The sequence below is a fragment of the Saccoglossus kowalevskii genome, chromosome 2 (genome assembly GCF_978046115.1).
Source record: "Saccoglossus kowalevskii chromosome 2, keSacKowa6.1, whole genome shotgun sequence".
Classification (NCBI taxonomy): Eukaryota; Metazoa; Hemichordata; class Enteropneusta; family Harrimaniidae; genus Saccoglossus; species Saccoglossus kowalevskii.
The window spans coordinates 34,717,193-34,928,525 of NC_140642.1; the positions used below are offsets into that span (position 1 = coordinate 34,717,193).

Genomic DNA, 211,333 nt, shown 5'->3' on the forward strand with positions numbered 1-211,333 from the left:
TTTGCATTTTTATTTCAATAAAATTAAAATCTAGGTACTCTAGGATGAAAAATTGTGATACTATAAACTGACACGTGCAAACTAAAATAAAAGTTCATTTTCTGATATAAGTAAGATGTACACAGCATGATGAGTACTATATAATATATCTGCATAATATTCAATTTTCTTTCACTGGTTCTGCAGTCAAGATAATATAGACATTTTCATAGCAATTTTCTAGCATAATCATCACCCTAAATTCTAATTTATAACACACACCTGTTTGTAAGGGTAACACATGGCCTGCTGATGCAGTTTTTCTCCATTCATTCTGGCTATCCGAGGATGCTTTCAGCATGTGACTCATAACATGCTTGTCTGTAACCCATGTCCACGAGAGTGTGTTTATCCTATAATACACTCTCGTTGACACAGTACAAATTATTGTTAACCACAGTAAATTGCTTTTTTCATTAGCATAGGACAATACTGGCAATATTTCTAAGACATTAGGAGTTTAGACTATTGAATAATGGATGTTGTCCACACAGAGAATCAAATTCAGTTAATTTAATTGAGCAGGTTATTTATTATTTAGTGAATGCTACTAAATGAAACACACATGTAATAAATGTATACTTGACATAACAAGTATGAGATATGTACATAAGGTAATTGAAAAGAATTGTCGTAAAAATTAAAACCTGGTTGTGGTATAAGTAACAAATTCAAATTGAACTGAAACATTAGTGTATATAAATGTATTACAGTTTTATTTATTATGTTCTTTTCTGTTTTATCATTTTTTGCGTAATAAACATGTTTTAAATACAGTAACTCACAAAGCTGATTTACTAAGATTGACAATGCAAATATTGCTCAATAACTGGTATTATTGTTTTCATCTATTTCATGATTTCCTAGCTGAGAGTCGAGTTTTGGGTTTGACATATAAAAAATATAAACAACAATACAAGGGACGTCAAAGCGGAGTGTGCGAGAAAATAAAGTACCACATGTATATCGAGCAAGCCAGAATGGAAAAACCAAGAATGGCAGGTATGCTGTGATAGAGCAGAGCTTGTTATTGTATTAGATACTGAAGTCACCCAATAAACATACATCCAACCAGTAAATAATAATATCCTTTATAGTAAAATGTGCAAACGTTGTGAGAGGTGAAGAAACAAATTCATACTGATCAATTCAAACCTTTTCTGGTGAACATAACACCAGTAGATAATGCAGTGATAAATAAAGAAACTCGTGAAGTGTTTAAACATATTGAAACAATTGTTAAAGTGGAGGCTCAGACAACTGGTAAATTTGGGAAATTAAAACCCAGTGAATGAGCTGAAAACATCAAAATTAAACAACAGTGAAAGTAAAAAGTTTTAGAGTAATAATATTTGAGAATATATATGAAAACTACATTACATGCAAATAGTGCAGCTAATTCAACCATTCATTCCATGACATGGCACAGTCCGTGTTGTTCGATAGTAAATAATACATAAATAAGTCATTTTGAAACAGAACTTGAAACGAGTGGTAATGAGTGTGACATGCTTCACAATGTAATTTCCGTCATTTGGAATTTTCAATCTAATTATTAAAAACATTAATATTTCCCATTATGTTCAATGTACGTACCAAGCATGAACAAACAATGACTACCATTAGGCCATCGTGAATACGATCTTCATACAAATACATATGTTTGACAAGTTATATATAATTCTATATTATGAACATGATCACGCAAGACATATGCAAAATATGGTTCTGGGAAATAAATCATTAAAACAAAAAAACTACACCAATTGTCCATTTTGAATCCAATCAGAAAATAATTTATTGTAAAACAGCAGTCATCTTTGGATCTTTGTCCGTATCAGATTTTTCTTGTTTAACCTCGACATTGTCTAAATTTGGTCCCTGGCTCTGTGGATTTGACAACTGGAAATCTAGTATTGTGCTGCTAATGTTCTCCATACGTCTAGCAATGGAGGAATCTTTGTTTTCATACTATCAGGCACTGAGCAATTGTTCTCACGCTGCTCTGATTTCCAAACCATTTTCTTGTCCATTTCTTCTAAATTCATTGACAAATTTAATGTAAATAAAACTAGGCATATTCAAAAGTACAATTTGAGTGGCCGAAAGTGCGCGTTCGTACTATGCACAGTAACTGTAGTGAAACATATATTTGTTTCTTAGGGACTATCCCAGTTCATAGTAAATTATCCGACGTGAGCAGAACATTTCAATAGATAATTGTCTGTGATTGTGTTAATTCTCATGTCGTGATAAATATGTCGCACGTCCGCACTTCCTTTGGGCGACAACAATTTACAAATTTAATGATACAATTGAACTATGGTTTCACTTAAGAATTATTCGTTTCTTATTCCAGTATGCAATATTCCCTAATGTAATAGCCTATGAATGATATATTCGTTGGCCTGAAGCTTACTGAAAACCAAATGTATATTGACAATAAATGTGGGTGTTTGAATGATTGCTTTATGTTCCTATTCTCATTATTGAGCCAATGTACAAAGTAATTGTGTTAGAAGAAATATTGCATTTGCAGGAGGCAATTGGTATATGTGAGGAGGCAATAATATGTTTTGCAAAAAATAGTATACAAGACAACTAGACGGTAAAGTTTCTGAAAACTGGATATTTGTAGGCGCTGTGACAAAACGTGTTATAAAAATATACATTTATTTTGTTTTTGGAAATATGGGCGAAATATTCGCCTCGGAAATGTACAATTACATATCAAGCAAGCGTTAAACCATACTAGCTAAGAAAGGTTTGTGATATTGCGGAATAATGTCATTAAAACAATAATAAGACACGCCTTACTTGATAGAAAGTAGGTATGAATCGCCAAAGCTTAACTTCGGTTGTGTATGTAACACACTTTATTTGTTACATTCTCAAAAATATTGTATTCTCACTATTGTTCTCGCGTTGCTACTTGAATTGTTCAAATTTATTTCATTTCATTAAAATGTTTTAACTCCATATGATCTGGTGCTAACATGCTTGTTGAGATATTCTGCGCGTATGTAGGGTGGGGAGATGTCTTTGACTATTGTTTTTGCCTGTTTGATTTATCGAGTTGTATATAATGTTTTATTGAGTTCGTATATCCAGTACAAACTAGACAAGTTATTTTAGACAAGTTTTGTTAAAATTATTTCTCACTAGTACAATTATTATATATGTATCATTATATTGTTAGAAACTTTAGCTGTGATAAAGCAATATATCTATTATGTGGGTTTAACTTTAGTTTCTAAAGGCTGCTTGTGAACATACTGTAGGGTAATTACCGTAGCTCAAAGTCATTCATCATGTGTGCATGCCTTGTCGATGTGTCTGCTAATGCATCTGGATGTACAGCGACTAGTCAATTGCTTGATCATTAACTTCTAACATCACTACCTGTCTCCTATTGCCATTTTTGCTCCGCTGTCGAATTTGTCGAGCGGGGCTTATCATATGAGTGATTGTCCGTCGTCTGTCTTTTTCGACTTCTTCTTGAAAACTTTGTATTCCCTTGATACTTCGTGTATGCTATCTTTAATTCTCTAATTCATATGAATACTTTTTGTCATTTTTCGTAAAAGTGATATTTTCGATCGCGACTTCTTGTTAAAAAGCGTCCGATTGGTTTTATCCCGGAGTCACTCTATATGCCGTTACTACCCCATGTGCGTTCCAAATTAGCGGGAAAGGGAGGTGTTTTTTACCTTCTAAAGCGGGCCCACGCGGGAGGCAAGTAGGTCCCCTTTGAAATGCTAATGTCTACATTAGCCCCCCCCCCCCCCAGGAATAAACTCACAGGGTTGCTGTGACCGCTGTAGACCCCCTCTTGCAACAACCACTCCCATACAGCGCCCTAGGCCCGAATTGGCGGACCCATAGCCCGGGAGTAGAATGTTCTCAATATATGTCTGCAATATGGGTGTTTTTTTCAATATGTCTACTATAGGGGGTACTAAATTTACATTGCGTCTGCAATAGGGGGTATGGTTTGCCAATGTGCTGCCAGCCCTAGGGGCCTATTATTTTTTGCATGAATGCACATGGTGTAAGGTTTTAATGTAGAGTCACCCCCGGGGCTTTGATGCTATACATACAGGTACCTCAGGGGGACCTCTCACATTTGTTCATTCTCCAATGATATCTTCAGTTTTTTAATTGAGATCTGCAACGCTAACGCTAACAGCGGATCTATCTCAGCCGAGAGAATGTTTGTTAGCATGATAGACGTTTTGCTGGAAAAAAATGTCGACGCATGTAATCAGAACAATAATGACAACAAATTATCAAACCTATAAATTTGTAGAAAACATTTGGCCTGTAATTTTTTGGAAAAACACTATTTTATGTGGACTATATTTGTGTTAGAGTCACTTGACATGAGTAATTCATGCTTACAGTAGGTAACTCATAACATTGTCTGTAAGCCATGTCCATAAGAGTGTTTTATCCTATAATACGCTTTTGTTGGTACAGAACAGTTTATAGTTAACCAAAGTACATTGTATTTATTAGCATGGGATAACACTTAATTAAATCAAAGTATTTCATAAATTAATGTCTTATTTGGTGTCAATATTTTGTTTTACCATGAGAATTCTCAACAACATACAAAATCAATGATATTTAGCCGTAGTTTACAATACATTTATATATACCAGTAACCAATTCCCTGATAACAAAGATAATCACTATATAAAACACTGTTTATTAATGATATTCTTTCAAAATGTATCAACTGGAAGCTATTAGATACTGAAGTAGACAATGCTGTCAAACAGTCTTCTATCTATAATTTCTGTACTTTCTGAAGTTGAAATGATCCTCGGCGTCTCACAAAAATATAAACTGTACTGACATGTGAACTAGAAGTTTTCTGTGATTTGGGACATATAGTCAAGTCATTCTAGCGAAAAGGGGGGGCAAACCCGTCACAAATTGCAACAGAAATAATTTCTTCACAGTGCTTTTCGGAAAGGTATCTAGATTGGCATACTAAAACTCTAGGAAAATCTATGCGTCTGAAATATACCTAATTTGCATATATTCAAAAATGACCGTTTTGCAAATTTTTACAACATGGAAATATAACTATTTGAACATATCTTCAATTTTAGATGGGGTATTTTAAAAATTCATGATGCTATGGTACTGTTTTGAGTCAGAGAATTTATGAGAGTGCCAAATGTGTTGATTGGGTAGATTAAAATTAGCATAAATCCAATATGGCCGCGATAATATAATTATTTAATGTAATTTTTCTTCCGGCTTCTCTTCTATGTGGCGTAGGTAATACGTTTAAGATGCTAGAATACAATTTTAAACAGAATCGTACAGTACAGAACAGCTAAATAAATGGTTTCCTGGGTAGAAGGATGCTTCATCTGCATAAATCCAACATGGCCGTCACATCTAAAAGAAAAACAAGAGGAATGAAACACCTTGGTGTAAATGTAACTTTTCAACTCTATAAACTATATTTTTGATTTAACAAACTGCATTAAATAATTCTGTCCAAAAGTTTATTCAGGTTCAGGTGCTGCCTCCTTGTCAGTCGTTACAGGAATGATGATCGGTTGTGGATCGCGTCCTGGGTTTTGCTTTCTGCCGAGAAACCCGATTCATGTCTTTATCTTGACTTTGCACCTCTGTTCCACTACTTTCCTTCTAGTTTTACACTTTGCAGCTCTGTCACACTACTTTCCTTCTAGTTTTACACTTTGCACCTCTGTCCCACTATTTTCCTTCTAGTTTTACACTTTGCACCTCTGTTCCACTACTTTCCTTTTAGTTTTACACTTTGCACTTATGTCCCACTACTTTCCATTCTAGTTTTACACTTTGCACCTCTGTTCCACTACTTTCCTTTTAGTTTTACACTCTGCATCTCTGTGCCACTACTTTCCTCCTAGTTTTCCACTTTGCACCTCTGTTCCACTACTTTCCCTCTAGTTATACACTTTGCACCTCTGTTCCACTACTTTCTTTCTAGTTTTACACTTTGCACCTCTGTTCCACTACATTCCTTCTAGTTTTACACTTTGCATCTCTGTTCCACTATTTTCCTTCTAGTTTTACACTTTGCACCTCTTTTCCACTACTTTACTTCTAGTTTTACACTTTGCATCTCTGTTCCACTATTTTCCTTCTAGTTTTACACTTTGCACCTCTGTTCCACTACTTTCCTTCTAGTTTTCCACTTTGCACCTCTCTCCCACTACTTTGCTTCTAGTTTTACACTTTGCACCTCTGTCCCACTACTTTACTTCTAGTTTTATACTTTGCATCTCTGTCCCACTACTTTACTTCTAGTTTTATACTTTGCATCTATGTTCCACTACTTTCCTTCTAGTTTTACACTTTGAACCTCTGTCCCACTACTTTACTTCTAGTTTTACACTTTTCACCTTTGTTCCACTACTTTCCTTCTAGTTTTACACTTTGCACCTCTGTTCCACTACTTTCCTTCTAGTTTTACACTTTGCACCTCTGTCCCATTACTTTCCTTTTAGTTTTACACTCTGCACTTCTGTTCCACTACTTTACTTCTAGTTTTACACTTTGCACCTCTGTTCCACTACTTTCCTTCTAGTTTTACACGTTGCACCTCTGTCCCATTACTTTCCTTTTAGTTTTACACTTTGCACTTCTGTTCCACTACTTTACTTCTAGTTTTACACTTTGCACCGCTGTTCCACTACTTTCCTTCTAGTTTTACACTTTGCACCTCTGTTCCACTACTTTCCTTTTAGTTTTACACTTTGCACCTCTGTCCCACTACTTTCCATTCTAGTTTTACACTTTGCACCTCTGTTCCACTACTTTCCTTTTAGTTTTACACTTTGCACTTCTGTTCCACTACTTTTCTTCTAGTTTTACACTTTGCACTTCTGTTCCACTACTTTCCTTCTAGTTTTACACTTTGCACTTCTGTTCCACTACTTTTCTTCTAGTTTTACACTTTGCATCTCTGTCCTACTACTTTCCTTCTAGTTTTACACTTTGCACCTCTGTCCCACTCTTTCCTTTTAGTTTTACACTTTGCACCTCTGTTCCACTACTTTCCTTCTAGTTTTACACTTTGCACCTCTGTTCCACTACTTTCCTTCTAGTTTTAAACTTTGCACCTCTGTTCCACTACTTTCCTTCTAGTTTTACACTTTGCACCTCTGTCCCATTACTTTCCTTTTAGTTTTACACTCTGCACTTCTGTTCCACTACTTTACTTCTAGTTTTACACTTTGCACCTCTGTTCCACTACTTTCCTTCTAGTTTTACACGTTGCACCTCTGTCCCATTACTTTCCTTTTAGTTTTACACTTTGCACTTCTGTTCCACTACTTTACTTCTAGTTTTACACTTTGCACCGCTGTTCCACTACTTTCCTTCTAGTTTTACACTTTGCACCTCTGTTCCACTACTTTCCTTTTAGTTTTACACTTTGCACCTCTGTCCCACTACTTTCCATTCTAGTTTTACACTTTGCACCTCTGTTCCACTACTTTCCTTTTAGTTTTACACTTTGCACTTCTGTTCCACTACTTTTCTTCTAGTTTTACACTTTGCACTTCTGTTCCACTACTTTCCTTCTAGTTTTACACTTTGCACTTCTGTTCCACTACTTTTCTTCTAGTTTTACACTTTGCATCTCTGTCCTACTACTTTCCTTCTAGTTTTACACTTTGCACCTCTGTCCCACTCTTTCCTTTTAGTTTTACACTTTGCACCTCTGTTCCACTACTTTCCTTCTAGTTTTACACTTTGCACCTCTGTTCCACTACTTTCCTTCTAGTTTTAAACTTTGCACATCTGTCCCACTACTACCTTCTAGTTTTACTCTTTGCACCTCTGTTCCACTACTTTCCTTCTAGTTTTATACTTTGCACTTCTGTCCCACTACTTTCCTTCTACTTGTACACTTTGCACCTCTGTCCCACTACTTTCCTTCTAGTTTTACACTTTGCACCTCTGTCCCACTACTTTCCTTCTAGTTTTACACTTTGCACCTCTGTTCCACTACTTTCCTTCTAGTTTTACACTTTGCACCTCTGTTCCACTACTTTCCTTCTAGTTTTACACTTTGCACCTCTGTTCCACTACTTTCCTTCTAGTTCTGCACTTTGCACCTCTGTTCCACTACTTTCCTTTTAGTTTTACACTTTGCACCTCTGTCCCACTACTTTCCTTCTAGTTTTACACTTTGCACCTCTGTCCCACTACTTTCCTTCTAGTTTTACATTTTGCACCTCTGTCCCACTACTTTCCTTCTAGTTTTACACTTTGCACCTCTGTCCCACTACTTTCCTTCTAGTTTTACACTTTGCACCTCTTTTCCACTACTTTCCTTCTAGTTTTACATTTTGCACCTCTGTCCCACTACTTTCCTTCTCGTTTTACACTTTGCACCTCTTTTCCACTACTTTCCTTCTAGTTTTACACTTTGCACCTCTGTTCCACTACTTTCTTTCTAGTTTTAAACTTTGCACCTCTGTCCCACTACTTTACTTCTAGTTTTACACTTTGCACCTCTGTCCCACTACTTTACTTCTAGTTTTACACTTTGCACTTCTGTTCCACTACTTTCCTTCTAGTTTTACACTTTGCACCTCTGTCCCACTACTTTCCTTTTAGTTTTACACTTTGCACCTCTGTTCCACTACTTTCCTTCTAGTTTTACACTTTGCATCTCTGTTCCACTACTTTCCTTCTAGTTTTACACTTTGCACCTCTGTTCCACTACTTTCCTTCTAGTTTTACACTTTGCACCTCTGTTCCACTGCTTTCCTTCTAGTTTTACACTTTGCACCTCTGTCCCACTACTTTACTTCTAGTTTTACACTTTGCACCTCTGTTCCACTACTTTCCTTCTAGTTTTACACTTTGCACCTCTGTCCCACTACTTTCCTTTTAGTTTTACACTTTGCACCTCTGTTCCACTACTTTCCTTCTAGTTTTACACTTTGCATCTCTGTTCCACTACTTTCCTTCTAGTTTACACTTTGCACCTCTGTTCCACTACTTTCCTTCTAGTTTTACACTTTGCACCTCTGTTCCACTGCTTTCCTTCTAGTTTTACACTTTGCACCTCTGTTCCACTACTTTCTTTCTAGTTTTACAATCTGCATCTCTGCTCCACTACTTTCCTTCTAGTTTTACACTTTGCACCTCTGTGCCACTACTTTCCTTCTAGTTTTATATTTTGCACCTCTGTCCCACTACTTTCCTTCTAGTTTTACACTTTGCATCTCTGTTCCACTACTTTTATTCTAGCTTTACACTTTGCACCTGTCCCACTACTTTACTTCTAGTTTTACACTTTGCACTTCTGTTCCACTACTTTCCTTCTAGTTTTACACTTTGCACCTCTGTCCCACTACTTTCCTTTTAGTTTTACACTTTGCACCTCTGTTCCACTACTTTCCTTCTAGTTTTACACTTTGCACCTCTGTTCCACTACTTTCCTTCTAGTTTTACACTTTGCACCTCTGTTCCACTGCTTTCCTTCTAGTTTTACACTTTGCACCTCTGTCCCACTACTTTACTTCTAGTTTTACACTTTGCACCTCTGTTCCACTACTTTCCTTCTAGTTTTACACTTTGCACCTCTGTCCCACTACTTTCCTTTTAGTTTTACACTTTGCACCTCTTTTACACTACTTTCCTTCTAGTTTTACACTTTGCATCTCTGTTCCACTACTTTCCTTCTAGTTTACACTTTGCACCTCTGTTCCACTACTTTCCTTCTAGTTTACACTTTGCACCTCTGTTCCACTGCTTTCCTTCTAGTTTTACACTTTGCACCTCTGTTCCACTACTTTCTTTCTAGTTTTACAATCTGCATCTCTGCTCCACTACTTTCCTTCTAGTTTTACACTTTGCACCTCTGTGCCACTACTTTCCTTCTAGTTTTATATTTTGCACCTCTGTCCCACTACTTTCCTTCTAGTTTTACACTTTGCATCTCTGTTCCACTACTTTTATTCGAGCTTTACACTTTGCACCTGTCCCACTACTTTCCTTCTAGTTTTACACTTTGCACCTCTTTTCCACTACTTTCCTTCTAGTTTTACATTTTGCATCTCTGTTCCACTACTTTTCTTCTAGCTTTACACTTTGCACCTCTGTCCCACTACTTTCCTTCTAGTTTTACACTTTGCACCTCTGTCCCACTACTTTTCTTCTAGTTTTACACTTTGCACCTCTGTCCCACTACTTTCCTTCTAGTTTTACACTTTGCACCTCTGTCCCACTACTTTCCTTCTAGTTTTACACTTTGCACCTCTGTCCCACTACTTTCCTTCTAGTTTTACACTTTGCACCTCTGTCCCACTACTTTCCTTCTAGTTTTACATTTTGCACCTCTGTCCCACTACTTTCCTTCTAGTTTTACACTTTGCACCTGTCCCACTACTTTTCTTCTAGTTTTACACTTTGCACCTCTTTTCCACTACTTTCCTTCTAGTTTTACATTTTGCACCTCTGTCCCACTACTTTCTTTCTCGTTTTACACTTTGCACCTCTTTTCCACTACTTTCCTTCTAGTTTTACACTTTGCACCTCTGTTCCACTACTTTCTTTCTAGTTTTAAACTTTGCACCTCTGTCCGACTACTTTACTTCTAGTTTTACACTTTGCACCTCTGTCCCACTACTTTACTTCTAGTTTTACACTTTGCACCTCTGTTCCACTACTTTCCTTCTAGTTTTACACTTTGCACCTCTGTCCCACTACTTTCCTTTTAATTTTACACTTTGCACCTCTGTCCCACTACTTTTCTTCTAGTTTTACACTTTGCACTTCTGTTCCACTACTTTCCTTCTAGTTTTACACTTTGCACTTCTGTTCCACTACTTTTCTTCTAGTTTTACACTTTGCATCTCTGTCCTACTACTTTCCTTCTAGTTTTACACTTTGCACCTCTGTCCCACTCTTTCCTTTTAGTTTTACACTTTGCACCTCTGTTCCACTACTTTCCTTCTAGTTTTACACTTTGCACCTCTGTTCCACTACTTTCCTTCTAGTTTTAAACTTTGCACCTCTGTCCCACTACTACCTTCTAGTTTTACTCTTTGCACCTCTGTTCCACTACTTTCCTTCTAGTTTTATACTTTGCACTTCTGTCCCACTACTTTCCTTCTACTTGTACACTTTGCACCTCTGTCCCACTACTTTCCTTCTAGTTTTACACTTTGCACCTCTGTCCCACTACTTTCCTTCTAGTTTTACACTTTGCACCTCTGTTCCACTACTTTCCTTCTAGTTTTACACTTTGCACCTCTGTTCCACTACTTTCCTTCTAGTTCTGCACTTTGCACCTCTGTTCCACTACTTTCCTTTTAGTTTTACACTTTGCACCTCTGTCCCACTACTTTCCTTCTAGTTTTACACTTTGCACCTCTGTCCCACTACTTTCCTTCTAGTTTTACATTTTGCACCTCTGTCCCACTACTTTCCTTCTAGTTTTACACTTTGCACCTCTGTCCCACTACTTTCCTTCTAGTTTTACACTTTGCACCTCTTTTCCACTACTTTCCTTCTAGTTTTACATTTTGCACCTCTGTCCCACTACTTTCCTTCTCGTTTTACACTTTGCACCTCTTTTCCACTACTTTCCTTCTAGTTTTACACTTTGCACCTCTGTTCCACTACTTTCTTTCTAGTTTTAAACTTTGCACCTCTGTCCCACTACTTTACTTCTAGTTTTACACTTTGCACCTCTGTCCCACTACTTTACTTCTAGTTTTACACTTTGCACTTCTGTTCCACTACTTTCCTTCTAGTTTTACACTTTGCACCTCTGTCCCACTACTTTCCTTTTAGTTTTACACTTTGCACCTCTGTTCCACTACTTTCCTTCTAGTTTTACACTTTGCATCTCTGTTCCACTACTTTCCTTCTAGTTTTACACTTTGCACCTCTGTTCCACTACTTTCCTTCTAGTTTTACACTTTGCACCTCTGTTCCACTACTTTCCTTCTAGTTTTATACTTTGCACTTCTGTCCCACTACTTTCCTTCTACTTGTACACTTTGCACCTCTGTCCCACTACTTTCCTTCTAGTTTTACACTTTGCACCTCTGTCCCACTACTTTCCTTCTAGTTTTACACTTTGCACCTCTGTTCCACTACTTTCCTTCTAGTTTTACACTTTGCACCTCTGTGCCACTACTTTCCTTCTAGTTCTGCACTTTGCACCTCTGTTCCACTACTTTCCTTTTAGTTTTACACTTTGCACCTCTGTCCCACTACTTTCCTTCTAGTTTTACACTTTGCACCTCTGTCCCACTACTTTCCTTCTAGTTTTACATTTTGCACCTCTGTCCCACTACTTTCCTTCTAGTTTTACACTTTGCACCTCTGTCCCACTACTTTCCTTCTAGTTTTACACTTTGCACCTCTTTTCCACTACTTTCCTTCTAGTTTTACATTTTGCACCTCTGTCCCACTACTTTCCTTCTCGTTTTACACTTTGCACCTCTTTTCCACTACTTTCCTTCTAGTTTTACACTTTGCACCTCTGTTCCACTACTTTCTTTCTAGTTTTAAACTTTGCACCTCTGTCCCACTACTTTACTTCTAGTTTTACACTTTGCACCTCTGTCCCACTACTTTACTTCTAGTTTTACACTTTGCACTTCTGTTCCACTACTTTCCTTCTAGTTTTACACTTTGCACCTCTGTCCCACTACTTTCCTTTTAGTTTTACACTTTGCACCTCTGTTCCACTACTTTCCTTCTAGTTTTACACTTTGCATCTCTGTTCCACTACTTTCCTTCTAGTTTTACACTTTGCACCTCTGTTCCACTACTTTCCTTCTAGTTTTACACTTTGCACCTCTGTTCCACTGCTTTCCTTCTAGTTTTACACTTTGCACCTCTGTCCCACTACTTTACTTCTAGTTTTACACTTTGCACCTCTGTTCCACTACTTTCCTTCTAGTTTTACACTTTGCACCTCTGTCCCACTACTTTCCTTTTAGTTTTACACTTTGCACCTCTGTTCCACTACTTTCCTTCTAGTTTTACACTTTGCATCTCTGTTCCACTACTTTCCTTCTAGTTTACACTTTGCACCTCTGTTCCACTACTTTCCTTCTAGTTTTACACTTTGCACCTCTGTTCCACTGCTTTCCTTCTAGTTTTACACTTTGCACCTCTGTTCCACTACTTTCTTTCTAGTTTTACAATCTGCATCTCTGCTCCACTACTTTCCTTCTAGTTTTACACTTTGCACCTCTGTGCCACTACTTTCCTTCTAGTTTTATATTTTGCACCTCTGTCCCACTACTTTCCTTCTAGTTTTACACTTTGCACCTCTTTTCCACTACTTTCCTTCTAGTTTTACATTTTGCATCTCTGTTCCACTACTTTTCTTCTAGCTTTACACTTTGCACCTCTGTCCCACTACTTTCCTTCTAGTTTTACACTTTGCATCTCTGCTCCACTACTTTTCTTCTAGTTTTACACTTTGCACCTCTGTCCCACTACTTTCCTTCTAGTTTTACACTTTGCACCTCTGTCCCACTACTTTCCTTCTAGTTTTACACTTTGCACCTCTTTTCCACTACTTTCCTTCTAGTTTTACATTTTGCATCTCTGTTCCACTACTTTTCTTCTAGCTTTACACTTTGCACCTCTGTCCCACTACTTTCCTTCTAGTTTTACACTTTGCACCTCTGTCCCACTACTTTTCTTCTAGTTTTACACTTTGAACCTCTGTCCCACTACTTTCCTTCTAGTTTTACACTTTGCACCTCTTTTCCACTACTTTCCTTCTAGTTTTACACTTTGCACCTCTGTCCCACTACTTTCCTTCTAGTTTTACATTTTGCACCTCTGTCCCACTACTTTCCTTCTAGTTTTACACTTTGCACCTGTCCCACTACTTTTCTTCTAGTTTTACACTTTGCACCTCTTTTCCACTACTTTCCTTCTAGTTTTACATTTTGCACCTCTGTCCCACTACTTTCTTTCTCGTTTTACACTTTGCACCTCTTTTCCACTACTTTCCTTCTAGTTTTACACTTTGCACCTATGTTCCACTACTTTCTTTCTAGTTTTAAACTTTGCACCTCTGTCCGACTACTTTACTTCTAGTTTTACACTTTGCACCTCTGTCCCACTACTTTACTTCTAGTTTTACACTTTGCACCTCTGTTCCACTACTTTCCTTCTAGTTTTACACTTTGCACCACTGTCCCACTACTTTCCTTTTAGTTTTACACTTTGCACCTCTGTTCCACTACTTTCCTTCTAGTTTTACACTTTGCATCTCTGTTCCACTACTTTCCTTCTAGTTTTACACTTTGCACCTCTGTTCCACTACTTTCCTTCTAGTTTTACACTTTGCACCTCTGTTCCACTGCTTTCCTTCTAGTTTTACACTTTGCACCTCTGTCCCACTACTTTACTTCTAGTTTTACACTTTGCACCTCTGTTCCACTACTTTCCTTCTAGTTTTACACTTTGCACCTCTGTCCCACTACTTTCCTTCTAGTTTTACACTTTGCACCTCTGTTCCACTACTTTCTTTCTAGTTTTAAACTTTGCACCTCTGTCCCACTACTTTACTTCTAGTTTTACACTTTGCACCTCTGTCCCACTACTTTACTTTTAGTTTTACACTTTGCACCTCTGTTCCACTACTTTCCTTCTAGTTTACACTTTGCACCTCTGTTCCACTACTTTCCTTTTAGTTTTACACTTTGCACCTCTGTTCCACTACTTTTCTTCTAGTTTTACACTTTGCACCTCTGTGCCACTACTTTCCTTCTAGTTTTACATTTTGCACCTCTGTCCAACTACTTTCCTTCTAGTTTTACACTTTGCACCTCTGTTCCACTACTTTCCTTCTAGTTTACACTTTGCACCTCTGTTCCACTACTTTCCTTTTAGTTTTACACTTTGCACCTCTGTTCCACTACTTTTCTTCTAGTTTTACACTTTGCACCTCTGTGCCACTACTTTCCTTCTAGTTTTACATTTTGCACCTCTGTCCCACTACTTTCCTTCTAGTTTTACACTTTGCACCTCTGTCCCACTACTTTCCTTCTAGTTTTACACTTTGCACCTCTTTTCCACTACTTTCCTTCTAGTTTTACATTTTGCATCTCTGTTCCACTACTTTTCTTCTAGCTTTACACTTTGCACCTCTGTCCCACTACTTTACTTCTAGTTTTACACTTTGCACCTCTGTCCCACTACTTTTCTTCTAGTTTTACACTTTGCACCTCTGTCCCACTACTTTCCTTCTAGTTTTACACTTTGCACCTCTTTTCCACTACTTTCCTTCTAGTTTTACACTTTGCACCTCTGTCCCACTACTTTCCTTCTAGTTTTACATTTTGCACCTCTGTCCCACTACTTTCCTTCTAGTTTTACACTTTGCACCTGTCCCACTACTTTTCTTCTAGTTTTACACTTTGCACCTCTTTTCCACTACTTTCCTTCTAGTTTTACATTTTGCACCTCTGTCCCACTACTTTCTTTCTCGTTTTACACTTTGCACCTCTTTTCCACTACTTTCCTTCTAGTTTTACACTTTGCACCTATGTTCCACTACTTTCTTTCTAGTTTTAAACTTTGCACCTCTGTCCGACTACTTTACTTCTAGTTTTACACTTTGCACCTCTGTCCCACTACTTTACTTCTAGTTTTACACTTTGCACCTCTGTTCCACTACTTTCCTTCTAGTTTTACACTTTGCACCACTGTCCCACTACTTTCCTTTTAGTTTTACACTTTGCACCTCTGTTCCACTACTTTCCTTCTAGTTTTACACTTTGCATCTCTGTTCCACTACTTTCCTTCTAGTTTTACACTTTGCACCTCTGTTCCACTACTTTCCTTCTAGTTTTACACTTTGCACCTCTGTTCCACTGCTTTCCTTCTAGTTTTACACTTTGCACCTCTGTCCCACTACTTTACTTCTAGTTTTACACTTTGCACCTCTGTTCCACTACTTTCCTTCTAGTTTTACACTTTGCACCTCTGTCCCACTACTTTCCTTCTAGTTTTACACTTTGCACCTCTGTTCCACTACTTTCTTTCTAGTTTTAAACTTTGCACCTCTGTCCCACTACTTTACTTCTAGTTTTACACTTTGCACCTCTGTCCCACTACTTTACTTTTAGTTTTACACTTTGCACCTCTGTTCCACTACTTTCCTTCTAGTTTACACTTTGCACCTCTGTTCCACTACTTTCCTTTTAGTTTTACACTTTGCACCTCTGTTCCACTACTTTTCTTCTAGTTTTACACTTTGCACCTCTGTGCCACTACTTTCCTTCTAGTTTTACATTTTGCACCTCTGTCCAACTACTTTCCTTCTAGTTTTACACTTTGCACCTCTGTTCCACTACTTTCCTTCTAGTTTACACTTTGCACCTCTGTTCCACTACTTTCCTTTTAGTTTTACACTTTGCACCTCTGTTCCACTACTTTTCTTCTAGTTTTACACTTTGCACCTCTGTGCCACTACTTTCCTTCTAGTTTTACATTTTGCACCTCTGTCCCACTACTTTCCTTCTAGTTTTACACTTTGCACCTCTGTCCCACTACTTTCCTTTTAGTTTTACACTTTGAACCTCTGTCCCACTACTTTCCTTCTAGTTTTACACTTTGCACCTCTGTCCCACTACTTTCCTTTTAGTTTTACACTTTGAACCTCTGTCCCACTACTTTACTTCTAGTTTTACACTTTGCACCTCTGTCCCACTACTTTCCTTCTAGTTTTACACTTTGTACTTCTGTTCCACTACTTTCCTTCTAGTTTTACACTTTGCACCTCTGTCCCACTATTTTCCTTCTAGTTTTACACTTTGCACCTCTGTTCCACTACTTTACTTCTAGTTTTACACTTTGCACCTCTGTCCCACTACTTTCCTTCTAGTTTAACACTTTGCACCTCTGTTCCACTACTTTCCTTCTAGTTTTACACTTTGCATCTCTGTTCCACTACTTTTCTTCTAGCTTTACACTTTGCACCTGTCCCACTACTTTCCTTCTAGTTTTACACTTTGCACCTCTTTTCCACTACTTTCCTTCTAGTTTTACACTTTGCACCTCTGTCCCACTACTTTCCTTCTAGTTTAACACTTTGCACCTCTGTTCCACTACTTTCCTTCTAGTTTTACACTTTGCATCTCTGTTCCACTACTTTCCTTCTAGTTTTACATTTTGCATCTCTGTTCCACTACTTTTCTTCTAGCTTTACACTTTGCACCTCTGTCCCACTACTTTCCTTCTAGTTTTACACTTTGCACCTATGTTCCACTACTTTCCTTCTAGTTTTACACTTTGCACCTCTGTTCCACTGCTTTCCTTCTAGTTTTACACTTTGCACCTCTGTCCCACTACTTTACTTCTAGTTTTACACTTTGCACCTCTGTTCCACTACTTTCCTTCTAGTTTTACACTTTGCACCTCTGTCCCACTACTTTCCTTCTAGTTTTACACTTTGCACCTCTGTTCCACTACTTTCTTTCTAGTTTTACACTCTGCATCTCTGTTCCACTACTTTCCTTTTAGTTTTAAACTTTGCACCTCTGTCCTACTACTTTACTTTTAGTTTTACACTTTGCACCTCTGTTCCACTACTTTCCTTCTAGTTTACCCTTTGCACCTCTGTTCCACTACTTTCCTTTTAGTTTTACACTTTGCACCTCTGTTCCACTACTTTTCTTCTAGTTTTACACTTTGCACCTCTGTGCCACTACTTTCCTTCTAGTTTTACATTTTGCACCTCTGTCCAACTACTTTCCTTCTAGTTTTACACTTTGCACCTCTGTTCCACGACTTTCCTTCTAGTTTACACTTTGCACCTCTGTTCCACTACTTTCCTTTTAGTTTTACACTTTGCACCTCTGTTCCACTACTTTTCTTCTAGTTTTACACTTTGCACCTCTGTGCCACTACTTTCCTTCTAGTTTTACATTTTGCACCTCTGTCCCACTACTTTCCTTCTAGTTTTACACTTTGCACCTCTGTCCCACTACTTTCCTTTTAGTTTTACACTTTGAACCTCTGTCCCACTACTTTCCTTCTAGTTTTACACTTTGCACCTCTGTCCCACTACTTTCCTTTTAGTTTTACACTTTGAACCTCTGTCCCACTACTTTACTTCTAGTTTACACTTTGCACCTCTGTCCCACTACTTTCCTTCTAGTTTTACACTTTGCACCTCTGTCCCACTACTTTCCTTCTAGTTTTACATTTTGCACCTCTGTCCCACTACTTTCCTTCTAGTTTTACACTTTGCACCTGTCCCACTACTTTTCTTCTAGTTTTACACTTTGCACCTCTTTTCCACTACTTTCCTTCTAGTTTTACATTTTGCACCTCTGTCCCACTACTTTCTTTCTCGTTTTACACTTTGCACCTCTTTTCCACTACTTTCCTTCTAGTTTTACACTTTGCACCTATGTTCCACTACTTTCTTTCTAGTTTTAAACTTTGCACCTCTGTCCGACTACTTTACTTCTAGTTTTACACTTTGCACCTCTGTCCCACTACTTTACTTCTAGTTTTACACTTTGCACCTCTGTTCCACTACTTTCCTTCTAGTTTTACACTTTGCACCACTGTCCCACTACTTTCCTTTTAGTTTTACACTTTGCACCTCTGTTCCACTACTTTCCTTCTAGTTTTACACTTTGCATCTCTGTTCCACTACTTTCCTTCTAGTTTTACACTTTGCACCTCTGTTCCACTACTTTCCTTCTAGTTTTACACTTTGCACCTCTGTTCCACTGCTTTCCTTCTAGTTTTACACTTTGCACCTCTGTCCCACTACTTTACTTCTAGTTTTACACTTTGCACCTCTGTTCCACTACTTTCCTTCTAGTTTTACACTTTGCACCTCTGTCCCACTACTTTCCTTCTAGTTTTACACTTTGCACCTCTGTTCCACTACTTTCTTTCTAGTTTTAAACTTTGCACCTCTGTCCCACTACTTTACTTCTAGTTTTACACTTTGCACCTCTGTCCCACTACTTTACTTTTAGTTTTACACTTTGCACCTCTGTTCCACTACTTTCCTTCTAGTTTACACTTTGCACCTCTGTTCCACTACTTTCCTTTTAGTTTTACACTTTGCACCTCTGTTCCACTACTTTTCTTCTAGTTTTACACTTTGCACCTCTGTGCCACTACTTTCCTTCTAGTTTTACATTTTGCACCTCTGTCCAACTACTTTCCTTCTAGTTTTACACTTTGCACCTCTGTTCCACTACTTTCCTTCTAGTTTACACTTTGCACCTCTGTTCCACTACTTTCCTTTTAGTTTTACACTTTGCACCTCTGTTCCACTACTTTTCTTCTAGTTTTACACTTTGCACCTCTGTGCCACTACTTTCCTTCTAGTTTTACATTTTGCACCTCTGTCCCACTACTTTCCTTCTAGTTTTACACTTTGCACCTCTGTCCCACTACTTTCCTTTTAGTTTTACACTTTGAACCTCTGTCCCACTACTTTCCTTCTAGTTTTACACTTTGCACCTCTGTCCCACTACTTTCCTTTTAGTTTTACACTTTGAACCTCTGTCCCACTACTTTACTTCTAGTTTTACACTTTGCACCTCTGTCCCACTACTTTCCTTCTAGTTTTACACTTTGTACTTCTGTTCCACTACTTTCCTTCTAGTTTTACACTTTGCACCTCTGTCCCACTATTTTCCTTCTAGTTTTACACTTTGCACCTCTGTTCCACTACTTTACTTCTAGTTTTACACTTTGCACCTCTGTCCCACTACTTTCCTTCTAGTTTAACACTTTGCACCTCTGTTCCACTACTTTCCTTCTAGTTTTACACTTTGCATCTCTGTTCCACTACTTTTCTTCTAGCTTTACACTTTGCACCTGTCCCACTACTTTCCTTCTAGTTTTACACTTTGCACCTCTTTTCCACTACTTTCCTTCTAGTTTTACACTTTGCACCTCTGTCCCACTACTTTCCTTCTAGTTTAACACTTTGCACCTCTGTTCCACTACTTTCCTTCTAGTTTTACACTTTGCATCTCTGTTCCACTACTTTCCTTCTAGTTTTACATTTTGCATCTCTGTTCCACTACTTTTCTTCTAGCTTTACACTTTGCACCTCTGTCCCACTACTTTCCTTCTAGTTTTACACTTTGCACCTATGTTCCACTACTTTCCTTCTAGTTTTACACTTTGCACCTCTGTTCCACTGCTTTCCTTCTAGTTTTACACTTTGCACCTCTGTCCCACTACTTTACTTCTAGTTTTACACTTTGCACCTCTGTTCCACTACTTTCCTTCTAGTTTTACACTTTGCACCTCTGTCCCACTACTTTCCTTCTAGTTTTACACTTTGCACCTCTGTTCCACTACTTTCTTTCTAGTTTTACACTCTGCATCTCTGTTCCACTACTTTCCTTTTAGTTTTAAACTTTGCACCTCTGTCCTACTACTTTACTTTTAGTTTTACACTTTGCACCTCTGTTCCACTACTTTCCTTCTAGTTTACCCTTTGCACCTCTGTTCCACTACTTTCCTTTTAGTTTTACACTTTGCACCTCTGTTCCACTACTTTTCTTCTAGTTTTACACTTTGCACCTCTGTGCCACTACTTTCCTTCTAGTTTTACATTTTGCACCTCTGTCCAACTACTTTCCTTCTAGTTTTACACTTTGCACCTCTGTTCCACGACTTTCCTTCTAGTTTACACTTTGCACCTCTGTTCCACTACTTTCCTTTTAGTTTTACACTTTGCACCTCTGTTCCACTACTTTTCTTCTAGTTTTACACTTTGCACCTCTGTGCCACTACTTTCCTTCTAGTTTTACATTTTGCACCTCTGTCCCACTACTTTCCTTCTAGTTTTACACTTTGCACCTCTGTCCCACTACTTTCCTTTTAGTTTTACACTTTGAACCTCTGTCCCACTACTTTCCTTCTAGTTTTACACTTTGCACCTCTGTCCCACTACTTTCCTTTTAGTTTTACACTTTGAACCTCTGTCCCACTACTTTACTTCTAGTTTTACACTTTGCACCTCTGTCCCACTACTTTCTTTCTAGTTTTACACTTTGTACTTCTGTTCCACTACTTTCCTTCTAGTTTTACACTTTGCACCTCTGTCCCACTATTTTCCTTCTAGTTTTACACTTTGCACCTCTGTTCCACTACTTTACTTCTAGTTTTACACTTTGCACCTCTGTCCCACTACTTTCCTTCTAGTTTAACACTTTGCACCTCTGTTCCACTACTTTCCTTCTAGTTTTACACTTTGCATCTCTGTTCCACTACTTTTCTTCTAGCTTAACACTTTGTACCTCTGTGCCACTACTTTCCTTCTAGTTTTACATTTTGCACCTCTGTCCCACTACTTTCCTTCTAGTTTTACACTTTGCACCTCTGTCCCACTACTTTCCTTTTAGTTTTACACTTTGAACCTCTGTCCCACTACTTTCCTTCTAGTTTTACACTTTGCACCTCTGTCCCACTACTTTCCTTTTAGTTTTACACTTTGAACCTCTGTCCCACTACTTTACTTCTAGTTTTACACTTTGCACCTCTGTCCCACTACTTTCCTTCTAGTTTTACACTTTGTACTTCTGTTCCACTACTTTCCTTCTAGTTTTACACTTTGCACCTCTGTCCCACTATTTTCCTTCTAGTTTTACACTTTGCACCTCTGTTCCACTACTTTACTTCTAGTTTTACACTTTGCACCTCTGTCCCACTACTTTCCTTCTAGTTTAACACTTTGCACCTCTGTTCCACTACTTTCCTTCTAGTTTTACACTTTGCATCTCTGTTCCACTACTTTTCTTCTAGCTTTACACTTTGCACCTGTCCCACTACTTTCCTTCTAGTTTTACACTTTGCACCTCTTTTCCACTACTTTCCTTCTAGTTTTACATTTTGCATCTCTGTTCCACTACTTTTCTTCTAGTTTTACACTTTGCACCTCTGTGCCACTACTTTCCTTCTAGTTTTACATTTTGCACCTCTGTCCCACTACTTTCCTTCTAGTTTTACACTTTGCACCTCTGTCCCACTACTTTCCTTTTAGTTTTACACTTTGAACCTCTGTCCCACTACTTTCCTTCTAGTTTTACACTTTGCACCTCTGTCCCACTACTTTCCTTTTAGTTTTACACTTTGAACCTCTGTCCCACTACTTTACTTCTAGTTTTACACTTTGCACCTCTGTCCCACTACTTTCCTTCTAGTTTTACACTTTGTACTTCTGTTCCACTACTTTCCTTCTAGTTTTACACTTTGCACCTCTGTCCCACTATTTTCCTTCTAGTTTTACACTTTGCACCTCTGTTCCACTACTTTACTTCTAGTTTTACACTTTGCACCTCTGTCCCACTACTTTCCTTCTAGTTTAACACTTTGCACCTCTGTTCCACTACTTTCCTTCTAGTTTTACACTTTGCATCTCTGTTCCACTACTTTTCTTCTAGCTTTACACTTTGCACCTGTCCCACTACTTTCCTTCTAGTTTTACACTTTGCACCTCTTTTCCACTACTTTCCTTCTAGTTTTACACTTTGCACCTCTGTCCCACTACTTTCCTTCTAGTTTTACATTTTGCACCTCTGTCCCACTACTTTCCTTCTAGTTTTACACTTTGCACCTCTGTCTCACTACTTTCCTTCTAGTTTTACACTTTGCACCTCTGTCCCACTACTTTCCTTCTAGTTTTACACTTTGCACCTCTTTTCCACTACTTTCCTTCTAGTTTTACACTTTGCACCTCTGTCCCACTACTTTCCTTCTAGTTTTACACTTTGCACCTCTGTCCCACTACTTTCCTTCTAGTTTTACACTTTGCACCTCTTTTCCACTACTTTCCTTCTAGTTTTACATTTTGCACCTCTGTCCCACTACTTTCCTTCTAGTTTTACACTTTGCACCTCTGTCCCACTACTTTCCTTCTAGTTTTACACTTTGCACCTCTGTTCCACTACTTTCCTTCTAGTTTTACACTTTGCACCTCTGTTCCACTACTTTCTTTCTAGTTTTACACTTTGCATCTCTGTTCCACTACTTTCCTTCTTGTTTTACACTTTGCACCTCTGTTCCACTACTTTCCTTCTAGTTTTACACTTTGCACCTCTGTCCCATTACTTTCCTTCTAGTTTAACACTTTGCACCTCTGTTCCATATTCCACAAATTTAATGGACTGAACATATCATAACTGGATGACAAACAGACAAATCAAGAATAACAAAAACAGACAAAAAACCTTGTCAGATGTAATAAGTTTTTATTGGGCCTCTTAGCACCATCAGCAATATTTAGAGCAATAACAACCCTACTATACAAAGAGAATCCTTCCAGGGTTGTTTTGATGCAGTTTAATAAATTCACTATTGCACACGAAGTAAAAATATTACAAAATATTGAAACAATATCAGTGGCAGTCAGGGTGGCACTGATTTTCTGTGTTGTGAATTAGGATGTACTGGCTGGAATCCTGTCTTTGATAGTGGTGGTTGATAACTGGTTGTTGGTGGTTGATGACTAGTTGTTGGTGGTTGATGACTAGTTGTTGGTGGCTGATGGCCTTCATGGGGAGGAATATTTCCTGAAATATTAAGAAAATATACTGAAATTTATAAAGGGTTTTATATAATACACAAATAAATATACATGTATAAGTAATTTAAAATGATACAGTCACTTTTAGTATTTTTTGCAAAATGATCTTCTATAGTGAGTTAAAAACACACAAGACATCCAAAAAAATGATTGATTATTATTATGAAAAAAAATTATGACGCAGAGTCAGCTGCAGTCCAAATGATTATCAAATAAATTTGATTAATATAATGATATTTACTATATAGCGACAGTGGAAAAAATAGTAAACTTTCACTGTTAAACTATCCATGAGGGTAACATTAAGCAAACCTGCTAAAAAAAATTCGTCCAAATTTATTATTTTTGTGTGGAAAAGTCCCGTGTATATAAAGACCTAATTACAGAAAGAACCTGAAACACTTTCCCAAATGTTGTATCATACTGTAGATTGTCAGGGTAAGCGCCCATGCCAAGGCATGTTTGTGTATGACTGATGGAAATAATTTTATGCAGTTTAACCCACTGACATTTTAGGTTATTTTGAGTTCATGCGTATTGGGTGTGTTTGTAGCAGGGAAATACTAATTCAAATTATTCCTCACTGACAATATTTATTATGTCTGGTATATTTGTCACATTATAAGCAATAAATTATGTTTGTTTTTATACTTCTAATGTTGCATATTGTTCATTTATTTCAGTGGCATGTTTTCATTTGCCATTTCATTTCCTGTTAATGTTCGATCTGCATGTTGTAAATTTTCGCATTTTTTTTTTTTTTGCAGGGGATATCCGGGCATACAATACCCAGCCCTATTTTTTGGCAATTTTCCATGTTCAGGAATCTGAGTGCTTACCCAGACAACTATGGTAATATTTACTTTGAACATTGTTTTCAAATCTGTGTTTCAATGCTAACATGTCACAGACTACACAAACTTCATACACATTTGACACTTCATGTGTCTCTAATTTGCATTACTATTATCCCCCAAGGCCATTTTATATTATTTTAGGAGATTCTAAATTTGTGTTCAGAATATTGGTCCTTGATAAGACAGTATAATGCTATGCCTACCTCCACACACTGGTACTGGACAAGACAGTATAATGCACTATATAACATGCCTACCTTCACACACTGGTACTGGACAAGACAGTATAATGCACTATATAATATGCCTACCTTCACACACTGGTACTGGACAAGACAGTATAATGCACTATATAACATGCCTACCTCCACACACTAGTACTGGACAAGACAGTATAATGCACTATATAACATGCCTACCTCCACACACTAGTACTGGACAAGACAGTATAATGCACTATATAACATGCCTACCTCCACACACTGGTACTGGACAAGACAGTATAATGCACTATATAACATGCCTACCTTCACACACTGGTACTGGACAAGACAGTATAATGCACTATATAACATGCCTACCTCCACACACTGGTACTGGACAAGACAGTATAATGCACTATATAACATGCCTACCTTCACACACTGGTACTGGACAAGACAGTATAATGCACTATATAACATGCCTACCTCCACACACTGGTACTGGACAAGACAGTATAATGCACTATATAACATGCCTACCTCCACACACTGGTACTGGACAAGACAGTATAATGCACTATATAACATGCCTACCTTCACACACTGGTACTGGACAAGACAGTATAATGCACTATATAACATGCCTACCTCCACACACTGGTACTGGACAAGACAGTATAATGCACTATATAACATGCCTACCTTCATGCATTGGTGGTGGACAAACAAGGCCAGGTGAGAATAACATTGGGTCATCCAAAGGTGATGAAGTACGGAATGGTGGAGGGGGTACATCTGCTCTACTAGATGGTCTGGAAGAACCTAAGTATGTGAAAATTACATGCAGTTACATACACCTGTCCATCTACCTTAAACCACACATAGCTACATTGATAAGAAACACATAAACCTAAGACTGTCTAATCAATATACATATATAGCATTCATCTTACGTCGGACTTGTGGTCGCCTGAGAGGTGGTCCTCTTCCCATTTGAGGAGGAGGGGCATGGTCTCTTCGTGAAGGTAGCATATCTGGATGTGGAGGTGGAGGTGGAGGACCAAATTCCCTTGGTGGAAAGGGACCAGCTTCGCGTGGAAGTCCCATGTGGCTTGGTGGTGGTAGCCTCATATCACCAGGTTGTGGTGGTCCATAATCTCTTATGGGAGGAGAGAGCCTTTTACTATCACGCAGAAATTCTCTTGGAAGTGGTGAATCCATTGGCATGGGAGGGCCTATGTGAGATGCAAGATCTTTTGGTGGGGGGCCCATCAGCCGTGGTGGCATGGTCATGTCAAATGGTGGTGGTGCCATGTCTCCTATGTCCCTTGGACCTCTCCTATCTAGAGGTGGTCCAATATCAGATGAAGTAACATTGCCATGTGGCAATAAAGGTCCAATCCCTCTAGGGTGTACCATTCTACCTCTTGGGGGAGGAAGACCCCCATCTCGATCTAAATAAGGTGGTGAAGGATGCATATCATTATCTCGAGGTGAGGCTGCAAAATAAAATAACAGAAATCACATGAGTGATGAAGCAATGGACATATATGAAGTGTTCTGTCATTTCATGAATGATAGAAATGATTGCTTGTTGTGCTTTACACAGGAGCCAATAAAAATATTTTAATTCCAATCACTTACCTCTCCTTGGAGGACCTGGTCTTTCACTGAAAATGAAATGAAACAAAATAGCAATCAATTATAAAGCGAACTATAGATATATAACAGACAATCAGTGACCAACAAGTATTTCAAAAATGAAAAGTTGACAATCAGTAATGTGAACAGTTCTGCTCTGTTGATTTTGTCAAGGGAGGAAAACTAAAACTTCCAGCTTTGCTGAAACTAGAAACTTACCTAGTCATTCTGTGTGGTGAGCTGGATCCTAAAGAGATAATCGAATTATTGATGAATTCAGTGAGTTTAACGATAAATTTACAAATTCACATAACCCAATGGATTACCGGTATATGTATTATATGGATTATAACATGTTGCTACAGAAACATCCATCAAGTACAGTCCAGCCCAGTTCAGACATAAATTATCTTCCTGGCTAGCTTTATTATTGCCACCAATAATTTCAACTTATTTGTTGTATTGTTTACACATGTAACTTATACAAGACATATTTAGGCAAATTACTCTGCACAATTCATAGGGGCAGTTTTAATCTAACTTAAAGTGTCTTGAATAGTAAGTTATGCTTGAATGATACTCATACAGTTATCACAAATAGTGGGGATGTTTCATTGAAAGCAGCTCTTTTTCAGGAGATCTTGAAAAAAAGGCTAATATTCAGTCACAGAAACATTGTTGCACAAACCTTGATTGAGGTGATTGTGCTGTAGTGTGAATTCAAATTAGAGATCGGCACATTACGAGTATCAATCAGTTGTGTTGTATATTAATATTGATACATTGTGAATGCCAAACAGTTGTGGTTCTATTTCATCAGATCAGCTTATTGTTAAATCTGACCAGTGTTTGACATATTTGCCAAAAAATGGGAGCCAAAATTGTATTTTTTATGTGGTTTCACTTTTTCAATTAACAGAGATGATCTTATGACATTTTAAATAATAAAGCCATAATTTAGTTACACCTAATTGATTGAATCTCTTAGGCAGAGTATAAATCACACATAGGAAGCGGTTTATCTGTCCCAAGCTCTGAATCAACAGTCAACTCCAAATCCCCAGTTGCAAGGGACATAACCTAAAATCAAACACAACTATTAATTAAGTTAGAGAAGACAAAACTTGCTCTATAATCATGATTTGGATCCAACTGACTAGTATTGGAGGCATATAAGATAAAAGTATAAGAACATTTAAAAGTATTTCAAAATTAGTGACCAATATACAAAATATAGGTGGTGTTATTTCAGATGCACAATGTGAAAACAATGTAATCCACAATATTGAAGTTTATAATACTCACAGAAAATAAATTTAATTGTAGATTAATTGCAATCTGATTTATTCAAAGGTACATTATATCACAAGTTCAATATAAATTTGCTTTGAAATATCAGAAACGAACTACTGGTAATAAAAATTAGGTAATCAACATGGATGATTTTCCAACATTAAATAATCATGTCTATGAATTACCCAGGACCATCTATGTACAAAGTTTGGATGAATTGTGATAATTATGCATATTATGCAAATTACGTAATTAGTATGCTCAAAGTTCAATCCAAAACAAATAGGGTCATTAACTTCAACCCCCATGCAGTAATGTGATGTGCTCTTGAGAAATTTCCTAGATAATATAATGCAAATTAGATTATATTAATATGCACAGATTTTACTCCACAATTACTCAGTTGCGCACCATGTCAAAGAACATCTATGTTCAGGAAGATGTGATAATTAGATACAAGTGGAAAGGTCAAAAACTATTATGCAAATTAGGTAGATTTGAACCCAATATTAATCAGGTCTGTGTACTAACCGAGGGCATATTTATTAAGTTTCATTGAAATGTGATGATTAGTATTTAGCACTTGAAATATTTGTGGAAATGGTAAAAACATACTAATTATTATGCAGTTCTGTTTTTCTGTTCATACACTCTCGCAGTCTGTCTATACAACAGATTGGTCTGCACAATGTCACAGTACATCTATGTACCAAGTTTCAAAGGCGAAAATTGGCCACTTATGCAAATTAGGTAATTAATATACACAGATTTCAAACCGAAACCAATCAAATCTGTGCATAGCTCTAGAGCATATATGTACCATTGAAATGTAATGATTAGTACTTGAGATAACAGCGAAAAAGCAAACTAGCAGTCTGTCGGCTGAAATAGCTCTGCTGTTATCAATGCACATTTCCATTAAAGAACTGACGATATCATCAGAAAATGAACAATATGTATAGTATTAAAGCAATCGAACTGTATGTATTCAATAAAAATTTGAAAATATAACTTTATCAAAAATACTCATCAAAATTAGATAATTGAAAAACAAAACCATCACGAAATGAACAAATCTGAGAGAGTTCTACCTGTAGTACCTATTTAGTATATATCAAAGCCATTAGACTTGCGGTTTTTAATAAGAAGCCGAAAATATCACTTTTTACCAAAAATGACAAAAATATTCATGACAATTAGAGAATTGAAAATATCATCACGAAATGAACAAATCTGAGAGAGGAACACATGTAGTACCTAGATGTGTAATATCAAAGCAATTGGACTTGCGGTTTTTAACAAGAAGTCGAAAATATCACTTTTTACCAAAAATGACAAAAATATTCATCAAAATTAGAGAATAAAGATATCATCACAAAATCTGACAGAGATTCACCTGATGTACCTACAGATATAATATCAAAGCAATCAGACTAGCATTTTTCAAGGAGAAGTCGAAAATATCATTTTTTACCAAAAATATTCATCAAAATTAGAGAAATGAGGATATCATCACGAAAGAAACAAATCTGAGAGAGGCCCAGCCAAGGTACCTATATACCATACCAGCTATACAGTTTGTGGTTTTTAAGAAGAAGTGGAAAATGTAAAGTTGACGACGGCGACGGCTGACGGATTTCGACAGACAATCTGTAATACTATAAGCTCCGCTCGACTTCGTTGTCAGCTGAGCTAAAAACTGGCTAATTTTTCAGCAAATTAGGTGATCATGGAGTTTCACCCATGTATGTTTTCACATTCATGTATGCTTGATATCATAAAGGAATGGCAATATTATGAACTCTGGTAACTATAGACCTATTGATATTGCTATTGCTACTACAATATCTAAGCTTATTATTGTATTGGATTTGTGATATAACAAATCATATATTAGCATTCAGAAAGGAAATATTGAATATAATTAACAAGGACTATGATTATCAACTAACATTTTCTATACATGATTATATATTTATTGGTTTTAACAAAGAACAGTCAACCAAACTGCATATATTTGCTTAAGGAAACAAAACAAAGGGTGTTTTTCATGGTTAGGCCACACCGACTTAATTTTATGGATGACATCCGCGCGCGCATTAGTTTTCGCCTGTTCTCAAAAACAAAAATCTCTGACGACAAGTCTCCACGATCGGTTTTCTGTCCGGCACTTGTCGACTCATATTGTTGCAAAGCGCCGACTTGTCGTAAAATTTGTTTTGGACTACCTCAAAACCAAACTCCGCACAGTTAGATGCGTGTTGCGTAAAGCGCAAAGATGAGATTGTCTCAAAACATGCAAATTTTGTCATTAAAGGATCCAACATGGCGACCACACCACCAAAATACGTGAGCATAAAAGTTCAGAGGTAAAACGGAGGGATTGTTGTAGACTGGTACGCAATTGACGTTGGCCAGGGAGATGTTTACACAGCTATACGAGAGGTCGGTAGCGACAAGCGAGTTTCGCCCAGACAACTTTAAGAATATATTGTCCAGAGTGGCTGTCCCGCATTTCTTCTGCATTGATGAGAGAAATGGGAGAGGAGTGAAGGTGTATGGTGGCCTAAAAGTCGGTCAGGCGACAAATCAGTTTGGTTGCTTTGTCGGCATTCAAGTCGACAAAACTGCAACGAAAGCAGCAGAAGCTCCTCGGCCGAAGACCCCTTTCGGGGTGAAGAAAAGTTTCTTATTATTTTTTTTTTCATTTTCTGATTCGGATAATTTGCTTGCACACACAGTCAGTAATATTTTGATCATATGACGCATTTTCATCAAGATACATGTACATAAGTCTCTGCATCCAAATTTTTGTTGACTCTCTGTTGGTGTTTTTTTTTTTTAATATCGAGCCTCTTATAATTTCTTACATAGTTGAAGTAGTACTAGAGCAATTGTGTCTACACTTAGTCTATCTGAAGTGTCACTTTAAAAGCTGTAGTTTGAATGTCAAAGTAGTTAATTTCCAGGTTGCTGTTGACAAACTTATTGTTCATTTTTAATTATTTTTTTTTTCAATACAACACAGTAAGTTTTTTTTTTATTATTGAGTTGATGTGTATGCCTTTGGCAAAGCTAACATTTGCCTTATCAAAATCAAAGGTGATGATACCTGTGACAGTTAAACAGTACGAAATGTGTACATCAACATGTGCCTCCTACATTTTGATACACTGTGGTTTAATTCTGTGGTTAAATTTTTCTGGCAGGATTTTTTTTTTTCGCCCTCTCACATTAGTTCTGGGGTCTTCAGAGGAAGTCCTCCATAAAATTAAATCAGTGTGGCCTAAGTAAGTTTTATAGACCTTTTATAACAGACTTGGTTTAACAAATCCAGACCGAATCACGTTTTGCATAATAATTCTAGTGGCTGTAAGGTAACTATGACTTAACATAGTAAAATTGAAGTGAATGTTTGGGAGATACTCACGCAATGCTGGCGATGGTTTGACAACTGGTGATGCTGCTGAGACAGTTTTAATTCGTTCTTCCAATTCAGTAACTCTGCAATGAGCAGAAAATGAGCAGATTGGCATTCAACTCACATAGCTGACACATGTTATGTTCACTAGTAGATTAGTATGTACTCTATGGATTTAACTCACATAGCTGACACATGTTATGCTCACTAGTAGATTAGTATGTACTCCATGGATTTAACTCACATAGCTGACACATGTTATGTTCACTAGTAGATTAGTATGTACTCTATGGATTTAACTCACATAGCTGACACATGTTATGTTCACTAGTAGATTAGTATGTACTCCATGGATTTAACTCACATAGCTAACACATGTTATGTTCACTAGTAGATTAGTATGTACTCCATGGATTTAACTCACATAGCTGACACATGTTATGTTCACTAGTAGATTAGTATGTACTCCATGGATTTAACTCACATAGCTAACACATGTTATGTTCACTAGTAGATTAGTATGTACTCCATGGATTTAACTCACATAGCTGACACATGTTATGTTCACTAGTAGATTAGTATGTACTCCATGGATTTAACTCACATAGCTAACACATGTTATGTTCACTAGTAGATTAGTATGTACTCCATGGATTTAACTCACATAGCTGACATATGTTATGTTCACTAGTAGATTAGTATGTACTCTATGGATTTAACTCACATAGCTAACACATGTTATGTTCACTAGTAGATTAGTATGTACTCCATGGATTTAACTCACATAGCTGACATATGTTATGTTCACTAGTAGATTAGTATGTACTCCATGGATTTAACTCACATAGCTGACACATGTTATGTTCACTAGTAGATTAGTATGTACTCTATGGATTTAACTCACATAGCTGACACATGTTATGTTCACTAGTAGATTAGTATGTACTCCATGGATTTAACTCACATAGCTGACAGATGTTATGCTCACTAGTAGATTAGTATGTACTCCATGGATTCAACTCGCATAGCTGACAAATGTTATGCTCACTAGTAGATTAGTATGTACTCCATGGATTTAACTCACATAGCTGACACATGTTATGTTCACTAGTAGATTAGTATGTACTCTATGGATTTAACTCACATAGCTGACACATGTTATGCTCACGAGTAGATTAGTATGTACTCCATGGATTTAACTCACATAGCTGACACATGTTATGCTCACTAGTAGATTAGTATGTACTCCATGGATTTAACTCACATAGCTGACACATGTTATGTTCACTAGTAGATTAGTATGTACTCTATGGATTTAACTCACATAGCTGACACATGTTATGCTCACTAGTAGATTAGTATGTACTCTATGGATTTAACTCACATAACTGACACATGTTATGTTCACTAGTAGATTAGTATGTACTCCATGGATTTAACTCACATAGCTGACACATGTTATGCTCACTAGTAGATTAGTATGTACTCCATGGATTTAACTCACATAGCTGACACATGTTATGCTCACTAGTAGATTAGTATGTACTCCATGGATTTAACTCACATAGCTGACATATGTTATGCTCACTAGTAGATTAGTATGTACTCCATGGATTTAACTCACATAGCTGACAGATGTTATGCTCACTAGTAGATTAGTATGTACTCCATGGATTTAACTCACATAGCTGACACATGTTATGTTCACTAGTAGATTAGTAGGTACTCCATGGATTTAACTCACATAGCTGACAGATGTTATGCTCACTAGTAGATTAGTATGTACTCCATGGATTTAACTCACATAGCTGACAGATGTTATGCTCACTAGTAGATTAGTATGTACTCCATGGATTTAACTCACATAGCTGACACATGTTATGCTCACTACTAGATTAGTATGTACTCCATGGATTAAACTTACATAGCTGACACATATCATGCTCACTAGTAGATTAGTATGTACTCCATGGATTTAACTCACATAGCTGACACATGTTATGTTCACTAGTAGATTAGTATGTACTCTATGGATTTAACTCACATAGCTGACACATATCATGCTCACTAGTAGATTAGTATGTACTCCATGGATTCAACTCGCATAGCTGACACATGTTATGTTCACTAGTAGATTATTATGTACCCCATGGATTTAACTCACATAGCTGACACATGTTATGCTCACTAGTAGATTAGTATGTACTCCATGGATTTAACTCACATAGCTGACACATGTTATGCTCACTAGTAGATTAGTATGTACTCTATGGATTTAACTCGCATAGCTGACAGATGTTATGCTCACTAGTAGATTAGTATGTACTCCATGGATTAAACTCACATAGCTGACACATGTTATGCTCACTAGTAGATTAGTATGTACTCCATGGATTCAACTCACATAGCTGACACATGTTATGTTCACTAGTAGATTAGTATGTACTCCATGGATTCAACTCGCATAGCTGACAAATGTTATGCTCACTAGTAGATTAGTATGTACTCCATAGATTTAACTCACATAGCTGACAAATGTTATGCTCACTAGTAGATTAGTATGTACTGCATGGATTTAACTCACATAGCTGACACATGTTATGTTCACTAGTAGATTAGTATGTACTCCATGGATTTAACTCACATAGCTGACACACGTTATGTTCACTAGTAGATTAGTATGTACTCTATGGATTTAACTCACATAGCTGACACATGTTATGTTCACTAGTAGATTAGTATGTACTCCATGGATTTAACTCACATAGCTGACACATGTTATGCTCACTAGTAGATTAGTATGTACTCCATGGATTTAACTCACATAGCTGACACATGTTATGCTCACTAGTAGATTAGTATGTACTCCATGGATTTAACTTACATAGCTGACATATGTTATGCTCACTAGTAGATTAGTATGTACTCCATGGATTTAACTCACATAGCTGACAGATGTTATGCTCACTAGTAGATTAGTATGTACTCCATGGATTTAACTCACATAGCTGACACATGTTATGTTCACTAGTAGATTAGTATGTACTCCATGGATTTAACTCACATAGCTGACACATGTTATGCTCACTAGTAGATTAGTATGTACTCCATGGATTTAACTCACATAGCTGACACATGTTATGCTCACTAGTAGATTAGTATGTACTCCATGGATTTAACTTACATAGCTGACATATGTTATGCTCACTAGTAGATTAGTATGTACTCCATGGATTTAACTCACATAGCTGACAGATGTTATGCTCACTAGTAGATTAGTATGTACTCCATGGATTTAACTCACATAGCTGACACATGTTATGTTCACTAGTAGATTAGTAGGTACTCCATGGATTTAACTCACATAGCTGACAGATGTTATGCTCACTAGTAGATTAGTATGTACTCCATGGATTTAACTCACATAGCTGACAGATGTTATGCTCACTAGTAGATTAGTATGTACTCCATGGATTTAACTCACATAGCTGACACATGTTATGCTCACTACTAGATTAGTATGTACTCCATGAATTAAACTTACATAGCTGACACATATCATGCTCACTAGTAGATTAGTATGTACTCCATGGATTTAACTCACATAGCTGACACATGTTATGTTCACTAGTAGATTAGTATGTACTCTATGGATTTAACTCACATAGCTGACACATATCATGCTCACTAGTAGATTAGTATGTACTCCATGGATTCAACTCGCATAGCTGACACATGTTATGTTCACTAGTAGATTAGTATGTACTCCATGGATTTAACTCACATAGCTGACACATGTTATGCTCACTAGTAGATTAGTATGTACTCCATGGATTTAACTCACATAGCTGACACATGTTATGCTCACTAGTAGATTAGTATGTACTCTATGGATTTAACTCGCATAGCTGACAGATGTTATGCTCACTAGTAGATTAGTATGTACTCCATGGATTAAACTCACATAGCTGACACATGTTATGCTCACTAGTAGATTAGTATGTACTCCATGGATTTAACTCACATAGCTGACACATGTTATGTTCACTAGTAGATTAGTATGTACTCCATGGATTCAACTCACATAGCTGACACATGTTATGTTCACTAGTAGATTAGTATGTACTCCATGGATTCAACTCGCATAGCTGACAAATGTTATGCTCACTAGTAGATTAGTATGTACTCCATAGATTTAACTCACATAGCTGACAAATGTTATGCTCACTAGTAGATTAGTATGTACTGCATGGATTTAACTCACATAGCTGACACATGTTATGTTCACTAGTAGATTAGTATGTACTCCATGGATTTAACTCACATAGCTGACACATGTTATGTTCACTAGTAGATTAGTATGTACTCTATGGATTTAACTCACATAGCTGACAGATGTTATGTTCACTAGTAGATTAGTATGTACTCCATGGATTTAACTCACATAGCTGACACATGTTATGCTCACTAGTAGATTAGTATGTACTCCATAGATTTAACTCACATAGCTGACACATGTTATGTTCACTAGTAGATTAGAATGTACTCCATGGATTCAACTCACATAGCTGACAAATGTTATGCTCACTAGTAGATTAGTATATACTCCATGAACTCACATAGCTGACAAATGTTATGCTCACTAGTAGATTAGTATGTACTCCATGGATTTAACTCACATAGCTGACACATGTTATGCTCACTAGTAGATTAGTATGTACTCCATGGATTTAACTCACATAGCTGATACATGTTATGCTCACTAGTAGATTAGTATGTACTCCATGGATTTAACTCACATAGCTGACAGATGTTATGCTCACTAGTAGATTAGTATGTACTCCATGGATTTAACTCACATAGCTGACACATGTTATGTTCACTAGTAGATTAGTAGGTACTCCATGGATTTAACTCACATAGCTGACAGATGTTATGCTCACTAGTAGATTAGTATGTACTCCATGGATTTAACTCACATAGCTGACAGATGTTATGCTCACTAGTAGATTAGTATGTACTCCATGGATTTAACTCACATAGCTGACACATGTTATGCTCACTACTAGATTAGTATGTACTCCATGAATTAAACTTACATAGCTGACACATATCATGCTCACTAGTAGATTAGTATGTACTCCATGGATTTAACTCACATAGCTGACACATGTTATGTTCACTAGTAGATTAGTATGTACTCTATGGATTTAACTCACATAGCTGACACATATCATGCTCACTAGTAGATTAGTATGTACTCCATGGATTCAACTCGCATAGCTGACACATGTTATGTTCACTAGTATATTAGTATGTACTCCATGGATTTAACTCACATAGCTGACACATGTTATGCTCACTAGTAGATTAGTATGTACTCCATGGATTTAACTCACATAGCTGACACATGTTATGTTCACTAGTAGATTAGTATGTACTCTATGGATTTAACTCACATAGCTGACACATGTTATGCTCACTAGTAGATTAGTATGTACTCTATGGATTTAACTCACATAACTGACACATGTTATGTTCACTAGTAGATTAGTATGTACTCCATGGATTTAACTCACATAGCTGACACATGTTATGCTCACTAGTAGATTAGTATGTACTCCATGGATTTAACTCACATAGCTGACACATGTTATGCTCACTAGTAGATTAGTATGTACTCCATGGATTTAACTCACATAGCTGACATATGTTATGCTCACTAGTAGATTAGTATGTACTCCATGGATTTAACTCACATAGCTGACAGATGTTATGCTCACTAGTAGATTAGTATGTACTCCATGGATTTAACTCACATAGCTGACACATGTTATGTTCACTAGTAGATTAGTAGGTACTCCATGGATTTAACTCACATAGCTGACAGATGTTATGCTCACTAGTAGATTAGTATGTACTCCATGGATTTAACTCACATAGCTGACAGATGTTATGCTCACTAGTAGATTAGTATGTACTCCATGAATTTAACTCACATAGCTGACACATGTTATGCTCACTACTAGATTAGTATGTACTCCATGGATTAAACTTACATAGCTGACACATATCATGCTCACTAGTAGATTAGTATGTACTCCATGGATTTAACTCACATAGCTGACACATGTTATGTTCACTAGTAGATTAGTATGTACTCTATGGATTTAACTCACATAGCTGACACATATCATGCTCACTAGTAGATTAGTATGTACTCCATGGATTCAACTCGCATAGCTGACACATGTTATGTTCACTAGTAGATTATTATGTACCCCATGGATTTAACTCACATAGCTGACACATGTTATGCTCACTAGTAGATTAGTATGTACTCCATGGATTTAACTCACATAGCTGACACATGTTATGCTCACTAGTAGATTAGTATGTACTCTATGGATTTAACTCGCATAGCTGACAGATGTTATGCTCACTAGTAGATTAGTATGTACTCCATGGATTAAACTCACATAGCTGACACATGTTATGCTCACTAGTAGATTAGTATGTACTCCATGGATTCAACTCACATAGCTGACACATGTTATGTTCACTAGTAGATTAGTATGTACTCCATGGATTCAACTCGCATAGCTGACAAATGTTATGCTCACTAGTAGATTAGTATGTACTCCATAGATTTAACTCACATAGCTGACAAATGTTATGCTCACTAGTAGATTAGTATGTACTGCATGGATTTAACTCACATAGCTGACACATGTTATGTTCACTAGTAGATTAGTATGTACTCCATGGATTTAACTCACATAGCTGACACACGTTATGTTCACTAGTAGATTAGTATGTACTCTATGGATTTAACTCACATAGCTGACACATGTTATGTTCACTAGTAGATTAGTATGTACTCCATGGATTTAACTCACATAGCTGACACATGTTATGCTCACTAGTAGATTAGTATGTACTCCATGGATTTAACTCACATAGCTGACACATGTTATGCTCACAAGTAGATTAGTATGTACTCCATGGATTTAACTTACATAGCTGACATATGTTATGCTCACTAGTAGATTAGTATGTACTCCATGGATTTAACTCACATAGCTGACAGATGTTATGCTCACTAGTAGATTAGTATGTACTCCATGGATTTAACTCACATAGCTGACACATGTTATGTTCACTAGTAGATTAGTAGGTACTCCATGGATTTAACTCACATAGCTGACAGATGTTATGCTCACTAGTAGATTAGTATGTACTCCATGGATTTAACTCACATAGCTGACAGATGTTATGCTCACTAGTAGATTAGTATGTACTCCATGGATTTAACTCACATAGCTGACACATGTTATGCTCACTACTAGATTAGTATGTACTCCATGAATTAAACTTACATAGCTGACACATATCATGCTCACTAGTAGATTAGTATGTACTCCATGGATTTAACTCACATAGCTGACACATGTTATGTTCACTAGTAGATTAGTATGTACTCTATGGATTTAACTCACATAGCTGACACATATCATGCTCACTAGTAGATTAGTATGTACTCCATGGATTCAACTCGCATAGCTGACACATGTTATGTTCACTAGTAGATTAGTATGTACTCCATGGATTTAACTCACATAGCTGACACATGTTATGCTCACTAGTAGATTAGTATGTACTCCATGGATTTAACTCACATAGCTGACACATGTTATGCTCACTAGTAGATTAGTATGTACTCTATGGATTTAACTCGCATAGCTGACAGATGTTATGCTCACTAGTAGATTAGTATGTACTCCATGGATTAAACTCACATAGCTGACACATGTTATGCTCACTAGTAGATTAGTATGTACTCCATGGATTTAACTCACATAGCTGACACATGTTATGTTCACTAGTAGATTAGTATGTACTCCATGGATTCAACTCACATAGCTGACACATGTTATGTTCACTAGTAGATTAGTATGTACTCCATGGATTCAACTCGCATAGCTGACAAATGTTATGCTCACTAGTAGATTAGTATGTACTCCATAGATTTAACTCACATAGCTGACAAATGTTATGCTCACTAGTAGATTAGTATGTACTGCATGGATTTAACTCACATAGCTGACACATGTTATGTTCACTAGTAGATTAGTATGTACTCCATGGATTTAACTCACATAGCTGACACATGTTATGTTCACTAGTAGATTAGTATGTACTCTATGGATTTAACTCACATAGCTGACAGATGTTATGTTCACTAGTAGATTAGTATGTACTCCATGGATTTAACTCACATAGCTGACACATGTTATGCTCACTAGTAGATTAGTATGTACTCCATAGATTTAACTCACATAGCTGACACATGTTATGTTCACTAGTAGATTAGAATGTACTCCATGGATTCAACTCACATAGCTGACAAATGTTATGCTCACTAGTAGATTAGTATATACTCCATGAACTCACATAGCTGACAAATGTTATGCTCACTAGTAGATTAGTATGTACTCCATGGATTTAACTCACATAGCTGACACATGTTATGCTCACTAGTAGATTAGTATGTACTCCATGGATTTAACTCACATAGCTGATACATGTTATGCTCACTAGTAGATTAGTATGTACTCCATGGATTTAACTCACATAGCTGACAGATGTTATGCTCACTAGTAGATTAGTATGTACTCCATGGATTTAACTCACATAGCTGACACATGTTATGTTCACTAGTAGATTAGTAGGTACTCCATGGATTTAACTCACATAGCTGACAGATGTTATGCTCACTAGTAGATTAGTATGTACTCCATGGATTTAACTCACATAGCTGACAGATGTTATGCTCACTAGTAGATTAGTATGTACTCCATGGATTTAACTCACATAGCTGACACATGTTATGCTCACTACTAGATTAGTATGTACTCCATGAATTAAACTTACATAGCTGACACATATCATGCTCACTAGTAGATTAGTATGTACTCCATGGATTTAACTCACATAGCTGACACATGTTATGTTCACTAGTAGATTAGTATGTACTCTATGGATTTAACTCACATAGCTGACACATATCATGCTCACTAGTAGATTAGTATGTACTCCATGGATTCAACTCGCATAGCTGACACATGTTATGTTCACTAGTATATTAGTATGTACTCCATGGATTTAACTCACATAGCTGACACATGTTATGCTCACTAGTAGATTAGTATGTACTCCATGGATTTAACTCACATAGCTGACACATGTTATGCTCACTAGTAGATTAGTATGTACTCTATGGATTTAACTCGCATAGCTGACAGATGTTATGCTCACTAGTAGATTAGTATGTACTCCATGGATTAAACTCACATAGCTGACACATGTTATGCTCACTAGTAGATTAGTATGTACTCCATGGATTTAACTCACATAGCTGACACATGTTATGTTCACTAGTAGATTAGTATGTACTCTATGGATTTAACTCAAATAGCTGACACATATCATGCTCACTAGTAGATTAGTATGTACTCCATGGATTCAACTCGCATAGCTGACACATGTTATGTTCACTAGTAGATTAGTATGTACTCCATGGATTTAACTCACATAGCTGACACATGTTATGCTCACTAGTAGATTAGTATGTACTCCATGGATTTAACTCACATAGCTGACACATGTTATGCTCACTAGTAGATTAGTATGTACTCTATGGATTTAACTCGCATAGCTGACAGATGTTATGCTCACTAGTAGATTAGTATGTACTCCATGGATTAAACTCACATAGCTGACACATGTTATGCTCACTAGTAGATTAGTATGTACTCCATGGATTTAACTCACATAGCTGACACATGTTATGTTCACTAGTAGATTAGTATGTACTCCATGGATTCAACTCACATAGCTGACACATGTTATGTTCACTAGTAGATTAGTATGTACTCCATGGATTCAACTCGCATAGCTGACAAATGTTATGCTCACTAGTAGATTAGTATGTACTCCATAGATTTAACTCACATAGCTGACAAATGTTATGCTCACTAGTAGATTAGTATGTACTGCATGGATTTAACTCACATAGCTAACACATGTTATGTTCACTAGTAGATTAGTATGTACTCCATGGATTTAACTCACATAGCTGACACATGTTATGTTCACTAGTAGATTAGTATGTACTCCATGGATTTAACTCACAGAGCTGACACATGTTATGTTCACTAGTAGATTAGTATGTACTCCATGGATTTAACTCACATAGCTGACACATGTTATGCTCACTAGTAGATTAGTATGTACTCCATAGATTTAACTCACATAGCTGACACATGTTATGTTCACTAGTAGATTAGAATGTACTCCATGGATTCAACTCACATAGCTGACAAATGTTATGCTCACTAGTAGATTAGTATATACTCCATGAACTCACATAGCTGACAAATGTTATGCTCACTAGTAGATTAGTATGTACTCCATGGATTTAACTCACATAGCTGACACATGTTATGCTCACTAGTAGATTAGTATGTACTCCATGGATTTAACTCACATAGCTGATACATGTTATGCTCACTAGTAGATTAGTATGTACTCCATGGATTCAACTCACATAGCTGACAAATGTTATGCTCACTAGGAGATTAGTATGTACTCCATGGATTTAACTCACATAGCTGACACATGTTATGCTCACTAGTAGATTAGTATGTACTCCATGGATTTAACTCACATAGCTGACACATGTTATGTTCACTAGTAGATTAGTATGTACTCCATGGATTTAACTCACATAGCTGACAGACGTTATGCTCACTAACGTATATAGGATGACAGTATAGCTTACCTTTGTCTGAGAGTTGCACTTTCACGTTTCGCTTCATTCATCTCCCTCTCAGAAGATCTTGCCAGTAACTAAACAAAGATATAACATAGGGTATTAAAAGACCTTGTCAATACTTATACTGTGAATATTTGTTTGGAAGTCCAGGGATAACATAGTCTACTGATTTGCATTTTATTTTGCTTTGGTGTAAAAATCAATGTTTTAGAAATCTGTATTGTGGTACTTACCCAACTTTCATGTGCTTTTTTCTCATATGAAGCAACCTAATAATATGAACAATAATCTTGTAAAAAGTCTGCTTTTTTCAAAGAGCAAAACACCAGAAAATGTGGATTATGTGAAAATAAATGACACTAAACTATTTCATATTAACCTTTTCACCACCAGACTTTTTCTGCAAAATATTCTTCAATATTTATGGAAATGACTCCAAATTTTGGAGCCAACAGACAAAATTGAGTTAACTTTCAGTCTTTACTCAAAAAAATTGGTTATTTTTGTCCCAATCTTCTGTAGAAAAGTGCAAACTATAAGCGGGACTATTTTTTGAATTTGTGATGAAAAGAGGGAACTGTGACACTTGAATACTATAACATTCTCTTCATGGAATACAAGAATTAGTAAAGTTTATACAGGGCTAACTTTTAGAAACAACTGAGAGTTATCTAAGCATATACAAATATAAGTGTAACGAGGCAGCTGGTGTTTGCATTATCTACAATTCATTCCATATTACGGGTCAATGTACTAAAATAATGCCTGTATAAGCAACAGGTGGATCCTTCATTGTATGAACTCTGACCAACCTGATTGGATGATATTTAATTTATGCACTATTTCTCCAGAACTAGTGGCTGCAATAAATTTGCATGCTACAGGGCAGACTGACATTCCACAAGTTACCCAACTGACTGACGTCTCTATTTCCAGGCTAAGTCACCTGACGACCCTGCCTGTTAGGTTAATTGTGAAACTGCGGACAATCAACAACTGTGGTCTAAGATCGTGGAGTTGTGTAACAGTCATTTTTGCTATACCATAACCTGTCATATGTTATTGAATTAAATACATATTTTTTTTATTTATTCTATGTCATCTCATGTAGTTTATTATAGACAAGTTACATGTCGTTCACGTTTTGTTATCTCCTCATGCCATCGCATGTGTGAAAGCTGCTGTGTGTCCCTATCCTTTCTGTCCATGAGACAGCTTCCATTGAATGGCTGTATCAGTCCCACATGGTTATAGTCGAGTGGATACTTTGCAAACCCCCATTCAACAAACTAATACAGTATACAGATCCATGCAGTGACCTTTTGACACTGATATATCACAGACATGATCCAAGCAGGAGCCAGTTTATTTGTGCATTTTTTTTTGTGCATTTTGAAAACAATATGAAAAAACATGTGTTATATGTATGTACTAAGATGGACAATAACTGCCTATGTATTGTTCCAGTATGGCGGAAATGCTTGATCTTAATATTTAAAAAGCCACCATTTGGCCTTCTTGAATCAGATCATATAATGAATGGACATGCATATGTGCAACAAGATGTATGATATATGTATGCATATATAAAGTTTGAACATGTTCAGTCAAGGCATGTCAGTGTTACAGCTCCAGAACCACATTCAACAAATAAAATGGCTGCCAGTCGGCCATTTGAAAACTGATCTGAAAAACAAAATAATGTGCATAAAGGTCTCATAATGTCCTATGTTATGTACCAAGTTTGAGCAAAATGCATTCATACACGAGTGATATCTGGTTCTGGACTGACAGAAATGCACATTTTAATGATAAATTTTTAACATTAAAATTGCCCAAATGGGTCCATACAGTTTGAATGTGATCAGACGAGGCATGTCGAGATACAGGACCAGACAGACGTCATCTTTCTCAGACTGCATCCAAACATAGACTAAATATTATCTATTCTCTACCTCAGTTCTGAAGTTTCTCTCTACTTCTTCCAGTTCTTTTCTCAAGTCTTGTAATTGTTTCCTAGAAAAAGCAAGAAAGCATACCACTATACTGATCAAATATGATTTGTTTGTGTCTTGGCAAAGAAAAATGCAGCCAAACTTTTAAGAGAACTAACACCTTGAACAGCCATTCTTTGCACACACTGGACTGCAAAATATATTACTGCCATTATACCAGTTTGTATGGGTATATATGAAGCCTGCAGAATATTACTGCCATTACACGTGTTTGTATGGGTATATATGAAGCCTGGAGAATATTACTGCCATTACACGTGTTTGTATGGGTACATATGAAGCCTGGAGAATATTACTGCCATTACACATGTTTGTATGGGTATATATGAAGCCTGCAGAATATTACTGCCATTACACGTGTTTGTATGGGTATATATGAAGCCTGCAGAATATTACTGCCATTACACGTGTTTGTATGGGTATATATGAAGCCTGCAGAATATTACTGCCATTACACGTGTTTGTATGGGTATATATGAAGCCTGGAGAATATTACTGCCAATACATGTGTTTGTATGGGTATATATGAAGCCTGGAGAATATTACTGCCATTACACATGTTTGTATGGGTATATATGAAGCCTGGAGAATATTACTGCCATTACACGTGTTTGTATGGGTACATATGAAGCCTGGAGAATATTACTGCCGTTACACGTGTTTGTATGGGTACATATGAAGCCTGCAGAATATTACTGCCATTACACGTGTTTGTATGGGTATATATGAAGCCTGCAGAATATTACTGCCATTACACGTGTTTGTATGGGTATATACATGTATGAAGCCTGGAGAATATTACCGATACTGCTAGCTTACCTGTAGTTGATAGCATCTTCTGTAGAAGCTGCAGCTTTCTTTTCCACATTTTCCAGTTTAGTCTGGCTGTTTATTTTGAGCGCTTCCTCAATACCAATTTGTCTGCAATATACATCAACACAAGAATAGTGCATATTATTTGGAAATTTTATCCAAACATCTATGAAAAATATCATCAATTTAAAAATTTATAATATAACAGAAATTGATTTAAGAAATTGAAAAAAAATCCCTCAGCCTGCCTTATTTGCTAGATTTTTCAAACTATTAATATTGCTCCTCCCACCAATTAACAGGATATTATCTGCTGTACATTTACATGGTTGAGACAAAACTGCCCTTCCCACCAATTAACAGGATATTATCTGTTGTACATTTACATGGTTGAGACATAACTGCTCCTCCCACCAATTAACAGGATATTATCTGTTGTACATTTACATGGTTGAGACAAAACTGCCCCTCCCACCAATTAACAGGATATTATCTGCTGTACACTTACATGGTTGAGACATAACTGCTCCTCCCACCAACTAACAGGATATTATCTGCTGTACATTTACATGGTTGAGACAAAACTGCCCCTCCCACCAACTAACAGGATATTATCTGTTGTACATTTACATGGTTGAGACATAACTGCTCCTCCCACCAATTAACAGGATATTATCTGTTGTACATTTACATGGTTGAGACAAAACTGCCCCTCCCACCAATTAACAGGATATTATCTGTTGTACATTTACATGGTTGAGACAAAACTGCTCCTCCCACCAATTAACAGGATATTATCTGCTGTACATTTACATGGTTGAGACATAACTGCTCCTCCCACAAATTAACAGGATATTATCTGTTGTACATTTACATGGTTGAGGCAAAACTGCTCCTCCCACCAATTAACAGGATATTATCTGCTGTACACTTACATGGTTGAGACAAAACTGCCCCTCCCACCAATTAACAGGATATTATCTGCTGTACATTTACATGGTTGAGACAAAACTGCCCTTCCCTCCAATTAACAGGATATTATCTGCTGTACATTTACATGGTTGAGACAAAACTGTCCCTCCCACCAACTAACAGGATATTATCTGTTGTACATTTACATGGTTGAGACATAACTGCTCCTCCCACAAATTAACAGGATATTATCTGTTGTACATTTACATGGTTGAGACAAAACTGCCCCTCCCACCAATTAACAGGATATTATCTGTTGTACATTTACATGGTTGAGGCAAAACTGCTCCTCCCACCAATTAACAGGATATTATCTGCTGTACACTTACATGGTTGAGACAAAACTGCCCCTCCCACCAATTAACAGGACATTATCTGCTGTACATTTACATGGTTGAGACAAAACTGCCCCTCCCACCAATTAACAGGATATTACTAGTATCTGCTGTACATTTACATGGTTGAGACAAAACTGCCCTTCCCTCCAATTAACAGGATATTATCTGCTGTACATTTACATGGTTGAGACAAAACTGCCCCTCCCACCAACTAACAGGATATTATCTGTTGTACATTTACATGGTTGAGACATAACTGCTCCTCCCACCAATTAACAGGATATTATCTGCTGTACACTTACATGGTTGAGACAAAACTGCCCCTCCCACCAATTAACAGGATATTATCTGCTGTACATTTACATGGTTGAGACATAACTGCTCCTCCCACCAATTAACAGGATATTATCTGCTGTACACTTACATGGTTGAGACAAAACTGCCCCTCCCACCAATTAACAGGATATTATCTGCTGTACACTTACATGGTTGAGACAAAACTGCCCCTCCCACCAATTAACAGGATATTATCTGCTGTACATTTACATGGTTGAGACAAAACTGCCCTTCCCTCCAATTAACAGGATATTATCTGCTGTACATTTACATGGTTGAGACAAAACTGCCCCTCCCACCAACTAACAGGATATTATCTGTTGTACATTTACATGGTTGAGACATAACTGCTCCTCCCACCAATTAACAGGATATTATCTGCTGTACACTTACATGGTTGAGACAAAACTGCCCCTCCCACCAATTAACAGGATATTACTAGTATCTGCTGTACATTTACATGGTTGAGACAAAACTGCCCTTCCCTCCAATTAACAGGATATTATCTGCTGTACATTTACATGGTTGAGACAAAACTGCCCCTCCCACCAACTAACAGGATATTATCTGTTGTACATTTACATGGTTGAGACATAACTGCCCCTCCCACCAATTAACAGGATATTATCTGCTGTACATTTACATGGTTGAGACAAAACTGCCCTTCCCTCCAATTAACAGGATATTATCTGCTGTACATTTACATGGTTGAGACAAAACTGCCCCTCCCACCAACTAACAGGATATTATCTGTTGTACATTTACATGGTTGAGACATAACTGCTCCTCCCACCAATTAACAGGATATTATCTGCTGTACATTTAAATGATTGAGACAAAACTGCCCCTCCCACCAATTAATAGGATATTATCTGCTGTACACTTACATGGTTGAGACAAAACTGCCCCTCCCACCAATTAACAGGATATTATCTGCTGTACATTTAAATGATTGAGACATAACTGCTCCTCCCACCAATTAACAGGATATTATCTGCTGTACACTTACATGGTTGAGACAAAACTGCCCCTCCCACCAATTAACAGGATATTATCTGCTGTACACTTACATGGTTGAGACATAACTGCTCCTCCCACCAATTAACAGGATATTATCTGCTGTACACTTACATGGTTGAGACAAAACTGCCCTTCCCACCAATTAACAGGATATTATCTGTTGTACATTTACATGGTTGAGACAAAACTGCCCCTCCCACCAATTAACAGGATATTATCTGCTGTACATTTAAATGATTGAGACATAACTGCTCCTCCCACCAATTAACAGGATATTATCTGCTGTACACCATGGAACTATAAACCCCAGGAAGAACAACGACTTCGTTTCCTTTGAACTATGATAGTTGCCGCGATGTCGAATGTTTATTTTGACTGTTTATTTTGTCGCATTAAAAAATAAGCCGATTTACGCAAATGAACGTTTATCTCCGACTATCGGTCATTTTCGGAGTCAATCGGGCGACTTCGGGAGATCACGTGATCGAGTTGTTTTGGTTATAGCAAACATGGCGTTCATTCGAGCAGGAAGTAGTCGCGACGATCGTGAAAAAAATGATATTGCAGTGGCAGATATAGGAACTATTGAAGATGTTGATATAGGACAACTCAGGGTATAATTATGTCATACGTGTCCCAACCGACCTTTCGTTTGTTTTTTCCCAGATCGAAAATCAAACAAACCATAGGTAAACACCATGGCAGACATAAAAGTACAATAAAAAACAATGGCGCCGAGACAAAAATACTGATAAATAAGCAACATTCAACGGGAAAAAAAAACACATTGCCACTTCTGGCGATCGAAGGGGAACACAGAATTAGTCGGGATATCTCGACAACAAACAGCATACCAAACCCGATGTTTCGCAAAATGTCGCAACATTATTTTTTCGAGGGTTGAAAAAAACAAGAAGTAATCAAAACACAACATTGAAAATGATGAAAACTCACCGAAAAATACGCTAACTCCGACCTGTTGCACGACTTCCGGCAGACTGAAGGTCACCCTTGCAGACCGACTTGTTTGCGCATGCGTAGTGAGCGAAATATTTTACTGCGCAGATATGAAATTTTTTTTTTCAAGTTTTTCGTTTCCGGCAAAGCGGTTGATATCGGCGTATCGGCGGCAACTAACATGGAGTTTGACTAATGTTGTGGAAACAAAAGCGAAAGCACCGTAAGATAAACTAAGACAAAGGTTTTTTTAATCCTCTTAGTTTTGTTGTTCTTCCTGGGGTTTATAGTTCCATGTGTACACTTACATGGTTGAGACATAACTGCTCCTCCCACCAATTAACAGGATATTATCTGCTGTACATTTACATGGTTGAGGCAAAACTGCCCCTCCCACCAATTAACAGGATATTATCTGTTGTACATTTACATGGTTGAGACAAAACTGCTCCTCCCACCAATTAACAGGATATTATCTGTTGTACATTAAGCAGAGCTCATTACAGAGATGTGATTACCACCAAGCCAGTTTCCTGCTGTCCACAGTAGCATTTGCTGCTTTACTGTACAAGCATCGACATTTTAATATTTTCACTTCTGTTCAATTAATTTAAACTCAGTTTACCTAGAACATTCTTTGTACACACTCATTAATACATTGTCTGTTGATGTCATTTGAAGGCTTTCAGGAAGCAATGTATTGACCAAACAATTCATGTACAGGGGTAGTTAAGATATTGTTTTACTTAGACAAATCTCAATATATAATCACCGCAATTCTTGTCTTCATCACTCTATTATAATAGTATGCCCCTTTGTTATCTGGAAATGCCAGGCATCAAATTCAAGTATTCGATGAAATTTGTTACTGATGAGAATTATTTTTCACCAATCTCAAAAAATATAAGAGCCAGCCATATCAAGATTATTCCAGAAATGTAAGAGTTTGAGTCTTGAAATAACTTGATGAGTTAATCTGGTCATAACAAATTATTTATCATCTTGACACTTCATTGTCATTGAGGGCAAGATAAAAAGTCAAGCAACACTGCCAGTGCAGTTAGCTTAACGCATTTTGCTTGCACAAGATGTTAGTCTCTGATGAAATGCTCTCATAAGTAGATGAGGTAATTGCCTACAGATTGAACCCCTGACAACATGTATGATACACCTCCTAGTTATATTATTACCTCTGCATTTTCAGTTCTTTTTCCTTGAAATACTCTGATAATATAGTTAATTTTGTCTGAGCCTCTGAATATTGCTTTTCTGCTTCACCATGTTCTTTACCAAGACTCTCAACTTGTCTATTAAGAATGGCTATTTGGTCTGAGAAAAGAAAGAGATGCAAGGAGTTGATATCTTTTGAGTAGTATATTTACATACATGAATACAATTAGCATTGCAAGTGTTTACCTTCTAACTGTATCCGTGAAGTGATTTCTGATTGCAACCTGCTTTCTAAACTATTTCTTTCTTCTTCAATAATAGACAGCTTAGCATTCACCTACAGGCACATACAAAAAATAACAATGATACATCTGTTACCATAACGTCATAAATCAGAGCGTGCCGTAATTTTGCGATATTTTACGTTTTTTGTCATCCTACATGTACCATATAAGGTAACGGGAATGATTAAAAAAAAACATGGCTGCCACCATCCGCTGCACGTCGGCCGATACTTCCACTGTACTGTCTTCATGCATACTTTGAGGTATTCTTGTAATAATCTCGTTATCAAGAGTTGTCATTTCAAAGATCTCATTTTTTTTTCTAGTTAGAAATTACTACTAGGTAGTGTTTGACCAATAAGTACAGACAAGTGCAAATATGTTGAATGTGATAAAAGAAAAACGATGGTTCAGGCCACAATAAAGCATTGAAAACATGTCATAGTCAATGACATAAAATATGTCACCTGCATATTTTGCAAATATGGTAGTTTCAGTTTTGTTTAATCAGACTATTCCAGAAATTGATCCCAGTTATGCAGATACATTACTGATGAGAAAACGAGTCCGTGCCTATGGGGACACATGCAAGCAATTACATTTCTTCATCTTGCTATTTGAAAACAAAAACAATAAAACTTATAAGCAAGTCTACAATGTACCAAGTTTCATTTAAATTTCATGAGTGGTACTGGAGATATTTGTATGCGATCAATTGCACAGGATTCATCCCTAAACTAAACACATATCCAAAACACCTGACAATTGGTAATTGAGAAATCAGTAAATTGACTGCAGAAATTGTCCCGTGAAAAAAGAAATCTTGACAGAGGTCCACGCAAGGCATGACATTATTACGAAACACAGACATGCAGCAAGGGCAATCCAATTTTAACTATACTTGCATTTACACCCAATCAATTACAGTAAAATATTGATTGAAATTCTTGGGCACTACAAGATCATGACCTTATTTGGGAAATACCACTTTTGACGGATCTCGGCATTCCATCAAAAAACATTTCAGATTTTATATGAATGTAGTTAATCTCCCTGATTATGCGAATACTTTCAGTTCAGCTCTAGAAACCTAATGTACAAGTTCTATATAAAACATTAATTTTTGAACGTAATAGCCTCTCCATTCAGAGAAGCCAGCTGGGTTGAAAAAGGAATTATACAACAGTGACTATTGGAGCATAGCATAAATATGGTTTCTGTGGCACAATGCACTATATTTCAGCACTTGTACTTGCAATTTGAATATGAAAAAAGAGACATGCAATTTCCAAAATCTTAGTTTTTTTGTGTTTTTTTACTAGAAATTTGTTGATGTGCTTTAGTACTCTGCCAACAAGCAGCCTGTCAGCTGAGATAGCTCCGCTGTTAGCAATGCACTTTCAATTAAAGAACTGAAGACATCATTAGAAAATGAACAATACCGGTATGTAAAGTATCAAAACAATCAGACTTGTTGTTTTTACAAGAAGTCAAAAATATCACTTTTTACCAAAAATTACCATTATGATAATATTCACCAAAATTAGAGAATTGAAGATATCATCATGAAATGAACAAATCTGAGAAAGGTCCACATATAGTAACTATATATGAAATATCAAAGCAATCGGACTTACAGTTTTTAACAAAAAGTCGAAAATATCACTTTTTACCAAAAATGACAAAAATATTGAATATTGAATTGAAGATATCGTCATGAAATGAACAAATCTAAGAGAGGTCTACCCAAGGTACATATACACCAAGTATCAAAGCATTTAGGCTTATAGTTTTCAAGAAGAAGTCGAAAAAGTAAAACACTGACACGGACAATGACGGGCAATCACTCATATGATGAGCTCTGCTCAAAGTAGACAGCTCTTACTTTACCGCACATGCCTCTAGTCACTTTAACTTCAACAGCTTCAGTCTATAGAACACTTAGAACTAATCCGAGAGAGTCAGGTTCTGTCTACAGTTAGGGGTGCTATTAAACAGTTTTAAATGTGAAGATCCATTAAAAATAAAGCAATGCCCAAAAGTTTCAATCAATATATTAGTATAGTATAAGTTATTGTTGCTTCGCTGTGCAAAATAACCTCAGTTTAATTTGTTAAAAACTTCTATTGAGAGCTATGCTCACAGTAGACAGAAAATGAACATACAAAATTATGTATAAATGATTATATACTTATTATTTTAGAAACTTTTAGAAACCAATATGGTCTTAAATCCCAAAACAAACTAACGTGCGAGAGTAACACATAATGTGTGTTGTTCATATCATGTTTGAACAAATTAGCCCAGGCATGCCTGACATACTTTGCTGTTTTTTTATTGTTCTTTGATGAAAATTACCATCAGTCAGTTAAAATCCACAAGGTTTAAACATACCAGGATTATTCATTTGTCTTTTAAACAATAAATTTAGTTGCAAAAAACAAAGTTATTGCAAATTCATCTGAAATCAATGAGTAAATCATCAGCTATCAGATAATGTTTTAACATGCACAACTGCCATCACAACAATTTTAAAATTGACATATTGATTTATACATGTAGTTACCTTGGAAACATCCAACATGTGTTTGATTTTGTCTTCAATGTTAAGTCCTATGAATAGCATTATAAGCAGAAAAAAAATTTGGTTATTTGGTTTCAATTAATCTAAAGGTGACTGAGCTGCGTACTCAAGTCATCCAAAAACAGAACTGACAGATTCTACACGTCTCACTCGACAGATGCAACATGTCTCACCCGACAGGTGCAATACGTCATATCTGACAGATGCAACACGTCTCACCCGACAGATGCAACATGTCTCACCCGACAGATGCAACATGTCTCACCCGACAGATGCAACACGTCTCACCCGACAGATGCAACACGTCTCACCCGACAGATGCAACATGTCTCACCCGACAGGTGCAATACGTCATACCCGACAGATGCAACACGTCTCACCCGACAGATGCAACACGTCTCACCCGACAGATGCAACATGTCTCACCCGACAGGTGCAATATGTCGTACCCGATAGATGCAACACGTCTCACCCGACAGATGCAACACGTCTCACCTGACAGATGCAACACGTCTCACCCGACAGATGTAAAACGTCTCACCCGACAGATGCAATACGTCTCAACTGACAGATGCAACACGTCTCACCCGACAGATGCAATACGTGTCACCCGACAGATGCAATACGTGTCACCCGACAGATGCAATACGTGTCACCCGACAGATGCAATACGTGTCACCCGAAAGATGCAATACGTATCACCCGACAGGTGCAATACGTCTCACCCGACAGATGCAACAAGTCTCACCCGCCAGATGCAACACGTCTCACCTGACAGATGCAACATGTCTCACCCGACAGGTGCAATACGTCGTACCTGACACATGCAACAAGTCTCACTCGCCAGATGCAACACTTCTCACCTGACAGATGCAACATGTCTCACCCGACAGGTGCAATACGTCATTTCTGACAGATGCAGTACGTCTCACCTGACAGATGCAATACGTCGTACCTGACAGATGCAACACGTCGTACCTGACAGATGCAACACGTCGTACCTGACAGATGCAACATGTCGTACCTGACAGATGCAACACGTCGTACCTGACAGATGCAACACGTCGTACCTGACAGATGCAACACGTCTCACCTGACAGATGCAACACGTCTCACCTGACAGATGCAACACGTCGTACCTGACAGATGCAACACGTCGTACCTGACAGATGCAACACGTCGTACCTGACAGATGCAACACGTCGTACCTGACAGATGCAACACGTCAAACATGACAGATGCAACACGTCATACCTGACAGATGCAGTACGTCTCACCCGACAGATGCAGTACGTCTCACCCGACAGATGCAACATGTCTCACCTGACAGATGCAACATGTCTCACCCGACAGATGCAAAACGTCTCACCCGACAGATGCAATAGGTGTCACCCGACAGATGCAACACGTCTCACCCGACAGATGCAATACGTGTCACCCGACAGATGCAATACGTGTCACCCGACAGATGCAATATGTATCACCCGACAGGTGCAATACGTCTCACCCGACAGATGCAACAAGTCTCACCCGCCAGATGCAACACGTCTCACCTGACAGATGCAACATGTCTCACCCGACAGGTGCAATACGTCGTACCTGACAGATGCAACAAGTCTCACCCGCCAGATGCAACACGTCTCACCTGACAGATGCAACATGTCTCACCCGACAGGTGCAATACGTCATACCTGACAGATGCAGTACGTCTCACCTGACAGATGCAACACGTCGTACCTGACAGATGCAACACGTCGTACCTGACAGATGCAACACGTCGTACCTGACAGATGCAACATGTCGTACCTGACAGATGCAACATGTCGTACCTGACAGATGCAACACGTCGTACCTGACAGATGCAACACGTCTCACCTGACAAATGCAACACGTCTCACCTGACAGATGCAACACATCATACCTGACAGATGCAACACGTCGTACCTGACAGATGCAACACGTCGTACCTGACAGATGCAACACGTCAAACATGACAGATGCAACACGTCATACCTGACAGATGCAGTACGTTTCACCTGACAGATGCAACACGTCTCACCTGACAGATGCAACATGTCTCACCTGACAGATGCAACAAGTCTCACCTGACAGATGCAACACGTCTCACCTGACAGATGCAACACGTCTCACCTGACAGATGCAACACGTCTCACCCAACAGATGCAACACGTCTCACCTGAAAGATGCAACACGTCTCACCCGACAGATGCAACACGTCTCACCTGATAGATGCAACATGTCTCACCTGATAGATGAACATGTCTCACCCGACATATGCAAGATGTCTCACCCGATGAATACAAATGTGCAAATGTCTACCATATGACAATGAGACATGTTGGATACCATTTCTTAAGCTGATATTGTTCCATGTCTTTGTGCCTAGTTAGAATGCTCAATGTATATACTGACCTGAATTTTCATCATCATCAGCATCCATTGTTTCTAATGATTTCAACTGCAACAAACAGTCTTTGAGAACCTGAAAGACAGCGATATCCAGTGATATTATCTCAATTGAAATTCATAGCAAAATACCACACTTCACAAGTTTGCTACTACAAACATACCTCAAGTTCATTGTTCTTGTATTCCAAAGTTTCATCCAATTGTTTCTTTTCATTGGTCAAGCTGACAATTCTTTCATTCATTTCATCAACTCTAAAAGAAACACAGCACAATTATTACCTTCACCCTGGTAAAACTGGCTTTTACATAATAAATTAGCATAATAGCATAATTAGTAAATAATAGATATTACCATATCCATGGCTGTGAAACATCCATGCATGTTATGCAGATTCAGGGCCAGCTACACTCAACAAATGAACACGTATAGAAATTTTGTATAGAAATGACATAATGCAATGTCCAATTGAATGTTTTAATTGATGATTTAGATTTACTTATAATAAACAAGTAAAATTACAAGGTCAACTGTCAATCATTGAATGTTATGTAGTTTATAAGAGTGACTTGAGGGCGCCGATACAAATTTGTATGTAATGAACTACATTCCTACAGATCAGAACATTGTGAATATGTTTCACTCTCATCCTCAATAATATAGCAACAACAATCAGCAAAATATAAAGGTATTAATTATAACAAAACAAGATTCAATCATTGCTAGACTTGTTAAGTAAGTCATTAATAATTTTATAGTGTCTATTAAATTTTGAAATCATAAGAAGTCATTGAGATAACAATTAAATGTAAACATTTGAGAAAGTAACTTTCATTCAGAAAAACAAAAACATAGTGTGTTAACATTTCCTACTGTATAATATTACCTTACTATAGATGGCAATGTGTTAAAATTTCCTACTGTATAATATTACCTTACCATAGATGGCAATGTGTTAACATTTCCTACTGTATAATATTACTTTACCATAGATGGCAATGTGTTAACATTTCCTACTGTATAATATTACTTTACCATAGATGGCAATGTGTTAACATTTCCTACTGTATAATATTACTTTACCATAGATGGCAATGTGTTAACATTTCCTACTGTATAATATTACTTTACCATAGATGGCAATGTGTTAACAATTCCTACTGTATAACTTACTTTACCATAGATGGCAATGTGTTAACATTTCCTACTGTATAATATTACTTTACCATAGATGGCAATGTGTTAACATTTCCTACTGTATAATATTACTTTACCATAGATGGCAATGTGTTAACAATTCCTACTGTATAACTTACTTTACCATAGATGGCAATGTGTTAACATTTCCTACTGTATAATATTACTTTACCATAGATGGCAATGTGTTAACATTTCCTACTGTATAATATTACTTTACCATAGATGGCAATGTGTTAACATTTCCTACTGTATAATATTACTTTACCACAGATGGCAATGTGTTAACATTTCCTATTGTATAATATTACTTTACCATATATGGCAATGTGTTAACATTTCCTACTGTATAATATTACTTTACCACAGATGGCAATGTGTTAACATTTCCTATTGTATAATATTACTTTACCATATATGGCAATGTGTTAACATTTCCTACTGTATAATATTACTTTACCATAGATGGCACTGTGTTAACATTTCCTACTGTATAATATTACTTTACCATAGATGGCACTGTTAACATTTCCTACTGTATAATATTACCTTACCATAGATGGCAATGTGTTAACAATTCCTACTGTATAACTTACTTTACCATAGATGGCAATGTGTTAACATTTCCTACTGTATAATATTACTTTACCATAGATGGCAATGTGTTAACATTTCCTACTGTATAATATTACTTTACCATAGATGGCAATGTGTTAACAATTCCTACTGTATAATATTACTTTACCACAGATGGCAATGTGTTAACATTTCCTATTGTATAATATTACTTTACCATATATGGCAATGTGTTAACATTTCCTACTGTATAATATTACTTTACCATAGATGGCAATGTGTTAACATTTCCTACTGTATAATATTACTTTACCATAGATGGCAATGTGTTAACATTTCCTACTGTATAATATTACTTTACCACAGATGGCAATGTGTTAACATTTCCTATTGTATAATATTACTTTACCATAGATGGCAATGTGTTAACATTTCCTACTGTATAATATTACCTTACCATAGATGGCAATGTGTTAACATTTCCTACTGTATAATATTACCTTACCATAGATGGCAATGTGTTAACAATTCCTACTGTATAATATTACCTTTCCATAGATGGCAATGTGTTAACATTTCCTACTGTATAATATTACTTTACTATAGATGGCAATGTGTTAACATTTCCTACTGTATAATATTACTTTACTATAGATGGCAATGTGTTAACATTTCCTACTGTATAATATTACCTTACTATAGATGGCAATGTGTTAACATTTCCTACTGTATAATATTACCTTACCATAGATGGCAATGTATTAACATTTCTTACTGTATAATATTACCTTACCATAGATGGCAATGTATTAACATTTCCTACTGTATAATATTACCTTACCATAGATGGCAATGTGTTAACATTTCCTACTGTATAATATTACCTTACCATAGATGGCAATGTGTTAACAATTCCTACTGTATAATATTACCTTTCCATAGATGGCAATGTGTTAACATTTCCTACTGTATAATATTACTTTACTATAGATGGCAATGTGTTAACATTTCCTGCTGTATAATATTACTTTACTGTAGATGGCAATGTGTTAACATTTCCTACTGTATAATATTACCTTACTATAGATGGCAATGTGTTAACATTTCCTACTGTATAATATTACCTTACCATAGATGGCAATGTATTAACATTTCTTACTGTATAATATTACCTTACCATAGATGGCAATGTATTAACATTTCCTACTGTATAATATTACCTTACCATAGATGGCAATGTGTTAACATTTCCTACTGTATAATATTACCTTACCATAGATGGCAATGTGTTAACAATTCCTACTGTATAATATTACCTTTCCATAGATGGCAATGTGTTAACATTTCCTACTGTATAATATTACTTTACTATAGATGGCAATGTGTTAACATTTCCTGCTGTATAATATTACTTTACTGTAGATGGCAATGTGTTAACATTTCCTACTGTATAATATTACCTTACTATAGATGGCAATGTGTTAACATTTCCTACTGTATAATATTACCTTACCATAGATGGCAATGTATTAACATTTCTTACTGTATAATATTACCTTACCATAGATGGCAATGTATTAACATTTCCTACTGTATAATATTACCTTACCATAGATGGCAATGTGTTAACATTTCCTACTGTATAATATTACCTTACCATAGATGGCAATGTGTTAACAATTCCTACTGTATAATATTACCTTACCATAGATGGCAATGTGTTAACATTTCCTACTGTATAATATTACTTTACCATAGATGGCAATGTGTTAACATTTCCTACTGTATAATATTACCTTACCATAGATGGCAATGTGTTAACATTTCCTATTGTATAATATTACCTTACCATAGATGGCAATGTGTTAACATTTCCTACTGTATAATATTACCTTACCATAGATGGCAATGTGTTAACATTTCCTATTGTATAATATTACCTTACCATAGATGGCAATGTGTTAACATTTCCTACTGTATAATATTACCTTACCATAGATGGCAATGTGTTAACATTTCCTATTGTATAATATTACCTTACCATAGATGGCAATGTGTTAACATTTCCTACTGTATAATATTACCTTACCATAGATGGCAATGTGTTAACATTTCCTACTGTATAATATTACCTTACCATAGATGGCAATGTGTTAACATTTCCTATTGTATAATATTACCTTACCATAGATGGCAATGTGTTAACATTTCCTACTGTATAATATTACCTTACCATAGATGGCAATGTGTTAACATTTCCTATTGTATAATATTACCTTACCATAGATGGCAATGTGTTAACATTTCCTACTGTATAATATTACCTTACCATAGATGGCAATGTGTTAACATTTCCTATTGTATAATATTACCTTACCATAGATGGCAATGTGTTAACATTTCCTACTGTATAATATTACCTTACCATAGATGGCAATGTGTTAACATTTCCTACTGTATAATATTACTTTACCATAGATGGCAATGTGTTAACATTTCCTACTGTATAATATTACCTTACCATAGATGGCAATGTGTTAACATTTCCTATTGTATAATATTACCTTACCATAGATGGCAATGTGTTAACATTTCCTACTGTATAATATTACCTTACCATAGATGGCAATGTGTTAACATTTCCTATTGTATAATATTACCTTACCATAGATGGCAATGTGTTAACATTTCCTACTGTATAATATTACCTTACCATAGATGGCAATGTGTTAACATTTCCTACTGTATAATATTACTTTACCATAGATGGCAATGTGTTAAAATTTCATACTGTATAATATTACCTTACCATAGATGGCAATGTGTTAACATTTCCTACTGTATAATATTACTTTACCATAGATGGCAATGTGTTAAAATTTCATACTGTATAATATTACCTTACCATAGATGACAATGTGTTAACATTTCCTATTGTATAATATTACCTTACCATAGATGGCAATGTGTTAACATTTCCTATTGTATAATGCATTACCTTTCAGTCCATCCTTGTGCTTCTTTCAAAAGCTAGAAAGAAACATTTAAAACAATACTCAATATTAACATAGAAAATCTGTCATAGATATCACCTATACAAAGCAGCTAAAGTATGTATTGAGTGCACAAATACTGATAACTTGCGAGTGGTAAAATTTGTGACAAGAAAAACTGAACTAAGTACATAGTCTAAACACTACTGCTGTACACATAAAAATAAATAATCTTTCTATTCTATTGAACAAAAAATAATTCAAAATTTAAGATTAGTCATTGAAACAAGAAGCCTAGCGACAAAGATAAGGCAGACAGGCAGGCAGAGATACACAGACGCACACACATATACGTCTTACCATCATTGTAATGACACACATTGGATTAACTTTTAATATAGTTGTGATATGAAATGCATTCCTATATGGGGTTGCGTTTAAAAGGAGTTTAATTAAATAAAATTTCAATATCCGTTGACTAAACATAGAAATGTTTGCGAATAATATTTACTAAACCTAAACCTGTAAACTTGACCTGTCCTGTCGTCATAAGTCGATGTAAAGTTAAATTGAAGTCATCGCAACGTTGGTACCACACACACACACCCAGACAGACACACACACACAATAATGCATACCGTAATAAAAACATAAAGTAGTGATCAAACCTGTTCTTTAGTCAATTCCAGAATGCTGCTCTGTTCTTTACTGCTATCAAGTTCAGTCTGAAGTTGCGTAAGAAGTGTGTTGCTATCATTGTAGGAGGATTCTAACTGCAAGATTTAAAGAAGCAATATTCAGTATATTGACCTCCCTTACACATGTAACATTCAGTATATTGACCTCCCTTTCACATGTAACATGCAGTATATTGACCTCCCTTTCACATGTAACATTCAGTATATTGACCTCCCTTTCACATGTAACATTCAGTATATTGACCTACCTCCCACATTTAACATTCAGTGTGTTGATCTGCCTCACACATGTAACATTCAGTATATTGACCTACCTCCCACATTTAACATTCACTATATTGACCTGCCTCACACATGTAACATTCAGTATCACAACAGTGTTTTTTGAGAAGTTGTTCATGGATGGTCAAATCCAAAAAACAAACAGGAATGAATAGTAGAAATGCTTGATTTTGATGAATTTTTAGAACAAAAATGTTCAGATCATGAACAAATGGATGTGTATATGTTGTCCAAGGTAAGCAACGCATTTGGTGAATTTGAATGTCCGAGATACAGATGCATGGCTTGCAATCAAAACATGAGTACTTCCATTTTCAGACTACATCTAATCAGGGACTAAAAAGGCAATTTAGTGCAAATTAATGCAATGTTTAATTTGCTGATATACATATGAAAACACCAGGCATGTCTTTGAAATAGTTGGAAATGCCGAAACATTTCTCTGGTTTCAGAGTTCATCCAAAATTAGCCAAGGCATGTCAATGTTTTGTGATTTTACTTTTTTGACATTCAACCTGTTATATCTGGTCATTGTACCAAATTGAAAAAAAAATCTGTCTATCTGAGAAACTGGTAGAAATGAACTAGTCCACCACTCAGCCATTTTGTATCAAATTTCAAAATAAAATGATGTGCATCTTTAACCCACAAGTGTTGTCAATACCATGTTTTAATGAAACTGGTCAGAGCATTACAATGTATCTATCAACACAATGTAATACATGATGCTAATATTGTCAAATAAAAACAATTTTCACAAAGTAATGAAAATGTTTTCATTGTTCAATAGAACAACATTCTCTCAGCTTACCTCTTGTATTTTATGCTGTAGTATTGTAACATTTGCCATGCTTTCACAACTTTGGTCTTGGTACATGGTTACCTAATATACATAGTAAAGCAAAGCAAAGGCAGTATTAATACAACAATGTTCTGGTTTTCAGTAAATTATAATTTTGGACAAACAGATAACTTTTATTTTCCTGTCATTGTTGTAATATCTTACAAGTTTGCGCTGTTCATCAAGTGATTCTGCTTGTTGTACGTAGTTACTTTGTAACTGCTGTATTTTATCATTCAGTTCCACATTTCTTGATTCTACCTCATGATATGATTTCTGTATTGAGAGAAAATAAGTATATAAAGTCATCGTCAATAACATAGTCCTAGTTTGAATTTGCCTGTACAAATATTTGAAGATGTAAAAGTTTGTATAAAATTGGCTATTGATAATTCACACATGGTGACTACTGCAGTTATGTTAATATAATTCACACATGGTGAATACTGCAGTTATGTTAATATAATTCACACATGGTGACTACTGCAGTTATGTCAATATAATTCACACATGGTGAATACTGCAGTTATGTTAATATAATTCACACATGGTGACTACTACAGTTATGTCAATATAATTCACACATGGTGACTACTGCAGTTATGTCAATATAATTCACACATGGTGACTACTGCAGTTATGTCAATATAATTCACACATGGTGACTACTGCAGTTATGTAAATATAATTCACACATGGTGAATACTGCAGTTATGTCAATATAATTCACACATGGTGAATACTGCAGTTATGTTAATATAATTCACACATGGTGAATACTGCAGTTATGTTAATATAATTCACACATGGTGACTACTGCAGTTATGTCAATATAATTCACACATGGTGACTACTGCAGTTATGTAAATATAATTCACACATGGTGAATACTGCAGTTATGTCAATATAATTCACACAAGGTGACTACTGCAGTTATGTCAATATAATTCACACATGGTGACTACTGCAGTTATGTCAATATAATTCACACATGGTGACTACTGCAGTTATGTTAATATAATTCACACATGGCGACTAATACAGTTATGTTAATATAATTCACACATGGTGACTACTGCAGTTATGTTAATATAATTCACACATGGTGAATACTGCAGTTATGTCAATATAATTCACACATGGTGACTACTGCAGTTATGTCAATATAATTCACACATGGTGACTACTGCAGTTATGTTAATATAATTCACACATGGCGACTAATACAGTTATGTTAATATAATTCACACATGGTGACTACTGCAGTTATGTTAATATAATTCACACATGGTGAATACTGCAGTTATGTCAATATAATTCACACATGTTGACTACTGCAATTGTGTCAAGGAAAATACTAATTAACAAGTCATTGTCAATGACACGTCCCCGTTCCGTTCATATTTGAGTGACATATACATTCAAAGCAGATCATGACCGAAATGCACCTGCATATGTACAACACATTGTGCTAAATCTGAACAAAATTCATCCATGCATGACTGAGATCCGGTTCTGGAATTGTGAAAATACATGATTTTGATGCATTTTCGGCCTTAAAATGGCCATCATTCCGCTATTGTTAAGCAGATCATGAAACAAATGCACATATCTATTTGTGACATGATGTACCATGTGTGTGTGAAGTTTGAACTTGATCAATCCAGACATGTCTTGGATACGGATCCAGAACGGAATTCTTTAACAAAATGGCCGCCAGTCGGCTATTTCGAACTTGATCCGAAAAAAAAAAAGACGTGCATCAAGGTCCTATTATGTTTAATGTATGTACCAAATTTGAACAAAATCCATCCATGCATGACTGAGATCCGGTTCTGGAATTGTGAAAATACGTGATTTTGATGCATTTTCGGCCTTAAAATGGCCATCATTCCGCTATTGTTAAGCAGATCATGAAACAAATGCACATATCTATTTGTGACATGATGTACCATGTGTGTGTGAAGTTTGAACTTGATCAATCCAGACATGTCTTGGATACGGATCCAGAACGGAATTCTTTAAAACAAAATGGCCGCCAGTCGGCTATTTCGAACTTGATCCAAAAAAAAAATGACGTGCATCAAGGTCCCATTATGTTTAATGTATGTACCAAATTTGAATGAAATCCGTCCATGCATAACTGAGATCCGGGTCCGGAATGATGAAAATGTGCGATTTCAATGCATTTTCGGCCTTAAAGCGGCCGCCATTTGGCTATCGTTAATCGGATCATGAAAAAAATGCATGTGCATATGTCCCATATAATGTGTGATGTATGAGTGAAGTTTGAACTTAATCGGTCCATGCATGTTCGAGATACAGGTGATCACGGACGGACGCACGGACACACGGACGGACGGACGAACGCACACAGGGCAAAACATAAGTCCCCGTTTTCGGACTGCGTCCGAACGGGGACTAATTAGTCAGATTGTTTTTAAATATAGTAAATAAATTAACTGACAACACAAACCTCTAGATTTTGTTTAGCGTCACTCAGATCAGCTATACATAGTACTTTATTTTCTAAATCACTCCGTAATGAATGTACCTATAATAAAAAACGTAAACACTCTAGGATGCAGTGAATCTATCTCAACTATTGTCATAGAATGCAGTGAATCTATCTCAACTACTGTCATAGGATGCAGTGAATCTCAACAAAGCAACCATTGTCATAACAAACAAATCTTACAAAAAGGTCTACCCAAGGTACTACCATCAAAGCAATTGAGCTGAATAAATTGAAAATAGAAATATTGACACACAATTAATGGGCAGATAGCATGCTGGTGATGGATGGCTGATGGACGACATATGTTGACAGTCAATCACCTTTATGAACAGCTGTATAGATAAGTGTAATATCCATATATATTTTGTCTGTTTTAAGACTTCTTTGGCATATTAATATTTAATGATATTACAGTTTTAGTGACCAAAAGGGATTTAGGGTGACAAACATACCTGTCTTTCAACATTGACAAGTGAATTTTGGATATCCTCTTTTTCATCTTTTAAAACTTGTACCTGTTGTCTTAACTGCTTTTCAACAACTGCAAAGAATGAGCAAGAATGTGATAATATATTCATAACCATGTACATACATGTACCACCCAAATGCCAGCATACAGCCATGTAATTACAAATCAAAATGCATCAGTGACCCAATACCATGCTTGAATGTAACGTACAAGCACTCCTGAGAAACAGGTGATGACTTGTTCAAATGTTGAGTTTTGAAACCACAATAGTCACCAGGTTCTCACAGAAAAAACCATTATGTTTCGTCTTGGAACCATCATGGAACAAATTCAAGTTTAGTATTCAATCATGTATTGTATTTTTCATATTTAAAATGTGCATCTTTGATCAAATATACTGCTATAAATATTTGATATATTTTGGTAAATTAAAAACACAGGGCTAGCATTGGTAACATTCAATATTGGAAACATGAATTTGCTCACCATGACAATGCAGAAAATATACAAGACAAGAATTTGCGTATTATATGCCAAACACTGTTTATTGGTGCCCGCTCGGCATGAAAAAGGAGCTATGAACTTGGGCTTTTACTGCCTGTGTGTCTGTAATTTTACCTCCATTTTCTCAAATGTGGTAGATATCAATGAAACTTGGCATGTTGATAAAGAATAATGATTTGAGTCAGCTCTGCAAGTAGGTTTTTTCATGATTTTCATTTTTAATCTGCTCTCCTCAAACCCGCTAAGAAGACTGGTAGTCAAATGCCCATGCATGATTTCTATTGTTAATTACCTCTATCCCAAAAGCCATTAAGAACTGCACATGGGTAAGTTGATTCAGTTAAATTTGTATTCATATTTGCAAATGCATTGACTTAGTTTCATAAAAAGTGTTGAATGTCGTAGGAAATGTTTTATTACATGTCATATACTGCATATATAGTATTTTAAATTACAATGTTACAACATTGTCAATATGAAAAACATATTGTTTTGAACAATAGCTTTTGCTATTTGTTATGTGGATCTGAGAACAAGTCGGATCAAACCAACCTCAACTGGGGACGTTAAACTAATAGTGAGGGACTCGCACACATTTAATATAAATAAAAGATCATAATGTGACTGCCTTTCAATTTATTTCATTCAATCGTATCAATTTGTATTTAATAAATAACCAAACAAAACGTATGTACTAAAACAGGATGAAATATCAGGACTCAGTCGTGGGTGCAGTTGATGCGTGTCATAGCATCAACACACCATCGTAAAAGTTGTTTAAACTAGCCAGTGCTAATCATGTTATCTTTTTTTATTTACTTTCTTTCAATGACCATCATAATTTCTGCTTGTTTATTCATGTGCATAGCATGTTTACGAGTCACATAGCAGAGAATGTCTCTTTGTCAGGGTAACAAGGAAGTGGAGAAAAGTGACAGGATGACACATACCTTCAGGGTCAACCATCTTCTTACCGGACAACTAATAGGAATGAAGAAGAAACCTAAATTTAGCATATTACTAATATCTGGTTTTCATTACCAGTATAAAATTAATGTTTTTATTTACGATTGGTCATGTTTTCAAAACACTGGTACTTTTCCTGAGCAATAAGATTGTTTTAAATTACATAAACCAGATTAAAATGTTCCAGAAATAAATTAGACAATAATACCAATACTTAATGCATTAAATAGGAAATTTTGACAATGATATTATTTGCATTAAATATAACACACTGTTATCACATGTATATACTTACTCCATAAGCACATTTACAGATCAACAAACCAAATGTTAGAATTCCAATCATCAAGGTAATAAAAACACCTGCCCATGGAATACCATAAAAGTCCTCTCCCTGCAATGACATACGCATGCTTTCTGGCATCTTGAAGACAAAAACATAGCACAACTATTACAACCTTGTCCATTGAGAACATAGAATAAATAACAAATGTATGAATGGATAACAAACTAACTACGCAATATCTTCTCCTTGCATAGCAAAAGCCACCATAAGTACATGAAACAAGCGACCAGATGATTGAAATAGCTCCGCTATGTCAGCAGAGCATTCTAGCACGTAGTTGGATGGCTCCAATGTGTTTTGAAGTAACAGAACTAATGTTTTGTTTTCTAATGTATTTAATTAGCAGTTAAAGGGCTGGAGGAGACAACTCCACACCTGCTGTCCATCGATACAAAGGGTGATTGCGAGGCGTCAAGTTGCAACTTTACATACTTCTCGGCTGGTCCCCTCTTTGATATAACTCACTACAATAAGTTGAATCCATTACTATCCAGTTAAAGCTATCCAGTCTGTCTATACGTAAAAAAAAAATCATAGCGATCAACTGTCTCAAGAAAGGTGAACATTGAACATGATCTGGCATGATCAGTGAGTTCACTTTTCGTGGGTAAAGAATAAAGAAAAACGGAGGTGGACTGAACATAAATTGTGCGAAATGATTCAACAATGATGACATCAATATAGCTGTTTACGTATGGTTTCTTCAAGAACAGTCTGCGGAAATGCCACTCTCTGGTTTCATCAACCAATGCAAAGCATGCATCCTCACAAAACAACTCAGAGCTAACAACTTTGAATTTGAATCAAGTTCAGGGTTGTTCTGATGTTGGCAAAAAAAAATGCTATACACAAAGTCTTGATCCAAGGCGAAGCTGCAGGCAGACATGGATGCTGTGACGATTTTCAATAAAAAAAAACGTCCTATAAATAAACCCATGTGTGTATATGTTTTTTTTATCCATTTTTAATGCATGAATCCAAATATCACGAGGCCCTTGGTAAATCAGAATCCCTGATAAGTCATGGTTTTTGCTTGGATCTCGACACCCACGTCTTAGCAAGGGGTAACTGTAAATAATCTTGGATTTGTTTACATTCTATTTAAATGTTGCATCTTATTTACTGTTTAGATCTTATTACTGATTCAGATAAGTTTAATAGTACCAAAGTTTTGGATTCATCAATGCCAGTTATAGAATATGTCTGTAAATTAACAGAGAGTTCACATTATGTCACAAAATGAGAGCTCCCCCAAAGGCACATATATACCAAGTATTAATTCAAACTAGCAGTCATCAAATAGAAGTCAAATGCCATTTTTGACAAAAAATGACAAAACTACTCATCAAAAATAGAGAATTTAAGTTGGCAAAAAAAAATGCTATACACAAAGTCTTGATCCAAGGCGAAGCTGCAGGCAGACATGGATGCTGTGACGATTTTCAATAAAAAAAAACGTCCTATAAATAAACCCATGTGTGTATATGTTTTTTTTATCCATTTTTAATGCATGAATCCAAATATCACGAGGCCCTTGGTAAATCAGAATCCCTGATAAGTCATGGTTTTTGCTTGGATCTCGACACCCACGTCTTAGCAAGGGGTAACTGTAAATAATCTTGGATTTGTTTACATTCTATTTAAATGTTGCATCTTATTTACTGTTTAGATCTTATTACTGATTCAGATAAGTTTAATAGTACCAAAGTTTTGGATTCATCAATGCCAGTTATAGAATATGTCTGTAAATTAACAGAGAGTTCACATTATGTCACAAAATGAGAGCTCCCCCAAAGGCACATATATACCAAGTATTAATTCAAACTAGCAGTCATCAAATAGAAGTCAAATGCCATTTTTGACAAAAAATGACAAAACTACTCATCAAAAATAGAGAATTTAAGATATTGTAACAAAATGATCAAATCTTATGGAGGTCCATCCAAAGAAAATATTAAAAGTTAAAAATTATCAAAAAGAAGGTGTTTTAAAAAAAACAAAGACAGACTTACAATCATCCAAACCAATGACAGCAGAGGTAATGAAAGAAAGCCCAGTAGTACCCCTACAATGGCATGACAGAGAGCTGTCTACCATGATTGTAAAGAAAGCAAACCCAGACAGACAGCCTAGTACCATGGTCAGCAACACAAGCAGTTTTCAAGTGATCACACAGAGGTCAGTGCCAAGCTAACTTATTAAACTTGAGTCATTAGTTGAGACAAAAAGCTACCAAAACATACTTTTGTTGTGTGTGAATTAAAATAATGTGGGTAGATCACTTCGATAAAGAGTATTTTGCTGTCAAATATAAAGTTATACAATTAAAGAATATTCAAGTATTAAAACCAGTACAACTCATCGGTTTAGGCAATAATACTTACCATCAATAATAATGGCTCAATGATTAGATTGGTAATATCTATGTAATCATCAAACCATGTATTGTATAAAGGCACATTAATTTTCCCAGAGCTTGTCCCAGAATCCTCTGCAATTGTGTCGTCAGTCTGTCATAGAGTAACAATATAAACTTATGAATATGAACTGTGCTACACAGAGCACAACAAAAATTACACACAACCATGGTCAGACTCATATTGTTGTTGTTTACAAATCAAATTTAGTTGCTATTACAGACTATAACTACTGGCAGGAGATTCAGGATACACTTGTGTGCTGTTCTCATCATGACACTTGTGTGCTGTTCTCATCATGACACTTGTGTGCTGTTCTCATCATGACACTTGTGTGCTGTTCTCATCATGACACTTGTGTGCCGTTCTCATCATGACACTTGTGTGCCGTTCTCATCATGACACTTGTGTGCTGTTCTCATCATGACACTTGTGTGCTATTCTCATCATGACACTTGTGTGCTGTTCTCATCATGACACTTGTGTGCTGTTCTCATCATGACACTTGTGTGCTGTTCTCATCATGACACTTGTGTGCTGTTCTCATCATGACACTTGTGTGCTGTTCTCATCATGACACTTGTGTGCTGTTCTTATCATGACACTTGTGTGCTGTTCTCATCATGACACTTGTATTAATACGTCTGTGTGTCGCAAGTTTTCGACAATGAGCTGTTCTTTTTCAATGCTCAGTTTATCTTTCGAAAACAACTAATTTCTTGATTTAAAAAAAGTCATGTCGTATTCCCATGGAAATCAAAGCCAAAAGATCGCACAATATTATCGGTAAATCGCTTCCGGGTTTCTTTCACCATACATATTTAAATGAACGAAGGTAAATTGAACACGTGGGCACCATCCAGCATTTTGATTGGTTAATTAGCGACTTGACCTACCCAGTCAAGCAATGTCTCGTGTGCATTCAAACTACATAGCGGAAGTCGTATCGATGCGATCGTTTACATGTGACCAAAATAATTCGCTTACGGTGAAACTAAGTTGAATTTTACTTGCATTTGATAACAATTCAATGAATTTATTGTTCATACGTTGTTATAATCACTACTGAGTTATAATCAACATTTTCAACAGTCCGAAAAAACAAGTAAGTTATTCACTTGTGAGCCGAAGCATGGCCGGATTGTGTTACCGTACACACTCGGTACCAGACATTTTTAGTGCCGTACCATGATCATTTTCTACTAAGCAATGCATTAATGTTTGTTTTTATTTGAAACTCCTGTAAGAATGTACTTTCCGTTACAAAGAAAATTTTAAAAATAAATGCATATTACATTAAATATACCGAGTATTTTTTTTTTCATGTGAACATTTTTTTTGTGACATGACGTTTATCACTCTTCCCTGACATCTAAATTGGAGTTAGCTTATATTCAAAAGATTGTACGGTGTATTGTTTGTTTTGTACAAGTGATGTGAGAAAAAAATTACCACGCCCATTTAGTGATTGTAATATGTACCTAATATAAACCGCATCCCGAACTTGAGCTGTTGATCCCAATTCGTTATTTGATACATTGTAATATAAACCGCGGTTTATAATAGGATTTTAACGGTAGAAGTTAAAACTCACATCAAAATCTTTCTCCCAGTCTACACGCAGTTTACGTCTTCCGGCTTCTATATTATCTTCTGCATAATCGGGATATGCTGTAGGAGGTAGTGCAATCAACTCATCAATTCTATAGCTAGGTGTGGTAGTGTCTTCATCAATCACATGATTCTCATCAACTTCATCTAATGGTTCTATATGATCCCAGGATTCCACTTTTGAAAGTTCATTAAACTCTTCTTGATGTGACAAAAAGTCCTGTATAGTATCTATAAGAAATAATTACTCAATTTAAAAACTTTAATTGATAGAATTCAACATTTAAAGCGTTAGTGCAAGCAGGAAAGTTAATGTTATGTTTTAGTTAATTTAATTCAACCTTTCAACAACCAGTTCTTTCTTTTCATCACAAATTCATAAAATAGTCCAATTTATAGTCTGCATTTTCTTCTAGAAGATTGGAACAAAAATAGCCAAAATTTTGGAGTAAAACTGAAAATTGACTCAAATTTTGTCTGTTGGCTCAAAATTTTGGCTCATTTCCAAAAATATTGAAGAATATAAAAAAGAAAAGTGCAGAAAAATTTGGGCGAGAAAGTCTGGTAGTGAAAAGGTTAAGGTAGACATGACAGTAAAGATTAAGAGCACACATTCACATATTTTATTGATACATTAGCAAAATTACAGACTTAGATGTAGGTTATATAAGGAGTAGGGTGGCAAAATTAGCAACCTGTTTTTGTCTAGGTTGCTCACCTGTTTCAGTATCTATTTGTACATGCGTGGCATCCACTACTTCCACCACTGAGCTCACAGGGTTGTGTAAACTTTCAGTGGCTTCATGAGTATTGGATTTGAACACTACTTCTGATGGTTGTAGTACATCACTTGTCGTATGGACATCTGATAGTGAATTTTGGAGTAAAATTGTTTCCACTGCTGTCGGATGTAATGATTCTCTCAAAGTGTGCAGCACATCTCCAGCAGATTGTGTAATATCTATGGTAGATGCTGTTACCATGGCATCCTCAGTTGTCAAGACATCTGATGCATATCCAAGGTCTTCAAAGTAAATTGTTGTTCCATCAATAACTTCATACTGATCTTCATCTAATATGTCAGATATCAAATCTATCACTTCATCTCGTCCATTTAATTCAATAGTTTCCTTTGTTACTTCATCTACTTGCTTCTTGTCACCCCGTGACATTTCTGTAACAAACAATCTTAAATTAAACGATGATGAATACAAAATCTGGAATTTTTAAAAACACTACAAATTTGTGTTATTTCGCCACCATTCCGCCATTTTGAATCAGAACATCAAACCAATAAATCTGTATATCTATGACATGATGTACAATGAATATATAAAATTTGAACATAATCAGTCAAAGCATGTCAGACATATAGCACTAGAACTGCATTCATTGAAACAAAATGGGCGCCAGTCAGCCATTTTAAATCAGGTGGTATGATATGTATAATATATGTATGATGTATGTGTAATCAATCCAAGAGTGTCTAAGATATAGGTCTGGACGCACACACGTACAGAGGTAAATTCATAAGTCAGCGTCCAAACAAAGACTAATAAAGAAAGATTTGAGCTGTACTGCTCAAACATAATAACCTACATTAACATGCAAAATTTGCGTAATACATACACAGTAGAATACATGGGAAAATGCTGCAAATACACGTACTGACTAATACACATAGATGACCTCAAAACAGTAGTTCCCTGAATGAAATCAAAGAAAGCTCAGAAAGAACTCCCGTGTGCTGAGAGTATTGAAGACACATTAAAAATTAATTAAAAATTACTAGTATTTGAGATATTGATGGAAAAGCTGAAAATTAATTAATATGTAAATCAGGTAACTAATATGAACAGATTTGAGTGTAAAAGTAATAAGGTCTCCGTAATGTAATATCTATGTACCAAGTTTTAGTGTAATGTGATTAAAAAACTATGAATTATTATTACAGAATTAATATGAACAAATTTCAAGCCAAAATTAATCGGGCCTGTCTATTGTCTTAGAGCATTTATGCACCAAATTTTATTCAAATGTGATGATCAGTAATTGAGATATCAGTGTTAATTAATTATGTTAATTAAGTGATTAATAAGCATAAATATTTACCAAAAACTAATTAGGTCTCTGCATAGTCCTAGGTTCATTGAAATGTGATGATGAGTACTCTTTAAAAGTTTCCTTAAAAATCCAATTGGTGGTTCTTTATATATTAGTGGAACATTCATGGACAAAATTAACTAATTATGCAAGTTAGGTAATTAATATGCACAATTATTTTCCCTAAAACTAATCAGGTCTCTGCATAGTCCTAGAAGATCAAGAAGCAAGTCTCATTGAAATATAATGATTAGTACTAAAAAGCTGAAAATTAACTAATTATGCTAATAAGTTAATTAATATGCACAAATAATTACCCCCAAAATAATCAGGTCTCTGCACAGTCTTTGAGTAACTATGTACCAAGTTTCATTGAAATGTGAGGATTACTACTTGAAATATCAAAGGCTGAAAACTAATTAATTATGCAAATTAGGTAATTAATATGTACTCATTTTACCCTAAAAACTATCAGGTTTGTGCAGTGTCCTATGACATCTATGTACCAAGTTTTATTAAAATGTGATGATTACTACTTGAAATATCAAAACCTGAAAATTAATTAATTATGCAAATTAGGTAATTAATATGTACTGATATTACCCTAAAAACTATCAGATCTTTGTAGTGTCCTATGACATCTATGTACCAAGTTTTATTAAAATGTGATGATTACTACTTGAGATATCAGTGGAAAAGCCAAAAATTGATTATTCATTATGCAAATCAGGTAATTAATAATAATATTGCAGATTTTTACCCAAAAGTAATAAAATCTGTGCATTAGATCAGAGCATCTATGTGCCAAGTTTTATCAAAATCCAATGAGTGGTTCTTCAGATATCAGTGGAACAGTCATGGAATAGCTAAAAATCAGCTAATTATCATGCAAATTAGGTAATTAATATGCATGGATTTTTACCTAAACCTAATCAAATCTGCGCATTGGCCCAGAGCATCTATGCACCAAATTTCATCAAAAATCAATGTATGGTTCTTGAGATATCAGTGGAACAAACGGACGGACACACATCTACACACACACACACACACATACATACATACATACATACAGACACACTAACTGCAAGGACTCCCATTGTGTGCTTCGCACACAGGAGTCAAAAAGGCAAATGTAAATCAGGGCATGGTTACTAAAAAAGACGGTTAGGAAACGCTATTGTTAAAAGGTGTGAATCTGCCTAATTCCTCAAGGATGCGTGTCGCGCTGTGTACGCCCTCTATTGCTTGAGATTTCAAGGCCCACCATTTTGTTTCATTTTTGTGTCGATCACTTGATGTTCCGCGAATTTGAAATTTTAAGCTCGTTTTCGATAGAATATCCACGTTTAGTGCACAAGCTCTCTGAAGAACTACACGTACATTTCGGATGAGTACTCTTTGTGACTGTGATAACATTCAGAATCGAGAATCGCCATTTATTGTTTTCACTGTTGTCATGAAAGTAAGCTTGGGTCCCGGAAGAAAAAGTGACGAAAATTCTAACCCCTAAGTCACTATTTTAAAATACATTATATTATAAAAAATACTACCAAATGAATTTTTAGTATACTACTGTGCGTACTTATGAAGGTTGTGTGCGATTTGGGGGCTTATTAAAGTAAATTTTATCGTTTTGCTTTCGCGTCACTGTATCAGCCATTTTGTTTAAAGTCATAACACTTTTTTTGTAGACGCCGTAGAAATCGTTGAAAATGTATTCAACATTTTCCGCCAGTTTCATAAAATGCCTGCTTAATTGTTCTTGTCTGTCCTTGTTTCAGTTTTTTGGTAAATTTTTCATGTTTCAATATTCAGCGTGCAGTTAAATGCGGTTTTAGTCCACGCTACAATTTTTGAACACATTGAACTGTCGGTACAACTTTCTAGCAGTTTCTTCGTCAAATCAATTTTTCGAACCCTTTTTAACCATTCTTAATTTCATTGGAACTGCCTGTTGTTGCACATTTGGTCTGCTTACATGCATTTTGTAGAGCATGGGCGGGTTATTTCAGTTATCTTATCGCATATTTTGTTTATTTCCAACAAAATGTATGTGATATCATGGGTCCTCATTAAAACTTTCGCATTGCTGAAATATAAACACTTGTATGGTTTCTTTGACGTCTTTTTTCTGATCATGTTTTTTTGGTTTTTTTAATTCAGTTTTCTGCCGATCTTGTTATTTAGAAACGAAAATGCCATACAAGACAGGCAAATTTGTATTGAGTTTAAACCGAGCGACAGGTTTTGTCAGGATTCACTGGAACAACTTACACTTTAGTATTACTGAAAGTATCGACAGAGACACAATAAAATGGCGTGCAGTTGTTGATTGCAATGAACTCTGGGAAAAATGACGTCATATTTGCGTGATTTCCTGTCTACATTTTATGTTAATGATTTATCACAGATTAGTACGTTTTGTTTCAAATGTTTGCCCGCGACACGCATCCAATGAAAAGAACATGGTTCGTTTCCTAACCATCATTTTTAGTAACCGTGATCAGGGATACTCTAAAACAATGACTGTGCAACTTTGCAACTCCGTTAAACCCTACTTTGACAGCCATTTTAGATTGGAAAATTAGCAAAAATACATGGAATTGAGGTTCACAATTCAAACTAGTTTGGGTAACCCAAGTTAAAATCACAAAGAATAGTTTTAGTAAACTGCTGTCAAAAATGTGTGCCATGACTATCCTTAAGTAACTAATTTAATCTTGAATTCAAATGCATACATCCAAACTTACTTGTTTTTTGATCATCTTTCAAATATGCATCATATTCTTCTTTCATCTCCTCCATTTTTTTTCTTATTTCGTCTTTCATAACATCTCCAGACCAGGATTTGACATCATTTCTGTCATGATTTGGATTGCCAGTTATCTCTTCTATTTCCTGAGACTTATTATCACCTATATTCTCTTCCTTCTCATCATCATCCTCTTCCTTCTCCTCCTGTTCTTTCTTGAAAGCAACATACTCAGCTTTTAATTCTTCCATTTTCTTTTCTAGTTCTTTCCTTTTTTTTTCATCTTCTCTCTTGGCTGCAGCATGTTTTTCTTTCAGCCTTAAAATTTCTCTTTTGATTTCTTCTTGTTCTTCTTTACTGACATTTTCCAATTTCTGTTCACTCCCATCTTTCTTTTTATGGTCAGCCGTAATAACAGTGTCTACACTAGAATCTACATGGACATCTCCCGCTACTGTTACACTTTCAAGTTGACGTCCGATATTCTCTTGTTCATCTTCAAAATCGTCTGTTTCCCCCTCATTGTATTCTTCATCTTCCTCTGGATCTATATCTTCATCAGAATCTAAATCTTCTTCTTCATCTTCATTTGTGTCAAATTCTGTAAATTCATCTTCATTTGTGTCAAATTCTGTATCTTCATCTTCATTTGCTAGTAAGTCTTCGTTTTGATTGACATGACTAAATTTTATGTTGTCTTCCTCATTCCAACTTTGTTTCTCTTCCTCCTCCATATCTTTCAATAACTCATCTAATTCATCAATATTAGGATTTCCATTATTTTGGGGTTCATGTACGACATTCTCATCATCAACCTTAACTTCCATGATTTCTTCGGAAAATGCATCTTGTACAGAGAATTCTGAAAGACCAGCATCAGTTTCTCCAACTCTATTGAAATGTGTACTTTTGTGCAAAGATTCATTTGGTTCTTGATCCCTAGTTATTTTGTAATTACCATCATCTCCTGTAATAACATCATTATCAAAATGAAAGTCATCAAAATCGTGTTCTTCAACCTCTAGACTGTCTGAAAGATCTTGATTAGTTACCTCAACATTGTACATATCATCTTTTTCATCATCTTGTAGCTCTTCTATTTTAAGATCATCTTTAGGAACTATATCAACCAAATCTTCTAGCTCTTCTATTTTGAGATCATCTTTAGGAACTACATCAACCAAATCTGCTTGCTGTTCTATATTGAGATCATCTTTAGGCTCTTCATCAACCAAATCTTGTAGCTCTTCTATTTTGAAATCATCTTTAGGAACTACATCAACCAAATCTTCTAACTCTTCTATTTTGAGATCATTTTTAGGAACCACATCAACCAAATCTTCTAGCTCATCTATATTGAGATCATCTTTAGGCTCTACATCAACCAAATATTCTAGCTCATCTATATTGAGATCATCTTTAGGCTCTACATCAACCAAATCTTCTAACTCTTCTATTTTGAGATCATCTTTAAGCTCTACATCAACCAAATCTTCTAACTCTTCTATTTTGAGATCATCTTTAGGTTCTACATCAACCAAATCTTCTAACTCTTCTATTTTGAGATCATATTTAGGTTCTACATCAACCAAATCTTCTAGCTCTTCTATATTGAGATAATCTTCAGGTTCTACATCAACCAAATCTTCTAGCTCATCTATATTGAGATCATCTTTAGGCTCTACATCAACCAAATCTTCTAACTCTTCTATTTTGAGATCATCTTCAGGCTCTACATCAACCAAATCTTCTAGCTCATCTATATTGAAATCATCTTTAGGCTCTACATCAACCAAATCTTCTAGCTCTTCTATATTGAGATCATCTTTAGGCTCTACATCAACCAAATCTTCTAGCTCTTCTATATTGAGATCATCTTTAGGCTCTACATCAACCAAATCTTCTAGCTCATCTATATTGAGATCATCTTTAGGCTCTACATCAACCAAATCTTCTAGCTCATCTATATTGAGATCACCTTTAGGCTCTACATCAACCAAATCTTCTAGCTCTTCTATATTGAGATCATCTTTAGAATCTACATCAACCAAATATTCTAGTTCTTCTATTTTGAGATCATCTGACTCATTAAAAGAATCCTGTTGCTCAGTGACTTTGCCAGGATCATTGGTTATATCTGGTAGATTATGATTAAAAATGCCATCCTGATCAGCTACGTCAGGTACCACTTCAATTATTGGTTTATAGTTCATATCAATGAATTCATCTCCAGTTCCATCACTCAATTCTGTATTTTTATGATCTTCCTTTATTTCTATTGTGTCAGCTCCAGTCTGGTCAAGAGAGTGCTGTTGGTCAATTAAGGATTGCTGTTCATGTGATACAGGAGGTTGGTGACCTTGTGGAAGTAGTTGTCTTTGTGGGATACTATGTGAGGAACTTGTCTCATATATCCTATCGTCCATTGTAGGTACTGGGTCATTCTGTGAATGTTCAAAGATACCAAATTACTTTTAGGCTAGCATATTATTTTACCTATACCCATATTATTTATGGAAAATTCAAAAAAGCTGACAATTGAATCAATTGACATTTTGTATAAAATTTATGACAATAATCAACTGTGGAAAAAAAAAACTTCACTCACCAGAGTTGGAACTACATGTTTAGGTTGGGGCTCATATAATTTGAGCTCTTGTACAAAATTTTTTGGGAAGTATCCTCTTAACCCAGCTTTACCAGAAACCTGTAGAAATGAGAGTTACTAAGTCAGAATCACATTTCAGAGCCTGGGGCATTATGAAGTGACAACTACATCAAATCAGATAACCCATATATAACAATGTACATGGTAGTGATAATATTATCATACTTTACCTCTCCACCCCAGAGGTCTTGTCTCTTGCCAGCATTCTTACTAAAAATGATTATGGTATCTTCCGCATTAAAGTGTAGAAATCTAGGATCTCTAGGATGGTGTTTACCGAGAGCCCTAGCCTCTGATATGGGATCTGGGCAAAACAAAACAGTCAGAAACTATGAATAAAATGAACAACAAACTTAGGTGTACAAGGCAAGTTTTGTTAGGCACGTTTGTAAATCTATGTTTTGATTTGAATAGAAGAACGAGGTCGTCAGCATAAATGATAAATTTGGCAATTTGAATGTAATTGAGGTGAATCACAACTATCTGGGAGGTTGTTAATGAATAAGTTCAATAGATTTTGACTCAAATTGCAACTTTGTTTGATACTGGAAATTGATAAAAAATAAGTTGTTAATCCATTGTTAGTTTTGAATTGTGTTAGTTAGTTTTGACTTGAAATTGATAGATTTTCTTAACAATATTGAACATTTTCCTGTGACATTGTATTTTTGAAGTCTTGAATAAAGGCTGTTAAATGCCTTTCTTAGATCTACAAAACATGCATGAAATATATTCGAGTTTCCTGTTTGTCTATTGTTTGTTTCTTACTGTAGTTATCTGTTTGTCATTTTTATGAAATCAAACTTTTTGTTTTGTAAGAATATTTATTTTTTCAAGGTACACAATGTAAGTTACTAACATGGAGTACAAAATGCTAATGATTATTTTTAGTTCTAGACAGCTTGAGATGACAATAACCCGAGAGTTAATTGTGTTTAGTTTTGAATCTAAATCATTAAACTTGTGTTTTATGAATTATGCATTTGTGAGGTAATCTTCTATAATTTTGATCATTTTAATACAATGTTTATCTTCACTCAAAAAATTTTTTTGTTTTTGAAATTACTAATTAAATTGCCTTCCTAATTTCTAATTTTTTGATAGCACTGTTTAAGATTTCTTACTATTGTAAAATACTTTATTTTCAATGAAGGGATGATTCCGTGAGAATAAAATCATATTTTCATATATTTTACATTCAACTTACAGTGTATCAAACGTCAGTGAAAATATGTATTTTACAGTATGTGTTTGTAGTTTTTATTTGGAGGTAGGAAGGGGGTTGTATTTGAGAATGGTTTCATCCTACACTTGATCTTATACAACATCACTTCATCATAAAGGAGTCATTCATCCTCAGACAACTAATAAACAGACTGGCAACGCTATTGTATAGAGATGTCAATCGGCCTAATCCCTGATGAACATGCGTCTTGGCAACACTGGTGGCTCTTGCTTTGCTAAATTTTACTGAATGGCGAAGACACACATCGGGAATCCTCAGTCTCAAATGCATTTCAGGCATTCTCTGTATTCAGATCAGATCACCCATTGAGTTGCCAAATAATATTTTTTTTAGCCAAAATTGACCATATTTTAGGAAAGTAACAATTATTTGAATGTATGAACTATCTCCATAGTAATGTTCATGAATGTATAATTAAGAAAACGTAACGACTTTTTGTTCTGGACACAGCAATTTTTTCCGATAGTTACTTAATTTTTCTAGGATAGTTCATGTTGCAATGTTTACAACAAAGCTGGTCTTAAGTTATTTCATTTTGCCAATCATGTATTAAAAAGCCATTGAAAATACGATACATCAGGGCAAAAACTGTACCAGTCAACTAAATCGAGGTAAAATTAAAATAACGGTCTTGAAATACTTATAGTACTGACGCGATGTGTTGATTTTGTACGTGTGTGTAGCAACGTCGAGTCGAGAGAACGCTTATTACTCACTTCCGCCTGATTTATTTCCACTGCTATTTAGTTTGACCTGCAACTGAATTGTATACTTTGTGTTATTATTACCCGGACCTGTCTTTAGGCCCGCAAGAATCACTAGCATAAAGACAAGCAACCTATCGGCTGAGATAGCTCCGCTGTTAGCAATGCACATTTCAATTAAAGAACTGAAGACATCATTAAAAAATGAACAATATGAATAGTATCAAAGCAATCGGACTTACAGTTTTTAACAAGAAGTTGAAAATATCACTTTTTACCAAAAATTACAAAAATATTCACCAAAATAAATAGAGAATTGAAGATATCATCACAAAACAAACAAATCTGAGAGAGGTCCACATGTAGTACCTATATATGTAATATCAAAACAATCGGACTTACAGTTTTCAACAAGAAGTCGAAAATATCACTTTTTACCAAAAATAACAAAAATATTCACCAAAATTAGAGAACTGATAATATCATCACAATATGAACAAATCTGAGAAAGGTCTACATGTAGTATCTATATATGTAATATCAAAGCAATTGAACTATTGGTTTTTAACAAGAAGTCGAAAATATCACTTTTTACCAAAAATTACAAAAATATTTACCAAAATTAGAGAATTGAAAATATCATCACAAAATGAACAAATCTGAGAGAGGTCCACATGTAGTACCTATATATGTAATATCAAAGCAATCGGACTTGCGGTTTTTAAAAAGAAGTCGAAAATATCACTTTTTACCAAAAATGACAAAAATATTCACCAAAATTAGAGAATTGAAGATATCAACATGAAATGAACGAACCTAAGAGAGGTCTACCCAAGGTACATATACACCAAGTATCAAAGCATTCAGGCTTGTAGTTTTCAAGAAGAAGTCGAAAAAGTAAAACATTGACATGGACGACGACGACGGACGACGGACAATCACTCATATGATAAGCTCCACTCGACAAAGTCGACAGCGGAGCTAAAAATATGAAACTTCGGTCTGACGATTCGCATCACTTCTTGTTGAAACAAGTCATGCGTTATCACGTGACTTTGTGCCCATTTTCTTTTCTCCCCCAGTTGTTATTAAGATTAAAACACTATCGCAAAAGTAAACACGACACACAAGTTAAATCAAAAGACATACAGTGTACCCCGCGTTGCCAGTGTTCATTAGTTGTCTGAGTACTCAATCTAAGGGATTGCACTACATACTCAGGATTAATTTCAAAACATCAACCATCCACTATTTTAATGCTTTGAGCATATTCACTGTATTTTAATATCATAAATTTGTCAAGGAAACAATGAGTTTTATTGTTATTTTACATGTTCAAGTAAATTTAATTTAGCAGATTTTACTTATCAGCGAAAATATTGAAATTAAAACCCAGTGAATAATTAATGAATTAACAGTATGTAAACTAATGCATACCCGTCCTATTAATCCCGAAAACAGCAACTGGTGTAAACATCTTTTGAAATAAATACAAAGTTGTGTATTTAAATACAACAGCTGATAAACCCAGCACATTAGGTCATTTGCTACAAACGACTCGCCAACAAAATATGTTACTAGTGTTTATATTTCACATGCAAACCCATATCATGTAGAATAGATACACTATTGAACAGTTCTAAATGAAAGGAAGTGTGAAATATGAGACTAATGTCACTAGTGATAAGATACAAAACATAATGATTATACTGTTTGTTAAGGTTTGGAGAATTATTATACTCAAATTGTATAAATTGACAGATATTTTGCACACATTAGCTATGTATACCCTCAGTTGCACTTTAAAATATAGACTTAGTATGCAAACAAGTCATGATTGTATTATACACATGAGATATACATATGACCTAATGTGTTGTGATGTATTTGTAAAGTTTACACTTCATTGGTTTAAGTATGAGATATGGCTCAGGAACTGCAGTATTGGAAAAATGGCCATCAGTCAGCCATTTTGAACCCAATCTAAAAAACTTGCAACCAGACAGACAGTAAGCATTTGTTTAATATTATTATTTTCTTTATTGAACCTCAACACTGCATTTCATGCTTTCAGATGATTAACACATTTTCATGATACAACGTAGTATCAAATTAAATTTTATTTGTTGTATATTAAATTATATTCTTCATTCTATTCAGTATTTTATTACATATGTACCAAGGTATTCATAGTTATAGCCTTGCTTAAAAATATTGGTACTGACTGCAAAATGTACAAATAAGATAAAATAGTCCTTTCACAAGTTGAGTTTTCATGAATTCGATGCACAACATGAATTGCCACAGTGCATGCTACATTTTATTTTTTTTGCTTAATGTTATAGTTACGCATATTTGAAAAATAAAACCTCCAAATCATCATTTTTTTGCACAAATATTATCAAAAGCTATGAAATAATTATGCAAATTAATAATTTGTAATAATAATTTCAATATTTTCATGGCAAATTATGCAAATGAGTTGTTTTTTCAATTGAGTAACAAATCAAACTGTCATTATATTAAAAAAAAATTAAACCTGGATCAAAGCAAAACTCGCCTTGACAATGACATGTACTCTCTGGATGCAGAGTCACAGTCAGGAAGGAGAAGCATTTCATTCTTTGATATCAATGAAGATGCCCTACATGTATGTCTCAAGAAATATCCAAAGGTTGTACATGTATTGTTTATCTTTGATTTTTATTTTGCTTGATTCATTTGGCAGCCAGCATTTTTGTTGCTAACTTACAAAACAGTTACGAGAGCACATCTGCCAACAATTGCATATGAATAAAATGGAGCACAGGATTAACCAACCATTAGACAAAATTTAAAATAGGTCACTGCCATTGCAAGCACTTCTTGGATGAAGTGGTTGAAACCTTTCTGGTGATTTTTGTAAAATCTGGAAACATATGTAATAACACAATGTTATGGCCTTGCCCTAATGTAAGTTATTGTTACTTGGGATATGGTGTATCCATGCTGTATTTGCTTATTAATTATGACAGAATACTACCATACTCAATAAACATCAGGATGAGGCCATGGTGTTCTGTCTGAATATTTCACTATGTCACGTATAATAAATTAACTCCTTACCATAATATAAGATATATCTAAGCTTTCAGATGATCTATAGGTTGATTAGTAACTTTGGACAGATGTTCCAATGTAGCTCCACCCCTTACTCTAACCTCCAGCCCTCCAATTCAGTTACTGTAAAATGACTAATTTTCACTGGGAGTACATTTCACTGATTCATCATTTCAGGCATATTCAGTGGGTTTTAAACTCACGGTTTTATTATTTAGATAATGTGTTCTATGCTAAATAATATTAAACCAACCTCTAATAAAATTCGACTTCATTCATCGTTTTTGCATAGACAATCCCTTGTATATGCCTCATTACACACAAAAAATAGAACAATTTCCCCGGTATAATTGAAAGCGAAATCGCCATCCAACTAAATTATGACGACCGTCCCCTACTGTTCACCCAGAGTGGGCGTGACCACATGACGGCACCAACGAGATTCGAAAACCAATCGTTTAGTCAAAACCCAAGCAGTTAGCCAATTCGCTAGCGAGTTTGCAAATTGGCTGCCCCAATACTTCTGAGACTTGCTGTAATTTAGCGCATTTTCCATTTTCCAGTCAGTGAAATAAGCAAAATTAAAACCCAGTGAATAATTAACCCCCTTTACAGTAAATATGTCTCTAGACAACTATAAATGCGCATGTCTTTGGAATGTTTTCTCTGTGTTATGTGCATTGCATCACGGGAAAATGTTGACATAGTCGGTATTTGCATAACTCAAGCTAAGAACTGGTCAACGTTCTTCCGAGTATGTTTTATCAGATATAAATTTATAAGAGGTTGTTCAAAATATGTTGAAATATTTGAGTAAGTTCAAATGTCAATCTTATTATAACTTAGATAGAGTTCCACTCGGTTTAGTCGCTGAAAAACATGAAATAAAAATAATCTCACTTTAGTGACATAATAAAAGTCACATATTAAGTTAACCAACTTTAGGTGGACAGAAAAATAAATAGCAATGATCTGAACTTGAATCTATAACTGAACCAATACAGGAGAAACAAAATGCTGAACAAATATATTTTCCTGGAAAAATAAAAGTTTATATGAGCAAATAGTTCCCATTTTGGATTCTTGGCTGAATGAGGGTAGTAAAAGTTATATTTCTAACATTACTGGTATATTTTGATGTTTAATATATTTGTCAACCAGTATTCCATAAATTTTGATGAGTTGATGTGTTCCAGTGACTTCTAAAAATATACAACACAAGTTTGAATAGAGATGACACATTTAACGTCAAAAAGATGTTGAATACTGTATTTCTATAATTTTTTTTTTTATATTTGCTGAAAATACACAACACACAAAATGGCAGACATGACTCTACTTCTATGATGGCTGAAATGATGGTTCATTGCATTTTATTTTGCCATTCAGTGCAAAACATGGAGCACTATGTGTGGTTTGTACTGTAGAACACAAAACATGTCAACCCCGAAAGTTTGAAAGTAACATGATTACTGCCAAATCGAACAGAGGCACAGTATTCAAGGTACTGAGAACGGGGCAATAGAGACTAGGGGGTTGAGTTAAAGGGTGGTAGTCTTCGTGCCACGCATGCGCGAGATATATGGGTCTCATATAAACAAAGATTGCGACTTTGACTGTTGCGCAGATCAACGAGTACAAACTGAGACATTACCAAGCTTTAATTAGGTATTTTATTAGATGTTTAGAAGATATCGAAGGAGTCATGAGCAGTAATGAACTAGTGCAAGTCGTGCAAAAGTCAAATCTCATACTTCTCTTCCATTAGAAGAATGCATGGAATTGTGGGGAGATCAATGTTTATCAACACAAATGTCGCACATGCACAGTCCGACGACTATCGCCCTTTAAAGTTAGAATCAGAGGTGGGGTAGATTGGAAAGTTTTTCCAAAAATGTTACAGTATGTAAACAACAGATCAATTATTAACTGCTTTCTCTCTGGTGCTACATTAATGAAAAACATAAAAATAAACTAAACCATAATCTAAAACATAATGAATGAATACACATTCACTTCCGGGTCAGTGTAGACTACGAGTTATACAGTTACGTTTCTAGGCATTTGAATCTGGCTTGTTTTTGTTTTTTTAAAAAGGTGCATGCCAGTATACTCTTGCAAAACAAGTAACTGTAGCCCGCCTAGCTACGTTTCTCAATTGATGATAATTTCGGGTGGTCGATGATCATAATGATGACTCCTTCGACTAGATCGCAGACGCATAAAACGATGCGATGACATATGCGGCCGTTAGATTTTCTTACAAAGTATTAACAATTACACTTACTTTTACAATCAGCATCCGCACACGATTTAAAATCACTTATCTGCAGCGCAATAGATAGTGTGATGACCATAAATAATATAACAACAGTATTTCTGGAAAGCGTCAACATGTCCCCGGCACTGCAACGCGGAGCCATGTTTCTTCCTCCTGCATAACACGTCAGCACTTACTCTCGCAAATCGCGAGACCTCCGGTAATATGGAACAAAAAGGCCCTTCAAGTCGCCTCCATAAAAAGTTCACAAAAACCACCAGATATGCCTTTTACTTTGAGTACTTACTTTAATTGGATTCCGTATAGCGACTAAAACAACAGCAATCTTCAAAAATTACAAAATAAATTCTTAATCATTTATTTACATCAGATTTAGAGGCGAGAAACCCTCAACACATTTTAACAACAACTTAAGTGGCTATACATATGACCCATAACATCACATTTCTCACTAGACAATATATAGGCGAATCGCGTAGATAGCTGAAAAATTTCCGGTGCGTTGCTGTACTTTTGTTCTTTTTCCTTTGCTGAAGGCCAGTGCGTGTCGTTTTAGATCAAAGATCGGTCCAGTTGGACATTCAGCCATAAAAAAGACAACGATGAAGCGGTGAGCAAAGCTTACACAAAACCTGACTAAAGACCGTCAAGTCGGGCGCTTTTGTGGATAAACAGGCGAATGTGACAACTGAAACCTATAACATGCCACTGTAAGTACTTTGTTTTATTGGAGTTATTCTATACTCTTTTATAATATTCTTTTATTAACGTCTTTCTATCAAGTCAATTAGTTCAGTTCCACTGTCCCCACATTCGATTCACACGATAACATACTAAAATGCAGCTACTAATTGAATTCCGTTTGCTTACATGGTTTCCAATATTATATATTGATACATGTATTCTGGTTTTCTGATCTTTTGTTGAGTTGAAATTGTACTATTATTGACGTGAGATTTATTTGACCATGGCGGTAAAAGACGTACCCGGTCATCCGAATGAAGGGTGTCAATAACATTGGTTTGAGCATAAAGATAAAAGACGTATCTGTTTACCCGAATGAATGGAGACAGTAACATAATGTGATTCGACCATACAAGTAAAGACCCGGGGTGAAAGAGACCATATGTACTGTATTGTAGATGCACTTACATAGGTGCGAACAATACATTAACTGTGAACATATGCATTTCTAATAGAGTAAATATGGTACATGATTACCTAAATGAATGAATGAAGACAGTATAACATTGATTTGAGCATTGAGGTAAAAAATGAATTCAGTGACTCAAGTGAATGAGGACATTAACATTGTAGTTGAACTGATTTTGAAAATAATTTATTCGTATAGTTGCTTTTCACCCTGACTCATAACACTTTTGTTTTAATGAATGTGGTTCTAGAGTCAAATCTCTAACGCTGTTCCCCATTATAAACTAATAGCTTCCAAAGCCATAATCATGATTGAAATGTGTTCTGTAAAATGTAAAAAAAAAATATGTTAACAGACTGGAAAAATACCTGGTTGATATCGAGAGCATCAAACTGAGAAAACAGTTATGTAAATTCAGACTTAGCAACCACTATCTCAAAATTGAAATAGGTGGTCACACACAATTCTACTTGACAAAATTATTTGTGAGTTATATAGCTACGTTATGAAAATTGAAGACGAGGCTATTTTTGTAATGTCATGCAAAAAATATGAACAACAAAGAATTTATTTTTTTGAAAGCGCAGCAAATTGAAAATTTCAGTTTGGATATAACATTTCTTTAATATCATATCATGTTGTACATAGTAAATATTAATGTATAAAAGAGCAACTACCAGTCCAAACACAATAAGCCCACAATAATTTAACCTTCCTTGTTGTGACCAAATTACCATTATGCTATTTTCTCTGGAAATATTTAACATTACTTTTGTAGTTTTATCATTCCTAGTCATGGTGTATTTTGTATGTCCTATTTTTTTTAGACCATACTACTGTACCTTTCTGTGTCAGTGTTGTGTCAATAAAATATTATTATTATATAAAGTGTACATTATATTTTTACATTCTTAATGTTCAAAGGATAATATGCAAGTACTAGAACAGATCATTCTTCATTATTGCAGGAACCACAAGAATACAAACCTGTCTTGAAATTGGCATAACTTCGACCAATGCTTCATGAGTAAGACTACATGGATATACATACCCATGAAAGAAAAAAATTGACAGCCACATCTTATTTCAATGAATCTTGAATTAATTTGCATAATAATAATTCATTTGGTTCATTGTTATAATCCACAGACATGCTTAGTTTAATGTTGAAAAACATGCATATTGATTATCTAATTATTAGCCCATTTCTGATAACACAAAAAACTCAGATTGAAATTGAATTTGTGGGAGAGATGCTCTGGAATTAATTATTCTGACTGAAACCCATGGTGATCATGCATATTGGGTTATAGGTGCATGTCACTTTTTTCAAGATCCTGTCCAAGATGGCCAACGGGCGGCCATTTTGTTTTTTTCCTTTGTAAAATCAAATGTATTTCTGTTGTGTTATAAATTTCAATAATGTGGATCACATTGTGCATCTCAAATAGCAGACAAATATGAGACCCGTCTTAAATTTTGAATTAATTTTAATGTGTCTCCATTACTCTCATCACATGGGAATTCTTTCTAAGCTTTCTTTGATTATTTCTGTTGCAGATCTACAGAGAAAGATGAAATAAAGCTGAAGAAACATAAACCGGAAGCTTTGAATTTAAATATGTCACTGAGTGGTAGCCACGAAAGGGAGCCTTCCTCAATCAAATACGGGGAGCTTATTGTTTTAGGGTAAATTCATTCATTATCATATATTTCAAGAAGGTTTTTGACTCTCCTGTGCGAAACACACAGTAGAAGTCTTTGTGTGTCTCTGTATGTACATGTATGTATGTGTGCATGTATATGTGTGTCAGCCTGTTCCACTGATATCTCAAGAACCATATATTGGTTTTTAATAAAACTTAATGCATAGACGCTCTGGGCTAATGTGCAGATTCGATTAGGTTTTAGTTTAATTCCGAGATAATGCTGAAGACCTGATTAGTTTTGGATTGAAATTCAAGCATACTAATTGCCTAATTTCCATAATGTCTATTCCACTGAAATTTGGTTCATAGATGCTCTGGAGTAATCCACAGAAGTGATTAGTTTAATGTTGAACATGCAAATTGTCTTTATTTTTAATTCATTTTTTTAGCTCCGCTGTCGACTTTGTCGAGCGGAGCTTATCATATGAGTGATTGTCCGTCGTCGTCCGTGTCAATGTTATACTTTTTCGACTTCTTCTTGAAAACTACAAGCCTGAATGCTTTGATACTTGGTGTATATGTACCTTGGGTAGACCTCTCTCAGATTTGTTCATTTCATGATGATATCTTCAATTCTCTAATTTTGGTGAATATTTTTGTCATTTTTGGTAAAAAGTAATATTTTCAACTTCTTGTTAAAAACAGCAAGTACAATTGCTTTGATATTACATATATAGGCACTACATGTGGACCTCTCTCAGATTTGTTCATTTTGTAATGATATCTTTAATTCTCTAATTTTAGTGAATATTTTTGTCATTTTTGGTAAAAAGTGATATTTTTGTCTTCTTGTTAAAAACCGCAAGTCCAATTGCTTTGATATTACATATATAGGTACTACATGTGGACCTCTCTCAGATTTGTTCATTTTGTAATGATATCTTCAATTCTCTAATTTTGATGAATATTTTTGTCATTTTTGGTAAAAAGTGATATTTTCGACTTCTTGTTGAAAACCACAACTCCAATTGCTTTGATATTACATATATAGGTACTACATATGGACCTCTCTCAGATTTGTTCATTTCATGATGATATCTTCAATTCTCTATTTTTGGTGAATATTTTTGTAATTTTTGGTAAAAAGTGATATTTTCAACTTCTTGTTGAAAACCGCAACTTTAATTGCTTTGATATTACATATATGGGTGCTACATGTGGACCTCTCTCAGATTTGTTCATTTTGTAATGATATCTTTAATTTTCTAATTTTGGTGAATATTTTTGTTATTATCGGTAAAAAGTGATATTTTCGACTTCTTGTTAAAAACCTCAAGTCCAATTGCTTTGATATTACATATATAGGTACCACATGTGGACCTCTCTCAGATTTGTTCATTTCATGATGATATCTTTAATTCTCTAATTTTGATGAATATTTTTGTAATTTTTGGTAAAAAGTGATATTTTCGACTTCTTGTTGAAAACCGCAAGTCCAATTGCTTTGATATATTATGCATATAGGTACTACATGTGGACCTCTCTCAGATTTGTTCATTTTCTAATGATATCTTCTGTTCTTTAATTGCCATGTGCATTGCTAACAGCGGAGCTATCTCAGCCGACAGGCTGCTTGTTTTAATTTGTTTTATATTTTAAGACTTGGATTTTTTTTTTTAGTTTATAGTTTTTAAATTTCTTTTTGTAAGACCCATTTTATCCTTTCCTAAGGATTTTATGCATAATAAATAATATATTGATTATTTAATTGTTATTAGCTAGTTTCAGATACCTCAAAAAAAATGATTTAAATTGAATAGATTAGACTGTAACCACAGATGTAAAATCAAATTTATTTTCTGTAAGTTTTATAAACTTTCACATTGTTTTCAACTCAAGTTGTGCATCTCAAATAGCAGACAAATATTAGTTGTCAAGCTTCTTGTTTGAAAGGATAATCCTTAATTTTGAATTAATTTTTAATATCACTCCAATATTCTCAGCACAGGAGTTCTTTCTAAACTTTCTTATACTCAGTCGAGCACCCCACTTGAAAAATCAAAATGTCATGTGACAGATAATATTCTTTATGGACTTCTTTACGGCTTTTACGGCCCGAGGTCGTGCGTCAAAAGTGCCTGAGCTTGCGAGGGCACGTAAACCGTACGATTGAGAGCATCAAAAGCCATACCCAGTTCATAAAGGTTTTATCATATACCTTATATGAAAAAAAAAGTCTTCAGTTATGCTATTTTTCGCTCCTCTGGTCCAAAAGAAAACCTATTTGATTTAATCTGGGTTTCGATACAGGCCTTTTGACTGGTGCTGATTCATATGGGGGATTCTAAATGACGTGTCCGAACAACTCTCACACAATACACAAACGAATGCCACCAAATATATCCACAAATTACGTTTTAATGAAACAGCAAATGAACGTAAATTTATAACAATATTTTAACGGTAATAAATATGAACTTATTATGAACTTTTTTCTTAATGAACACTACAGTTCAGCTAAGTTGGTCATTTACTGGCTGTCCGAATAATACATAACAAACAGATGTTTTCTTGGAGCTGATGTTGTAGCCGCAGGTAGAGACGCGTTGATTTCACAGTTGTTAAAAACTGTGGTTGGTGAACGAGAAACAATTGCTTGACAAGAAGCAGTTTGGTTTACAGTTCTAGATTTGGGCGTAGCTCAACTAAAAATATCTGAAATGCACCGATAATCTTCCGTGGAGACAGTATCATAGTGCTGTAAACTTTTCTGACTAGTTATCATTATGATTGGTTGTGGTAGAATGCCGGCTTTCGTCAGGGTAATAATGAGTCCAACTGGACTTTCGGTATATTTCCCATTCTCAGAATAATATTGTCAGCCATTATCGAAGCACAGACGATAATCTCAAATTATGCGCGTTGTTTGTAAACAGAAAGTAGTTCCAGAAAATAGACACGTTTACCAAATATGGTAAACTGCGCTTGGGCGTGATATGGAAATATGAGATATATGATAAAGAGACATATTACATGCTTTTTTGGGGGGAAATGAAACATTGTTCTATCTTTGATACTCACAATACATCATCACTTTTATAAACAATCAAATGTTCCCCAAAAATATGCATTTTATTACATTATTATTTATGTACCATTCAAATTTATGATATACATGTATATTTATGAAGTATATTTGAGTATGTGGGAAAAATGTCATGATCCTTAATAATTTTCCGTGAATTCTCAAATATTGACTATAATGAACACAATGCAAAATTCTAAATACTATGTGTTCTCATTTATTTTAGCACAAAACAACATATTTTTAGCTCCGCTGTCAACTTTGTCGAGCGGAGCTTATCATACGAGTGTTTGTCAGTCGTCGTCCGTGTCAATGTTTTACTTTTTCGACTTCTTCTTGAAAACTACAAGCCTGAATGCTTTGATACTTGTTGTATATGTACCTTGGGTAGACCTCTCTTAGGTTTGTTCATTTCATGTTGATATCTTCAATTCTCTAATTTTGGTGAATATTTTTGTCATTTTTGGTAAAAAGTGATATTTTCGACTTCTTGTTAAAAACCGCAAGTCCAATTGCTTTGATATTACATATGTAGGTACTACATGTAGACCTCTCTCAGATTTGTTCATTTTGTAATGATATCTTTAATTCTCTAATTTTGGTGAATATTGTTGTCATTTTTTGTAAAAAGTGATATTTTCAACTTCTTGTTAAAAACCACAAGTCCAATTGCTTTGATATTACATATATAGGTACTACATGTGGACCTCTCTAAGTTTTGTTCATTTTGTAATATCTTCAATTTTCTAATTTTGGTGAATATTTTTGTCATTTTTGGCAAAAAGTTATATTTTCAACTTCTTGTTAAAAACCGCAAGTCCAATTGCTTTGATATTACATTTATAGGTACTACATGTGGACCTCTCTAAGTTTTGTTCATTTTGTAATGATATCTTTAATTCTCTACTTTTGGTGAATATTTTTGTCATTTTGGTAAAAAGTGATATTTTCAACTTCTTGTTAAAAACCGCAAGTCCAATTGCTTTGATATTATATATATAGGTACTACATGTGGACCTCTCTCAGATTTGTTCATTTTGTAATGATATCATCAATTCTCTAATTTTGGTGAATATTTTTGTCATTTTTGGTAAACAAATTATATTTTCGACTTCTTGTTAAAAACTGCAAGTCCAATAGCTTTGATATTACATATATAGGTACTACATGTGGACCTCTCTCAGATTTGTTTATTTCATGATCACATCTTCAATTCTCTAATTTTGGTGAATATTTTTGTCATTTTTGGTAAAAAGTGATATTTTCGACTTCTTGTTAAAAACCGCAAGTCCAATTGCTTTGATATTACATATATAGGTACTACATGTGGACCTCTCTCAGATTTGTTCATTTTGTAATGATATCATCAATTCTCTAATTTTGGTGAATATTTTTGTCATTTTGGTAAAAAGTGACTTTTTCAACTTCTTGTTAAAAACCGCAAGTCCAATTGCTTTGATATTACATATATAGGTACTACATGTGGACCTCTCTAAGTTTTGTTCATTTTGTAATGATATCTTCAATTTTCTAATTTTGGTGAATATTTTTGTCATTTTTGGCAAAAAGTGATATTTTCAACTTCTTGTTAAAAACCGCAAGTCCAATTGCTTTGATATTACATATATAGGTACTACATGTGGACCTCTCTCAGATTTGTTCATTTTGTAATGATATCATCAATTCTCTAATTTTGGTGAATATTTTTGTCATTTTTGGTAAAAAATTATATTTTCGACTTCTTGTTAAAAACTGCAAGTCCAATTGCTTTGATATTACATATATATGTACTACATGTGAACCTCTCTCAGATTTGTTCATTTTGTAATGATATCTTCAATTTTCTAATTTTGGTGAATATTTTTGTCATTTTTGGCAAAAAGTGATATTTTCAACTTCTTGTTAAAAACCGCAAGTCCAATTGCTTTGATATTACATATATAGGTACTACATGTGGACCTCTCTCAGATTTGTTCATTTTGTAATGATATCATCAATTCTCTAATTTTGGTGAATATTTTTGTCATTTTTGGTAAAAAATTATATTTTCGACTTCTTGTTAAAAACTGCAAGTCCAATTGCTTTGATATTACATATATAGGTACTACATGTGAACCTCTCTCAGATTTGTTCATTTTGTAATGATATCTTCAATTCTCTAATTTTGATGAATATTTTGTCATTTTTGGTAAAAAATTATATTTTTGTCTTCTTGTTAAAAACCGTACGTCCAATTGCTTTGATATTACATATATAGGTACTACATGTGGACTTCTCTCAGATTTGTTCATTTTGTAATGATATCTTCAATTCTCTAATTTTGATGAATATTTTTGTCATTTTTGGTAAAAAGTGATCTTTTCGACTTCTTGTTAAAAACCACAATCATTTATGGTGAAAAATGATATTTTTGAATTCTTGTTGAAAACAGCAAGTCCCATAGCATTGATACTATGCATATTGTTCATTTTCTAATGATAGCTTCTGTTCTTTAATTGAAATGTGCATTACTAACAGCGGAGCTATCTCAGCCGAGAGGCTGCTTGTTGAAAGTTTTAATCAGCTCATTGCTAAAACGAACGTATATAACCATTCACTCTATATTCATGATAACACTGTATTTTTGTTGTTTCTAACATTTTCCAATGACTAGACAGATTAATTTGAGTTGTGAGAGAAGGGATGGGCACTTCAAGAAATAGAAGATGAATACTTTTTCATGGAATGCCCCAAATGCCTATCACAAAAAATATTTGTCGAAAGTAAGGTTTCCCATTGAAATACAAACCAATCCCCAAAATTTATTTTAATTTTTATTGCAAAGCATAAATAAAATATTATCAAATCTGTAGTAGAAATTATACACAATACCTTTTTTAGTTAGAAATGAAAAACGTATGTATTCTTACTCACAAATTATTTTAAATTTTATTTCATTGCTTTTTTTTTTGCTTTTAATTATTGGTTTTTCTTTTGTTTTTTATTGCTATACACTGATAGAAAATTGTGTATTTTTAAAAATTAAATAAAGTTATTATTATTATTTCTAGGTATAATGGATGCCTTCCTTGTGGTAATAGGGGTAGACGAAGAAGTCTGTTTGCATTGTTCAAGCGACCAACATCAAATGGTGTCAAACCAGTAGCACAACATACTTATGAATCGCCAAAAAGTGCACAGGTTTGTAATAACTCTACTAACTTCTTGTGTGAAACTAGTAGCCTCAGTGTTAGATTTGAAACCCTGCATCATAATCAAAACCCAGCTTCAGAATCAAAACCCTGAGCATCGTATTCAAAACCCAGCACTAGATTCAAAACCCTGTGTCAGATTCAAAACCCAGCATCAGATTCAAAACCATGCATCAGATTCAAAACCATGCATCAGATTCAAAACCCTGCACCAGACTCAACACCCTGTGTCAGATTCAAAACCCAGCATCAGATTCAAAACCCTGCATCAGATTCAGAACCCAGCTTCAGATTCAAAACCCTGTATCAGATTCAAAACTCTGCATCAGATTCAAAACCCATCATCAGATTCAAAACCCATCATCAGATTCAAAACCCGGCATCAGATTAAAAACCCTGTGTCAGATTAAAAACCCAGCATCAGATTCAGATCCTGACTTCAGATTTAAAACCCAGCATCAGATTCAAAATCCTACCTCTAATTCAAAATCCAGCACCAGACTCAACACCCTGTGTCAGATACAAAACCCTGCATCAGATTCAAAACCCTGCATCAGATTCAAAACCCAGCATCAGATTCAAAACCCAGCACCAGAATCAACACCCTGTGTCAGATTCAAAACCCTGCATCAGATTCAAACCCCAGCATCAGATTCAAAACCCAGCACAAGACTCAACACCCTGTGTCAGATTCAAAACCCTGCGTCAGATTCAAAACCTTGCATCAGATTCAAAACCCTGCAGCAAATTTAAAACCCAGCATCAGATTTAAAACCCAGCCTCAGAATCAAAACCCAGCATCAGATTCAAAACCCTGCATCAGAATCAAAACCCAGCATCAAAATCAAAACCCAGCATCAGATTCAAAACCCAGCATCAGATTCAAAACCCAGCATCAGATTCAAAACCCAGCATCAGATTCAAAACTCAGCATCAGATTCAAAACCCAGCATCAGATTCAAAACCCAGCATCAGATTCAAAACCCAGCATCAGATTCAAAACCCAGCATCAGATTCAAAACCCAGCATCAGATTTAAAACCCAGCATCAGATTGAAAACCCAGCATCAGATTGAAAACCCAGCATCAGATTCAAAACCCAGCATCAGATTCAAAACCCAGCATCAGATTCAAAACCCAGCATCAGATTTAAAACCCAGCATCAGATTCAAAACCCTGCATCAGATTTAAAACCCAGCATCAGATTTAAAACCCAGCATCAGTTTTAAAACCCTGCATCAGATTCAAAACCCAGTATCCGATTCAAAACCCAGCATCAGATTCAGAGCCCGGCTTACGATTCAAAATCCTGCGTCAGATTCAAAATCCAGCATCAGATTCAAAACCCTGCATCAGATTCAGAACCCGGCTTAAGATTCGAAATCCAGCATCGGATTCAAAATCCTGCGTCAGATTCAAAATCCAGCATCAGATTCAAAACCCTGCATCAGATTTAAACCCCTGCATCAGATTCAGAACCCGGCTTAAGATTCGAAATCCGGCATCAGATTCAAAATCCTGCGTCAGATTCAAAATCCAGCATCAGATTCAAAACCCTGCATCAGATTTAAAACCCTGCATCAGATTCAGAACCCGGCTTACGATTCAAAATCCTGCGTCAGATTCAAAATCCAGCATCAGATTCAAAACCCTGCATCAGATTCAAAACCCTGCATCAGATTTAAAACCCTGCATCAGATTCAGAACCCGGCTTAAGATTCGAAATCCGGCATCGGATTCAAAATCCTGCATCAAGTGAAAAAATGGGAGTACACTCAATGAATGAGTAAGATCAGCAGGGTTCAAGCAAGACTTCATGTACCATATTTATCCGGGTAAGAGCCCAGGGTCCTGAACATGGAAAATTGCCAAAAAATGTCATACAAGATCAATATTAATTTACAAATTTACACAGTAAAAGTTATAAAAATTCAAATTGCCAAAAAATGTCATACAAGATCAATAATAATTTACAAATTTACACAGTAAAAATTATAAAAATTCATATCTGTTTGAAAAAACTTCTCAGATATTTATTTGTACGTTCATTGCCATCTTTGTCAAACTCAAACCCTCAAATTCCAAATCTGCGTCATTGTAGCTGTCGAACAAAATCCCTACAGCTTCGTCCTGAAGCTCGTCGGTATCGTCCCACACAATTTGGACTTAGCACTTTTAATCCACAGATTTCGCAGTCTGTCAGCTTGGCACTTTTTATTCATGTCTAGTCACAATAAAGAGACAAGAAAAATGGAGTCACTCTGCTGCGATGGCACACGATGCTTTTGTTTACAGTCTTGCAATCATCTTAGACCTTTATGCATCTGTTTACTGATTGGCTAAGAATGACATCACTACTAGTGTTTCATGATAAAGGTCAAATCGTGACATTGCTTTCTTATCAGACTCGACGCTTATCAATCATGGTGAAAGTTATCATTCAGCAAGTTCCGGCGGTTGGAATGTCTCACTAGATGGATATCACGCTGGGCTTGAAAAAGGAAGTTTTTTTTTTTATCCATTGACAAAAGAATAGTTTTCATGACAGAAATGCAATGGCGGTGATGAAAGATGGTAAAAAAGTTGGCAGTCTTCGGCGTGACATTGCAAAATTGCTTGACCCAGTTATGGGTTCACAAGCTGCTACCAAATATTTTATATTGCCAAAATTATTTTAACCACTCTCTCATTATTGATGACGCTACGGCCAACCGAGTGCAACACTTGCCACGCGGCTCTCCTTATACGAGTTGCTTGAATCATTTCCAAGGAAGCACAAACCAAACGACCGGCCTTTTTTAGGGCTACGACATATTTCAAAAAGAAAATTACCATTTCTGCTTTGATATACATTTTTCGAAAATCTTGAAAAATAAATGTAAATCAGCGGTGAACGCGCTGCCCTGAAGGCAGAAAGCAAAATTACATATTTTGCTGTCACAGCTATTTCGCGTTCACCCCTTGTTTTGCGCAATTAACAATTATTTTTAAAGAATGTTCATAAGCATCACAACAGACTGCGGGAAAGTCAACTGTTAATACAACCACAGTCAACGAACAGAAAATAGGTTTTTGTTATTTTTTGTGTAGAAAAAACAAACCTGGGCGTGTAACTAAATATGACCTCAACTTCTTTATTGTGTCTAAAGTAGAGGGTGGGCGTTTGGCTGGGCATGGGCGCTTACCCGGATAAATACAGTACTATCTGCTTACATGTACATTGTATATGCTTGGGGCCACAGACTAGACTAGTTTGTATGAACTATATCTGTGGTCCTCAATAGAATTACTATTATTATTGTGTATATTATTTATTGTATATTTTCTAATGAAATAAAAAAACAACAACAAACTATTTGCAAAGCTTCAGCAGCTGATGTACTGTGTAGTACATGAACTTGTGGTGCAATGTGTCATATTTTACATAAACTCTTGTTTCCCCCATTAGGCTGTTAGAAGTACTAAACAACACAGTATATCATATACATTATCTCGGAACCAGACAGTAGTGGTGGAGTATGCATCGGATCCAGACACTGATATGTTCCAGGTAGGTTGCAGTTAATAATCTACCATGCAGTACTGCAATATTGTTAGAGATCTCCTGCCTGTAATCAAGGTTAATAGTCCAGGAACCTATTTTATTTTAATTGTAATAACCTACCCTCTATCGGTTATTGTCTTTAATATATTTGGCATCAAAATTAGGGTTCATTTCTAGGATGGTGAAAAAAGTTAAGAATGTAGAAGGTGAGTCTGGTTATGCAAACCACATTAAAATTAATAATAGAAACATACTTTTTTTTTTCTTAGATTGGTCGTTCAACTGATCCAGTGATTGATTTTGTTGTCATGGATACAGTACCTGGTGCTTTAACCTCAGAAGACTGTCAAGTTACAGAAAGTACTATATCACGATTTGCATGCAGGATAGTTGTAGACAGAGACCCTCCATATTTATCAAGAATATATGCTGCTGGATTTGATACTAGGAATAATATATTTCTAGGGGTGAGTTCCCTCCACAGCCAGAGATATTTTATATAGTTCTCTTATTGTTTTCAATTAACCGAGAATCCTTTGTTACATATTTTGAGTTACTTTATAATAATATTGATTTTCTTGTTTACTGATTTAAGCCATGACTCATGTTTTTATTCTAAATTATAAAACTAAAAGTAGTATAGTTAGTGTACAAATGTATAAGCATAGTAACAATTGACCAATCAGAATCAAAACCCAGCATGAGATTCAGAACCCTGCATCAGATTTAAAACCCTGCATTAGATTCATTACATGCATATTCACAGTATTATAATATGCAATAACTTGTCTTTTTTTATGTTGTAGGAAAAAGCTTGTAAATGGAAAACAGAAACACAAGGTGGAATTGACAGCCTGACAACCAATGGTGTTCTTATAATGAGACCAAAAGGTGGTTTCACACCAGAAGCTAGACCAGGTGTCTGGAGAGAAGTATCAGTGTGTGGAAATGTATACTCATTGAGAGAGATTAGATCATCTGCACAAAGAGGAAAATTAGTAAGTCCATATAAATAAAAGCAATAAATATTGCTGTAAAATCAGTTGATTTCAAGCCCTTTTTACCTTGCCCGTAACATCAAAGATGGAAGGAAAAGGTATATTAAGGGAAAAATTTCTGTCCAGCGTTGTCGTTTGTCATTATCGTCATCGTCATCGTCGTTAATAATTAATAATTGTTATTGTGTGCACAATAACTTTACTAATTCTATTCCAAACTTTATCGAACTTTGTCACCTTATTCATCAGTATAAAATCTTCCCAGAGTATGAACGACAGATGTCCTGTATGAAAATATCATGCAAAAATTGAGTGATAATTGTTGATACGCACTCAAAGGTCACTGATCTCAGTGGGAATATGCATTGTTGTCTGTGTTCAATGAAGCAACTCTTTTATCTTGTAATAATATCCTTGGTAATGTATCTCCCAAATCCCATGGGAATACTAGACTTGGTTTCAAAACCAACTCATGAAAAGATTTTTTGCACAGTCTGATACACATTTGCAAACCTACCAATAAAATCTTTACAGAAAACAAGATGTCAGAAAATCAATATAAGCACTCCTATGAACTGGATGCCAAACTTTGATCAAGATCTACAGCTAATAGAAAATGTGTTTATCAAGTCAAAAACAATACAAAAAAGTACATAAAAAGCAAAACGTTGCATCCACATTTTAACAAGAAAATTAATTGTACTCAAAAATATGTATTCTGTATTTGACAAACAGTTCATTCAACAAATGAAAATTCACAGGAATTTGTTTCAGCTATTAGAACAGAATGATAGAGATTTTATAATACGAATTTAAAAATGCACTTCAAAAACAAGGTACTGTTGACTTCTCTCTTCGCTGGACACCAACTATTTAAGTTGATTTGCATACAAAGCAGCACTTGCAACATGATAGCTGTAGTGATCTCAATATGAATGGTCTGTTAGACCAGGTGTTATTATTATGTAACAATGGTTCAAGTATATAAAGCCTGGACTTGAATAAACATGTGTCAGTATTATCAGCACTCAGTGTGTGTCGTGTCTCATCTCTTGTATCTCCCTGCCAAATGCTATACGGACGTCTAAAGATATTACATTGGCGACGAGGATTGTGAGCCCAACAGAAACTACTACTTCTCAGTAGAAGACATCAGGTTGTACGAACTTGTTTGCAAAATTTTACTCGTATTTCGTTGGACTGGTGTTCATTATGGCAGCACAAGCAGGTTTCATGTTTTCCCAGTTATTTCCGTTTGACGTCCATGGGGACACTAGTACATTAGCACCACGTTGGAAATGTTGGTTATCACGCTTTGAAAACAGCTGTGTAGCCTGGAAGATTACTGACCCAGCTAGAGCAGAAAAGAGTTATGCTTTTGGACCGAGGTGGAGACGACTTATTCGAGATTTGCAATACGCTAACCATGCCCGATGAACCTGAATATAACAACGCTTACAAGAAACTAATTAAAGAACACTGAGTTCGAAATTTATCAATTTCGGCGTGCCACTCAATACGTCACTGAAAGCATTGACCAGTTTGTAACTTGTTTACGAAAACTGATAAATAACTGTGGTATTGAAGACGCAGAAGCCAAAGATGTCGAAATTAAACACCAAATCATACAGGGAGGGAAGAATAAGAATAAGAATATTTGGCATAAAATTCCAAAAGACGTGAACCGAGAATCACTGAAAATGTTTAAACAGAATCGAGATAAACTGAGTTTCACTGACTGGACCCTGCTTAAAGGACCTTGTATTTTGATACCGCCATCACTGCGGTTAGTTTATACCATGCATGAAGGTCACTTAGGTTCATCTAAAACGAAGGCGTTAATCCGGGAAAAGGTTTGGTTTCCTGCAATGGATTCGCTAGTAGATAAAATCGTATCTGGTTGTTACGCATGTCAGATAAACATTGACATGAAGCCGAAAGTACCATTAAAACCTTCTCGCTTGCCTAATTCACCATGGTCTCATTTGGCAACTGATATGTATGGACCATTGCCATCAGGTGAGTATGCAGTGGTTGTAATGGACGAATACTCCAGATTTCCAGAAGTCGAAATAACAACTTCGACGAGCGCAGCCGCGGTCATACCCAAATTAGATGTGATATTTGTAAACGACACAATAAAAGTAACAGGAAAAATAAATTGTACTATGATAGTCATGGAAGAGTGAAGAATATTAAATTGAAACAAGGAGAAAGGGTATTAGTGAAAAATTCCCGACGTACTAAGTTTGAACCCCGGTACAGAAAAGACGTTTTCCAAGTTGAAAATACAAAAGGTAGTATGATAACGGCCAAAACAGTCAAGGAAAACGTGTAACACGTGATAGATCTTACTTTAAATCGTATAAAGGAATAGATAGAAAGGAGATGGATGTAGAAGAGTATGACAAGGATGAGAAGTTAGATAAAATTATGGAAAATATTAACGCTGACACAACACTAAATCGCAACATGCTGAAATCCCATTCATCACTGCACTCAGAATCGCCCTCTACCCAGACACAGACAGAAGTACCTGTACTCAGACGGTCCAACAGAATTAGAAATCAGACTGAATTCTTGCGTTATTGACACTGATACTAAAGCTGACTAATAGGATAGCTGTACATAAAATAAAAGATTGATATTATAAATAAACAAAAAAAAAAAAAAATTATAAAGCTAATAAAAAAAAAATTTAAAAAAAATATTTAAAAAAGTATAATAAAAATGTATTTAATATTACTATAGATTTGTATTGTATTGTGATGTGTATATCGCTTAATTTTGTGAACATTTGTATGTATATATCGCTTTATTGTATGGAACTTTGTATGTATTTATCGCTCAATTTATGTATATATTATAGCTTGAATATTCCCCTGACATGATTGTAATAAGTAAGAAAGTCAAATTAATCATGAAATTTAATAAAGTTGGGGAGAGATGTAGTGATCTCAATATGAATGGTCTATTAGACCAGGTGTCATTATTATGTAACAATGGTTCAAGTATATAAAGCCTGCACTTGAATAAACACGCATCAGTATTATCAGCACTCAGTGTGTGTCGTGTCTCATCTCTTGTATCTCCCTGCCAAATGCTATACGGACGTCTCAAAATATTACAATAGCTATTCATAGAAGGGCGTTTTTTTTTTTACTTTTCAAATAATACAGTAGTCACACAATAAATATAATAAGGCAGTTCATATTTGTCTCTGTGAATCATTAATTTTTGACAGACACCTGTACAAAATACTTGGACAAAAGCCGGCTAAGATTTTCTGTTATCTTGCATGTTTTATGAATCTATTCACGTCTAAATGCAGCACTTTTTTTCTGAAATGAGGCATTTGTTTTCATACTAAAATATCTGAATTACTTTGAATAAAGATGGAAATTATGTCTCTTAAAATAATTAAACAAATTAGGCACCAATGTTTTTGTAATATATTTACATCTATCAAGGATATTCGGTAGACTGCTTTCCCACTGTTGTTTCAACTCCAAAACTTGTTTGTATTCAAAGTTAATTATGACAATGCATATTCATATTGAAACAAACTATGATAAAGGGAATAATATTATATAACAAAGGGCAAGGTCACCAGAGTTCAACTATGTTTTCCCTCTGCTGTTGACCTAGTCGATCATTACTGATTATCTGTCATTCGTCTGCGTCAACTTTACATTTACGATATATGTATATTTTTGAAGATATTTTTGTTAAAAAAATGTTAATTTTGATTTCTTCTTGAAAATATCTAGTTCAATTGCATTAAAATTAACATTTCATACAATGTATGTAGACACCTTAGTCAGATTTGTTCATTTTGTGAGGTACCTTGGATGGATCATTGTCAGATTGATTTGATTTTTCTCTCTCTCAGATTTATTCATTTAGTGTCAAAACCTTTCTTTTTAGTGAATAATCTTGTTACCTTGAAAATGGCTAGACTCATTGATTTGATATTTCTTTCTCAGAGCTATATCAGCTAACATACTGCTTGTTCACTCTCTCACTCTCACTCTCACTCTAATTCATATTACTATTAAACTGATCATCATCATTTTGTCTGTTTTTGTTTCAAAATGTTAGTTTGATTTTCTTATTCAAATCATTTTTCAGAGTTGAGTCATTGCATTCATTGAGTCATTGCATTCATTGAGTCATTGTATCTTCCCAAGTTTGTTCACTTCATCATTTTGTGTTTGGCCATGATGTAAGAATGAAAATAAACTAGTGTTAAATTCTTGATTAAATATAAATATTTTTGATATTTTTTTCATGCTTTCTTTCAATTGTTATTGCAGAATAGATGCTGCACAACATCTACAAAATTGACATCTGCAACACCTCCTCTTTTGTACTGTAATGTGTAAAAATATTTTTCCAATGCATACATTATCCTAATGTATTACATTGTATGTTAACATGATAACTATATTCTCATTGGATTTTTGTACTTGCATTATTACATTATTTCCTAGATATTTCTAAAATTACCGTATCTCCTCATCAAACTTTTACCCCCTATTTTAGACTTTTACTTTAATGCATTATTCCATTGTATTGCTTTTTCAGATTGAAAGTGAAAATAATATTTTAGAAGATGGAACATTGGTAGATCTCTGTGGTGCTACTTTATTGTGGAGATCAGCTACTGGTCTACTTAGAACACCAGTAAGTATAGTGATATTTTGATGTAGATATCAGCTACTGGTCTACTTAGAACACCAGTAAGTGTAGTGATATTTTGATGTAGAAATAATATGGACCCTGATGCATATCTTTTTGTTTTATTGATAAAGTTAAAATGACCGACTGGTGGCCATTTTTTTTTTTGGAATGCAGTTCTAAGGCTATATCTCTGACATATCATGTCCAGACCAATCATGTTCAAACTCTACATATACATCATGTCACACATGTACATATATATTCATTTTGTTATCCAAGATGGCCAAATTTTAATGTTAAAAATTCATCAAAATTAAGCATTACTCTAATTCTAGATCTGGATTTTGGTCATGCATAAACAGATACACTTGGTATGCTCATTAAATTTTATAGGACATTAATATAAATTTCGTTCGTCAAATGGTGAATGCAGTTTTGAAGCCATATCTCTAACATACTCTGATGGTTCATGTTCAAACTTTGTATATTTCTTAAACTTGAGAATTCACATATACTATGTAATGCAATTACTTGTTTTTATTTTAGACACAAAAACACTTAGAGCAGTTAAGACAAGACATAAATGCTTCCAGACCACAGTGTCCTGTTGGTTTAATGACATTAGTACTCCCTTCAAGAAGTAGTAGAATGGCAAGGGGAGAGGTAGGTATCTAATTACATTAACATCAGTAACCACATTACATGATTTCTTCATTTCTGTTTAATATTATCAACCCATTACCATGATTTTATCAGTTCTGTTTAATATCAACCCACTACCATGATTTTATCAGTTCTGTTTAATATCATCAACCCACTACCATGATTTCTTCAGTTCTGTTTAATATCATCAACCCACTATCATGATTCCTTCAGTTCTGTTTAATATCATCAATCCACTATCATGATTCCTTCAGTTCTGTTTAATATCATCAACCCACTACCATGATTTCTTCAGTTCTGTTTAATATCATCAACCCACTACCATGATTCCTTCAGTTCTGTTTAATATCATCAATCCACTATCATGATTCCTTCAGTTCTGTTTAATATCATCAACCCACTACCATGATTCCTTCAGTTCTGTTTAATATCATCAACCCACTACCATGATTCCTTCAGTTCTGTTTAATATCATCAACCCACTATCATGATTCCTTCAGTTCTGTTTAATATCATCAACCCACTACCATGATTCCTTCAGTTCTGTTTAATATCATCAACCCACTACCATGATTCCTTCAGTTCTGTTTAATATCATCAACCCACTATCATGATTCCTTCAGTTCTGTTTAATATCATAAACCCACTACCATGATTCCTTCAGTTCTGTTTAATATCATCAACCCACTACCATGATTTTATCAGTTCTGTTTAATATCATCAACCCACTACCATGATTTTATCAGTTCTGTTTAATATCATCAACCCACTACCATGATTTTATCAGTTCTGTTTAATATCATCAACCCACTACCATGATTCCTTCAGTTCTGTTTAATATCATCAACCTACTACCATGATTTTATCAGTTGTTTTTTCCAAATTTCAGGAGGCAGATGATAAACAACCTTATGTTTATTTGAAATGTGGTCATGTTCATGGTTACCATGGGTGGGTTGGAAAACAAAGTTCAAATGATAAAGAAGATTTGAACAGGACATGTCCACTTTGTCGTGAAGTAAGTATATAAGACAACATTACAGTGTTTTAAGCTATGCCAAGTAAGTGTGTAAACATTGTATGCAAACAAATTTGATGGTTTCACCATTAAGTGATGACATTATAAGTGACTTCCAACTTGTTGTTAGAATATCCAATGTTGCTCACCGGGAGTTATGTGAATTATTAATCGCACTTCAAAAACAACCATAAAAGAGCATTTGGGTGCTGTAATTTGGGTATTTTATCATTTTAAATTATTTTTTTTACCGTGTTCAGTTTCACCATATGATTTTTAGTCCCCATTCGGACTCACACTTATGTTTTGACCTCCGTGTGTTCGTTCGTGCATCTGGAACTGCATTTAGAAATGCCTGGACCAATCACAATCAAACTTCACACATACATCATACATTACATTATACATATGCACGTTAATTTGTTTCACGATCTGATTCAAGATGGCCGAATGGTAACCATTTTTGTACTGAAAATCATCATAATTAAGCATTTCTCGGCTGTTTACAGATAGACTTTGTTCAAACTTGGTATACACATTGGACATTATAGGACCTTGATGCACATCATTTTATTTTTCAGATCGGATTCAAAATGGCTGACTGGCGACCATTTTGTTTTAATGAATGGGCTTCTAGAGCCATCTCTGACATGCTTTAACTGATTATATTCAAATTTTTAATATTCATTATACTTCATGTCATAAATATATACATGTATTCAAAATGGCTGATTTTGTTTTAATTAATGCTGTTCCAAAGCAATATCTCTCAATGTGGACAAGTACTCGTTTGGCGAGGTGGTGTTTTGATATAAAGATACACACCAAGCAGAGGTGAAGAGGCAGGTGTTACCAGACCTTGAATGTTCTATTTCAGACACTCCTGGACCAATGCTCTTGAAACCTCACACATACTTGATATCTGATACATATGCATGTGCAGTGCTTTTGTGATTTGCTCAAAGATGGCCAACTGGGGGCCATTTTTGTTCTAAACACACATTAACACACATCACATTTTCAGATTGAACACAAATAAATTATGTGTTTTGGCCACTTTATGAGTCACAATGATTATGAATATGATTTTTCATACTAATAATTTGTTGTTAACACACAGTGAAAAATACCATGAGATGCAGGTTTTCACTCTGCTGTTATATTTTATGTTACACACCAAAACGTCTCTTATTACTCACTTTATAACAAACAACTGAATTTTATATGCTTGTAGTGTTTACCATGAAATACACACTAGGGACTGTACATTGCAAAATGCTGTTTAATATTGCACTATGTGGACTGTGTCAGTTAGTTCATATATGTGCCATATTTAGACATGGTGAACTGACAAGTCCCTGAATTTCCTATGACTGCCTATTTTCAAGGAATTCCAATATTTTTAAAAAATGTACGATTGTATTCAGTGTTTGAACCATTTAAATCAACACCCTGGACCTTACATCATATTTTAACTATGCCAAGATGTTAGTTGTAAACTTCAACTTACAATAGATAATCTTCAGTTATACAAATGTAGTTGTGGAAAATGTGAGTAGTGTATTCTTTATCTTTTCAGGTTGGTCCCTATATTCCTGTAGTGATGGGTAATGAACCAAGTTTTTATGTAGATTCAGGTCCACCTACACATGCATTTTGTCCATGCGGACATGTAGCCTCAGAGAAGACAGCACGGTAAGTGTGTCAAACTATGTAATTGCAGATGCAACTGTCTGACATAATTTGGGATTAACACCTGTACAGTATGTCTTAGCAACTCAGAGACTTAACATATGTGTGTTCATTAGTGCGTGCACATCTCTATCTCAGATATGCCTGGGTCAATCAAATTCAAACTTGACACATACATTATACATCCTGGGATAAATATGCACATCAATTTGTTTCACGATTCATTAAGCTTGGTAGATACATTAAAAATAATGGATATTTATAAATTTTGTTTTCTGATCTGATTGAAAATGGCCAACTGGCAGCCATTGTGTATATCTGATCACAATAAAACTTTACAACTACATTATACATCATGTATTTTGTTTCATGTTTGATTTGAAATGGCTGGCTCATTTCAGTTTTATTATTAATAACATTCAAAGATTTTTTTGGCAACCTGATACTCAAATTTGTGATTGGTCAAATGGTTTTGTGGCCATCTTGAAATTAAGAAAATCCAGAATTGCTTTTATTAGCTCCGCTGTCATCAAAGATGACCAAGCGGAGCTAATGGTTGACCACACCTGTCATCTGTCCGTTGTACGTCAACTTTTTTCATTCAAACTACTTCTTCTCCAAAACTGTCAACAGGATTGCCTTGCTATTCATACCACACTTACCTGGGATTGTCCTCTGTCCAATTTGTTCATTTCATGACATCATATTTGGGAATATTTTTGTCATTTATGGTTAAAAATGATTTTTTTTCACAATCGCTTGGCATATAGCTTTGAAATTTGGCATGAATGTTGTTGACATGCATTTCACTCAGACTTAGTATTTTCATGGCACCATATGCAAGTGTCTATTTTTCGTGCTTTTTTTTTATTTATTTTTTTTTTGCTCAGTATTGCGCATTTTTGACATCTTCTCCAAAACCGCCTGCCACATTGCTTTGAAATTCAAGATTATTTCAAGGTTTATACGTTTGCTGCTTTTATTTAGGTGATACTGATCAGTGAGAATGGGAAGGACTAAAACACCTTCCCAAAATCTTCAAGGACAGGTCAGGGTCATCTCAAGGCCCCAGGTTAGGGTCATCTCAAGGCCCCAGGTTAGGGTCATCTCAAGGCCCCAGGTTAGGGTCATCTCAAGGTCACATATTGATTGCATGTGTATTGAAGTCAAGAGGTCACCCTCAGTGGAGATCTTTCAAGGAAAGGTCAAGGTCATCTCAGGATCACATTTTGGAGATAGATGTATTTGAATAATATGATTATTGCTGCCACTGCCCTCTGCACTTGTCAATTACAGTGGAGCTCTACCAACCACAAGAGGGCTTGTTTCTCATACTTCTGGGGTCTGGGCAGTTAAACTTACAGATATAAACTTTAGCATTCACATTACTATTTTTGCCATCTTATTACAATTCACATTTGATTGTGTGATATTTTTTTTTTTCACTTTGTCTAGGTTTTGGTCACAAGTGCCATTACCTCATGGAACACATGGTTTCCAGGCTACCTGTCCATTCTGTGCTACACCCCTCGCAGGAGAACAAGGATATGTCAAGTTAATATTTCAACAGTCTGAATGAAACACATCCTACTTTGTTGTGTTGGTATTGTGCTGTGTTATTGATATATCAATGCTAATTCGAAAGTTATGGTTTCCAAAAAAAACTTGAACACTGTGTGCTGAAATACAGTGGCTGCTCTTGTGATAGCACAAACACTTATTTATTGATCTGCATGGTGGAAATTTTATCTTGAAATATGAAACTATAAAACAACTTTTATTTAATAAAATCATTATATGTATGTACTTGTTGATTTTGAAAAAATATTGAGGGCACATAACTGAACCATGATTTAAGACAAAACATTGACATGAAGACACATCATTGACATGAAGAATATGAATGGTGTTCTGAGGACATTGAACATAAAGAATAATACTAGTGTTCTGAGGACATTGAGAATCAACAATATGAACAGTGTTCTGAGGACATTGAACAACATAAATAACACTAGTGTTCTGAGGACATTGAACATAAAGAATAATATTATTGTTCTAAAGATATTGAGAATCAACAATATGAACAATGTTCTGGGAACATTGAACATAAAGAATATGAATGGTGTTCTGAGGACATTGAACATAAAGAATAATACTATTCTGAGGACATTGAACATAAAGACTAATACTATTATTCTGAGCACATTGAACATGAAGAATATGAATGGTGTTCTGATGACATTGAACATGAAGAATATGAATGGTGTTCTGAGGACATTGAACATAAAGAATGATACTATTGTTCTGAGGACATTGAACATGAAGAATATGAATGGTGTTCTGAGGACATTGAACATAAAGAATGATACTATTGTTCTGAGGACATTGAACATAAAGAATATGAATGGTGTTCTGAGGAGATCGAACATAAAGAATAATACTATTGTTCTGAGGACATTTAACATCAAAATTATGAATGGTGTTCTGAGGACATTGAACATGAAGAATATGAATGGTGTTCTGAGGACATTGAACATGAAGAATATGAATGGTGTTCTGAGGACATTGAACATAAAGAATGATACTATTGTTCTGAGGACATTGAACATAAAGAATATGAATGGTGTTCTGAGGACATTGAACATAAAGAATGATACTATTGTTCTGAGGACATTGAACATAAAGAATATGAATGGTGTTCTGAGGACATTGAACATGAAGAATATGAATGGTGTTCTGAGGACATTGAACATGAAGAATATGAATGGTGTTCTGAGGACATTGAACATAAAGAATGATACTATTGTTCTGAGGACATTTAACATAAAGAATATGAATGGTGTTCTGAGGACATTGAACATAAAGAATAATACTATTGTTCTGAGGACATTGAACATAAAGAATATGAATGGTGTTCTGAGGACATTGAACATAAAGAATGATACTATTGTTCTGAGGACATTGAACATAAAGAATATGAATGGTGTTCTGAGGACATTGAACATAAAGAATGATACTATTGTTCTGAGGACATTGAACATAAAGAATATGAATGGTGTTCTGAGGAGATTGAACATAAAGAATAATACTATTGTTCTGAGGACATTTAACATCAAAATTATGAATGGTGTTCTGAGGACATTGAACATAAAGAATGATACTATTGTTCTGAGGACATTGAACATAAAGAATATGAATGGTGTTCTGAGGACATTGAACATGAAGAATATAAATGGTGTTCTGAGGACATTGAACATAAAGAATGATACTATTGTTCTGAGGACATTGAACATAAAGAATATGAATGGTGTTCTGAGGACATTGAACATGAAGAATATGAATGGTGTTCTGAGGACATTGAACATGAAGAATATGAATGGTGTTCTGAGGACATTTAACATAAAGAATATGAATGGTGTTCTGAGGACATTGGACATAAAGAATGATACTATTGTTCTGAGGACATTGAACATAAAGAATATGAATGGTGTTCTGAGGACATTGAACATACAGAATAATACTACTGTTCTGAGGACATTGAACATCAAAATTATGAATGGTGTTCTGAGGACATTGAACATTAAAATTATGAATGGTATTCTAAGGACATTGAACATAAAGAATAAAACTAGTGTTCTGAGAACATTGAACATAAAGAATAATACTATTGTTCTGAGGACATTGAACATCAAAATTATGAATGGTGTTCTGAGGACATTGAACATACAGAATAATACTATTGTTCTGAGGACATTGAACATCAAAATTATGAATGGTGTTCTGAGGACATTGAACATAAAGAATAAAACTAGTGTTCTGAGGACATTGAACATAAAGAATAATACTATTGTTCTGAGGACATTGAACATCAAAATTATGAATGGTGTTCTGAGGACATTGAACATAAAGAATAATACTAGTGTTCTGAGGACATTCAACATCAAGAATATGAATGGTGTTCTGAAAACATTGAACATTAAGAATTTATCAGTTTGAACATAGTATTTTGTAGTGCAAATTTGTCAACACCATAAGACTCTTATCACCAGCACACAACGTTTATACCTATTTCATAGTATCTGTATTGATGGTGAATTGCTGATGATTATGCAGCTCCAATTTGATGTCTACTATTTTAAGGCAGACCAATGATGTATAAAGATAAAAAAAGTGTCAAACATAAAATACATACAAAGTATTCTTTTTCTATTATGTGCTTAATTTTGAGTACATGTAATTTATTATGTTATTTTATTGAAATTTTGAAAGCCAAGATCTATCTCATGATGATGTACAAATATTGTCTGAGGCCAGTGCACAGATTTGGTTTTACAAGAATTTTTATTTTTTTAAAAAGATAAAATACCTTCTCGGACAATGTGAAATTGCTGACCTGAGTGGACTTTATTTGTGATTCTGTGTAGTCCTCATTCAGGTTACTCCAATGGATCAATGGGTAAGGTACAAATTTTAATATATTGTTTTGTGAAAATGTTTTCTAAGTGTAAACATTTCTTGACTATACCTCATTATTTTGATCAGAATGTTATTTTATTTGCTACAATATCATATAAATTCATAAGTTTCTTTTCACTAATGAGAACACTTATTTGATTCGATGAATGTGCAACAATGATTATGATCAAATCATTATGTCCACACAAATGTAGCATTATTGACAGAAAATAATAATATTCATTTTTTTTGTTGAAACTCAAATGAAGTATTAGATTATTTTCCTTCATTACCTCACTCTTTCAGACCTGAAACTAATTTGCTTTCTTCCCATGTCCCACAATACCCAACTTCTTCACTAGTATTTCTCCTCGCATGTCCTACGTACCTTATTCCTTCAGACCTGAACTTGTTTTTCCTCCTCATTTTAAATCATACTTGCGTTACCCCAACCAATCAATATATATATATAGTATTGATTGAACTTTTAGCTTGAACTTGAAAATGAACTTCACCTTATAATAGCTGAAACCAGGCATAGAGGGTAGAGTGAAAGAACCACCAATCTTATTTGTGCCATGGCAGGGCTTCTCAGCTCATCAGTTTCATCAGCTTTAAACTCTGAGCATGTTGAATAATTTGGCAACCAAAAACCTCTTTCAAAAAATGACAAGATGAATACAACCCTGAATGAACAGGAAGCTTCTATGCCGTCTTTGGTTTTATTTTTGTTGTCAAGTTGATTGATATAAATATATCATCCCAAAATTCGTCCAAATTATCGAATGCGATTAAGAATCACTCTGCGGTCAACAATAATTTTTTACTGATGGCACAGTGGTAAAGAGCAGAACCAGTATTATTAAGAAAATCAGGGACAATCTGAATCTAGATTTTTCAATTATTGTGAGATAAATCTTCTCCATAAAACGACCAGAATTCAATGACGTTGCCATCTCCAGTGACATCTGCACTATATTTCATTGGATAGTATTGCACCAGCAACAATATTTGTGTCCTACAACTGTGTGTGTCTGCTGAAAGAAAAATTGCCAGAAGAGTTGGTAAACATCAACATTAAACAGGTCTCCAGATCCATTTATGCTGTAAACGATCTCAACATCAGAAATAACATGCAAATGAGAAACCCACTATCTACTTATGGGTGTTGATACTGCTTAGGGCAAACAAACTAGTCCATCTGTTGATGGACCTGCACATCCTTGATGTTTTCTAGGAATGAGTGCTTAGCTGTTGGTAGTACTACAGTGTTAGTGTACATGACAGACCATGCAATGTATGATCGTAGAGATCACATGAAAGCCCAATACAATTTTTGGATTTCCAACTGCAAATTGAACAGAGTTTAAAGATTACACATGCCAGACAGTAATGCTGTATCCTGATAATTCATTCTCTGACCAGGAAAGAGTAAATTTAAAAACCTGTGACTGAAAGGTTCCAAGCTTGTTGTCCCTGCACTTATAGGCACTCTGACAACTAGTGCTTTGGCAGCAGTTATACATTTATGTGCAAAACTGTGCATATTCTGATAAGGATAAATTTCAATTTGGAAATTTATGAAAACTAGATTACCATAGGCAAATAGGTTACCTTTGGCAGTAAATCAATCTTCAATTCCCTCACAGCAGATCTACCAAGCATGGTGCAAAATTATTGGACATATCAATACCATGGCTATACAGTCATACAGTTGGTATATATCCAGCCATATCTGTATGATTGGCAGACTGACAAATGGTGCTTTTAGCACATGTGCAAAATAATATTAAATATTGCAATTTCTGGATTATATAGTTCAACATGCTATAGTGCCTACTAAGGTCTTCAGCACTCCCATGTGAGACGATGCCTCCCAAATGACGCTCTGAATATACAGATTGAGGCACAGCATAATGGAGTCAAGGTTGTGATCACATATATTATGGACCCCACTGACTATGACCATTATAGTTTTTAGCATTAAATATACTATCACCTTAGTGTATTGATTACATTCAGCGATGGACTTACCTCAACTGCATATGCATCTATTGATCACATTCTGATGGTCGCCAAGCATCTTTATCTGATATTTAACAGAAATGTTGAAAAAGATCTCAATAATGTTGGCCCACCTGTTCTTTGTTATTTTTAGTGTGCAGATTTAATATATTTTGACTCTCTAAGTCTCTCCACTGAGGGGACACCTAAACCTAGAAATTACAGCGAGTAATGTGGGCTCTTTTCCTTCTTGGCCTTTTGAAATCAACATCAGATTTATGAATGCAATTTCTTGAGCATGTATGAGACATATTTTGGTTGCAATCTGAGATTTTGGACCTGGGTTAATGTAAGCTTTTAGTTATTAGATTACACGAAATCACTTTTTGACAAGTTGTACCCACATAAAGTACATATTAATTCAATTATTTGCAGATGTTCCATGTATTATTTTAACACGAGTATTTTATAATTAAATAATGGGGACTGACATTCATGTCTTGTTTTTAATCTAGAATAACTAAAATCCAACATGTAATGGAATTTAAAATTTTGTTTCATATCACGTTTGACACACCTAGCCTATGACGTATGGAATGTTCTATGTTCACCTGGAGACAGTGACCAAAGGATACTGTGAAATCTCATAACATGGTAATATACCAGTAATACAAAGCCAGGTAGAATGACTGTGTCAACTGCACTGCGGCTGGCACTTGGGGTTGAGACAAATTTCACTACAGCAGTCTCATATTTATTCCATAAACATTTAATTTGATTCACTTACATAGTTACTACATTCAATGACTTGCCGTCTCGGCATTGAGCTATAACTTATGCAACAACAGGACACATTAGTCATTCATCTGATTTCTGTGTGCTACCTTGAAACATCTTATGGTTACCAGACTGGTCACAAACTAGCATAGCATTCCTGATTCACAGATACCTTTTCCGGTGACTATCGGTATAAATGATGGCTTTGTTCATGTACCTTCTCAGTAACATTGTGATCTGATGTCGCTTGCTTACATTGTTGGCAAATGCTGGTAGTGAACTCTGAGTGGCTCAAGTATAAGCTCAAGAAATCTTTCTGACTCAGCACCATCCCTATAAGCACACTGGACCCTTGGTCCATTAGCTATAAATCAGATTTATTAAAATGACTTCTAAATGTATGTTCATGAACTTTACATTTCTATTACCTAATTCTCAATTTATCCAAACTGAAGTTAAATACACATCTCCAGTATCATCAACATGTGCCAGCTTATTTGTTACATTACCCAATAACACTAACAATGTTTTCATGGTGAAATTGACTGTCATTTAAAGTTTACTCACACCCATAATCTGTTGTACAAGCTAATATGCATCTCTGGAAGAAATCTTACCATTCATGAATTCATTTGCAACCAGACTCGTGTACTTTTTTTTCATATTTATTCTTTTTTTTTATTTTTAACTATGAACATTTGATACATGTATTATGATGAATGTAAGAAAACTATGTACATGAATATCACAGATATAATTGTAGCCTAAATAGGTTACCAGCAGTCATAAAACAAATCATCATGCACAATCATGTATCTCTACAAGCCAGACAGCCATCTTTAATCAAATCACAAAGGGAACATGTATCCATTTGACACTTTTGCTAAATATAGGTGAAAGAGATAGTAGTATGGCCAAAAAAAATAAATGGCTGCCAGTCGACCATCTTTGATGCGATTGTGAATCTATTTGTCATGAATATGTATGTACCAAAAACAAATCATGACAAAACCATGTCCAAGATACCACATTTTTAGAAGTGAAAATTGCTGCCAGTCAGCCATCTTGGATCAAATAACGCAAGGAGTGCACTTTTAGTTCACAGGTTTATGTAATATGATGCAAATGGGGATGACAAATGACCTCACAGTAAAAATAGCTTTGCTGTCTTCATAGTGTCATCAAAATGAAGATGACAATAATATGTGCTAAAATAGAGAATTGAAGATATGTACAAATCTGACAGAGGTCCATCCAAGGTAACTACATATACCGGTAATATATCAAAACAATTGGACTGATAGTTTTCAAGAAGTGAAATCAGTAATCTACAATGACAGCCGAGCTAAAAAGCAAGATAAGCATTATTTTCAATAAAAAATAATGCTTTGAATATTTATTAAATAGATACCACTGTTAGAATAAAATGCACAGAAACTGTCTTTATCATCTGAAATGAAAGTTTGAACTGTGTTCATAACATCCCTGTTATTAACCACATCTATACATTCAACAGAATGAACACTGTACAGGTAAAAATGTTCTCAATTCATCTACTCAACCAGTGACACTGTTACTGATAGTTATTTATCAATCCATGTATGTATGTGCACATCAGCTGTGGTCAAAGAACACAGCAAGTCATATGAAAAAAAAATTATTGTTACTTTATAAACTGTATAAAATTCATGAATAAATAATCTCAGTGCTTTCTAACATGTGAATATATCTTGTGTTAACGTTTCAATTCACATTATTACATGATTTTGGACTAAATTGCAACATTTTAACGCAGACCATAGTTAATAACAATATTTTAATGGTATAAACAAAACTAGCCAAGAATTTCATGCTTGTATATTTCTGATACTCGGCAAGTCATGTTGGCATATCAACACAAATCATACAGCCATCATTAAGAAAAAATTGCATAGAAGGTTCTTTCTAATTAATAAATTCAACACCATAAAATTTCAATTTCCTCATGAAATGTGATAAAGAACATTAAACAATGATACAGGGATTCAAGAACCATCATATAAAATTTAAAAGACAATTGTTGAATAGGATGACTTTATTTACATGTATGATGAACAGATGGAAAAATAATCTGTGAAACATTTATTTATACACTATTTATTTAGCGTGGTCAAATCTTTAATATAGGAGATACTTGAGGGCGCTGGGCACTGATTGATAATCGTATTAATTGCATAAATTGAATGAGTGATACATAGTTGAGAAGAGAAAGTAGGAACCATACAGTCATTCAATTATTCGCGCGTATTAAAACTGTTTAAATTATATAAAATTTAAGAACTATGAGAAAATGCAACCACAAATTTACAAAAAACCACAAGGAAATTCAATATTAAATAAAATAAATTGAAATGTAATTAAATGACTCTTCAATTGACAACATTCAGGGCTCAATCTGTCTCCCAAATTAACAGTTAAGGTACCTAAAAACACATCAATTTGTTAAAATACATGTAATAGGATTAATTAAATTAGCTACACCTTGAATTTAGAAAAATTAAAAGGTTACATGCATGCTTGCTGGAATGAGATGTTTACAGTAGTCTGGCAAATGGCAGGCTTAACTTAAATTGCTTTCTGCATGGCAGACAAAGAACGATTCACATCCTTTTCTGCAGGTTTACCTTTTTTGGGGGGGGAATAAAATAACACTGACTAGTTATACCAAGCTAAACTAAACATGGACATAGTGATGGGTACCTCATTAAATTTCTTGTTTTTGGCTCTGACAGTAGGATTGGTAACATGTGTTCTTAAATACAAGTACACTTGACCTATATAGAAGGGGTTTACAGGGGTTTCACTACTATGCCTACCTGAAGCTTGGGCTTATTAACAAAAATATAGTTTACAGAGAGAACTCAGAAATGAAGGCATTCTGCCTTGGAATGAAGTACCAGGCTCTTGTGTTGACTCATTAATATACATCAATAGCTAACAACTAGCAAACATCAAAATACTGGTCTTGGTTGTGCATAACTATTTCAGTCTATCACAGCAAAGAATATGCTTTGTTGTTGGGATTCAGTCTCAAAAGTTATGCGAACTGTGACCAAAGTTAACATGTTCCACCTGTCACTGGTAGCATAGTGGTTGTCGCATCAGACTCATGATCGGTAGACCCAAGTTCAAATCCTACCTTAGGCTGAACATCAAAAGGGTCAACCCCTACCCTGGGTGAGTGTGCCACAGACTCAATGGGAAGGCCAATCCACTGGCCGAGATTCATTCACTAATGAATGCGACTTTGGGGGAACCTTGGTTAAGGTCCGTAGGTGCTTGTGTTTGACCGAGTGTGGTTGACGCCAGGATAGCACATTAAATTGCCATTTGATAGGGAGATAGCCGCACAGCCCTGTCATGTAGTCCCAAACAGGAAATGACTTCTGTGGCAAAATGCACTATGTGTCAGCACTTGCACTTGCAATTTGCACATAAAAATAAAAGTCAGGAGAGACAACAGTGACATTCAAAATCCAGAACTGCCGCCTGGCACAAAAACATTTATAAAAAAAAAAAGTTAACATGTTCCACAGAAATGACTACCCAGACCACAAACCAAACAGTTTTTGTGTTGATCATGTACTCTCATCACATCCAAGCAAGAAATGAAACACTTGTTACATGGAAATAAAATCTGGATATTGTCATCAGTACCGTCTTTAGGTATATGCACATTTTTGTCTGCTGGCAGTGGTGATTCCAAAAATTCGTAATCCATACAATCCAGGCAAACTTTGAAAAACAATCCAGTGCAGAATGGGCTAACTCGCCAGTTAAGGCCTGAAAACTACGTTACTCTAAGTACATTCAATGAAGACACACTCTGATCACCCGTTCATGACAAGGGAGCATCTCCTATATTAAAAATTTAAATGGAATAATTAAATCCAATGTTTCACAGATTATTCAAATCCGTTCAATCTGTAGTATAGTCATTTTATAACATAAGTTATTACAGTGTCCTCACTTATTTAGCATACATAATTGCAAGCATGACTGTAAATGTGTACTCTGACGTACAAAATTTTGCGAAAGTCTCTCAAACTCAACGGCGTAGGCATACAAATATTTACAGCTACAAAATTTCATGTTTTCCACTCACGCAATTTGCAAAAAATTGTCTTATGAAATTAAAACAATTTACAGTAGTCTATGTTGAACTGTCCTGTCTCTTAAACAGGGTTGTCAATGAAAATGGTCTTCTGTTTGGTTTGTGTACAAGTTCACCTGTAAACAAGAACAAAACACAGCATATTCAATTACTATAATTTTGCCACGGTTCAAATACATTTAATTACTATGCAGATCAAACCTAATTACTGATATGTAATGAGGGTAATTTCCAGTCATCCCAAGGTAATTCACTGTGACAAGGATGCTGTCATTGTTTATGTGTACTGAAAACAGGAACAGATTTCAGGATGCAAATCGCACTCCATGGTGATGGAACCAAAAACAAAATGACACAGTCCCCGTTAAATTTTTGAAAGTTCTCTTTGTGCTCGTCATATTAAAGTGGAGGGGTTGTCGCAAGTGTGTCCTTGAAACCTGAGTCCCAAGTGGAGTTTACAACAGATTGTTTATTTACATCAAATTCGAACATGTGTTACATGACGACCCCTCTGGTTTAAGACATAGCAAAGTAAAACATAGATCACAAGTGAAAGCATGTCCAAGTTATCACATTTTAAACAAACAAGATGGCCGCCAGTCAGCCAAATTTGATCAAATTGCAAATTGAATTGACATGTACATGTATCCATTTATGACATGCTAAATATCAATAAAAATGAAACATGGGTGACACAGATATAGTAATATGGCCACAAATAAAAACAGCCATTATTTGGCCATCTTTGATCTGATTATGAAACAAAGTGACATGTATGATGTATGTGCCAAATACGAATGAAAATGGTATATAAATCTTGGAAATATAGTAGTAACGCCAAAACATCAGATGGCTGTCAATCGGCCATCCTTGATCCAATTGCGAAAGAAATTGTCATGGACATGTATCCTAATATGTATAATCTATGTACCAAGTTTGAATGAAATCTGACAAAGAATGTCCAAAATACAACATTTTCAAAAAACAAGATGGCTGCCAGTCAGCCATTTTGAATCGTATCGCTAAACCTTTGCATCTGCATATGTCCCACATAAAGTACTAGGCACATGCAAAGAATGAACAGAATCGCTGCAAAGGATTCTGAAATATGACCTCGGACAGACGGACGTGCAGGGGGACGAATGCACAGACGGTCAGAGGACATAAATTCTAACATGTATAATCTATGTACCAAATTTGAATGAAAACTGACAAAGCATGTCCAAAATACAACATTTTCAAAAAGCATGATGGCTGCCAGTCGGCTATTTTGAATAGAACCGCTAAACCGCTGTATGTGCATATGTCCCACATAAAGTACTAGGCACATGCAAAGAATGAACGGAATCGGTTCAAAGAATTCTGAAATATGACTCCGGCAGCCGGACGCACAGACGGAGATCGAATTATAAGTCCCTGTTTTTTGACTTCATAAATCATAATAAACAAGTCATTGAAAATGACACAGTCCCCGTTAAGTTCTCTTTGTGCTCGTCATATTAAAGCGGAGAGGTTGTCGCGAGTATGTCCTTGAAACTTGAGTTCCAAGTGGCGTATACAACAGATTGTTTATTTACATCAAAACATGTGTTTCGTGTAATATGGCCAAAATAAAAACGGCCGTTATTCGGCCATCTTTGATTTGATTATGAAACACACTGATATGTATGATGTATGTGCCAAATACGAATGAAAATGGTACATAAATTGTGGAAATATAGTAGTAAGGCCAAAACGTCAGATATGGCTGTCAATCAGCCATCCTTGACCAGATTTTGAAACAAATTGTCATGAACATGCATTCTAACATGTATAAAGTACATGTATGTGCCAAATTTGAATGAAAACTGACAGAGCAGGTCCAAGATACCGCATAAAAAAACAAAAACAAGATGCCTGTCAGTCGACCATCTTTGATCCAATTGCGAAATAAATCGTCATGGACATATATCCTAACATGTATAATCTATGTACCAAGTTTGAATGAAAACTGACAAAGCATGTCCAAAATACAACATTTTCAAAAAACAAGATGGCTGCCAGTCGGCGATTTTGAATCGAATCGCTAAACCACTACATGTGCATATGTCCCACATAAAGTACTGGGCACATGCAAAGAATAAACGGAATCGGTCCAAGGGATTCTGAGATATGACTCCGACGGACGCACAGACACACGGACGGACGGAGGCCGAATTATAAGTCCCCGTTTTCGGACTTCGTCCGAACGGGAACTACCGTAGGTAATTATGAAATCTGTTAAATAAGTATGTGGTCACATTTTTAGATTCGGCACCTACATATGAAATATCAAAGCAACTTGACTTGTAGTTTTTAACAAGTTGAAAATATATTTGTTTACTGAAACTAACAAAAAACATTCACTAAAAATGAAGAATTAATGATCACAAATGTTTGAATGCTTTCAAGAATATCAGAAATTATTTTATATCAATCACCTACTATCAATAATGACCATTTGCTAATAATTACACCAAACTTTCTTGATAAATTGATTTGATAGAAATTGCAATGACACTTCATGATTGTCATTGTTACTGTATTACATTCAGAAAACAGCACTTACCTGCATTAGAAAATGTAGCTAAAGAAAGTCTGTTGATTTGAGATGTAACACATTTAACTGGCTCAGAAACCTCAAGAAGTGCTGTAAAAGGCAAAAATATCCAGAAATAAATCATCAGTGAGAGACTAAGCTAATTCACCTCCTTACATCAGTGAGAGACAAAGCTAATTCACCTCCTTACATCAGTGAGAGACTAAGCTAATCAACCTCCTTACATCAGTGAGAGACTAAGCTAATCAACCTCCTTACACCAGTGAGAGACTAAGCTAATCCACCTCCTTACATCAGTGAGAGACTAAGCTAATCAACCTCCTTACATGAGTGAGAGACTAAGCTAATCAACCTCCTTACACCAGTGAGAGACTAAGCTAATTAACCTCCTTACATCAGTGAGAGACTAAGCTAATCAACCTCCTTACATCAGTGAGAGACTAAGCTAATCCACCTCCTTACATCAGTGAGAGACTAAGCTAATTCACATCCTTGCATCAGTGAGAGACTAAGCTAATTCACATCCTTGCATCAGTGAGAGACTAAGCTAATTCACCTCCTTACATCAGTGAGAGACTAAGCTAATCAACCTCCTTACATGAGTGAGAGACTAAGCTAATCAACCTCCTTACATCAGTGAGAGACTAAGCTAATCCACCTCCTTACATCAGTGAGAGACTAAGCTAATTCACATCCTTGCATCAGTGAGAGACTAAGCTAATTCACATCCTTGCATCAGTGAGAGACTAAGCTAATCCACCTCCTTACATCAGTGAGAGACTAAGCTAATCAACCTCCTTACATCAGTGAGAGACAAAGCTAATTCACCTCCTTACATCAGTGAGAGACTAAGCTAATCAACCTCCTTACATGAGTGAGAGACTAAGCTAATCAACCTCCTTACACCAGTGAGAGACTAAGCTAATCCACCTCCTTACATCAGTGAGAGACTAAGCTAATCCACCTCCTTACATCAGTGAGAGACTAGGCTAATTCACCTCCTTACATCAGTGAGAGACTAAGCTAATTCACCTCCTTACATCAGTGAGAGACTAAGCTAATTCACATCCTTGCATCAGTGAGAGACTAAGCTAATTCACCTCCTTACATCAGTGAGAGACTAAGCTAATTCACCTCCTTACATCAGTGAGAGACAAAGCTAATTCACCTCCTTACATCAGTGAGAGACTAAGCTAATCAACCTCCTTACATCAGTGAGAGACTAAGCTAATCAACCTCCTTACATGAGTGAGAGACTAAGCTAATCAACCTCCTTACACCAGTGAGAGACTAAGCTAATCCACCTCCTTACATCAGTGAGAGACTAAGCTAATCCACCTCCTTACATCAGTGAGAGACTAGGCTAATTCACCTCCTTACATCAGTGAGAGACTAAGCTAATTCACCTCCTTACATCAGTGAGAGACTAAGCTAATTCACCTCCTTACATCAGTGAGAGACTAAGCTAATTCACCTCCTTACATCAGTGAGAGACTAAGCTAATTCACCTCCTTGCATCAGTGAGAGACTAAGCTAATTCACCTCCTTGCATCAGTGAGAGACTAAGCTAATTCACCTCCTTACATCAGTGAGAGACTAAGCTAATCAACCTCCTTACATCAGTGAGAGACTAAGCTAATCCACCTCCTTACATAAGTGAGAGACTAAGCTAATCCACCTCCTTACATCAGTGAGAGACTAAGCTAATCCACCTCCTTACATCAGTGAGAGACTAGGCTAATTCACCTCCTTACATCAGTGAGAGACTAAGCTAATTCACCTCCTTACATCAGTGAGAGACTAAGCTAATTCACCTCCTTACATCAGTGAGAGACTAAGCTAATTCACCTCCTTACATCAGTGAGAGACTAAGCTAATTCACCTCCTTACATCAGTGAGAGACTATTAAAGCTAATTCACCTCCTTACATCAGTGAGAGACTAAGCTAATTCACCTCCTTACATCAGTGAGAGACTATTAAAGCTAATTCACCTCCTTACATCAGTGAGAGACTAAGCTAATTCACCTCCTTACATCAGTGAGAGACTAAGCTAATTCACCTCCTTACATCAGTGAGAGACTAAGCTAATTCACCTCCTTGCATCAGTGAGAGACTAAGCTAATTCACCTCCTTGCATCAGTGAGAGACTAAGCTAATTCACCTCCTTACATGAGTGAGAGACTAAGCTAATCAACCTCCTTACATCAGTGAGAGACAAAGCTAATTCACCTCCTTACATCAGTGAGAGACTAAGCTAATCAACCTCCTTACATGAGTGAGAGACTAAGCTAATCAACCTCCTTACACCAGTGAGAGACTAAGCTAATCCACCTCCTTACATCAGTGAGAGACTAAGCTAATCCACCTCCTTACATCAGTGAGAGACTAGGCTAATTCACCTCCTTACATCAGTGAGAGACTAAGCTAATTCACCTCCTTACATCAGTGAGAGACTAAGCTAATTCACCTCCTTACATCAGTGAGAGACTATTAAAGCTAATTCACCTCCTTACATCAGTGAGAGACTAAGCTAATCAACCTTCTTACATCAGTGAGAGACTAAGCTAATTCACCTCCTTACATCAGTGAGAGACTAAGCTAATCCACCTCCTTACATCAGTGAGAGACTAAGCTAATTCACCTCCTTGCATCAGTGAGAGACTAAGCTAATTCACCTCCTTACATCAGTGAGAGACTAAGCTAATCAACCTCCTTACATCAGTGAGAGACTAAGCTAATCCACCTCCTTACATCAGTGAGAGACTAAGCTAATTAACCTCCTTACATTAGTGAGAAACTAAGCTAATAAACCTCCTTACATCAGTGAGAGACTAAGCTAATTTACCTCCTTACATCAGTGAGAGACTAAGCTAATCAAGCTCCTTACATCAGTGAGAGACTAAGCTAATCCACCTCCTTACATCAGTGAGAGACTAAGCTAATTAACCTCCTTACATCAGTGAGAGACTAAGCTAATCCACCTCCTTACATCAGTGAGAGACTAAGCTAATCAACCTCCTTACATCAGTGAGAGACTAAGCTAATCCACCTCCTTACATCAGTGAGAGACTAGGCTAATTCACCTCCTTACATCAGTGAGAGACTAAGCTAATTCACCTCCTTACATCAGTGAGAGACTAAGCTAATTCACCTCCTTGCATCAGTGAGAGACTAAGCTAATTTACCTCCTTACATCAGTGAGAGACTAAGCTAATCAACCTCCTTACATCAGTGAGAGACTAAGCTAATTTACCTCCTTACATCAGTGAGAGACTAAGCTAATTCACCTCCTTGCATCAGTGAGAGACTAAGCTAATTTACCTCCTTACATTAGTGAGAAACTAAGCTAATCAACCTCCTTACATCAGTGAGAGACTAAGCTAATTTACCTCCTTACATCAGTGAGAGACTAAGCTAATCAAGCTCCTTACATCAGTGAGAGACTAAGCTAATCCACCTCCTTACATCAGTGAGAGACTAAGCTAATTAACCTCCTTACATCAGTGAGAGACTAAGCTAATCCACCTCTTTACATCAGTGAGAGACTAAGCTAATCAACCTCCTTACATCAGTGAGAGACTAAGCTAATCCACCTCCTTACATCAGTGAGAGACTAAGCTAATTAACCTCCTTACATCAGTGAGAGACTAAGCTAATCCACCTCCTTACATCAGTGAGAGACTAAGCTAATTAACCTCCTTACATCAGTGAGAGACTAAGCTAATCCACCTCCTTACATCAGTGAGAGACTAAGCTAATTAACCTCCTTACATCAGTGAGAGACTAAGCTAATCCACCTCCTTACATCAGTGAGAGACTAAGCTAATTCACCTCCTTACATCAGTGAGAGACTTAGCTAATTCACCTCCTTGCATCAGTGAGAGACTAAGCTAATTCACCTCCTTGCATCAGTGAGAGACTAAGCTAATTCACCTCCTTACATCAGTGAGAGACTTAGCTAATTCACCTCCTTGCATCAGTGAGAGACTAAGCTAATTCACCTCCTTGCATCAGTGAGAGACTAAGCTAATTCACCTCCTTACATCAGTGAGAGACTAAGCTAATCCACCTCCTTACATCAGTGAGAGACTAAGCTAATCCACCTCCTTACATCAGTGAGAGACTAGGCTAATTCACCTCCTTACATCAGTGAGAGACTAAGCTAATTCACCTCCTTACATCAGTGAGAGACTAAGCTAATTCACCTCCTTACATCAGTGAGAGACTATTAAAGCTAATTCACCTCCTTACATCAGTGAGAGACTAAGCTAATCAACCTCCTTACACCAGTGAGAGACTAAGCTAATCCACCTCCTTACATCAGTGAGAGACTAAGCTAATCCACCTCCTTACATCAGTGAGAGACTAGGCTAATTCACCTCCTTACATCAGTGAGAGACTAAGCTAATTCACCTCCTTACATCAGTGAGAGACTAAGCTAATTCACCTCCTTACATCAGTGAGAGACTAAGCTAATCAACCTCCTTACATTTGAGAGACTAAGCTAATCAACCTCCTTACATCAGTGAGAGACTATTAAAGCTAATTCACCTCCTTGCATCAGTGAGAGACTAAGCTAATTCACCTCCTTACATCAGTGAGAGACTAAGCTAATCAACCTCCTTACATTTGAGAGACTAAGCTAATCAACCTCCTTACATCAGTGAGAGACTAAGCTAATTCACCTCCTTACATCAGTGAGAGACTAAGCTAATCCACCTCCTTACATCAGTGAGAGACTAAGCTAATCCACCTCCTTACATTAGTGAGAAACTAAGCTAATCAACCTCCTTACATCAGTGAGAGACTAAGCTAATTCACCTCCTTACATCAGTGAGAGACTAAGCTAATCCACCTCCTTACATCAGTGAGAGACTAAGCTAATTCACCTCCTTGCATCAGTGAGAGACTAAGCTAATCAACCTCCTTACATCAGTGAGAGACTAAGCTAATCAACCTCCTTACATTAGTGAGAAACTAAGCTAATTAACCTCCTTACATCAGTGAGAGACTAAGCTAATTAACCTCCTTACATCAGTGAGAGACTAAGCTAATCCACCTCCTTACATCAGTGAGAGACTAAGCTAATTAACCTCCTTACATTAGTGAGAAACTAAGCTAATCCACCTCCTTACATCAGTGAGAGACTAAGCTAATTAACCTCCTTACATCAGTGAGAGACTAAGCTAATCAACCTCCTTACATCAGTGAGAGACAAAGCTAATTCACCTCCTTACATCAGTGAGAGACTAAGCTAATCAACCTCCTTACATGAGTGAGAGACTAAGCTAATCAACCTCCTTACACCAGTGAGAGACTAAGCTAATCCACCTCCTTACATCAGTGAGAGACTAAGCTAATCCACCTCCTTACATCAGTGAGAGACTAAGCTAATTCACCTCCTTACATCAGTGAGAGACTAAGCTAATCAACCTCCTTACATTTGAGAGACTAAGCTAATCAACCTCCTTACATCAGTGAGAGACTATTAAAGCTAATTCACCTCCTTGCATCAGTGAGAGACTAAGCTAATTCACCTCCTTACATCAGTGAGAGACTAAGCTAATCAACCTCCTTACATTTGAGAGACTAAGCTAATCAACCTCCTTACATCAGTGAGAGACTAAGCTAATTCACCTCCTTACATCAGTGAGAGACTAAGCTAATCCACCTCCTTACATCAGTGAGAGACTAAGCTAATCCACCTCCTTACATTAGTGAGAAACTAAGCTAATCAACCTCCTTACATCAGTGAGAGACTAAGCTAATTCACCTCCTTACATCAGTGAGAGACTAAGCTAATCCACCTCCTTACATCAGTGAGAGACTAAGCTAATTCACCTCCTTGCATCAGTGAGAGACTAAGCTAATCAACCTCCTTACATCAGTGAGAGACTAAGCTAATCAACCTCCTTACATTAGTGAGAAACTAAGCTAATTAACCTCCTTACATCAGTGAGAGACTAAGCTAATTAACCTCCTTACATCAGTGAGAGACTAAGCTAATCCACCTCCTTACATCAGTGAGAGACTAAGCTAATTAACCTCCTTACATTAGTGAGAAACTAAGCTAATCCACCTCCTTACATCAGTGAGAGACTAAGCTAATTAACCTCCTTACATCAGTGAGAGACTAAGCTAATCAACCTCCTTACATCAGTGAGAGACTAAGCTAATCAACCTCCTTACATCAGTGAGAGACTAAGCTAATTTACCTCCTTACATCAGTGAGAGACTAAGCTAATCAAGCTCCTTACATCAGTGAGAGACTAAGCTAATCCACCTCCTTACATCAGTGAGAGACTAAGCTAATTAACCTCCTTACATCAGTGAGAGACTAAGCTAAACCACCTCCTTACATCAGTGAGAGACTAAGCTAATCAACCTCCTTACATCAGTGAGAGACTAAGCTAATCCACCTCCTTACATCAGTGAGAGACTAAGCTAATTAACCTCCTTACATCAGTGAGAGACTAAGCTAATCCACCTCCTTACATCAGTGAGAGACTAGGCTAATCCACCTCCTTACATCAGTGAGAGACTAAGCTAATCAACCTCCTTATATCAGTGAGAGACTAAGCTAATCCACCTCCTTACATCAGTGAGAGACTAAGCTAATCAACCTCCTTATATCAGTGAGAGACTAAGCTAATCCACCTCCTTACATCAGTGAGAGACTAAGCTAATCAACCTCCTTACACCAGTGAGAGACTAAGCTAATCCACCTCCTTACATCAGTGAGAGACTAAGCTAATTCACCTCCTTACATCAGTGAGAGACTAAGCTAATCCACCTCCTTACATCAGTGAGAGACTAAGCTAATCCACCTCCTTACATCAGTGAGAGACTAAGCTAATCCACCTCCTTACATCAGTGAGAAACTAAGCTAATCCACCTCCTTACATCAGTGAGAGACTAAGCTAATCAACCTCCTTACATCAGTGAGAGACTAAGCTAATCCACCTCCTTACATCAGTGAGAGACTAGGCTAATTCACCTCCTTACATCAGTGAGAAACTAAGCTAATCCACCTCCTTACATCAGTGAGAGACTAAGCTAATCAACCTCCTTACATCAGTGAGAAACTAAGCTAATCAACCTCCTTACATCAGTGAGAGACTAAGCCTAACCTCCTTACATCAGTGAATTCTTTCTTATACCAAATGTATAAATCGCTTTATTTATTGGATAAACATTCTCTGAGTTTTATCTATAATAAGTAAACTTACACAACTTCTTTTTCACACATTCATCGGGAGGCAAATATACTACTTTATCCTCAAATTTGTATTTTAAGAGCAATTACATAAAAAAATAATAAATATTGGCATTTTTCCAATTAATGAACCCATACCCACTGACAATCCTAGATAGCATTTACATATACATGAATGTGACCATATGGATGATTTGTGTTCACATGTAATAGGTGTAAGCACCAATTCAGACAGATCAACATTATGTAATGTAAATTTGAAATTCAAAGATGTCAAAAGAGTACTCACGTGCATCTACTGTATCAGCAGCAGAATCTGTGACCAAGTGTTCTGTACTGCACACACCTTGTCTCATTGGATCCACTTTGTTTAATTCATCAACACAAGCCTCTATCATTGCATTCATCATGACAGCCTGAAACATCACAACATTATTTGCATAAAATCCTTTACCAAAATGATCACACTGTATAAACTCAATTAATTTGCAGCCTCACATATCCAGTTCATTTTTACAAGATAAATATTAAATGTACATTTTAACTTTTTATGCATAGTACAGCACAGAAATAGGAAACTCGCAGTTTGTCGGCTATATATTGCTTAACTGAGAAATGTAAAATCAATCAATTATCAAGATAACAAAAAATGTTAGTTATCACCATTAAATGTAGTGTTCATGTATGCATCATGTAGTGTTCGTGCATAGATCATGTATTGTTCATGCATAGATCATGTATTGTTCATGCATAGATCATGTAGTGTTCATGTATTCATCATATAGTGTTCATGTATTCATCATATAGTGTTCATGCATACATCATGTAGTGTTCATGCATACATCATGTAGTGTTCATGCATACATCATGTAGTGTTCATGTATACATCATGTAGTGTTCATGCATACATCATGTAGTGTTCATGCATACATCATGTAGTGTTCATGTATACATCATGTAGTGTTCATGCATATATCATGTAGTGTTCATGTATACATCATGTAGTGTTCATGCATACATCATGTAGTGTTCATGCATACATCATGTAGTGTTCATGCATACATCACGTAGTGTTCATGCATACATCATGTAGTGTTCATGCATACATCATGTAGTGTTCATGTATACATCATGTAGTGTCCATGCATACATCATGTAGTGTTCATGCATACATCATGTAGTGTTCATGTATACATCATGTAGTGTTCATGTATACATCATGTAGTGTTCATGCATACATCATGTAGTGTTCATGCATACATCATGTAGTGTCCATGCATACATCATGTAGTGTCCATGTGTACATTCAGGTCAACCATTTTTGTATAGCCTGAAATATCACAACATCATAGCCAAAAAAAATATTATTATTATACAATAAATTATTACCTGTTTGGAAAACACTTGAAGTAGTTTGCTGACTTTGTTACCAAGCTCTTCAATATCAAACTGTAACCAGAGACAGGGTAAACATGTCATAGCTCGATCATGTGGTTCTGTGTATTCCCAGGACAAATCATCATAACCCAAAGATAATAGTACCTCCTACAGAGAAATAAACAATGCAATCTTAGAAAATTGAATAATAATTATCCTAAAAATGAGCAAATAAGAGACAATTTAAACAGTTTGATGTAAATTTTGTAACATTTTATCATCAATTAAGAGTTCAACAGTTTTGTCAGTAATGCCCTAGTTAGTATTTTTCATGCCAAATATGAAGTTCAAGGTATACAGTACAGCTCAAAACTTGTTTACCAAAATGCTAGCATGGCGTTAATGCAAGGTAACCTGATGTTAGCTTTGCATTAATGTGAGTCTAACGCATATGCACGCACGGGTAATGTGCCAGTATGTTAGCATTTTCAGTGTTAATTGCCTGCAGTTGATTCTATTGTTCTTGTTCAAATATTGTTCATAAAAACAAGTACAACAACCGTAGTTGACATTATTCTTTGTAAAATAAAAAAGAATTTTGTGTAAACTATTAAAGTATCCACCTACAAATCCTGTAGAAGGATTGAAGTGGCACGGTGTCTGGTTGTGCTATTGAAGTGGCACAGTGTCTGGTTGTGCTATTGAAGTGGCACGGTGTCTGGTTGTGCTATTGAAGTGGCACGGTGTCTGGTTGTGCTATTGAAGTGGCACTGTGTCTGGTTGTGCTATTGAAGTGGCACAGTGTCTGGTTGTGCTATTGAAGTGGCACAGTGTCTGGTTGTGCTATTGAAGTGGCACGGTGTCTGGTTTTGCTATTGAAGTGGCACAGTGTCTGGTTGTGCTATTGAAGTGGCACGGTGTCTGGTTGTGCTATTGAAGTGGCACTGTGTCTGGTTGTGCTATTGAAGTGGCACAGTGTCTGGTTGTGCTATTGAAGTGGCACAGTGTCTGGTTGTGCTATTGAAGTGGCACGGTGTCTGGTTTTGCTATTGAAGTGGCACAGTGTCTGGTTGTGCTATTGAAGTGGCACAGTGTCTGGTTTTGCTATTAAAGTGGCACAGTGTCTGGTTGTGCTATTGAAGTGGCACAGTGTCTGGTTGTGCTATTGAAGTGGCACGGTGTCTGATTGTGCTATTGAAGTGGCACAGTGTCTGGTTGTGCTATTGAAGTGGCACAGTGTCTGGTTGTGCTATTGAAGTGGCACAGTGTCTGGTTGTGCTATTGAAGTGGCACGGTGTCTGGTTTTGCTATTGAAGTGGCACGGTGTCTGGTTGTGCTATTGAAGTGGCACGGTGTCTGGTTGTGCTATTGAAGTGGCACGGTGTCTGGTTTTGCTATTGAAGTGGCACAGTGTCTGGTTGTGCTATTGAAGTAGCACGGTGTCTGGTTTTGCTATTGAAGTGGCACGGTGTCTGGTTGTGCTATTGAAGTGGCACGGTGTCTGGTTGTGCTATTGAAGTGGCACGGTGTCTGGTTTTGCTATTGAAGTGGCACAGTGTCTGGTTTTGCTATTGAAGTAACGATGTGCTAATGTTTTAAATTATATACATTTTTTTTACAATGAACACAAGAACACGGGCCAAATGAAACAAGAAATAATAATAAAAAACACGTTATACCGGTAGCTTGCATTTTGATAACACATGCAATTGTATAAAACGGTTGATCATGTTCCGATGTAAATATCATTATCAGCATTTCTCAGCCCTGAGTCAGTGTCAGCATCTTCATTTAAAATTTGGAGAAATCAAGAATATGTAATCAATTGGCCCTTTGCATTAATACATTCAAGGAATATTTTTATGAAAATGTTATGCAGAGGCGACGTATTATTGTACAGTACTAGAACAGAAACGTCAAGGGGATAGTCGAGGCGTGATGTTTTTTTGTTTTACTAGTACTTGTTTCAATCCACCAAGATCGTTTGTGATCATGAATGTGCCGCCAAGTGACTGTGAATCAAATGGTTGTCTCAGCGACGACCCAAGACCACGGCAGCCATCCAATGAAAATTGTGAATTTACAAAGTTGTTTTGACAATTTGTATCAATTTAACAGACTTCAAAATAATTCACGGTAGCACATAGCACTGATTGATATTTATTTCATGCGCTGACTTTTGCTCAAAAGCTGAACTGTAAACCAACAAAATGGCTGACATGCCGAAGGTTCGGAATATGTCGAGGCGAATCATTTTTTTTAACGTACAATACGAGAAAGTGACATGAAAAATAAGGTAAGGCTAGTGTCGTTTTCTTTGTTTACAGCAACGGGCATTTTACACGAATGTGTAATTTATAATCTGTTGAATATGTCAACGATAGATCAACCAATCGGCCTGAAAATATTCACAGTGAAAAGTACTGCACAGTTTCAGATGCCCAATAAATTAACAATCTTGTACTTATTTGTTCTCTTCTATGTTTTATGCCTGCAGTTATTACGGGCAAAATGTTATGCCCACCCTCGTGTCCTCAGTTATGTGTCACAGAGTTCAGCCACCGGTACACTGGTAACTTCATTTTGAAACCCACTTTTGTACCAGACAGACGTTATGAAATCGTCATTTGCAAATAATCAAACCACACATTGAATTGTCAACAATTCACTATTTTCTGTCAAAAAAATCAGCATTGTTGATTCACTCATTGTAACTGTATCGACATTAATTATTATTTACAAGCAGTGCTGGATAATTTCCATGGAAGCACAACACTCACTTATGTACGCTTAATAAAAATGACAGACATATATTTTGCGTTGTTTGTTTCTCTTGGTCCACAATCAATGCAAATATTCAACATATAATGAAAATTAGAACAAGGAAATTTACACACGGCCCAACTTTGGTTTTCTATTAAGTCAGTTGACGAAACATACATTTATTTTCCCGAACTCACACCAAAATCATGCAATGCCGGGAATCGGTGGTTATCCAAATAACTTTATCGCAACTAGAAATAATACCACCCGAACAGATACTAAAATTAATACTATGATTGCAAGTACAATTAACAAATAACTGAAGCATGACATTTTGAAGTTTATTTTCAAAACGTAACTTGTTACTGAACCATTTAGGCGTCCTTGTTTTGAAATATTTTTGTCCCACACGTTCAGTTCCATTGTTCTCATCATTTGCATGCAAACAAAGCTGCTTGCGTTAACGCAAGGCTATTGTGTGTAAACGTCATGTTGGCATGGCAATCTTAACATAGCGTTAACGTGTGTTAGGGCGTTGCATAAGCAAGTTTTGAGCTGTACTGTAGCTATCATAATAGCACCTTATAAATTAGAACCTTGAAATTACGAAGAAAGGCCTCTTCAACAAAGTAGTCACACATGTGCCACCCACGAATAACATAGTTGAACTTAATTCAAGATTTTTATTAGAAGAACTATCCAAGCCTTGTCTGTATAATTGTGGAGTGAATAATGTTTTACATTTTGCTGAGCATTAGAGCTAATCTATTTGCAATCTGGGGCTGGATGAATTTTAAGCATAAAAATGGCCACCATTTGGCCAATCCACAAGTCCTTGTTTTTGGCCTTTTTTATTTATTCATTTTTGTTTTCCAGTTTTATTTGTTCTGCCTACATTTCAATGTTTCAGTCTACAAGTCTACATCAAAATACACACATGCAGCAAACAGTTTTTGTTTTTGAACAATTCACAAATGTTTTATTGTTGAAAACTGTGATCATCTTCCAAGTGTGGAGTACAACTTTCCCCTTACTTTTAAAATTAGATATTTGTTTTAGCACTACCACCCTGGATTGGAACGATTTCCAGATTGAAGAGATATGTGAATGTATGGTCACTATAGCAATGGTGACAACACACAACAAACAATGTGACAACACACAACAAGCGATGGAGAAAAAAACACACCTAAAACTCATAAAATTTGCAGTTTAACTTTGTTATTGTACCCCTATTCATACGTCAACAGGAATTAACGGACATTTTTGCAAAAATGGCCAAGGACATTTACCATACTTTGATCCCAAAAGAAACCATTAATTTTTGTTAACGTACACATATGGGTACTTTAACTGTCATTAAGTACCATAGGCTTTATAATGTCAATTATTTTAAAGACAGATTTCTTGCTAATACTTACACATTTAGAAATATCAATAATAAACACTCCGTCACGATTAATTGCAATATAAATTAGTCTATCTGGATTCTCTCGGACTTTTCTACTCCCATGGCAGGGTTTCTCAATTTGGCCAGTAAAAAACACACACCTAGAAACAAATACTTAGTCAAGAATAGTGTATGACAAAGTGAATCACTGATTTATATGTACAGTAAACTAAAAGTATCTGTTGATATTATCAGATATATGTATATGTAGTAGTACCTACCCATAGTATGGTAAAGACCAACAGAAATCTAGAAGCATCTGTCGATATTGATTATTGTTGCAATTATCTTGTAACGATTTATATTGTTCAACTATTCTGTATTCAGCTGTATTCTTAGAAGATACCGGTAGTGACCATGACGTCTTACACAGATGGGCAGGGTAGTAGCTTGAAAGCTTATTCCTGTTGAATTAATGTGTTTCAGTGAATATGATAGCACTTCTAAAACCATGCATAATATTGGCTTTTTCTTTACATTTATTTATACTAAGTATTGTAACAATACTAACTACACACACTAGAGCAACTATACTGAGTACTGACTACACACACTAGAGCAACTATACTGAGTACTGACTACACACACTAGAGCAACTATACTGAGTACTGACTACACACACTAGAGCAACTATACTGAGTACTGACTACACACACTAGAGCAACTATACTGAGTACTGACTACACACACTAGAGCAACTATACTGAGTACTGACTACACACACTAGAGCAACTATACTGAGTACTGACTACACACACTAGAGCAACTATACCGAGTACTGACCACATACACTAGAGCAACTATACTGAGTACTGACTACACACACTAGAGCAACTATACTGAGTACTGACTACACACACTAGAGCAACTATACTGAGTACTAACTACACACACTAGAGCAACTATACTGAGTACTGACTACACACACTAGAGCAACTATACTGAGTACTGACCACATACACTAGAGCAACTATACTGAGTACTGACTACACACACTAGAGCAACTATACTGAGTACTAACTACACACACTAGAGCAACTATACTGAGTACTGACTACACACACTAGAGCAACTATACTGAGTACTGACTACACACACTAGAGCAACTATACTGAGTACTGACCACATACACTAGAGCAACTATACTGAGTACTGACCACATACACTAGAGCAACTATACTGAGTACTGACTACACACACTAGAGCAACTATACTGAGTACTGACCACATACACTAGAGCAACTATACTGAGTACTGACCACATACACTAGAGCAACTATACTGAGTACTGACCACATACACTAGAGCAACTATACTGAGTACTGACTACACACACTAGAGCAACTATACTGAGTACTGACCACATACACTAGAGCAACTATACTGAGTACTAACTACACACACTAGAGCAACTATACTGAGTACTGACTACACACACTAGAGCAACTATACTGAGCACTGACCACACACACTAGAGCAACTATACTGAGTACTGACTACACACACTAGAGCAACTATACTAACTACACACACTAGAGCAACTATACTGACTATACACACTAGAGCAACTATACTGACTATACACACTAGAGCAACTATACTGAGTACTAACCACACACACTAGAGCAACTATACTTAGTACTGACTACACACACTAGAGCAACTATACTGAGTGCTAACTACACACACTAGAGCAACTATACTGAGTGCTAACTACACACACTAGAGCAACTATACCGAGTACTAACTACACACACTAGAGCAACTATACTGAGTGCTAACTACACACACTAGAGCAACTATACTGAGTGCTAACTACACACACTAGAGCAACTACACTGAGTACTAACTGCACACACTAGAGCAACTATACTGAGTGCTAACTACACACACTAGAGCAACTATACCGAGTACTAACTACACACACTAGAGCAACTATACTGAGTACTGACCACATACACTAGAGCAACTATACTGAGTACTGACTACACACACTAGAGCAACTATACTGAGTACTGACTACACACACTAGAGCAACTATACTGAGTACTGACTACACACACTAGAGCAACTATACTGAGTACTGACCACATACACTAGAGCAACTATACTGAGTACTGACCACATACACTAGAGCAACTATACTGAGTACTGACCACATACACTAGAGCAACTATACTGAGTACTGACTACACACACTAGAGCAACTATACTGAGTACTGACCACATACACTAGAGCAACTATACTGAGTACTAACTACACACACTAGAGCAACTATACTGAGTACTGACTACACACACTAGAGCAACTATACTGAGCACTGACCACACACACTAGAGCAACTATACTGAGTACTGACTACACACACTAGAGCAACTATACTAACTACACACACTAGAGCAACTATACTGACTATACACACTAGAGCAACTATACTGAGTGCTAACTACACACACTAGAGCAACTATACTGAGTGCTAACTACACACACTAGAGCAACTATACCGAGTACTAACTACACACACTAGAGCAACTATACTGAGTGCTAACTACACACACTAGAGCAACTATACTGAGTGCTAACTACACACACTAGAGCAACTATACTGAGTACTAACTACACACACTAGAGCAACTATACTGAGTGCTAACTACACACACTAGAGCAACTATACTGAGTACTAACTACACACACTAGAGCAACTATACTGAGTACTGACTATACACACTAGAGCAACTATACTGAGTACTAACTACACACACTAGAGCAACTATACTGAGTACTGACTACACACACTAGAGCAACTATACTGAGCACTGACCACACACACTAGAGCAACTATACTGAGTACTGACTACACACACTAGAGCAACTATACTAACTACACACACTAGAGCAACTATACTGACTATACACACTAGAGCAACTATACTGAGTGCTAACTACACACACTAGAGCAACTATACTGAGTGCTAACTACACACACTAGAGCAACTATACCGAGTACTAACTACACACACTAGAGCAACTATACTGAGTGCTAACTACACACACTAGAGCAACTATACTGAGTGCTAACTACACACACTAGAGCAACTATACTGAGTACTAACTACACACACTAGAGCAACTATACTGAGTGCTGACTACACACACTAGAGCAACTATACTGAGTACTAACTACACACACTAGAGCAACTATACTGAGTACTGACTATACACACTAGAGCAACTATACTGAGTACTAACTACACACACTAGAGCAACTATACTGAGTACTAACTACACACACTAGAGCAACTATACTGATTACTGACTACACACACTAGAGCAACTATACTGAGTACTGACTACACACACTAAAGCAACTATACTGAGTACTATCTACACACACTAGAGCAACTATACTGAGTACTGACTACTCACAAAATCAGTTAGTTATTAATTTAATTCATTATAAATTCTTTAAGTCTTTATTGCAATTGTTACTTACTTGAAAAATGCTGGTGTATGTCTCCTAGAAAGGAATGGACCATGGTCAATCCTGGCAAGAATAGCAGCTAATCTATCATAATCTTCACTACTACATGGATAATATCCATCTAATAAATTATCTTTAGCTTCATCAAATAATCTTAGTAAAATTTTATTGTCGGTTATCTGTAAGAAAAAAAAAGAAAGCTCAGAAAGTACTCCTATGTGCTGAGGGTATTAGAAGCATGAAGGAATACAGATACAAATAAGGAATACTGTATTTACTGTATTAAAAGCACATCTCCAATACACATAACAAAAAAAAAACATATCTATTGCATACAAAATCACTAAAATATGTCTTTTGACCACAGACTTGACATTGTTATTTACATGTAAGCACATGCTTCAAATAAAGAAAATACAGCATTTAAAAATATAATGCAAAACTGATCAGGGTGGTTACAAGTGGCTATGATATAACAATTTCAAATATTTAATGAAATCATGACCATATATGATGATTTGATATTTTGGTCATACCAGATTCTGCCGTAAATTTGCCCTGGGTCGTTGAACGACAGTTTTTTAAGGTGTTATTTTAATCTTTTCTGATGCCTAAAAGTTTCACTGTAGTCATTGATGCCTATTCGACAATGAGCTGTTATCACGGTAAACAATGTTAAATTATTCTTCAAATGCTCAGTTTTTTTCAGTTTTCTCAGAAAACAACTAATTTTTTTTATTTAAAAATAAATCATGCCGCTTTCCCATCAAAATTCAAGCCAAAACATCGCACAACAACATCAGCAAATCTCTTCCGTGCTGTGTTCAATAACATTAACATATTTAAATAAGCTATGGTAATTTGAACACGTTGGCATCATCCATCGTTTTCATTGGTTAATTAGCGATTTGACGTGTCAGGTCAAAGAACACCGTCCCAGGTCAACCCATGACGGATATTCATTTCCACAGCATCGAGCCTTTAAAGTGTGACCGGAATCATTCGTTTATGATGATATAAGTTGAAATATATTTGCATTTTCATAACAACTTTATTTTTTGCACATTATTATAATCATTACTCGGCAATAATCAACAACTGTGAAACGCAGCATGACCAGATTTTTATTTGAAACTTCTTTTAGAATATACTTTCGTCACTATTAAAATAATTGTATTTGGTGCATGAGGTTCATTAATGTGATTTTTTTTGGAGAAAGATGCGCTGGGTCTTACACAAGGGAGTAAAACAATGTACCCAATATTTATGGGTACAATATAGATTGCAGCATACAACTGTATGTTTTTCAAATTCTCCAGGATGACAAACATAACTACAACTAAACCAATGACTAACTTGCAGCATTTTTTCCCTGATACTTACTCTCTTTTCTCTACTTTTTGGAAAGAAAGCATTTCGTTGGTAAATTAAAACTGGTTCGTCTGAAATATGAAACAGAAAAAATGTTACGAGTATTTTCGATAACATATATGGTAGCAGTACAATAAATATGAGACACGTACAGTTATTTCATTAAAGTTAATTTTCGCTCCCCTCAAAAGCTAACCACAAAAAAGTGCAATTTTGTATATATATTGTGTAAAAGAATTTCTATAAGATATTTTTCATATTGCTATGAAATATTTGAGTACATGTGGTTAAGTTGTACCTCATACTTTTGCTTAGCTACTAACAAAAAAGTGATTTGCATAAATGTATTGCAGCAAAGTATGTGTTTGAATCTGTGAAACAAAACAATGTGTATCAAGTTCCCATGCCACTCATGCATGAATCAAGTTCAAAATCAGCATATGAGATGCACACAACACAAATGAGATAATGGGGATTTGATAAGCTATATAATAATTGTGAATTTCCAGTTACAAAACATACTGCTCTAATATGAAATGCACACTATGAAAGCAGGCTGATCAATGTCAAAGTTGATAGATATAAGTAAAATATATTATTATACATCTGTCCCCATAGAGCCATAAGTTACAGCGTGCCGTAATTTTGAAGTATTTTAAAAGGTATTTGCATCCTACCATATTAGGAAATGCAAATTCCAAATATGGAATGATTATGCATGTAAACGTTCTCTAATAATAAAAACAAACATGGGTGCAACACAAGGAAGTTCGCTGATTCTGTTCTAAACTTTTTGGATTGTGACATTTACCTGATGTATCATTGGGAGGAAAAGATGTATAACAATAAGGTTGTTATGAGGATACTGCAAAGTATGCATTCAGAAATACACCATCGCATCCTGCAGTACTATTTTTGTGCATACTTTTCGGTATCCTCGTAATAACCTCATATAATCAAAAAAGAATAAATATGATTGTATATCAATAGGAAACTTATTAAGCTCGGCGTTCAATCCAAAACTCGTCATATCTGTGGATTATTTCCAAGTACGTATGAAGCAGTTTCATTGAAATGCTTTGTACACACTATAGACATACATGTACATACATGACACAGTCCATGCAAAAATGACATGAATAATGGAGTATGATATATACCTCTGCTTTTCTGGTCTTCTGTGGCCGACGTAAAACGATCCAAAAGATCTGGCCACTGCCTGTAAAGCTTGAATGGCACATGGTGGGGCTTCAATTGTAATTCTAAAATAAAATTAACAAATTATTTGAATCAATATAAAACAAGAATCATGGATTCGATGTTAACAAAACTGCACATATGTTTGATCTGACATATGTGTGAAGTTTGAATTTGATCAGCCCCAGGCACAACGGAGATGTGGATTTGGGATTACATTCAACTAATCGCTGCCAAATTAGTTAGTTACACACATGGACCTCCATGCTACAACCAAACCCACCCACCCACCCACCGCCACCAAGTGTATTGAACCAATCAAAACTGTTTTCTACACATACTTAGGGTGTATAGGTTCACAGATATTTTACATTCAAAACTCACAATATAGTGTTCAGAACAGAAAAAAGCGAAATATAAATATTATTGGTATTTTAACTGCATACATATACAAACTCTAAAAGGATGAGTGGTTTAGACACACATCTTAAAATCGCCTTCCAACATTAAAGTGCCTGTGAAATGGCTGATATTTTCACGCCTAAAATTATCAATTGATACATAAATATTATTAATTTTTATGTTTCTAAGCATGAATTATTTTTTTTAAGTGAAAAAAATGTATTTTAAACTCAGTCTACGGCAACTTTAATTTTGTGTATTTTAAAACGAGGCTCCTCATTAGCTTCTCATTTGCATACAGAAATTCCCCTTGTGACGTCAGAAGGGGAAGTCGCATGGCAGCTTGCATTGCCAATACGTGTAAATAAAGCAAATTTCTTGTGCAGTTTTCTCTTCTTTGACTATATTGTCACTTATGTACTTGTTCGTCGAGGAAGAATGGACCATAATGAACACATAGTATCAATTTTTGTTGCATGGGGTTGAGTTAGATGCGAAATATGTCCGTTTTGCAGGTGTAGCTGGTCACCGTGATTGTCACCGACACCGGCGCAGGTTTGTACACTGTTGCTGGACAAAATAGATTTTGACGTCGGAATTATCTCTTTATTTAGCAGGTTACTAGGCACGTCACTATACTGTTTTATTTCATCAATCGTCTGAGTAAAACTTTCAAAATTAAAATAAAAGAGAACATATTTTGACATTCTAAACATTAGACTAAAGTGATCACTATAAAATAATTAAAAAAACGACAAATCACAGTTACTAAATAAATGACAGCCGCGTGGAAATAAATTGACATTTTGTTGAAATAGGTGAACGCGTCGGGTCACGGCGAGGGCAAGTGCGTTAAAGATCGACACACATACAGATAAATTCAGAGTGGATTCGAGTTAGTGTGATCCATGGCGTGATTGTCATAATTATAACATCGTATTAAAACTTTATTTGGTAGAAACACATTGACCAAGCCCGGATTCTTATTTCATAAATTATTACGCAGATCAAGCTGCAAGCATGGAGGTAAAAAAAAAACAGAGGTGTGAATTCGACATTCAACACCAATCACCAAACAATTCAGAAACTTTAAGCCTTCGAAAATGAAAACAGTTAGCAGTGTGTAAGGGCTGTGTAATTTTCTGTTTGTCTGACGCTTCGTTTTCGTGTCACTGTCAAAATTATTGCTATCTTTCACTTAACAGGGGCTAAATGGTCTCTATAAAACGATAATCAGGATCGCAAAAAAAGTCAACTGATTTGAAACACTTGCCGGACGTCTCTCTCTCTTCTGAAATCCGCCTCGGTGATCATGGGCTGGTTCGGAATCTATTTCTTTCAAAAGTGTTGCGCCAGGTTTACGTTGTCGGCGTTTCTCTTTAAACCTAGTCGTTTTTTTTTATGGACGACGACAGTTGAATGAATCTAAGGTTAAGTGATGTCGCACCTTCGGATCGATTAGTAACGTGTGAATACATACACTATGGCTATACGTTTCACTGCAACTGCCCACAACACAACATCTAAAAACTCTCTCTCTCTCAAGAAAAATGAAATAGACAAAAAAAAAAGAAAAAACGCCGACCGAAAAATGTATATCGTTTAAAAGTATACTGAACGACCAGTGTTATTACGGCTCGGGGGTATGACTTCCTCTCACATTTTGTCATTTGGTGGCGCACTTTCGACGAGAGTCGGAAATCCGGAAACAGTCGACCGTTTCACGATAGGTGGGCGTGGCTACAACACGAGAAATATCCCAAATTTACTTGGATACGAATAATCATATTCAGCAAAAAAATCAATAACTACCCTTTTCAGTGGGGCACAGATCTAAAATGGGAAACGTGAGGGTGGGCATTGCACAGGCACTTTAATTCACAATTCTGATTAAGTATTTCAATGCAAAATGTTATAGTTTTTGGTAATGGTTTTGGCAATGCCTGCTCAACGTCGTCGACTGCTGAAAACCGCATTCGCTTCCGGCACGGCTCAATTTTGTTGTGTTCGAACATCTTCAAAATATCAGTTTTTTTCTTTAAAATCGTTGACAGTGTACTGGGTTTAACATCAAATTTTCGACAGACATCGCCGTGACGAATGCCCGACTCAATCGCTTTGATCATTTGGACTTTACAGTCCAACGACAAGGCACGCCGTTTGACACGAGTTGACATTTTGAAGTCAGGACGGAAACTGGCATCTCACTCGTAGTCGCCGTAATTTATCTAAAATTTACAGCGTCCATGCTTCACACTTTTTTATTGTGAATCTTAAAATTAAAAACTCGAGCAGCAAGGGCGTCGAAAGTGACTAGACACTGGAAGTCACGTACACAAAAGATTTTCACGCCCAGTGAATGGCTACATTGTTTTTATTTTACGATGCACAGCTCAAGCCCACTGCTAACAGCGGAAGCGTAACACTGTGTATTTGGTGGTTCGTTTTAGGATTTCGCAGCTGTTTGAGTGAATGAAATGTTCGCTATAGGTGTTACAGACCATTGTTTTTCAGAGAAAATCCTTTCGTACTAAGCGGGTTTTCGTAATAAACGAGTTCGTTCTAAGCGTTGTCAATTACCATAGGGATAATGGATTTTCAAACGGGACTTCGGTGTTCGTTCGTTGTAACCGGTATTTCGTTGTAACCGAGTTCGTACTAACGAGTTTTGACTGTATTTGACAACTGAATTTTGGATTTCTGCGAATATTAAAATGGAGATTTTGTTTATATTTGAGCTCTCACTGTTTTATATGACTTTGCTGTTACATATCATGAACATAACACCTTGATTATATGTGTAACATTTTATGCTTTTTAAGGACTATAGTACACGTATCATGGATTTGTCTGAGCTTGCCTTTAATTCCCAGTTAATTTGTGAAACAAAATAAACATATAACTCACTTAAAAGAGGTGATGACAACCAGAGGCAAAATAATTCTGAGGCTACTGGTGGCAGACATAAATTGGCTTGCATTAAATCACATAAATCCTGAGCAGTAGCTCGTTTCCCACATTCCACACTGAATTCATGTCCAGAACCATCTCGTAAAAAGACACATACATCCAAACCTGGTAGAAATTAAAAATAACAGAAAATTATTTAAACGCATATTTTATAAAATATATAATAATTATTATTTCTGCCGATGAGCAAATTATACTTATGGTTTTTATATTTTCATATGATAATATAACAATATACATCTTCTTACATTTTACAGTTGATGACGAAGCAGAACTTGACATTTGTTGACTCATGTGCAATGTTTGTGTTATTGGTGTCATCATTGCTGTACCAGGACCAACCTCATCAACCACGCGAGCTGGCATTTGCATTTTTAATTTGGGTTTTTGTGGTTTCAAATCATATGAATGAACCCCAGCCTCCACGGTTGAGTGTGCCATACTTATACAGCCTGAAAAGTAAACAAGTTATTGACATTTGAGTTGTCTATTTTGGTGGTACGTGTGCTGACAAATATGAGAGGTGTTTACATGGTTAAAATAAGTTGCATTCATACAATCAATATAATTTGGAGTACATGTATATATGCTTTTAACAACCCAAATACTTTAGAATAATAGATGTTGACTAATTAAATCAAGGATGATTTTATTACCCATGCACATAAAATCACTTCCAAACCAAAGTGCCTGTGAAAGGCCCACTAACATGATTTTGTTAGAATTAATTTTATATAATAAATCATATTAGAGTAGAATTGAAAATGATTCTATGTTACAGCCATGCCTGTTTCTACCACGGTCCACTATTTTCGTTTTTTCAATCTATTTCAAAATACAAAATGATTGCCAGTCGGCCATCTTTGATCTCAAAACAAATCATCATGGACATGTATATGTGAATAATTTATGTACCGAAACTGACAAAAACATGTCCAAAAAACAACATTTAAAAAAAAAATGACTGCCAGTTGGCCATCTTGGATTGAATCACTGAACTACTGAATGTTTATATATAGATATATAAAAAGAATGAACAGATTAGATCCAGAGGGTAGTGAAATACAACTCTGGATGGACAGACACTCACAGAGCCCAAACTATAAGTTCGGTTTCAAATTTCGTTCGAACAGGAATTAATTAATTCAGACTGCTATTTTGGGATTTACAATCCACAGTATTGAAGTTTATAATATGAACAGAAAATTTTTATTAAAACAAAAAGAATATATTTTGTTTGCAGTCTGATTTATTCCAGATATATAAATATTCACCAAAATTTGGTCCAAGGTGATGACATCTGGGGACATGAAAGTTTGGGCAAATATTCTTTAGATATCATTAAAATAAGATTGAATGATCAAATATTACACATAAATATACGAATAAATAGCAATAGTATAAAAACAGTATAATCACAATTAACACAAATTAATCAAAATGAAATTATTAACACCAATAAAAAGTATTCTTAAAATAAGAATAAAAATATTGAATAAGAAGATGTATATAAAGTAGACAAATAAATGCCCAAATGAACTAAGAATTTAAAGAAAATTTAAGAAAGTAATTAAAGCGGGAGGGTCGTCACCTGTGCACACGCAGGAATTGAGTCTCAAGCGACTATAACAACACACGCTAAAAATGCAAAGGCTCATGGGTAGATGCTTATTTGTAAACAATGACAAGCTATGGCCATCTGACGTATGCGCAGGTGACAACTCCCCCGATTTAAATTGAAAGATTATTTAATCAACACTAAAAATAGAAAATTGCATGAACAACTATGTAAATTTTGGATAAGTAGCCACTGTCTAAAATTAGAGACGAGATTTCCAAGAACTTCAGTTAAGTTCAGAATCTATGAGTAATGTAATTTAAATGAAATTGAAGACAAACTACATTTTATGATACCATGCTGCAGCTCATTTAAAAATCAACAAAAGTGTGTTCTGTTCTAAGAAACAACCAAACATATTATGGTATCAATTGCATGCACCAGATAGCAACCTCACTAATACACAAATGATAATTTGTCTTCTAATTTAGTTACGATTATTTCCTTTTACTTTGCGATTTATGTAACTTTCAATTTTTTTCTCTCTATCTTTTTCTACTGTACTTTCCCAAGTCAGTGTTATGTCAATAACAATTATATTAATACAGTAAATACAGTCCATAAAATAAAATAATATGGAACAAAATGGCGCAAACGCAACTCGTATCGTTTATAGCAATTGTACAACATGAGGTAACTTAACATGCATTTATGTTCAAAAATCGAATGAAATGTAGTTGTCTGGAACTCCCTCCTCCCAGCATTATTGCAAATTCACTGTGTTACTTTGTATTGTTTCGAGATAAATCTCAACCACCACTCATGTACATGTTGGTTGTACTATTCTGACAACTAGTTCAAACAGTTAGCAATATAAATTCAGACAAAAAAGGGGTAAAAGGCAGAAGATTTACAGCCAATTTGTCCACAAGTAAACTCGTCCGTCCCAATATACATTTGCCGCGTTCCTTTTGGTCAGCCTTACGATCTTGTGCAGCATGGTGTCGATTTCTCGGCTGGTATGCAAAGAGTTGCCAATTTCGAGTACGACTGTGTGCTAGGTCTTGTCGATTTCTAGCGTGGGTTTGGCCAACCGTAATTACCACAAAGTATGACTAATGTACTATAATCTTGAAATATGAATAACTTGATTTGATGACTGAATGACGCATTAACTTACTGCAAAGCGTGATACACGTCTTCGAGGTGCTGTCACATGCACGACAAGTGCGTGACAATAAGATGCAGTTTGTTATTCGGAAATTGTTGGGTGTATTGGACGACTTACCGGTAGTGTTAGGCTAACCAAATAAATCGGACGATTCAACTTAGGATGAATAAACTTATGGGACTAATCAACTTCAGACACATAATCCTGTGGGACGAAGTTGATTTTAAACGAATCGGCCGAGCACCAAGCAGAACCCCCCTTTTCCGTTACACCCAGAGTTCAGAAAAATCGTTATTCTGCAAAAAATAATACTTCACAACAAAGTCGTACTTAAAATACAATTGATTATTATTTTCTATGACAACGACCGCGATTTCTAGACGATCCGGCCCTGGTTTGGACGTTCCGGTCCCAAAACAGTTTGGTCGATCCGGCCCTGGTATAAATTATATTCGATACGTGTTCATATCTAATGTTAATATATTGAATGCACAACGAATGCTTGACTATCTTGTTTAACAACTCATTTTTCGAACCGATCTACCATTTAACACGTCGACACGGCAAGAATACATTTCCTCAGTGCGGCATTATTTATTTTGTACAGCAAAAATATATATATAAGTACGCCAATAAATCAGTGAAAAAAAACACCGTGGTCTACGCACACTTGGAAAAGTACGACGCTATTGGAAAAAGTACGACGCTATTGGGATCGAGTCGAGGCGGCGGGTCTTCTGAAATAGATGGGTCGAGATGTCGAGGGGTCCTGGGTCAAGTTGTCCAATGAAAAATGGGTCGAGATTTTTTTTGGGTCGAGATGTCCAGCACCCTTAGGACGCTAGAACCGTTTACAGTAATTGAACCCGGATCCAGCCAGATATCGCGTTATTTTGTAAACACATTCAACATTGTCATTGTGATAGTTGAGTTCTGGACAGTGCTTGATGAGGACAACGAACAACACTTACCCAGTACTTTGTAGTTTTGTTGTAACTTCAGACAAATCCGACAGCCGCCCAAATATTGGTAAAAGTAATAATAACTTTCTTATTATAAAATAGCACTGTCAAACTAGTATGATCACCTGACCATGGTAGACAGGAAGTGATACATGCAGCCGCTGTAAGCATTTGGTAATTTCTGGAAGCGTGATACGTCTATTTCGGGTTTTCTAAAACAGACTAATAATTATCTGCAGCACTAGAGTACACCATATTTATTACTAGTCAAATTATGCTTTATTTATTTTTATTGTATATTTATGAAACCCATTACATGTAAGCTCAAATTGGATGAATGATGATACTGTAAATGTTAATGTATAGTCACGACTCACTGACACAACAACAACATGAGTATTGAATCTCAGTTAGCGGAATACAGATCACGGAAAGCGAAAGAGGGAAGGACAGATGATTGTATTGACGATCCTGTAGATTCCCACGTAAAAGAGTATTTTTCTGACCAGACTGCACCGGTAAGAATTATTACACCAATTTCAGAAAAAATTGCCAAGCTACTCTGGATCGACACAATATTTAGGATGTGGTACAGTTTTCCCGGAAGTAAAATATATATTAATTATATTCCCAGAAGAGTTGCTCCAAACTATTTCAACCCATATATTTTATGAAAGCCCGAACTTTACCCTAAATAAAAATCAATGTTATATCAAGTACAACCGTCGGTTAGTCACGTAAATAAATCCATTATTGTGACTTTAAATCAGTATTGTGAAGAAATTCACGAGAAAAATACAATAGTGTGTAAGGGACGACGTCAAAAGATCGATGTCAGATAAAAAAAACTTAATTCCTTTATTTTTTTACAAACCCCCCTACCCCCCACTGAAACTTAATTGATAAATATTGGTCATGGCGTCAGACTACATTCAACCATAGACCCTCAACATTAAGGTAGCGAGACTATTATTTGTGTTGAAAATTACGATTTTCACATTTATTTATTAATTGATGAAATGCACTATAAACTTTCATGTGATAAAGTCAAGCCTATAAGTTTCAAAGATAAACTCAAGACAAAGCAATGTTAGGATGTGTTATCAGTAGCTATCTGACACACAATGAGTGTTTCCAAACATTTTAGTGGTTTGTCTCTGCCCCTGTTTGTTTCACAGATTAGTCATTTGCATATGAATGTGTCAGACACAAGGTCACACAGCCACTGACAAAAAATCATTGATTTTGGTGTTTTCATATGCCGAATTTATCCAATTATAGCAAAGACATTAGAAAGAGATTGTCTTTGATTATAGCTATCCCATTCCTTTATTTTTTTGGTTTCCAATAGCCTTACACATTTGGATGTCCCTACACATGTTAAAGCAGACTTTGATGGGAAAACAAATTGATTGTGCCGATAAACAAGCTTGAAAATCTTTGCTGTTACTTCATGGACGTTTTCTAGGAGTTTATGTTTTTCAAAATACAAGGTCTTTAACAAAAAATAACGTATACTTATTGTCATCGGATTAACACCAAATTTTCACAGCTTTAAGGTGACAGTGAGAGGAACTTGAATGTGTCCAGACAAACTATTTCATCGATTATTTACCAACGAGTTGTGGTTTGAGTAGGGGGCAATGCGACTAAAACAGTAATTGAAATTCAGCACACTATTTTTTAAAACGCGTTGCTTGCATAAAACTGACCAGACACATTCAATTTACCAGACTATTGAACAACTAGGAAAAGTGAAAAAAATACTTCTTATCGCCAGCATAAATGCGTAATTATTTTTTTTACAGAAAAAGTAATTTTTCACCTTTGATTAAGTAACGGGTCATAGAATGCAGATACGGGCATGGCAAACACACCTTTGCAAAGCTTGAAGTCTGGCGATTCTAAAAATATATACTTTCCTGGGTCTATTTGTAGTCATTTGGTCACAATTAGAAGATGAAAACAAGTAAGCAAATAATAGTCCCGCTACCTTAAATACAAATTGATAATCGGACAGTAGTATTGCATAGCAGTTGGTTGTTGGGTGGGTGTAAAAAGATTTTACAAATGCACCTCATTTGACACACAGATTTACACTCGAACCAAACCATTTTTCTGTCCCTTTTCGGTTATTTCTGTCCATGATTGAATAGAACCAAAACGAACTACAAATACTCTTTTTTGACTTCATTAAAAAATAAAATCGTTTTTGTAGGATGGAAACTTTTTGAGGTCACCCCCCCCCCCGACCACCACACCCATAAATAAAAAGGAAATAAGTTTTTTATTCGACATCGACCTTTTGATGTCGTCCCTAACTTTTCTGGTTTGTTGAACACGTTTACGTGTATGTTTTACTAGAATGTGGTGTCCGTTTTTACATCCGGGCAGTAAAATCTCTAGAATGCGTAAATTTATATAAGAATCCGCAAGACTTATTGTTCATTTATACCTCATCTACAATCACTGAAATAAGTGAAAAAATTTGATGAGTGCCCACTGAGTAGTATTATTTTGATTGACTGGGTTTATGCTAATATTGAATTGTTTGAAAATGTACAACATGTACAATGGACAATAAACCATAGTTGTGGTAATATCTGACACTGAGAAACCTGTAAATAAAGCTATAATTTCTGCTCGTTAGCAGTGTAGTTGGTCTAATGGTCAGCAATTGCCATTTGAACTGAATTGAACTGTTTTCAGGCCTCGATTTTCAAACGTAGAACGACACAGTTATGTTGTACAAACATGATTAATATAATCTATGTTTGCTTTCTTGAGTATGGTTATCTCAAATAACAACATTTGCTTTGGTTGAAACTCCACTCATTCAAACAAACACACTTGAAATGAGACCCCCATCCACCTATTTTAAGTGGTGGAGATTGATTCTCAGCCGTCTTGCTGTCAATTTCCTCAGTCTTAAGCTCACTGCCTAACTCATGCCAGGTGCTTGATCACTAGAGTTTTGTATCAATCAGAGTTGTGTGTATAGTGATATCATTAAGCTAAGAGAAAATATCATGGGATTATATATTGTATATCATATGCGTATTTCCACAGCACGACATTTTGAAATGGTGGAGTCTTGACAGTGTAACTATATATTATTACTGAAATACAAATTGTATGCTATTTCTGTTTGTACCACAGTGTTTTAATTCATGTGAATGCCTTGCGTACATTGTATGACTATTCTACTCATTTGTGATAATATTTGCTCAATTCCAACCAATTATTTGGTGGGAGTGAATAATAATTTTGAAAATACACACCATGAGCTTGCGCAAATAAAACATTGTTATCACAATCCCTAGTTAACAGACCGTATATAACATTGGAACAGTAATCAGTCAGCGCAATGAAAAAAAGTATGTGACATAATACTGTGGTGATATAGTTTTTGTAATCTCCTTTCCATAGGTCATTGCACTTTACGCAATTGTACCTCTCAACCCATCATGCAAACTACAAAAAAGTGGAAAAAATGACAACCAAACTATTTATTATGGTTTGACTTCTGTTAAAAAACAACTGTGTAAATTTGTATGTATGTAAAAATAGAAACTACGGTAGATGTTATACATTTCTCAGAACCCCAGTCGAGTGCATAGTGATACACTAAAACTAGGAAAGAAACATTAAAAACTAATTTCACTCAAACATTTTCAAACATTGTTTATCATGTTTAAGAGTGAACATTTCAATAATATTTCTTGTTTGAACAGATTTGATTCTCTACGTCTAAAAGCCATAGAACATAAAGCTCCTAGTCAGTGTATAGAGTTAGTAGGGGGGAGGGGTCATTAATCATTTATTGACTTGTAATTCGATGCTTTGACATTTATTAGAGGACTGCACTTTTCTAAAGCAATTCATGTGCATTTCAATCTAATTAACCAAACATTTCATTGAGAGTCAGGGTGTAAAACGTTTTATTAATCTGATTAAAGTAACCAGATGATTTGCACGTAACTGTATTAACTGACTGGGACTTGGAGTTTGAACATATGCAAATGCAAATGAGTGATATGCAAATCAGCTTTTTGCTGTGATGATAAGTAATACATGTTGAACTGTTCAGAGTTTATTACGCCCCACTGTGGTGATACGCAATTTATGCATGTGATAATGTGTGAGACAATACACTGATCGGCAAAAGTGACCAAGTTGGTCTTGTGTAGGAATCAATGTTATATCTAGAGATACCACAGAAAAAGAATTTCTGCTTAAACTTCAGGAAAATTGACTTTGAGTCAATGAACAACTGGTTGCTGGAGGCTGATTGGTGTCAAGTTTTCGATAATAAGAATGCTGAGGCAGCTTAGGATGTTGTTACCGTATATTTATTTTACTTGCATCTAGCATTTCATGTTAAATTAATAATACAATTAAATTTGTTTTTGCTTTGCAGGGCCATGTACTCTGTGACAATAACCAGCATGAGACACCTCCATCTGCCTCAAATTGTCATTACATTAGATTCCTACAGAAACATGCAAGAGTATTGAAATTCGTATTATGGTTTACTTTATTGGTATTATTTATGGTCATAGAATTCGCTGCTGTGTATATAATATTGAGTATTTTTTATGTGATGTATGCCAACCTGAGTAGCGGTGGGAGACTATCTGGGGAACTCAGTGCCTATTCTGTTTTCAATCGCAATTGCGAAAGAATCGATGGAACGTTTACAGCTGAACAATTTGAAAAAGAACTTAGATTTGGTGCTGGAGCAGTCAAGTAACTATCAATCTGCAAGTATGTCATGGAACTTGGTGCTAATAACATGCATGATACACTTTATTATTTGAAAGTTATTAGCTGATGTCTGCTGGCTATGATTTTACAGACATGTATAGAAAGTGACAGTAATGTAGGCATCCTTTGAATGCGTTTATTTCTTTGGAAATTTAACATTTATGGGTCTGAACTGTTGTCAATAAATATGAAAATTTTTATTTTCTGCATTATGTATAACTCTATATGAAAGAGGATTTTTAGAAATTTTTTTTTACATTGTTTAAATAGTGTTCCATTATCTTGTCTTTGTTTATACTGTTTAAATAGTGTTCCATTATCTTGTCTTTGTTTATACTGTTTAAATAGTGTTCCATTATCTTGTCTTTGTTTACACTGTTTAAATAGTGTTCCATTATCTTGTCTTTGTTTACACTGTTTAAATAGTGTTCCATTCTCTTGTCTTTGTTTACACTGTTTAAATAGTGTTCCATTCTCTTGTCTTTGTTTACACTGTTTAAATAGTGTTCCATTATCTTGTCTTTGTTTATACTGTTTAAATAGTGTTCCATTATCTTGTCTTTGTTTACACTGTTTAAATAGTGTTCCATTCTCTTGTCTTTGTTTACACTGTTTAAATAGTGTTCCATTCTTTCTTGTCTTTGTTTATACTGTTTAAATAGTGTTCCATTATCTTGTCTTTGTTTACACTGTTTAAATAGTGTTCCATTCTTTCTTGTCCTTGTTTATACTGTTTAAATAGTGTTCCATTATCTTGTCTTTGTTTACACTGTTTAAATAGTGTTCCATTATCTTGTCTTTGTTTATACTGTTTAAATAGTGTTCCATTATCTTGTCTTTGTTTATACTGTTTAAATAGTGTTCCATTATCTTGTCTTTGTTTATACTGTTTAAATAGTGTTCCATTATCTTGTCTTTGTTTACACTGTTTAAATAGTGTTCCATTCTCTTGTCTTTGTTTACACTGTTTAAATAGTGTTCCATTCTTTCTTGTCTTTGTTTATACTGTTTAAATAGTGTTCCATTATCTTGTCTTTGTTTACACTGTTTAAATAGTGTTCCATTCTTTCTTGTCCTTGTTTATACTGTTCAAATAGTGTTCCATTATCTTGTCTTTGTTTACACTGTTTAAATAGTGTTCCATTCTTTCTTGTCTTTGTTTATACTGTTTAAATAGTGTCCCATTCTCTTGTCTTTGTTTACACTGTTTAAATAGTGTTCCATTCTCTTGTCTTTGTTTATACTGTTTAAATAGTGTTCCATTATTTCTTGTCTTTGTTTATACTGTTTAAATAGTGTTCCATTCTCTTGTCTTTGTTTACACTGTTTAAATAGTGTTTCATTATCTTGTCTTTGTTTACACTGTTTAAATAGTGTTCCATTCTCTTGTCTTTGTTTATACTGTTTAAATAGTGTTCCATTATCTTGTCTTTGTTTACACTGTTTAAATAGTGTTCCATTATCTTGTCTTTGTTTACACTGTTTAAATAGTGTTCCATTCTCTTGTCTTTGTTTACACTGTTTAAATAGTGTTCCATTATCTTGTCTTTGTTTACACTGTTTAAATAGTGTTCCATTATCTTGTCTTTGTTTACACTGTTTAAATAGTGTTCCATTATCTTGTCTTTGTTTACACTGTTTAAATAGTGTTCCATTCTCTTGTCTTTGTATATACTGTTTAAATAGTGTTCCATTATCTTGTCTTTGTTTACACTGTTTAAATAGTGTTCCATTATCTTGTCTTTGTTTACACTGTTTAAATAGTGTTCCATTCTCTTGTCTTTGTTTATACTGTTTAAATAGTGTTCCATTCTCTCTTGTCTTTGTTTATACTGTTTAAATAGTGTTCCATTCTCTCTTGTCTTTGTTTATGCTGTTCAAAGTTTGTGATTACAATGTGTATTACTGTAAAGCCTGGATAAAGCTTGCTATCAAAATAGAGTGTGCTTGTATTATAAACTTATGCTTTCAATATTCACTTTCCTGAAGTGCACTTTCCTGGCGTCAATCTACAAGCTGGAATTTTAATCGTCATGGAGCACCCAGTCAGCTAGGCTGATCTCACCTTCATTCTGGAATTACTGATTGATGATCATTATTTTTCATCTTGCCCGAATCATAAATGAGGAAGGGTAAGGTATAGGAGGGGAAAGTTTCTGTCTGCGGCATCTGTCGTCGTTCATGTCAACTATGGCTTGTTAGTGCAAAAAATATTTATTCAACTGTTTTCATTTTACTATATATTCTGCTTTAATATAAAGTTCAAAGTTTGTGTGTCTAGCTGTTAGATTTTTTCAGATATTGGTAAAATAGCTTAAAATCGACATTGGTTGTACATGAGATCAGCCTCAACTGACAGACCTGGGTTCAAGCTCAGGACCCGGCTTCATTTTTTTTTCCTCTTTGTTTCTGTTATTTAACCGTTTGTATTTAATCTTTATGTATAAGCAACTGATTCTTTCTATTTATTTTTTTTTTACATTTTTTTTTTCAAATCAGGGCTCATTTATTCAAAGTAGTGCATGACAGCTTGCAAACCTTGTTATTCAATTGTTTTCATTTTATTATTATTTTGATTATTTATTACACTATACGTAGGTTCTTAAAACAGTTTCTGTGTCCAGGTATTAAATATTTGGAGACATCTGTGGAAATGTCTAAATGTAGCTTAACATGTACATGTCTACATTACTTTAACAAACCTCAACCAATCCCAACTATCCCTACACTTCCCATTGACTTCCACCTCCCAAACCAGGCCAGAATCTCATAAGGGCAAATTCAACAGTATAAGCCATCAACATTACAACCCCATCTTCATAAATGATACACCTCGTGTTGGTTATTATGTTGAATTTTTGGAAATCTCCACATTATTCAACCACACCCCAAACCCCCTTTCTGTTAGCATTTATTTTAAACTATATGCTTCAAACACCTGCATGGTTATTAGGAACGTGAGTCATCTTGCATGTCATACACCCTAAATGCTCAACACTTCAAAGTTTAAATATTACAAAATATAACAAAAGGTATAGTGATTGCATTTGTTCCTAAAGGGCAAGGTGGTTATAGTTCCGCTATGTTTTTCTTGAGGTTATTAGAATATTGTAAATTACCAAACCACACAAAGTGAGATTGGCTAGCTTGTTTCAAGCCAGTGTTCTCATGTATCATGCATACTTTTACATTTAAGCTAGCTTACAGCTCATCTGGGCGTACAGTTTATGCGGTGATGGGATTAAATGGTACTCTAGTTTTGTCACACTCTTGGCAGCCATTTGAAAGTAAGGTCTGGTATGTGAATATTTAGTCCAAAGATTCTGCTGTAAAAACATAGCATAGCAGATGCAGAGAATAAAACTGTGAATTGGGCAGGAACATTCAACTGTACAAATGATGAGTAAACATAAATAAAGTAGACACCAGTTTTGCCATGCACAATAGGATGATCCGACGAAAGACCCAAACCAGTTGTTTTGTTCACAATAATTATCTTATTGCTGATGGATGTAAAGTACAAATCAAGCATAAATAAAATACATATTTTAAACTAGGTTTTATCAACAAAAACATGAGTATATACTAAGTATACTTGTAACATAATTATCTTTCAAGAAGTATAATTTGAGTATGAAATAAATATAAAGTAAAATGTATACACTGTGATGGGTTGGAAGATACTAGATAGACCCATGCCACTCTGTTCATAACTCTAAACTCATCACAAATTCATTCATATGCTCGTTTGTCATATGGGTTATCAAAAGGTAACAATGCCTGCATCTCACATAATATCCATTGAATCTACTGATAGTACACATGGAAACTAGAGAAAGACAGATACATCACACCCTGATGTACCACGCCAATCGGAGAAGTTTAGCTGGTTTTATTCAGAACTGCATTGAGTTGTTGTCCAAGGCCTTTACCAGCTCGCTAGAGTTGACTTTTGGTAGCCAATATTTTTTAAAGATTGAATTCAAAATTTGTAGCTTGAATTGAAATTGTGTACCTTGATGTTGAGTATTTAGTTAGCTGTTCATCTGTTATCTTTGCTAGATAGAACGGTCCAGTATGATAGTTATAGCTTCCTTTTTGCAGTTGTATTCCATTATAATAATGAATAATATTGACCCTTTGGCTGATATGACATCACAAACGCTTGTTTAGGTTCATGATTTCAAACAGAAAAAAAATCAACATATCCTAAGGATAACCAAAGTGGCATGCTCAACAAAAAACCAGAACATCATCACTAAGTTGCTGTTTCAAACAAGTCAAAGTTATTGAAGTATTGAGCCTGGTCCAAACAATATCCCTTCTTAATGACTATTGGGCTCTCAAGCTGATGAGAGAGATGAGAAACAAAGTGTTTGGGATCTACCAACCAGCCATATTGTAATCATACAACACAGAATGTCACTGTAAAGTTCTGGAAGTCTACTGTCTTATTTCGCCTTGTCAGTTACCCATACATCACTTGTTGAAATACCCATGTGTAAGAAGCAATGTCATCTGCCACTTCTTGCCATCATCATGCCATACTGTATGCCTAAGTAATTCAGCTCAGTTCAGAAATACAGAGTAGCACCTGTAAGTAATGCCAGTAAGATCGTTTGTCAATGTTGAGTTGCTGAAAACGGTTAATAGCTGATTTAAAACTGTTCAGAGATGGTGAAGTAAAAATATTGTCAGGTAGAGATTTGTAATGATATATTATAAGTACCTCAAATTAAATGATTCTTATTTTCTGACTGACCTCTAGTGGTGGTGTAAGTAGCACGCTGGAACAAACTTTGATGTGTCAATGTGCATGTCAATTCTGTTTATGATTTTACGTCTCCATGCTTACGAAGATAAACTATTGATAGCAGTTAAGTCTATGTGGAAACTTCAGATGTTAAATTCCAGAGACGAGATTTTAGCTTGGTATCTCTTTGTACTTTTCAATTTCAAAAAAGTCTGAATAAAGTCTTTAGTAAAACAAGGTTACCGTATGATGTTTCCATACTCCAGATCTAACCATACCATACTTCCATCCAGTGTAGTAATGCTTTGTTCATAGCATAGGTCACATGTTTGTGAAACTTTAATTCTATATCAATAATGAGTCTCAAAATGTTTCATCTGCCGTCAGTACAATGTCATTCACTTCATAGTTCATCTAGGGTTATCATAACCAAGGTGCAGAATTTTGCATTTAGTTGCAAACAAGTTGCCATTTCCTTGTCTTACTGCTAATTACCCCCGGTACAACTATTTGTTTGCGACCAATCAAAATCTAGCCCAACAGCTCAAATATATATACCTGGTACCATATAATTCTAAGTTTAGACACTAGCAAACACGTATGAGGGAAATCAAGACAAATGTAAGCTATTAAACTGATACAAAATCAACTTTTTTTATGCCTAGTGTTAGTATTGCTACCACCAGAATCAGCCTTGTTCAATAAAGATTGTGATTGCCCCTCCCCCCAATCATGCGTTTTTCAATTAGTCGCATTCAATAAAGGCTGCCATATTACTAGATACCTTTTGTTTTGCCTCTTCTACTCCATAGTTATCTATAATGCACAATTACAGTTTTGTTGCTGCGACATAGAATTTAAATATTGCAGGTGAGTATTTTATATGAATCGCACTAGAGATTTTAGTGTGGGTTTACTTTTATACACTGGAGATGGAGAAAAGAACTTTATTATTGCTAATTTTTATGATATTCAATTAAAAAGTTCAAAAATAGTTGATATTAACATTAACCATAGTTGATGATGTCCATGCCATGTCTGTTTGCATTCCCAGGCCAAACCCTTTATTTATTCATTTTCCTAAATTAATCTGGATACTTTTATTCAATGGTAATTTCAATTTATCACAAGTACGAAGTGTCTATGATCAGGTGTCATTGTTTCCATGTCGACAGTGAATTGTCGACTTTTTTTTTTTTGCACTTTGGCACTCTGCACTTTTGTAGGAATTCATTTTGGTGCATATTTGACTTGAATATTTCAACTAAAACATGTTTTTTGTTTAAAGTCTTTGCTACTAAATAGTTGCCATAGTCGTGGCATATAATCTGAATGCGATAATAATATGATAACACAATTATATGTAAACCAATTATGTTATTTTATGTATTAGTTTACAATTTTTACCAAAATATTATCATTATTTTAAGTCCTTGGAGAAATTTAACATTAAAAATAGAAAAATAATAATTTCAATAAAAATAATTACACCACATAAGATCTTATTAATTAATGCATCATTGAAATAGTAATAAAAGTAAAGAAAAAAAAATGTACAAAACGTACTCCAGAATTAGTTTAGATTGAATGTGAAATTCTTTCGTCTACAGACCGCGAATCTATTATGACGATCCTGTATTGCGCCCTCATATGGTAAACATTGGGTTGTTGGTTAGCAACCACTGGTGTGATTTTGCCTCGAAATCATCGCGGGATTATTTTGGAACATTTTAGGTCGTTAGGAGTATTTTATCGTTGTTGATCATTCTAGTGTTTGAATTTCACGTAAACAATCTATTTTACACGCGTTGTGTATGTTGCTATGAGTCCTATATCCCCGGGCCTATATCGAACTGGATACGGCGCGACGACCATCGCTGTTAATTAATTTATTCGTCATTTATTTCATTTTATTTATTTATTTGCTGGTATTTTTTTAAGTTTTGATAGTCACGATACAAATAATCCGATCAACGAAACTCTTTGTATGCCAGCCAAAATGAATCCAATTCAAATGGGTTGTTATTGGTTAGAAAACAAATATTAGGATGGGAATAGTGAAGACTCAATTCAAAGGACATATAATTGGGGGGCAAGAGGGTAGCTGGTACAGTTTTACGGGAAATAAAAAAGGCTTTTTACAATTTACAAGAAAAAAAAAGACGTTTTTACAGTTTACAGTGAAAATTTAATTTTGCAGTGAATTGTGTCATCTAGTCGTTTTACAGTTTCGAAAATGTAATTTCCCTGGGTTATTCTTTACGACTTTTTTTTTTTATTTGGATGATAAATTCTTGTACGTACCGAGAAAAATTACACATTTTTACAGTGTACGAAAAAAAATACTTGATTGATTACGTTGTACGTCTAGCCTCAGACTAGTACTACGGAATTTATTTTTTTTTCAATTTACGTTGTACGAACAAAAAAATATTGCAATTACATTGAACGAAAATAACCCTTGCCCCCTATAATAATTGCTATAAATTCTCACCTACATCCAAGAAACGTTGTAATGTAACTATGCATTTACTGAAGTAGAAAAAGTGGAATCCAATGACGAAGACATTTGGCAGTAGATAAAAGTATCAGATGGAAGAAAAAAGATGAAATAATTGTATTTGAACAAATAAGATACTGGTAATGTTAGAACTATTACAAAACAAAACAAGAAACGATTTTATTTTCATAACCATAATTTGATATGTATGTAATTCAATACTTTGCAATGATTTTAGGTCATTCTAGTAAAATAAGAACAATTATCATCATTTATTTGTTTATATTTATATTTGTATAACATATTACAACGAATTTCGAAGACTCCATCATTTTATTAACTATTTCTTTCACCGCTAATTTAAGAAGTTTTTATTACAAACAGTCAATTATAGGTGATCCTAACAACACTCTATGGTGTCAAGTGATACAGGCATTTGTGACAACTGTTGAATAATGTTATAATAAAATGTATATCACACACTACTACTTCGACCAATGTATTGTATAATTGTACATATATCATTGGGGGAAATACTTCTCTCTGGGGTCTCCACACGCGTCAGGGGAAAACCTCGTCTCGTCTCTCTATTGCGTCCCCTTGAGGTACGGGATCGGGAATGTCAAATAAGACACACACAACGAAATACGTTTCAACTCTCGTCTTAGTCGGTCTGTGGAGCACTCTATAAGACACAGCGCCTTGTGGAAAATTCCCCAGGACTATCGCAAGGCTGACCCAAGACTAGCCCAAGACTGGACTGCCTCAAGGCTCGCCCCAAGACTCTCCAGGACTGGACTGCCTCAAGGCTCGCCCCAAGACTCTCCAGGACTGGACTCCTCTGTTCTCGTGTACTCGCCAAGACCAACTAAAAACAACTTTATTCATTTTCAAAACATTAACCAATTACAAAGCAGTATTAAGACTCTAGGGCGTAACCTTCAATCATACAGCCAATCACACTAAGTACTGAACACGTCATATCTTTTGATTAATCGTTCACTACATTAATAACTACGAATACTAACTGTCAGAAATAGTAGTCCGAATAGCGACGGTTATCTCGTAATTAGTTCCAAATCACTGAGTCGAGTTCCGTCCAGAACATCACATGGCCTAAACCGTGCCAGACATAACACAGCCATTCAGCTAATTAAGTCGATTAACAGATACGCAAAAACAAATTCATACATATTCCGATAGACATTAGACGCACAAGTGGTCACTGATATCTGGTTTTCGGTGGATATTTATGTCTAATTTATTTCTTTAAATACTGTTTTGATGTGCGAAGCCACTCAAATGAATTCTGTACTCCCATACAAACAAGAAATAGATGAATGATTTGTACCATGACCCCAACCTCCCCATTCTATTGATGCTCTAACAAAATGGAGAAGTTGTTTTCAGTGAGTATGCTGGATGGAACGTTTGGCAACTAATGTAACTGAACAAATACTGAACGCTTCCGTGTACCGTAGCTGACACATACCTTGCAACTTTGAAAAGTACCTGACTATGGCAAATTTGTTATCAGGTGTCACCAATGACCGCTAATATTGAACATAAATCTCAGAGAGCTGTTCAACATCCAAGTTTTTATGACGTACATATATTTTGAATGCTATTGCCATTACAATACGATATCTGCACACAGCTCAGGTGTCCCATTCATGGATGCATTTTACTTGTAAGTAGGTACAGCGCGGCGTTTCAGTGAAACAGGGGATAAGATGTAGGCGTTTCACGAATTTGCAACGTACTAGTATTCGGAATTTGCAACGTGTGTTTGTTTGTGTGTGTGCGTGTGAATGAACCGTGACGTACGCGTACACGTTCCATGATGAAATCTTAACCTCTATAATAATAAGAAACTAAGAGCGTATGTAAAGTTTAATAAATCATATACTTTTGAACCATAATTGCTTCTTTGTAATCTAAAACATAAAAATATAATGACTTGTTTCAGAATAAGCAGTCATGTATTAGAAATATAGAAAGGTAGATACACCCAAAACAAATCAACCTTAGAAAACAGAACATGTGAGCATGGAATGTCTTAGGTACCAAACGGAACGACAAAAGCTATTTAGTCATATCACGGTCACTTTTCAATTCTTTAATGACCGTGGTAATATATATTAAAGAATTAAAAAGTGATTTCCAGATATTTGAATATATTATGAGTTCAAAGGGAAAATATTTGAAACTATAAACTGCAATTACTGCCATTTTATATGTATTTTATTATTATTATTTTATTGTTGTTGTCAGCCGAACAATATTTATGGATGTTCGGGTTGACATAAATACGTTTTTCCCCCACATAGTTCCTTCGTCCGTTAATCGTCCATTGGTCTGTTCTTTTAGTGGTCTTAGATTTAGGCAAATATCTGATTATATAAAGGTTGTTGACCGGATTACTGACGACGCGACTACCAATATATATATAAAAAGAACTACCAGCAAATAAATAATAAAATGAAATAAATTAATAATAAATTAATTAAAGGGCGGTGGTCCTGGCGATATGTGACTCATAGCAACATACACAATGCGTGTTAGTTTACATGAAATTCGAACGCGTCCTGCGCGACGACCGCCTCCCTTTCCATCCCTATTTTCTTTACGGCGGAAATAAAGTATATTCTATACGATTTAAAAATCTAATGTTTACATGTGAAGAATATGTCTTTGTGTGTGTGTGAAAAGAGAATCTAATGTACTATAGTTTCGTATTTTAGCTCTTTCCACTTTCTATTTTGAAATAAAGAAGTGGAGGATTTTTTTTTACAAATATTTTATTAACATGAATGTCCAACAATGATCGATCTACGTTCTTTTCCAATTTTTTTTCATTATGCAGTCGTCGTTAGCGTTCCTTATTTTTTTCTCTCCGCCCACAGCACTTCTCTGAAAATCGCCCAACCCTTTTTTCAAATGACACGTACGTTGGCAGCTCCTCGACTCATAGCTTGGCGTGGGCCTTGCGCGGGTGGGACGAGGTACTACAAGGCGTATTCGGCGTTATTTATTTCCTATGTTAGCAGCTACTATGAGTTTACTGTTCTCGACAGTTCGGTGTTGACGAGCGCCGCCGAGGGTGACACAGTGATCATTCATTGCAGACGAATTTACTCGCTTCCTCTTCCGGTAGGTCATAGAATGTTCTGGAAAAATCCATATTACTCAATGTGTTGGTGCTACTTCCTGTAATAGTTCCAACAAAATATCGATTGTTTTGATTGAAGAGTAAATTAATTTACATCTACTAAATATAATACGTACTATATGAGCTGGTCATTAGGTAATGATCGAACAATTGTGAAAAACAGTTTGTATTTTGTACATATAATAAATAAGCGGAGTGATATATACATAAACAATGTAGTTATTTGGTTAACCTCGTGAGAAGATTCTCGAAATCTCTTCATTAGTATATTTATTGAGTTGGAGTCAGCAGATACGTTAGTTTCGTCGACATTTCTTTCTGAACGTTTCGGCAGTTATCCAGTGAAACGAAAGGTAAGTTTATAAATTGCAACCACCATAGAACAGTTTTTAACAGAATTCCGGGCGCGTGATAGCGTTCTTGTATGGACGTACACTTGTACTTGGTTCGCGGTCCCACACGTGTTCATACAGATTATTGAGGTAATTCTTTTTTGTTTCGCTTAATCGTGATCTGATCGGAGCAACTATTGTATAGTATTGTCTTTTTTTTTTCAATCATGTTGTGAAATCGAATAAAAATAGGTTTCTGATATAAGCGTCAGCGGAATTTTAAGTTTCTTTGCGATTCATTAGTTTATCCAGTGTAGCTGGCGTTCGCCAGTTTCGTTTCATTCACCTTTTATATCCTGGCAAACAAAAGAAGCGTCCACGATACATTAGAGTTGCGATAAAACTTAATGTTGGTCTTTTTAGAAATTTTGTCTGAGCATTTTTTTATTTGCTTTTATAATATGCGAGTAATGGTCAAAGTTTTGCACTACCACGTGGGCCATAATTAGAGATATGCTGTATTAAAAAAATTCTATTTCCTTAAACTGGCTGAAAAAATATTGGTTATGCAGTTAGGGTTGTTTCCAATGGACTATCTTTTAACAGGTAGCTTCTTTTACAATTGTGTTTACTGCTCTGTTTTGCAAGCAAAATGGCGATATTAATATTTCAAATTTTCACACTTGGCTATATTACCATAATCAGGTTCAAAACCACATGAACAAAATGATTTTTGAGAACATGGCTGATTTGTGTAAACATCGGTTGACTTGTGGGTATAGTAGAGTTATCGAAACAATTTTTTTTTGCATTGTTGAAGAGTGTACTACACTTGTGCTATACTGAGGCATGGAGCTAAAAAAAGGAGTGAACTCCCTTTGATGCTATTGTTACCATGACTTCTGCCGACTATTTGGTCAACAGATAACACTTGACGGGTTGATGGGGGATTACTGAACGTGAATATTTAATTAGTCATGATCAGACATTCTCGGATGAGTTCGGTCGTTATTACAAAGCAGGGTGAGGGACAAAAAAAAATTATAACGAAAAGATTTTACGAAAAAAATAGAATTTACCGTAGCTCAAATTTAACGTGTCGTTTATCCAAGGCACGTGTTGTCTATGAGGGCCCACACAGGAAGTAGGACAGATTAACAGAAATGAAAAACGTGATTGTGAATTTGGCTATGGGAGCTCGAACTTCAATTCAAGCTTGTTGGAAAGTACATGGAAAACACTTAATTTTATCGTCTGTGGCCAAGTATTTTATTTTAAAATCAATTTCTTGTGAGCAATGTTTTCGACATTACAAGAACCACATACATTGTAATAACTTGCTGAAAACCCGTCTGATTTCCACGACTCAAACGCAGACCTGTAGAACTGACGATACTCTTCCGTAATTATCGCTACGCGCATGTTCACCGACCGTTGACGTCAACTGCGCAGAACAAAAATGATCGTCACACCTCAGGAAGGCGGTGACGGCAGCCGGCAGAAGTCATCGACATGAAAGGCGCGTAAACACAAAAGAATAATCAGCTTAAAACAAAAGGTTCAAGTAGGATTAAAACCAGTGCAGTCTCCTTCTTTTTTAGCTCCATGACTAAGGCAACATTTCGGGGTGTTATTATAGAATGGGGATCCAGAGTAAACTAAAAAAATACAATATTGGGAAGAAATTAGTAAATGGACTTCTAGCTTTGTTTCAGAATGAAAGAATCTTGTAATAGTGGGTGCAACTCAACTATTTTTTTTCCCTTATTTTGTTGCAGATGCCTGAATTAACAGAGGTGCCGCAAGACACTGCACCAATGGAAGAAGAGGCTGAGCTTGAGACTTTTGCCTTCCAGGCTGAAATAGCCCAGCTGATGAGTTTGATAATTAATACTTTCTATTCTAACAAAGAAATCTTCTTGAGAGAATTAATTTCCAATTCTTCTGATGTAAGTATTAAGTAAGGATGTACATGCAGAGCAATCAAATGTAGTGCCAGAATGCATGAAAGTGACAGAAGCTATAATTGACATTTTATTCTCAGATTTTCAATTAAACGTTTGTGTCATCAATGCCAATCTGTACCAGCCATTGCTGAGAACACAAAGCATAGCATATACCCTTTACGCCATCTTGTATTAAATCACTTGCAAGTGATGTAAGATGGCCAATGTTGTGCACAGATCTCCAGGGAATCGTAGTAAAATCCAAATCTGGCAAGTAAACCTAGAGGGAATTGCAGTACATGACAACTTAGAGAAATCCCGAGGTGAAATGTCTGACAGTCTCCCATTGATGTTTTTAAGTGCCATTTCCCATAATACTGCATCATGATTTTCTACAGTCTGCACAGCGTAACTGATTTCAACAAACTGGCAACTATATGACCCTTAGTTTTTGCATCACATTTTGTGATTTTGTACTGGTATGGTCACTTTGCCCATTCATGCATTTGTGTCTAAAACAATATTTCGGAATACGAGATTTGGTCAGTTTATATTTGAGCAGAATATGGTTAAATGTTACTAACAAGTATAGACTTGGTTTTCCAAAAAATACATAGATTCAAGCAGGGATCTGTCCATACTAGTTGGCACTCTTACACAAGTCTGAAAACAGGGACTTGTGAATTGACCTCAGTATATTTCCAGCCATCTCAAACTTTGCATAAACGTAGGTTTGATGCAGATGGTTATATTTTTTGGGTTGGGTTCGAAACAGCAGACTAACTGCCATTATGTTTTAAAGAATGCATTTCTAAGTTTGTATATCAGACGTGCCTGGAGTGATCAATCTGTGTAATTTATTTTTTGACAGGCATTGGATAAAATCAGGTATGAAAGCTTGACCGATCCCACCAAGCTAGAGTCTGGAAAGGATCTGTTTATAAAACTAATACCCAACAAGGAGGAGAGAACGATAACTATCATTGATACTGGTATTGGTATGACAAAAGCAGATCTAGTCAACAATCTGGGTACAATTGCCAAGTCAGGAACCAAAGCTTTCATGGAAGCATTACAAGCTGGTGCTGATATTTCCATGATTGGTCAATTTGGTGTGGGTTTCTACTCTGCCTACTTGGTTGCTGACAAGGTTACTGTCACTTCTAAACACAATGATGATGAGCAGTACATCTGGGAGTCGTCGGCTGGTGGATCTTTTACTGTTAAACAAGACATGGGTATGTACAACACTAGTCTTATAGGGTCTAGTCTACATATAGATGTAGCTTTTGACATTGAAGGCAACAGAACAGAACAGAACCTGATCAGGGTTTATTTTGTCAAGTGTACAGACGTAATTGTTATACATGTGCACATCAACTTTTTCAAAAACCATGATAGGGTCAATTTCATTTAAAATTTGATAACTTGGTCACAACGATGGTTTTATTCTCAAACATTGACTGATTTTGCTGAAATTCAATATTGAGAACACAATGGATAGTATTTTTCGTGCAAATTTTGCTTAGGTATATTTAATGCAATTGAAATTGTATTATTTTACCAGTGATATTTAGATTAATACATGTAATATTTGAGGATTATGAATATTAGTTTTATGTAATTATGAGTCATTTTTGATGAATTGTTCCCACTTAAATGTTTGGCGGTATTTTTTTGTGCCATTAGTTCTCAATCCAAACGAATTTTCTTTATCTAGGTTTTCAATGGTAAAATAGTTGCAGTAGTTGAGCTTTGTTCCCATTTTAATTTCAAAATTTTTGAAATTATTGTCCCATTTTTTGATGCATTTGACATGCAAGCCAATTTTTTGATGAAATTTTTTCTATCTTTCCTCAAATATCAATTCAGTCAAATAGTTACAGGTACTGTCATTGACCATGTGCATGTTTGCAATGTATTGAATAATATAAATTTGCTGTTTGTGTACAACAGGTGAGCCAATTGGAAGAGGTACCAAAATTGTTCTATTTCTTAAGGAAGATCAGACAGAATATATTGAGGAAAAGAGAATGAAAGAAATTATCAAGAAACACAGCCAGTTTATTGGTTACCCAATCAGACTTCTTGTGGAAAAAGAAAGAGACAAAGAAATTAGTGATGATGAAGAGGAAGAAGAGAAAGATGAGAAAAAAGAAGAGGGAGATGACAAACCAAAGATAGAGGAATTGGGAGAGGATGAAGAAGCAGATAGTGAAAAGAAACCAGAAAAGAAAAAGAAAACTATCAAAGAAAAGTACACTGAAGATGAAGAATTGAACAAAACAAAACCAATTTGGACGCGAAATCCAGATGATATTAGTCAAGAAGAATATGGTGAATTCTACAAGAGTCTCACCAATGATTGGGAGGATCACTTAGCAGTAAAGGTAAAGTCAACATTTGTGCATTCAGCTGCATTTCAGACTATTAGTTTCTACTTGGTATTCTTCCTGTACAAAATGAACCAGACTCTGAATCAATTCTCATTGTCAAATGAGTTGATGGTGACAGTCCTGGTAGTACAATGGAAGTACATTATCATGCTTTACAGTGAAATACAGCCTTAGAGAACCTCTTTCTTAATGTTCCATTACTATGGCTTTAAACTGCATTGCAACAGATCAAACTAGTGCTTTAAACAGCAGCAGATATTTTAGTTCAAGCCTTGCTTATACACATCATTAACTTTATCCTTACAGCACTTCTCAGTTGAGGGCCAGCTTGAATTCCGTGCATTACTGTTTGTTCCCAAACGAGCACCATTTGATCTGTTTGAAAACAAAAAGAAGAAAAATAACATCAAGCTGTATGTGAGGCGCGTCTTTATCATGGATAATTGTGAAGATCTCATTCCTGAGTACCTGAGTGAGTAAAACCAATTTAAATATCAAAACACAGCTTTTGTCTGTAAGGTTTCTTGTTAGCTGGTCACGTAAATCTCGTCAGATTAAGGTAGCAACAAGGAGGGCGAAGTTATTCAGATAATGCAGTTTTATTTTATGCTGTTGCTTAAAAATCCAGAAGAAAAATGTGGTCATCGAACTACTTTTTGCACACACAAAAACGAGTCAAATGCCCAAAATACGTTTGGGTATGTACATGGGCTTTCTTCTAGCTGTCTCGATTTGAGAAATTCCGACCAATACTAAATTTTTATGAAATACTTCCTGTAGAAACTTCCAAAATTGCAAACAAGTTTTTCAGACTAGTGTTCTCCAAAAAAATATTTACAAGTCAATGGCTGGTGTCCGAATAATTATGCAATACTTAAATTTGATACTTTGGTGTAATTTTTAGGTTGAATACCTGCGAAAAATATTGCACGATTGTTATTAAATTTTGGTGATAACAACTGTTTTTATTAGTAAGCCAGTGTGTCCTGGGTAATATCCGACATGCCTGGACCAATTTTGTTCAAAGTTAGTGCAAAAAGACAACTGTTCACTTATGCTGCATTCATATTGTTTCGTTTTCAGATTTCATCAAAGGCGTAGTTGATTCTGAAGATCTGCCACTGAACATATCTCGAGAAATGTTGCAACAAAGTAAAATCTTGAAAGTTATTCGCAAAAATATTGTTAAGAAGTGCATGGAATTATTTGCTGATTTAGCAGAAGACAAGGACAACTTCAAGAAATTTTATGAGCAGTTCAGCAAGAACTTGAAAGTAAGTGAAAACAAGTGATTTTTCCAGATCTCTAGTTATACCATGGAAACAAGACCAAGGATACAAAACATAAATTTCTCTGACTCTTGCCTAGAATTTCACTTGTTAAATATCTTTTAATTTTTCACTTAACAAAGCCAAAGCTTATGCGGAAAGAATTTGTTCATTCACTGCATTTTCTTGTAGTCTAGTTTTGCATTAAAGTATGTTAGGTAAACATAGCAAGATTACTAGTTTTGAAACCTTGTAAATATCGCATACAAACATGCTTGGGTGATTTATGCACTATTGCATGTGAATTTTTAATCTCCAACATTTGAAATTGGGGCAAATGATTCAATAATTCTTGGGCCAACTTGTGTGGTGTTTTGTCATCCAGTAAGAATGTAGTTTTCTTTTTGCGGTTTGGCAGTTGCAAGTCCATATAATCAACAATTTTGAATTTATCTGCTCATTCAAATTGTGTTGTGCTTTTGTTTTAGCTCGGTATCCATGAAGATTCTACAAACAGAAACAAGCTGGCTGACATGATGAGGTTTTACAGTTCTCAGTCAGGAGATGAGCTGACATCTTTGAAAGACTATTGTACACGTATGAAGGAAAACCAAACACACATTTATTATATTACTGGTGAGAGCAGAGATCAAGTTGCTAATTCTGCATTTGTAGAGCGTCTTCGCAAGCGTGGTTATGAAGTATTGTACATGGTGGAGCCAATTGATGAGTACTGTGTGCAGCAACTTAAAGAATATGATGGCAAGACCCTCACATCAGTCACTAAAGAGGGACTAGAGCTACCAGAAGATGAGGATGAAAAGAAAAAGGCTGAGGAGGATAAAGCTAAATTTGAAAACTTGTGTAAAATCATCAAGGATATTCTTGACAAAAAAGTTGAAAAGGTAATATATTTTTTTAATAACTAGACAGTTCAGTGTTAACTTCACACTGATTGAAAACTTCTTAGATATTTGGTGGGTGGTTTTATTATTTAGCTATAAGACTATGCATTTGTTTGTCTTTTCTCAAGTATTTGATGACATTGTTCTATTCCCAGGTTGTTGTATCCAGCAGATTGGTGACATCCCCGTGTTGTATTGTGACGAGTCAATTTGGTTGGACTGCCAACATGGAACGTATTATGAAAGCACAAGCACTACGTGACAATAGCACCATGGGATACATGGCAGCAAAGAAACACCTAGAAATTAACCCAGACCACTCGATTATGGAGACATTAAGACAAAAAGCTGATGCTGATAAAAATGACAAATCAGTTAAAGATCTGGTAATGTTGCTGTACGAGACTGCTTTGTTGTCTTCAGGATTCTCATTGGAAGAGCCACAAACGCATGCTGGACGTATTCACAGGATGATCAAACTTGGACTTGGTAAGTTTTGACATTCATTCTGGGGTGTGATGTTGGTGTACTTTGTTTATGCTAATTCAAGCTGATTATAATTTAATAATTTATCATTGTCATATTTGGTGCAATTTTTTTGCCCAAAATCTCAATCAAAGTCCAATTTGAAAACTGTTCTCCCTCTTGCTGTTAGTTTTCACTGAACTGTTAGTCTTGCAGGTGTAGTCCTGCAATGTCACATGTCTATCAGCCAGACATGTACAGGGTTCTCCACGAGGGGTTTTTACAGGGCGCCGCGCCCTGTTATCTGAAATTGGCGCCCTGTTTAAATTGTCAGCGCCCTGTTATATTTCCTGTGCGCCCTGCATGGTCCCAGACAAAGAATTGTTTACAAAACGGGCCAACACTCATTGTCTTCCGAAGATGATTCATCGTGCTCAGGGTAACTGGTTCATTGTTTTAAGGTGCAACTGAAAATTCCGGTTTGTTATCGTAGCAGGTCACCGTGAGGTGATAACACCACCAAACAAAAAGTTACAAGTTTTTTTCAACACGATTAAAAATGAACATGTGGCCTAGAAAAGTTCATTACCGTACCCATATTTTTACTGCCAGGGTGACGTCAAATATATAAAATCGTTATCGGTAAAACCATTCGCTAAACCATAAGGTCTATGGTTAAAACCAAGTTCACGCCGTGACTAGGTAGCAGCAACATCGTCACCGCCGAGTGGAACAAACGACCAGCGCAGCCGACGTACCATCACAGACATTGCTGATCACCAAGAAGTCCACACGAATGCTTGCTTGAACATGTAAATGTTTATATTTAAATGTCACTATTTAAAGTTGAATTTTCTTTAAATCACGATTTAAAAACCCCATTAAAACGGCCATGCTTTCAACTCGCATCATAAGTGGAGGAAATAAATTTACTTGTGTTCTTTTGGAACAAATATTCTGATTGGTTGTTTTTCGCGTCAATGCGTGGCTTTGGCCAATCAAAAGCATTGTTACATAGTATCAGGGTGCACACAGTAAAATGAACTGTTTCCGGGTCATAGCTGTTTTCAATGAAGCAGACATCAACAAACTTTCGATTTCGAATGAAAATTATTCTTTTAAGTATGTATTTTGTTTTTTTTATACCTAATTCTATTATTTTTGATAGTAACTGTTAACTGCAGATCGAAAATCTTCTATTGTGTACATTTTATTTCGTTTGATCACCTTGGTTTTTGGTGCCATTCATGCAAGTTTATTAATAAACCAATTACGAACGTTTGTGTGACATACATTTTATTTTGCTTCGTCCAAATAAATATAAATCATAAATATAAATTTTTGCTAAAAATTAAATAAAGCATGTATGTATCTATTTGGGAAAATAAATTAACAAACTTGTTACGTTATTTTCTGGACGTGATCATTACTTGTAAACAACTGATGTCGCCGCTTGAGGAATCGTGCAGCTAAAATCAGCTGATTGTACGTGCTGACGTTTACTTAATAATAGCTCTTCAAAATTCCTATTCATTTTGTAATAATAAATATATATTATGCATATGTAATAATATATGTAGATTAATAGATTTTTTAGTTTCCATCCTTGCCAATGATGCACGTTACAAATGTGCCACGCCCACTTCACATTGGCGCGCCCTGTTTAATTTTCAAACCGTGGAGAACCCTGATGTAATATAGGTGTAGGTGGAAAGTGTTCCTTTATGGAAACATTGCCTAGAAAGTTAACAATTCATAGACCACCTTATGCAACATAATTCAGAAATATCAGCAGGGCTAATTTAGTTGTAATTTGAATTTGAGCTAGATCAATGTCATGATAATCAGCCTTGATTTTTAATGTGTCGGCAAAATGAATCTAATGTTGATAAATTGTCAATCTTGTTGCAGGTATTGATGAAGATGACGCTATTGTAACGGAACCAGTCGCTGCTGAAGAGATGCCACCATTGGAAGGGGATGACGAAGATGCTTCAAGAATGGAAGAAGTTGATTAAAATATCTGTAGTTTTCATATACAAGATGTAGTCTTACTTCTTACAGTGATTTCATATTATTCATTTTATGCATTCCTATAACGTGCAACTATTGAAAACTCGAGTAATGTTTACCTGTTACATTCTGCCAATGAATAGGAAATCTTGTAAATACAGACGATTGACCTACTTTTGACATGATAAATAAGATTGTGCCGTTATGTATCAGTATTTGTTGTGCCAAGTTTTGTTATTAAACCTCAAAATACCTTAATACTTGTGTGGTAGGTCAATGGGAATGCAAGGATGCTTCTTATAGACAAAGTACATTAAACAAATGTGTGAGCTATAACGCAAGATAGTTTGTGATTGGATGATGGAAACCACTTGTAAATAACTGCATCTCGATGTTGATTTCTTTTTTGCTAAAGCAAATTGATTGCCTGCTATTTTGGCTACATTAAGGGACGACGTCAAAAGATCGATGTCTGATAAAAAAAACTTGTTTGCTTTAGTTTGGGGGTGGGGGGTTTTGACCTAAAAAAGTTTCCATCCAACAAAAACGATTTTATTTTCTAATGAAATAAAAAATACTTGTAGTTCGTTTTTTTTTAAATCAATCATAGACAAAAATAACAGAAAATGAAAAAAAAAACTCCAAGACGAGAAAATGGTTTGGTCTGATGTGTGTAAGTTTCAGGGTATAGACCTAGAGCATGTGCAGAACCCAGAAAAGTAGTTTGCAATTCTTACAACCAACTGCTATGCCATACTACTGTCAGATTATAAATTTTTAGAACCCCGTTCGAACGCAGTCCGAAAACGGGGACTTATGTTTTGCCCGGTGTGCGTCCGTCCGTGATCACCTGTATCTCGAACATGCATGGACCGATTAAGTTCAAACTTCACTCATACATCACACATTATATGGGACATATGCACATGCATTTTTTTCATGATCCGATTAACGATAGCCGAATAGTGGCCATTTTAAGGCCGAAAATGCATCAAAATTGCACATTTTCACCATTCCGGACCCGGATCTCAGTTATGCATGGATGGATTTCATTCAAATTTGGTACATACATTAAACATAATAGGACCTTGATGCACGTCATTTTTTTTTTCGGATCAAGTTTGAAATAGCCGACTGGCGGCCATTTTGTTTTAAAGAATTCAGTTCTGGATCCGTATCCGAGACATGTCTGGATTGATCAAGTTCAAACTTCACACACACATGGTACATCATGTCACAAATAGATATGTGCATTTGTTTCATGATCTGCTTAACAATAGCGGAATGATGGCCATTTTAAGGCCGAAAATGCATCAAAATCACGTATTTTCACAATTCCAGAACCGGATCTCGGTCATGCATGGATGGATTTTGTTCAGATTTAGCACAATGTGTTGTACATATGCAGGTGCATTTCGGTCATGATCTGCTTTGAATGTATATGTCACTCAAATATGAACGGAACGGGGACGTGTCATTGACAATGACTTGTTATATAATGGGAATGTGGTCAGACGCCGTGATCAATATTTATCAATTAAGTTTCAGAGGGGGGGGTTGGAATTAAGTTTTCCTTATCAGACATCGGTCTTTTGAAGTCTTCCCTAACTAACCTTGAATGTTAAAGAATTTGATTGCTTGGTATCTGCATAATTTGTTGAGGTATAGATGCCTGAGAGTGCAAGTTTGTCATAAACCCTAGTTTTTGCAGGGATAACACGAGTTGTTATTCAAACTAAATGTCAACCAAATCTTCGTGCAGTGTTGCTGGCTCTAGTATTTTTGAAAATTGATTAAAATGTGTCTAAACAGAAGTTCATAAACAAATGCAACGGTCTGTTTCTAAATAGCAATTGAATGCTGCTTAGCTCGAAAGATCAAATAGAAACTTGCAAGAATTTAGTGTCTTGAGTATACAAGTATATTAAAATTGAGCTGTAATAACAATTTGGATGTAAAGTGAGCAGTAACATTTGAACTGATTAAGAGAACCAGTACAGTACTATACTATTAACATCTGTTACTTGGATAGCAATGTTTTTATGGGGGGGGGGGGGGGGGGGGAGTGCAAAAAAAAAGGACTTTACTCAACATCTTATCAGACGTGCATTCCAGGCATGTTGTATCTTGCAAACTATACAAGTGAAATATCATTTACAATTATAATTTATAAAATAAATAATAAACAACCAAAAAGGTGATCATGTTATCTCTAATTGACATGCAGGTAACAGACTTTGAAAGTTGTCACTTTTTTGTTTTACAAAAAGAAATTGTTCTTTTAGTGCTTTTAGCTAACCTAACCGCTAAAGAATCCAGACTGGACGCATCTGCGGGCATTTGACTGCAATTATTCATGATGTGGGTGTATGAAAGTAAACATGACTGTTTAAAGGTTGACTCGATCGCAGAGATGGATACTTTAACTTTTTAAGTGCGAAGGCGATACTTTCATCCATCTTTACTGAAAACAAGTCGATTTAAATGTCCAATGTATATAAGTAGTCTTTCAAAATCGCCGGGACCTCAGAACGGAAATGTCCTGGACATTAACATAGACAAGATATGACACAACGTTACAGCGGCACTCTGATTCGTTGTTAATGCTCGTCAACAACTTTTAATTAGCAAAATCTTCAGGATGATTTCGCTTCGGTCTCAATCCAACGCAGTGGGTCGCCTGGACATGCGTCCAGTCAGGATTTCTTTCGCAGTCGGGCTAGTTTTGGCAATCACGTTAAAAAGGCTAAACTGATTGTATTTTTTTTGTCAAACAAAAAAGAAGTCTTGACTTTGCCAGGCTAATAACACCACTGAAATCTAGTGACCATATTTCAGTTTGATATTAGACCCAAAGCGTATACAATACGTGTAAAATGCATTGTTTAACATGAAACTTGAACACTAGCTGCAAGAAGATTGTTTAAAAAGTATACAATCGCCTATTCCATTAAGTTAGCCATGAGATGTGTAATGCCACTAAAATAACAGTATGGCCAATATTCGGAAATAGTTTATTTAGTTCGAAGCATAAAGATGAAAATGCCAACATCACTTCAAGTATGTCCAGCCAGTTATCGATTAGTTCTAGTGAGCCATCTATTTTATGTACACCACTCTTTATAGGCTAACATTCCCCAATAACTTGTACAATAAATTATATCTGTAACAAAGTATATGTTATGAATTTAATGCACATTCAAAAATAATCTATTAACTATGCTGTATATTAATTTAGAATGGCTGACATGCATATTAAGCAGTGTGTCAATCTTTTTTGTATCAAAAGCTATTAGTTTTATGCTATTAATTAGATAAACATTGAATTCCTGAATGAACATAGTCATTACTTTTATGTCATGTGCTTACCCGGTAGTAGAGATCAGACTGCCATATCACATAAAATAAGTGTGACAGAATTTGACACCTTTCCACACTTAAAAACGATTCAATGCAATAGCACAAAATGTTTGATGTCATGGTTATTATATGTTATTAATATTTGTATTAGGAAATATTTGTTTTTGGAAGTTTTGCAAATGCCAAACAAATGTGGTGATAGTTAAAAAATATACCGAATCACAAGTATGTAACAAAAAACAAAATAATACTGTAAAACATGTCTTTTTTTTAGCTAGCATGTTATTTTAGCTAAACTGTAATTTCACTAATTCAAGATGTCACTTATTTAAAATAAAGTGTATTTTCACAATGAAATTGTTGACACTTTAGCTAAATTATGATTCAGTTAATTCATGCATCTAGCTATTTAAACATGTTTTATGAAAGAGCTCGGAAAATGTAAGAAAATGCAATTCACAGCTTTTTGTCTCCCATGTGCAAAGCACAAAATGGGAGTCTTTGCAGTTAGTGTGTCTGTATATGTGTGTGTGTATGTGTGTCCGACTGTTCCACTGCTATCTCAAGAACCATACATCAGTTTTTGATGAAACTTGGTGCATAGATGCTCTGGGCCAATGCGCAGATTTGATTAGGTTTTGGTAAAAATCCATGCGCGTTAATTACCTAATTTGCATGATAATTAGCTAATTTTTAGCTGTTCTATGACTGTTCCACTGATATCTAAAGAACCACTCATTGGATTTTGATGAAACTTGGTACATAGATGCTCTGAACATGTGCGCAGATTTGATTAGTTTTTGGTAAAAATCCGTGTATATTAATTACCTAATTTGCATGATAATTAGCTGATTTTTAGCTGTTCCATGATTGTTCCACTGATATCTGAACAACCACTCATTGGATTTTGATGAAACTTGGTACATAGATGCTCTGAACTAATGCTAGGTTTTGATTAGTTTTTGGTAATAATCCGTGGATACTAATTACCTAATTTGCATAATGATTAGTCAATTTTTGGTTTTTCCACTGATATCTCAAGTACTAATCATCACATTTCAATGAAACTTGGTACATAGATGTCATATGACACTGCACAGACCTGATAGTTTTTATGGTAATATCAGTACATATTAATTACCTAATTTGCATAATTAATTTTCAGCATTTGATATAAGTAGTGAGCATTACATTTCAATGAAACTTGGTACTTACATACTCAAGGACTATGCAGAGATTGATTGTTTCCGATAAATATTTGTGCATATTAATCACCTAATTTGCATAATGATTAGTCAATTTTCGGTTTTTCCACTGATATCTCAAGTACTAATCATCACATTTCAATGGAACTTGGTACATAGATGTCATATGACACTGCACAGACCTGATAGTTTTATGGTAATATCAGTACATATTAATTACCTAATTTGCATAATTAATTAATTTTCAGCATTTGATATAAGTACTAATCATCACATTTCAATGAAACTTGGTACTTACATACTCGAGGACTATGCAGAGATTGATTGTTTCTGATAAATATTTGTGCATATTAATCACCTAATTTGCATAATTAGTTAATTTTCAGCTTTCCCACGGGTATCTCAAGTACTAATCATCGCATTTCAATGAAACTTGGTACATAGATCCTTTAGGACTATGCAAAGACCTGATTAGTTTTAGGGCAAATAATTGTGCATATTAATAAATAATTTGCATAATTAATTTTCAGCTTTTCTACTAATATCTAAAGTACTAATCATCACATTTCAATGAATCTAGAATTTTGCAGACCCAATGAGTTTCTGGTAAATATTTGTGCATATTAATCACCTAATTTGCATAATTAACCAACTTTCACACTGATATCTCGGGTACTGTAGGACAATAGACAGACCTGGATAATTGTGGGTTAAAACCTGTACATATTAATTACCTAATTTGCATAATTAACCAATTTTAAGCTTTCACACTGATATCTAAAGTACTAATTATTCCATTTCAATGAAACTTAGTACAAAGATGCTCTAGGACAATGTACAAACCTAATTAGTTTGGGGTAAAAATCTGTTCATATTAATTCCCTAATAAGCATAATAATTCATAATTTTTTGGTTCTAATCACATTTCAATATAATTAGTTTTCAGCTAAGTAATTTCGAATTATATTTAATGTGTCTCCAATACTCTCAGCACATGGGAGTTCTTTCTAAGCTTTCTTTGATTCATATCACTTTTTATTCTCCAAATATTTAACTTTTCATTAAATTATGTAGTCCACCATTTTGATTCTTCAGCAAAGGATCATGGGTAAAGTATGACATCATATCCACTGTTGTCAGGAATTGAGAGAAAGATTTCATCTATAACTTCAAAAGTTGAACTTCAAATTGGCTGAAAGCTTAGAACATTGTACCATGCATGTAAAAGAGTCATTTTTGTGTTTTTCTACCAAATGCTCAAATGTTGTATACAATTTATCGATGTGAGTAGGTTATATAGGTGATACATTACCTATTGACCACAAAAATGGGACACAAAAGTGTCATTCTAATTTTAAAGATTAAAATAATGATTTTTATTGTTTTTTACTCCTGTGTGCGAAACACACAATGGGAGTCTTTGCAGTGTGTCTGTATGTGTGTCCGTCTGTTCCACTGATATCTCAAGAACCATACGTTGATTTTTGACGAAACTTGGTGCATAGATGCTCTGGGCCAATGCGCAGATTTGATTAGGTTTTGGTAAAAATCCATGCATATTAATTACCTAATTTGCATGATAATTAGCTTATTGGATTTTGGATGAAACTTGGCACATAGATTTGATTAGTTTTGGGTAAAAATCTGTGCAATGTTAATTACCTAATTTGCATAATGATTAACTAATTTTCGGCTTTTCCACTGATATCTCAAGTACTAATCATCACATTTCAATGAAGCTTGGTACATAGGACACTGCACAGACCTGATAGTTTTTAAGGGAATATCAGTAGATATTAATTACCTAATTTGCATGATTAATTTCAGCTTTTGATATTTCAAGTAGTAATCATCACATTCAATGAAACTTGGTACATAGATGTCATAGGACACTGCATAGACCTGATAGTTTTTAGGGTAATATCAGTACATATTAATTACCTAATTTGCATAATTAATTATCACAGTAGTAGTAATCATCACATTTCAATGTAACTTGGTATTTAGTTATTTAAGAACTGTGCAGACCCCTGATTAGTTTTGGGGTAAATATTTGTGCATATTAATTACCTAATTTGCATAATTAATTATTTTTCAGCTTTTGATATTTCAAGTAGTAATCATCACATTTAATGAAACTTGGTACATAGATGTCATAGGACACTGCATAGACCTGATAGTTTTTAGGGTAATATCAGTACATATTAATTACCTAATTTGCATAATTAATTAATTTTCAGCTTTTGATATTTCAAGTACTAATCATATTTCAATGAGACTTGATACATAGATCTTCAAGGGCTATGTAGACATATGATTAGTTTTAGGGTAAATAATTGTGGATATTAATTACCTAATTTGCATAATTAGTTATTTTTTTTCCATGAAAGTTCCACTGATATATAAAGAACCACAAATTGGATTTTAATGAAACTTTTAAAGAGTACTCATCGTCACATTTCAATGAATCTAAACTATGAGACCCAATTAGTTTTTTGTAAATATTTATGCTTATTAATCACCTAATTAATATAATTAATTAACACTGATATCTCAATTACTGATCATCACATTTGAGTAAAATTTGGTACATAAATGCTCTAGGGCAATAGACGGGCCTTTTTTTTATTTTGGGTTAAAATTTGTTCATATTAATTCTCTAATTAGCATAACAATAATTTTTTTTTCTTTTCTGTTCATATTAGTTACCTGATTTACATAATTAGTTTTCAGTTTTTCCATCAATATCTCAGGTACAAGTAATTTTGAATTAATTTTTAATGTGCCTTCAATACATGGGAGTTCTTTCTAAGCTTTCTTTGATTACGTTTTTGGCAATATCTTCACTTGATGTGTATTTATAACATTCTAATTTCCAGTATTATAATTATATATATAAGTAACTGACACTGACATTTAAAAAAAAATTTGCATCAGTATTTCTCGCGTTTCTCATGTAGATAAATACATTTTCTAAATTTTTAACAACAGTGGATATGATGTCACACTTTACCCACAATCCTTTGCTGGTGAATCGAGATGGCGGACTACATAATACTGATGAAAAGTGATATAAAAAAACTGTAAATTGCATTCTCCTACATTTGTGAAGGTCTTCTTATAGGGAGCATTATATTGTTTGGCTTGACTTCCCCTTTAATTGTGTAAAGTAATATGAAACAATAAATTGTTTATAGTTTGTAAGGATGTTTAAATATAAACGATTTATATTAAATAATAGAAATGAAAAAAATATTTTGTAAAATGCTAAAAAAAATTGTGATATTGTTATGTAAATTTAAAGCCCTAAGCTATGCAACTTTACTTAGTTTCCAAATCGTTACAACCTCATGTCTGCTTAGTAACTCAACTGTCCAACTTATTACAGACCCTTAACTCGTAGCTCAGCCAGCCTTCCAACTTTCAAAGTGCCACAGCCAGGTGTCTATTTGGCAGGTCTCCAAACACAGTAACATTGCTGAAACCACCTGCCAACTTACATGACAACCTAAGGTAGACCATTGTGAAAGTTGAAGACTGAAGCTAACTTTTCCAAAATGATGCGAGTGCGAGCCGCTAAAAGTAGTGAACTGAAATACACAATATCCGTACAGTTGGCCACTATTGTCTATAGCATTGTCGTAGGAGGGTTTTTTCTTGTAAGTCTAATTTCAACAAAGATGTTACTATTATTTATATTGAGGGATAATAATATGTCTAAATTTAGGACAAGTAACCACAGATTAGCAATCGAGAAAGGAAGGCACACCCAGCCAAAGGCAGCATTAAAAAATAGAATTTGTAAACAATGAGATTGAAGACGAATTACCCTTTTTATAATTTTGTCCTAAATATCACTTAGACCGACATAAAACATATACTGTATTCCCTGTTAAAATCGACAATTAATTTTAGAAATTATATCTACTTGAAAATAGAGCGGACGAAGTAATCAAAAGCATTGGGAGATCTGTACACACAACACGAGATGAAATTAAATATTTTTTCTTTTGATATTACTTGTACATGTATTACTTTTTAGTTGTGTCCAAGCAACTACAGAGATACTGCTTGTAAACAAGTATCAATCAGTGATTGACCAATAGTTTATTTTACAAGGGTTTTCTACTTGTTCTTCTCTGTCGTCGAATCAACCTATGTTTTCACTCGTACAACTAATATTAGTTGACTGGGGAACCTTGGCCAATGGATAAGTAATCATTACACATTTGGCATTTGATCAGTGCGAAGATATCCCAATAAATCATCAATATTGACAATTTAAATACAAATGAATTTAAATATATATCCGGGTTTTTACACAAAAATCACAGACAATTCGACATGGATTTAAATAGTCATTATTTACATTCTTTCTCAGCTATATATACAGTATATCACGTGCGCCATTACGCTACAATAATTACCTAACACAGCGTATTCCTCAGAAGTCAAACATTAATAAATAGTATGGGTGGTTATGAGGCGTTTTTAAAAATCATGGTTTGAGTTTGAGTTTGAGGCTTTCATTTGCAATTCTGTACCAAACGATAATGGTACGGCATATACATTAAATACATTTCATTTACAGGATATTTTTCTTCTAGTGTATGTTTTTTTCTTTTGTTATGTTAATTATATTGTCACGTGTTTTGTAACTGATGGAACTTTGTTTAATAATAAGAATAATTTTTATTCAACACGAAAAACATACTACAGAAGTTGTTTTATGGTTGTATAAACAAAAGAAAAAAACAAAACAAAAGATTACAACAAATAAGAACAAGAATAAACTAGAAACTACGTACATGTATAAAAAAAAATGTATTAAGGACGAATAAAAGCTACTATAAAACACTAATGCTACTTTGGTTGGTGAAGCTGTAACATGTATAATTCATCTCTGATTTTCATACCTGACTGGATAAATTGTGCAACATCGATAGAGCACTTCTTCATAGTTTCAATAAATTGAACTTCAGAGGGCAATGTGTCGACATTTTTAATTTTGTTTTTACTCTGTATTATAAGTCTTTTACGACATTCAATATAATTTCTACATTCCATTATGAAATGATATTCACTTTCAATTACATTACAGGTTTTGCATTTACGTCCTGCCCTTGAAATTCTGCAGAGCTTGATTAGTAAACCCCAGGACACCGTGCCCAGGATAAGCCCTGGTTTATTTGATTACACACTTTCCATAAACGCGTGGACGTCTTCAGTTCATGTGTAGGCACGTCTTCTGGGGATTAACCCATAAATATAACCCTTATTTCCATGCAATACAATAGCAGGTGTCTGAACTTAACCAGCGTCCTTAGCGCGAAACGGAATAAAGACGCCGGAATCAGTGAGCCGTGACACAAGAATAGTTGATTATTTAACACAAAGCCAGGGAGTCCAAAACATGGAGATATGGATTTCAGAAGTGTTGGTTGTGTAAATAGTGTATTTTCTTGTATGCTGCTTGCAATAGCATACGTTAGCAGTCTTTACTTATGGAGGTCAAAGTTGCCAAGGTAATATAACCGTGACAGTTATTGATCTGATTATAGTGCCGAATAACGGTTGCAAGACGCCATAGGCATGCAGACAGCTCAACCGCCAAATCAATGTCTATTCAGTACGAACATTTTAGCCTCACCATGTTACCTTACACCATGCTTAGACTAATAACTAATACTAAATATTATTTTGAGACTGTATGAACAGCCCTATGGCACGCATACAGTGTATGTGACTACCACGACAAGCGTGCGGAATTGTCATTTTCCCCCGAGTTCCCTCAAACGTTCTATTCTGCCGTATGAGGGCGTTGCAATTAGTCATTCGAGCATATCGAACTGTTCGTAGTTCGCGTACGGTGTGGTCAAAATCAATATGGCGGATACATTGATGTATGGCACGTCGATTACTTTAACTCGTTCGTCTGACAAATTTTGCACAGAACTATCTAATCTTAAAAAGAAGCATATGCATAATTTCAGAAGACGCACCTACACACGAATTGGTGACATCACAAAATACATGCCCTTCAATCAGGATTTGTGTTTAGGTATATCATGGTTTATAGTTCCATGTTTATATACAAATTACAATTAAGATTAAGGTGGAACAAATCATGTTACAATATAATGGTAATGACGGTAATAAATTCTAGTTTGAACCATCATACAGTCAGTCGGATCATGTCAAGGGTCATCCACTTTGTTGCAACATGGCATTCAACACTCACAAAATCACAATAAAACAGGGTCTCAAATTATGGCGTGGCAAACAAGGGGAATGAAAAACCACCTAATACATAGACCAATGGTTCTAATCCCATCAGATAGATACTCACCGGAACCAAAGCAATCGTTTTGGCTTTCCCATTCAATGAATTGGTGTGGGCGTGCCATCAAGATAAACCCCCAAAAAAAAACGTCAGAGCTACTGTGAAAAACGTAAATCAAATAAACTGAAACATCAATTAAACCATAACAAGTAAACAAAGAATGGCACGAAAGAATAATAAACCTCACAAAATACCACCATGCAATACCAAATGAATAGATAATAAATAAATAACTTACAAATTAAACTGACCGACAGTTACCAGATTGTTTTGCTAGATATTAAAGTGTCACAATGGTGTACTCTACATTACGAAAATAATTCAGGAAATGGATGAATATCCTTTGTGGTGTAGTAGTTTTTATACTGTTCATGCAATTGTTGATTGAGGGTTCGAATTCAGTTTCGAAAGTCTCGCAATTAATTAAATCAAATATCCAATGATACCAGTATATATTATTTTAGCAACTTGCAATGGTGGAAGTTAATAAAGTTAATTATTCTCTCAATTTAACAACTTGCAATGGTTGAAATTAATTAAGAGAGTTGTTTACACCAAAATAAGTCTCAAATATTTGTTGAGACATTTATTCTCTCGATTTAACAACTTTTAATGGTGGAAATTAATCAAACTTTTAAAGATGGAAATAAATTAATTGAACTACAGGTATTTACTTGCAAATACATGGCCAATATTTCTCAACACATTTATTCTCACAATTTAACAATTTGTTAACGAGCATTGTTAAGGCCATGATACACAGGGCAACTTTTGTTGGCAACAAAAATTGCCTCTTGTATTGTGACCTTTATGCTGGACCGTTGCGATGCAACGGTCCGCTTGTTTGCTGGGAAAACTGATTTGACAGGTAAAAAAAAAATTTAAAAATATCCAAATAAATGAAAAATGAGAATATAATTTATTGTGAATCAATTTTTGATAAAGTATTTGAATGTATATTCAGTGTCAAATGATACAGAAATGTTAAAGACATCTCCAATAGAAGCATGTATAAATATGAGCACATTTAATGGAGTAAATTTAGTAATAATATATTTTTATTGTTTCAGAAATCATTCAACAACTGTCAAGAAGAGGTTCTGTAGTGTTTTATTTGTTAGCTTGTTTGCACCTGCTTATGTGTGGCTATGGGCAGACAACATAAGTCATGTAAGTAGCAATGCTTTGTAAAGACAACTAGAAAATATAGATTCAGGAACCGGAAATCTTTTCTTTGATGTGATGTTTCTTGCGATTTGAATGTAATTTTGAACATTCAACATGCTAGATCATTTCTGATTCAGATTTGATGAGAATATTATGACTTTTAATTGATGAATTTCAAAAACACATTATCAGCAGTACAATTTATTAAACCAGTATGAAATTGATGCACCATGTTTTTATTCACAAAATAGCTTCATGTTGAAAGGATATTATTAAGTAAGCAAAAATACAATATGTCATACAAAGATTTTCAGGCAAAAACAAATCTATGCAACAGTGTGTGAACAATAGCAGCTAAACTAGACTTGTAAATTTGTCTGACACAGATTGTTTTAAAAAATATTGCCTTGGGACTGCATGTACCCAGATGCTAAGATAATGTTTTGTTTTGTTTATTTAGGGTCCATCCTTGTGGAGTTGGTTAGGTATTCGACTTCCATGTCTCCTTAATGCTTCAGTCATTCCATTAGCACTTGTCATGGTAAGTATAATGCATATTTTTCATACCTTTCTCAAATCAATGTTATTGTTGTTGGTGCTGTGTCTGATCTAAGCCACTAATTTGAATACGATCAATGTTTCAAACCCTTAAATTGTGTGGTTTTTGAATATCTATCATGCTGTCATCTCTACCATCACTACATCACATTGTGTGGTATTTGAATATCTATAATGTTGTCATCTCTACCATCACTACATCACATTGTGTGGTATTTGAATATCTATCATATTGTCATCTCTACCATCACTACATCACATTGTGTGGTTTTTGAATATCTATCATATTGTCATCTCTACCATCACTACATCACATTGTGTGGTTTTTGAATATCTATCATGTTGTCATCTCTGCCATCACTACATCACATTGTATGGTATTTGAATATCTATCAAGTTGTCATCTCTACCATCACTACATCACATTGTGTGGTATTTGAATATCTATCATATTGTCATCTCTACCATCACTACATCTCATTGTGTGGTTTTTGAATATCTATCATATTGTCATCTCTACCATCACTACATCACATTGTGTGGTATTTGAATATCTATCATGTTGTCATCTCTGCCATCACTACATCACATTGTATGGTATTTGAATATCTATCATGTTGTCATCTCTACCATCACTACATCACATTGTGTGGTATTTGAATATCTATCACATTGTCATCTCTACCATCACTACATCACATTGTGTGGTTTTTGAATATCTATCATGTTGTCATCTCTACCATCACTACATCACATTGGGTGGTATTTGAATATCTATCATGTTGTCATCTCTACCATCACTACATCATATTGTGTGGTATTTGAATATCTATCATACTGTCATCTCTACCATCACTACATCACATTGGGTGGTATTTGAATATCTATCATGTTGTCATCTCTACCATCACTACATCATATTGTGTGGTATTTGAATATCTATCATACTGTCATCTCTGCCATCACTACATCACATTGTGTGGTATTTGAATATCTATCATGTTGTCATCTCTACCATCACTACATCACATTGTATGGTATTTGAATATCTATCATGTTGTCATCTCTACCATCACTACATCACATTGTGTGGTATTTGAATATCTATCATATTGTCATCTCTACCATCACTACATCACATTGTGTGGTATTTGAATATCTATCATGTTGTCATCTCTACCATCACTACATCACATTGTGTGGTATTTGAATATCTATCATATTGTCATCTCTACCATCACTACATCACATTGTGTGGTATTTGAATATCTTATAATGTTGTCATCTTTACCATTACTACATCACATTGGGTGGTATTTGAATATCTATCATGTTGTCATCTCTACCATCACTACATCACATTGTGTGGTATTTGAATATCTATCATGTTATCTCTACCATCACTACATCACATTGTGTGGTATTTGAATATCTATCATTTTGTCATCTCTACCATCACTACATCACATTGTGTGGTATTTGAATATCTATCATGTTGTCATCTCTACCATCATTACATCACATTGTGTGGTATTTGAATATCTATCATGTCATCTCTACCATCATTACATCACATTGTGTGGTATTTGAATATCTATCATATTGTCATCTCTGCCATCACTACATCACATTGTGTGGTTTTTGAATATCTATCATATTGTCATCTCTACCATCACTACATCACATTGTGTGGTTTTTGAATATCTATCATATTGTCATCTCTGCCATCACTACATCACATTGTGTGGTATTTGAATATCTATCATATTGTCATCTCTACCATCACTACATCACATTGTGTGATATTTGAATATCTATCATGTTGTCATCTCTACCATCACTACATCACATTGTGTGGTATTTGAATATCTATCATATTGTCATCTCTACCATCACTACATCTCATTGTGTGGTTTTTGAATATCTATCATGTTGTCATCTCTACCATCACTACATCACATTGTGTGGTATTTGAATATCTATCACATTGTCATCTCTACCATCACTACATCACATTGTGTGGTTTTTGAATATCTATCATGTTGTCATCTCTACCATCACTACATCACATTGTGTGGTATTTGAATATCTTATAATGTTGTCATCTCTACCATCACTACATCACATTGGGTGGTATTTGAATATCTATCATGTTGTCATCTCTACCATCACTACATCATATTGTGTGGTATTTGAATATCTATCATACTGTCATCTCTACCATCACTACATCACATTGGGTGGTATTTGAATATCTATCATGTTGTCATCTCTACCATCACTACATCATATTGTGTGGTATTTGAATATCTATCATACTGTCATCTCTGCCATCACTACATCACATTGTGTGGTATTTGAATATCTATCATGTTGTCATCTCTACCATCACTACATCACATTGTATGGTATTTGAATATCTATCATGTTGTCATCTCTACCATCACTACATCACATTGTGTGGTATTTGAATATCTATCATATTGTCATCTCTACCATCACTACATCACATTGTGTGGTATTTGAATATCTATCATGTTGTCATCTCTACCATCACTACATCACATTGTGTGGTATTTGAATATCTATCATATTGTCATCTCTACCATCACTACATCACATTGTGTGGTATTTGAATATCTTATAATGTTGTCATCTCTACCATTACTACATCACATTGGGTGGTATTTGAATATCTATCATGTTGTCATCTCTACCATCACTACATCACATTGTGTGGTATTTGAATATCTATCATGTTATCTCTACCATCACTACATCACATTGTGTGGTATTTGAATATCTATCATTTTGTCATCTCTACCATCACTACATCACATTGTGTGGTATTTGAATATCTATCATGTTGTCATCTCTACCATCATTACATCACATTGTGTGGTATTTGAATATCTATCATATTGTCATCTCTGCCATCACTACATCACATTGTGTGGTTTTTGAATATCTATCATATTGTCATCTCTACCATCACTACATCATATTGTGTGGTTTTTGAATATCTATCATATTGTCATCTCTACCATCACTACATCACATTGTGTGGTTTTTGAATATCTATCATATTGTCATCTCTGCCATCACTACATCACATTGTGTGGTATTTGAATATCTATCATATTGTCATCTCTACCATCACTACATCACATTGTGTGATATTTGAATATCTATCATGTTGTCATCTCTACCATCACTACATCACATTGTGTGGTATTTGAATATCTATCATATTGTCATCTCTACCATCACTACATCACATTGTGTGATATTTGAATATCTATCATGTTGTCATCTCTACCATCACTACATCACATTGTGTGGTATTTGAATATCTATCATGTTGTCATCTCTACCATCACTACATCACATTGTGTGGTATTTGAATATCTATCATGTTGTCATCTCTACCATCACTACATCACATTGTGTGGTATTTGAATATCTATCATATTGTCCTCTCTACCATCACTACATCACATTGTGTGGTTTTTGAATATCTATCATATTGTCATCTCTGCCATCGCTAAATCACATTGTGTGGTATTTGAATATCTATCATATTGTCATCTCTACCATCACTACATCACATTGTGTGATATTTGAATATCTATCATGTTGTCATCTCTACCATCACTACATCACATTGTGTGGTATTTGAATATCTATCATATTGTCCTCTCTACCATCACTACATCACATTGTGTGGTATTTGAATATCTATCATGTTGTCATCTCTACCATCATTACATCACATTGTGTAGTATTTGAATATCTATCATGTCATCTCTACCATCATTACATCAAATTGTGTGGTATTTGAATATCTATCATATTGTCATCTCTGCCATCACTACATCACATTGTGTGGTTTTTGAATATCTATCATATTGTCATCTCTACCATCACTACATCATATTGTGTGGTTTTTGAATATCTATCATATTGTCATCTCTACCATCACTACATCACATTGTGTGGTTTTTGAATATCTATCATATTGTCATCTCTGCCATCACTACATCACATTGTGTGGTATTTGAATATCTATCATGTTGTCATCTCTACCATCACTACATCACATTGTGTGGTATTTGAATATCTATCATATTGTCATCTCTACCATCACTACATCTCATTGTGTGGTTTTTGAATATCTATCATGTTGTCATCTCTACCATCACTACATCACATTGTGTGGTATTTGAATATCTATCACATTGTCATCTCTACCATCACTACATCACATTGTGTGGTTTTTGAATATCTATCATGTTGTCATCTCTACCATCACTACATCACATTGTGTGGTATTTGAATATCTTATAATGTTGTCATCTCTACCATCACTACATCACATTGGGTGGTATTTGAATATCTATCATGTTGTCATCTCTACCATCACTACATCATATTGTGTGGTATTTGAATATCTATCATACTGTCATCTCTACCATCACTACATCACATTGGGTGGTATTTGAATATCTATCATGTTGTCATCTCTACCATCACTACATCATATTGTGTGGTATTTGAATATCTATCATACTGTCATCTCTGCCATCACTACATCACATTGTGTGGTATTTGAATATCTATCATGTTGTCATCTCTACCATCACTACATCACATTGTATGGTATTTGAATATCTATCATGTTGTCATCTCTACCATCACTACATCACATTGTGTGGTATTTGAATATCTATCATATTGTCATCTCTACCATCACTACATCACATTGTGTGGTATTTGAATATCTATCATGTTGTCATCTCTACCATCACTACATCACATTGTGTGGTATTTGAATATCTATCATATTGTCATCTCTACCATCACTACATCACATTGTGTGGTATTTGAATATCTTATAATGTTGTCATCTTTACCATTACTACATCACATTGGGTGGTATTTGAATATCTATCATGTTGTCATCTCTACCATCACTACATCACATTGTGTGGTATTTGAATATCTATCAAGTTGTCATCTCTACCATCACTACATCACATTGTGTGGTATTTGAATATCTATCATGTTGTCATCTCTGCCACCACTACATCATATTGTGTGGTATTTGAATATCTATCAAATTGTCATCTCTACCATCACTACATCACGTTGTGTGGTATTTGAATATCTATCATATTGTCATCTCTGCCATCACTACATCACATTGTGTGGTTTTTGAATATCTATCATATTGTCATCTCTACCATCACTACATCACATTGTGTGGTTTTTGAATATCTATCATGTTGTCATCTCTGCCATCACTACATCACATTGTATGGTATTTGAATATCTATCAAGTTGTCATCTCTACCATCACTACATCACATTGTGTGGTATTTGAATATCTATCATATTGTCATCTCTACCATCACTACATCTCATTGTGTGGTTTTTGAATATCTATCATATTGTCATCTCTACCATCACTACATCACATTGTGTGGTATTTGAATATCTATCATGTTGTCATCTCTGCCATCACTACATCACATTGTATGGTATTTGAATATCTATCATGTTGTCATCTCTACCATCACTACATCACATTGTGTGGTATTTGAATATCTATCACATTGTCATCTCTACCATCACTACATCACATTGTGTGGTATTTGAATATCTATCATATTGTCATCTCTACCATCACTACATCACATTGTGTGGTTTTTGAATATCTATCATATTGTCATCTCTACCATCACTACATCACATTGTGTGGTATTTGAATATCTATCATATTGTCATCTCTACCATCACTACATCACATTGTGTGGTATTTGAATATCTATCATGTTGTCATCTCTACCATCACTACATCACATTGTGTGGTATTTGAATATCTATCATATTGTCATCTCTACCATCACTACATCACATTGTGTGGTATTTGAATATCTTATAATGTTGTCATCTTTACCATTACTACATCACATTGGGTGGTATTTGAATATCTATCATGTTGTCATCTCTACCATCACTACATCACATTGTGTGGTATTTGAATATCTATCATGTTATCTCTACCATCACTACATCACATTGTGTGGTATTTGAATATCTATCATTTTGTCATCTCTACCATCACTACATCACATTGTGTGGTATTTGAATATCTATCATGTTGTCATCTCTACCATCATTACATCACATTGTGTGGTATTTGAATATCTATCATGTCATCTCTACCATCATTACATCACATTGTGTGGTATTTGAATATCTATCATATTGTCATCTCTGCCATCACTACATCACATTGTGTGGTTTTTGAATATCTATCATATTGTCATCTCTACCATCACTACATCACATTGTGTGGTTTTTGAATATCTATCATATTGTCATCTCTGCCATCACTACATCACATTGTGTGGTATTTGAATATCTATCATATTGTCATCTCTACCATCACTACATCACATTGTGTGATATTTGAATATCTATCATGTTGTCATCTCTACCATCACTACATCACATTGTGTGGTATTTGAATATCTATCATATTGTCATCTCTACCATCACTACATCTCATTGTGTGGTTTTTGAATATCTATCATGTTGTCATCTCTACCATCACTACATCACATTGTGTGGTATTTGAATATCTATCACATTGTCATCTCTACCATCACTACATCACATTGTGTGGTTTTTGAATATCTATCATGTTGTCATCTCTACCATCACTACATCACATTGTGTGGTATTTGAATATCTTATAATGTTGTCATCTCTACCATCACTACATCACATTGGGTGGTATTTGAATATCTATCATGTTGTCATCTCTACCATCACTACATCATATTGTGTGGTATTTGAATATCTATCATACTGTCATCTCTACCATCACTACATCACATTGGGTGGTATTTGAATATCTATCATGTTGTCATCTCTACCATCACTACATCATATTGTGTGGTATTTGAATATCTATCATACTGTCATCTCTGCCATCACTACATCACATTGTGTGGTATTTGAATATCTATCATGTTGTCATCTCTACCATCACTACATCACATTGTATGGTATTTGAATATCTATCATGTTGTCATCTCTACCATCACTACATCACATTGTGTGGTATTTGAATATCTATCATATTGTCATCTCTACCATCACTACATCACATTGTGTGGTATTTGAATATCTATCATGTTGTCATCTCTACCATCACTACATCACATTGTGTGGTATTTGAATATCTATCATATTGTCATCTCTACCATCACTACATCACATTGTGTGGTATTTGAATATCTTATAATGTTGTCATCTCTACCATTACTACATCACATTGGGTGGTATTTGAATATCTATCATGTTGTCATCTCTACCATCACTACATCACATTGTGTGGTATTTGAATATCTATCATGTTATCTCTACCATCACTACATCACATTGTGTGGTATTTGAATATCTATCATTTTGTCATCTCTACCATCACTACATCACATTGTGTGGTATTTGAATATCTATCATGTTGTCATCTCTACCATCATTACATCACATTGTGTGGTATTTGAATATCTATCATATTGTCATCTCTGCCATCACTACATCACATTGTGTGGTTTTTGAATATCTATCATATTGTCATCTCTACCATCACTACATCATATTGTGTGGTTTTTGAATATCTATCATATTGTCATCTCTACCATCACTACATCACATTGTGTGGTTTTTGAATATCTATCATATTGTCATCTCTGCCATCACTACATCACATTGTGTGGTATTTGAATATCTATCATATTGTCATCTCTACCATCACTACATCACATTGTGTGATATTTGAATATCTATCATGTTGTCATCTCTACCATCACTACATCACATTGTGTGGTATTTGAATATCTATCATATTGTCATCTCTACCATCACTACATCACATTGTGTGATATTTGAATATCTATCATGTTGTCATCTCTACCATCACTACATCACATTGTGTGGTATTTGAATATCTATCATGTTGTCATCTCTACCATCACTACATCACATTGTGTGGTATTTGAATATCTATCATGTTGTCATCTCTACCATCACTACATCACATTGTGTGGTATTTGAATATCTATCATATTGTCCTCTCTACCATCACTACATCACATTGTGTGGTTTTTGAATATCTATCATATTGTCATCTCTGCCATCGCTAAATCACATTGTGTGGTATTTGAATATCTATCATATTGTCATCTCTACCATCACTACATCACATTGTGTGATATTTGAATATCTATCATGTTGTCATCTCTACCATCACTACATCACATTGTGTGGTATTTGAATATCTATCATATTGTCCTCTCTACCATCACTACATCACATTGTGTGGTATTTGAATATCTATCATGTTGTCATCTCTACCATCATTACATCACATTGTGTAGTATTTGAATATCTATCATGTCATCTCTACCATCATTACATCAAATTGTGTGGTATTTGAATATCTATCATATTGTCATCTCTGCCATCACTACATCACATTGTGTGGTTTTTGAATATCTATCATATTGTCATCTCTACCATCACTACATCATATTGTGTGGTTTTTGAATATCTATCATATTGTCATCTCTACCATCACTACATCACATTGTGTGGTTTTTGAATATCTATCATATTGTCATCTCTGCCATCACTACATCACATTGTGTGGTATTTGAATATCTATCATATTGTCATCTCTACCATCACTACATCACATTGTGTGATATTTGAATATCTATCATGTTGTCATCTCTACCATCACTACATCACATTGTGTGGTATTTGAATATCATGTTGTCATCTCTACCATCACTACATCACATTGTGTGGTATTTGAATATCTATCATGTTGTCATCTCTACCATCACTACATCACATTGTGTGGTATTTGAATATCTATCAAGTTGTCATCTCTACCATCACTACATCACATTGTGTGGTATTTGAATATCTATCATGTTGTCATCTCTGCCACCACTACATCATATTGTGTGGTATTTGAATATCTATCAAATTGTCATCTCTACCATCACTACATCACGTTGTGTGGTATTTGAATATCTATCATATTGTCATCTCTACCATCACTACATCATATTGTGTGGTATTTGAATATCTATCATGTTGTCATCTCTACCATCACTACATCACATTGTGTGGTATTTGAATATCTATCATGTTGTCATCTCTGCCATCACTACATCACATTGTGTGATATTTGAATATCTATCATGTTGTCATCTCTGCCATCACTACATCATATTGTGTGGTATTTGAATATCTATCATATTGTCATCTCTACCATCACTACATCACATTGTGTGGTATTTGAATATCTATCATGTTGTCATCTCTACCATCACTACATCATATTGTGTGGTATTTGAATATCTGCATCATTTAAGTTCCTGAGGTAATTTGTTATAACAAAATGTGTACAATCTTCTCAGACTAGTTTTCTTTTCTTTTCTTTTCTGTAAGTATTTGATGCAAAACTTTATCAATTTTATTTCTTAAAAAATGCATGTAATCAAACGAGATGAAGAAATACAGGTTATGAAAGGCTTTATCGTCTGTATAGATTTAGATCCCCTGGATTTTAGCAGAATGCCTTTTCTTATATATATATTTTTAAGAGCCTTTATCAAAATTTGTTTGCATGTTCTTTTATACTTGAATTATACATTTATTGTTTCAGATTTTATTTTTTGGTCCAATAGTAATGTATTTTTTTGAGGATATAACATCATATTTTAGTAAGTATGCTTTATATCATTCCAGTATCACTTGGCTTGTTCTAGTTCTTCCTAGTAAGATGTAGTTTATCTCTCTGTCTATTCAACATCAACATTCTGGACAAGTTATGTTCAAAGTTAATAGAAAAACAAGTGAATTGACATTTGCAAATCATTTACTTTTACACGGTGATTCAAAATTCTGAGATACTCTATGACAGATTTTGTTTGAATTTGTTCTCTACAGTCATTCTTGTCCAAAAAAAAATAAAATTCATCTAATTTGAATATATTAACATTTTGTAGGCATGCCTGATACAAAATATTCAACATCCAAGTCATAATTAAGACACTGTTTCTGAATAGCATCATAGTTTATAAATAGCTACCTGTATATCAGCATATGAACTATTATAGTGAGACACTATATTGTCTAAATTGTACTGTGTTTAGACAAGTGTACTGTAATTACACACATTCATATAAATCCTAGTGTTGTCATGGTGATTGAAACAGTCAAGTGTAATGTAGTTGCACACATTCATATAAATCCTAGTGTTGTCATGGTGATTGAAACCATCAAGTGTACTGTAGTTGCACACATTCATATAAATCCTTGTGTTGTCATGGTGATTGAAACAGTCAAGTGTACTGTAGTTGCACACATTCATATAAATCCTTGTGTTGTCATGGTGATTGAAACCATCAGGTGTATTGTAGTTGCACACTTTCATACAAATCCTAGTGTTGTCATGGTGATTGAAACCATCAAGTGTACTGTAGTTGCACACATTCATATAAATCCTTGTGTTGTCATGGTGATTGAAACAGTCAAGTGTACTGTAGTTGCACACATTTATATAAATCCTTGTTTTGTCATGGTGATTGAAACAGTCAAGTGTAATGTAGTTGCACACATTCATATAAATCCAAGTGTTGTCATGGTGATTGAAACAGTCAAGTGTAATGTAGTTGCACACATTCATATAAATCCTAGTGTTGTCATGGTGATTGAAACCATCAAGTGTATTGTAGTTGCACACATTCATATAAATCCTAGTGTTGTCATGGTGATTGAAACAGTCAAGTGTATTGTAGTTACACACATTCATATAAATCCTAGTGTTGTCATGGTGATTGAAACCATCAAGTGTACTGTAGTTGCACACATTCATATAAATCCTAGTGTTGTCATGGTGATTTAAACAGTCAAGTGTATTGTAGTTGCACACATTCATATAAATCCTAGTGTTGTCATGGTGATTGAAACAGTCAAGTGTATTGTAGTTACACACATTCATATAAATTTTAGTGTTGTCATGGTGATTTAAACAGTCAAGTGTAATGTAGTTGCACACTTTCATACAAATCCTAGTGTTGTCATGGTGATTGAAACCATCAAGTGTACTGTAGTTGCACACATTCATATAAATCCTAGTGTTGTCATGGTGATTGAAACAGTCAAGTGTATTGTAGTTGCACACATTCATATAAATCCTAGTGTTGTCATGGTGATTGAAACAGTCAAGTGTATTGTAGTTACACACATTCATATAAATTTTAGTGTTGTCATGGTGATTTAAACAGTCAAGTGTAATGTAGTTGCACACTTTCATACAAATCCTAGTGTTGTCATGGTGATTGAAACCATCAAGTGTACTGTAGTTGCACACATTCATATAAATCCAAGTGTTGTCATGGTGATTGAAACAGTCAAGTGTATTGTAGTTGCACACATTCATATAAATCCTAGTGTTGTCATGGTGATTGAAACAGTCAAGTGTATTGTAGTTACACACATTCATATAAATTTTAGTGTTGTCATGGTGATTTAAACAGTCAAGTGTAATGTAGTTGCACACTTTCATACAAATCCTAGTGTTGTCATGGTGATTGAAACCATCAAGTGTACTGTAGTTGCACACATTCATATAAATCCAAGTGTTGTCATGGTGATTGAAACAGTCAAGTGTATTGTAGTTGCACACATTCATATAAATCCTAGTGTTCTCATGGTGATTGAAACAGTCAAGTGTAATGTAGTTGCACACATTCATATAAATCCTAGTGTTGTCATGGTGATTGAAACCATCAAGTGTACTGTAGTTGCACACATTCATATAAATCCTTGTGTTGTCATGGTGATTGAAACAGTCAAGTGTACTGTAGTTGCACACATTCATATAAATCCTAGTGTTGTCATGGTGATTGAAACAGTCAAGTGTAATGTAGTTGCACACATTCATATAAATCCTAGTGTTGTCATGGTGATTGAAACAGTCAAGTGTATTGTAGTTGCACACATTCATATAAATCCTAGTGTTGTCATGGTGATTGAAACAGTCAAGTGTAATGTAGTTGCACACATTCATATAAATCCTTGTGTTGTCATGGTGATTGAAACACTCAAGTGTACTGTAGTTGCACACATTCATATAAATCCTTGTGTTGTCATGGTGATTGAAACACTCAAGTGTACTGTAGTTGCACACATTCATATAAATCCTTGTGTTGTCATGGTGATTGAAACAGTCAAGCGTAATGTAGTTGCACACATTCATATAAATCCAAGTGTTGTCATGGTGATTGAAACAGTCAAGTGTATTGTAGTTGCACACATTCATATAAATCCTTGTGTTGTCATGGTGATTGAAACAGTCAAGTGTAATGTAGTTGCACACATTCATATAAATCCTTGTGTTGTCATGGTGATTGAAACAGTCAAGTGTACTGTAGTTGCACACATTCATATAAATCCTTGTGTTGTCATGGTGATTGAAACCATCAAGTGTACTGTAGTTGCACACATTCATATAAATCCTTGTGTTGTCATGGTGATTGAAACAGTCAAGTGTACTGTAGTTGCACACATTCATATAAATCCTTGTTTTGTCATGGTGATTGAAACAGTCAAGTGTAATGTAGTTGCACACATTCATATAAATCCAAGTGTTGTCATGGTGATTGAAACAGTCAAGTGTATTGTAGTTGCACACATTCATATAAATCCTTGTGTTGTCATGGTGATTGAAACAGTCAAGTGTACTGTAGTTGCACACATTCATATAAATCCTTGTTTTGTCATGGTGATTGAAACAGTCAAGTGTAATGTAGTTGCACACATTCATATAAATCCAAGTGTTGTCATGGTAATTGAAACAGTCAAGTGTATTGTAGTTGCACACATTCATATAAATCCTAGTGTTGTCATGGTGATTGAAACAGTCAAGTGTATTGTAGTTACACACATTCATATAAATCTTAGTGTTCTCATGGTGATTGAAACAGTCAAGTGTAATGTAGTTGCACACATTCATATAAATCCTAGTGTTGTCATGGTGATTGAAACCATCAAGTATATTGTAGTTACACACATTCATATAAATCCTAGTGTTGTCATGGTGATTGAAACCATCAAGTGTATTGTAGTTACACACATTCAAATAAATCCTAGTGTTGTCATGGTGATTGAAACAGTCAAGTGTACTGTAGTTGCACACATTCATATAAATCCTTGTGTTGTCATGGTGATTGAAACAGTCAAGTGTATTGTAGTTACACACATTCATATAAATCCTTGTGTTGTCATGGTGATTGAAACAGTCAAGTGTACTGTAGTTGCACACATTCATATAAATCCTAGTGTTGTCATGGTGATTGAAACAGTCAAGTGTATTGTAGTTGCGCACATTCATATAAATCCAAGTGTTGTCATGGTGATTGAAACAGTCAAGTGTATTGTAGTTGCACACATTCATATAAATCCTAGTGTTGTCATGGTGATTGAAACAGTCAAGTGTATTGTAGTTACACACATTCATATAAATCCTAGTGTTGTCATGGTGATTTAAACAGTCAAGTGTATTGTAGTTGCACACATTCATATAAATCCTAGTGTTGTCATGGTGATTGAAACAGTCAAGTGTATTGTAGTTACACACATTCATATAAATCCTAGTGTTGTCATGGTGATTGAAACCATCAAGAGTATTGTAGTTACACACATTCATATAAATTCTAGTGTTGTCATGGTGATTGAAACAGTCAAGTGTACTGTAGTTGCACACATTCATATAAATCCTAGTGTTCTCATGGTGATTAAAACAGTCAAGTGTATTGTAGTTACACACATTCATATAAATTCTAGTGTTGTCATGGTGATTGAAACAGTCAAGTGTACTGTAGTTGCACACATTCATATAAATTCTAGTGTTGTCATGGTGATTGAAACAGTCAAGTGTATTGTAGTTACACACATTCATATAAATCCTAGTGTTGTCATGGTGATTGAAACCATCATGTGTACTGTAGTTGCACACATTCATATAAATCCTTGTGTTGTCATGGTGATTGAAACAGTCAAGTGTAATGTAGTTGCACACATTCATATAAATCCTAGTGTTGTCATGGTGATTGAAATCATCAAGTGTACTGTAGTTCTGCACATTCATATAAATTCTTGTTTTGTCATGGTGATTGAAACAGTCAAGTGTACTGCAATTACACACATTCATATAAATCCTAGTGTTGCCATGGTGATTGAAACAGTCATGTGTAATGTAGTTGCACACATTCATATCAATTCAACTTAATAATACGTATCCAGTCATGTGAATAGAAGTGCAAAGCAGTGCTTCTTCACATTTCAAAACTCATTAAGACTATTGATGGCATTTTATACTTGTATTTTCCGCTATTTTATTTTCCTTAATGGTTTTTAGGTACCTCATATTGGAAGGAAGAATTTAATGGCTTTATATGGCTCAGGAATTATATAGTGGTAAGTTACAATGGTAGTTTATTTATATGATTCAGAAATATATAGAATGGTTGTTTATGTAGCTTAGGAATTATATATTGTGTCTTTAAGGTAGAGATGCAGGTTCGTGGGCACTTGGGAGTGAAATATAGACTGTTGAAATTTTGTAGAATTGTGAATAGTGGAACATACTAAAAAAATGATTTTAAAATATAGATAACAGGTGAAAACATTCTCTCTTTTGAATGCTTAGCAAGATTTAGCAAGGCTGCACATAAATAATAAAAAAGAAACATGGTGAAAAAAAGAAATGATGGGATCTCCATATTATGCACTATATTTAACTTTTAACAAAAGGATAATACATTTAAATTTGGAACTGTTACAGCCATTTTAATTATGAGCATTAGCAAACTTCTTACTGGGTGAATTGCAAATTAGCAATTATCTCAGCTTCTTTTTAGTGCACATCCCAGAACTTTAAAGAAAAATAGCTCCTAGACGCTTTGATCTTTTGTTTTGAAATTTTCACAAATGATTGACAATGTGTTTATCTTCAAAACGCCGCCGAGGCATTGTTTTTGGTAGAATAGTGTTACAACACTCGTACAGACAACTAGCCTAGGTGTTAATTTATGCATAAACTTGAAGTAGTGAAATTTGAGCTGCTGCCCTGCAAAATTGACAACTGGTAGACAGTTTTCAAGACGGCACTTTCTTCATAGTAAACAGATGTACCCATAAACCAATTTTGACAGGAAACATCACTAATTAAATCACTTTTGACCAAAAAAGCACATTTTTGTGCATATTTCAAATTACAGTGTCCATAAAAAAAAAAATACTAACAAAATTATAAAATTCATACAATAAGGTTTCCGGAAATATATAATTTTTTGGACAAGGGAGGTCATCTTGGTTTTCTAATTAACTAATTAAAATACCTGTCAGGTAAACAGCATCTCTACATTAAATATACATTTGTTTATGTTATATATTATACCCCCATTCTGTGGATAAGTGTTGGTTCTATGTTTCTTTTTTTCAGGCACCTTTTACAGAAGAGTTTGTGTTCAGAGCTTGTATGTTGCCACTGCTTGTACCGTGTTTGGGATTCACCAAAGTTATATTTGTATGTCCTTTATTTTTTGGAGTAGGTATGTACATGTAGCTACTACTGCCGGCTATAATAATTGATTTGCAAATGTGATAACATCTTAGAATACACAATACAGCTTTGATTATGAGCCAGGGGATATTTAAGTAAGCTGTTGAAAAAAAAGGATCACCATATGTAGGGACATAATTGAGGTAGAAGACTACTCATAGAAAAGTTTAGGAACAATTGAGGTAGAAAACTAGTCGTAAATGAATGTAGGAACACTTAACAAAGAAAATAAGCCTGTGCTAAAAAATAAAAAGATCTTGCATGTTGTACCCAATAGTTTGCTAAACTAGATTTCTTCTTGAAAACTACCAGTTTGATTTATCATTCCTCATCCATGATTCTAGGTATATTTAATTACACCCTCTTTGAATTTCCATTATAATCACTTTGAATTGCATATAGGACTTGGATTTCTAGCATAATTATATTTTTGTACCCATCAGCTCATCACATTTTTCGTTTTATTTACATTCCAACTTATATTTTCTGCCGTATAGTCATTTTGTGGGAAACAAGAATTAATGGTTTGCTTTCAGAGAGATTTTCCCTAAAGTACCAGCCTTCATTTTGAAAATATGAAATGCAAACCTGTGAGGTCTGATGACAGTTTTCTCTGATTTCAGCTCATGTTCACCATGTTATAGAGCGTCTACGTTTTCACCAAGAGAGTGCCAAAGAAGTATGGATACAGACAGGTCAGTACCGGTATTATATGTTATAAAACAGAAGACATTAAGTTGACAAGTTTAAAAATCAGAGAAACTTTAAAAAAAAAAAGAACCATTACATGAAAACCAAGATAAAATAATTTAAATATAAACATTAAAGTTCATACTGGATGTTTAAGAATTACAAGTAAAAACTCTGTCTGGAATGCTTGATTATATTTTCTGTTGAATTCTTGCAGTTAGTATACATTACTTCACCACACTCATACATATATATTGAATATACCTATACCACTCTAGAATATACCTATACCACTCTAGAATATACCTATACCACTCTAGAATATACCTATACCACTCTACAATACATGTATACCTATACCACTCTAGAATATACCTATTTCAAACTACAATACATGTATACCTATACCACTCTAGAACAACCTATTTCACTCTACAATACATGTATACCTATACCACTATAGAATATACCAATTTCACTCTACAATACATGTATACCTATACCACTCTAGAATATACCTATTTCACTCTACAATACATGTATACCTATACCACTATAGAATATACCTATTTCACTCTACAATACATGTATACCTATACCACTCTAGAATATACCTATTTCACTCTACAATACATGTATACCTATACCACTATAGAATATACCTATTTCACTCTACAATACATGTATACCTATACCACTCTAGAATATACCTATTTCACTCTACAATACATGTATACCTATACCACTCTAGAATATATCTATTTCACTCTACAATAAATGTATACCTATACCACTCTAGAATATACCTATTTCACTCTACAATAAATGTATACCTATACCACTCTAGAATATACCTATTTCACTCTACAATACATGTATACCTATACCACTCTAGAATATACCTATTTCACTCTACAATAAATGTATACCTATACCACTCTAGAATATACCTATTTCACTCTACAATAAATGTATACCTATACCACTCTAGAATATACCTATTTCACTCTACAATAAATGTATACCTATACCACTATAGAATATACCTATTTCACTCTACAATACATGTATACCTATACCACTCTAGAATATACCTATTTCACTCTACAATACATGTATACCTATACCACTCTAGAATATACCTATTTCACTCTACAATACATGTATACCTATACCACTATAGAATATACCTATTTCACTCTACAATAAATGTATACCTATACCACTCTAGAATATACCTATTTCACTCTACAATACATGTATACCTATACCACTCTAGAATATATCTATTTCACTCTACAATAAATGTATACCTATACCACTCTAGAATATACCTATTTCACTCTACAATAAATGTATACCTATACCACTCTAGAATATACCTATTTCACTCTACAATACATGTATACCTATACCACTCCATCTTGAATTTTCAAGGTGAATGTTCCGGCGAAGCACTCCACTATCACCTTGAAGTATTTCATTAGAACTATGTGTATGTGACAATGCCCTCACAGTTTAGAATCAGTTTACCAACAGCCAATCATATTGCTCCTTTCTACAACGCGCTTGGAAAGCTCTCAAAATCTTCAAGGCGGAGCAAAGTCACGAGACGCGCACCACTCTACCGTGTATTTCTATGGGCTCTGTGCGAGCCGGTGAAAATAGCTAAAATCGAGGAAACAGCACAAACATAAATTTGAAGAAATCCTAAACAACCAAATTTAAATATGTTGCATATGTAGGGATAATCTTGTTACACTGTTCAGGGGGTGTCAACAACCGTCCCAAAATACCGTTTTCTGCCAGGCGGTGAAAATGCCTGACCTGAGAATGAATGTCGCTGCGCACAGTGGAAGCTTTTTTGGCTTGGATGTCGAGGCAATACAGCGACGACGTCCATACATCATGCAACTCACAGATATTCAGACCAAAGCTATTCAAACTATACTTAGTGCCGAGTCTGATGTGTTCGTTTTTTGTCGCACTGGAAATCCCTATGTTATTATGGTTTACCGGTCTTTAGACCATCGAGCGTGGTAATAGTGTTGTCGCCACTGCTGAGTATTATAGAAGACTAGGTGTTATATCTCAAAGCCCATGATGTCACTGCAACATATATTGGCAGAAATGAAGCCAAAGACATCGGGTACGCAAAGCTTCAAGGGCTTACTGGTAGTCATTGTAACAAAGCTTTCTATTGGTCGGTAAACTTTCTATCGCGCAACCACGTGACATGCACGGTTATGAATAGAATTACCGCACGGTGTTGTAGAGGGAGGAATGTCCGAACGGAGCAACACCGTGCAGGCGGACGATGATACCACTCTAGAATATACCTATTTCACTCTACAATACATGTATACCTATACCACTCTAGAATATACCTATTTCACTCTACAATAAATGTATACCTATACCACTCTAGAATATACCTATTTCACTCTACAATACATGTATACCTATACCACTATAGAATATACCTATTTCACTCTACAATAAATGTATACCTATACCACTCTAGAATATACCTATTTCACTCTACAATACATGTATACCTATACCACTCTAGAATATACCTATTTCACTCTACAATACATGTATACCTATACCACTCTAGAATATACCTATTTCACTCTACAATACATGTATACCTATACCACTCTAGAATATACCTATTTCACTCTACAATAAATGTATACCTATACCACTCTAGAATATACCTATTTCACTCTACAATACATGTATACCTATACCACTCTAGAATATACCTATTTCACTCTACAATAAATGTATACCTATACCACTCTAGAATATACCTATTTCACTCTACAATACATGTATACCAATACCACTATAGAATATACCTATTTCACTCTACAATACATGTATACCTATACCACTCTAGAATATACCTATTTCACTCTACAATACATGTATACCTATACCACTATAGAATATACCTATTTCACTCTACAATACATGTATACCTATACCACTCTAGAATATACCTATTTCACTCTACAATAAATGTATACCTATACCACTCTAGAATATACCTATTTCACTCTACAATAAATGTATACCTATACCACTTTAGAATATACCTATTTCACTCTACAATACATGTATACCTATACCACTATAGAATATACCTATTTCACTCTACAATACATGTATACCTATACCACTCTAGAATATATCTATTTCACTCTACAATAAATGTATACCTATACCACTCTAGAATATACCTATTTCACTCTACAATACATGTATACCTATACCACTCTAGAATATACCTATACCACTCTACAATAAATGTACATGTATACCTATACCACTCCACAATATACCTATACCACTCTACAATAAATGTACATGTATACCTATACCTATACTACTCTATAATATGATATATAGAAGATTATATTTGGTAATCGTAGTCCTAAATAACTATTAAAAATAGCTAGACATTTCGAGCAATGGCTCTTTATCGATAGCATAGAAGAAAATGTTAAAACGTACAGGTAGAACATGAACTATAAATTAGAATCACAAAAAATTCCACAATAGAACAAATAATGCGTCTTAGGTAGTAAGCTCAACAAATGAGTTGAACTGTTTGTTGATTCCATGGGGTTCTTTAGTTCCAAGGCGGAATATAGTTTTTCCTCGACACGCCTGAGCTGATTTTCGTTGCCATTGACAACACATACACCAGAAATAGACATATCTGTAATATTATACCTACACTACAATTCTGTGGCATTAAACTAGTATTTTGAAGTATTTTCCCCTTTGTTGTAACTAGTAGATCTAACCTGTATTTGTTTTTTGTTTTTTTGTGACAGTTTTCCAGTTTACATACACAACTATCTTTGGTGCATTTTCTGCATTTTTATTTTTAAGAACTGGTGAGTACTAAATTTGTCTGTATTTTGGAGGGGCTGGTAATTGTAGTACACATATTGATGCATTTTGAAAAATCATTTTGTGTTATACTTGTGTCCACCTATCTATGCACATAAAGTTATATTGCCAGTTATTAATTACTAGCTTAATATTGTGTGTTTGTTTGTCTCTAGGTCATTTAACTGCTCCAGTGATATGTCACAGTTTCTGCAATGTGATGGGGTTTCCAGCATTCAGTATGATAACTTCATATAGTCAACCAAAATCTGTCATAATTTGCCTGGCTTTTATTTTGGGTCTGATATGTTTTATGTTTTTGTTATTTCCATTAACAGAACCATCCTTGTTCTGTAATGATGTTTACATTGAATTTTTCTAGGAAATAATACGAATCCTTTATAGTTTTGTTTTTATGTTTCTACGTATGAAACCATAGTAGTTTTATTTTAATATTGGATAGCACTGAATAGTAATAACTAATAATAATTGAAAAACACATTTAATATATTTTTGTACAATCGTGTAAGTATGTTCAGTTGTTGAAATCATGCAATATGTTTATTAGCATTGTTACAATAATTTTACTGTGTTCGGTTGTTGAAATCAGTTGTATAGCTCAAAGTTAGGATAATTTTACTATCAGATATGTTCATAATGCAGGTAAAATAATGTAACAAATTACTATTAATGTTTAATGTTTAATAACATGGATAAAACTTTATACTAATGAATATAGCAATAAAATACGTACATGTTCTCTAAAAATACAATATGACTTTGAAATTCCTCGCCAAGGAAAGTGACCAGGGATTTTTTCCTGTGAGCTAAGTCTAATGGCAGTTATGGTGAGGAAATTGTGTTTGAATCCACAACTCACAAGTTATTACAGCAGAACTTTAATTGAAACACAGTTTGAAAATATGAATATTAATATCGAAATTTAGACATTCCAAATTGCTTAGATGTTTAATTGTCCTTACTAGACCTGATTACTGCAATAGCTGTAACTGTGGATCTTTTTTTGTATTTTTAATAAAACATTTCCTATGTTATTAGTGTTGATTGGCAATGTGGACACTTACTACATAGCATATATGCTATATACCAATATTGTACATAATTTCTTGCAATTGAAAATAGATGGTTACAGAGTCCCTAGAGGATGAAATAGAAATCCAGTTTTTGTTAAGTGAACCTCAAAGATTACAGTACAAGATATCAACTTACTGGAGGACCCTGGGCAAAATGGCAAATATGTTGCCATCTTGAGAGGCTAAGCCATTCTATGATGGCCTCTCACTGTAATTTCCTCTATTAGTATTTGTTATAATTCTTCACGGTCTCCATCACATGAACTTTTTCAATGAAATGGTGTCTACACAATGCTTGGTTTTTGGCATTTTATGTGATATTAGCCTTGTGTTAGGGACACTTTGCTCATGTATTTGTGTCTAATAAGATTTGGTCATCTTTATATTTAAACAAAGTTTAATGAAGTTCCATGCTCCATTTTCTACCAGAGCAGACCCTGAATTTTTGTCACACAAATTGATTTGACATTCGACCACAGTCGAATAATAGACACATTTACGTTTTATTCATAGATACTGTTGTCACATACAACATTCTGTTCACTTTTAACAATATTTATAAATTTCACATTTCAAACTGAAACTAGAGGTTTTTATTGGTTGATAGAACTAACACGAGAACATTTTCAAATGGCGTCATTACTGCGCTCATTGATTTAACTACTATTGAAATGGGTTTGTTGTTTTGAATGGATTTGAAAGATAAGTATCACAAATTCCATAAGAAATAGAACTCAGGGTAGATAGATACTTTGGCCCTACTGTTTTTAATTTTAAGGATTCTTGCCATACTTACATATACGATTTTTTACAAGCACGAAAATCGAATAATCACCAAAATAAAATAAAAATTAATTAAAATGGTTTCATACAGATAAATACATCCTTAGTTAAATTATTTGCTATTTCTGTGCACTAACATAGAACACTTTTCTACCCCGTATTTATTCAAAATAAGAGAAATACTAAAAAAATTGGCAAATAAAACGTGTGTTTCTTTTGGGCTAATTAAGACTGAACACAAAACATGACATGCTTGGATGGCGTCTAAATATCGATCATCTTTGAAGTCCATGGTTAGTGATCAGCTTTCAGTGACAGTATCAACACACAGAATTGACTTTCAAAAAGCTTTATTAAAGGGAAACTAAATAGAGCCTAATTTGGTGTTTGTATTTATCAAGTTATGTATATTGGTTATAAATTTGAAACAAAAAAATTAAAAAAAATATTATCTTCAGAGTAATGATGATTTAAATATGAGAAACCATAAACCTGCGAAGGACTTCCGTTTGCGCCATCTTGCCATAAAAAAACGCTCTCATGAGGTATAAACAGGAAAGGTAACAAACATGATGACGAAATAGTATCTGATTAAATATAAACAACTTAGGGAGCCATAGTTGGCTGGACTGGTGAGTTGACTTCTAGTCTAGGTTGTTTCGATTTTTACATTAATACCATTTACAAGCATATCAACATACAAACATTATGGATGTGCGATTGATCGAGACGGGCATTTTTTTTTGTTATGTCTAACTGTCTAATAAATGCTGTTTTCAGTATACTGCACTGTGCGTGCAAATCATTTCAAAGTCTGGATGCTGGAGTATGCAATCTTGAGTCTGTAGGGTGGTGGTGGAAACATTTTCGTCCATGTATTCACGGGGCTGCACTGGCAAATCATGGGACAATTGTCACAGGAATACCAAGCAGATTGTTCACAGTCACAGATTTCCGTGTAATTTGAAATAAAACTATCATCCGAACAAGGGGCATCGTCGACGATATACTCTCATCACTCACACTGGTCTGATCTGAATCTTCACAGTATGCCGTACTTCCCTGATCATAAGTCCGGAGGCATGAATGCGTAAGGGAAAAGTAAGGGATGAGCTTAAAATAAAGAAGTTAGGGAGTTTATTAGTACTATGCCCAATATAATTCACAGGCATTAACACAATGAGATGTATGTCAAATGAGATGAATGAACTCGCAGACATCTACACAATGAGATATGTTAAATGAGATGAACTTACTCACAGGCATTTACACAGGGAGATATGTCAAAGAAGATGAATGAACTCACAGGCATTTACACAGGGAGATATGTGTCAAGTGAGATGAATGAACTCGCAGGCATTTAAACAATGAAATATGATATGTCAAATGAGATGAATGAACTCACAGGCATTTACACAGGGAGATATGTCAAAGGAGATTAATGAACTCACAGGCATTTACACAGTGAGATATGATATGTTAAATGAGATGAATTACCTCAGAGGCATTTACACAGGGAGATGAGATATGTCAGATGAGATGAATGAACTCGAAGGCATTTACTCCGGGAGATGTGTCAAGGGAGATGAATGAACTCACAGGCATTAACACAGGGAGATATATGTCAAGTGAGATGAATGAACTCACAGGCATTTACACAAGGAGATATGTCAAAGGAGATGAATGAACTCACAGGTATTTACACAGGGAGATATGTCAAAGAAGATGAATGAACTCACAGGCATTTACACAGGGAGATATGTGTCAAGTGAGATGAATGAACTCGCAGGCATTTAAACAATGAAATATGATATGTCAAATGAGATGAATGAACTCACAGGCATTTACACAGGGAGATATGTCAAAGGAGATTAATGAACTCACAGGCATTTACACAGTGAGATATGATATGTTAAATGAGATGAATTACCTCAGAGGCATTTACACAGGGAGATGAGATATGTCAGATGAGATGAATGAACTCGAAGGCATTTACTCCGGGAGATGTGTCAAGGGAGATGAATGAACTCACAGGCATTAACACAGGGAGATATATGTCAAGTGAGATGAATGAACTCACAGGCATTTACACAAGGAGATATGTCAAAGGAGATGAATGAACTCACAGGCATTTACACAATGATAAATATGTCAAAAGAAATGAATGAACTCTCAGGCATTTATACGAAAGATATATGTCAACTGAGATGAATGAACTCACAGGTATTTACACAGGGAGATACGTCAAAGGAGATGAATGAAATCACAGGCATTTACACAGGGAGATATGTCAAAGGAAATGAATGAACTCGCAGGCATTTACACAATGAAATACGATATGTCAAATGAGATGAATGAACTCACAGGCATTTACACAGAGAGATATGTCAAATGAGCTGAGTGAACTCACAGGCATTTACACAATGATACATGATATGTCAAGTGAGATGAATGAAATCCCAGGCATTTACACAGGGAGATGTATGTCAAATGAAATGAATGAACTCACAAGGAGATATATGTCAAAGGAGATGAATGAACTCACAGGCATTTACACAATGAGAAATGATATGTCAAATAAGATGAATGAACTCACATGCATTTACACAATGAGATATGATATGTCAAATAAGATGAATGAACTCACAGGCATTTACACAGGGAAATATGTCAAATGAGATGAATGAACTCACAGGCATTCACACAGGGAGATATATGTCAAATAAGATGAATGAACACACGGGCATTTACACAGGGAGATATATGTCAAATGAGATGAATGAACTCACAGGCATTTACACAGGGAGATATGTCAAATGAGATGAATGAACTCACATGCATTTACACAATGAGATATGATATGTCAAATGCGATGAATGAACTCACAGGCATTTACACAGGGAAATATGTCAAATGCGATGAATGAACTCACAGGCATTCACACAGGGAGATATATGTCAAATAAGATGAATGAACACACGGGCATTTACACAGGGAGATATGTCAAAGAAGATGAATGAACTCACAGGCCTTTACACAGGGAGATATGTGTCAAGTGAGATGAATGAACTCGCAGGCATTTAAACAATGAAATATGATATGTCAAATGAGATGAATGAACTCACAGGCATTTACACAGGGAGATATGTCAAAGGAGATTAATGAACTCACAGGCATTTACACAGTGAGATATGATATGTCAAATGAGATGAATGAACTCACAGGCATTCACACAGGGAGATATATGTCAAATAAGATGAATGAACACACGGGCATTTACACAGGGAGATATATGTCAAATGAGATGAATGAACTCACAGGCATTTACACAGGGAGATATGTCAAATGAGATGAATGAACTCATATGCATTTACACAGGGAGATATATGTCAAATAAGATGAATGAACTCACAGGCATTTACACATGGAGATATATGTCAAATGAGATGAACGAACTCACAGGCATTTACACAGGGAGATATATGTCAAATGAGATGAATGAACTCGCAGGCATTTACACAGGGAGATAGGTCAAATGAGATGAATGAACTCACAGGCATTTACGATTTACGATTGGTTATGTGTGGTATAATATTGGTCACATTTGGTCTAGTATTACTGTCAAACTGTATGAGAATTGTGTAAATCTAATATCATAACAAATAACCTATTTCAAGCAAAAGAAAAAATCAAAGCGTCTAGGGGCTATTTTTTAAAGTTCTGGGATGTGCACTACAAAGAAGCTGAGATAATTGCTAATCTGCATATTGTATATGCTGATTTACATCGCCATTGGATTTAAAAGAGTTCCACTAATGATTTTCAATTCCAATTTTCACGGAATACAGATGTTCATACAATGCCATAAAAAATAAAAATTTGTCAAAATGTCGGCCATATAATATATGTAACTGAAATATATCACAAATCACCTACTGAGCTCATTTAATAGAGCGTCCACTTCATGTGAGAACAAACTAGTGTTCAAAAACAGTCCGCTTACTAGTAAAGGCTTGCGAAAACTGTCCTCTACCAGAAATAAACACCATAGTTAGAACACAGTTGAGGGACTGTGGTTAGAACAACAAAATGTGTGCGGGCAAGTTTATGAACAGGCCGTAGTCGGCATCGTGCCTTGAAATGTGGAATTAGTCTCTTCACTGTTCTGTAAGATGTGAAAATGTGTGTACATTATTGTTTTTCAATCTGAACATTCAAAGAATGATACATGAGTGCCAGTATAATAATATCTTCTTCACCACGAAAAACCCCTAGAACTAATACAATCCGTAACACTTGAAAGATACTACCAGGATAGCTACGTCTATGGTTCCGAAAATCTGTATTATCGCCACAGAATCGACGTGAATGTGATGGTAAATAACAATATAAACCATTGGGTTTAATAAGGTAGACATATGATTGCCGTCAACCCCAGTAGGGATATCAAGAAATGGTTACGTAACTTCAGATATCTCATGCGTGAACTGTATAGCGTGATTAAAGTTACTCGCAAACTTGATGCACTGCAACGTCAATATACCTCACACAAAATTCTGGTTTTGTTCTCTGAAAAGACGATGAAATTAAATCTTTCTGATAAGAGAAGATAAACATGAGTAACTCAGACCGAAACAGCTGCCCATCGCAACTCCACGTTCTGTTAATATTACTGTTAAAAGAGAAACAATTACTACATAACTCCGCTGAACGCAAATCTGTTGTATAGCCAATAGTCGATTAGTGTGCGAGACAGATGTATACAAATATTTCACATCCGTAAAAAAGAAAAATGTGGGTGTATCGGGAGTGAAACGAAATAATTCTAAGTTTTCTAAACGCACAAGTAGTGCCCTGAACATATGTATACTGCGACAACAAAACAAGTCTCAATATAAGTCTAAACATCAAGCTTAGTCGGACAATTACACACTGGGACAATGGGTATATAGGGGTTGTTCACTTTGTAAATCTTGGGTTAACAATACAAAACCGGGGTTCGGGGCCTACACACTATGTTTAGCTTCTCTGAGCAAATCACAATAAATCAGGAGCTAATCAGCGACGGCCTACGGTTAGATGACAATTTGGGGTTCGATTACCTCGGGAAAGTGTTCTATGTTCTTCGTGTGCATTTATTGACAACACACAACATCCTTCGGAAAGGATGAAAAGAGTTACATTTCTTACATTGTAAAACAAAATTCTCACAATAGCTTGACTAATTCTAATAAGCTAACAACTACTAGTATACTACAACTGTACTATTTCAAAAATATCAACGATAACAAAAATACTACAAAATTACAACTATAAAATGGTCTAGAATTAAAATAATAACAATGACAAAAACAAAAGCAAATAAAA

The 211,333-nt window shown here is 35.2% G+C and overlaps 6 protein-coding genes and 1 long non-coding RNA gene across 8 annotated transcripts; 4 read left to right on the plus strand and 3 right to left on the minus strand.

Moving 5' to 3' along the window:
• Positions 1-17,958: 17,958 nt before the first annotated feature.
• On the minus strand, positions 17,959-19,036 carry LOC146748948 (uncharacterized). The gene is made up of 2 exons (XR_014931447.1): positions 18,982-19,036; positions 17,959-18,144 (listed from the first exon to the last, which is right to left on the minus strand). It is a non-coding gene; the product is annotated as an uncharacterized LOC146748948 (long non-coding RNA).
• A 4,229-nt stretch (positions 19,037-23,265) lies between these two features.
• LOC100373461 (uncharacterized) lies at positions 23,266-85,246 on the minus strand. 2 transcript variants are annotated; one of them, XM_085494890.1, is made up of 30 exons: positions 85,070-85,246; positions 77,904-78,037; positions 77,674-77,772; positions 75,064-77,509; positions 70,926-71,381; positions 70,191-70,438; positions 68,564-68,689; positions 66,129-66,257; positions 65,818-65,848; positions 64,347-64,435; positions 63,853-63,930; positions 61,542-61,652; positions 61,347-61,418; positions 60,224-60,328; positions 59,561-59,592; positions 54,953-55,043; positions 54,795-54,864; positions 52,344-52,390; positions 49,740-49,830; positions 49,514-49,652; positions 44,707-44,808; positions 43,828-43,888; positions 42,106-42,141; positions 41,879-41,946; positions 31,045-31,118; positions 26,541-26,568; positions 26,325-26,350; positions 25,634-26,179; positions 25,383-25,502; positions 23,266-23,606 (listed from the first exon to the last, which is right to left on the minus strand). In XM_085494890.1, the coding sequence occupies exons 1-30, from the start codon at positions 85,203-85,205 to the stop codon at positions 23,443-23,445; spliced, it is 5,955 nt and encodes a 1,984-aa protein (XP_085351016.1). In that variant the 5' UTR covers positions 85,206-85,246; the 3' UTR covers positions 23,266-23,442. The 2 variants fall into 2 exon arrangements, with proteins under 2 accessions (XP_085351016.1, XP_085351021.1); XM_085494895.1 differs by lacking the exon at positions 25,383-25,502.
• Positions 85,247-85,478: 232 nt separating this feature from the next.
• On the plus strand, positions 85,479-108,331 carry LOC100373307 (E3 ubiquitin-protein ligase pellino homolog 1-like). The gene is made up of 11 exons (XM_002732029.4): positions 85,479-85,773; positions 87,777-87,905; positions 94,001-94,130; positions 97,589-97,690; positions 97,954-98,151; positions 98,491-98,682; positions 103,270-103,368; positions 103,912-104,028; positions 104,918-105,046; positions 106,626-106,741; positions 108,194-108,331. The coding sequence occupies exons 1-11, from the start codon at positions 85,766-85,768 to the stop codon at positions 108,315-108,317; spliced, it is 1,344 nt and encodes a 447-aa protein (XP_002732075.1). The 5' UTR covers positions 85,479-85,765; the 3' UTR covers positions 108,318-108,331.
• Positions 108,332-114,623: 6,292 nt separating this feature from the next.
• LOC100373157 (putative FERM domain-containing protein FRMD8P1) lies at positions 114,624-146,784 on the minus strand. The gene is made up of 12 exons (XM_006813102.3): positions 146,635-146,784; positions 143,183-143,386; positions 142,872-143,039; positions 139,526-139,627; positions 138,378-138,436; positions 137,007-137,173; positions 133,734-133,916; positions 133,484-133,613; positions 129,312-129,467; positions 128,212-128,338; positions 120,715-120,795; positions 114,624-118,243 (listed from the first exon to the last, which is right to left on the minus strand). The coding sequence occupies exons 2-12, from the start codon at positions 143,373-143,375 to the stop codon at positions 118,167-118,169; spliced, it is 1,443 nt and encodes a 480-aa protein (XP_006813165.2). The 5' UTR covers positions 143,376-143,386; positions 146,635-146,784; the 3' UTR covers positions 114,624-118,166.
• A 208-nt stretch (positions 146,785-146,992) lies between these two features.
• On the plus strand, positions 146,993-151,592 carry LOC102805995 (SAYSvFN domain-containing protein 1-like). Its single transcript, XM_006813101.3, has 2 exons — positions 146,993-147,143; positions 151,046-151,592. Exons 1-2 carry the CDS (start codon positions 147,018-147,020, stop codon positions 151,376-151,378), a joined length of 459 nt encoding a protein of 152 aa, XP_006813164.2. The 5' UTR covers positions 146,993-147,017; the 3' UTR covers positions 151,379-151,592.
• A 10,508-nt stretch (positions 151,593-162,100) lies between these two features.
• Positions 162,101-171,474, plus strand: Hsp90 (heat shock protein 90). The gene is given in 9 exon segments (NM_001171232.1): positions 162,101-162,170; positions 163,928-164,098; positions 164,967-165,333; positions 166,052-166,485; positions 166,798-166,963; positions 167,575-167,765; positions 168,248-168,664; positions 168,820-169,153; positions 171,041-171,474. Coding segments are annotated over 8 exon segments (2,187 nt in total). The 5' UTR covers positions 162,101-162,170; the 3' UTR covers positions 171,148-171,474.
• A 9,580-nt stretch (positions 171,475-181,054) lies between these two features.
• On the plus strand, positions 181,055-205,144 carry LOC102808340 (CAAX prenyl protease 2-like). The gene is made up of 9 exons (XM_085505798.1): positions 181,055-181,232; positions 183,121-183,220; positions 183,678-183,758; positions 193,527-193,584; positions 198,285-198,343; positions 199,371-199,479; positions 200,114-200,185; positions 204,032-204,094; positions 204,266-205,144. Exons 1-9 carry the CDS (start codon positions 181,129-181,131, stop codon positions 204,469-204,471), a joined length of 852 nt encoding a protein of 283 aa, XP_085361924.1. The 5' UTR covers positions 181,055-181,128; the 3' UTR covers positions 204,472-205,144.
• The last annotated feature ends 6,189 nt before the right edge of the window (positions 205,145-211,333 follow it).

Excerpts from the sequence above, each read along its gene's own strand:
- LOC102805995 (XM_006813101.3), top strand. The coding sequence starts at position 147,018 with ATGAGTATTGAATCTCAGTTAGCGGAATACAGATCACGGAAAGCGAAA. Across the intron at positions 147,144-151,045 it reads TTTCTGACCAGACTGCACCG|GGCCATGTACTCTGTGACAA; the intron begins GTAAGAATTATT and ends TTTGCTTTGCAG.
- LOC102808340 (XM_085505798.1), top strand. The coding sequence starts at position 181,129 with ATGGATTTCAGAAGTGTTGGTTGTGTAAATAGTGTATTTTCTTGTATG. Across the intron at positions 198,344-199,370 it reads GGCTCAGGAATTATATAGTG|GCACCTTTTACAGAAGAGTT; the intron begins GTAAGTTACAAT and ends TCTTTTTTTCAG. Across the intron at positions 204,095-204,265 it reads ATTTTTATTTTTAAGAACTG|GTCATTTAACTGCTCCAGTG; the intron begins GTGAGTACTAAA and ends GTTTGTCTCTAG.
- LOC100373307 (XM_002732029.4), top strand. Across the intron at positions 98,683-103,269 it reads CTGCACAAAGAGGAAAATTA|ATTGAAAGTGAAAATAATAT; the intron begins GTAAGTCCATAT and ends TTGCTTTTTCAG. Across the intron at positions 105,047-106,625 it reads CATGTCCACTTTGTCGTGAA|GTTGGTCCCTATATTCCTGT; the intron begins GTAAGTATATAA and ends TTATCTTTTCAG.
- LOC100373157 (XM_006813102.3), bottom strand. The coding sequence starts at position 143,375 with ATGGCACACTCAACCGTGGAGGCTGGGGTTCATTCATATGATTTGAAA. Across the intron at positions 129,468-133,483 it reads TTATTGATATTTCTAAATGT|GAGGTACTATTATCTTTGGG; the intron begins GTAAGTATTAGC and ends ATTTCTCTGTAG. Across the intron at positions 128,339-129,311 it reads TTCAAGTGTTTTCCAAACAG|GCTGTCATGATGAATGCAAT; the intron begins GTAATAATTTAT and ends GTGATGTTTCAG.
- LOC100373461 (XM_085494890.1), bottom strand. The coding sequence starts at position 85,205 with ATGGCTCCGCGTTGCAGTGCCGGGGACATGTTGACGCTTTCCAGAAAT. Across the intron at positions 54,865-54,952 it reads ACAAGAACAATGAACTTGAG|GTTCTCAAAGACTGTTTGTT; the intron begins GTATGTTTGTAG and ends GCTGTCTTTCAG. Across the intron at positions 41,947-42,105 it reads AAAAAGCACATGAAAGTTGG|TTACTGGCAAGATCTTCTGA; the intron begins GTAAGTACCACA and ends ATCTTTGTTTAG.